Here is a 288,358-nt window from a genome sequence, read left to right as displayed (position 1 = left end):
GCAGTCGAGCGGCACATACATTTTGCTAAACAAATGCCATAAAAGACTGTAAAGGACCTAGCAGCATTAGCTGCCTTTCCTGGAAATGCCACACTCCCTTTGATACCCACTTTTGCTCTGGGATAAGTGTGAAGAGGCAGCTGTGGGTGTGGGAGGTTCCCCCACTGCCAGGAAAAGCTGTTAGTTGAACTCTCACCACCACCGTGAGCTCCCCATGTTCTTGGACGGCTTTCAATTGTTATCTGTGCCAACCAGCCCGGCCTCTCCTAATAAGTAATTAGAACATAATTAACACTTGTAACTTACAATGAGGAGCATCTGGCCCCAATGACTTATGAAGAACCTTGCATTCTGCAGAGCCAGGGTTCGGGTGGGGGGAGAGTAGGGGGAGGGGAGCGTGGTAATTGGAGAGCGCACACACACCCCTTTGATGCACTCCCAGGAAGAGGCAAACCTCTGCTGCTAAGATTTTACTGCATGGTGGAAGCAGAGTATTGGGAATTCTGCAGGAGGGTAGAATGTAAGTGCAGAAGTAAGGTTCCTGACAATCTTGGACATCATAAAAAAAAAAGATTCATATTTTTGTCCTGATGACAATGAGGAAAATAGGTAGGCAATGCCTGGCGAAATCTCTGAAGCCAGAAAGAAGCTGGATGTCTATTTCCAGAAGTTCAATAAAGGGTCAGTGCCTTTTATAACCTTCACCTTTCTCCATGATTGGAGAGGGGTAGGGGAGGAGTCATGCAAAATAAAATAAGTTGTGCAAATGGTTGTCCTTTGTGCGGCCACAGAATCCAGCTCCTCTTGATGGAAGATTTGCATTGGTCCGGGGCAGATTATTCCTAGTCTGGAACTTCTGAAGTCCTGACTCAGAACAGTTGAGAAATTAGATGTCTGTTGATTCTGGGACAAACTGGCCTGATTCACACCTCCTCAACTAATGCATGGGTTGGTATATAATGATGTTTTGTGATTCTGTGATTCTGACAAATAGCTCTTGGTCTACAGAACCATCAAAGCCCATTTAAAACTGTTCCTAGGCTGTACCACATTTGACTTACAGGTAGGTCATCTCCTATTAAAATGCCCCAAGCCCATGGATTCAGATTACAAGAAAGGAGATTCCACCTAAACATTAGGAAGAACTTTCTGGCAGTAAAAGCTAGTCAACAGTGGAATGGACTGCCTTGGAAGGTTCTTCATTGGAGGTTTCTAAGCAGAGGTTGGATGGCCGTCTGTCAGGGATTCTTTAGCTGGGATTCCTGCACTGCAGGGAGTTGGACCAAATCCTGGTGTACCTGCCAGCCTCCAGCTTCTATGATTCTATGACTTTGGAATAAGACACAGTGTGCTCTGTGGCACATACCTTCAGACAACTGGACATACTTCCAAGATTGTTTCTAAGTAAGTTCTACTTATAGAAAATCCAAAATTAATTTATGGGCCTAAATTAGTCATGTCCATTCATTTGACTGAGGGATCATCCAGACTTCCTTTTGTGCTGCATTTCTAGACACAGGTCCGTGCTTTAAAGCACTGTGTCAGAGAGTTTTTGTTTGTTTTGCCCCAGTGCTTTCCCTTTGAAATCCTACTCTTTACCACTGAATCGGAGCAAGCAGTGACCCACGGAAAACCTAATTAGGCCTACTGCTCATTCCGATTCGGCATTTTTAAACCTTCTTTGGCCCATTTCCAAATTTCAGTTTACACCCACTGTGCAAGCTGTTATTCAGGACAGTTCATTAACCTGATCTCTCATTGAGGTCCTCCTTATAACCCTTTATTTAAATCTTTGGATCGGGTACATTTCTGGGACTGTTTTCTACTAAAGGGGATATGTGATAATCAGCATGTTGTGAGTGTCCACACAGCATCACTAGGACAGCTATAAGTCCGAAGAGTCAACCTCAGGGCTAGCCCATGACCTGAAGATGCTGGTGGCTGAGCCAGGGCCCTGATGCTCTACTGCTGAGCTATAGACCTTCCCAGGACCATTATAGTGAATCAGGTCATTGGTCTATCCAGCTCAGTATTGTCTGCACTGACTGGCAGTGAGTCTGCAGTGTTTCAGACAGGGGACATCCCCAGCCCTACTTGGTGATGCCAGTGGAGATTGAACCAGGGACTTCTCTGCCACTGAGCTGCAGCCTTTCCCTGTATATGAACGAAGCAGAGAAATGGAACATAGCTGAACATTATGGGTTTCCCTACATGTTTTTTTGAGCTGCTGGCCCTCAGCATCTTCTGCCCAAGGCAACTGCCTCAGTTTGCCTAATGACAGGGGTGGCCCTTGATCAACCTGCCAAAGAACCTTCCTGCTCTCTTTATGTCATTTGATGCTTGAGTGGCAAATGGTCACACAGTACTCCAGCCACCGGCTGCTGATTCAGTATGACATTTCCACCAGCAGAGCCCAGCTTAAGCCTCACTTCTGTTCTCTAAAGAAAGCTTTAAATAGGGGCTTACATTGTGAATGGGCAATTTTGCCCACATCGAGTGTTTCTTTGTGAAACCAGGGAACAAAGCAACTGCCTTGTAAAATGTTCCTAAGCTTTTGCTTGTGGAGATTCTTTGGGAGTGACGCCAAGCCGGCTGGATAACTCAGCCTGAGTAAACAGTCACTGCAAAACCCCTGCTCTTACAACCACAGAACAGGCTCACCATCACTGGCAGTTGGCAGGATCCCGCCCCACAGCCTGGCAAGGAAACTCATGCCAATTGAGCAGAAAGACTCTTCAAGCCAGGATTAGCCTCCGTTTGCCTAGCTGAGCAGCTCCTTAAGTAGGCAACATAATGTGTTCATTATACAGAACCCGACAGAACTCAGTGTCCAAATGGTAGTGAGGAATAATGACATTTAAACAGCATGCCTTAAAGCTGAGACATTATTCAGACTGGGAATTAACACAGGTTTTTTTGGTTTTGGTTTTTAAAGCAAACATTTTCCGTGAAATCCAGTAACCTGGTCCTTTCATCATCTTATAAGAGTCTCTATGATGTTCTTGTTGGCGGGCTTTAGCAGAGCTGGACTGTGCTGTTGATGGATGGATGGATGGATGGATGGATGGATGGATGGATGGATTTGTAGCTGGATGATGGACTGTACCCAAAGAGTACGGTCCTTGTCAACCTGGAGAGAAATGGCAAGTGTACCTGCTTCTTCGGAGGGAATGCAACCCCATCCAGCACAAGCAGCTGGCCTATTTAAATATCTGAAGGGCTGTCATATGGATGGAATAAATTTACATTCTGCTGCATCAGAGGATAGGGTTTAATACTAATCCTGCCCATGCACATTTCATGATAAATGAGATCAGTCTAGAACAGTGATGCCCAGGGTGGGCGGTACCACCCCTTTGGATGCAATGGGATTACCTAGGGGGAAGCCAAGAGGCAAGTGGGAAGTATAAATGACTATTAGACTTTGAAAAGGTGGTATCACTGGACCAAGCAATTTTTGTTGAAGTACTTAATTGAGCTAAACAGTTTTAATTATAGTTTGCCTAAGTGTGCAATTGGGGATGCGGGTGGTGCTGTGGGTTAAACCACAGAGCCTTGGGCTTGCCAATTAGAAGATCAGCGATTCGAATCCCTGTGACGGGGTGAGCTCCTGTTGCTCGGTCCCTGCTCCTACCATCCTTGCAGTTTGTAAGCACGAATTGCAAGTAGATAAATAGGTACCGCTCCAGCGGGAAGGTAAACGGCATTTCCGTGTGCTGCTCTGGTTCGTCAGAAGTGGCTCAGTCATGCTGGCCACATGACCTGGAAGTTGTACGCCGGCTCCCTCGGCCAGTAAAGCAAGATGAGCGTCACAACCCCAGAGTCATCCGCAACTGGACCTAATGGTCAGGGGTCCCTTTACCTTTACCTTTAAGTGTGCAATTAATCGTTCCTGTTTTGACATTTGTTGTATTATTGTCATGCAAACCACAGTTCTGAATAATGTTTTTTATAGGGAAGGGGTCAATGGGGATGAGTTTATGGAAACAAGATGACTCAAAAAAGTTTGGGAACCACTGGCCTAGGATATCAAGTTGTAATGCATGCAAAACCTTCCCATAATACTCTACATAGGGGTGGATGAAAACAACATGGAGATGTATGAATTCACCTTCCCGGGCACATGCTACATGACAGAACATGTGTAGAGAATGTGTGGCCTTGATTTCAGCTTCCCTCATCCCTGACCATTGACCATGCTGGTTAAGGTTGATGGAGTCCACTAACATCTGTAGACCCATGGGTTAATGGTCCAGAAGAGCTGCTTTCAAACTGAAGAGCTATGGAGGACTTGCCTAGGAGTAGCAGTGCAGGACAACACAGAAGCTTCACAGAATCAAATTTCATGGATCTGCTCCTGGCAATAAAATTGCAGCCAGAACAATCATAGAATTGTAGAATCATAGAGTTGGAATGGGATCAAAAGTTCATCTAGTCCATCCCCTGCAACACAGGAATCACAGCTAAAGAATCCCTGGCAGGTGGCCATCCAACTTTTGCTTGAAAACCTCCAGTGAAGGAGAGTGTGCACCACCTTCTGAAGGAGTAAGTCCACTGTTGAACAGCTCTTACCATCAAAAAGTTCTTCCTAATGCCTAATCAGAATCCCCTTTCTTGTAATTTGAATCCATTGGTTTGGCTCCTTCCCTCTGGAGCAGCAGGAAACAAGCTTGCTCCATCTTCCATGGGACAGACCTTCAGATATATGATATGTTCTCTTCTCCAGGCTAAACATACTCAAGTGTGTGATAAAATAGCTATTCCACCCCCATCCCATGTTGACTTTTGCATTCTCCTTCCAGCATTTTGGATGCAGAAATGGGTCAACTCTCCACCTATTTCTCTGTCTGACCCATGACCTCCCTCCCCCTTAGGCCTTCCAGAAGTATGAAGTTCTCCTGCTTCTCTTCAGGGCACCTTGTCCAGCTCCAGACAATTACTCTTGCAAAGTGATTTCTGTATAAATTATTAAAAGGGCAAGCTGACATCCCGTTGCTGAGTCCTGAAGGCCTCATGTAACCTTATTAAACATCCCTGTTTGTATGAAAGGTTACTTGTATCCAGCCTTGCAGCCCTCTCAGCCTCCTTGTTCCATGGCAGGGAATGGCCTGAATTGTTAAGTGAGGGAGCGCGGATGAGCAAACTTCCCTGCTGGGTCAATCTATTTCATAAATGCATAAATGGTAAGTGAAGCCATAGCATTTCCTATCTGCATTTTCAAATCCGTCCAACGCACAGAGAATCCTGCAAGAGGGCAGCCATCCAAAAGCTATGCTGTAATACCCTAAATATGATGATGATGGTGATGGTGGTGGTGGTGATCAGTGCTTTTTCTGGGGGTACTCAATGATACTCAGTTCCAGCAGCTTTTTTCTAGATGACAAGTGCTGCTGCTGATGATGATTATGATGATAATGATGGAGGCAGTGGAGTCTGGTCCATAGTGGTGAATGGGCAATGCCCTACCAACCTCTGTAAACCTTTGGCCAGGCTCCACCAGCCTCCCTTCGTACTTACCATCAGTCTAGGATATGGCCTCGCCTGTCAGCTTCCTCCTCCTTAATCTCCATGTTGACCTCGTAGATAGAACCATAGAATTGTAAAGCTGGGAGAGACCCAACTAAAGTATCCCTGACAGATGGACATCCAACCTTTGTTTAAAAACCTGCAATGAAGGAGAGTCCACCACCTTCCGAGGAAGTCTGTTCGACTCTCAAACAACTCTTACTATCAGAAAGTTCTTCCTACTGTTTAGTCAGAATCCCCTTTCTTGTCATTTGAAGCCATTGGTTTGGGCCCTACAGTCCTTCAGAGAGACAACTGTCCCCTGACAACCCTTCGAATGGAGGACTGTCCTCTTAAAGGTAGGAAGCGTAGCCACTCTGCTTAGATGGCCCCAGTCACTGACAGCTTCCGGTAGTCCAATGAGCTCCAGTGGCTCTGCGTCAGAGCTCCGTAGGAAAGAGTTTGTTTTAATCGGGCTTCCTTAATGCATGTTTCCCTGTGTCTTCTTAACAGCCTCGCAGCCGAAATACCCTTACACTTAACTGGCAGTTTCCAGCAGTCAAAGTAATTTGCTTCAATAATTTATTGATGCATAAACCTGGGAGAGATTTCAGAAAAGCAGGAAGGCCCATTCCCCGGGCCACCATTTAATCCATGCCCCAGGGAACAGAGAAGCACTTAGCTGCACTCTCCGGCTGGCTGGCTGTCGTTCCCTGGAGGAGACGTCTTGTTTCTGAAAAGCCAAGGCCCGGCCGCACCTCGCTCCTCTGGAGAATTCATTATGAATGTATTTAATATGGAAAATTAATGGTGATGAGCTTATAGAGGCTCTTATGTAAGTGGTGTGCTTTTAAAGGCTCGGAAGGGATGGAACTTCAAGCCTCCAGATTCACGGCAAGGGAGGACTCTTTGGGCGAATAAAGGATATTGTTTTCAACAAAAGAAATACCCCTTCCAACTTTTGCATGGAACTATGGAACTCACTCCCACAGGAGGCAGTGGTGGCCACCAACCTAGATTGCTTTACAAGAAGATTAGTCAAGTTCATGGAGGAGGATAAAACTATCAATGGCTTCTAGCCATGATGGCTCTGCCCTGCTTCCACAGTTGGAGGCAGCAATGCTTCTGAACACCAGTTGCTGGAAACCACAGGAACCAATGTGCTCGGGTCCTGCTTGCGGGCTTCCCATTGAGGCATCTGGAAGAGGATGCTAGACTAGATGAGCCATTGGCCTGATCCAGCAGGGTCTTTTTATGTTTAGAAGGCCAAATGGGAAGCCTGTGGAAGCTACATAACCTAAGGACATCCACATGCTACCAGATGGAAGACACTTCAAAATTCTCCTCTGAATTTCTCTTTGGACTTGGAAGCTTTAAATTATCCAGTTTCATTTAACTGAAAAATTGGAAATCTTCCCCTATTCCACATTGCTCCATCTTGAAAATTGCATGGAGCACACACACACACACAAATTGCATGGAGCACACACACACACACACAAACTGGAGAGCCAGTTTGGTGTAGTGGTTTAGAGCGGTAGACTCGTAATCTGGGGAACCGGGTTCGCGTCTCCGCTCCTCCACATGCAGCTGCTGGGTGACCTTGGGCTAGTCACACTTCTCTGAAGTCTCTCAGCCCCACTCACCTCACAGAGTGTTTGTTGTGGGGGAGGAAGGGAAAGGAGAATGTTAGCCGCTTTGAGACTCCTTCTGGTAGTGAAAAGCGGGATATCAAATCCAAACTCTTCTTCTTCTTCTTCTTCTTAAGGGATAGCATCATATCTCCTGTCTTTTCTCTCTTTACTCCCCACCTCCCACTACACACACAAATACGTGGATGCGTGTGCGCACACACACTTTTAAAATTCACTTTGCTTACACGACGGCTTTCCCTCTGAAAGTTGGCCTAAATTTGCATGAACCAATGGTTTGGCTCAGCATAAATTTCTATGTTCCTGTTATAACTTTTCTCCACTTGCACCCCACTACGTTACTGACAGATACATGAATTGATTAAACTCTGCGGGAAAAGCACCCTTGTTGGTGGTTGCATTCTATCAGTATGCCTTGTGTGTGGTGTTTCATCAAAATAACATAAGAAGAGACCTTTTGGATCAGGCCGATGGCCCATCTCATCCAGCATCCTGTTCTCACAGTGGCCAACCAGATGCCTGTGGGAAGCCTGCAAGTGCAACAGCACTCTGCCCACCTGCAATTCCCAGCATCTGGTATTCAAGGTCATGCTGCCTCTGATAGTGGAGACAGAGTATAGCCATTGTGGCTAGCAGCTGTTGATAACCTTCTCCTCCATGAATTTGTCCCATCCTCTTTTAAAGACATCCAAGTTGGTGGACATTGGTGCCTCTTGGTGGAACGAGTTCCATAGCTTAGCTATGCACTGTGTGTAGAAGTTGTTTATTTTACCTATCCTGCATCTTCCAACATTCAGCTTCGTTGGATGTCCATGAGTTTTGGTGTTATGAGAAATGGAAAATAATGTTTCTCTCTCCACTTCCTCCATGCCATGCATAATTTCATAAACGTCTTCCATGACACCTGTTAGGGCATGTCCACATTCCCGCTTGTGCTGTGCCTAGAAAGCACGGGTCCAATGTTTTCCACTTGACACACTCTGTCTAGGCACAAGTTTAAGCAGTTTCCCCCCTTGCCCTGCTCCTTTTCCAGGGAAAAGCCACTCTTTAGCAATAGCTTGGAACAAATGGCTATCTGGGGAAAACCTGAATTGCTGTTGGCTCTGATAGCACACTAAAGAGCAGTTTTCCCTGGGGGAAAGCAGTGGGACAAGAGGAAGTGTGGACAAACCCTTACTCCACTTTTCTCTAAACTAGGGTTGCTCAAATTTGTTGGGCTTTTTTAGTTTTGCAGAATCTCAAAATAAGAGAGAAGTTTTTCAAAAAATTCACCAAAATCTAGACTTCTGGATTTTCCCAGACGTTTAAGCAATTTCCACCAGGACACTGTTACTGACTGCCGTATTCTGGCTATGTTCAGGAAATTCCGGACGTATGGCAACCCTATCTAAACAGGGGTGTGTGTCACACAGATGAGCAGATGTAGCTTAAATGCTTGGGCAAACTCGGCCTATGCCAGCTCTCTCATTAATTTTAGAAATCCTCTGTGTTCTACCAGAAATTGAGGAAAGTGACATGTAGGGCAGAGTGGACAGTCAAGAGTAGAATCTGCTCATCCAATCTCTCAAGCAAGGGGGTCCTTGGTCAAATCCAGCACAGCTTGCTCCTGTATTTCTCTCTGAAGCCAGGCTTCTCCACCATTCAGTAATTTCTTTCTTGCCCCAGAGACTGTGCCAAAAGCACAAAAGCAAAGTCTCACGCAAGCAATTATAATTCTCAGGATTTGATGATGGAGAATCCGTTTAAACTTTCTATAAATACCGGGGAAGGTAAAAGCATTAACCTTATCTTGATCCTAAATTGTAATTACATGAAGTCTGGCTCCCAAGTAAATTAGTACATTAATAACAATTTTGTTCCTATAATTACTATCATTTCTTAGATCTCCAAGCTATTTGCTAATTTACCCACACGCCCCGAGATAATATCCTCTGACAGAATTTGACAATCCGTCCGACTTTCCCGGGACACAGAGCATTGATCAAGATACTTAATTCATTGCAAAAACTATTATTTGTTTTAAATTGCCATGATTGCCCTCAGGTTTCCCTTTTAATGCATGTGAATAAGCCTGATTCATGTTAAATGACAGGGTTGAGGCAGCCGCAACTTAAGCATGTAAACTTTTCAAGGCTATTGATTCTTGAGTCAATGGCAGGCAGCTGCTTGTTCATAAATCACAGAAATCCAGCCAAGCCAAGATAGGTCTAGCAGCCCATGCAGGTAGCTTACACAGACCAGTTTATTGGGACATTTTCCCATTGCCTTCCACAACCTTTATAGGGAAGGGCCATAGCTCAGGGGTAGAGCATCTGGGTTTGCATGCAGAACGTCCATGTTTCAGTCACTGGTACCTCCAAGTAGGTACGCCCCCTGCCTGAAACCCTGGAAAAGCCCCAGCCAGTCCATGTAGACAGCACTGAGCTTGATGGTCTGTATAAAGGCAGGAGAAGAAGCCATGATTCAGGCAGGACCAAAGGAAAGGATCAGAGTTACAAGATGCAGAGATCAGGTAGACCTTGTTGCTCAAGGAAAATGCCATAGAGACCAGAAACCCTCTTCCTGCCTTGGGAAGGCCAATGGGTAGGCTGGGTGTGTGGAGCTAGGCCAGATCCGGACATTTTCCCCAGGGAGGCTGCAGTTGCAGGGCACACCACATGGGGCAGTGATCAGCACTTCCTGACTCCCCTCCCCTCCAAGAAAGCAAGAGGCGTTATCTGAGCTTGAGGATGCATTCTAGCCAGGCAACAGAGGCGAACTCAGGGCAGCACGACCAGTTTGTTTGCACTGGGCATGGAGTCTTGGGGACGTTGCAGGGGATGATGCAAATATGATGCAGAAGACCAGAGGGGGCAGAGTGCCAGATTTTGGATTAAATTTGAGACCTCAAGGTCTACCACTGCAGGTGAAAACACCAAGGAGAGCTTGGAGGAACGCTGATAAGGGAGGTGGCTTATGGAGCATCCAGAGGACCAGACAGTGATGCCTGGAGGGACATAATCAGCCCCACAGACCTGAGGTTCCCCACCCTTGATTTTAAAAGTGGAAATTCTGATTTCTTACTTTAAAAAGCAGTTTGTTTTCTTCCATTTTTTCCCAGGAAGAAAAAGTCAGTCCCCCAACCCACCCCCATCTCTCTGCTACAGTGGTTGACTCTCCTGAAAGCTGAGAAATGCTATCATCATCTTGAGAAACTGAACCTTTCCCACAAGCTCTGCTTGGATCCCTTCCCGGAACGATCTGTGTTATCGATGGTGTTTTTTCTCTTTTTATTCCCTGTGATTTGTTTTTGTTAGTCTTTGTTCCGCTGGTACCTATTTTAAAAAACCAGCCTTTGGATAAATTTTCTTTTGAGTCAACGCTGTTCCGTCATGTGTTTCACCTGAGTCTGGGCTGAGGGCTGCTCACACTTTCTGTGGCTGCCCACCTGTGTTTGCAATGAAGCCTTCATCCAGCCGGGAAGTGACGCTTACCTTGGCTCTCTGAGCAGTACATCTCCCCGATGCACATACCCAGTATATCCAAGCATCTTTTGTTTCGATACTATTTTTTTTGTTCCGTTCTTATTATTTTCTCATATTACAGAACTACAAGAAACAGTATTAGAACAAAAAACCCTAACCTCCCCCCTTTTCGAAAGGTGTGAGGTCAGATTACATCAGAGCTTGCATCTCTTAAGTTGTCGTGTTTTCCAGTTGTGTGGCAGTTCCAGTTGCCACATGCAATCTTAGCAACTCAAAAAAATGAAATCTGGATGAAGTCCCAGGTTCTCTTGTTTTGCACTGTACATAATACAAGTGTGCAAATCCACAAAATTACCTTCGTTTCATTCCCCTTACCAGCTGCTGTAAACCACAGGACGGGTGGAGCACTCTTGCATCGGGGTCCAGCTTGCGGGTTTCTCGTTGGGGGCATCTGATTGGCCACTGTGAGAACAGGATACTAGACTAGTACATTGGCCTGATCCAGCAGGCTCCACTTATGTTCCTATGCCCACCCCACCCCAGATACGCATTTAGTGGTTATTTGTTCTATCAGCACAAATTGCCAGACTTTTTTATACCATGTGGTCCATGTCACACCTTCTAAGACTTTCCAATATCTGACTATTATTATTTTTAATATATTTATTAAATTTTATAAAACAAAAAACAAATACAACATAATCAAGCATGATCATCACATTGAATCACATTGAATCAATCCTACGCTAAAAACCTAACTATGACAACAACAAAAACAAACACAAAAACATAAAAATCTCATTACTTGTACCTAATAATTGTCCCTCACATTGTATATAGACTTCCTCCTACCTCCTCTTCCCTTGTTCCTTGTCTATCATTTTTAGTAATTTCTAAACATCTTGCAAAATCTTATTTATACTATAAAAATTACCTAATTATTTAATCTTAACTATTTTTCTTAACTCATATTCATCTATCTTAAACACTTAACCTTACTCTAAATCTACAGTCTAGCCTTCCTTCCTAGTTATATCTAATTATCCAATATCTGACTATTACTACCCTGGCTGCTAATAAAAGCTGGCCAAGAAAACTCTTCAAATGCAGATTCATATTCTTCCATTAGGTGACGATTAAGCAAAGCTAACTTTGGGCCTTTGGCCATATTCCTCACCCCCAAAGTGCTCTCTCTAAATTTCTTTGAATGCTTCCATCCAGAATGTGGTCACATTATCACAGGCCCAGCCTATGTGCTGGTGTGAACCCATCATTGCACGACACACCTTCCAACAAGTTGGGGTGGGTGGATAATACTAATGTGGGCCAGAAAGACTGGAGTGGGCTTCCAGTTGTGCAGGGTTTTCGGCGGCACTCAGTTCATCAAGGCTGAGACTAATCTGAAGGGTTGGGGTTACTAATATCCCAACCAATGTGCACCCAAGGCAGTGTGGGCTAAATCAAGCTAAACTAAAAGCCTACCCAAAATGATAGGCAAGCGATAGCTAGATGCAAGCTTTCGTTCTTTCCTGGGGAAACCCAGCCAGATGGGCAGAGTATAAATATATTATTATTATTATTATTATTATTATTATTATTATTATTATTATTATTGCCCTCTGAGCCTGATAGCCCTTCAATCCTGACTCGGGGCACCTGGGCTGTTCCATCCCTGACACAGCGTTGCTTATTGTGTGCATAATACTGAGCAAGATGGGGTGATAATTTGACTCAGTATGGTGAAGTTTCCTGTGTCTCTATGTGCCATCCTTTCCCTGAGCACATTTCGTTCCTAACACATCCCTTCCTGTCCTCTTGCTCCACTTTGACCCGTTCCATTTTGCAGCGCCGTTCCTTCAAAATTGTCAATTTCTCGCTTCAATTAAAGTCCCCTGGTACTCTCGCTTGTGCATCTAATTGTCGCTGCCATAAACAAAAAAACAAAAACCAAGAATAAATAAATAAATAAGGCGCTCTCCGCCTTTCCTCTTCAGGAAAGTTCTTCCATATTAATGGAAAGGTGTTAATTTAAGCAAGAGCCGCTTCCTTGACTCGGCGCAGATTTGTTTGTTCCTGCGTCGAGCCACACCGGCGTGTAATTTGCAGAGGCCGGCGTAATTTTCATTCCTCTGGAAACCTCTCGGCATGAAGGCCCGGCTGCCTGCCGCCCTCTCCGGCAGGCTCCCAGTGGAAATCCCTATCACTGAGACTTGATTATTTGGATTAAAGGTATAATATCCAGGGTAGTGGCAAAAGAAATAAAACACTAATTAGAATTCTATTGGAGTGAGCAAATTGCCTACAAATGAGATGGCACGCAAAGGAACTGAGCTCCAAAACATGTTCTCTCTCCTCTGCTTCTCTCTCTCTCTGCCCCCCCCCCCCCGAAGTCTCCATTTCCTCTGGTCCAGAATATCCAAGAGCTCCGATCGCTGGAGTGATGGGAAACTTTCACCCCCATCTGATGCTTTCGGTATGGAATCCTGGGAAATGTTTTCACATTTGCTAAACATGGGGAAGGGCTAACAGCCATGGCGGCTTCACTCTGTCTCCACACTCAGAGGCAGTAATGCTTCTGAATGCCAGTTGCTGGAAGCCACAGGAGGGGAGAGGGCTCTTGTACCCAGGTCCTGCTTTCTGGTTTCCCACAGGCATCTGGCTGGCAGGCTGTTTTCATTTCCTTAAGTATACTTCCTCATTGGGGCAGCCTATGTCTCTAGACCAGGGGTCAGCAACCTGTTTCAGCCGTGGGCCAGTCCACCATCCCTCAGACCATGTGGTGGGCCAGACTATATTTTTTTGGGGGGGGGGGGGATGAACGAATTTGTATGCCCCATAAATAACCCAGAGATGCATTTTAAATAAAAGCACACATTCTACTCATGTAAAAACACCAGACAGGCCCCACAAATAACCCAGAGATGCATTTTAAATAAAGGGACACATTTTACTCATGTAAAAACACGCTGATTCCTGGATCGTCTGTGGGCCGGATTGAGAAGGCGATTGGGCCGCATCTGGCCCATGGGCCTTAGGTTGCCTACCCCTGCTCTAGACTCTCACTCTGCCTGCCACAAAACTCATCCATACCACTGCATGTCAGCAGCAGCAGGCTGCCCCGTTACTCAACGCCGAGTGTCCCAGACAGCAAATATTGCAAACCAATGTCGCAGGGTGATGTCAAAGGATGTCATAGGATGTAAATATTTTGAGAACAGTTGGGGAATATTTGAAATTGCACTGAGGTTTGGGGGGGGAGGCAAACTTCAGCTCCCCATTGGACTGTTCATCTTCCAAGCAGTTCTCTCCTGTGGCTGCATTATTTAAAACAGTCGTGACAGTGGAGGGTGAAAGGACTGAGGAAGCTGTCAAGGGACTGGAGGAAAGAAAGCCTGTCGAGCAATTGCAACAAATTGGCTGCCTCCTGTCTCTACAGAATATTGGGGGCTGTTGCTTAGAAGCAATCCCTTTTCTCCCTGCAGGAAAGGAGCTCCCCCGCTTAGCTTGCTGTGTGGTCCCACTTCCTGTCACTTCTCAGGGCCCTCAAAAATTAATACTGTTGTGACAAGGCTGGTGTAGCAACAGAAACACAGGTGAGGTGGGTGAGGAGGGGGAGATGTATTGCATCTGAATCACCATAGCAACCCAAAAGCTCCCCTCCTCCAAAAGTAAAATAACATAAAAGAAAAGAAAAAGAAAAAGAGCAAGCTTTAATTCTGAGCAGCTTATTTGGCTGTAGACCTGGGAATAACAAGGAGGAGATTAAACCCATTAAGACACAGCGGGAGCTGCATCAACTTTGAGAAGGTGGGCATGAGGAGAGGGGGGACTTGAAAGACAGCCGCGCCTGAAGCATACGAAGGAGAGAGAGAGAGAGAGAGAGAGAGTGATGGATGTCATGGATGGGTGTGGCGAAAGCCCACCCACCTTTCTCTGGACATACAGAGTCTTTCCTTCGCTTCCTGCTAAGGCTCCCCCCCTTTCTTTTTTTCTTTTTTCTTTTTTGAGATGGCACTTTCAGGAAAAAAATTGAAGCAAAAGCTTCATGTGAGCAAAGGGTAAAAAAACAAAAAAATTAAACTTTCATGGCAGACTGGTAGCCTTTTATCCAGCACAAGAACAAACTCTCTACAGGACTGGCTGCACTTGCCACATTTTGTCATATGGAGAGAGAGAGGGGAAAAAAGAGAAAGAGAGAGAGAGAGAGAGAGAGAGAGAGAGAGAGAGAGAGAGATGTATTAATGCCTTCCTTTATATTGATATCAGCAGGCTTCAGAGTCTCTTCACTGCTGAGCCTGTAAGCACTTTGGTATTCTTTTTAAGATCTGAACCATGCCTTCAGGTTGCGCAAAAAGCAAGTATTCGGTTTGTCATTTTCCTCTTTTTGGTATGAAACTCAAAGTACACTTTTTGCAAGTACTGTATAAAACTGTGTGTGTGTGTGTGTGTGTGTGTGTGTGTGTCTTTGTATCTCTCTTTCTCCCACTCTCTCTAGATATATGTATATATGAATGAAGTGGTTTATTTTGGTCACTGAGCAGAATGGATATACATATATAAATATACAAAGAGAGCCCTGGAAAAATAATTACTGAAAGAAGGTGGTTCCTTTGTTTGTTTATTCTGTTGAAGATGCTTTTGAAGCCATGGCTTACTAATGAGAGATGTGAGCATCTGGTTGGCCACTATGAGAACAAGATACTAGACTAGGTGAGCCATCATTGGCCTGATCCAGCAACCGCTTCTTACATTTTTATAGCACCCAGCTGCTGCTTCTCCTAAGGGACTCGCCCTCCTGGCTGGGGCTATAAGATTGCATATATCCCTCCACAGTCATGCTTTCTTTTATGTCTCTTTGATTGTTGCACCCCTTAACACATGTGTCCCTAGTGCCAGGTGCCACAAGGATTGTGTGGTCTTTGAGAAACAGTCCCTGCCTGCCATCCTCCTCTAAACATCACCCCCCCCAACACTACACAAGGCAGCTCATCTTTCCAGCTTCCTGGCTCCCTCAGAACAAGCTCTCCCCTTTACAAAGCGATAATTGGAAATAGATTTTTCTAACTCAAATACTCTCTTTGGATATAATTTCACCTCACTGTTGAGTTTCCAAGCTGATGGTGGGAGCCAATAAACTCTCAAGGACGGTTTTATGTTTTCAGAAAGCTAACACTTTTGGGGTTTTTTATTTATTTATTTTATTGGATGGACATTATTAGTGATGTCTAATTGGGCAGTTTTGAATTTAGTAGGCAGCCGAAAGACATTCTATGAATAAATATCTCCAGTCTTGTTTAAAATAAAATAAAAAGAAACCTCTAACAACTGTTTATCCCCTAGCAACAGATGCAAATTTTTATCCCCCGGCCCAATGGGGACCCAGCGTGGCAATAAAAATGGAGAAGCCTGTGTGTGTTTTTATGTTCAATTTTATTTTACAGCCTTCCTTCAGTAAAGAAAGTTGAACAATGGAGCAAGGCTGTTACTGAAACCCTGAGATGACATTCCTAGCTGTGTGAAAGGAAAGTAATTCACTAGCCCAGTTGAAGGCATTTTGGACCATTAAAGAGAGGCCTATAAAATGGAGATGGGAACATGCTGCAGACCAGCTTGGCATGGTTATAAAACTGCTTATCTCTGATTGCTGAAAATAAGTCCCTCCACACCAAGGCACACTTGCTGCCTTCTAAACATAATCACAGGTCTAGATAACTGCTACAATTATCAGTTGTTGGCCCGTCACTCTCCCCTACTGCAGAAGGAGTTCTGCTCCAGTAATGCTCCACCAACTTTCCTCCAGTCTCTGTTTTCAGGGAGGAACTAGCATTTTTGATAGGCTGGACACTCTTCCTGAAAAACAGAATGGCTTCTTTTCTTCTTATATCCTGTTGAACATCATTTGTTTCCTTTGACTTCTTCCTCATTGCAGAAACAGAGACATGGATGATCCTACATAATGCAAGATGACATCACGCCAATAGGTAGCCAATCAGAGTTCACCAACCGGCAATTGGGAGTGTACAATTCTGTCCATTTCAGTTTCATACTTTTCCAGTCTTACATTCAGGAGTTTGTCCAATTCTCACATCGTTGACAAACTTTTTAAAGCATTGTGCACACACATTACGACACATTTCCATGAACCTCTCTCCTGTTAGGCACAATTTTTAACTAATGCATGTGTGCAAGCAATTTCTGCCATACAATGTTCCCAGTGCAACATCTGGCCCAGTGTTGTGGACCATTCCTAGTGTCAGGAGTCCAGGTTACCGGCTTGATAACACAGTAAGCGTAGGTAATTAAAAAGGAGGATTTATTGCAAAAACCAACAGATGGCTCCGGCCGGCTCTAACTATGCCACTGACATTATCACTCAAGATGACCCTTCTGAAGACTCTTTCCGGTTCCTGCAGAAGATATTGAACCATTGCCCCTTACATCTCTTGTTTTGCTTCCTGTCCAGCAGCCAGCTCTTCAGACTTATTGGATCAGCTCCAACCTCTTCCTGTTCCAAAATACTGTCTCTGTGTCTGTTCGCGCTTGTTTGAGCTTCCTGAGATCTTTGCCTGTGTTCCGGCCTGCTCTCAGTTGTTTCCTTGGCAACTGGCTGTCCAAGGTCAGAGGGATTCGGCACTGGCAGCTCTGGCCTCTGCTCAGCCTGCGTCAAATCTATATCTCTCGGTTCCTGCCCATATTCTGCAGCTGGCTGTAAAATTCCACTTGTAGCTGGCTCATTCCTGACACTTAGTTAACGCAGTTTAAAGATGTGAGCAGGATACTTGTCACAAGGCATCTGAACATATACTCACTGGACCCCTCCCCTTCTGCCACAGAGGGGAAGGAGGGTCAAAGCACCCCCTGGCCAGTGGCAGTGGCAGGAGGAAGAGGAGGATGAGTCCCTGGGCATTGAAGCTGTGCTGCTGCCACATTTGGCTCTGCTCCCAGCTCTTCCCAACATCCTGACATTGTGCACATGATGACAGGACATTGCACATGTGCAACGTCATGCACACAATGTTGGTCCCCCCACCCCACCCAATCGCCCACGCAAGCTGCCACCTCTGCCTGGGAGACTAGGGCCCAAATCCCCACTCAGCCATGAAGCTCACTGAGTGACGCTGGGCCGGTCACTGCCTCTCAGACTAACCTACTTCATGTGGTTGTTGGGAGGATAAAATGGGGAGGAGAACTATGTACACCAACTTGAGCTCCATGGAAGCAATAAAGGAAATCAATGATTAAATTTTAAAAAATACGAAATAATGCCCACAGTCCTTTGCAGTAGTTTTAAATGTCCCTGGAGTACTAGTTAATTTAATCATCACTATGCATTGATTGCTTTTTAATATTTTTACATGGTTGTGCACCCGCCCAGATGTTTTGTGAGAGGATGGTATAGAAATAATTTTCGAAACGTCATGAGTTGCTTGCACATCATTCCCCCCCCCCCAATATTTGCATTTTTGTACATGTTTGGGGGGCTAGACCAACTGCACCTCAACATTTAAGGAAAGGTGCACTTGGAAGATAAGAAATATTTTGGTCTGCATATTGGCTTGGGTGGAGCAAATTAGGCAGATTGGCCTTAAAATGTTCACAGTATGGGTTTGTTGATGATATCATTGAGGGCATGCAAGGGCAAGAGAAATAAATAAAAAGCCAAACTTTTTCCTGCTGGGGAAAAAAAACCCTTCTCTTCTTTGAGAAGGGCTTTGAAACAGTCAGAATTTTTTTTTTTGGGGGGGGGGAAGCAGGCAAAAAACGTGTGAATAGTTTTGGCTCAGTCCAAGCCCAGCCACCAAAGCGAGGGGTTTATGGAAATTTCCAAGAATTAGTCAGCAAGGCAGTGTTCTCTGTCAACTTAGTGAGCGGGTCTTTGCAGCGGAGCATTAGATGTGCTTTGCATCCATTTGCATATTGAGCAAGCTTGAGCTCAAACTGTCACTCAAAAGGAAGGACAGGCCTGTGAAAGGTGACACATTCAATCCAATCCAATCATGGAGGACAGCTTTGACTGACCGGTCAAGAATTACTGGTAATGTCCAATTTTCCTTTACAACAGTGGGGGTGGGTGAATCGGGGTGTTTTTGAATAGACAAAGCCCTATGTGGGCCCTATTACTTCTCAGCATAGGAACAAGGAGGTAGTCCCCACAAATCCCGTACAACAATATGTGTAAACATAAGAAGAAGCTGCTGGATCAGGTCAATGGTCCAGCTACCAAAGCATCTTGTTCTCACGGGAGCTGACGAGATGCTGCAAAAGGAAGCCCTGAAACATGTGCTGAGGAAGGTGACCAAGATGATTAAGGGTTGGGAAACCAAGCCTTATGAGGAATAGCTGTGGGAGTTGAGTAGGGCTACCATACGTCCGTATTTTCCTGGACATTACCGGGATCTCAAAGGAGGAATAGTCCGGGGGGGGGGGGTTGGGGGGTTCTGAAAGGCTGCACTTTCTCCAGGATCTTAGGTAAGTCAATGGAAAAATCGTGTTTTTTGGCATTTTTGAAAAGAAAAAAACAACAACTCAAGAACTGTGGGGATTGTCTAAAAAAAGCTGAACAATTTTGGGGTCTTCCTAAAAGAAGTTCAACAACTTTTGTGGTGTCCTGGTTTTTACTTTTTGAAATATGGCAACCCTAAAAAGCAGAGACATCACCTGGCCGACAAAGGTCCGTATAGTTAAAGCTATGGTTTTCCCAGTTGTGGTGTATGGAAGTGAGAGCTGGACCATAAAGAAGGCTCATCGCCAAAGAATTGATGCTTTTGAATTATGGTGCTAGAGGAGAATCTTGAATGACCCATGGACTGCAAGAAGATCAAACTTATCCATTCTGAAGGAAATCAGCCCTGAGTGCTCACTGGAAGGACAGATCCTGAAGCTGAGGCTCCAATACTTTGGCCACCTCATGAGAAGATAAGATTCCTTGGGAAAGACCCTGATGTTGGGAACGATTGAGGGCACAAGGAGAAGGGGACAACAGAGGACAAGATGGTTGGACAGTGTTCTCGAAGCTACTAACATGAGTTTGACCAAACTGCAGGAGGCAGTGGAAGACAGGAGTGCCTGGCGTGCTCTGATCCATAGGGCCATGAAGAGTCAGAAACGACTAAACAACAACAACAGAGTCTGAGTACGTTTAGCCTGAAGAAGAGAAGACTGAGAGGTGCCATGAGAGCCATCTTCAAATATCTGAAAGACTGTCCCATGGAAGATGGAGCAAGCATGTCGTCCGCTGCTCAAGAGGGGAGGACCTGAACCAATGATTTCAAACGAAAGGAGCTTCTGACTAAACAGTAGGAAGAACTTTCTGAGAGTAAGAGCCATTTGACAGTGGAATTGACTTCCTCAGAAGGTGGTGAATTCCCCTTCATTGGTGGTTTTTATTTAGAAAGATGTTGGATGACCATCTGTCAGGACTTCTTTAGCTGTGATTCCAGAATTACAGTGAGTTGTTCAGGAAGTTGGACTAAATGACCTTTGTACTAGATGACCTCACTTTCTTTTTATGCTTGATCTCCAGTAGACCTTAGCTACATTCTGTCAGCTTCACCTGCTTCCTAAGCTGTTTGAATTTTAACTGATTTTTAACCCGCACTGAGTTTGTAAGGATGAAGAGCGGGAGAAAAGTAGACTGAATAAATAACAAAACGAAAATAATTTTCAAGGTGGGAGCAATTCTGCCCTTGCCCAGATTCTACCATTTTCATTCAGCTTCAATAGCAAAAAGTATGTGTAGCTGCTCCCTTGCCGGCTGAAGTCACATAAATTTGAGGCGAGAAATATCTTTGTGTTTTCTTTCTTCCCCGCTAACCCCCCCCCCCACATCCCTCCACATGTTGGTTTAATTTAATGCCTGGCCAGAAAGCACTGCAAATATTTATAGAAAAAGATAAATAACCTTTAAATTAAGGCCTAGTTAGCATCATTAAATATTTATAAGCCTGCTGAATGTGAAAGAAAATGGGTGTTTGCACATTACAATGATTTAATCACCCTGGACTAATCCTCAGAACGTCTATAAGTTGTTCTCCCCTCCTGCCTCCCATGATGTTAAGCAAATGCTGATGGCATCCCCTCACCCCACCCCCAAGTAGACATAAGGTTGTGTACACACTATGGCTTTAAAGCTCATTCGAAGCCCATTTGTTCCCTCAAAGGATTCTGGATACTGTAGTTTGTTAAACGTGCTGGGAATTGTAATTCTCTGAGTGGAAAAAACTACAGAGCCCAGAATTCTTGAGGGGAAACAGGAGAGGCTCTTCACATGGGTAAAGTGGGGAGTGGTCCAGCTAAACTTCTGACCCCCTCCTCTTAAAAAAAAACCAAAAACCTCTCCAAAGTCATACTTCGGTCTTTCTTCTGCATCTCACCCAAAAACTTATTGAAATGCTTAGCCAGTCATAAAAAAATTCCAACAGCAGAACCAACACCTCAAATCCAATTGGCATCCATCAATGAAGCTGAATGTTAGGAGATTCAGGACACATGAAAGGAATGACTTATTTATGCAGCACATAGTTAAAACTATGAAACTCTCTCCCACAGGAGGCAGAGATGGCCACCAAGTTGGATGCCTTTAAAAGAAGACTGGGCAAGTTCATGGGAAAGAGGGCTGTTGATGGCTACCAGCCATGATGGCTGTGCCCTGATTCCAAAGATGGAGGCAGCAACGCTTCTGCTGGAAAACCACAGGAGGAGCGAGTGATCTTGCACTCAGATCCTGCTTATGGGATTCCCATTGGGGCATCATGTAGGCCAATGCGAGAACAGGATGCTGGACGAAATGGGTCATTGGCCTGATCCAGCAGACTCTTCTTATGTTCTTGATACTGGCTGCTGGAAAACAGGAGAGGATCATTGGTCTTGTGCTCAGATCCTGCTTGCTGGTTTCCCACAGGCATCTGGATGGAGAGATGCCAACAGTTAGGATGCTGAACTAGATGGGCCCTGAACTTCCAGATAGGGCCACAAACTGGATCAGGAGCATATGCAAAGTCTAGACTGAGGGTATTAGAATGTAGCTTGGGTTGCTAAAAACACCCCCAAAACACATTTTTATTTAGTTTTGTTACAGACCTTGAAAAGCATCCACACTAAGCATGACTTTCAGTTATAATAGCTGGGAAGGGTCCCCCCCCCCCACAAGAGCACAATAAAAGTTGAAAATACACATACGTGTGGAAAGAGCCCCCCAGAAAAATATTGAAATGTTGCCTTAACACCTGGAAAAGAAGACTGAATACAGCCGTATATACAGCGCTCTTCTCAGTCCACTTCCTCGCTTCCACACAGTTGTGAACAGAAAACAATTAATAAAAATGGAGGCATCAATTTCAACTCAATATAATACAGATAAGAAGTGTGGCTGATTTGATTTTCCAGATCAGCCTTATGCCATGGCTTTCCAGTTGCTGGCATAGATGGGAAAGCGATTAGTTTTTATACTTCATTGTCTTAATTTAGGGATGGGGAACCCATGGCCCTTAGTCTGGTTTCATGTGGGTGGCTAGGACAGGGGAAATCTTTTATTGCTCCTGTGTGTTATCCTAGCCAATCAGGGATCAGTTTAAGAATTGAACAGTTATCCGAGTCAATCAATTATCACTTTAAGAATGTAATAGTTATCTTAGCCAATCAGGGACCACTTTAAGAATGTAATAGTTCTCCTGGACCTAACCAATCAGGGATGGCTTTAGAACCTGTTTGCAAAAATCCCTGAAAAACCAGTAAAAGGTATTTCTAATCTTTTGATTCTGAGGTTTTTTCTTCATCTTAATATCACCCCCACCACCCTCATTTTAACTCTGTATTAGGTGAAATATGCTCAAAAGAGATATATTGCCATTCCTTCTAATGACAGGGAAAATAGGACTTGGGGAAGGAGGGAGATAGGGATGAAATGTGACAGAATCCTATCAGTCAGCCAATGGTTGCATAAAGTGTGGGAGCAACTTGTCACAGAGAAGCTTTTGTGTCAAATCAAAGAAACAGTGAGATGTACTAAACCTGGAGATTTCCATCTAATGTGAAAGCATTTTTTAGCTTGCACAGACGGTAATTACAGCTGCTAGTAAACCACCCAATTTAAGCTCTGTATTTACCTACGGAAACCTTGTTTTCGTTAAACACCAGCACTGCACCAAAATGTTCTCCTGTGCTTCTCCTACCACCACCACCCTTTGTTAATTACCTGGAGAAAACATTGCACACAAAAATTACCAAGGGGGAGGGAACATGTTTTGTGAAATTCTCATGGGTGGGGTGTGACCTTACTTTCTGAGGTTGCCAAGAGTTATCAGTGAGTGTCCTTTCATTCTACAAATCATCCACCCATTGCTCTGCATTCTACAGCCTTCTTGGGGATCCACACGTACAATTACAAACTCGTAAAGTTGCTAAGTTGGGACGCGGGTGGCGCTGTGGGTTAAACCACAGAGCCTAGGGCTTGTCGATCAGAAGGTCGGCGGTTTGAATCCCTGTGACGGGGTGAGCTCCCGTTGCTCGGTCCCTGCTCCTGCCAAACTTGCAGTTTGAAAGCACGAAGTGCAAGTAGATAAATAGGTACCGCTCCGGCGGGAAGGTAAACGGCGTTCTCGTGCACTGCTCTAGTTCACTAGAAGCGGCTTAGTCATGCTGGCCACATGACCCAGAAGCTGTACGCAGGCTCCCTCGGCCAATAAAGTGAGATGAGCGCCGCAACCCCAGAGTCGTCCGTGACTGGACCTAATGATCAGGGGTCCCTTTACCTTTAAAGTTGCTAAGGAACACAAAGGTCATGTAGGCCAAACACCTGCAAATGCAGAAATCACAGCTAAAGAATCCCTGACGGATGGCCTCTGCTTAAAAACCTCCAATGAAGGAGACTCCACCATCTTCCTATGTAGCCTGTCCCACTGTCCAATGGCTCTTACCGTCAGAAAGTTATTCCTGCAAACATCCTCAGCTGGGATTTCCTGTAAATGTGGGGAGCAATGAAAGCTCCTGACAGCTTCTCATTCTTCTTATTTTCATAAAGGAACCCCTGAAGACTTCTTAGTACAGGAAGATTTTTCTTCATGTGATATGAAGGAAGCAATGATGGTATAGTAGCCCTTCTCAGTGTGGATGTTTTGGACTACAACTCCCATCAATCCCAGCCAGTATGGTCAATGGTCAGGGGTGATGGGAATTGTAGTCCAGCAACAACTGGAGGGTACCATCTTGCTGAAGCCTGTAGAGCAGAGATACGGAAGAATTAAGATGAGGCATATTTTGGATTAATTGAAAATGTTGCATTGGATATTTTAATTTTTGTTCCATTAACTCTTGCTAGAACATTAGCCGTAATTGAAATTTTTGTTATAAATGAAAATTGTTGCAACACCACATATAACTACACAAAAAGCAACAGCTGCTTTGGACCATGTTGACTCCTTTATCTATCGGTGGAAATATTTGAAACTCCGGGAAGGACAAATGATTCTCAGCAGTGAGAAGTGGAAAATATATTGAGGAGAGGAGCAAATGAGGCTTTTTCTGAGCATTGCCTTGCTGAGTCAGCAGCGAGAACATGAAACAACAACCAATGTTCTCTTGCAGACTTTTTTTTTTTAATGGCTTCATATAGATAACAAGGGGAAACAGCTTCTGCAGCACCCAGTTCTGGGTGCAAAAAGGAGAAGTTTTGCAGGCGCTGCTGCTAATTGACTGTCTACTTCTCTTACTTAACACAATTGACTGACAAGCTGTGTTCAGGAGGGATTCGTGTATCAGAAATTCAAAGCCACTTGCGTCTAGAGGCTCAAGCTGTCCCCTAGGAAACTGACACTGAAGCGCTCTCTCTCTCTCTCTCTCTCTCTCTCTCTCTCTCTCTCTCTCATATACACACACACACAGCCACAGCAGCTTGCAAATAAAAGCAGCAATCAAGCAATCATTAAAGCACAAATAAACAAACCTAACTTGTGACCTGCCCTATCTGCAGAGCTTCCTTGCCTTCTTGCGGATGTCTCTTGAAAACATTCCATTTTAACTTCACTGCAGCTTTGTTTACTAAATCTGTGGGACCATCAAGTGAAAGCTTGCAGCTCTCTTGAAACGGACGCTAGCAGCTCCCAGGCCTTCAGTTGCCCCCAAATGGAAAAAAAAAAACATACAGGACTTGCAACTACTTTCACTTTGGTATAAAAATATGTGGCGTTTAGTATTAACTGGAGGGAAAACTCATAAATTACGTGTTGCCAAAAGCTTGGAAGACCCTGAAAAATTCCGTGCTGTTTGGTGGGATCTTATATTATGTAGCCTACAACAAAAGCAGACACACAGGACTCCCTTTCCATGACACAATGTGAAATTTGGCTTTCTTAATCATAGAATTGTAGAGTTGGAAGGTATCCCAAGGATGGTCTGAAGTAATTTACCAACCTAATTGTAATAGGAGTGCACCCCACCTGTACCCGATCTGCACCCCACTATCACCCCAATGAACAGAGAGGGGACCCACAGAACCCAGGTCCAAGGCAAGGCCACCTGGAGGGAGAGAGAGCCATGTTGATCCATTTCTTTCCAGAAGCAGAAGGGCAGGTTGGGGGGGGGGGGAACGGACAGCGACAATCCTGATGTTCAGATGCAAATCTGACCGCTCATTATCTGATCACATCTCCGCACCCCACCCATGCCTATCGCCTGCAGCTGGATTAGCCTCTCCACCCAGCCTCTTGACCATTTGCATAATCTAAACCCATCAGCCAGACCCGCGCCACCTGTTGGGTCTACTACCAAAGCAGCAAGAAATAAACATTGAGATGTCAACTATAAACAAGGACAACCACCTTTATTCATAACAAAAGCATGGACATTTGCAATTCAGGAAATTCCAATCGCCGGCTCCACCCTGCATACAGAGATATACAGGACTGTTATCTAGTCAAAGGATGGACAGGAAAAAGCACTCAACCACCATTGTCAAATCCAATCACACAGTAAAATGTGCTTACCTTATGTAAAATCCCTTTTTCCCGCTCTTTTCGTGTCATTGACTTGTATGGAAACAGAAATGTATATAAGTCTCCTTGTACCATAAGTCGGGGTTCTCTGTTCGTCTGGGGAACCTCTGTTGCAACAGATCTTGGAATAAATGGGAAGGCTACGCTTTGCTTTTTCAGCTACGGTTCGTCTCTGTCATTTCAGCGTAAGTGGGAGGCTCTGCAAATTACAGGGCCTTCCCCAGGGTAAAAATTCCGGAACTCCCCCTTGGGAAACGGGCCCTATTTTCTCCTTATTATAGTTTTAATTGGCTTACAACACTAATATTAAGTCCCGGATATTAGGTCCTCTTCCTATGGAGAGGAAACAGGATGTTCCCTGGCAGCTGCCACTGCCATCGTTGTCATCACACAGGAGAAACACCAGCTCACCCTCTTTCCCGAGCTCAATGGCAGTGCTGGTGGGGGAAATAGGGACATTACGAGATCAAATCAGAAACCGGGATGGCTTTTGTAATTCCAGGACTATCCCTGGAAATTTAGGACACTTTATAGCTGTGCTGTATCTTTGGACTTTTGTTCTTCTAGGCCAGGGGTCAGCAAACTTTTTCAGCAGGGGGCCGGTCCACTGTCCCTCATACCTTGTGGGGGGGACTATATTTTTTGGGGGGGGAGAACGAATTCCTATGCCCCACATATAACCCAGAGATGCATTTTAAATAAAAGCACACATTCTACTCATGTAAAAACATGCTGATTCCCAGACCATCTGCGGGCTGGATTTAGAAGGCAATTGGGTCGGATCCGGTCCCCGGGCCTTAGTTTGCCTACCCATGTTCTAGGCTGTGATGCTTTATGGTTTAAATGTTCAATAATTTGTTTGCTTTTTTTCTTTCTTATGTTTGCACTCCTTTTTGTTAATAAAGTGTGTGTGTGTGTGTGTGTGTGTGTGTGTGTGTGTGTAAGTGTAATTGTAGAGTTGGGAGGGACCCTAGGGGTCATCTAGCAGGAATCACATCTAACTGGAATTTAGGAATCACAGTTATTGTTCAAGGAAGCAGGTCAGCGGGGAGCGGGGGGTGTGGAGAGAAGAATTTGTTTTTTAAAAAAATAGAGAGAGAGAAATGAATCAGGGGGGGGGGGGTGAATTGACAGACATGCAGCAAAGAAACCCCCAAAGGAAAATGTAGTCAGTTCCAACAGTTCCCCCTCCCTCTCTTTTGCAAATGCTGAGTTTGATGTTCCCTTACTGTTGAAAGCTATGATGGCACTTGAGGACTGTCCCTGGGGGACGACTAAGAGGATTGCTACTTCTTCTGAATGCATTTTAAACAGCCGCTTTGCCTTTGGAGCTTCAACTTTCATTTCCTTTCAGGGTCGCCTCTTCTTATGGGTGAACTGCCCCCTTGCCCCCCCTCCCCGCACCTTCCTTCAGTTACTTCTCACTTTGCTGGGTGAGTCTCAGAACTCAAGGTGGAGAAGTGGCTGGGCTTCCCAAGACGACAATTACGTTCTCTCCCCTTAGAATCATAGGATTCTAGAGTTAGAAGTAACCCTGAGGATCATTACTCCCATCCCCTGCAAGGCAGGAATAGGCAGCTGCCCCATATGGGGATCGAACCTGCAACCTTGCTGTTATCAGCACCGCACTCTAACCAACTGAGCTATGCAGGGTGACTGAGGCTTTAGATCTTTCTCAGCCCATACATAGTTAAAGCCAAGACAGATGTAAGAAGAGAGTAGAATCCAAAAGTATTTGAATGTGTCCCCCCCCCCTTTTGAGAGGCTGAGGAACAGAGTGTCGCTATAGCTGGCACAGAGCTGCTTTGACCTCTGCTCGTTCTTCATTTCTTTTTTTCCCCCCACAAGAAATGGAGTAGCAAGGACATCACAGAGCCACACAAAGGAAACTTCAGAAGTGTTTGTTCTCCTCAGTAGAGAAATAACTTGCCTTCAAAGGATGGCATGACCTTAAGGAACACATACAGGCGAATGGACCGTATGGACATATCTATTGTAAGAGGTGTGTTGATGTTCATGCTGTGGAATCGGTGGTGCTGATGGGTTCAGCTGCCAGACCCTCTCAGAGGGGCTGCACCATTGGAGGAAATGGTTTGTTGTTGTTTTTTCCCTTTCCCTGACATTGATACAGTGGCTCCAGTCATATAGGGGGTAGACAGGAAGACAGGTGGTTGTTGGTGAAATGTTCTCCTGAACAGACCGCATAGACCTTATATTGGCTACATTCATGTGGCAGTTTATTCCTTTCCCCTGATGTTTCCCTAACACTGAATTTCTGAATTATATTCTACAGAATCCTAGAAATGTAGAGTTGGATAGGAACCGCAAGAGGCATCTAGCCCAACCCCCCCCCCCACCAAGAACCACAGTGAAAGAATTCCTGAAAATGGGCATCCAACCTCTGTTTAGAAACCTCCAACAATGGAGAATCTAACACTTTCCAAGGTCATCCACTCTCAAGCGACTTTTACCCTCAGAAACTTCTTCCTAATGTTCAGTCAGAATCTCCTTTCTTGCCGTTTGAATCCATCGGTTCAGGTTTCACACGACGTAAAAGTCACTTCCAGAAAACTAATGGAACATGCCACATGTTTACCACTCATTTCCATGCTATTTGATTCAAAAAAAAGTGTTTGCAGCCCCATTGACTCAGAAAACCACAGGAGCAAAATGGTGAGATTTGGGGTGGTATGTTTAGTTAAAGCTATGGTTTTCCCAGTAGTGATGTATGGAAATGAGAGCTGGACCATAAAGAAGGCTGATTGCCAAAGAATTGATGCTTTTGAATTATGGTGCTGGAGGAGACTCTTGAGAGTCCCATGGACTGCAAGAAAATCAAACCTATCCATTCTGAAGGAAATCAGCCCTGAGTGCTCACTGGAAGGACAGATCCTGAAGCTGAGGCTCCAATACTTTGGCCACCTCATGAGAAGAGAAGACTCCCTGGAAAAGACCCTGATGTTGGGAAAGATGGAGGGCACAAGGAGAAGGGGACGACAGAGGACGAGGTGGTTGGACAGTGTTCTCAAAGCTACTAACATGAGTTTAACCAAACTGCAGGAGGAGGCAGTGGAAGACAGGAGTGCCCGGTGTGCTCTGGTCCATGGGGTCACGAAGAGTCGGACACGACGAAATGACTAAACAACAAAACCAACATACAGTTATGTCCTGCTGTTTTTGTGGGGGAAGAGAAGCAAGCATGTGCAGAAAGGGTGGGGGAGTAGTGGCATTGTCCAATGATGTCTGTTGTGTCACATCACGTCCACTGCTGTGAATGAAATTTAGCACAATATGCCAGGTCAAAAAGCCACAGATCCATAATGCAACAAGTACTGAAGTGTGAAAGGAATATTAGAAAATGGGAAAGAAGCACTGGCATTAGAATCAGGAAAACCAATGCAGCAGTTCAATATGGAGAGCCAGTGATGGTGCAATGTTGTTGTTATTGAGGAGGAGGATGATGATGATGATGATGATGATGATGATGATGTTTGTCACCCTTCATCCAAATATCCCTGGGCATTTCACAACAGAAAAATGCAAAGTGAGAACATAAAATCCAAAATAAAACAAACTAATAACCCACCTCCCACAAACATGTTTAAAAAGCCATAGAATGTTAATAAGACAAACTCCTGGTTGAAGAGTAACCTTTTCGTCTGGTTCCTAAAGATAAGTAATGAAGGTACCAGGCAAGCCTCCATGGGGAGAGGAGTCCACAAAGTGAGTCACCACAGAAAAGGCCCATTCTCGTGTTGTCTCCAGACCTCTCATGGAGGAAGCACATGAAAGAAAGGACACAGGTGGTGATTGCAGGGTCCAGGCCTGTTCATATGGTGAGAGGTGGTCCTTGAGGTACTGTGGTCCTGAGCTGTTTGGGGCTTTATAGGTCAAAACCAGCACTTTGAATTGGAAACTAATTGGCAGACAGTGCAGTCAGGCCAGGATTGGTGTAATATGTCCAAATTGCCTATCTGCTAACAGATAACAGGCGATGTATTCCACATGTAGTGGATACAAAGTCTATTTACATATGGGACCTTTGCTTAAATTACACTTGGATGTTTTTCAGTACCATTCCGTGTGTTCTTTAAACTTTGCCTTTCGGGTTTCTTAAAATACTTATAACAAACAATCCCTGTGCACCCTCAACCCCCAAGGAACATTCCATGCATTTGCAATGTAAATGTTACAGTCCAATATCAAGCAGGTTTGTATAATAGTTTAGTTGATTATATCACTTACCGGTAAGTGTCTTCCCATCTTAACAGATTGTTCCAGAGTGAGCCATTGGTAGCTGGTGGTGAGGAGACAACATTGTTTTTGCCAAGGTACTGAATAAACATGGGCTATGCAGTTTCAAAATGTTCTTGTGTTCCTTGGTGCTCTAAAATGCCCTGTTAGCTTCTCCACAAAGGCTAAATTCCATAGCCTACTCCACCATGCCTCTAGAGTTAAGTTAGCGGCTGCTTTCCTATACGGAGTTAATAAATTTCCAGCTGCATTTCCTTTTTATGGTTAACTGGAATGTTGTGAACTGTTACGGGTGTTTCGGCTCTATTTTATAATATCCTGTTTATTTTTGTTTTGTATGTGCATTTTTTATGGAAACTGCCTTGGGATCTGTTTGACACAAAAGTGTCAGAATTTGACATATAGGAATTTGGAATCAAAATTTAAAAATAAGCATCAGAGATTCTTCTTCTTTGAATATGACAGAAAATTTCTGGAGGGAAAACTTGTCTGGCTTTAAAAGCTTTGGATTAGCATGTTGCTCTATCTTTAAATATATATACAGTATACCGGTATATGATTTGGGGGATTCTTCCTATCTTTAATGTCTCTCTTTTCCAGCTGTAGCAAGATGACAAAAAAGTCACACCATTGGGGTAAGAGCAAGTCCACTGCATACTCTAGTTATCTCCCACTTGGGCTATTGCAATCCACTCTATGTGGGGCTACCTTTGAAGGCTACCTGGCAACTACAAGTAATCCACAATGCAGCAGCTAGACTGGTGACTGGGAGCGGCCACCGATGCCATATAACACTGGTCCTGAAAGACCTACATTGGCTCCCAGTACACTTCCAAATACAATTCAAAGTGTTGGTGCTGACCTTTAAAGCCCTAAATGACCTCGGTCCTGTATACCTGAAGGAGCATCTCCACCCTCACTATTCAGCCCGGACACTGAGGTCCAACGCCAAGGGCCTTCTGGTGGCTCCCTCACTGTGAGAAGTGAGGTTACAGGGAACCAGGCAGAGGGCCTTCTTGGTAGTGGCGCCTGCCCTTTGGAACGCCCTCTCATCAGATGTCAAGGAAATAAACAACTATCTGACTTTTAGAAGACATCTGAAGGCAGCCCTGTTTAGGGAAGTTTTTAATGTTTGATTTTTTGCTTTATTATTATTATTATTATTATTATTATTATTATTATTATTCTGCTGGGAGCTGCCCAGAGTGGCTAGAGAAACCCAGCCAGATGGGTGGGGTATAAATAATAATAATATTTATCATCAGCATCCTCATCATTGAATTGTAAAGTTGGTTATATAGTATAACCCCCTGCAAAACAGGAATCATAACTAAAGAATCCCTGGCAGACAGCCATCCAGCCTTTGCTTAAAAACTTCCAGAGAAGTAGAGTCCACCACCTTCTGGGGGAGTCCGTTCCACTACTGAACAGCGCTTACCATCAGAAAGTTCTTCCTAAGGTTTAAGTCAGAATCTCTTTTCTTGTCATTTGAATCCATTGGTCTGAGTCTTCGCCTCTGGAGCAGCAGTAAACAAGCTTGCTCCATCTTCCATGGGGTAGCTCTTTAGATAGCCGAGGACACCTATCTTATCACCTCTCTGTCTTCTCTTCTCCAGGCTAAGCATGCCCAACTCCCTCAACTGTTCCTCATGAGGGATTCCCTCAAATGCAAATGGTAGCTCTTTGGGGAAGACATGTGCATTGGTTGTGCTTTAAATGTGTGCTATGTATCTGATCTCAGTCAGTGGCCCTGGAGTTGCTGTTCTCTCACTCTCTTGTCCTGAACTGGGCCTTTGATATATGTGGGGAGTCGACATGGAACAGATGAAGAGATTGCCGATTGCCAGAAGGTTGTTTGCTCTTCGTTCCTCTGTGGCAGCCTCAGTTAGACATTTCATTTCGGCAGCAAACTGCCTTATTTTTCACACTGGACTTCAGCTGTGCCATTGCAAGGTTGCTGGGGGTTTGTTCAGTCCACACACACACACACACACACACACACACACTGTTGCAGGCAAAGTGTGCCTGACATGAGGTCTGCAAGCCGTTTCCCAGCAGGAGTCAGCTTTGAAAGAGTAGCCTTCACATCGTCGCTCCCTTTCCAGAGAGAGGACAAGGAAACACCCGGTGTTAATTTGTCAAAACATTTTGAATGCTTACTCGCTTCAAAATGAATTAGCAATCCGGTTGATTGCCACAGGATCAGTCCTAACAAATACAAAGCATTCCAGAATCTCCATGATCCCAAAGCCTGGCAAGGACGCTGGAAATGTGGCTTCCTACCGTTCAATGGCATTGGTTAACCTAAGCCTTTAACTGCAGTCATGGTGAAATAAATAAACCTCTTCATGACAGCCTAAGTCTTTGAAGGATTCCAATGCCTCCACTTTTTTTTTTCTTTTTTCTCCCCAAGTCCTTTTTTTAATTATTTATTTTAAAAATAAACCTTTATTTGAAGGTGATGATGACACATATATAAAAAACAGTACTGCATGTGACAACAGATGGTTGAATGCACTGGCATCCAGTTATATATCCAGCAAGTAAGGCTGCTCCCCTTCCCCAGGGGGACGGTGTTGTGGGCAGGCCACGTTCTCTCCCATGCTCAGCGGGGGCATGGCAGTTCCCCCGCGTCATAGGGGAGTCCCGACCAATCTGGTCGGCCGGGGGGCATAGTGTATGGTATTTGAGCAGCCGCATGGCCAGAGGTTCTCCCTCTTGGTTCCTGCTTCAGCAGATCTCCCGCCCTCCCGCCCTTTTTTCATGCGTTTGACATCTCAGCCTTGCTATGGGCCTCGGTTGGTTGCCTGTTGAGGGGCACTGGTAGGAATTTTCCACTTGGCAAATTGGCACCATGTGGCTTTCACCTACCTCTTAGCAATCATCACAACATTGTAAGGTTTGGTGGTTAGGCACTGGTAAAACCTGGTTCATTGGAGGAGAGGTTGTGGTGGCCATCACCTGCCCCTCCTCTTTAAGAGTATTCCGTTAAAGGCATTTGGGTGTGTGGATCTCGTCTGAAGCCTGGGTATGGGCTAAGGCCATGCCACAACCCCATCAGGGACCCTGGGAGAGCTCTCACTTGATGTACATCAACAAGGCTCCCCTACTGGTGGTTGAACCTTACTGGACTACCTGCATGGTGGGCAGGAGTCAGATACAGTTGGTTCAATTCCAATGCCTAAACCAATACCGCTCAGATTCTGTAACCAATAAAGTTGTGGCCTTAATTAGCCGATTAACCTAAAATACTGGTGTCCATGTGTTTTATTATGCAACAAATGGAGGAGGGCTCGAGGCCTTGACACGGAATGTGACTATACTTCAAGGAATTAGTGTCAAGGCATTTTAATTCAGGACAAATGCCTTGTCTTCATTTATTTCATGTCATCTGCTACTAAAGTCAGCATGCTCATAGTCAATGCGGTTCCCCCCCTCCAAATGCCCCCCCAACCCTTTAAGTAGCACAATTGCCAGACTTTGCATATGGGGAAGGTGGTGAACACCAAATGCAAACATGCATTGGTTCTTGTTGGAAGAAGGGGTGGTGTCACTTCTGCAAGGACCGCATTTGAGTTTATTGCTGCTCTGTCAATATTTTCCATGGCACAAATGGACAGCTTTCTTTCCACTCCAGTAACTCAGCATTGCTATGCAAAGGGAAGGATCCCAATTTGCCATACTTTCCTCACCCTCCAAGAACTGACACAGAATCATAGGGTCATAGAGGTCGGCAGTTCGAATCCCCACAATGGGGTGAGCTCCCATTGCTCGGTCCCAGCTCCTGCCAACTTAGCAGTTCGAAAACACATCAAAGTGCAAGTAGATAAATAGGTACCACTGTGGTGGGAAGGTAAACGGCGTTTCCATGCGCTGCTCTGGTTTTGCCAGAAGTGGCTTAGTCATGCTGGTCACATGACCCAGAAAAACTGTCTGTGGACAAATGTTGGCTCCCTCAGCCAGTAAAGCAAGATGAGCCCTGCAACCCCAGAGTTGTTTGCGACTGGATTTAACTGTCAGGGGTCCCTTTACCTCTACCTAGAGTTACATAGTTTGAAGGGAGCCAAAGGTTCACCCAGTCCAACTCCCTGCAATGCAAAAATCACGGGTAAAGAATCCCCAACAGCTGGCCATCCAACCTCCCTTTAAAAACCTCCAATGAAGGAGAGACCACTATTTTATCAGGTAGCCCATTCCGCTGTCAAACGTTTAGTCGGAATCTCCTTTCTTGCCAGACCATTGGTTTGGGTCCTACCTTCTGGAACAGCAGAAAACAAGCTTGCTCCATCTTCCATATCCTTCAGATATTTGAAGATGGCTATTATATCACCTCTTAGTCTTCTCTTCTCCAGACTAAACATACCAAACTCCCTCAACTGTTCCTCACAAGGCTTGGTTTCCAGACCCGTGATCATCTTGGTCACCTTCTTCTGCGCACCTTCCATGGTGTCAATATACCTCTTAAACTTTGGTATGCTCAAAACTAGACACAGGACTCCAGGTGGACCAAGGCAGAATAGAGCGGTACTCTTGCTTCCCTTGATCTGCACACTAGACTTCTCTTGGTGACTGCAGATCTTTAAGAGTGCTGCTGCTGAAATTCCAATTGCTTTGATAGATGTATGCTAGGAAAACCAGCCGTCCTGCCTTATACAAGTGCTTCTGCTAGTGCAAAGCCACTGTTGGAAACACAACCCTATGTCTCAAATGGTCATAACAAATATCATCCCAGGATCTCAGTGCCCAAGGAAGACCTCCTGGTATAAATAAAAACATGCAGCCAAGCAGGCAAGCTGGATCCATTATCACTCCGCTAATAATATTGGAAAAGGCAGGGCAAGCTGCAGGAAGAGAAAGAGATCTGTGGTTGGAAGTGCAGCTTGGCTGACTAGGTAGCCATCTTATGAAAGGTCATAAAAGCCCCATGTACAGAGAAGGTCCATGAGAGTTTGGGTGATAAGACCAATAATTGGAAGTGAAAAGGACAAGAAAGGTGCTTTCCCCCCCAAAGCTGCAAATTTCACCTTTCTGGATACATTTAGCACATCTGATTGCTGCTAAGTAGAATTACCTACCTTCTCTTTCTGACTTGCTCTCTTGACACTTTCCCACCTTTCAAGACCTGGACAAAATGCTTATCCTAACAGCCCAACAATGACGAAAATTCTAAGAAATGTTAATATGGCTGCTGGCAGCAGCTGGGGTCTCCACAGGACAACACAGAGGACTTTGCAAATATCTCTGTGTTACAAAAATGTAAGTGACCTGGGCACTGCAGGAACAATATAAAGGTTTCCAAAGGCTTAGAAGACCCAGAACGTTGTTATACTGTGTGGAGGGACATATCATTTATACCAACACAACTAAACTCCAGGGTTCTTGAAAAAATGAGAATGTGAGAAGTATGGACCTCTTAATGCTTCTTCAAATAGGTGTCTCTTCATATTTTCAGATTTTGTTGACAAATTAAGAGATAGGTGACTCTCTTTGTCATTTATGTGATTTTTGTTATTTTTTACATTTGTTGTTCTTGTTTGAGTTTACACCTTAGGTATGATCGATCAGTGCTATTTTTCAAGAAAAAGAGGTGCTAGAACTCACCAGTGCTATTTTTCAAGAAAAAGAGGTGCCAGAACTCACCAGTGATATTTTTCAAGAAAAAGTGGTGCCAGAACTCACCATGAATGCCTCCCTTGTTCTCATATAATGGCAATGGTGCCCATCTGAGAGGTGCTGGAACTGAGTTCTGAATGAAGAAAAAAAAAAGCCCTGGGTATGATGGAATAAAATCTAAGCATTTGCCTGAACATACAGACATTTGAAGGGTAGTTAGGGTTAGGGTCGATGGGACACGGGTGGCGCTGTGGTGTAAACCACTGAACCTTGGGTTTCCAATCAGAAGGTCGGCCATTTGAATCCCCACGATGGGGTGAGCTCCCATTGTTCGGTCCCAGCTCCTGCCAACCTAGCAGTTCGAAAGCATGTCCAAGTGCAAGTAGATAAATAGGTACCACTCCGGTGGGAAGGTAAACGACGTTTCCGTGTGCTGCTCTGGTTTCGCCAGAAGTGGCTTAGTCATGCTGGCCACATGACCCAGAAAAACTGTCTGCGGACAAATGTCGGCTCCCTCAGCCAGTAAAGTGAGATGAGCGCCGCAACCCCAGAGTTGTTCGTGACTGGATTTAACTACCAGGGGTCCTTTACCTTTACCTTTTTAGGGCACTGAGCAAACCCTATTCAAAACACACTTGGACATCTTGTTCAGTCAAGAACCCTGCTTTATCAGGATTATAGCCAACAGATCAATGAAGATGTCGACCCAGGGTGCGGCCACTGTGAAAAAGGCAAAATCCATGCTAGGAATCATCAGGAAAGGAATATAAAAATAATACTACCAATGTTATACTGCCGTTATAGAAATCTATGGTGCAGCTGCATTTGGGATACTGTGTACAATTCTGGTCATTTCACCTCAAAAAGGATATTCTAGAGCTGGAAAGGGGTCATTAAAGGGCAATTGAAGTGATTGAGGGGATGGCACAACTCCCCTAGGAGAAAAGGTGGCGGCGTTTGGGACTTTCTAGTTTAGAGAAAAGGTGAGTCAGAGGTGTCATGATAGAAGTTTGTAGACTGAACGATTGATTGAATGTTAACTTTGAAATGTTCTGTGAATGTTAACTTTGAAATGTTCTGGAATTATTGTTTATTTTTCAAATTTCTATAAATAATAAAAAATGAGCTTATAAAATTATGGATGGCATGGAGAAAGTGGAAAGAGAAAGGTTTCCCTTCCTCTCGCATAACACTAGAACTCGGGGATATCAAATGAAGCTGAATGGTGGAAGATTTGGGGCCTCATTGCTTAAGTAAAATGCCATGTTGGCAGGAAACTGTCTTATAATTCTTCCTGCCCTGGAGAAGACAATGGACAACTTGGGTGGGCTGAACTAGACCAGTTATGGGACATTCTTCACACAGAGGCTACAGTTGCATGGCACAGCACATGGAGGCAATGCTCAGCAGTTATTGAGATCCAAGAGGCATCTGGACTTCTGGTTGATCCAGCAGCACTTTCCCCATGGCCGGGATCAGGGGAAATGTCCCAAAATACAATCCCTGGCATCTCTCAAGTACGACTGGGAAAGAACCCCGGCCTGAAACCCTGGAGAGCCACTGCCACTCAGGGTAGGAAATGCTGAGTTTGATGGACCACAGAATTGTAGAGCTGGAAGGAACCTCAAGGGTCAACTTGTCCAACCTCTTGCAATGCATGAATCACAGCTAAAGAATCCCTGACAGATGGCCATCTGCCCTCTGTTTAACAACCTCCAATGAAGTAGAGTCTACCACCTTCCAAGGGTGTCCGTTCAACAGTCAAACAGCTCTGACCATCAGAAAGCTCTTCTTAATGCCTTTTTTCATTTGAATTCATTGGTTCGTGTCCTCCCTTCTGGAGCGGCCCAAACCAAGCTTGCTCTGCCTTCCATGTGACAGCCCTTCAGATACAGTATTTGACAATGGCTATCATGAAACCTCTTCTCCACGCTATCATGTCTCCTTTTCTCCAGGCTAAACAGTGTATGTAGACCAGTGTATGGCTCTTTCCTATGTCCTCATTGTGGCATCTGCTGTGGCCTTTAGATTCTGCCATTCTAATGAGAGCAAGGAAGGTAACAGAGCAGAGTTCAGGGCCTGTTGGAATTGATAATAAGGCATTCAAACTGCTGCTTACAGCTGCTCCTAATATATGAGCCACAGAGAACACCTGAGCCAGACTGAACAGCTGGAGCCTCTGTGACCGGGCAACCACAAATATTATTAAATGTGGAAGGGATGAGAGAAACAGAGAGAGAGAGAGATCCCTCTGGTACATCAGCTGCTTCAACTGGGCTTCCTGCTTATTTTTATCTCTAATGTAGGTGATTTCCAAGCCATTGCCCAGCTTCCATCTTGAAAACTTCTGCTAGGGAAAAGCCACGAAAGACAAATTTGTTTGTAGATATTTTATCAATCTTGTTCCCATCATATGCATTTTGTTTCAGTTATACGCCATCCAGGAGAAATTCAATTCTGTGTTTAAAGGTGAACAGAATCTAGCTAATTTGCACAGCTAAAGCTACTGCTCCAGCTGTGCCCTTCCAGTGTAAGAGCCAGTGTGGTGTAGTGGTTAAGAGCAGTAGACTCGTAATCTGGGGAACCGGGTTCGCATCTCCGCTCCTCCACATGCAGCTGCTGGGTGACCTTGGGCTAGTCACACTTCTCTGAAGTCTCTCAGCCCCACTCACCTCACAGAGTGTTTGTTGTGGGGGAGGAAGGGAAAGGAGAATTTTAGCCGCTTTGAGACATCTTTGGGTAGTGATAAAGCGAGATATCAAATCCAAACTCTTCTTCTTCCCTTGAGATGTCTGGTTTGGCCACAGTGACACACACCTGAGTTATATCCAGTTTGGTTTACTGTAACACACTCTACATAGGGCTGCCTTTGAAAAGTGCTCAGAAGCTTCAGCTGGCTCAAAGAGCTGCAGCTAGATTGTTAACAGAGGCTGGTCATAGGGACTATGCGACTCTGTTTCCAGGCACAAAGGGCTGGTTATGAGCTATGTGTATGCCCAGGCTATCTGAAGGACTATATTCTCCCATATGGACCCATATGGACTCTGAGATCTTCAGGGGAGGGCCATCTATCAGTACCACCACCCTCACAGGCAGGCTTGGTGGGGACATGGGAGAGGGCCTTCTCAGTAGCTGCTCCCAGACTTTGGAACTCCCTCCCTAGAGATGTTAGACTGGCTCCCTCCTTTTTGTCCATCTGCTGGCAGGTGAAGACTTTCGTATAGACTTCAGAGGATTGCCTAAATAAAGGGCTGGAGCTGTGATGTTTTTATTGTAATTATCTGTATGTTTAAGTAGATCTTATATATAGAAACAGCAGGGAAAGAGAGAGAGAGAGTGGGAGAGAAGAAGGGGAAATATATATATATATATGGGAGAGAGAGAATCCATTGGTTTGGGTTCTTCCCAAACAGAAAACAAACCTGCTGCATCTTCCATGTGACAGCCCTTCAGGTATTTGTAGGTGGTTCTCATATCACCTCTCAGTCTCCTCTTCTCCAGGCTAAACACCCCCAACTCCATCAACCGTTCCTTATAAGGCTTAACTTCCAGGTCCTTGATCATCTTGGTCTCCTTCATGTAGTTTCATATGTTAAACTCCTGATCTGTGATGGTCTGGTGACTAGGCATAAATAACTGTGAATCTGCATTGCCGATTCTGCTTGAAGTCAAGGGGCAGAACAGAGGCGTAGGAAGGTCAGGTGGTACCCGGTGTGGAAAATTTCTTGTCACACACACCCATTGATCCCCCCCCCCGCAAAAATGTTTTTACGTTATTTCATATTTTCTTACAAGGGAATAATAACAAGTAGTAATAATAATAAAAACTTTTATTTATATCCCGCCCTCCCCGGCCGAAGTCGGGCTCAGGGTGGCTAACATCAGATACATAACATTGGTATAAAATCAAACAATAATTAAATTGCCTCCTAAAAACATCTCAAAATCAAATTAAAGTCTAATTAGATGGTTTTCCACAGGGTTGGGGTTGGGAACAGTAAGTGCTCCATTGAACTGAAATTTCAGCCTTCACGACATAGGAAAACAGCTAAGTAAACGGCTATTTTGGTGGAGGAGGGTCAAGATATTAACCGATGTGCATGAAATTTCATATATAGCTATATAATCCCTAGTATAGTAAGATCTTTGGAGCAGACATTTTTTAAAAGTTTTTTTATGAACTGCCTTAATAGGGCAGTAATTGTTCCTTGATAATTTGTCACCCCCTCCATTATGGAACATGGGCCGACCCGCCCCCTACGCCCCCCTTGCTACACCCCTGGGGCAGAGTAGGTGGTCCCTAAGGTACCAGTGAAAGCTGTGATCCTGTGGCTGACATGGAGATGCATTAGAAGCTGAATGTGAAGACACACACAAAACAGGGCTTAACCTCCATAGTGCAGATGGGGCCCAAATCCTGTTATATAAAGAAAACAGGTGGCAGGACCTACTTCTGCATAGGAGGGTGTTTTTTCCCCTGTAACAGATTTTCCTGGCCTGTCGGTACACAGTAAACTAACCTAAAGTCCCAATTCCCTGTGCTTTTTCAAGAGCTCTTCCCACCCCTGTGCAAAAGTCAAAGTGACAGCTGGTAGGAGGGGAAGAAGGTTTTTTTTGGGGGGGGGGGAGTCAGCCAGTGCTGAACAGTAAAAGATACCCAATAGGGAAAGGAACACATGTCGTTGTTTTGCAGGGCCTTGAGAGACCTTTACAAAATGCAGTTTCCACTCAGGAGGACACAAGGGAGGAAAGGAACACACAGACAGACAGGAATGGCATCCTTTTGCCCTCACTGCAGGATTAATGATCGTCTAAAGTTTAGAGTCTAAGCCATCCCCAGCTGCTGCTTCCCCCACCTTCAGCCTTGCCATTTCCAGTGACAGGATTTCCCCAAACTCCCTTGGAACATGTTCCACTTACCAGCTGACTGCTAACGCTGCTTTGCAGAGCAAGCCTGGGATTTAGAAGAGGCATAAGAGGAAAGCAGCCCCATTATCCCACAAAGTTGCATATATACTTTTTGCTGCCATCCGGCGGTAATAATTCAAACAGGATTTACTTCTTCGGGCAGCGCAGAGTTGAACTATGAAACTCCCTCCCATGGGAGGCAGTGAGGGCCACCAGCTTGGACGGCTTTAAAAGACAACTAGACAAATTCATGGAAGAGGAGGTTTTCAGCAGCCCCTGGCCATGATGGTTATGCTCTGCCTTAATGGTCAGAATTTGCTGGAAACCGCAGGGAGTGTGGAGTGGTCTTGTGCTCAGATCCTGCTTCCACCAATAAGTATTTCATGCAGTCATCTTCCCCCGTCCATCGTCTTGGAAGATGACTGCATGAAATACTTATTGGTGGATGCCAACCCCATGGTTACTCGCAGTGTAGCCATCTATATTTTGCAGGCCCTTGAAACTCAGGGCCACCTCGATAGGTTAACTTCTCTTAGTCCTGGACTTTGTAAACATTCCGAAATACCCATAGCTTACACGATTTGTTACTGCTTTTATCCTACCTTGTTTTATCCATCATGTTTTTATGTCTGTTGCTTTGCAAATGTATCTAACATGTTCTCTGTATAATTGTGGCAGGTTAGTGCCTGGATTCCTTTCTATGTGCTATGGCAAAATCGCTAACGCAATAAACTTTGATTTGATTTGATTTGCTTCCCACAGGCATCCGTTTGTGAGAACAGGATGCTGGGCTAGATGGGCCATTGACCTGATCCAACACTCAATCAATCTCTTTAACATGATCCAGGAGGCTCCTCTTAAATTCTTACGGTTTGGTCTATGGGGCTTCCATGTGAACCCTGAGGCTGGCTGATTCTGCTCAGTGTGGAAATCCTCTGAGCTCCAAATCTGGCATCTCACAGGTTTTCACAAATCTTTGGGGGTAATACGGGGAGAAAGTCCATTTTTCAGCAAGTTATTATTCACCATTCCCGGGTGGAAATGCCCGTCCACATTGGCCTCTCTTACCTCCAAGCCCAACTGACCTTGCTTGTTCCCAGTGTTGTCATAGTATAGGCAGATCTCATTGGCCATGTCGCAGCATGACCTCATCCCCTTCACTGTGTGATACCTGATTGGACGAGATTGCACCTATTGACTCCAAAACCCCCACTGCGGCCAGCCTGGTGGGCATGATTTAACCCAGGCAAACGTTGTTGTTGTTGTTGTTGTTGTTGTTGTTGTTGTTGTTGTTGTTCCAGTCTCCAGTTAAAACTGGAGCTGGATAATTGTGGGGTTCTGATGCTCATATCACATTTGGAGCAAGCATTAGAGGACACCAACATTTGTATTTCCTAGCCAGGAAACGGTGGCTTTGGTTGTGTCACTTCAATATAAACTGAGGCAAGAGGAAGTGGAAAGACACATTTACCTGCCCCCACCCCACCCCAGGGCTACCCTTAAACCCCCTAATTCCTAATGCATTCCTACCATCCAACGGGTGTCTTATAAGTTGGGCACCTTGCAAGTTCAAAATAAATTCTTCACTGCATCCTGCAAACGGCCACAATTTTATTATTCCAACCCAGGCATAATCCACCTGGCATTAAAAAAGAACAGAAACGAAAGCTGGGAAGAATCTAGCAATCAGATTTGAGAAACTTTGCAAAAACTCGTCCCTTTCTTACTCTCTGATTTTTATCACAAGTGACATTTTCATGAGAAAAGGCCCTTCTATGGAAAGGAAGGTTCTGTTTCCATGCAATTTGACAGCGCACGAGAGACAAATGAAGGGATGGGAAGAACCAGGGCCGTACCCATTTCCCACAGCTGTTCAGTTTCCAGACCTCTGATCAACTTGGTCGACCTCATGCAGTTCCCTTTGTTAAATTCTTGATCTGTGAAGGTCTGATGTCCAGACCCAAACAAACAACTCTGAATCTGCATTGCCAATTCTGCCTTGAGTCGAGGGTCAGAGGAGGTGGCCTCTAAGCTACCTGTGAATGCTGTGATACTGTGGCTGATGTAAAGGCAAAGGTAAAGGGACCCATGACCCTTAAGTCCAGTCGCGGATGACTCAGGGGTAGAGTCAATCATCTCGCTTTACTGGCCGAGGGAGCCAGCGTACAGCTTCCAGGTCATGTGGCCAGCATGACTAAGCTGCTTCTGGCAAACCAGAGCAGCGCACGGAAACGCTGTTTACCTTCCCGCTGGAGCAGTACCTATTTATCTACTTGCACTTTGACGTGCTTTCGAACTGCTAGGTTTGCAGGAGCAGGGACCGAGCCATGGGGATTCAAACCGCCGACCTTCTGATCGGCAAGCCCTAGGCTCTGTGGTTTAACCCACAGCGCCACCCACTGGTGTGAATGTGCACTAAACACGTTTTAACTTCCAGAGATCCTAGGTAATGACCTGAATCCTGGAAGTTATTGCTAGCAAATCACTCCAACAGAATTCTAATGTAAAAAAATGAGAGCAGTGTTGGACCACATAGAAGGACCAGAAAACAGAGCACACATGGAATTATTTGTCATTTCCCTGACTTCAGAGCAATGGGGGGGGGGGATATGTTCCCTCTGTCATTATGTCAGAATGAAGCTGAGATTGCATGAGAAACCCCTAATTAAACAAAAGATCATAATCGTATAAAGCTGGGAGTTTGCCAGCTGTCTAATAAGACATTGCCGTGGATCTTTATTAGTTAAAATGAATATTTAGACTGGGTGCCAAATTGAGAGATGACAGACTTACTTAGGGACGGCAGAGTAACATTAGGCAAATGTTTTTCCAATCTGCTAATGAGCTTTTGTAACTTTGAGTGGATTCCTAAGTGCACCTTTTAACAAACTGAAGCAGGAGTCATTATATAGCAGAAGCCACAGAGGCGGCAAAAAAATGTCTATGGTTAAAAGAACTCAGAAGCGGGGGAAGAATCGCCAGCTGAGCCCAGGTCAGAGATGCATCTTTGCTGTGGGAATGTGCTGTTTGCATGCAGAACAGACACAGGGCATTTAACATGGGGGAAGACCTACAATGCGGCAGGTATTTTGGGCTTCCCCAAAATATATTATATGGGTTGTAGCCAGTGTTAGCTCTACTCAGAGTAGACACACTAAAATTAATGGACATAACCAACTGTCCCCAAATTAACAATTTCAACTTTGGGGTTTTCATCAGCTGTACGCCATAATCATCACAATTATAACAAATAAAGGCTTGACATATCTCGCTTTGCATGTCATGAGTCTATCTCATATATTAAACTCCAGTAGCTAATGAAAACAATTGCTTACATAAATGGACTTTTCCACGATATTCTAATTTTTTTGATTTTCACCTGTATAAGATTAAAAAACAAATAAAATAAAACCTACATACAGCAACATTGTTTTGTGTTGTGTAGGCTCCTATGTTGTAAGTAATAGCCCCCCTCCCGCTCCCTAAAAGATCACTGGTTTGCTCATTTCTATATATAGGGTGCCTACATTCTGTGTGGACCGGTTGCATGGCAACATGTGCAAATGGCTTTAGATACCTATTAGGTCCGTAAATTACCACATAGCATATATTCAACACAAAAAAACCCAGTGACAATTTGTTGCTGACAAAGCACAGCTGGACATATAAAGGTCCCCATTCCCTTCAGTAGCTTAGGGTCTCATCAAACCTAAATCCGGCCCTGGTTCTGAGAAAGGGCCGAATGAAGAAGCAGGTTAGGGTCATCTTCTCCAGCTCCCAAATCAAAGCTCAATGTCAATAACCGAACTTGAATTCTCTCTCTCTCTCTCTCTCTCTCTCTCTCTCTCACACACACACACACACACACACACATACACAGGGGCGTTCCTAGCCCCTTGGCTGCCTGGGGCGGGAAGCCAAGAGGCACCCCTGAGGGCGGGGCGCCGCCGCGCACGCGCGCGTCATGACGCGGGGCGCCGGGCGGGGGCTTTTGGAGCGTTTTGGGGCTGCAAAGAGTCCTGAAGCCGCTGCTGTAGCACAAAGGGGGTGCTACAGCAGCGGCTTCAGGACTCTTTGCAGCCCAAAAACGCTCCCCAAGCTCCCGCCCGGCATCCCCGGGGGCGGGGCATCGCGGCGTGTGCGTCATGACGCACGCACACATGGCGACGCCCCGCCCCCGGGGGGTGCCGGGCGCAGGCTTTTGGAGCCTCTGCAGCCCGCGAAAAGCCGCTGGAGGGCGGGGGCTATTTTGGGTGCTGCCGGGGCAGAGCCGCAGGAGCGGCCAGCTCCACCCCGGCAGTGCCGAAAATAGCCTAAAAAGAATTAAAAAAAAAAAAAAGTAGGAAAAAAGCCCAGTGGGCGGGGCGGCCCCCCATGTGTCACCCCCAGCAGGGGTGCTGCCCGGGGCCCCCCGCCCCCTCCGCCCCCCCCTGCGACGCCCCTGCACACACACACACACACACACACACACACACACATCCCTAAAAAGCCTGGTGACACATTGTGGATTCTGCAATTATCTGTCCCACATAGTTCTATTTTTTCCCCCTATGATAGCAATGCTTCTGAATACTAGTTGCTGGAAACCACAGGAGAGGAGAGGGCTCTTGTGGACTGATCCTGCTCGCTGGTTTCCACAGTCATCTGCTTGTCCACTGTGAGAACGGGATGCTGCACTGGATGGGCCACTGGTCTGATCCAGCAGGCTCTTCTTACGTTCTTATGGTTTTCATTCTGAGAAATTAAAAACCAGACATCAATTTACTTGGAGGCTTAGTAAGGGCAGTTGGTCAGGCGTCAAGGCACTGGTATTTTAGACATCTGAAGGCAGCCCTGTTCAGGGAAGTTTTTAATGTTTGATGTTTTATCGTGTTTTTAATATTCTCTTGGGAGCCGTCCAGAGTGGCTGGGGAGGCCTGGCCAGATAGGTGAGTATAAGTAATAAATAATAATAATAATAATAATAATAATAATTATTAATTATTATTATTCACTGGCCTTGCAACACAGTATGGGGCAGGGGGTGTTGGAAGGGAGTAAAGACACCATCCAGGGGCAGTGTGAGGAGTAAATCTAGCATGCTTGTCCCAGCTCACCTTCATCAGGGATTTGGAAAGCCTGAACAGAACTCCAGAAATCCTCACACTCTGTGCACATTTGATGGAGAAAGGATGGTTATTAGAGCTAGCTGTTCAGTAAGGCAATTAATGCTATTCAGCTTTAAATATATTTGCATCTCTTGTATATGGATGTGTTGGTGTGTTTTCTGCTTCTTTATTTAATCCTGCCAGACTTGTGGGTGGAAAATTACGCAGGCATAACTGGTTTCCCAGTCTTCCAGGTGTCCTTTGAAGAGAATATAAAAGTTTGGAAGATGGCTTTTTTCAGGGACTGCCAGGGCTCCAGCCTCAAACTCAAGAGTCCAAGAGAGAAAAGTCAGTCTAGGGCTCTTGAATCCCTTTCACTTCCTCCAGAAAAAAACAGCCCCTGGACCTTTTGCCTGAAATTTGGCAGGCTTAAGCCACTCTGGAGGAGCTCCTGTGTCTATCAATTTCATTTGCTTTGACCAGCTCCCTTCGAGACTTTGACGACAGGCAGGACGACAAACAACGTGGCACATCCAAGACACAGAATTTTGTTGGTGGAGGAAGCAAAAAACAGAGGCAAGGAACTTAGACTGGTTGCTACTGACTGGAGAACTGTAACCAGTTGTTTCCTTCTGCAACAGCTTCTAAGCAAAAAATAAAATAAATGCTTGAATATTCAATGTTGCTCTTAACTCAACCCAATCCCCACGGACAATTGGGAGCCTTGGCTTGGTGTGGAAATGCCCGGTGCCAACCCCACATCCATCTCCAAGCATAAGAGATCCTAAAAAGGCAGAATTGTGTTTGTCACCAAGAGGAAATGCAGCTAAACAGTATCTCCCCCCCACACACACACACGAACAAACACACCCTGCCCAATTGCTATTCATAATCTCAATGGCTCTTAGCTGTTTGAATAATGGAGGAAAGCAGCCTGCCATTTAACCAATTGAAGCTCCCCGCAGGATGCCTTCCAAAATTAGATGCTCTGTTGAGACGAAAAGTAACGTTTGTCAATAAGTTGCCTCGATTCTGATCGCCTGCCTGAACTGATGCAATGCTAGCCTTGGGAAAGATTAGAGGAGAAGATGGGTGGGATCACATCCCATTGTCTGAATCAATATCCAAGCCCAACCTAGACCTCTATTATTATTATTATTATTATTATTATTATTATTATTATTATTATTATTCCAGCTGCAAAGATGGTATTAGGGATGGCAGATAGGATTCATTTGGTTCCCATTTTTTTGCAGTGGATTGACCCGACAGAGACTCTCAAGTTTGCTTGTGTGAATTAGAATTCAACTCCTAGTCAGCTTACACCAGGGGTAGGCAACCTAAGGCCTGTGGGCTGGATGCGGCCCAATCACCTTCTCAATCGGGCCCATGGACAGTCCAAGAATCAGCATGTATTTACATGAGTAGAATGTGTTCTATTATTTAAAATGCATCTCTGGGTTATTTGTGGGGCCTGCCTGGTGTTTTTATATGAGTAGAATGTGTGCTTTTATTTAAAATGCATCTCTGGGTTATTTGTGGGGCTTAGGAATTCGTTCATTTCCCCCCAAAAAATATAGTCTGGCCCACCACATGGTCTAAGGGACGGTGGACCGGTTCACAGCTGAAAAAGGTTGCTGACCCCCAGTGGCGTAGGGAGGGGGGTGAAGGGGGCGGGGAGCCCCGGGTACCCCCCTGGAGAGAGTGACACTCTGGGCGCCCCTCCCTGGCTCGCCTCCGCCCGGACAGACTTGCTCGGGGCTCGCCCGCCGGCAGCGCGCCACTATGGAGTGCTGCACACTGCTGGCGTACCCCAAGCAAGCCCATCCCGCTCCCAGCGTGCAGGCGCAGCGTGTGTACGATGCATGTGCCGTACGCTGCGCCTGCACACTGGGAGCGGTGCGCTGCCAGCGGGCCAGCCTCGGACGGGCTTTCTTGGGGCTCTCCTGCTGGCAGCGTGCCACTACGGAGCATTGCGCACTGCCAGCAGGTCCCGAGCAAGCCCGTCCGGGGCTCATATGCCGGCAACACACCACTCCCGGCGCGCAGGCGCAGCGTGCGTCCGACGTATGCGTCGTACATTGCGCCTGCTCACTGGGAGGAGCGCACTGCCGGCAGGCGATCCCCAGACGGGCTTGCTCGGGGCTCACCCACTGGCAGCACACTGCTCCCACCACGCATGTACAGTGTGCGTCCGATGCATGTGTTGGGCGCACACTGCGCATGCATGCTGGGAGCAAAACCACGCCCTCGGGTGCTTCTGGGTTTGCCGCCCCGGGTAGCCGGACGGCTTCCTCCGTGCCTGCTGACCCCTGGCTTACACAATCCTCTGGAATATGTGCTGCAGTTCAAGTGTGCAAAAAAAAAAAATTAAATATAGTGCACACATAAATAGGTGTTTTTTGTGAAAAATGTGTCCAGAGTTTGTATTTTACAGGTGGCATTGTTTTATTAGAGCCAGTGTGGTGTGGTGGTTAGAGTGATGGACTAGGACCTGGGAGATCAGGGTTCAAATCCCCACTTGGCCATGAAGCTTTCTGGGTGACCCTTGGGCCGGTCATTTTCTCCCAGCGCAGCCTACCTCGCAAGGTTGTTGTGGGGATTAAATGAGGAGTGGAGTAACCACTCCTGAATGCCACCTTGAGCTTCTTGGAGGAAAAGGTGGGGTATAAATGCAATAAAGAAGGAGTATTTATTATTAACCACTTGGAGGGTTTTTGTTTTTACAATCAAGTGTTATATAAATTTTATGGGGAAAAAACAATCCCAGGTGGAAATGGGGTGAATTGAACTAAGAAAAACTGAAATTGACAGATTTAGAATCATCAATTTGTAGAGTTAGAAGGGACCACGGGGGTCATCTAGTCCAACCGCCTGCAACTCAGGAATCTTTTGCTCAGTGTGGGGCTTGAAACCACGACCCTGAGATTAAGAGTCTCATGCTTTACCGACTGAGCTATCCAGCAGCTAGTGAGGGAATGCCTTTGTGGTGAAGGGGAATCCTTAGACAATCCTATATGAGCCTTGTCTAGAGTGGACACCCCAAGTCTTTTGGGATTGTGAAAGGGGTCTGTGGTTCAGGACAGCCTCTCTCATGCAGGAGGCGGTAAGTCAGGCAGAAGATGGGCTTCCATTACTCCAAACTGACCCAGAGCTAGACTAAACCATAAAGACTCAGGCAAGGAGGATGTAACAAAGCTAGCTCCATCTTAATGGATTCCACACAGCTGTGAGTCTGCCAAGTTAAAATATAGGTTTTGGGTCCAATCTTAAGTTATTTCTCTTATTTATTTTCCAAAAAAAACACATCACATCGCAGGACTTGGAAGCTAAATTGCCAATAACACCAGGGAAAAGAGCCGTGAAACTCTTCCCAAGAAATATCACTCCTTGCCATCGGAAAGGCAGAACAAATATTCAAACGTGTTCCAACTGTTTCTTTCCCTCCAGCAAAGCACACACAGATGTTGGTGTCCTCCATGAGGAAGACACAACTGATCAACCAACTCCAGGCATATTGAACAGGAGCTGGGTAAGCAGTTTGGAACATACATTTCATGATGGTGTTGTTGTTTTTTTGTTGTTTTTTTGAAGCTGAGAGGGGGAAAGTGTGATAGACTCCACTCCAACAGAAGACATGCTTTGCTAGACTGGACCAAAGGTCCATCTAGTCCAGCATTAGGTACTCACAGTGGACAACCAGATGCATCTCCTTGCAGGTCTTTAAGCAGAGGTTGGATGGCCATCTGTCATACATGATTTAGGAGACATTCCTGCATGGCAGGGGGTTGTACTAGAGAACCCTCAGGGTCCCTTCCAACTTTACAATTCTAGGACCCTAAGACATGAGTGCAACATCACGGTCCTGCTCACAAATCTGAGCAATTGGTATTATGTTTTTAAACTGGAAGGCAGTATATAGCCATCAAAATTGATAGCCTTACCTTCCATGAGTTAATCCAGGGGTAGGCAACCTAAGGCCCGTGGGCCGGATGCGGCCCAATCGCCTTCTCAATCCAGCCCACGTATGGTCCAGGATTCAGCGTGTTTTTACATGAGTAGAATGTGTCCTTTTATTTAAAATGCATCTCTGGGTTATTTGTGGGGGCTGCCTGGTGTTTTTACATGAGTAGAATGTGTTCTTTTATTTAAAATGCATCTCTGGATTATTTGTGGGGCATAGGAATTTGTTCATTTCCCCCCAAAAAATATAGTCCGGCCCACCACATGGTCTGAAGGATGGTGGACCGGCCCATGGCTGGAAAAGGTTGCTGACCCCTGAGTTAATCTAATTCCTTCAAAATTCGTAGTCATCATTACGCATTGTGGGATCAAAGTCTATTCTTCAACTGCATGCTGTGTTGTGAAATGCTTTCTTTTGTTTGTCCAAAAACTTCCAGCCTTCAGCTTTATGGGATGGTCCTGTTGTGTTCTACCATTTTCTACATGCATTGCACTTATATTCAACAATTATGGTTCTGTCCCCCATCCCTTAGTTACCTTTCCCCCAGACTAAATATCCTTGCAAAATTTGATCTTCATCAGTAAAAGAGGGAAATCCATGCACAGATCCAGTCAGTTGTGCGTAAAAATATTACAATCCAGGAGCAGTTGCAACTGCAACCATGTGCCAGGTCATGAATGATTACCTGCAATCCAAGAGGTAAATTTGATTTACCTCTTAATGCAGGCATAGGCAAACTCAGCCCTCCAGATGTTTTGGGACTACAGCTCCCATCATCCCTGACCACTGGTCCTGTTAGCTAGGGATCATGGGAGTTGTAGTCCCAAAACATCTGGAGGTCCGAGTTTGCCTATGCCTGTCTTAACGTCATCCACACTAGAAGCTATCTTGAATGCAGAGGGTTATAGTCAATTAGGCCTACTCAGAGTAGACCTATTGAAATGAATTGGCATGACTACCTTATACCCATTTATTCCAATAGCCTAGGGCTTGCTGATTAGAAGGTCGACGGTTCGAATCCCCGTGACAGGGTGAGCTCCCGTTGCTCAGTCCCTATTCCTGCCAACCTAGCAGTTCAAAAGCACAAAGTGCAAGTAGATAAATAGGTCCTGCTCTGGCGGGAAGGTAAATGGCATTTCCATGTGTTGCTCTGGTTCGCCAGAAGCAGCTTAGTCATGCTGGCCACATGACCCGGAAGCTGTACGCTGGCTCCCTCGGCCAGCAAAGCGAGATGAGCACCGCAACCCCAGAGTCATCCGCGAATGGACCTAACAGTCAGGGGTCCCTTTACCTTTACCTTTAAGTAGGAGTTGGCTACAATCCATATTATTTATGCATTATTGCAGAGTATTATTACTGATTATTTATTTGCTTAATTATTCCAAAGGAGATGTGGTTCCCCTTGGGAAGGGCACGATCCTGGACAGATACATTGAGATCAGTGATCATGAATTCCCTTACATTGTTTGCCAGCTGTGCGGCATTTGGGCTCCACCCCTGGGAGACCCACGCTGGAAGATTGCGTTTGCACCAAGAGAACTCTTTAAATGTCATGGCCCAGCCCAAGTGTGTTTAGATTAATATCTAATCGCCTTAGTGGAAGTTACAGAAAGCAAGTAACCGCTGTAAAAATTAATGAGCAATTTAGACCTGCCTGCCCAGATGACAAGAAAATCTATATGTCAATTAAAAGATCTCCTCCTCCGGGGAAGCTGCAAAGCTCTTTGTTGAGGTTACTCCTGGCATGCAGAAAAGCCAAAAGAGAGGGGCGGGGAGAGAAACCAGAGGGGAAGATCAATTTTTAAAATTGTTGTACTGGGTCAAATCACACGAAATGGGGTGCCAGGGATGGTGGAATGCTGGTAAACATTTGGGTAAGCACTGTAGAAATGGGGGAGGGATTTGACTTAGTTTGCATTTAAAGGCGAAGCTTCCTAAGTCACACTCTCCAATGCATTATGTGAATTGAAACACAGCCATCCTTTGAAATTCCCACTTCTCTGAAGTTTGCAATTCAGTTCCCCAGCGAAGGAATGTGTACAGTTGTGCATATAAGTGTGCATAGACATGCGTGTATTAGTGAAAATGACATACAAGCAGCCATTATATTGGGGGGAGTCACTTTGCAAAAATGTGCATTTGTGCACTTTCAGGACCCACCCTATTCTTATCTGAAGAAGTGTGCATGTACACGAAAGCTCATACCAATAACAAACTTAGTTGGCCTCTAAGGTGCTACTGGAAGGATTTTTTTTTATTTTGTTTCCACCCTATTCTTGTTAATGTGAAAGGTATTAACTGTTTTTAATCCTGAATTTTAATTTGCGGTAGCCCACCCTGGGACCTGCTGGCAAAGAATGGATAATAATAATAATAATAATAATAATAATAATAATAATAATAATTTGGACAAAAATGCACGAAAACATGTATATATTTTAGGAGAAATGCACACTAAATTTCTGGTGAATTTTCACAATTGCAAACTGATTTCTCACGGTAAGAGCTTTTTGGCAGTGGAATGCACTCCCCTCGGAAGGTTAGAACCATAGAAATGCAAAGTTGAAAGGGACACCAAGGGTCATCTAGTCCAACCCCCTGCAATGCAGGAATCTTTTGCCCAACCTGGGGCTCAAACCCTCAACCCTGAGATTAAGAGTCTTATTCTCTACTGGCTGAGCCATCCCAGTGATGGACTCTTCTTCCTTGGAGGTTTTTAGGCAGGGGTTGGATGCCCATCTGTCACTGATGCTTTAGCTGAGATTCCTGCATCACAGTGGGTTGGACTAGATGACCTATATGATTCTGTGATATGGAAATATGGAGAACTGAACATAAAATAGGAAAAAACAGGAAGATGAGAAGACCTGAAACTGACTCACCCATCCCTACTCCTAAGGAACAGTGAAAACCTTAATTGCAACCTTAATAATGTTTTTCATAAGGAAATGTAATAATGTATATGCTCCTTTATAATTAAGGGTTACGCATTTTGCCTAGGGGAAAAAATGTGTGCATTTGCATATCAGTGAAAATTCACTCTGAAAAGTCGGACATGACTAAACAACTAAACAACAAATGTCCCGCTGAATTCAAAGTAGCTAAGTTTATTATTATTTTTTAAACAGAATTTATTAACATTTTCATAATATAACACAAACCCAACCCCACACCTACAAATACAAAAACAAATACAAATACACATAATGTCAGGATTCTTCTTCTTATCTATATACCTTGCAAAAAAAAAAAATTCTAGTTCTGAATCTTGACTTTTGACTTCCCCCGCCTATACACCTTCGGTTTTAAATCAATATACTATTTCCTTAACAACTTTTCTCTGTAAAAAAATTAACTTCACTTAAAAAGAAAAAACACAATTGTCTTAATCTTTGCATTATAACCTAGATCTTAACCAAGTATTCTTATAGCTAAACTTATTTCTTCTATCCTTTATCATGCTGCTTTTGACTTAAGATTCAATATCTCCTTACTTATTTAAAATAAACTTGTAATTAACAGACTTCACACTCCGATTTCGGATACCATGGCAGACCATTTGGATTATACATTTAATATTTCAACCCACTCCCCCTCTGTCCATTGTCTTTTTCTGTCTTTCACCAGAACCAAATCTCCAATTGTCTTCCTCTAAGTGTCCACAGGTCCAGGCTGCATCCACAACAAACCCCGCATCGAGCCTCAGGGTGTTCCTCCCCTCCATTCTGGGTTTCTCCGTTTCTTTTTCTTCTTCTTCTTCTTCTTGTAGAAATCTTAATTCCATGTCCCTTGCCCCCGAGCTGCCACCTCGGAGTCTGGATATTGTAAATTTTCCCGTTCCAGGGCTGCCACCCCCAGAAACCGGCCCCCCTTCCTTTCGGAGTTGCCCAGCCATCTCAAACCATCCTTCAAGCGCCCCTCCCAGCTCTTTGCCAAAGTTTGTTTCCATTGTGTAAAACTTTTGAAAAGCCTCTTCTGTGGAAAGTAAGTTCTTTTCATTTATAATTCCACTCAAAATTTGTAGTTTTCGATTAAGCAGTTCCAGTTGCAAGACAGTAAGCATTTCCTCATCCTCCAAACCAGAGCTCGATACCAGTGCAAGCGCAAAGTCCAGCATTTTAGGAGGGAGGGTGAGTATCAAGTTTCAGTTCCTGTCTCTTCCTTTCTTTGTTTCAGTTTTTTCCCACGAAAGTCCAAGTCGTCGCCATTTCTCCGATGCCGGAGTATAAAGACCAAAACTTCAAATGGAGATATTTTTTCCCCAGTTAACCCCCGAAGGGAAATCTCAACAGTCTCAGTTTTCAAATTCCAGATACTTTCTATCGCTTGTTGTAGCAGCAGTCACTTAAAGAGTTAATTCCGTTCATCTCCCGAAGGGAGGGAGGCGGGCTGCCTTTCTTCTTTCCCCCAGATCGTTCCAGGAATACAAAGAGTCAATCAATTACTCACCGCCTCTGGGTTCTTAACAGCTCATTAAGGACAGGTAGAACTTAGACGCTCATCACAGGCTTTGTCGCCGCATTTACATCCCGGTTGGGGCATGTCCCCTATAGCCCGGCTCCGTCATCCCTTCACCCCCACTCCCCCTTTACAGGGGGAGCGGGGGAAGGGTTCGGAGCCACAACGGGCACAGCCGGGGAGCCCAGGGTGCGGGACGCTCTTCCCGCACCCCAACCGGAGCCCCGCTTTGCGGTAGCAGGGCTCCTAACCCCCGGGATGGACTGGGTGCTTCGCAGCCGAAGCAGCCCACGACCACCCGCAATGGCGTCAGCCGCCGGAAGTCCAAAGTAGCTAAGTTTAGCATTGTGCTGAAGGTTGGGAGTGGCTGGCCTGGTGGCTGGCATAGTGGTTAGAGTGTTGGACTAGGACCCAGGAGACCAGGGTTCAAATCCTCACATGGACAGAAGATCACTGGGTGACCTTGGGCTGATCATTGCCTCTCAGCCTAACCTAACTCACAGGGTTGTTGAGATTTATTGAGGAGGGGAGGAACCATCTACAGCACCTTGAGCTCCTTGGAGGAAAAAAAGGCAGGATATAAATGCGATAAATGGAAATTAAAAAATGATTTGATGGTGGGGACTTCTTTTTGCAACTCTATTTGGTACCTTGGTTGCCCTAGTGCTCTGGCACAACTCACTCAATCTTCTGTTTCTTTAGCTGCATTGGTGACCCCAACCTATCAGGGATGCTGAAGTGTCTTCAACAGCATCCCTAAACTGCATAGCCAACATGACGCCATCACCAAGGACGAATAAAGTCATTTGAGAGAGAAAGGAAGGGTGGCGCAAACAACCAGGGGGAAACATTTCAGTGGGGAAGCATCTGGGATGAGTGGTAGCATCCAGGCAATTCAAACAGTACTGTCTCTTGTCCATGAGATAATTTTGTTTCTTGGTAGGCTAAAAAAAAGACGGCAACAACTCAATCCATCAAACTCCCCTCTTTGCGAAACTGCTGCAATAATCAAGAAAAGCCACAAAATCAAAAGGCACAAAGCAGACTCGACGTGCAAGCCAGCCTTTTGTGTTCCCAACCATTGTTTCTCTAAAAGAGACAAAAAATTCCCTGCTCTAATAGCCTGCAAGCCAATTGCCCACGTAGGATGTTAAACAATAATGAATTAAGAGCTTGGGGTAGCATTGTCTTGTTTCTGCTCTATAGGGGGCACTGAAGGCTATTCCCTTGGTGGAATATTATGCAAGGGGAAGGCAATCGCTCTCCCTTGGCCTTCGCAGAACCAGAGCAGCAGCCAGAAATCAAAACCAGCTCAAGTTCGTGTGGTTGAAACAGAAGAGGTTTTGTTCTGAACGGGGGGGGGGGAGGTATGCTATTATCATTTGTTTCTTTGTTGTATTTATACCCCACCTTTCCTCCCAAGGAGCACCATGTGACATTCCATGGTTCTCCCTTTCCTCAATGTGCCTGCCCCAGGGTCACATTCAGTGGTCTCCCTAGCCAAATAGATGATTTGAACCCTCGTCTCTGCCATTACCTACTCCTCGTTTATTCCCCGCAACAGCCCTGTGTGGGAGAGTGAAGCTAAGAGACAATGACTGGCCCCAGCTGTGTGGGAGAGTGAAGCTGAGAGACAATGACTGGCCCCAGCTTCTTATGGCCAAGTGAGTATTTGAACCCCGGTCCCTCCCAGGTCAAAGTCCAACTCTTTAACCACTACACCATACCAGCTTTTGAGCATGAGCAAGATCCTGTGGGGAGAGCAGGGGCTGCATACTTTCAGGAACTTCTGGTGCTATCTGGGGACATATCACATGACCCTGGCAGAGAAAGTTGACCCAGCCACAGTCAGATGGGCCGCATTAAAGAGGGTCACCATGTCGAGGCAGAGGCTAAACATAATCTTTGCCCCCTCGTGATCCCAGCCCTTAAGAATCAAATATGCTTCTGTCCATAGCAGCAGCGGAGCAAGCTGATTAGGCGCCTGGGGCAGGGCGAGCTGGGGCAGGACGCTCCACAGGGCCTCTGAGGATTCTGCCTGCCTCCTCCCACTCAGCCACCCTACAGCTGGGGGGAAGGCAGTGGGTGGAACATTTGGAGCAGTGTGGAGCCTGCGGGCGCCCAAGCCACCGCGTCACTTCCAGAAGAGATGCATGATTCGGGTGCCCTGCAGGCCCCGCGGTGAGTGCCACCTGGCATTTTGTCACCCCCTCAGTGGTGACAGATGGGGCGGCCCACCCCACCGCACTCCCCTTCCTCCACACCTGGTCCATAGAGACCTATTGCAGGCTCAGTATCTTGGTTGCATTAAAGCAGGGAGAAGGCAACCTTCAGCCCTTGGCATATGGGTTGGTGAGCTGGAGGCTGGAGAGGGAGGAGGGTGAGGGTGGAGAAATCTAGGAGAGGCAGAGTCAAAAGGAAGGGAGAGATGGAAGGAGGCATCCCAACTCCATCAACATGGCACAGCCTGTTTCCGGAGAGTCACTGTGCTCGCCTTCAACGCACAGAGGGGAAATTTAGTGCCCTCTCTCTTTAATTCAAGGCCTATAAAGTCAGGAAATACCACGGCGATAAACTTCCTTTTATGCAGTGTCTCCCGTTGCAAGCCGCGTCATGGAGCGCTTTATGGAACTCAGCATCCTAATGTGCCATATGATGTGTCTGGTAGAGAAAATAGCCACTAAAGAAAGAGAGAGGTTGTGAAGGAAAAGAACTGCAATTACCAGGAGGGTGAAAGATGGAGGTCTTTAAAACGTCGACGAACGCCGAAAAAATCTGTGAGGTCATAAAGGGGGTGGTGCTGGCTAGCAAGGAGCACAGGCTGCCATGGAACAGAGCGGAAGAATATAAGGAGAGCCCGGCTGGATCAGGCCAATGGTCTATCTAGCCCATCATCCTGTTCTCATAGTGACTGACCAGATGCCTGCGGGAAGGCCGCAAGCAGGACCCAATCACAAGAGCACTCTCCCCTCCCACAGCTTCCAGCAGCGGGTATTCAAAGGCATGCCATGAAGACAGAGTGTAGTCATCATGAAAAGTAGCCAGTTTCCACCCCTCACTTCTAATCCTGTCCGCTTTGGGCAACAGAGGACAAGCACCCTCTGCATTCTGCATGGCAGAGCTGTGATGGCAGTGACATAGCATGGCTTGCCAGTGCCCTGGGCTACACAGAGGGGTGTGTGTGAGAGAGGGAAGCTTACAGAGCACACTTGTGCATTCAACAGCCTAATGGCATCCACGTCACCCAGGAAATCGCAGCTGTGGAGATAAGAAAAGAAGAGCCGTTCTGTTGTCTGGAGAGGTCACTTCCTGGTTCACATGGAGAAGCTGTTTTCAATGGAGCCCAGTGATGGAAACATACAGTTGTATTGGGGCAGCACCGGGTATTCATGCCCCCTAACAATTCTGTGCCCGGGACAACCACCCCATGCTACACCACTGTGTGCAGGTCACTGTTATGACTCAGCTTAACCTTCTGTTCTCCAAGCCATACATGCCCAAGTCTTCCAACTGTTCCTCAAAGGTCTTGGTCCCCAGTCCTTTCCCCACCCGATGGTCCCCAACTCCACTTCACCAAGATTCTTCTTTAAATGGAAGCCTGATTAGAAATAAGAGGAGGAGCCTGCTGGATCGGGCCAGTAGCTCATCTAGTCCAGCATTCTCACAGTGACCAACATGATGCCCATGGGAAACCCACAAGTGAGACCCAAGCACATGAGCCCTCTCCCCTCCTGTGGCTTCCAGCACTGTCCACTGCCTTCCACAATGGAGGCAGAGCACCCTAATGGCATCATTGGAGATGAGTAGTGTTTCAGCCTCAATAAATAAATAATCCTCTCTACAAACTGAGATTACTTCTCCCTTGCTTCTGAACTTCTTGAGTGCTGAGTGCGAAGTGAGGGGGTTGAGTCCATAGCATTACAGAGTCATCATGCCCCTTGTTCAGTGCAGGATGGAACTACATCATCCCTGACAGGTGTTGTTCCACCTCTGGCTGAACATGGCACAATGGGTTAGTGCATCTGGCTGTTAAGTGGAAGACTGGTGGTTCAAGCCCACCCAAGGAGGGCTGTGGGCAGGATTTCTGCATTGCAGGGGGCTGGACTAGGTGACCCTTCTATAATTCTATGGTCTCCACTTCTCTCGACTTGTGATTCCCATCTACTGCTATTCTGCATTGCTGCCTCCAACCACAGAGGCAGAGCATAACCATCATGGCTAGTAGCCATCAATAGCGTTCTCCTCCTCCACGAACTTGCCCAATCCTCTTTTAAAGCCATCTAGGTTGGTGGGCATCACTGCCTCCTGTGGGAGGGAGTTCCATAGTTTAACTCTGGGCTGTGTGAAGGAGGTCTTTACTGTCCTGAATCTTCCATCTGATGTCCTTGAGTTTGGGTGTTATGAGAGAGGAAGGGAAAACTTTTCTCCACCCATTTTATCCATGCCATGCCCAATGTTATAAACTTTTATCATTTCACTGCTTACTTGCCGTTCCTCTAAACCAAACATTCCCAAACGTTGCTCCATCCCCTTGATTGTTTTGATTGCCCTTTTCTGAACCTTTTCCAACACTACAATATCCTTTTTGACCCTCCTGTTTTTGAGGGCCTTTTTTTCTTTTTCTTTATTTTTCTCTTACTTCCCCCCCCCTTTTCTTCTTCTTTTCTTTATCTTTTTCCTACTTTCCTTTTTGTGCTTTTTTTTCTTTTCTTTTCTTCTGGACAAAGATGTATGTAAGTTGTAAACTTGTTTGTGTATATATTCATGCGTATATGTGATATATGTAAGAATATTTTTAAAGAATTAAATAAAAACTTTTAAAATTAAAAATATATATATCCTTTTTGAGGTGAGGCGACCAGAGCAGTGCATAGGCTTCCATATGCAGCCGCCTCATGGATTTGTGCGCAAGGATACACAATCCACATTAAGCAGAGGTGCGGGTGGGCTCTGAAGCATCAGACTGCTTGGCTCCAGAATGATTTATGCAAAGTGTTCTCCTAATCCTCATCCTCCTCTTGTCCCCGAGAAATATCACCCACCAGTCTGCTCTTCCCTGTCCTCTCATGATAAAAAAAGCCTTTGGAGTGGCACGATGCAATAGCACCATCGTCAGCTAGCAAAGCCAAATAACTGCCTTCTTGGGAGAAAGCTGCAGCAGTTCTTGCTTCTGTTACAGAGGCTTTATTTTTTTATTTTTGGAAAACCATCACAGAACCCAGAGAGAAGTTTTGCTGAGCTTGTTGAAGAGCTTTTAAGTTTTCTCAGACTCCCACATTAGCAGATGACACCCATAAATTGGTCTCAGCATTCACTGCTATGAATTCTGGTGTCCCAGAATTGGGCCTTGATCCAGAAAAAGTTAATGATGTGCCATACTGTGTGTGTGTGTGTGTGTGTGTGTGTGTGTGTGTGTGTGTGCGCGCGCGCGCGCGCGTGTGTGTGTGTGTGTATTCTCCTGTTTTCTTTTCTCCATCAGTTTATGAGAAAAGAAACTGTATTTGGAAAGGATAGAAAGGGAGGGTGGGAAGTCAATGGATGAAGTAATTTTCAGTCTAGGTTAAAATTTGTGAAGTTGTGGGGTGTTTTTTTTTGTAAAATGTCAATAAATAAGATTTTTTTTGGGGGGGGAGAGAAGGTAAACTCAATCCTATACCCACCTGAATTATAAATGCAGGAAAACAGAAGCCTCTTTCACAAGGCAGGAAATCTTATTTTACTTATTCATTCATCCATCCATCCATCCATCCATCCATCCATCCATCCATCCATTAACTTTCTACACCACTTTTCCTTCAAGGAGTCTGAGGTGGTGTACATGGTTCTCTCCCTGTCTGTATTCTCGCCGCCACAACAACAACCTTGCATGATAGGCTAAACCGAGAATCAGATTGAACCCCATATCTCTATATCCTAGTTTGATCCTCCATGCCCAGTTATCATGCTGGTTTCCAAACAGTTCAGGTGAGTCATAGAGCTGCACGCAAATAGTCTCTCCAAACTTTCTATTCTATTTGTAGGCAGACAAACTGGGGGGAACAGGCGCCTCACGTCTCTCCCCACATATGGTTATCAGCCTTCTAAAAACTCACTCGTCAAATTCAGCTCCCAGTGCAGGTGGGGCAATGGTGCCACTCAAAATAGTTGTGGTGAGAAAAACAGGTACCATCCCAATTTAGCTGGTGATGTTGGGTATGAGTCACATTTCTCTGTTCTACCTGCATGTGCCTTGAAACAGCTAATAATTGCCCTGGACTGTTAAAGGGATGCGTTGCTGAAATTCCAGGTCTTCACAGTTGGAAAAGAGACTCTTCCTGGGCAGAAAGAGTTGTACAAAAATCGAAATTGGTTTGTGGTCCAGAGAAGCGGACACAGAGCAATGGATTCAAACTACAAGAAAGAAGATTCCACCTAAACATTAGGAAGAACTTCCGGACAGTGAGAGCTGCTCGGCAGTGGAGTTTGCTACCAAGGAGTGTGGTGGAGTCTCCTTCTTTGGAGTTCTTTAAGCAGAGGCTTGACAGCCATCTGTCAGGAATGCTTTGATGGTGTTTCCTGCTTGGCAGGGGGTTGGACTGGATGGCCCTTGTGGTCTCTTCCAACTCTATGATTCTATGATTCCTGCTGCTTAGTCAACAATACCGAATGGCAAAATTCATTTACACGCCCCATTGTGTGTGTGTGTTTGTGTGTGTGTCCCTTGCGCCGAGTATTTCCTATCGGTAGAAGGGCAAAAGCTTCACCAGTGGGACACAGCACACACACCCTCTGCCGTACTGAGAAAACTCCTTAATCCCAATCTGATTTGACTTTATTCTTTGGGAGATTTACAAAAAGAAAACACACACACCAATAAATATATTTTAGAAAGGGGCAAGACTAGATGCAGACGAACAAAGCATTTTTAAATATGTTTTTAAAATTAGTTTTTATAAAGGTTTTTCGTGTTCCAAACCCCCCCCCCCCAAAAAAAATCAAGACTCCTCATGCTCCACTCCCTCTTTCCTCCCACCCAAGGCGGCCCTGCCCTCTGCCTGCCTGTCACAACCGTTGCATCATGCACAGCTGGGCTGTGGCCACAGCAGCCTTTCCTCCTCCTGTGAGCTGCCCAAGAGAGGAGGCCAGCAGAAGCGACCATGAACAAGCAACAGGATGCTCCCTCAGAACCGCAGCATCCGACCCTCGGGAAAAGTGCCAGCTCATCCTCCTCCCCGAGCTCAGCAGAGGCAGCACAGAAGGGGGAAATAGGGACATTCTGGGATCAAATCCAAAGCCAGGGTGGTTTTCATAATTCTGGGACTGCCCCTGGAAAATCAGGACACTTGAAAGCTATGTGACTCTTGCTTGCCTTATCGGAGAGCTCATTAGCACTATTCAAAAAAGGGCATTAGTGAAGTGGAAAAGGTTCGGGAAAGGGCAAGCAGAATGGTCCAAGGGATGGTGAGATTCCCCTATGAGGAAAAATGAGGAAAAGTTGCAGCATTAAGGGACTTTTTAGTTAAAGCAAAAGGCAAGTACAGCCGTACCTTGGAAATCAAACAGAATCCATTCCAGAAGTCCATTCGACTTCCAAAATGTTCAGAAACCAAAGTTTGGCTTCTGATTGGCTGCAGGAAGCTCCTGCAGCCAATCGGAAGCCGTGTTGAAGGTTCGGGCTCCAAAGAATGTTGCAAACCGGAACACTCACTTCTGGGATTGTGGTGTTTGGGAGCCAAAATGTCCGAGTAACAAGGAGTTCGGGATCCAAGGTACAGGATGGAATCTTATAGAATGTCCGAGTACCAAGGCGTTCGGGATCCAAGGTACAGGTGACAGGATGGAATCTTATAGAATTCTCCATGGCGTGGAGAGAGATGATTTCCCTTCTCCCTTTAACATTCAAGCTTGTGGACTTCCAATGAAGCTGAATGTTGGGACAGATAAAAGAAAGGACTTCTTCAGGCAGTGCGAAATTAAACTACAGAACCCACACAGGAGGCAGTGATGGCCACCGACTTGGATGGCGTTAAAAGAGGTTTGCACAAATTCATGGAAGGGAAGGCTACCAATGGACCCAGGTGGCGCTGTGGGTTAAACCACAGAGTCTAGGGCTTGCTGATCAGAAGGTCGGCGGTTCGAATCCCTGCGACGGGGTGAGCTCCCGTTGCTCGGTCCCAGCTCCTGCCCACCTAGCAGTTCGAAAGCACGTCAAAGTGCAAGTAGATAAATAGGGACCGCTCCAGCGGGAAGGTAAACGGCGTTTCCGTGCGCTGCTCTGGTTCACCAGAAGCGGCTTTGTTATGCTGGCCACATGACCTGGAAGCTGTCTGCGGACAAACACTGGCTCCCTTGGCCTATAGAGCAAGATGAGCGCCGCAACCCCAGAGTCGGACACGACTGGACCTGATGGTCAGGGGCCCCTTTACCTTTAAGTCTACCAATGGCTACTAGCCAGGATAGCTATGCTCTGCCTCCATGGTTGCAGACAGTAATGCCAGTTGCTGGAACCTACGGGAGGGGAGAGTAATCATGCCAGTTGCTGGAACCTACGGGAGGGGAGAGTAATCATCTTCTGCTTCCTGGTTTCCCACAGGCACCTGGTTGGCCACTGTGAGAACAGGATGCTGGACCACATGGCCCACTGCTCTTAGGATCTTAAGTCCCATGCCTCTTAGGTCTACAATGCTTCTCCAGGGTTTCAGCCTGGAAGTCTCACTCACACTTACCTGGATCTGCCGGGGATTGAACCTGAGACCTTCCGCATGCAAGGCAGATGTTCTACCAATGAGCTGTGGCCCTCCCCATTGCTCCCTAAACCTCTTGGCTTCGAATGGACCTGCATTTCTGGGAGCAAACAACCATCCCCTCCCAAAAATTGAAATAAATAACTGAAAATGTGTTGACTGACCCACACAAAGCAAAGCAAAACCAGGCAGCTTCTCAGAAACCAAGAATTCTTGAGGTTTACAACTTGGAGATGATTTAAATGTGAAATGAACTCAATGGCCCAGAGGCCATTGCAGGGAGAGCTCATAAGCATGGCAGGTGGCTTATTAATGGCTATAATCAATGCACCAACAAAAGCCATGTGCAGGTAGTTTGTGGTCCAGAGACACACAGTGTTGGAAACAGACAGTATCTGTGAGCAGGGACAGCCAGGGCCCATTTTTAAGATCTATTAAGAAAAGTCTGTCTGAGAGCAGCAAAATGAGACCAAGCCAGATCCCTTCTCCAGAGGCCTCTACAAAAGACTAGCTTAACCAAGCTGCTTTATTAAGTTTCAGCGGCTAATGGGTTGGAAGCTCCAGACCGCATGTCGCGTTCGAAAGCTGAGGCTGGAGGACAAGAGTTTTGCAGGGAGCAAATGAGACCTTTATTACCCTCCAACGTTCTATAGATGAAAATAACAGCATGCACATAACACCCCTATTAGCATGCCGAGGATTTCTCTCTCTCTCTCTCTCTCTCTCTCTCTCTCTCTCTCTCTCTCTCTCTCTCTCTCTCTCTCCGCTTCCCACCATGTCGTTCCCCCCTCTTCCCATTTCCACCTTGGGGAGGCTGTGCTCTCTGCATGCCGCATGTTCATTTATTATGCAGTAGCCTTTCCCCTGCTGATTTAAAAGCTAAGAGAGGATCTGTCCCTTTTGTTTAAGGATATGCAAGGAAAACATTAAATGGCTCCGCAAAAGATCATCAGCAGTTCACAATGCGCTTCAGAAGCCGTGTGCAACACGGCAGGCTGCAAAATTGCCTCTTCTTTGTTTGTTTCATTGCATTTCTATCCCTCCTTTTTTCCTCCGAGGAGTTCAAGGTGGTGCACAGGGTTCTCCTCCTTCCCTTCCTTTCATCCTCACAACAACCCTGTGAGGCAGGCTAGGTTGAGAAGCAGTGACAGGGCCAGTGTGCTTCATAGATGGCCAAATGGGGATTTGAACCCAGTTTCTCCCAGTTTTCCTGGTCCGGTGTTTCAGCCACTACACTGCACCGCTTCTGGTTCCAGCTAATTAACATCTATGCAGCCAATGGGCTAAAAGGCAGGACAATGGGGTTCCTCTCACCCCCAGGACATGGAGCAGGAAATAGGGGGCTGTTCCTGGTCAATGGAGACATTTGGAGTAGAATCCTAGAACATGGGTTCTGGTCAAATTTCAAAAGCCCTCTGCAAAGTGATCAGTCAATTCATACCTCAGGTCCCTTTCCATGCAGACTGCTGAGAGGCAAAGAAAGGATGAATGTGCACAATGGGGGGGGGGGGAGTGGTAGAGAGTGAGGAGTGGCCCCATTCACCATAGGCTTAGGTCCTTCCCACCACTAGTGTGCACCCTCCTTGCCACAGATTAACCCCGAGTGTGTGTGGCTGTCAACTCTGCCCTCTGCTATGTGACCAGAACCTTTAAGGCACAAGAAAGTCCTAAAAGCAGCTGGGGTCCATGATTTTGCATGGAAAAGGTCCCAGGTTCAATTCCAAACATCTCCACTTAAAAGGATCTCGGGTAATTGGGGGAGCAAAAGCCAGAGCCCAAGACCCACAGAAGAGACTGTCAATCAGTCACCCACAACTCCCCCCCCCCATGTGGCTAGGGCACTGTAAGAGAATTGATGGTTTACCATGATAGGGTGGTTGTTGTTGTTGTTGTTGTTGTTGTTGTTGTTTAATAAAGCTCATGTGCACTCACCCACTGGAGGGGGAGCCCTGCTGTATCTCTGCATGATTGCTGCCATGAATATTGGCCTCCTGCCAATCAGATGCTGCTGGGAGTTGGGTCTCTGGCATGTTTCGGCCCTGGATCACTCCTGGGGCAAACAGAGAATAGAACTAAATGCTCTGCCCCCGAGGAGGTTCCCCCAGGACAGTGACTCAGGCAGAAACACAACAGGAAGGGCCAATGGTCTGTGACTCAGTATAAGGCTTCCTCCTGTGTTCCTCGCTCTGTGGCTCAGAGCTAGATCTGGCTGTGAGCGCTTACAAGCCTCTTGGAGTTGTGAACACTCAGGTGGGGCTCCATGAAGCTGTTCCCTTGCACATTCCTCCTGCGTCAGCTGCTGCCCACTCCAGAGGGTGCTTGGGAGGATGTTCACAGGACCCTGCAGGGCCTCTGAAGATATTTCTGAACCCGACTGCTGCCTCTCCCCGAGATGAGAGCTGGAGATTGGAGGACGATTTAATTCTTTCATTACTTGGAATCCAATTTTCCTCCTGACGGGAATGAAATGGAGAGAGGATAATAAGCTGCGTGTTGGGTTGCAGCAGAGAGCTGTGCTTAGTGTCATTAACGGGGACAGCTTCATTAACAAGCTGGATTGCAATAAAGGGGGAAACGGCAGGGCGGGGGGTGGATTGCTCTTTGCAAACTATTGCCTGGAAGTGCATCCGACCAAAGGGTGGCTCAGCTCTTAACTGAATCCTGCTCTGAATGAGCGAGGAGGACAGGAGGGTCAAGACAGCCCTGCCCAAAGTGCTGGTGATGGACTGGATGCACCCAGGGCTTATTTGGTGGCTGTGATTCCTGCACTGCAGGGGGTTGGGCTAGATGACCCTTTGGACCCCTTCCAATTCATAGGAGGCTTTTAAACAGAGGTTGCAGAGCCATCTGTCAGGGATTCTTCAGCTGCGATTCCTGCATCACAAAGACAAAGGTTATCCTTTGGTTCCTTCCAACTTTATGACACCTTTTTCTTTGCTTCCCAAGTCAACTGTTTTGTGCAGGCACTCATAGCACTATTATTATTATTATTATTATTATTATTATTATTATTATTATTTAGTTGTTATTCATTTAACTTCTTAGTCACTCATTTTTACCAATAAAAGGAACTTACAGCAGTAAAATATAAAGGACAATTCTGTTTTCTAAAAGGCAAGATTAAAACATTCCACTCATTCAAGGAGACGGGGAGTGGGGGGAGAGTTTTTGCCTGGCACATAATTATGGTGCTAAGGGAGCCTTCATGGGGAGAGCATTCCATAAGCAGGGAGCCACCACTGGAAAGGCTTGTTCTTGTGCTGCCACCCTCTGGATCTCTGCCTCAAGTGACAACTGCAGAGTCTGTGTCAGTTCATATAGGAAGAGGTGGTCCTTGAGGTATTGAGGTTCTGTGCCATACAGTGGTACCTTGGGTTGCAGACACAATCCATTCTGGGGTGCCATTCGCACCCCAAAAAAGTCTGCAACCCGAGCAGTGATATCGCGCTCCTGCACATGCACGACCTGCGCAAAATGTTTTTGCACATGCACAGACCACGCAGAGTGCTTCTGCACATGTGTGCATGGCGAAACCCGGAAGTAAACACTTTGCTGTGGTTTGCCATGTTCGTAACCCACGCCATTCGCAACCTGCAGAGAACGCAACACAAGGTACGACTGTATAAGACTTTAGAGGTCAAAATCAGCACATGGATTTGGACCCAGAAACTAATTGGTAGCCAATGCACCCAGGCCAGGATTTGTGTTATGTATTCAGAGACCGTCTTGCCCTGGCGAACAACCTGGCCACCAAATTCTACACCAGTGGCAGTTCCCAAACCGTATTCAAAGGCAGCCCCACTTATAACACCTAATTTGAGTACTGACACTTCTTTTTTGCTACTGAAAGAAAAGCACACTCTTTGTTGAAGTTTATCCCAGGCTCATCAAAACCATTGGCCCACCTAGCTCAGGATCGCCTACACTGACCAGCATAAGATCCCCTGGACTGCAAGCAGGGACTGTTCCCAGCCCTACCTTAAGATGCCAGGGATTGAACTGGTGACCTTCTGTGTGCAAAACAAATGCTCTGCCGCTGGGCTATGGCCCTTCCCAATGTCATGAACGACTGGCATATGCATACACTCCCCATTCTACCAAACAATGCTGCTAGGATAGGTAAAGGTAAAGGTAAAGGACCCCAGGGTGGTTAAGTCCAGTCAAAGACGACTATGGAGTGCAGCACTCAGCTTGCTTTCAGGCCGAGGGAGCTGGCGTTTGTCCACAGACAGCTTTCCAAGTCATTTGGCCAGCATGACTAAACTGCTTCTGGCGCATGGAGGACCGTGACTGCACGGAAACATCATTTACCTTCCCACCACAGTGATACCTATTTATCTACATGCACTAGCAAGTGCTAGGTTGGCAGAAGCTGGGACAGAGCAATGGGAGCTCACCCCGTCACGCAGATTCGAACCACTGACCTTCCAATTGGCAAGCCCAGGAGCTCAGTGGTTTAAACCACAGCGCCACCCATGTCCCACACTAGGATAAACAAACACCAAAGGCCATATTGCTGCCAGACCCAATGTGGGTGTGTCATGGATGGTGTCCTACACATACTTCTAATCCATTGGGAAAGGGTTAAATCTGTTGGGAGCAGAGCCAGTTTTAGGGCAGTGTGACTGGTTCTGCTGAACTGGGAACCAAGCCTAGGTCCACCCCTGTTGGGAGTAATGCTAGCAATAAGTTATGTGAACTGCAGGGTTAGGGCTGGTATATACAGAAAAAGGTAAAGGTAAAGGTACTCCTGGCAGTTAAGTCCAGTCACGAAGAACAGTTAAGTCCAGTCGCGAAGGACCCCTGGGTGGTTAAGTCCAGTCATGAATGACTCTGGGGTTGCGGCGCTCATCTCGCTCTACAGGCTGAGGGAGCCGGCGTTTGTCCTTTTCCACAGGCAGTTTTTCCAGGTCATGTGGCAAGCATGACAAAGCCGCTTCTGGCGAAGCCAGACCAGCGCACGGAAACACCATTTACCTTCCCACCAGAGCGGTACCTATTTATCTACTTGCACTGGTGTGCTTTTGAACTGCTAGGTTGGCAGGAGCAGGGACCAAGCAACGGGGGCTCACCCCGTTGCGGGGCCTCGAACCGCCAACCTTCTGATCGGCAAGTCAAAAGCGGCACAGTGGTTTAAACCACAGCGCCACCCATGTTCCGTATACAGAAAAAAACCCTATTATTTCCCTCATTGAATTCTTCCCTCACTGGTTCCCTCACTGAATCCATCTACTACATGCAGATTGCAGTTTCTCAGTGTCTACTTCTTTCCTGATGCTTCTTCACACAGGCCTTGCTTTTGTTAACCCCACGACTCCATGATATGGTTATGTGGAAGGTTGGACTCAGAGTGGCTCTGTTTGCCAAGAGTACATATATTCTTACCACCCACAGTCTTACCCTGCTGCAATATGTGTATATACCAAATTCCAACAAAATCACACCTCACTTGGTTTGGCCTTGTGTCCTAATTCACATGTAAAGGACAGTCCTTTACATGAACAGCTGTCTGATCCAAGTCCACATTAAAGATAAAAAAGAACTGTAAGAAGTGGCTCGCAGAGGGTGGGTGGAGGTGGCATGAACTTCTCTGGCTTCCCCCATATGGTGATACAGATTGCATTTCTAGTTAGATTACAGTCATCATTCCTGAATGTGCATTGATTATTATAAGTTAGCATATGCAAATTTTATGCCTATCTGGGCACTTTCCTCCCCAACTCCCTTTCTGACTATGCAAAAGGGGGGACACTTAGTTATGTTGCTGGTTCTCAGCCAGAACTATCAGGCAGAACCCTCACTGGCTCAGACTTCAAAGCCTGCCTTCAGAAAGCTTTTCCTCTCCCAAATCTCCTAGGTCCAGGGCTTGCTAAAAAAAAAAAAAAAAAAAAAACCTACATAAGGATCAGCTTGGCTGTCCTTTCCTGACTCCATGCAGGAGCCCACAGAACCCAAAACCAGCATCTGAAGACAGAGTACCCTTTCAGGACCTTGGACAGCACCAAGGAGAAATCTCCCTCCCTCCCTTGCTCCCACCAGCTCAATGGATCCCTTCCATCCTACCGCACATACTGAATTCTTGAATAACATCTTTAAATATAACCACAGTGAGACTGAGAGTTCTGAGGGAGCCAGGGCATACATTTTGATACATTTGTTTTTAATAAGGAAAAGCTGGTGGATAACTGAGTTCCACTGCACAGATTTCCCCTGGTGGTGCGAATCAGGGCAGCTCATCTTAGAATTTGGAGGCATCCCTTTGTCCAGCTGACAAAGGATTTCAGCACATATCTTTTCCCTTCTTGCTTTACACACACACACACACACACTCTCTTCCTTAAAACATTGCTTTTAAGCATAATCGTAAGCAAGCGGGGCTCTGCCTTTAAGCTGAAGGGAGTTAATTGTTTAATTAAAGCTAATGTAGTGAAAACAAACTAATAAGCAGCAACTGGGTGTATATAAAATGCAGCCCATAAAGGGGGGGGTGTACTCAGTCTGTCATTGGCCAGCACCACTTGCTTACATCGCCAGGGCTGACAGCAATGGAACTGCGGGCGGAGGGGAGGAAGGTCAGAGAAACTCTAATTTGGGGGTGCAGGGAGGCTCCAGAGAAAATGCAGCAGACCTGAAGGGGTGTGCATTTGAGATGGAGACCATATGAGTGTGACTGTTAAGGGTGTGAGCTGCTGGCCACTTATTTACCTGTGGCCATCCCAATTTTCTGATCCTTGCTTAATCACTATTACGATCTGTTATTTAATAGAAAGTTCAGTCTGTAGAGCATGAGACTCTTAATCTCAGGGTTGTGGGTTCAAGTCCCCTGTTGGGCAAAAGATTCCCTGCATCGCAGGGAATTGGACTAGATGGCCCTCATGGTCCCTTCCGACTCTGCAGTTCTATGATTCTATGAGAACTGGAAGTGTGGGAAGAATGGTAAAGGCAAGTAACTCTTTCCTCCCAGGGTTACAGGTTAGAGCAGGCTTCCCCAGCCCAGTGCCCTCTGGATGTTTTGGACTACAAGCCCCATTAGCTTCCACCAGTGTGGGAGGATGTCAGATTGGGGAAGGCCAAGGTTGCATCATCTCCTTAGAGTCCTCCTACTTGCTTGAGGTAAAGGTAAAGGTAAAGGACCCCTGACAGTTAAGTCCAGGTGCAAACAACTCTGGGGTTCCAGTTACAGGTAGGTAGCCGTGTTGGTCTGCCATAGTAAAAAAAAAAAAATCCTTCCATTAGCACCTTAGAGACCAACTAAGTTTTTTCTTGGTATGAGCTTTCATGTGCATGCACACTTCTTCAGATACACCTGAAGTATCTGAAGAAGTGTGCATGCACACGAAAGCTCATACCAAGAACAAACTTAGTTGGTCTCTAAGGTGCTAATGGAAGGAACTCTGGGGTTGTGGTGCTCATCTCGCTTTACTGGCTGAAGGAGCCGGCGTTTGTCTGTAGACATTTTTTCCGGGCCATGTGGCCAGCATGACTGAGCCGCTTCTGGCAAAACCAGAGCAGTGCACGGAAACACCGTTTACCTTCCTGCCAGAGCAGTACCTATTTATCTACTTGTACTTTTGACGTGCTTTCGAACTGCTAGGTTGGCAAGAGCTGGGACCAAGCAATGGGAGCTCACCCTGTCGTGGGGATTCGAACCGCCAACATTCCAATCGATACAGCGACCACAGCGCCACCCACATCCCTTTGAGTGACTCTACCCACCGCAAATGACTGTCTTCTCTCCTGAAGCAGGAAAAGCTGCATTATGGAGGATAAGGCATTATTACAGCTTGCTCAGAGTAGCTTCGGAGTTGCAGCTTTTTCCCCTTCCAAAAAATATCTGTCATCTGCATCTTTTAACCTTCACAGCTGTGTGAGCAGTTGAGAAGAAGTCTATAAAGGCCTGCTGTTCTCTCTCCCCCACCCCCCCTTATGGCAAAGAGCTTCAGCAGCAGCTGGCCCCGGCATCACCAGGGTGGGAACTACAGGATCCTTTGCCTTCTGCGTGTTCTGAAAAAATCTCCATGTTTCATCTTTCAAGGCTGAAGTGACTTCTCAATTTGCGTCTGCCTTTGCCTCGGGCTGATGAGACAAGGAAGATACAGATGAGCCTTGCCTTGACTCATTCAAGGCTTGCTGTCAGTCCTGAACAGCTGGTTCTAAGCATCCCACAAGACAAGACAATGCAGAGGAATGATTAATGCGGGGAGGTGCCAAAGGTCGGTAGCAGAGCTTTGCATGCAGAAGTTCCCAGGTTAAATGCCAAGCAGCATCTCCAGGTAGGGCTCGGGGAGACCCGTACCTTGAAACCCTGGAGAGCTGCTATCAGTCAGTGCATGACCATACTGAGCTAGGTGGACTGATGGTCTGTTCTGGTCTGTTTCTATGTTCTCCCTAAAGACTTCTTTCTCTTCCTCCAAATCTATCAAAACCTGCCTTGTATTGAGGGCCTGGGGGCAGGAACAGTGTGGAAGACAGAATGATTTTAAAGCACAGAAGATGTTGGAGAAGTTCATCTTTGTACTTTTGTCCTTCCTGGCTGTGGTTTACATTTCTGTCATCCTCCAATGTCTATTAGTTTTTGATTAATTGTTCTATGATTCTTTGTTTTCTTTTTGTTATGTGTGCACAAATCAATAAAAAATTACATAGTTAAAAATTGAGGGAATGGAAATTTCCTACTGGGACTGTTTTTTCTTTGGCTTTCTTAGCAGAGTAATTTGGAGCTTCAAGATGACAAAGGATCTGGAAACCAAGCCTTGTGAGGAACAGTTGAAGGAGCTGGGTATGTTTAGCCTGGGGAAGAGGAGACTGAAAGGGAATATGATAGCCATCTTCAGATATATGGAGGGCTGTCACATGGTGCAAGCTTGTTTTCTGCTGCTCCAGAGGGGAGGACCCAAACCAATGGATTCAAATGACAAGGAAGGAGATTCCCACTAAACATTAGGAAGAACGTTCTGATTTTAAGAGCTGTTTGACAGTGGAATTGACTCCTACAGAAGGTGGTGGACGTTTGAAAGCAGAGACTGCTTGGTCAGCTGTCAAGGATTCCTTAGCTGTGATTCCTGCATTGCAGAGGGTTGGACCTTTGTGGTCCCTTCCAACTCTACAACTCTATGATCCTCTGATGTTATGACAGAAAGGAAAATTGGAAGCATTGAGATGAGCAGTTTAGTTCCCCCCCACCTACAGCCTCACTTGAGCAGTTAGAGGCCAATAATGTAAATATTTTAAGAATCATGCACCACCCCGCTGTCTGTCTTTCACCCTCACCCATCTACCCTTCCAAATTCTCTCCATTTCTAAGGAATGGAATTAAATATAAAGGGCCATGTAAATAATTCAGTAATCTCATTATACCTCCATCCTTTGCAGCATCAGCCTAGCATCTTGTGCAGGAGAGAGTGGGAGCAGAGAGTAAGTCCATTGAAATTTCAACACAGCTCTGCCAAATAAAAAATAAAATAAAAAATTGGTGATCTCCTGGCTATGTTCATTAACTGCATGATTCACTTGGTGGTATATGTGATCAGGGGAACATTTTTCAAGGTGGGCTCAATGGGTTCCTTATATTGGAAAGGGTGCAAACTGCATCTTAGACTAGAGATTGCAACAGATCAGGTTGGCAAGGCCAGGGTTCTGATGAAGTCTTAAATGAAGTCTTAGCCTTGTTCCATGAGGGAAGCACTAGGACCTGTTTGAGCAGCAAAAAAAAAAAGGAGAAGTGGTCACTCTGGAAACAAATAACAACATTGCTATATAGGTTATAAGTGATATAGATTGGTTGGCTTGTAATTGTTTATATTGTATATTTGTAAATTTCATTGAGACACCTCTCAATGAAATAAGACCCTATAGCAGATGGAACAAGCTTGTTTGCTGTTGCTCCAGCGGGTAGGACCCACATGACAATAAAGGAGATTGGGAAGAACTTCCTGATGCTATGAGCTGTTTCACAGTGGAACAGACTCCCTCAGAAGGTGGTGAACTCTCCTGTGCTGGATGCTTTTCAGCAGAGACTGGGTGACCATCTGCCAGGGATTCTTTGGTTGTGATTCCTGCTTTGCAAACGGGGTTGGACTAGATGACCCTTGTGAATCCCTTGCAACTCTACGGTTCTCTGTTCCTGTGTCAAGAGACATTCAGATCAGTGCTGGAGGCCCTCACACAGGATCTCTGTGTATTCCCACTCCCATTCCCCAAGGCTGAACCGCCTGACAAAGGCAACCGCTTTATAGCTCAGGGTGCGCTTCGCCGGCGTGTGATATGAGCTACACGGAGCCTTAATGTGACAGCTTTAATTAGATTTTTTTTTTGCAAAAAAATAATAAAATAAAATACACATGCCTATTAATGGGAGGCAAAGCCTGGCGACGGGATTTATAGCTGACCCCAGAGTCGCGGATCTCACCACCCGGAAACGAAGCAAATGAACGTTCCTGCAGAGTGGGTTTTATCGCCGCATTTCCCATTCAGAGCTGCAGAGGGAGGTGGATGAAGCAATACAAACCTTCCACTCAAGGATGATGCAAATTGAAAGCCCAGTTTTCAAGGCTGTTAGGCTCAAGGATAGCCTTCCCCAACCTTTTGCACTCTAGAGGTTGTTGGACCAGCATGGTCGATACTCAGAGACGATGGAAGGGATGCTGTGCGGTGATAGTCCAAGATATCTGAAGGGAACCAGATTGGTGAAAGTCCCAAGGCTCAGGGATCTAAAGTCTGAGATTAGCTAAAGCCAAGATTAGCTGAAGTATTTACCAGCCCATAAACTAAGGGGAAAAACCTGGAAGATTTTGGAGTGAGAAACTGCCCTCCCCAAGGTGAGAGAAACTGCTCCAAAAAAAAGAGCTAGTGGCAGCAGGAAACTACTTGACTTCTCTGGAGAGGGATGGAGTTGGACCGTCTCTCTGCAGGGATATATGCAGCTGCCCCCTCAGCCTCTGTGGGTCAAGCTCAGCTGCCCTTTGCAACCCTTAGAATCATTTAGTTTCTGTGTGACCATATACAGCCATGCTGCGCCATTTCTTGTCTTCATTCTTCAGAAACAAGCATCTATGCAATGGGCAGATTCCATTCCCCCAACCCAGAGAACCAACAACTGGTCTGGATAGACTTCATAGTACGATCCCACAAGACAAGTGTTATGTCTCAAAGTTTCCAGCTGTAAGGAAGATGGTGATATGATATGTGTCTTCCAATATCCAAAGGGCATGGTGCTGCGGCTAATAGGAAAATCCACCTGCCACATTTGCCTGTATAAATACAAGGCAGTCTCTCTCCAGGTGTGTGGAGGAAAGTCTTCAGTGCTAGCCTGAGGTGGCATCCAGCTAGGTGCAATGGGAAAAGGCCCACCCACTTGTTTCTATGGCAACCAGCCACCTCTTTGGACATGTAAATGGCAGGACTTAACCAGGCAGCTCAGGCTATAATCTTACAAAGAAATTAGCTTGACAGGTTTAGCAAATTCACTCTTATAGAGTCTAACCCCCCCATACACAGGACCACAGGCTTGGAAGGGACCCACAGGCAGCATCCAAACTGACCCCCACAAACCTATTACAACATATTCACCATGCATTGGGTGAAACAGTAATCCCTGAACCTACAGACCATCAATTTTGTTGCATAGTCCAGTTCTATTATTTTGGAGTGGGGATGCTTTGATCTTTCCAGACCATTGGCATTTCTAGATCCCCTCCCCTCATGTGGACATTTTCCCCTAAATGCTTCAGCCTTTCCTCATAGGCAAATGCTTCAGCCTTTCCTCATAGGCAAGGTGCTCCTGGATGGCCTTTCCTACACAATTTCTCTTCTCCTTAGCATGTTTTCTGAGATGGAGTTGACCAGAGGGACTGAAATGTATATTATTCCCTGCACCTGCTCCCTGCATCAGTACCCTTGCAAATCTGGGGTGTCTGTTTAAAAACTGAAACGCAAAGGAGTGTTTTCTACCTTTGGTGATTTATGGCCTGTGGGGGTCAGCGATTCACCTCCTGCTTGCTCATAATCCTTAAGAAATATTTTGAGAAAATGTAATGGAAATTATTCAGCTAATCTACTTTAATAACCCAAGCAAGAAGGGCCTCTGTGCATGGTGGATGGACTAATAATTTTGACAAAATATTAGCTGTCTCTTTCAATCAGTTTCTGGGATCCTGGTGCATGCATTAATGAAGCCTGCTAATTCATCAGCCTAATCCACCATAAAGACGGGGCAGACCGCATGGGCCTGACTGCTAATCTTCTGCAGTCCCTGCCAGGCAGGAAGTGAAGTTTGTGCACCTCACTTAGGAGGAGCCAGATGGGGAACTCGTGGTCTTCCAGATGTTGCTGGACTACAACTCCCATCGTCCTTGGTCATTAAGCCATGCTGACTGCTGGGGGTGCTGGGATCTGGCATGCAGCAACAGCATCCCTACCCCTGCACCAAACCTCATGAAGTCTAGAAACTCTTCCCCTCAAAAAAGAAAAGCCCCCACCAAATTGAAACCAGGTCCTGGCAATGCGGTAAAGGCACAGCATAGGAAGCTGCCTTATAATGAATCAGACCATTGCTCCATGTAGCTCTGTATTGTGTACACTACTGGCAGTAGCTCTTCAGGTTTCTCAGACAGCCTTACCTGGAGATGCTGGGGATTAAACTTGGGACTATTTGCATGGCACAGAGCTATAGCTTTTCTCCTGTTGGAGTCCAACACCCACCAACCCCAGCTAACATGGCCAGTGGTCAGGATTGACAGCAGCTGTAGTCCAGCAGCATCACCAGGGTTTAGGGAGCTGGAATCAATTGTTTGGGCAAAATATTTGCTGTGTGCACCCTGATTTCTGTGTGGCGAGAGCCTCCAGGGGTGTCTGTGCTTCTCCGGGGTTTAGTTTCCTTGGAATGAAGGTCACTGGAGACTGCAGTGTCTTTAGGACATATAGCTGCAACCTGAGCAGAGGATGGAGGGGCTCACAGCATTAACCTCCCAACAGATCTTGTTCACCCATTAGGTGACCAAGGAAGACTCAAGTCACACTCAAACTCATGGACATTCCATAATGCTAAATGGTGGAAGGTTCTGGACAGAGGAAAGAAAGGACTTCTTCACACAGCACATAGTTAACCTATGGAACTCCCTCCCACAGGAGGATTAGACAAGTTCATGGAGAAGGCTATCAATGGCTACCAGCCATGATGGCTCTGCTCTGCCTCAATGGTCAGAGGCAGTAATAGCTATTGGAAATCACAGGAGGGGAGAGGGCTCTTGTGCTTGGGTCCTGCTTGCTGGTTTCCCAGGGGCATCTGGTTGACCACTATGAGAACAGGATACTGGACTAGATGGCCATGGGCCTGATCCACTAGGGCTCTCCTTAAGTTCTTTCTGAGTGGGTCACAATATCCGATATCCTAACAGGAACTTCTGCATGCAAAGCACACACTCCACTACTGAGCTATGAACTCATGCATGAAAAATATATTGTAATAAAATATGTGCCCTGAAGATTGAGAGATCAGGATGGAACCGTGTCTGTTGAGGTAGACACCGTTCTATATTTGAAGTCTGAACACCACATTGACTTCCCTGTTAATTTTCGAGAGGGTCAGGAAGGATGTAAAACACACTACAATGTGATCTCTTCCCCGGGTGCTGAGAGTACACAATGAAACATGGTCTGTGTGCTTGTAACGTTTTATTTCCTTTGAAGTATGTAAGCTGGTAGGACTTGTGCCCCTATTTTCAATGGGGGAGTGGGTGGGGGGGAAATATGCAAAATGCACTGTTTCCCTCAAATAATATGCTTTAATAGCACAAACTGGGGCACTTCACTGCCTGCTATGGGCAGCAGTAGTGGTAAAATGTGAATTGTTGAAACAGCTGTGGTTGAATGGACGAGTGTCTTTGCTAGGAAGTAGTTGGGCTGGGAAGGGTGAGGAGCTAGAAGTGCACAAAGCTTTTTGCAGCGCAAATAGAAATTGCCAAATATTGGAAATCAGCTGGATGTCCCTCTAAAGAGGGCTGGGTGTATTCTGTCTGGGCCATAACCCTTTCCAAACACCTGTTGTATAACCAGAGGGTGGTGCAAGAGGTAGCAAAATATGAACAGTTTGATAAAGTTTGGTTCCCATTTAAAAACTATAGCAATAACTCTAAAGGGCTCCACTTACTGGTAGCACATCAAATAACAGGATGAAAGAGCTGCCTAAATGTCAATTTATTTTATTCATTTGTTTTTATTTATTGGATTTATGCACCACCCTTCAGCAAAAGAGCTCAGGGCGGCTCACGAGATAAAATGAATGAGTATGGGGATGTGTTGTTACATAAAGGTTGAATTGCAACAGGAAAACATTTCCCATCGTTGTAAGTTTTGTGTTTATGTACCCTGAGCTGTGATTGTATTGGGGTTGACTACTTTATGTACTTTGATAGTTCCCAATAAAATATTTCAGGAAAAGCAGAAGGGCATCCCTGTTGATTCTGCTGGACCACTCATTTTCCACCTGAATGGGAGGGAACTGTGAAGCAAAGGGGGATAGTCTTTGTGACAGCCCTACACAGGCGGTAGGTCTTGGAATGTAGCACTGTCTGGTCTGGCCCTTTGCTTTTGGGTCCCATCATGCAATTTAACACCTCCATGAAACTCCAAAGCACACACTGTATGCTGATGACATCCAACATTCACACTGGATTCTGGGAAATGGAGGGAAAGCCTGAATCAATGCCTGAGGTCACTGAAGGAGTGGATGGCTAAGACACTGAAACTCAATCCAGACAACACAGGTGTCCTGTTGGTAGGAAGGTGGGTCAATCAGGGAAGACGTATCCCTCTTTATCTGAACGGTAGTGTACTTAAGAATGTAAGAGGAGCTTGTTGGATCAGGCCAAAGGGGGCCCATCTAGTCCAGCACTCTGGCCAACCAGATGCCCTTATGGAAAATCCACAAGCAGGATTCAAGCACAAGAGCACACTCCCCTTCTGTGGCTTCCAGCAACTAGTATTCAAAAGCATTGTTGCCTCCAACCATGGAGGCAGAGCATAGCCATTAGTAGCAATTGATAGACTTTTTCATGAATCTGTCCAATCCTCCTTCAACGTTGGTTGCCTTCACTTCTGCAGAAGGAGCAGGTGAACAGTTTGGGATTCCCTTTGGGGGACCCAGCTTCGCCCCTGGATAAAGAGTTACAACTGGGGGAAGGAGCGCTCTTGTGTAACTTTGGCTGCAACCACTTCCTTCTTTTAAATATTTGCATCCTCATACGATGCTCTCACAACGTGGCTTCCAGCGATAGAAACAATACAATTAAAAAATAAATGGCAATTAAAAACCAGTAGCGCAAAGCCGACATGAAAGGAATCAATCAGGAGAGGCTTAAGCATAAAATGAGATCGATCAGGAAAGGCTCAGGAAGACAAACGAGCTTGTAGAGCCCTGTTAAAAGCAGTCAGATTGGACAAAGGCCTCTGGGAAGGAAGTTACACAGAAATGAGTCTCCTTGTGTCTGGTATTTTGCAACCTGCCCCTTCCCAGCGAATCAGAGAGCAAAACTTCAGAGGGTGGTTGGTCTTAAGACTACCAACTTTTCCGGAGTGGACTGACCTCGCCACAATTGCCCATCCCCTGATTGTATCCAGATTGGACTACTGTAAGCACACTCTGCATGGGGGCTGCCCTAGAATGCATACAGAAACCCGTTGGTGTAAAATGAAGCAATGAGGCTGTTGATGGAACCTCATGTCTGCTGACTGCATTGCTCCAGTATTATAGCAACTGCAGTTGCTTCCCTATCTGTTTCTAAGGTGCTGGTTTAAAAACAAAACAAAAAACAAGGGGTGTGGGGAACCTTTTCCAGCTTGTGTGCAGCATTTCCCTGTGGGAAACTCTTGGGGGCTGTTTGTCAGTGATGGGCAGGTATAGGGGCAATGGATGGGACACTAACCTCTATTATGCCCCCCTCCCCTTCATTATGTCAGCAGTTCCTTGTTCCCCAGGTCGATAGGACAAGGCAAAAGTCTGTAGCTTGGAGGGAGAGCAGAGTGTGGGTTCAGGACCATGGACAGTGCTCCAGCAGTTGAAACCAAACATCCAACTTGTCTCAGCAAGGTTCTGGATTTTTCAATTGGAGTCTGCACACACACACACACACACACACACACGTGCTACTTCCTTGCCAAGTAATCAAAGGGCCAGTGCCTTTTTCTGTAGTTGGCAATGGGGTTTCCAGGTGCAAGGGCCTCTTATCTGTTGACTTGAGGCATCTGTGGACCAGTCATCAAAGGTGCAACCTTGAGGGTGGAGGGAAGCAGACCTCAGTGCCTGTGGACCCACAAAGGGTGCACTAGAACATAGATCCATCTCCTCAGAACTGCAGTTGTTAGAGGACCCTGCCCCTAAGGAGTCCTAGTTTGGGCCATGACAGAACCCACCTTATTGAAGAAATCCCTGAAGAATTTAAACTTGAAATGTGGGTGGTGGGGAGGCTTCCTGCATTTTCGAAAGGAAAGTAGCAGCACTGGCAAGATGGTTATCTTGCTTTAATTAAGAGATATCCGCGGTGTAACGACTGCAGGTCCCAGCCAATCACACCGCTTTTTGTTTCTTTTTACATCTTCAAAAGCAGTTATCCTTTTGATCCTGTTACTTTCAACCCAGAACAGAAAATTGTGTGACGCAGGGAGGGCAGAGAAACAGAGGCCCAAAGGTTTGGTAAGCTTGAGGAGAAGGGGATGTTTTGAGGCCCGTTTTGAATTCCCTAAGATTTCTCTCTCATCTTTCTCACACACTGTTACGATTCTGTTTAATCACCCATTGTGCTCCGGGATTAATTGGACTGAGCAGCAAAGCATTGCAGAGGATGATTAAGAAACAAAATGCGGAGCTCTCAAATTGTCTTAATACAGTGGTTTGCATTTGCTATGAAAAATAGCTGTGTGTTTCTTTTAAAGCAACCCTAGGACTTGTCAATGCTGCACAGCAGGGAGGAAACATATTTTGGTATGGCGATATGTTCAATGTGTTAGGCTCAGGTGTGCACATCACCTGATCTCTCCATACTTGAGTTTTCATGGGCGAATGAAGCTCACATGCCCCATCCTGGTTCCACTAAAAACAGTAGCTAAGGGCCCTCTTCCACCCCCTTAATCTGAGCACTATCATACTCGATATCTGGCAGCTGAAAGTGCAAACTGACTGCAGCGCATTGCACTAAAGCTTGCATTCTAAATTGAAAAGGGTGGTTTTTAATTAATGGTGCACACATTTGCTTTAGAAGCTATTTTGTTTCCGGTGTGTTAGCTGTAGGAGGCGATGGAAAACAAGCTATTACTCATTGCCCTTTCTTTCCTTATCATAATAATACCAAGTAGCGGCTTTTTGGTTATTAAATTGTGTTATATATGACATGTCCTTCTAAACGCCTTAACAAGGAACTCGGCCGAGGTTTAGTTGACATACAGATGCATTGCAATTTGACTGATCGAGCCGCTGGTGAAAAGTGACCACCAAAGTGCTTAGCAAGTGACTAAGAGGGAGAGAGAGCAGGCTGCAGGCTGAGCAGCAGGAGAGCGCCTGTCTTCCCTGCCACCGGTCCCACATCCACCACCTGGCTTCTCCAGTTTCAGAAAGGCTTACCAAAGTGGCAGGACTGGGAAAGACCTAATTGGAGAAGACTCAGAGCAACAGACAATTCTGTGCTCCATCAACTGGGCTGATTCAGTATAAAACAGGTGGGCATATTGGTCATTCTAATGGACTTTAGCTGTAGGACTGAATATTTCACTAAAGGATTGGGAGAAATATCTCAGGGGCAACAGCAGTTTGACGATGGAACTAATAACCAAGAGGGGTGCTAAGAGGCAAGTGGGCAGCAGGAAGTAGAGATGCCTATCAAACTACCACTGGATCAAGTTCATTTATTTTGTTGAATTAATCGCATTAAAGTGTTTGAATTGGATTTTGAATAAATGTGCAATTATTCGTTACCGTTTTTAATTGTATTGTTATCTTTCTCAGTGGGCTGTGCAAAACGCTATGTTTTTTTATAGGGTAGAGTACGCACTGAGGATGAGTTTATGGAGCCAAGGGGCGGTGGCCCCAAATTATTTGGGAACCATTGACCTAGAGGGGTGTCAGACTCACTCACCCTGCAGGTCTTCAAGCAGAGGCCAGGCAACCATCTGGGCTGCAGGATAATCTACCTCTGGGCTGCCTGCATGGAGCAGGAAATTGGCCTGCAGAGCCTACAAGCCCTGCCCCACCTCCAAATGCGTACAAATTTTCACATGGACCTAAAAAGAAAATGCATTCTAACACAGAACTGGGATGAACTGAGGGCTGGGGAGAAAATAAGAAGCAGAGACAAATGGTTCATCCCAAGTGAATGGAGAATACAAACTACCCTGCCTTTCTAGAGCCCCATGGAATCTCCCTACTCTCTTGGGTCCCTTGGGGAGATTCTCCGCTGCTGTTTGATGCCCTACCCACAATCCTTTGCCTCAAAGGGCACTGGTGTCCTCAGTCACCACTACATTAATCAGAACCCCAGAGGAGCACCATAAACTGATTATATTTGTACTTCTCTAAAAATCAGATTGTCTCACAAGAGAAGCAACTCTAATTATGGGGAACCATCGCATAATTTTGTATCTAATTGGAGACGCATTTGCTGGAAGAATTTGTTGGGATAATTAAGAGTTGAGGGAGGGAGGGAGGGAGGGATGTGGGTAAGCTTGCGAGCCATGGAAGAAGCAAATTCCTCATTTCAAAAAAAGAAGGAACAAAAGTCAGCATAGTGAAGGTTGGTGGGAGTAGCTGCTACCGTTGTCGTCACACTCATGGCAAGACGCATTTCAGAACTGGAGACGGTTCCCTTTCCCTTTTTAATTTAAAGAAAACAGCTTTTATTGAGATCCTTAGAGAACTCTCCTTTTGCTTTTGAAAACTGCATTAAAGCCTGGAGTGGGGATTGCAATTAGGGTGTCTGGGGACATTAGGTAATTGAAGTTTCCTTAACTACTGTATCCAATTTTGCTGAGGGAAGGATGTTCTCTGCATGGCGAGGAGGGGGAAGCAAGCTATAAAGCTGCACAGAGACCCTGAAATCTTTAAAAGGTCAGTGCAATGTGGCTGGAAATTATTTGCTATTCCCCCTCCCATCTATCTGAGCCCATTGTGGGGTGGGAGGTGTCCTCAAAGTTTGGAGATTGTGCTTTTTGCTCATTCTTGAAGGGGGCTTTGTATCGCGCTAGTCATCTGTTGTCTGCACAACTGACCAAGAGGGACGTGGAATAACCAGCCTGGCTTGGTGTCAAATGCCACCAGCTCCTAACCATGCTAGGGATTAAAAGGTCTATAAATGCATTAAATATAGAAGAAGCAAACCAGCAGCACTTTGGAGCGGGGAGGTAGTCACCCTGCTCTTGCTGCTACAACTGCTTCTATCGCAAATAGTTGGGATGAGTGGAATTAAATTTCTTAAGGAGGACCAATATACAGAGTTTTGCCACCATGTCACTGACCTTCATATGGATGGATTTTAAGCCCCCAATTAATTCTGCTGTTTGCCGTTTCCACCAGTTAGATTTAATACTAAAACACACACATAGAGAGAGAGACACAAAACCCTAAAGCATTTTCCTAGTTTAATCCTCAATGGCTCTTTTTGCTTTATTTCCCTTTTTCCCTCCACCTCCTCTTTGAACGAAACAAGAGGTTATTAACTAACGAAGGCTCCCTCATTTTCCAGTCTGCTGGCTGCTTTGCTACCTGTGCCATGGGCCGTTGAGATGGAAATTCCATCCCTCGGCCGTTTGGGCAGAATTAGTGTCTCCATTCTTTTGAGACGCTCCTGGACTCTGGGCTTTTTTTGTTCAGCCCTGGAATTGCATTTCAGGGCTTGTAGTTTTCATTCAATTAATGAAGCGCTGGCCCCTCTCTCAGAAGCCGAGGAAAAACTGTTTCCCGTCTTCTAATGGGATGATCCCATTTGCTAGCTGAAATTTTGTTGTTGTTCAGTCGTTCAGTCGTGTCCAACTCTTCGTGACCCCAAGGACCAGAGCACGCCAGGCACGCCTATCCTTCACTGCCTCTCACAGTTTGGCCAAACTCATGTTAGTAGCTTTGAGAACACTGTCCAACCATCTCATCCTCTGTCGTCCCCTTCTCCTTGTGCCCTCCATCTTTCCCAACATCAGGGTCTTTTCTAGGGAGTCTTCTCTTCTCATGAGGTGGCCAAAGTACTGGAGCCTCAACTTCAGGATCTGTCCTTCTAGTGAGCACTCAGGGCTGATTTCTTTGAGAATGGATAGGTTTGATCTTCTTGCAGTCCATGGGACTCTCAAGAGTCTCCTCCAGCACCATAATTCAAAAGCATCAATTCTTCGGCGATCAGCCTTCTTTATGGTCCAGCTCTCACTTCCATACATCACTACTGGGAAAACCATAGCTTTAACTATACGGACCATGACCGTTTTGAAATCAGAGCCTATTTAATTGTTAAATAGTAAGTTTACTTGGTTCATCATCCAAGGAGGCCACCCTTGAGAGAAGTTTGAGAAACAATGCCTGGCCCAAGGTCACCCAGAGAGGTTTCATGGCCGAGAGTGGCGAAACCTGGTCTGTCCAGCATACGGTTGATTCTCTGGCAGAGGAATAGCTAACATGGTGCTCTCCAGATGTAGTTGGACTACAACACACATCACCCTTCATTGTGGGCTATGCTAGCTGAGGCTTATGGGAATTGTAGTCCACATCTGGAAGGCACCACATTGGATGCTCCTGTTCTAGCAGTTACATCATACAGGTTTCTACAGGTGCTCTTGCTTGTTCCCAAGCAAACATGTACACAGGAATATAGAAGACAAGGAACTGTGATATATCTAGTCAGGCCATTGATCCATTTTGCTCAATATTACCTACACTGACCAACTTTTGCCTTCCCAGGATATCAGACCAAGAGGCTTTCCTTGTCCTGCCTGGAAAAGCCAGGAATTGAGGCTGGGGCTTTCTGTGGTGAAAAGCAGATGCTCTACCACAACCCTCCCAGATGTTCAGCCAACTACCACATCAATGATGCTGCCCCCATCTGGTTTATTTTAGTGTATCTTTGATTCTCGAACGAGGAACAAAGTGTACCTTCCAAAAACTGGCCCGCCATGTTGGATGTATGCCTCTATGCCTGCTAGAATGAGGTCTCCCGCAGCTGTATCCCTCACCCCTTCAAATATAATCTATCTCAAGAGGAAACATCATCATTCCAAGTCATGGAGCATACAGTACTGGCAAACAGCAACCTTCGCTACAAGTGAAGGGGAACCCTAAAAGCTCAGCTATAACCCAGAAAGCATCTCCCTATCAATGACAGACTGATTAAAGAGGAGAACGGGACATTGTGGGGAGAATATGACCCAGTCCATCTCACAGCTGAAAGCACACCTGCAAAATTTGTTTGGGTAGCCAAAATAGATATGTAGCTGTTGGATTTAACAGCAAACTATGCATCCTCTTTTAACCCAGGGGGTGGGGGCAGAAACAAACTTGTACCTCCAGGTACCCAAAGTTTAGAAAACCCTGTCTTAATCAATATTTGCTTAGTTCCAACCCTATATTTACCTTTGAAATTGCTGCCACCTTCTTGCATGCTGATGATCAATTTCCTTCTCTTTTCCATCATTCTGCCCCACCCACCCCCTGGTCGCTGCTCCCTAGTTGTGTGGTCTGTTTAGGACAAACTTTCAGCAACAGTATCCTGGACCATGTATATCCTTTTCTTGCAGGCAAAGATATATCCATTGCCATCCAAGTGGCAAATTTTGTTTAGGCAGCCAGATTAAAAAAACAACAACACCAAAACACTTGGTGGGGTGGGTGGGATGTGCTGCTGGTTTAATTTCATTTTTTAACAGCTTTAAAGTTTATTATAGAGGGTTGCTGCATTTTTACCCTGGGGGGTGAACTTTATTTTTATATTTGTGTGTGTTGATGACGTCAAAATAACTGCCCGCTTTCTCCATATTGTGGTGGCTTTAAACAATTAAGTTTAATTCATTCAACAAGAATGAGAAGGCATGTATGTTCTTCTGATTATGATCCTTTAATTAAAAAACAAACAAACACCCAAACATGCCCCAAACCCAAACTCTGTGTAAAAATAATGTTACAAAACCAAACAAATTGGCAAACAAGCTTGCACTGCCGTGTTAAAGATCTGAAAGCCTCAGCTGCCTTCTACCAGCCAGTGACATTTCATGGCGAGAGAAATGAATTTTCGATCCGGAGCCAGAAGGAAAGGGGGTGGGGGTATAACAGGCGCGACTCAGCTGCATGGTTGGAGGTCGTGCTGACGTCCCAGGAATCCACTCGGGCAATCAATCACGCAGGCTTAGCAGGGGCTCGATGGGATGCAAGCTAAAGTACACTCAAGTGGAGGCCATGTGTCCCACCGCTCTGAGGTAGCAGGGTGGGGGAGGTAATCTCTCTGCAGACTTGTGGTCAGCGACAATTCAGGGGTGCAAAGGCTGTTTGCAGACGGGGATCGTGAAGGGAGCAGGACTGTCCCTTTAGGGAAGTTTGATGGATTGCAGGAGAGTGGAAAACAATCGAGGCAAGGGCACACAAACACATACACCTTACAACACTACTGGTAGGTGACCTTCACGCAGAAAGTCTCTTCGTTCTTGTCTTCATGATCATTGATATAAATCAGGATTTCCTCTTCGCCAGCACTCTGGCTCGGGGCAAATCGCAAACCGATGGTGTACGTCTCCCCTCCACCGATCTGCGAGGACAAACAACAGGGACGGTAGCCAGAGGGTCAAGTTGAGGGCTAATGTATGCCTGCATATAAATTGCTCAGTAAGCAGTGATTCTGTGGATGATCCCTCAGTATAATTGTTGAAAAGGGCAAGGCCCAATTCCAGGCCAAAGTGAAGCACCTTTTGTGTCTCAAGGGTGGTATGTGATTTTTACTATTATTGTTATTTTAGTGCTGAATTATGGCTGGAGGGTGTTCAGATGGTGCTTGAGGCTACATGAGACAATATGGAAGTTTTGCCTCTGGGATTTGGTCTATGGTGGCTGTTTCATGCATTCGAAACACTGCATACCCTCATCAAAATTGAAAGATGAGGCATACACAAGCGAAGAGTACCCTTACAGAACTATTTTGGGATGCGAGAGCTGATTGCCCTCGATATCCTCAAAACTCTCATTCGTTGGAGGTTTTTAAACAGAGGTTGGATGGCCATCTGTCAGAGATTCTTTGGCTGCGATTCCTGCACTTGGGGGGGGGGCATTGGACTAGATGGCCTTTGGGGTCCCTTCCACCCCTACAATTCTATGATTCTATCCAAACATGCAGATTACAGAGACAGTTCAGAGCCAACTTTGCAGTGCCCAGGGTAGCATTTCTGCCTTGATAACTTCCTGGAGCCTCAGCAAAGTCAAACCATCCTGTTCGTCTTAAGATGCTACCTCAAAGGAATCCTCCTTGAACTGTAGAAGGTCCGGCCGGTTGGTGTGCAGGAAATAGACCCTCCGGGATGGATAGGGGTTGGCGTAGGTGATCCTCTTGTTTGAGCCTTTCCCTCCACCAGGGGGGAGCACGATTTCAAAAGCCTGGAGGTGGAAAGAAAAGGAAACTGGAGACAACCATTTTACACTGGACAGGATGATGCAATGCCACTATCAGGGCTGAATGAAGTGCCATGATGTGAGAGATCTCTGTGTTTAGGATCTCCTCTGAGTTTCTTTCCTTTTTCAGTTTAGTGGGTACAGCCATGTTCTTTGGGGGAAGAGACACTCTGAGAGATGGTGATTCACTCTTTTCCTCCCATAACGCTTCCTGTTTCAAATACCGCCCCCCCCGCCTCCTGTTAATTACACAGGAGATGGGGGGGGGGAGGTCTATATATTGGGTTGCACCCAACATCTATGCCCAATGTTATCAAAGAGCTTCCCCAATTTAAACAGAGTTTCAATGGCCATCTGTCAGGGATTCCTTAGCTGTGATTCCTGCATTGCAGGGGGTTGCACTAGATGACCCTTGGGGTCCCTTCCAACTCTACAGTTCTATGCTTCGAAGGCCATCGGTTTCAGTGGGTCTACTGTGACTGAGCTGGATTTCTTCATATCTTGAGGCTGCAGAACTATAAACAACTCAGTGTGCGTATGTGTTCAATTTCACACTTTAGCATCCCATTTGAGCTGCTGCTGAGTTAGCTCTTAGCTTCTCCTTTGTGCAGCTGCTGAATATCTGGTGCTTTCTCACCTAGCACACTTTCAGGTGTGCTAGGGCAATTGCTATTGTCTCCAGTTTTGGAGTATCAGGTGCTCTACAGGGCTGGCACACTTCCTACCCAGAGGAATTAATGTCTAATAAGCAAACTAGAGGAGGCTGTTATAATGAGACAGCGGAGAAAAGGGGGAAGGGGGCAAATCAGATGCTGGAACTGGCCACAGTGACACATGCCCTAGTTACATCCCAGTTGGACTACTGTAACACATTCTACGTGGGGCTACCTTTGGAAGCTTCAGCTGGTTGAGACTACTGATGGGGGCATTGCAGGAAGCATGTTGCTCCCCTCTTAAAACAACTTCACTGGCTTCTAGTCCATTTATGGGCACAATGCAAAGCACTGGTTATGACCAATAAAGACTTATACAGCTTGTGCTCAAACTACTTGGAAGACCTCCCTCTATGGACCGACCTGTTTGCTAAGCTCCTCCAGTGAGCACCTTCTCTTGGTCCCATCAACATCAGAAGCATTGCTGGTGGTGACACAAGAGAGAGTCTTTCTGCGGCTGCTCCCAGATTGTGGAATTCCCTCCCGAGAGAGGTCAGCCTGGCTCCCTCTTTGCTATCCTTCTGCCGGCCGGCCAAGACCTTCCTGTTCAGGCAGGACTTTGAGAACTAAGGAGCAGACAATGCTGATCACTGCAAACTGTACTTCAGCTGCTGGTTCTAAATGTGTTTTGATGCATTTTAACTATTGTTTTTAGATTTGTATTACATTGTCTTTCATGATGATGTTTTTAAATGTTGCATCCTGCTTTGAATCCTAGGATGGGAGAGAAGTGGGATGTAAATACATTAAATAATGAATAAATAGCCAGAAGGTTAAGGCTTGTGGGATCCTGCCTCCCTACCCACTGTCTTCTAAGAAAGGGTTTTGAGGAAGGGCTGAAGGAGACCATGGCTGCGGACATGAAACTGAACCGAATTGTGTGTTCTCCAATTCATGGTCTCTGAATCTGGGGAGCTGGGGGTGGCTGAACTGCAGCATGGCAAATTGCTCCTCTGTTGAACAGGCAAGGACAGAGCTCAGAGGCCAGTCAAAGTTCCTTCCTGCCCACAGAGCAGATTTCAGTGATGGGAGACAAGCTATGCAGCTAAAGGCATGGATTTTAAATTACAACAAGAGGGCAAAACAAACAGAAACAAACAGTGCATTGCCTTTTAGGACACACCTTTATCATTGCTAATAATGACCAGAAACAAGAAAACTCCTGAAGAATTGAAATTGCCACCCGAGTCCCCCCTAAATGGCACTCCTGAGACAGGAGTGTAAGAAGACTTTTGACTTTCAGACTGAAAGGAAAACCCACCTGAAGCAAGGTCTTGTCCTTGCTGACTCTGGATCCCTCATGTTCAGGAGACCACGGCCCTCCACCTGACCTTTCTGGCCCCCTTGCATCACCCTTAGTAAAACTTGGAATTAAAGGCAAATGTCTGACTACCTTGGAGACAAGAGGCTGCCGGCAGGATAAGCACACCAGCCAGGAAGAGACAAGCTGATGGTATTCGACATCCACCAGGTTGAGGTAGACAAACCGGCTGCCGGCACTCTGAGGCCTCACGCCAAGGTGCAGATCTTGCACGCCATTTGCAGGGAGGATGAAGATGCCTTCTGGGTCCACCTAGCAGAGGAAGAACAAGGAGACATAAGCACAGAAGAAGAGCCTGCTGGATCAGGCCAATGGCCCATCTAGTCCAGCACCCTGTCCTCACAGTGGCCCAAGTGATGCAAGCAGGATCTAACCATGAGAGCCCTCTTCCCTCCTGTGGCTTCCAGCAACTGGTGTTCAGAAGCATCGCTGCCTCCAGTTGCAGAGGCAGAGCAGAAGTATCATGGCCAGTAGCCACCAATAGCCATATTCTCCATTAATCTGTTTAGATTCTCTTTTAAAGCCATCCAAGTTAGGGCCATCACCGCCTCCCACGGGAGCGAGTTCTGTAGTTTAACTATGCACTGCATGAAGAAAGGCTTTGTTTTATTTGCCCTGAATCTTCCAACATTCAGCTTCATAATGAGCCTACGGGGAAAGGAGCTTACTGCAAAATATTACATAATCTTCGGCGCCTGTACCTCTGCCCACATGTAGCTTGCTCTGGAAAACAGGGTGTAGTTACTCACTAAACCATGGATTGAAGCTGCTGAGGACCCAGAACTCCTTTTCAGGGCTGCTTCATCAGCCTTATTGCATGGATCCTTAGATCCACCTTTAGCAAGAAAGACCGTGGTCAATGGCAGAACCACTCCTGGTCTGTATAGTAGGAGACTTGAGGCATTCCATCCCTCGCTCTTAACGTAGCTTGCTTACTAACCTATGTCCATGGGTGGTTTTACTAACCATGAGTGATTTCAGGCCTAGGTAAGACTTAAAATCTGTTCCATTTTAAAGTCACTGTCAAAGGATTCTGGGAAGGGAAATCCATGTCTCCCCCACGGAGGAAGAAAGATTTCTCCCTTCCTCTTTGTTAGATGTGAGTTACAAAGTGGGGGGTGGCTTGCCAAAAGTCAGGTAAGCATTTTGGAATGGAACATCCTGTTTAGGTGTAAGGCACAATGGTCCTCTCCTTCACCTTGCAGGGCACCTCCCTCCCTCCCAGGGCACCTCCCTCCCTCTACATCATATCCAGAGATGCTACAGGGTGGGCTTAACTATGGAAAGGTGGCTTACAAATGAACTATGAGAAAGGTGATGGATGTATCCCTGCTGAGGTCAGCATCCATACTTTGGCCCTTTAACAATGGTGCCCCAATGGGGACAGTCACCTCAAGGCCATGGGCTCTGGGTGACTGAGTGATGCTGTGAACAGTAGCTGCCAAAGCCCCCTGCCGAAGGATCAGGAGGAGGAGGGGCTTCTCAGAGGTTAATCCAAAATGCTACAGACACCAAGAGGCTCTTCCGACAGGGACCACCCTGGTGTCCTTTGATCAAGGCGGGGGGGGGGGGGAGCTAATCTGCTCTACCTCTGTCTCCAGTTTGGAATGCAAATGAGGCGATGATTCAATGTGTGCTGCCGACATGGAAATAAGAGCCTGCAGAGGCAAAAGGGAAGTGCCTCGCATTTTCTTCTTGTGAAGGTTCCCCCTTGGCAACGGGGCCACATCCGCCTTTTGCCAGCAATTTAGCAGGCATCTCTGGTCAGTCTGTCCGGCTGCAGTGATTAATGCCCATTACATTTAAGGGAGGACTGTTTTAGAAACTGAAAGCAAGGCTCCTGATCCTTGGCTTAAGGTATAATTGCCATTGTCTTCCTCCTCCCCTTGGCTCTAGAGATATAACCATCAGCTGACTCCACAGGAGGTTCTCCAGAGAATACAAGGCCATTCTCCACCACAGCTCAGGCTGCATGTGCTTCTGGACAGCAGGGGAGGTGGTCTCAATGGATGAGGGTCAGCAGGAGCTTGCCTTGGGGACCCTGAACACCCTGAGACATTTCGAGGCCCACTTTGAGGGCAGTCTCAGGGAGTGGATCCTGTGTTTGACTCTTCCCCAGTGGCTGGAAGTTTAGACTTCCTAAACGAAGACCTGTTGGCCAAGACTCTCAATCTTCCATAAGCTCTGAGCAGAGAGTTTACAGATGTCAGTAACCCGCTGACATTGCCTCCTGACTTCAAATTGTTGCCAGCTTTAAATTCCTTGTCACTCTCAGCTAAAGGCCAGGACCTGGGCACTCAATAGGTCTGCCTGTAACACCCATCTTCTCTGAAAACTCCCACTGGAAGCTGGCCCAGGTCCTGCACAATCTGAACTAGATTTGGCTCCCTGAGCTCTTGATGCTTGCTACTTGCTGCCGCACACTCACAGAGGTCAAGTCCCTCCATGCCTCCCCCAGCATCTTCTCTGGCTTACAAACATTGGCAATAGCACCATCAACATACCAACTGCCCATACAGGTGTGCACCTGTTTAACCATCCACCTAAATTCTGCATGAACCTAATGCCAAATTCCAAGTTTGGAGAGAACTGCAGATTACTCACATCTCCACCCAGGGCTCAGCAGAGAATCCACGTCTAGGAACTGATCCCAGGTCTGATGAGCAGAATCTCACTTAAGACTCCATACCATGAGTTAAGCTGGAGTTTCCTTCAAGCTTCCTTTGTCTTTTGTTGTTCCCTTTCAACTCATGTAGTTTCAGAATATATATATATATATTTTTTAAAAAAACCCTTTTCAATTTATGTTAGGGCAGCAGAGTTTGTGTTTCTCTTATTATTCACATTTATAATTATGACTAAACGCATTCTAAAGAAATTATTATTCTCCATAGACTCATTAATTCTGATAACTTGCCCACTGGGGTTTTGGGCCACTGATCCCTCCGTACGATGGCTTTAATCAAAAGACAATTACAGAAGAGGCTTTGCAGCTGTAAATTGTCTGAGGTCCCCTAACGGGCTCTTGCATCCTAGCGGATGGCCCATCTCATGGGAACCTTTGATGAAAATCTCCAAGCAAAGACACTTGCAGAGGCTGAAGCACATTTCCCAGCAGAATGAAACACACACACACATATAAAACACCCTCCTTGTGTGATTTATCACCAGTTTCTTGTGGACATGTGCATCACCCCTTCTTTCTCAATTGCTTTTATTTGTCCTTGGAAAAACATCATCGCCCAGCTGAATCTGATTAGCTACACCATGTGATCCCTGATTGGCTAGGATCAACCATTTGACTAATCCAGGCAGGAGGGAGAAAGCTTAATAAAGGAGGAGGAAAATAAAACAGAAGATTTCCTGTTCTTTTAAGATATGAGCAAGCACAGAATACTGTAAAGCACAGTCCTCACGGAGTCCCAGGGTCTGATCTTACCGTCAGTTCATGCGGGTGTGAGGTGTACGCTTTCACCTTCCGGATGGCTTGAGTCCCTCTGAGCACCAGTGAAAGGCGGGTCAGCTGCCCTGTTATGCAGCTAACATCCACCCGCTGCAAAGAATGGAGGTAGAATTGCCAGATCTGTGTCGGAGCAGCCAGCCAGGGGTCCCTGGAGTGACAAACGGAGCAACAGATGGTGCTTCACAGCCTTGTCAGAGTGAAAAATACTCGGGGAAGTGACGGCTCCAAAACTGTGAGCCGGGAAAGGAGGAAAATCCTCCCTCAAACCCACATGTGTGCATTCAATAAATTAAGCACCAGCCTCCCAGTTCCTGGGGAATGCTCACATGGCCTAGCAGGGCACAATCTATCCTGGTTTGTTTGTTTGTTTCCTTGTTATAAAACAAAAAGGAAAACATCCAAACAAAATGCAGTTCTATGCTCAGCTCTGGGCTTCTCCGAGTGGTTGAATGTTCCAGAGTCTGTATCCTTAAGGAGACAGAGCAGCATAGACTGCAGGGTGCCTTTTGATCTTTTAAAATTAATTTTTATTGCTTTGCTTCTTACCTGTTAAACAACAGCACACATACAAGCAAGCAAGCAAGGAAGGAACCCTCCACCCTTAGTAACTGATGCAGCACAGAATCTGAGTGCCGTCATGGTTTCCTACTTACGTGTAAATAGAAAGGAAGAACCTCTTGATCTGTGGACTTGGGCCCCCTGCGACTTTCAGAAAGACATCCTGAGGTTCGCCAGGACCCTGGGTGGGAAGACCAGATTGTGACGTATCAGACCTTACCCAGTAGTGTTGAATTGATTTCTGAATTAAAACCAGGTAGCAGGTTTTGGAACAAGGGAGACTGCCTTCAATCACTGATCTACACCAGGGGTGGTTAATGCGCAATTGTGCATCCCTTTAGATGCTGCTAGAGTAAGACTCCTGTCATCCCTGACTATTGGCTGGGCTGACTGGGGCTGATGGAAACTGGAAACCAGCAACATCTGGAGGGCTGCACTGCTAACCTCACCCTGGTCCACCCTGCCTGGCAGAAACTCTCCAGGGTGTTATACGGAGAGAGCCCTTTCCCATTGATGCTGGAGATTGATCCTGGGACCTTCATCACACAAGGAACGACCCAATGACATATAGCTCTCTTCCCTGAAGGCTCTGCTTTTTTGCATCTGGAAAAGTTAATTTATAATGTGTGCAAGACTCAGAGCTGTGCTGGAAGTTTCAGCACATTTACAGGGATTTGGGGAGCAGGAGCTCCCAAAGGGGTGGGGAAAAAACTAGCTAATCTTTGGTGGGTCGGAATAATTTTCAGTGATTTGTGGGGCATTCAGTACCATTTTCTTGGTTTCACAAACGATGTTTGGGTCACTGCAACGCACAAACATCTCTGGTTCTCCACCCGGCATACCCACTGGGGCACCTGGCAAGGACAAAAATGGATCGTGAGGTCTGATTATTTCCAAAAAAAAGCAGCATGAATAAAAATAATCTCTGCCGTCGCTCCTGCGGCATACCATGCAAAATCCTCCCACCTGCTGAATGCAATGTGTTCAACGTATTTATACTGCTAAGAGCACCCCACTGCCCAGACGGGAAATCAAGGGCTGAACTGGCGACCTCCTGCATTCCAAGCACATGCTCTACCCTTGAGCTAATGTTCTACCTCAGTACTGTACAGTACAGTATCACGGCAGACTACAGGGCCATTTAGCTCAGTACTGTCTGCACTGACTGGCAGTGGCTCTCCAGGACTTCAGACAAGGGTCTTCTTCAGCCCTACCCAGAGATCCCAATTGAAACTGGGACCTTCTGCATGCAAAGCAGGTGCCCTGGACTATGACCCTTTCCCATTGCATACATCCAGTATATCCAGCTTGGCCCTGGCAATGGCAGTGATTTTCAACATGCCGTTTCTCGTTCTGCACTTTCAGAGGGTGGGGCTGCCTGCAAAAGAGCTACCTGGAAGGGTGTGCCAAGGAGGCAAACGGATGGATTTCTTGAGAAAGGTGAGCTCCGGGTGATAGAAGCGGAACGTCTGATCCACCACGTGCGGCTGGGATTCCACATTCACACTGAGGATGGCAAGGAGCTTCCCGCCGCTTGCAGTGAAGGAGACCTGGGTGGAGGGAGAGGGAGAAAGTTAATGCCGTTTCCACAGGGCAGCGTGAATGGGGGTGACCGTGAGGGCCTGTCACTGCCTCTCACCCCGCCCTACCTTGCAGGATTGTTGCAAGGATTGCATGAGGTCGGGGGGGGGGGCGCGGGAGGGGAAAGAGCCACGTACACCACCTTGAGCGCCCTGGAGGGAAAGTTGCCTTTCGTAAAACAGGCTGAATCTTTATTGCACTGCTGAGGGATGGCTTGCCTAAGCCGCAATTAGCAAATGAGGAATTAATTCCTTAGGCTTGATATCCTTGTTACATCCCGTAAATGCAGAGAGCAGAAATAATCCTCAAGTAATTTCAGTACCATCACCTGTAATACTAATCAAGTCCTTTGTGTACCTTTAAAGAAATAATAAAATTGAGTGCCTTTTGGAAAACAGGCCGCATCTTTATTACAGAGCTGGGCAAGGTTTGGAGATCAAAAGGCACAGGGGTGGTAAGTTGGGGGGGGCAGGCAAGTCTGGAGCTGCCTGCACCCCAAGTCATTGCACACAGGCCCACCCCCAACAACACCCCGTCAACCTTCCTGCATGAGGAATGTACTGAGAGTGACAGAACCACCAAATCTGAAGAGGGAAGAGCACCCACAAGCCGACTGACTGGGTGCTGCCCAATCACTCTCCTTGTCAATTAGTGCAATTTACCCTGATGTGCTTTGTTTGTATGCCACAGGACTTCCAGGGGGCTGCGGAGTCCTCCTTGCCTTTGCTGAACATCAGCTCCGCGGGACCTTGCTGGGAATGAAAGAGAGGAGTTGGAGTGTGCTTCCCATTTTAACTCCCCCCCCTAAAAAAATAATAATCCTCCCACTGTCTTCTGGGTGTCTGATGTGTGTGAGCCATTATCCTGGTTTATATGCTGTGGAATTCATTCATTCTGCTATAGGCTTAAATGAGATTCCAGTGCTGCACCTTGTGTAAAGTTTCTCAAAAGCAAATATTTGGGAAGTATTTTAAAAAGCAAAGCACGGACGCCTCTCTACCTGCATGGTGGCAGCATGCTCCAGGGAGAAGGCCTGGTACTTGAAGGGGATGTGGACCGTCTCCTTGGGGCGCAGGTACACCTGAGGCGTGAGGTCGTCCTGCAGGTGAAACATGTCCTCCTCCAGAGGGGTGGTGGTTTGGGTCAGCTTCTTGAAGTGCCTCCATTCTCTAGTGTCCACAATGACACTGGAGGGAAAAACAAACCAAACAAATGCCAAACGTTTTTACTTCCAGGCGGGACTTCCAACCTCTTTGTTACCTGTGATCCATCTCAAAATCAAACTTTGGATTGCCACCTTTGACCCTGTGGCTGGGAGCCGATGTCTGTTGCAGCACGTGTGTCGGTTTCCTCGTGTATAGTGGAGGGAGAATTAATTTCACAGGAGCATAGAACTGTAGAGTTGGAAATGGAAGAATCACAACAGAAGTATTTACCTTTTAACTGGGGTTGGTGGCATTCATGTGCATGGAACCCCTTTATTATTGCCTGTAGGCAAATGAATGCTGCCCACTGGTTGGGGGGGGGAAGCAAAGCAAAGCTTTTGCAGGGCAGGGGGGGGGGTCAAAAATCTCCCTCCCTGAGGCAGGGTGGGGGTCAAAAATCTCCCTCCCTGAGATTGAGAACTGCAGCTCCCACTGGCAGAGATCCTACAGGGATGCAATAGCCTGTGTGTGCAGTGTGTGAACTAAACCTCCCTTCTACCCCCCAACTAATTAATATTTATTTAGAGCTTTTGCACCCTGCTTCCTAGACAAAAATGCTTCTGAAGTGGCTTACATATGATCAGTTAAAAGAAGACAGTCCCTGGCAACACAGGCTTAAAACCTAAAACAACAGCAACAACAACAACAACAACACAAGAACAGCACACGAGGGAAAAGGGACAGGGAGGGAAATCAATCTTGACCTGACTGCACACCTGGCGTTTTTCAAGGGACCCTGTTCCAATGGCCGAAAATGAAGGACACTTCAATATAAGAACATAAGGAGAACTCCTGCTGGATTAGGCAGCATCGTGCTCTACCAGGGCCAACCAGATGCCTCAATGGGAAGCCCGCAAGGAGGATCCAAGGACAAGAGTGCTCTCACAACCTGCGATTCCCAGCAATATGTTGTAAGGATTACTGAGCTAATGCACGTGAAGTGATCTTAGCACTTGAAATGCACCATAGATACACAAACGGAGATTAATGCCGAGCATTTTTATGATCCATTGTGTGTCTCCTGACAGTTTTGGCGTAATCCTTCTGGCCTTCAGAATACAGCCGCTTTTTCTCTCACAGCGATCTGGTTGGGGCCCAGAAAGCACAAAGAAGGGCATCGCCTACTTTTGCTCCCAACTGCTCCCCTGGGACTTCTACCTGAGCTCTGGGTTGTCCGTCTCTATGGTGACCGTGTGCTGGACATTATACGGGTTCTTCAGGGCAAACTCAAAGAACTCAGCCGTGCCAAATGTGGCGTAGAGGGTGTGACGGGTGGTAATGGCCTGGCTCAGCATGCTGGCGATGCTCTCGGCTTTGATTCGCTCCCGGTAGGCCTCGATGATCTGGAGGTCCCGGGAGTGCTGAATGCGATCCTCATGCCGTCCCTGTGAGGGAAGGAAAGGCTCAACTGGCTGAGTGGGCAGGGTGGCCTATGGGACGTAGCTCTTCCGTAGAAACTAACACAGCATCTTAAGAGTACTATGGAACATAAAGACCAAAGACAATTCTGAAACTGCATGGAACGTGTTTGTTACACACGACGCACATGGCAATGCCACCCACGGCTCTCTCTGGGACAATGTGTTCGGACAGCGGGTAGAAGACCACTGACTGTCTCCCACCTGACAGCTCAGCTCTAAGACCCTGTAGAGCTGCCATTACTTGGGAGTGAGTTGTACTTGGCTAAATGGGCCAAGGGTCCAGCTCAGAAGGCGGCCACGTGGGAGCCAGTCTCTCACCATGATGAGGCTGGTTTTCTTCGCAGCATCGCCCTCTTGGGACTCCCGCCTCCGGACCGACAGCATCCTCTCCAGTTTCCGCCTCCGGGTGACGCTGGCCTCACGGCTGCTGTGCTGGAACGTGGCGCTGACTTCGCGCAGGCGCGAGAAGAGCATGCCTGCCAGCTCGCTGTCCACATCAGCCAGTTTTTGTGCCTGGCACACGTTCCCAACTGGAAGAGACACACACACACAGAGAGAGAGGGGGGGTCATGATGGAAATGGGCAGATGGGATGAAGTAAAAGCCAATCACATCATTTCTCTGTCTTGATGCGCAGGAATTGCTTGTGGGATTGATACCTGCCTGAATGCCGCTTTTTAAATCTGTGGCATTTTCTGTTTCCTTAATAAGAAAAAAAAATACTCCTTCTTCCTTTTCTCCCTGCCCCCCCCCCCTCTTTCTTTTTTTACTGGGCAATAAAGATAAAAATGCAATTAAGACCATGGCTACCTCTGCCCTCCTTTCAAATTCCATTAGATCTCAAAATGAAAGGCTTCAAGTTTGGTTTTGAAGACAACGTTAATGAATTAGCTACACGTTACTCTGCTGAATGGTTGAGTATTAAGTTATTAATTTGAGGCTTTATCTCCCTGGATTGATTTCATTTGGGGGACCAATTTTCAACACACCAGTTGGCTACACTTTCATATTCTTCCGTTTCTTGTTTGATGTGGCTTTTTCTTTCCTTTGTGGTGGGAAATAGCTTTGCAAATAAAGTAATATGCTTTTTTATAGAGAGAGAAAAGACCATCAAAGGTAAAGCAGAAGGAGAACAAAGAGCTTTTAAAGCACAGATATGTAAGGAGCTGTCTTATGCTGCAACCATTAGCCAAAGAATCACGGAACTGTAGGGCAACCCCCTTTGCAATCTAGCTCAGTCTACACCAGGGGTGAGGAACTTTCCTCAGTCCAAGGGCCATGGAGAATCTTCTGGGGGCCACTTGCCAGCAGTGGGCTAGGCTAGAGGCAAAAGTAAGAGGAAGAATAGATGGGACTCTTTGTGCCCTTGTACTGTAACAGCTGGCTAAATTTCAGCCACACAAGAGTCAGAGGTCTCTAGACACACATCTCTCCACCAAGGCAAACAAGAGATACGGTCCCAGTTGACAATAAAATGTCCTTAAGAAAGGCACAGAGGTGGGGTGGGGAGAGTTCTAAGGGCCAGGCAGAAAAACCTGGAGGGCTGCATCCAGTTCTCAGGCAAAGTGTCTTGGGGCCAGCCCCGACAGTGGATGCACCTGGAGTTTCAAAAGCATAGCAAGCTGCCGTCTATTGGGTCACTCCATTTGTCCACCAAGTTATTGTCTACACTGAACTGGCGACTTCCTGCTACACTTTCATCCACCACCACAGCTAATCGATGAGAGCCAGTGTGGTGTAGCAGTTAAAGTGTCAGACTAAGATCTGGGAGACCAGGGTTTGAATCCCTGCTCGGCCATGGTGAAGCTCGCTGGGTGGCCTCGGGCCAGTCACTGCCTCTCGGCATAACCTACCTTGCAAGGTTGTTGTTGTGAGGAGGCGGAGAGCCAGGTATGGCACCTCGAGCAAGGAGGTTGAAAAAGGTGGGGTATAAATGCAGTAAAATAAAAGTAAGTAAATAATTGCTATGCCTTAAAGGGCTGCATGATCCATTGCAGAAGGCCCTAGTTTCAATCTCTGGCTGAAGGGCTGTCAGTCCAGAGAATCTTTCTGTGTGTGTGTGTGTGTGTGTGTGTGTGTCCCTCTCCTCCTCTCTCTCTCTGCCTGAGGGCTTGAATAGTTTTAATACATAGGCAGAGCTAGTCATGAAGGGCTGGTGGTCTTACTCAGTGTAAAGCATTTATGACAGCCTGGGGGGGGGGTTGGCGGGTCAAAAGGAAAGGTCCACTGGTCCCCTGGCGACTCCACCATTCAGGTTCCCAGACGAAATTCTTCATCTGACGTGGACTGCTGTACAACATTGCCTATTAGTCTGACTGCACGACTCTCTCTTTCTCTCTCTCTCTCTCTTTTTCTTTATAAATAGTAAGTCCTATTTGCAGGTTAGATGCCCTTAATTGGATGCTCAGTCCACCTTCTGTTCTCCCAGTCACGGCAGATCGGCTCAGGCAACCTTGGCAACAACAACAAATGAATCACAAAGCCCGGAGATACATCTAGACAAGACTGCTCCGAGGGAAGGGGATGTTTAAGGTGGGTGAATGCTACACAACCTGTGTAAGTGGAGCTGGTCCAAGGCTGGCTGACTCCAGAGGCCCTAAATATGTGCAGCAGGATCCCCTTTGCTTCTGGAGGTTGCATCCGGATAGATGCAGGTGTTACAAGAGCTCTTTTTGGAAACTAGCCCCTTCTAGGGCAGGCTCCCAGTTCACTATCCTTCCCACCCAGAATATCTTTCTTGTGGATCTTTTGGGGCACTGTCGCTAGCAGTTCCGAGTTCTCCCTATGGGTAACTCAGATACCGGTTGACAACCATATCTACTCCACTCTGACGTGTTTGGAAAGCTGTTTCAAGCGGCTTTAAGGCAATGCTATTCAGCTGTGGGGATCTTCGCTGCTATTACATATAGAAAGCCTGTGTGATGTAGCGGGTAGGTGTTGGACTAGGACGTGGGTTCAAATTCCCCCACTCAGCCATGGATCTCACTGGATGATCTTGGGCCAGTCGCTGCCTCTTAGTCTAGTCTACTTCACAGGGCTGTTGTGAGGATAAAAGGAGGAAAACTGTGCACACCACCTTGAGATCCTTGGAGGAAAAGGTGGGATATAAACATAATTAATAAATAACAAAAATAATTGTCCTATATCATTTGTTCTTTGAATTTTTCTTTCTTTGTTTCGGGGGCAGGGGCGCTATTTTATTCTGCTACAGCTGTTGCATATTTAAATAAAATATGTAGGCCATCTTTGGATGTGTGTATGTGTGTATAATATATATGGAGGGAGATGTATAAATGTTTTCTCTCTATACTACAGTTGCACTCATCTGTCATCACACTGACAGATGAGTGTGCAGAGCAAGGGAGTGGGTTGCGATGGTGGTACAAAAGTTTGGGGTGTTGGGAGAGCTGTCGGGCAATGAGGGGTGGTTTTCACAAGGGTTTTGGGTGTGAGCTGTGGAGGAGGGAGGTTGGGCAAACTGAGGAGTTGGGGGTTTGGGCAATCTGATGGAGGAAAGGGCTTTCGGTAAGACATAAAGAGGGGGTTGGAAATGGGGTGGTGGATAGGTGGGACTGGTGAGTGATGCAAGGAACAGCAGTCCAAAGTAAAGTGAAACAAGTAAAATAATCTGTTTCCCAAAAACAGATTGCAGGTAGTCTCTACCTGTGTGGCAGCAGTTGGCTAGAATAATACACCTCTGATTTTCTCTTCCCCCCCCAAAAAAAAATCCCCACAGTATTCAATGGCTGTGCCCACGAGAAGCTGCAGCAATGTTGCTGCTTGGCTTGGTCTGCTGCCCTCGCCAAGCCTCCAACCAAGATCTAATCAGATCACTCGACCCACCAGCACCCACCTTTAAAAGAGAGCCAGTGTTAAAAACAAAAAACCAGGGCCCCGCTACGAGGGTGAGCTTGGCCATTCTCAAAAGCAGCTCAGGTGCAGAGCAGCTGGTTGGTTTTCATCCAACTCTTTGGAGTTTTCTAATGATGATTTGGTACTTCTGCATGACTGTTTTCAATCCTGGCAGCTGCTTTGAGGGCCCACAGACGGGAAAAGCAGGGTAAATACAATAAATCAAGTCAAGCTGGCTTTTCGCTGAACACCTTGAACACAATCCCATGCTAGAAAGAAAACACGGCATAACTGAAGAGCTGCTTTAACTGCCAAGTTTGCACAGCCTCACCTGAGGCTTCTTCCCTGTGCGTTGAGGTTTCACATCTTGCATTTTCTGAGCTAGTCCCCGTAGCCCATTGCAAAGAGGAAACACATTCATGCATGAGGTACCAGCAAGCTAACAGATCCACATACCCTTAAGGGAACAAGTGGCCACCTACCCTCATCTTTTCAAAATAAACTCAAGGGTCTGGTCTTGGATATCGGACACAATTTCATCAGTAACTGGTCCACCCCTTTGCCTGACACTCCCTTAGCATTGTTACTTCTGGAAAGTGACCTGAATCCGAAAGATAAGCACAAAGCTCTTTTCTTGCTTTCACTGGTGGTGGCTTGGGTGGTCATTGCTCAACAATGGAAATCATGAAAAACGCTACCTAAAGTGGCATGGCTCAATATCATCTGGGAGAGAGCCCTGTCTGAATGTCTCACACAACACAGGTGAGGGGTGAAGCGAAGAAAGATCAGTGTGAGGGAGTGTGGTCTTAATTCCCTTCCACCTTTATTAGTATGGACTCAAAGTTCTTAGGCCTTCCACCCATACCTCACTTTAGAGGGGTTACAACTGCAGCTGGAAGCAACCCCCAAGAGTCATACAGTCTGGCCCCCTGCAATGCAAGGGAGAATATTGCAAGTCTAGAAGCAGAGCATAAAGTGTCGAAACAAATCCCTTCTGAGAACCCTTGGACACCAGGGGTTCCAATCTCTTTAAAGCTAAAGGAACCCTGACAAGTGTCCAGCTAAACTCCGCTTAAAGCTTCCAGGAAGGAGAGTCCACCACCTTCTGAGGGAGTCCATTCGATGGTTGAACAGCTCTTTTAGATCATAGAGTTGGGAGGGACCACAAGGGTGGTCTAATCCAACCACCTGCAATGCAGGAATCTTGTATTGTCAGAAAGCTCTTCTTAAGGTTTAGTTGGAATCTCCTTTCTTGCTATTTAAATCCGTTGGTTCAGGCCCTCCCCTTCGGAGCAATAGAAAACAAGTTTGCTCCATCCTATAATCAATAATCACATGAAACTGGTAATGAACCTTCTAAGATAATTTAATCATTTGCTGTTATCTAGTCTGATTGTGTATTCCATAACCTGTGTCTGTAACTGGATTCTGCTATGTATGTTTACTCAAAGCTGTTCGATTTTGTTTTCTTGAAATCAATAAAAATTATTAGAAAAAATAAAAATAAATAAACTCAATAAAGTTGAGGAGAGGAAGAAGACTCATCCACAAAGCCCTTAGCAGGCGGTCCACCCCACCCCTCCCTGCATCCACCTGCTTGGTGCATCACTCACTGTTTGGGGAAGGAGAAAGCGGTGGTCTCTCATCTTCCCCATTTCTGCTCACACCTGCCGCCTCAGCATAACCCAATAAGGAAAATTGAGAAATCAGAAGCCGACTTACCACTGTAAGCATTTGCAGACAGCAAGCTGCCCCCGTGGAAGCCACTGTTCCCGTCATGGGAAGAGATGATCCGAGAGCGAGAAGGTGGCAAAGAGACGGACTTCCTCTGCCTTTGTTCACACAGATGGCCTACAAAAGAAGATAAGGCAGAGACTCAGGGAGCACAGGCTCAGGGGATGAACACAGACCTCTCTATCAAACCCCGGGGGGGGGGTTCCACAGACCTCCTCCCTCCTCAAGCCACACACCCCACTGCCCCTGCTCTGCACTCTCCTCAAGTGCTTTTGTATAGCTTGAATGTTCCCCTGGAATGCAATCTTGCCTGGATGGCCTGTAATGAATGCAGGTGGAGAACTCCTCTAGTGGATTACAAACTGGTTAGGTTGTAGGAAGAAGAACAAGCATACTAAGCAGAGTCAGCACGGCTTCTGCAAAGGACCAATCCTGCCTCATGAACCTTCTCTGAGCATATGGATAGAGGTGATTCCGTTGATATAGTGTACTTGGGCTTTTTGAAAGGGTTTCACAAAGTCTCCTGTGAAAGCTTAGCCCTCAAAGAATAAGAGAATAGGTCACAAATTGGCTAAGCAACAGAAAGCATAGAGTAGGAATAAATGGATGATTTTCTAGATGCAGAGATGTTGAAAGTGGAGTCCCCCAAAGATCGCTATTAGGACCTGTGCTTTTTAACTTATTTTTAAACGATCTAGAGTTAGGCACGAGCAATGAGGTGACAAAGGCTACTGATGATACAGGATCACTGAAACAAAAAGGGATTGGGGAGAGCTCCAAAAGGACCTCTCCAAACTGAGTAAATGGGGAGGGGGGGGTAAGATGGCAAATGCAATTCCATGTAAACAAGTGCAAAGTGATGCAGTCACGGCTAAAATTAATAATAATAATATAATAATAATAATAATATAATAATAATAATTTCACCTATATGCTCATGGGGTCTGAACTGGTGATGAAAAGCTAGGAATGAGACCTCGGGGGTCACACTAGAGAGCTTGAAGATCTTGACCCAGTGTACAGCGGATGTGAAAAGGGCAAATCCCAGGCAAGGGATCATTAGGAAAGGAATTGAAAACAAAGCTACTACTATCATAAAGCCGTTATAGAAATCTACGGTGCAACCACATTTGGAATACTGTGTACTGTTCTGGTCACATCACCTCAAAAGTATATTACAGAGTTGGAAAAGGTTCAAAAAGGGCAACCAAGAAAATCAAAATGAGGAAAGGTGTTGGGGCTTTTTAGTTTAGAGAAAAGGTAAGTGGTGCATGACAGGAGTTTATAAAATTATGCATTGTCATAAGTAAACAGACACAAGTTTTTCTCTCTCCTTCATGAGACATGGACACCCATTGAAGCTGAAGCTTATAATATCTAGGGCAAATAACAGAACATCCTTCACACAGCACACACAGTTAAAACCAGTAAGTCCCTCCTGCTGGAGGAGGTGATGGCCACCACCCGGATGGCTTAAAAGAGGACTGGACAAATTCGTGGAGGACAAGCTGTCAGTGGCTACTAGCCTGATGGCTACACTCTGCCTCCACATTTGGAGGCAATAATGCTTCTGAATACCAGTTGATGGAAACCACAGGAGGGGAGAGGGCTCTTGTGCACGGGTCCTGCTTGCAGGCCATCTGTTTGGTCACCATGAGAACAAGATGTTGGCCTGTTCTAGCAGGCTCTTCTTATATGTTTGCAAAGCAGATCCGGAGAGGCATGTGCATTTTGAAGTGGCTAATTCCAGTCTTAAGATGTAGTATTCAGAACGTGCTTTTGGCTTGTTGGAGAGCTTTCTCTCTACCCTCCTCTCCTCCTCCTCCTCTTTTCCTCAGATCTTTCAAAGCCTCAAGCTAGGTTTGCTTTTTGGTGTTTCTTTAAGTTTTTTGTTTTTTTTACAAGAAGCACCAGAACAAGTACGCTACAGAAAACAAAGTCTACCTTCCCCGGAGCAATGTTAATAATGAAGGTGACTGAGCAAGCTTGGGTTTCTTTCCAGAAAGGAGCCTAACAGGAACCATCTGCAGAGGCACCAGAACAATTCTAAGCCCCCAAAGCACCCCCTCAAAGAATCAATTCCTTCCCCCTCGTGGCAGTTGCCTTATCTTATTTTGTACCTTTCTGACACTGAAGGGGAACTCAGTGGGATCTCCTTTGACTTTCGGAAATAAACACCTTGATGCATAATGGCAAGCTTATCCAGTCTCTTTGCAAGTCCGACAGCTCCTTTGATCTCTGACTCAACCTGCCAGCCAAAACTCTCTTTTTTAAAAAATAAAAAAGCCCCTCTCTCCCATCTAAACCCACAGCCCGTTCAGAAAAAAGAGAGTTATCAAAGGAGGCACCTTAAGGCTCTTTCTGCATAAGAGGGGCTTTGATTTGCAGTGTGCAGCGGAAGCCAGGATCCTCTGAAACAGGAGCAAGTGAGCGCCTTCATCCCTTGGATCCTCTGAAGGAAGCTTACGCTTCCTGGCTCCTTCAAGCGGTTCCTTCTTGATCTGTTCCTTCCAGATGCAGGAAGGTCCTTCTTTGAAGTCACAATTTCTACAGTCTCCATAGTTGCCACGGTGAAGTATTTACTTAATGTTAGTGGGGGGCATAGCTCAGTGGTTAGAGCACATGATCTGCACAGGTGAAGGGCACAACTCTGCCCTCCAAGAGAAGGGGCTGAGGAGGGATCGTTGTAGGGGTGCTGCCACCACCCACCACCTGCTGGCTGAGGAAGCTGCCTCGCTTTGCTTAATGGTACAACTCAAGCAACACAGTGGCAAAGATAATACAAACAATTATGACCTAGATGATATACATTATTTATCGAATTTATAAGGCAAAGACAAATCCTGACACAATGCCTCAGAAATTAACGAATTACTCCCACAAAAATGAACTTATAAAGTCTGGTTTCACCAGATTTTTCAAGTGCTTGCTTCTGTTTTTCTGCATATATATCACTGAAGAAGCCCGAAATTGCCAAGGGAGTGCGCTATCCACAAGCCCCAGTAAACAGGCCCCAACGGGGGTGTAGCGGTCTTGTAACTGGTTAGATTGCAAGGGCGAAACAGGTGCAGAACGCCGGCACCCTGTCTTTTTCATCAGCATCCCTCGGTTGTTGCGAACAACGAAGAAATTACCCGTTGTTGGAATCTTCATCAACTTATCTACAAACATCAGAAAACCCAAAAACAGAAGCAAGCACTTGAAAAATCTAACCAAATAAAATAAAAAATTCCTTCCAGTAGCACCTTAGAGACCAACTAAGTTTGTTCTTAGTATGAGCTTTCGTGTGCATGCACACTTCTTCAGATACCTTCTTCAGTATCTGAAGAAGTGTGCATGCACATGAAAGCTCATACAAAGAACAAACTTAGTTGGTCTCTATGGTGCTACTGGAAGGAATTTTTTATTTTATTTTGTTTTGACTATGGCAGACCACACGGCTACCCTACCTGTAACTTGAAAATCTAGTGAAACCAGACTTTACAAGTTCATTTTAGTGGGGGTAATTCGTTAATTTCTGAGGCATTGTGTCAGGATTTGTCTTTGCCTTATAAATTCGATAAATAATGTATATCATCTAGGTCATAATTGTTTGTATTATCTTCGCCACTATGTTGCTTGGGTTGTACCATTAGCTTTGCTGGCAGCACAGGTTGCATTTTTGTATCACTTTGCTTAATGGCAACACTGGCTCCAAATCTTTATAAAAAGCTCCCATTGGCACCAATTAAAGTAAAATCTAGTTTTGCTCGAAGAAATCAAAGTACAGGTGATCTGTGAACCGCAGAGCAGCAATTTAGAAAGTCCTGAGCAGGGCAAAGAAATGGCACCAAGCACGAACTAATTTGGGATGATGAGAGGGATGGTCAGGAGGGCTGGGACTGTGAGCAACGTCAAATCATCATGCCTTTCAATTATCTGAGGGAAAGAGCAGGATTTGGCCCGGGCCTTGCAAAGGAATCAATCTTTCCCTGGCCACAAGTATTCTGGTCCCTGCATAATCAGCAAGGCAAGAAGTGTCTCTATTACTGAGCCATCCAAACTCAGTCGTTCTCAGACAGCACGGGATCAGAGAACATTTTTTTTATCATCATCATTGTTGTCATCTCATGTGCCAGATCTTCAAAGAACAACAGAACCAACAAACCTGCTCTCCCCCCCCCCCCCCCGCTGCTTTCCCCAGATGAGATGATTGATTACTGAGAGGCCGGCAGTCTCCTGGACCAACACAATTCCAGTCACTCAAACAAATACACAAATTATAAACATTAAACTAGCCAAAAATGTTGTAGAGTGAAGGGGGTTCCTCCATGTCCCCTTTAGCTGCATACATAAATAAAGATGTAACAGTCCCTTGTAAATGTGTCCTTCCCTTTCAAACCTCTCACGAGCTTTGATTTGTCAGTCAATTTCCCTGCCAAAGCCAACTGCCATACTTCCGTCTCTACCAGGGTAGCGACTGGTGCTCCTTCCAGAAACTTCCAGTACCTCATTGCTACTGGTAGACTAGATGCCAACAACAACTGGCCAACAAGACGACTGAAATGCAAGATCAAGGAACAGGTAGCTGTGGAGTCGAAGAGGAGGAATGGGGCTCTGTGCCTATGCCAGGGACTTGCCAAGTCCCTTTTGAATCTCTCTCCACCATTAGATCATTTCCTTCCCTGGCCTTTGATTCATCTCTGGATTGATCATCGCAGCCCCTGTCCCTCCCCCACTCCTTGCTAAAGAGCTTATCACCCACTTGCAGGCAAAGTATGAAATGTCAATTTATGATACGGTAGAATGGAAGCTAATCTTTCTTCTGAAGATAAGATTTGGGGGGGGGTGGAAACACATGGAGTCACACCGCCTTTATTTTTTCTGCAGACAGATGAATTAAAGCACCTGCTACAAGGCCTGTGGCGCTAAGGCCCTTATAAGCCCGGATTTCTCGTCCTTCCAGGTACGGTTCTGTGCAGCTTCCAACGCCCCCAGCCTCCGTTTCCCATGTGTTGTGTTTTGTTGGCATCTAATTGAGTGTTGCCTTTTCCATATTGTCTGCTTTCAAAGCCGCCTTGGATTGCCCGCTTGTAAACAAGACTAAGCAGAATTAATGACCTGAGTATTTCCACCATGCCGCAACAACCCGATGTTATTACTGTTGTCGGGGCACAGGGGGGGATAATAAGCTTTCACAACGCAAGGTGCAAATCTTCTGCTTTCCTCCCCTTCCCTCTCCGAGGTGCTGGAAATCCTCCCTTAACAGCCAAAATGGTTGTTTTCCGTCAGCTGTGGAGCTGATGGCTGTGTCTCAGTAGGATGGGGTGCTAGGCCGTGGGGTCAGGTGGGGCAGGCACAGCCCTGTCAGAATCACAGCAGAGGTCCCTTCCTAGAAACACCCCTGGCAGGCTGTGATTGGTGGGGGTGGGTTTTGTCAGCACTCTATTACGTAAAAACAAAAACCAACCCCTCTGCCAGAGGGGGGTGCTGGAGAGGTTTGAGTTGATGATCTGCTCTGGGATTTTACTGCTGAACGATGCTTATCTGAACCCTGGCTGGGGCTAGAGGTGGACTATTTCTGGTCCATGTCACTTTGGGATCCCATGTAGCCCTGTTTCTGCATTTATCCGCAAATACTTTTTTAAAAAAAAACAACTGCAAAAAAATTGTTGTTGGTGTTACACTCAATTTGTTAACAACCTTCTAAACAAAGTCTCAATGTGATTTAACAATAAGGTGATTAAAAACAGTTAAAAACACAAAAACAGCTAATACTTTAAAAACAAGACTAAAGCCCTAAGAAGTGGACTCATTTTTCCAGCTCGGAAAGCCAGTCGGAACAAAAATGTTTTCAGAAAGTGCAGACTCTTTGACATATCTTGACAGGAATGCTGTTCCACGGGACAGGGCAGCTACACCAAAAGCCCTGCTCTTTTTGAGTTACTGCAGGGCAGGCTGTGGAGACCTTTGGAGCTTGCGGGATTCTCTCACAGACCACAGCAATCTACTTGGGTGTGTCTTTTAGTAATGTTTGTGCATTACATAGTCTAAGTCCTATTAAATAGGGTAAGGCAGTCTCTCAAGTAACCTGGTCCCAAACTATATGGGGACTTAAATGTTAGCACTGGCACCTTGAACATGGCCTAGCAGGGGACTGGCAGTCATTGCAAATCCTGCAAGTAAGAGTGTGATATTCTGCACCAGCGGCAGCCTCTGGACCAACACCACACAGCTTTGATAATTGGGGAGCTGAGCTGGAACATTTGGAAACTGCAACATCCAGTGGATAATCACGTTCTGATCTGTACGTTAGTCCAGAAGGTGTGAATCAAAGCAGTTTGTATCAGAATTGGCGGTGATTAAATTTCACAAGCATCCTTAGTTGAATGGGGAGCCCTGCCAGGAAGCCAGTGCTGCTTCCTGGCAAAAAGCCCTAGCCAAAAACATTCTAGCCCTAGCCACCCATGAGAGGAAAACCCAAGGAAAGGTTCCCTATCCATTCATGAGGCTCTACCAGGCATTTGTTGTCAATCCATTTCGAAGACCAGGCTACTCCAAAAGAAGAGAGGGGCATACATTCCTTGTGAGATGAAAACAGCCACACTATTTCTCTTACAACTGCATCACAAAGGTCATTTCTGCAAATCACGGCAAGCCACAAACCATAGTTTACTGTGAACAAGTGAATTGCGGCCAAACAAACCACAACCTCCCAGTTTGGCATTACATCAGGACCAGGGGCTGTGGTTTGCTAACGTCTGACAAAACGTGATCTGTAGCCAAGGTTTGCTCCTGGCTTACTGATCGTGGTTTGTTGGGGGTGAAAGAAACCATAGCCCCCTTTTCATATGAAATGCTAAAGTGTGGTTTGAAGTTTTGTTTCCCCCGTGGAACAAAGTGGATGAGATCAGCCCACTTATGGTAAAGCAATAACTAGGCGGGCGTGTTTTTACATGGGTTTGCTCTCGATTGGGAAGGGATATTTTGAGCCCTGTACGCCAGGATTAAACAAAATTGACCTGGGTGGATCTCCTTGGGAAAGAAATCCTGGGTACAGCTGAGTTCTGTTTTAATCTGAGGCTGAAGAGCCATAGGTTGCCCTGGAAACCCAATGGAAATGCCTGAACAAACAGGACTCTTACCGATGTTAGCCAGGCTCAGGTGGAGACGCCCTCGCACAACAGCATGAACTCCAATGGGCTTCACACCCCCGTGCTTGAGAATCTCCCCACTCATCACGGTTGTGTCCTGCTTGTATTCCATGGTGATAACCTCCAGCTCACGGTGGACTTGGACAGCTGTCCGGCCTTGGCGGAGCAAGTGCTGCAGAACAAGGAAAGTCTGTGTCTAATTGGCAGATCATTCAGGGGTGTGTGTGTGTGTGTGTTTTGGAGAGTGTGGACCCACACAGCAGGAAGCCAGTGTGGTGTAGTGGTTAAAGTGTCAGAACAGGACCAGGGGAACCAGGGTTCAAATCCCCCACTCAGCCATGAAGCTCACTGGAAGACCTTGGGACAGTCACTGCTTCACATGAATGTTGTGGGGATTAAATGAAAATGGGGGGGGGGAGAGAGAGATATGCCACCTTGAGCTCCTTGAAGAAAAAAAAGTGTGATATAAATTCAATAAATGAATAAATAAGAAGCCAATCCTCTTTTGAGTTGTCCTCTGAAATCAGTTATCAGACTGATTGGCAATAGGCATAATCCAAACTTTCTCAAGCTGGTGCCCTCTAGATGTTCTGGACTACAACTCCCATTGGACTCCTTATTTTTGCCTAGGATGTATATCTCCTTTCTGGGGATGCACTACAAATCCCAGCTTTTTTCAATCTAGGTCCCAACCTGAGAACATGGGGGTGCATTGTCATTAGCAGCCAACAACCACCAATGCTCTTTTTGTGTGTAAGATCTCCTAGCCACAAATAACCATAAGGAACATTTTGCAGATGCTGAAAACCATTGGGGGGGGGGGTGCTCTCAGATCCTCCTTGCAAGATCTGGTTAGCCACTGTGTAAAAAGGATGCTGGACATGATGGGCTCCTGGCCTGATCCGATTGGCTCCTCTTTCGTTCTTAACATAAGACACAGCCTTGCACTGAGTTAGGTCATTGGTCCATCTAGGTCACCCTTGTCTATGCCAGCTGTCCCCAATTTGGTGTTTTGGACTACAACTCCCATCAGCCCTAACCAGCAGGGCCATGATGCTGATGCTGATGGAAGCTGTGGTCTCAAATGACTGAAGCACACCAGGTTTGCAACAGCTGATATAATTCATAGGTTGTAGAATCAGTGGGAAATTTAAAAGGCCTAGTCATCTCTGAATACTCTAATTTCAGTATGTCTACTTTGAGTGAGACCCTGTCAACATATAACACTTGTGCTCAGAGACCTGCTAAAAGCATTTTTGTTTAGACAAAGCTACCCAGGCATGCAGGATGATGATATGGCTTTTAATCTGTCTTTAGCTTATTGCTGATTTTAATTACTACAGTCGTACCTTGGAAGTCGAATGAAATCCGTTCCGGAAGTCTGTTCAACTTCCAAAATGTTCAGAAACCCAAGCACAGCTTCTGATTGGCTGCAAGAAGCTCCTGCTGCCAATCGGAAGCTGCGGAAGCCCCGTCGGACGTTCAGCTTCCAAAAATAGTTCGCAAACCCGAAAGTCACTTCCGGGTTTGCGATGTTCAGGAGCCAAAACATTCGAGAACTAAGCTGTTCAAAAACCAAGGTACGGCTATATATTAATGTTTTAAATACCTGGGGGTGTTTTTACTGATAACTTTATTCTTTTTGTAAACTGCTTTGAAGTTTTTTTTTGGGGGGGGGTTACGCTCAAATGGTATATAAATTTTACGGAATTGGCTCAGAGTGGGGGGTTTCTCCCTCCCAAGAGTCAGTTCCAACTTAACAAATCCCCACCTTCAGCTTCACAGCAGCAGATCCGACGAGGAGCAATGAATCGCCATCCCACGCGTCTATTTGCAGGGTGTGCTCTGCCAGGTAACGGATAAACCACCGTTGCTCACCTGGCTTGAGGAAACCAGGATCCACCATATATTTCAGTTGGAAACCTGGGGAGCCTGCAGAGAAAGTTGCTGGTTACAGGTGTGTAAGACCCAAAGCTATCTATCTATCTATCTATCTATCTATCTATCTATATCCGCCGAGGGTATGAGCCATTCGACAGTAGAACACACTCCCTTGGGCAGGGGTGGGCTCAGAGACACATTCCATCCAGGAGAAGCACTCAAGGAGGGTGTGGAGCTGGGCAGGTGGGGGTGTAGAGACTAGGGGATGTCCTGAGGGCCTGCCAGGGACTGGGCAGAGGAGCAGTGGGGGAGACCGCCTCCCCAGCTTGACCCTTCCAGGGAGGAGGAAGAGGAAGACAGTTTAGATTTACAACAGGAGTTTGAAGGAGGTCAAAGCTCAGGGGCAGATGAGGGGGAAAGCTGGGAAATAATGGGAGAGGAGGAGTAAGCATCAGGGGGGCAACAGCTGATGGACACAGTGTCTTTAGAATACATTCCAGACCCCCCCCCCAGAACCCAGTGAGCCTTGAAAGTAGGAAAGCAAAGAGCTAAAAGACAGAGGGCACGTAACAGCACCCGTAGGAGAGACAATGAGAATGATGAATGAGGGAGTGGGAGAGATGGAGGGTGGAGATTCACTTGGGACAACGCCATTATCCAAGAGTCTGGATTCTATAGCCTCTCTCTGTAAATACTGATTAAAAAGAGGAGGGTAAGAAACATTCCCTTGTTTTTGTATGTTCCTGGGCAACCAGCTGGGAGTTGCTGGCAGCAGCCTGACAGGGCCAGATATAAAGGCTCCTGGGGCTACTCTCAGCCCCTGGATCTGAAACTTTCTATCCCTAGTCTAAATGGAATGGCAGTGGTTCTCTGGGGCTTTAAATGAGGACGGGACCTTCAGGAGGCAAAGTAGGTGTCCTGCTAATGCACTCTATTTAGTTGGAAAGCCACTACGGTATCTGTACTGCTCCTGTGTTGTGTTATGTTTTCTAACTTTCATTATGTTTCGTTTCTTGTTGAATTGTACTTTTTATGCTACATTAATTTTTCTTAAAAAGCTTTATAGAATAATAGAAACATAAAATCATAGAATCTCTAGATCTCTAGGGCTCATCTAGTCCAAACCCCTACAATGCAGGAATCACAGCTAATGATTTTTAAAAGAAGGAGAGAAGGGTGTGGCAGCACAATTCAGCAACAGAGTTGAAAAGGGAAAGAGGAGAAAGGAAGGGGCATCAGATCACAGTGAGGCCTTGTGCCTTCTTGACTAGGACAGCAATGGCATTTGTCAATGGATCCAGGGAGCAACTGAGGAGTGGAAGATGATGAGCAGTTCAGCTCCAACAAGAGGACCAACCCTTGAGAGACTTCCTTTTCAAAAGTCATCAGCAAATGAGGGGTCTGCTGCTGCTGTGTGGCTCCACTTTAATAAACAGAATGATCAAGCCTATTATGAAAGATCTGGCTAAGTAACTTTTAAAGTCACACTGGGAGTGTCCTATCCTGGCACAGAGCAGCATTTAATGTGTGTCTTTCCCCCTTTTTAATTTCCATTAACTGTTCCACGGGGGAGAGGGGTGGCTTTATGAACCAGAGACACTCAGCAGGGTACGGAACAGGACCGCCTCTCCCGGGACGAGGCTTTAATAAGACCAAAAAGCACTTTGCAGAGCGAAACAAGGTGGCTGAAGCTTGGCTGCTCGGATGCGTAGAACTCGAAATAAATAAAGAAAAATCTGCTTAGCTAACCGGCAAGTCAGCATTCTGGATTGCCAAATCTCAGCCCTGATGTTTACCAGTGCCTGACACTCCGTCCTAGTTCTACAAAGAGCAGATTATGTATACTGAACCTGTGTCTTAACTGTACTGCTACAGAATGAAAATGAGGCTTCTCATATCTGAATATTGGAAGTCTCCGCACAGTCCTGGTTGCCTCCCCTCAAAAACAATATTGCGGAGTCGAAAAAGGTTCAGAAAATAGCATCCAAAATGGTCGTAGGGGTGGAGTGACTCCCCTGTGAAGAAAGGTTATGAAACTTTGCACGGCATGGAGAGAATGGTGAGAGAGAAGTCTTTCTCCCTCCCTCATAACACTAGAAATTGTGGATATCCAAGGAAGATGAATGCTGGAAGATTCAGGCCAGATAAAAGAAAGGACTTCCTCATTCAGCAGACAGCTAAACTATGGAACTCCCTCCTTCAGAAGGCAGTGATGGCCACTAATCTGGATGGCTTTAAAAAAAGATTAGACAAATTCATGGATGAGAGGGCTATTGATGGCTACTAACAATGATGGCTATGTTCTACCTCCATGGTCAGAGGCAGCAATGCTTCTGAATACCAGTTGCTGGAAGCCACAAGAGGGGAGAGCGCTCTTGTGCTCAGGTCCTGCTTGTGGGGTTCCCCTGGGGCATCTTGGTCGGCCACTGTGAGAAACAGGATGCTGGACTAGATGGGCCTCTTCTGGCCTGGTCTAGAAGGCTCTTCCCAGGTTCTTACACTATTAAGTTCAAACACCCACTCAACCTCCATGTCTGTTTTCAAGAAGATCAGAAACACGGTGCTAAATGAACTGGGAATACAAGCATCTGGGAGACGGGAGAAAAACATGGTTTGCACATATGTCAATGACCTAATTCTCTAACCTGAAAACCAAAACTGTTTTAAAGGAGGAAAGGGAGAATTTACAATACACCAAGGCAGTATCTGAAGCGAAGCCTTTCAAAAGGTGGGCTTTACTAGCTACACTTCTGTTCTGAAGGAATGATGGCTCAACAGCATAGCAGATTCTAATTCTTGCTATCTGTGCTTGGAGTCGGTTGATATACGTGCCATTGACCTATTAAAAACTGGAGTTAACCTCACTTGCAGGTGTCCCTTCAGCTTCCACTTCCATCAGGCTCACGGCGGAAAGGAGAATTTTGCTGACTCGCAGCTTGAGACTTCATCCCTGGGGGATGCTGCAACAAGCTCGGAGCCAGCTCTGAGTGCTGCATTCTGAATTGGGAATGATCCTTCTTGGAGGGCCTCATTTTTCAAACTGAAGAGACAGCTGGATTCAAGTCTGCCTGGAATTCACACCCTCAACATGGTAGCCTCTCTCCCTCCCTCCCATCAGAAACAGAGAGATCTGAGTGATAGCTGTGGTGTTCAAGTGACTGTAGGAAAGGGTTAGAGATATTCCTTACTGACACACTGCAGGCCTAACTGCTATGACATCAGAGAGGGTCTTTGTCACTGTTTAAGTAAGCTGCTCTGATTCTAAAGGCATCTAAATACCATTGATGGAGCTTCTTGGCTCATAGGAAGAGAGAAGAAAGGTAGGAAGACATATCTAAGGAAGAGTGACAGACTAAGGAGGGATACTAGGGAAGGCAGCTGACTAAAGGCACCATGGGGAAGGACTGGAGGGTAGAAATAAGTTTCTGCCCATCTGTTCCCTCAGGGAACTTACCAAGGTTCAGGGTCCCATCTTCCTTGATTTGCACCAAGATGTGAGAAGATGAAATGAATGAAGCTGCCTTCGAGGTATCTGCATTGACCAGCTGCAACCGGGGAGTTGTGACCGGAGGGAAGCGGTAGAACTGGAAGGTGAAATAGATGGTTTTGGGCCACGTCTCGAAGGCTGTCCTGTCCTCTGCGGCCCTTGTTTAACAACAACCGAAAGGGACAGAAGACAATTAAATCCACTGAGATTAAATCCTGATGATTTAAATCCTTATGCCATGAGTCACCAATTCCCAGGGTGTGTGCTGGCCAGACCAAGGGCACCTCTCAAAGGATGGCTAGCTAATTCTTTGAAAAGCTAAAGGTTTTGGAGAGACAGGACCTGCCTTCCTACAGCAGAGGCTGCCTGCTCTGTCTCAGCATGAGTCACTGCTCTGACCTTGCCTGCCTCCAATCAACCTCAGCTGGGGGACTGGTCATTCTGACAACTCCCTGCACCAGGAGTCACTGGAACCTCTCCCTACTACACACATAACAAAGACTTGTGTGCCTTGGCACACCTTGTATGATCCACCTGTCTGGACTGGCTGTTGGAGCTGCTCCCTAGAACACCTGGAATTAAATCCTTGAGAATCTTGGTGCTCATCCCCCAGTCTCCTCCTCCCCCTGCATAAAAAACCCGCAAGTCCATGGACCTTAAGTCTGGGTAGATACATTTGGAAACACGAGAGCAATTTTTAATTTCTGAATGATACTGTTACAGGAGTCTGATGCTGATAGGGGAAGGTTTTCAGTACAATGCAAAAAGACATGTTTAAGACACAGAACAACCTCTCAAATGGGTCTCCTGCTATCCCTACAGGCTATTCTACTTATTTTATTTCTTCCTTTGTGTTAACCAAACACTTCCACACACTCACGATGGATGGATTGGATCAGCAGAGACTGGTTGAGGAAAAGAGAAATGAGAAATAAGGATGTCTCTTTTCCCCCTTATGGACAAATAAGAGCTGGGCCAAATCTTCATACATTGCCTGAGGAAATCTCCCTGTTTAATGAAGGGGAATTATTTGGCAAATAGTCATGCAAAACTTGTAAACAATGAATCTGAATGCCTGTGTTTCCTCCAAGACTTAGTCCCTGTGGACGAGCTCAGAGACGCAGCACTGCCTCCCTCAGCTGGGTTCCCTGCCAGCTAGTTCAGGAACTACATAGCTCTCTGGAGCCTTCAAAACAAAGCAACCATCATAACACAGTTGTTTGTTGCTTCCAGCACAGCTTTTTGTGCAAAATGCTAGGTGTCTGGGGCTCAGAAGGAAAACAGTGCCATTTTTGAGGCAGCTGCTGAAAAACTATTGCAAAATCCAAAAGTTTTTTCTTCTTCTTATAACAACAAAACCCAAACTACCTCAGTCATAGGGATGGGAAGGTTGCTGGCTTTTGCTGTAATAAACTGAGTTGAAGTTGAAGAGATGGGAAGACCGGGGGGGGGGGGAATGGGAGGGACAGTTTCCCCCCCCCCCGTTTTTTCTAAAGCAGTTTTTTCCAGTCTGATATAGTTTGAATATTCCACACACTTTTTTCTCATTTTTCCAGGAAAAAAAAAGCTTTGGGGGGGAAAGGGGGGGAAACTTGCCCCCCCAAAAAATTCCCGTTTTCCCCCATCCCTTCCCATCTCTAGACTCAGACCTGTCTTGAACCCCTGAAACAGGCTTTACCTGGTAAATGCAAGAAACTGCAGGATAATTTCATTGTTTTGCAGGAGGTCAGCTTCTTCCCGCTGTGGGATGAAGTTCACAGGGTCCACAGGGTCCACAATTTGGATAGGCTCCTTGTTGCAGTCCAGGAGCTGAGGGAATCCCGATGCACGCAAGCGGGCGAGAGCAGCCCGCGTAAGGCCAGTGCTAGGACTGAAGCAGAGGCAAGCAGCTGAATCTGGGGGAAGCCGGGTGCTGCTAACAGACTCTCAGCCTAAGCGTTTCCCCCTCTAGCACATATTTGGGGAAATCAGCTGGCCTTAAGAGCAAGGGTGCAAATATCTAGGTGTCCAGTAGCCAAAAGCTTTGGGGAGGTGCCCAGCACTTGTGTTTCTGCAGAGAGCAGGGAAGCAGGATTCTACTCCCACCTGGCTCCTTAAAAAGCCTTGCTGGATCATTTGTTTTGCGAAACAAGGTCTGTACGTTCTACCAGGCCACTGTCCTCAAGATGGGAGCCAAGGTTATGTGGGTCCAGTGACACCTGGGGGGCCACAGAATGTTCCCCATTCCTGGCTTACAGGAAAGGGGAGGTGGAGGAGGCTTCCTCGTCGCCCCTTGAAATCTTCTCTGGCTTCCTCCCCACCCAAACCAACATGCCCCTGCTTTGTCTTATTCCTGCAGCACTTCCTCAACAGCAGAAATGGGGGCTCTCAGTCCTCCTCTCCATGTCAATCAGCCACACCCCACAATCCTGTCTGCTGTGTCAGGGGCAACTGACAGGCGACTAGGCCCTGTTTCCTCCCTGCACAACCTCACCTTTCTGAGTGTGGCCCCAGGGCCATGATGGGCACGTGCACTGGTGTGAAGGGCAGCTCCTGGAGCTGATCTGCGGCGGGGGATTCCTGGGCCAGCGAGGTGTAGCTGAGGTTGGACTCCAAGTGGGTGATGGCTCCACGCGGGTTATCCTGCTTGCAAAGGGGAAAAGAAAAGGGATGTTCATCCAAAACAGGCAAGCTGGCTGACACATGCCTGTGGCTGGATGCAAAGAGGGCTGTGCACAGACAGAGCAAAGCATAGTATCATATAATTGTAGAGTTGGAATGCACCCAAAGGTCAAATAGTTCAACCCCAGCAAAGCAGGAATGACAGCTAAAGAAGCCCTGGCAGATGGCCACCTAACCTCTGTTTGAAAACCTCCAATGAAGGAGAGTCCACTACCTATCCAAGGTGCCTCTGGATATCCCACAAGCGGGGTCTGAAAGCTACTGGATGCAGGGCCAGCTCTGAGACGAAGCGCAAGGCAGTGCTCCCCGTCCCCATTCCAAATACAGAAGCCAGCATAGACCAATGACTGGGTCTTATTTCAACACTGGCCAGCAAGCTAGCTTAGTGTGCACAAGACAGGCTTTGTAGCTCTGTCTACTCCCTGCCCCTCAAAATCTGCCTCACCTTGCTCAATGGTAGAGCCAGCGCGAATTGGATGTTCAGGATGCGCTGTCAGTTCCCACAGGGTGATGGGGAGGCGCAACTGATTAGGACCGCACTCAGTATGCAAGCACAGTAACAGGCCCCAGAAATACGGGACACTGGCAGCCCACCTCAGAGCTGAGTTGGGCCTCCCTTTGCTAGCAGCCAGAATTGATCTAGCCTATCTGAGATACTGGCGCAGGCTCAATGCCTTTGAGGATCACACTCTTACTAAGCTCTGCTGGTTAGATCAACTAAGAACGGGGCTGGGCACAAAAGTGCCAAGATAAGCTTAGGGCTTATAGGCTTCAAATGGAGAACTACTTAGCCCTTAGCCCATGTGACCTTAGAAATTGGATTTTTTGATCAGGATGCCAAGCAAGACAGAGCATCCATCATTGCCGCCTGTTACTCTACTTGGTACCCCCTAATTAAGACCAATCACTCAAGGCCCCATTACCTTGAAACTCTGACCTTCCCACAAATATGCAGGGCCTTTATAGAACTAAGATTCCAACAGATGCCCTCAGCATATTTAGAGGGGAGATATCGGAGAATTCCCCATATGGATCACAAATATATATACAGGTGAACCTCGAAAAATTAGAATATTGTGGGAAAGTTCATTTATGTAAGCAATTGTTTTTGTTAGCTACTGGAGTTTAATATACGAGATAGACTCATGACATGCAAAGCAAGATATGTCAAGCCTTTGTTTGTTATAATTGTGATTATTATGGTGTACAGCTGATGAAAACCCCAAAGTTGAGATTGTTAATTTGGGGTTTTCATCAGCTGTACGCCATAATCATCACAATTATAACAAACAAAGACTTGACATATTTCGCTTTCCATGCCATGAGTCTGTCTCATATATTAGTTTCACCTTTTAAGTTGAATTACTGAAAGAAATGAACCTTTCCACAATATTCTAATTTTTCGAGTTTCACCTATATGGATTGCAATCAGGTAGAAGACATCACACACTACCTACTGATTTGCCCCCCGTATACAATGCCCAGAGGAAAATTTATATTGCCAATTCTTAATTGGCTTCCAGATCAATCCTCACAGGAAGTGACAGCTGAACTCCTAGCAGATAAACATCTGTATGTTACCCACCAGGTAGCCACATTTGCGCTGGCAGCCAAGAAGCTCCATTCTAGCTATGTGAATGCACAATCTTAAGTCTTAATGTTGTAAATTTATTTTTATGCTGTAAACTGCTACAGGTTACGTTCTATGGTTTTAGATTAAAGTTCTCCTTTTATTCTCTGTCGTCCATTGTAAAGGCCTTTGGCTATATACAATAAAAATTGACTGCCCCAGAATATTTGGCGAAGCTCTGGAGGCTGCTAGGTGGAGAAAGGGTTGATGTGGCCCACGAGGGGCACTTGAGAGTCTTTGCAAGCTCTTGGGGCAACAGCGTTGTCCAAACCTTTACCTCCTGCAGCTGCCTCAGAGCCTCCGAGGACTGGGACGGCAGAGCCCCTCCAGACGGCTGCGATGGGGTTTTGGAGGAGCAGCTCACTGGAGGCACAGAGAGCTGGGATATTGACAGCTGAAATGAAAATATGAGCGTTATGTAGGAAGCATCACTGCTGCTCGCTCTTCTGATGCAAGGTAAGGGGTGGAGAGAAGAAAAGAGTTTATTCTGTCCTCCAGAATAGGCACGTAGAGATGCCTGGAATGGATGAATTCCTAAAGCAAGCAGCTGCATGGCGCTCCAATTGAGAGCTGGTCCAGACATAATGCAGAATGGGACATTCAGCTAAATTTTACATATACCACTTCAGTCTGACAGTGGGTACACGTGTGTGATATTTTTGAAGACACCCAAGGTAACCGATGGAGTGTCATGGCTGAGCACGGAGTCAAACCTGGGCTTCCCCAGTCATAGGCCAACTCTCAAACCACTACAAATCAACTGACCACCATGAGAAGAGAATGAAGCTAAAAAATGCACTGGTAAGCAGCTCGAGTGAAGCGGGGGGAGCTTTCCTAGTGTGAACATGACATGAAAGAGAGTGGAAGAGAAGTGGGCAGCTCAAAGCCACCCTTTTATCTTGCATCCCATTAAAGGCAGGATTAGTGCAACATCAGCTTCTCATCCAATGACAGCAATGACAGGGTCGCAAAGCAAGTCGCCAGTCTTTCTCCTCTGCCTTCAAATCCAAACAGCTTTTCCTAGCAAGTTGACCCGCTAAGCTCCTTTATTTTTCCTCTGCCTTTTCTCTGCCATTGTCCAAGCCCCTTAATTTACAGGGGTGGGGGTGGGTGGGAGGTGGGGAATGCCCTCCATGAAAGAGAAGGACAAGAACTAGGACTCTGACCGTTAAAACAAAACAAAACAAAACATTAAGCTGGTAATTCTCAAGCCACATGCTGGAGGAAATGAATGAAACTAAAGCCTCTTGGGAGCCCAAAGTGCATCTCTTCATGAGTCACCACTCTGGCCCATGTTAGACACAGGCAACTGAACTACAGAAACCCTCCCAATGCAGAATTACCTACCCTTACCAATGCTCTGGTTGGCACCCCACCTCCCGCCCTGTCAGCCTTTGCTGGAGCAGGTAATTCTTCAGCACTGGGGACAATCAGATCATCAGATCACCCATAGTGCAAAAAGATCATAGGGGTCTGAAAGGCCCACTTTCAAGTAAGGTTGTTCGCTACATCTCTGTCTGACTCACCACTCAGGGCCTGCCACTTTCCAATCAGACTCCACGGGTGGTGGATAGCTGTTACGCAGCTCTCAGCATTACGTGAGATTATATCATTCCAGATGCAGGGATGTGGCAAATGGACCTGCCATGGGGTAGGAGGGTGGGGGGGGGGAAGAGACATGCCCAGAACAGTGACTCAAGCAGAAAGAAGAGAGGGTAGGCTCCTCTGAGAGCAGATAATTTCCCAGTCTTTCAGGGCGAACCTTTTGGTACTCCAGTTTTTAATTCAGGAAGTGGTGAGCCACTGTTATTGAAAGCTTAGGAATACAGCATTAAACTGAACAGGTGGGAAACCTCCGAAGCTCATACTTACCCCAGGACCTCGGGAATAATCTTGGGTGGAAACCAGCACCTGGGGGGAAGGTGGAGACCCTATGAGAGACAGAAGATCAGGTATGTTCAGCAGGGAGGTAAAGGTTGTCTGTTGGGTTTTGGTCGGCCAGCTCCTTAGAAATCACGCAGGCAGGTCTTCAACAAGTAGAGCTTGTGTTTGCCCTGGAGATCTAATGTGCCATTGTTTTAAAAGAGTGGAGAAAAGTAATGTGGTGTGGCTTGACAGGCCAATCATTATTGTGTGTGCCCCTGAGTCCGCCCTCAGAATCCTGCCTTCATAGCTGGGCTCTAAATTGCATCCCATTCTCTCCAGCCCCTAGAACCCAGGAGACAGTAGAGACTTCAGGGGGGTGGGGACTAGATAACCCTTCCTTGAGGTCCCTTCTAACTCTACAATTCTATGATTCTATGAAACGGGCTGTGTGGCCTCACCCTCAACCCTTCTAGTCCTGAAGAGGCAATGGAGGAATGGGAGTCCTTTTGATTTCCACTTGTCCTCTGGAGATGTGTGCACCAGTGTTGCCTAGTGGTTAGAGTGTCAAACTATGACTCAGGAGTGGGTGAGGGAAGCAACCCAAATCCCCCACTTCTCCAGGAAATGCACTTGGTGACCTCAAGCCAGCGATCCTTTCTCAGCCTAGCCTGCATCACAGGGTTGTTGTGCAGATACAAAGAGAGAGAAGGAAAGAACCATTTATGCCCATTAGGAGAAAAAATATGGGATATTAAATAAAGAAAAAGTTCAGGGGGTTGGTGACTATTTCGCACAGCAATTTCCCGCCACCCCACACCACCTCCGCAGAGATAAGACTATGTTCCTTCTTTGCTGTAAAACACAGCTTCTTCATCACTGTAATGTGCTGCGTTTTTCCCTTACAGCCGTGCAGGCCCCGGTTAAATGGGTTGTTTAATGAGACGTGAACGCATCCGAATACTTAAGGTTTCGCCTGCCTTTTACATCATTCCTTGTCACCTTTTTAGTCTGCTGGAGCGTTCAGACCCTGCAAGCCTGCTTCAAAAGCTGTGTTGCCATCTTTGTACCTAGCTGGTTTGGGGGTGTTGTTCTCTACCCCACCCCCCACATACCTAATTGAAAGAGAAGCAGATGCCCCCCACTTTTATGGAACCATATGAGGTATAAAATGGCCTAACTGGCTTCAGGTGGGCTGCAGGGAGTGCCTTCCACCCACCTGCCCTATAGGACCCTGATCCCATTGCTGCTGCCATTTTGCTTGGTAATAGGGCAGGCTTTGCCAATCCAGAGGCTTTGTTCTGCCTGCGGATTCCAGGGGTCAGCACTGCATGCCAGATTTCCCTCTGCAACCTGGGTAGCAGATCTGAACATTTGCCATTCAAGCCCCAGCCAGGCCATCACTCTGACGTGCCCCCCCCCCCACATGAGGCACATAGCCAAAGCTAAGAACAGAAGAAGAGCCTTCTTGATCAGGCCAATGGCTCATCTAGTCCAGCATCCTGTTATCACACTGGGCATATACTCCCAAGGGCAACCTGCAAGCAGGACCCAAGCACAACGACACACTCCCTTCCTGTGGCTTCCAGCAACTGGTATTCAGAAGCATTGCTGCTTCATAAAGGCAGAGCATTGCCATCATGGCTAATAACCATTGGTAGCCATATCCCCCAAGAATCTGTCCAATTCTCTTTTAACACCATCTAAGGTAGTGGCCATCACTGCCTCCTGCAGGAGTGAGTTGCATAGTGCATAAATATGCACTTCAAGGAGGACTTTGTTTTATCTGTCCTGAATCTTCCAACATGCAGCTTCATTGGATGTCCACAAATTCTAGGTGTTATGAAAGAAGGAGAAAAACTTTCCTTTATCCACTTTCTCCATGCCAGGCATCATTTTATAAATGTCTACCATGTCTATCATCTCACTCACCTTTTCTCTTCATCAAGACGTGCCCAACCCTGCAATCTTTCCTCATAGGGGAGTTCTCTCCAAAGCTCATCTTTGAGGGTCTTTAGATAAATCTTGAGGTGGACCATGGTCTGAACAGTCCCTAGTTAAATGTGTGGTGTGGGGAGCCAGTGCTGTGTTGTGGTTAGTGCCAGACTGGGACACTAGTTCAAAACCCCACCTATCGGTCACGAAGCTCACCAAGTGACCGGTCACTGCCTCTCAACCTAACCTACATCACAGGACTGTTGTGAGGATTAAGTAAGGGGGGGGGAAGAGCCATGTACGTCACCTTGCGCTCATTGAAGAAAATGCAAAAAAGAAAAGAAAAGAAAAGAAGCAAAACAAGAGCAATAAAAATAAATAAATAAGGCAAAAGCTCGTGTCACTGACAACTTTGCTGGAGTGGATGATTCACCCTGCAGATGAAAACACTGTTTCCCTCTAATCCTTGAGATTGCTCCTTCCTTCTGTACTGTGAAGAGTTAACAATGAATCTCTTTCTCTCTCTCTCCTGGTTCTGAGCCAAGCTGTTCAAGGAGAGCGGAGTTAAAGTAAGAGCAGACATGGTCACACCACGCCTGGGCCAGGAAGGCAAAATGAACAGCCATCCTCCGGAGGAGTTGTCCTGAGCAACCAGCAACAGGGGTCAGATCTATTTTTAAGAGGAAGCCTATTGGCTGAGAAGACACATGATGCAAGGACACTTTGTTGAGGCACGCGTGGCCTGCACGACACCAGAAAGTGATGGATGAGTGCAATCCCTCTCCTCCGCTTAGCAAAGAAGACAAGCAACCTTCACCAAGAAGCATAGGCAATACAGCATCAAACAGTCCAATGCTAAGGCTACAGCTGCAAGAGGAGACGAGGATGGAGCTGGAAAAAAGTCACTAACCTGGGTAGTGGCAACAAAACGCACTCCATACAAAAACTTTGTTTCATTCAGTTACATTGTCCCTCAGTTATTTGCCATTATGAAGCCAAATCTGATTGCACTCTGACATTGTCCCATTTATTGTGTGATCCCTGACTGGGTGGGATCACTCATGTCAACAAACCCAGGGAGGAAGAAGCAGTCGCGGCAGCCCATTTCCACTTCACCAAAATGGCTGGTTTCTGCATGAACATTTCTGTCTGGCTCAATTCCACCTATCCAGGTGGGTGGAGTCCCAAGCAGGCACATTTTTAAGGATTGCGTGTCCAAAGGGACACGCAGTCTTGGCTACTAGCCTCCCACTAAATGTGATTTGGATGTGTAACATTCATGTAATGAAACAGTGTGTGGATAATAATTTAAAACGCTGAAAATATAAGGAGAACCTGCTGGATCAGGCCAATGGCCCAACTAGTCCAGCATCCTGTTCTCACGGTGGCCACCAACTTGTGTGTGGGAAACTATCAAGCAGGGCCCAAGCACCAGAGAATTCTCCCCTCCAAGCAGTGTGGTGTAGTGGTTAAGAGCGGTGACCCGTGTTCGCGTCCCCGCTCCTCCACATGCAGCTGCTGGGTGACCTTGGGCTAGTCACACTTCTCTGAAGTCTCTCAGCCCCACTCACCTCACAGAGTGTTTGTTGTGGGGGAGGAAGGGAAAGGAGAATGTTAGCCGCTTTGAGATTCCTTCGGGTAGTGATAAAGCGGGATATCAAATCCAAACTCTTCTTCTTCTTCTTCTTCTCCTCCAAGCAAATAAGTATGAGCCAGATTAATTTCATTCCCATCCCTGAAAAGACACAGCTAAACGCAGCTCCCGTGTGTGCCCTCCCCCTCAAAATTTAGGATGCACGGCCTGCCTTGACACCAGCCAGCCATATCCAGGGTGAATCATCTCTAAACAGAGAATGGCAGTTCTCTCTCCCAGGGTCCAGGTCCAGTACTCTGGACATTGTTTACTATGGAATGATTCTGTTCACTGGAGGCCCACAGATTCTCTTGCAGTGACGGATGCAACGTTAATGATCAGAGTGAGAAGAGAGAAAGCATGGGCAGCACTGAACTGTTTCCCTCTGGAGCAGTCCATCTCTGCTCTCCATCCCTAGGAGATGCACGGATCTCTCGGCCAAAGACAATTTAAAAGCTCTGTGTTTTCCTGCTGGTAATATCTCAGTGGCAGCAGCGAGGAGTATGTTCTGAAATAGGCTGTCAGTAATTGTGACCTCCGTCAGCCTTCCCCAAAATGCAATGGAACCAGCTTCTGTGCAGCCGCTCCTGAATAGTCCCAATCAGCGTGACATTGCCGCTTCTTGAATAGACATATTCAGCCGGCAATTAAGGAGAGATCAGGAGACCAAATGGGGCTGGGGGGGGGGGGGATGAGGTCCTCGGCGAATTGGGGTTGAAAGGAGCTGGCAAAGGGAGGCTGCAAAGAGACAAAATCCCAAGGCAGAGGATGAGCTAGGACAGCACAGGGCTCACACCCTCCCTCTTTGATTCTGCCTCATGCAGAAAGAAGTTGCTCTGCTGAAGACATAATCTGACAACACACTGAACGTTCACCAGTTGCTGTGCTAGGGGGACCAGGAGAGGAAGGAGGCAGCATCTGCGTTATTTTTAATTGCATTTTATAATGCTGTTTTATTGGCATTTCTGTCTTCTGCACTTTGGATTTAAAAAGAAAAACAAAAAACATTATATACAGTTTTGGGAGGGGGAAGTATAAATAAATCCTAGACACACTTACTAGGGAAAATTATTCCCCATATGAGCTGGCACTGGGCAATGCAAAAGATCAATCTGCAATGACTTGTTCACACATGAAATGGCCTTAGGATCTGCTCCATATATTGTAACCACAGCAAGGACCACTAGTTTTCCAAGGACACTGCCACACAAGAAACATATAACACATGGCCAGCACATGCAAGGAAATCTGCATCTTTAACCACCAGTGTACATGTGTCTGGGGAAAATACGTGGTTCCCAGGCATACATACCATGCGCAACATGCAACAAGCACCTGCTACATGTTCACTGTGGGAAATTCCACTAGCTGTCAGAATGTGTGGGGCTTCTATTGAAGCCACAATCTGGACCCCACCCAGCAGAGGACAATTTTAAAGACTTTGGGGATGGGCTCAGTGGTACAGCATCAGCTTTGGAGGCAAAAGTCCCCAGGGTCTGCTCCGGAAACTCCAGGTAAGGGTAAGGAAGACCCTAGTCTTGAAACTAAGGAGAGTCGCAGACAATGAAGCCAATACTGAGCTAGACAGACCAATGCTCTGACTTCAGATAAGGCACCTTTCTATTTATATTAGAACCATGAAGACTACCATCTTACTTTATTTTAAGGGAAAGGGTTGTAGCTCAGTGGTAGAGCTGCTGCTTTGTATGCAGCAAGTCCCAGGTTCAGGCCCCAGGGGCATCTTGGTGCAAAACTCCTGCTGCAAAGCCCAGAAAGCTATCACCAGTCAGAACAGAGTTGACATTGGGCTAGATGGGCTAATGATCTGATTCAGTATAAGCCAGCTTCCTCTGTTCCTATGACATGGGAGGATTAAGAAGTCGGGGCCCCTGAACCACTGCAAAAAGCAGTCAATGAAGCTGTCATTCCGCTTCGCCAATGAGCACCTTTGCATCATACTGGATGAGGCAGCCAGGCCCCAAACAGAAGGCAGACTTAGGGGCATAAGTGAGGAAGCCAGAATTGACTAGGTCTTCCTGGCAGATTCCATAGTGAGCTTAGGAACCCTCTTTCTCCAACACCTCGCCAAGCCCAGTGATCACGGGAGACATGCCAACCCCGTGTAAGAGCATGGCCCCTTTAAATCTCAAGAATCAGACTCTTTCCCTACAGGACTGACCCCCCCCTCCCCCACCAATAGTTGATTCCAGGCTAGTGATGAGTTAAGATTGCTTCACAGGAAGTTGTCCATCCAGACTAGTGCTGAGTGAAGCAGGCTCTGTGGGAGGCTGTCCATGGTCCTGATCAAGAGGTCCAGACTGGTGTTGGGCAAAAGTGGCTCCACGGGGAGCTCTCCCTGGTCCTGAACCCCGCCTGTCTGCCCTACACTGTACCTCAACTGACTACGAACATCCCTGCGAAGCCCAGCCTGGAATGAGAAGGGTCCCGAGCTGAGTCCAACAAGCTCTGTCTCAAGCAGAGCCCCAGCTGGAAGAGGCAGTAGGGGTGTGCAGAGCACGCTCAGAGGACTCGTCCTCCCCCTCCTCTCTCATACGGGTTTGATTCCGACCAGCTGAACTGCCTCTGTGGGGAGCAATGTCAGTGGCACAGCAGTGCCTCGATCACTTCCATTTATGTCACAATAAACTAGATTGTCTCCTAAGCGCTACTGCTCCCCTCCCCAACGCCCCCGTGCCAGCACGGCTAACTCAACTACCGCTCAGGATTATGTCAAGGAGAGTCTAAGTGAAATTGCCACCATTAAACTTTTTTTTTTCAATTGACCCTCACCAGTTCCAAGTTTTAAAACCTATTAAACAACACATGAAACCCACCTCTTGTTGAAACCAGAGCATTTGCAAACAGAATATAGGTCAGCACAGGTCCCAGCAAGGCAGAAGCCTGGGAGACACTGCGCTCTAGTGGTCCCACAGAGGAAATGCATCTTATTTTGCTGCTGCTGCTTTAATGCTGCAGCAAGAAATAAAAGACAATTGGGAGGATTGTTCGTAATATCTCTCAGCCTAAGTGCTTCTCTCAAGCTGACAGTTTCAGTGACATCAGGATTACCAAAGGAACTTTCGGTGCTGGTGAAATATTCAGGCAGGGAAAGGTCTCAGCCAGGACTTTAAATGCTAACACATTATTTTGCCTCTTCCAGACTCTTCTGAAAAGGATGCTTTGAAGGGGGAGAGCTACACTGAAATTATCTGGGCAGCAAAATCATGAGCAAACCAACTCTGAGCCCAAAGGATTATGGGTGCTCAGTTTCAGGCAGGGATAGGGAACCTTACTTCACCCCGAGGGCAACAATCCCTCGTAGTCAGCCTTTTGGGAAATGGATGCCAATGTCTGGTGGGACCAGAGGCAAAAATGGGTGGATTCTTTACTTATGTGTGATAGACTACATTCTAGCTATTCAAAAGCCAGCATTTTCTACATCCCATCCCCTATCTCTTTATCTAGGCAGGCAATAAGTATTTTATTGCATTCCAGTCAGGACAAAGAACTCAAGAAGAATGTGGAACAGGGCGAGTAAGGGGTGTGGTTTTTAAATTTTATTTATTTCATGCATTTATATCCTGCTTTTCCTTCAATGAGCTCAAGGTGGGGTACCTGGTTCTCTCCCCTCCTCATTTTATCTTCACAGCAACCCTGCATGGCAGGTTAGACTAAGAGGCAGTGACTGGCCCCAAGGTCACCCAGGGGATTTCACTGTTGAGCAGGGATTTGAACCCTGGTCTTCCAGGTCCTACACTATAACCACTATGCCACACTAGCTCTCATGGCCTCGGGAGACTCTTGATGGCCAGATGGCAGTGCTGCATTTGGCCCCCAGGACTGAAGTTCACCCCACTCCTGCTCCAGGGGGATGAGGGGCAAATGTCTGGTGTGATTCAGAAGAGGTGCCCTCCTTTGACTGCAGGAAGCCATTCTGATGCCCACTTTCCACCACGTCAAGCTAATCCTTACAATTACTTTTGTAACGTAAGAACAATGGTTCCATGGTGTAATCATATGTAGCTTCCTACACACTGTTCTCCCACAGGTCTTTGTAAAATTGTGCTTAATTCCATTTTTTTAAATGAAGAGAATCTTATTCCTGATTCCACAATTAAACTGGCTCTTTGCTAGGAGACCAAAGTTTTTGCTACCAGCGGATCCTCTCTGGCATTTTCTCAAGTGCACACAGTCCTAAAAAATTCAGTAACTGCACCACATTAATAAGGTAATAAAGGCGCATATGAGTGTTCACACAGGCTGTTAAGTTGAGAGGAATACAGTTAAAACATCCACAGACAAATGGGAAAAGATTAAAAAGAGCAATGCAAAGCAGATTTTGATGAACGGTAGGACAGCGCTTCACTTCATCTTTTAATGCAAGGCTGTACGTTACCCACCCCAGATAAAGGCAAACTATATAAATGCATTAATTCCTATTGCTGGTTCTTGAACAGGAGCCAGCCAGGTAAGGTTGCAGAGTTCAATGCAATTTCCTGTCTTATTGTTAAGTGACTGAATGATAAAGTCTAGGATCTGGCCTATGCAGTCAGCAGAATTACATGGTGCAGTTATTGCTCAGACTTCAGGAGGCGTGCTGCATGCTTGAGGGTGCTTCCCCCCCCCAAAAAAAAAAAACTGTCTGAGGAAAGGCAGCACCTCAGGATGAAATGGTCTAGCTCAGTTCTCCAACATGCTAGTTTTCTATTTGCAGAGATATGTTTCGGTTTGTTTTTTAAAGGGGAGATTTTTGTTATGTTGTCAGTAAATTCAAGGAAGCCTCAAGTGTTAATACAGTGGTACCCCGCTAGACGAATGCCTCACAAGACGAAAAACTCGCTAGACGAAGGCATTCGTCTAGCGGAAGGCTGCCCCGCAAGACGAAAAAGTCTATGGGGCTGCCTCGCAAGACGAAAAATTTTCGTCTTTTTTTTTCCGTTTTGCGGAGCGCGGCTGTCATTGCCGCTCCGCAAGACGAAAAACCCGCTAGACGAAAATTTTCGCAGAACGAATTATTTTCGTCTAGCGGGGCACCACTGTATGTCACTTATCTAAGACTTTTGGGCAAGTGGGAGAGATATATCCAGTGGCTTGTCTCCAGGAAGGTTCTACTCAGAGTAGACCCATGGAAATGAATAGACCCAAGTCAGTTATGCCCATTAACTTCAGTGGGTCTACTCTGAATAGCACGGGCACTGGACACAACCCAGCAATGGCCAAAGGTGTTTGTAATTTCTAGGAATAGAACGTGTGACTCATAAAGTTCCTATTCAATCCAAACTGAATGTGGTGGCCCAAAAACGCTTCTCCGTCTTACATAATAATTCAACTACTATAAGGAATGCTCCCTGCCTCACCATCTCCTTCTTTTCTCTCAAACTTACAGAAGCAAGAGAAGCAAGGTCTATTCACCTGCAGCCCTTTCCCTACCTCTGGTGCCCAGAATTACTGCAACAGCACCCCAAGTACAAGGAATCATGGGAAATATAGGTCTCCAGGTTCCTGAATCTACATTGTGGGTCCAAGTTCACTGAATTATTACATTTGCCATTTTATGCACTAGACGGAGGAAGATGGAAAACCCACAGGGAGAAACGTTAGTTTTGTCATGTACATTTGGTCGAAAGTGTTGACAGCACCTGTCTAGCGCAGGTGTAGGAAAACCTCTGACCATCCGGATGTTGCTGAAACACAACTCCCATCAGCCCCAGCAAGGGTGGCCAGGGATGATGAGAGCTGAATTTCAGCAACATCTGGAGAGCCAAAGGTTCCCAACACTTGGTCTGGTTCAGGGGTTCATTGTATGCTACTAGCCACAATGGAAGCTATGCTCTGCCACGCAATCAGAGGCAGTAATGCTTCTGAATACCAATTGCTGGAAACCACAGGAGGGGAGAGAGAGCTCTTGCGGTGTTTGGGCCATGCCTGCAAGATACCCACATACGGTTGGCCACTGTAAAAACAGGATGCTGGACAAGATGGGCCCCCTTTGGCCTGATCCAACAGGCAGCTCTTAAGTTCTTATGCGGTGGAGCCAGAGGAGCACATCCCAGAAACATCTGGCCCAGATATTACAAACTGAACACTTTTTCCAACCCAGGAGTGAAATCTCCACCTTGTAGTGCAACAAAAAATGAAGAGAAGGGATTCTGACTAAATATTAGGAACAACTTTCTGATAATCAGCTCTTTGACAGTGGAATGGCCTCCCTCAGAAGGTGGTGGCCACCTTTCCAGGGATTCTTTAGCTGTGATTCCTGCATTGCAGTGGGCCAACTCTACAATTCTATGACCTCAGAAGGTGGTAGACTCTCCTTCGCAGGAAGCTTTTAAGCCGAGGTTGGACAGCATTCTGTCAGTGATTATTTAGTTGTGATTTCTGCTTTACTGGAGGTTAGATTGCAATCTATGATTCTATTCTATGAGTCAACTCCATCTTAGCAGTGCTTGACAGAGGGCCCTGTGTTCCCTTCTCCAGCCACAGTGCTTGTGTGGTGGCTGCCACGGGAGTGCCTGGCTCCCGTTAAGGAGCCCACGTTCGTGCACCAGAAACAACAGCCTCTCGAGCTGCAGGCAGCTGAACGACGGCACTTAAAAGGCTGGGAGAGAGTGGGAATCTCGCCAAGAAAGCAGAGCCCAAGTTGTTGGCCTTATCTCTCAAAATTCTCCGACTACAGCAACGCATTTTAAGTGGTCTCTCCCCCACCTCCACCAAGTTCTGGAGTGGAACAGACGTCCCGCTGTGCGTTTGAAGAGTTAGCAATCTGGAAAAAGAACTCACTGGGGGACGGCGTGGGCGGAGGATTCTTTGAGAGAGGAGCTTCTCCCTTCGTGCTGCTTGAGGGTTTTCCAGCCACTGCAGGTTGTTCCTCGGAGCCAGTGGAGAAGTGGAACTGAACAGTCCCTGACTCAACCTGCTTCACCTGGGATTGGAAAAAAAGGAGAGGGGAGGAAGCAAGGACATCTCCTATTCTTCATGTTGCCACTGTGGAACAGCAGAACTGTATAAAATCCTAATGTTCTGGGCCAAAGGAATCTGACTTCTGCCCCAAGAATTCTGAGACCTGCATAAATTCTGCACACTTCTGCAATTTCTACTATTTGATGTAGTCTTGGCTTAACCATGGGGGTAGAAGCAGCACATACTTTCTACTTTGAGGCTGTCCTTCAAAGATTTTGGGATGGAGACTATTTTGGAGTGGGTCCAGATTTTGGGGATGGGTCCCCCTTTCATGATGTCATTAAATAGGCGTGTCATGTAGAGCATCAGGGGTTCTTTGAATTTCTTATAGAATTCTGCTGTGAAGCCATCTGGGCCTGGAGCTTTGTGTGGTTTTAAGTTTTTGAGCATTGTGTCTATTTCCTCTGGGGTGATAGGACTGTCCATGAATTCCTGTTCCTCATCGGTTAAGGTAGGCATGGTCAGTCCTGCTAGGAATTCTCTGATTTCCTTCTCAGGTGGGTACCACTGGAGTTCTTGTTTGGCAGTCCTTCTGCCTTCTCAGATTTTAGCAGGTGTTCACACACGTTAAGGACTAGAAACTCCTTTCTCTCTCTTAAAGAAAGCTGGGGTTCTCATAAAATACCTGCTTTTGCGCAGAAGGTCCCAGGTTCAATGCTCAGCATGTGGCTTTGCATCCCTGGAATCCAAGCCTAGCACACACTCCTAGTCGGTTTAGCACCCTAGCCGCTGGCTGGGACTGCTTATTTTTATTTAGTTCATAAAATTTATGTTGCTTAATTATAAGAAACCTCAAAGCAGTTTTAAAAAATGTAAAACCACAAAATCAGAAGAAAATTGCCATACCTTACAAAATGCAAGAAACTAAAATTAAAACAGATTAAATTTCACATCAGATTTTCTAAGCACCTGGCTTGACTAAACAAAAATGTTTTTAGCAGGAGGCGAACAAAATACAGTGAAGGTGCCTGCTTGATATCAATGGGCAGGGAGTTCCAAAGTGTAAGTGCTGCCACAGTAGATGATTGGGTTTTGACAAATAAGGAATAGGTATTATGTGGCACATGTAGTAGTGCCAATTCTGCCAATTCTTTCCCATAGGTTCCTCCCTCTGACTGCTCTTTATGGCTGATTTTGCTGACTGGCTTCACCATGTCCCTGGCTAGGGGCCTGTTGCCTCCAAACCACCAGCTCTGCCAATACTTCCCCAAAAATATGTTTCTGGGGATCATGACTCACCTCTTCAGAGCTCATGGTGGCTGGTGGTGTCTTGTAAACCAAAACATGACTGGGATTATGTTGCACTCCTCCTTGCAATGGCAGGACCACGTTTGAAGAAGTTGCGTCCGGTGAGGGGTTCCAAACAGCCCAGCGAATTGAGTGCATGTAAGCCGGCGTTGTCAGCGATGTAACGGATGGCGTCTGTGTTTCGGGGGGGGGGGGATGCAGGAGTGAATGTGAGAATGAAGATATTAAATGTCAGTTCCATGGGGCTGTTGCACTCTTAGCATCGCACACCAGTGTGACCAAGAAATGCAGTCCGGATTATGCAGATATATACAGATATCTGTGGAATAGCATCCCTGTTGAGATAAGACAGGCACACGCTTTCCAGAAATGGCTGGAGACATTTTTGTGCTGAAAGGCTTCACTAGCTAGGTCTTTACCATGAATGTCCACTTGTTATGGATTTGCTGCTTGTGTGTGTGTGTGTGTTACGAGAGAGGGAGAAAAACTTTTCTCTATCCACTTTCTCAATGCCACCCATCATTTTATAAACTTCCATCATGTCGTCTTTTACCTGCCTTTTCTCTAAACTAAGAAGTCCCAAATGCTGCAACTTTCCCCCAGTTGGGTTGCCCTTCTCCAAATCTTCTGAATCAGATACACTGGTTGTACTCTTTAGTTTGGCAATGATACGTGGTGGTGCAGGGAACGTAGAAGTTAGAAGGGAATGGTGTGTGGTTTTTTTTTAAAAGAGCACAGTGGCAACCATATGAATACAATCTCCCTGTGACCTCGTTCCCCTGGGCCCCACACCCTATGTAAGCATCTATGTACTGATATGCCTGCCTTTGCCAACTTCATGAATCTGATAAAATAGGCGGTGGACCACAAAAGTTTATCTGCAATAATTTGTTAGCTTTTAAGGTGCCACAAGACTGTTGGTTTACAGTAAATTAAATGTGAATATGATTCTGGATAAAATCAAGTAATAATCCCAAAAAAGCCCCTTCCCAAAAATACATAGTTTCAAACTCCTTGCTGCTTCTAAAATGATGTGCTATGTTCAAGCTGATCCTGGAGCCAAAAACCCCCCAGGATTTTTCAAGGGCAACTTCCTCCCGCTGTACCAATGTCCCTGTGTAATAAAACCTTCGTTATCTGTGTTCCCACTCCACAGTCTATGGTAGAGTGGGTGGGAAAGGGCCTTGGTTTATGGAGTAGGTGGTAGGTATTATTATCAGCAATAATAATAATTAAGCTTGGTTCATATTTTGTACAAAAGCAACTCAAAGTGATTTACAACCATAAATAAATAGGTATTGAAATGAGGCGTAAAATAAAAATTTAAAAGACAACCCTGTTCTTAAAAGGCGGCATTTAAACATCCCACCCACTCAAGGAAGCCTCAGATAATTAAAAAGCCCAAGAAAAAAGACATGTTTTTGCCTGGCACCTAAGGATATGGAATAATGGCACCAGGCAAGCCTCTCCAGGGTGAGCACTCCACAAGAGGGGGGCCACCACTGAAACGGCCCGTTTTTGGGTTGCTACCCTCCAGGCCTCCCATGGAAGGAGCACACAGATTGCAGGGTCCAGGGCAGTTTATATGGCGAGGGGCAGCCTTTGAGATACTTGGTAGACTGAAATCTACTGATAGATCTGTTGATTCTTTGCAGTGGGACAGGGAGAGCTTGTGACTCCCACTTGGCTGACAGTAGCAATGACTAATAGGCTTCCCTATCCCCCTAAACTGAAATGATGGAACAAAGAAAGCATGTGGGCAGGAACCAGAATTGGATTTTTTGTGTGAAATGACTGTGACTTAATTTCTGAAACTGATCACAATTCCTGGGCTGAGCATGAAGCGCTGTTTCTTAGTGCGTGTCTGCTCTTCTGGCCAGTATTGTGCACCCAATTCTAGTTACAGGTTCTAAGTAATAACAATAAAAATAACAAAGCAGATCCTGCAAGGCTGGTGATAGTTTGGCATTCAAACTGAAGAGGAGAGAACTGTTTCTTTTCTCCTAAGTCTTACCAACTTTAATATTAGCCCCATAAATCAACCCCAGCAATCAGGATTCACTCTCCAGTACCTGACGCTCTACTACTAGTACTAGTTCTGCCAGTAACCTGACCTTCCAGAGAGAAAGTGATGCATTTTCTTAGGGACAGGATGGGCTACACCGGTAGGAAGCAGCATTCTGAATATGACATTATGGGCTGGCTTCTTAGCTAGAGAGGCTCAGGAGCCTCAGCCTGCCCCCATTGTAAGGACTCTTCAGAAGGGTCTCAAAAGAAAAGCCTAGGAACTCACGGCTGCGTCCCAGCGTTTTGAAATCCTTCTCCCGGCTCCCTGTAAATTGCTCATTATGAAAGCTACAAAGGCAATCAGCTTAGGGATTATCCACCCTCCAGAAAGGAGAGGGTAGGGGGTTAATTGGGTTCAGTGCGAAGCCACGGCCAGGTTGCGCAGAAGGGCTGTTGATGACACTCTGGAGCGCTGGGAGGCATGCTAATCTGCACATCTCACACTCATATGACGGGCAGACTGTCTGGTGCAGGAGCCTGATTATGGTAGCTCAGCATACAAACTGGCTTATTTGGCGGTACCCGCTCGGGTGCTGATCACTTTGGGGAAACTGCTTCCTCCCTGTTTCATGGGGGATAATTTGGGATAATCAGCCTCATATGACCAGCATGCTTAACTCTAATTAATGCATGAAGGGGTTAAGACCATAGAGTAAGCTGCCCTGCTGGGTTTAGCTAGGCCATACCCCCTCACCTTGGCAGGAAGAGTTATCAAGCCTTTGTTCTTGAACTCCACCCTTCCCCAGCTCCCAGGTTCTTAAGAGCAAAAGTTGCAGTGGACCTGGTGGGGATCCCGGAGTCTGCATCAGAGTGCTTCGGCTTTCTCGCCAGGGTGGCCTACTAGATCTCTCAAAGAGAAGCCCACAAGCAGGACCTGAGTGCAACCACACTCTCCCCACTTGTGATTCTCAGCTACTGGAATATTCAGGGGCATGCCTTCTCCAACAATTGGAGATAGAACACTGTTATCATAGCTAGCAGTCACTGATGATGACATACAAGTCTATAACCTAAAAGCAAAGATTACCTTTTGCTTCACAAATATTGCTTTCAAAAACCATCCTGATGATCATAATTCAAGACAACTGGGTCTCAACTATCTAAATAACAAGCCCCAAATATCTCAGGCGGAGCTGGTTAATAAAGACCGGCTATTTTTATAATGCAAGTTATTTTAATGCAAGGTAAACCAGTTTGGGTTTGGATTTGACATGCAGAGCACAGGAGAGGAGCTGTTCCTTCCCCCAGCAGGACCAGGTGCCATCCAGCAGGAAACTGAATTCCATTATTACCACAGCCTGGCATGTCTAATTCAAAACAGGAACACACAAATGGTGTCTTCCCTGACCCACAGGGGAGATACAATCGCCTATCTATAAATATTAAAATGTGCACACTGGGTTGGTATTCACAGTGTGATAGAGCTGTGGGAAGCAATGGGCGCACAGTGCCCTCCTAGATTATGTATGGGGAAAACATCAGGCATGGGATCAGTACACATAAAATACGAATGAGATTTCTCTGATGCACTGACAGTTCTCATTCTCTTGCGTCATCCCAGCCCTAGCCAATAGCTTCCAAGCCTGCAAAATATCTCACGGGGGTGGGGTAGGGAATTGGCTAAGCTGCTGATGTATCCTGGGGATACACCATTTGCTTCTGCTGTGGTGAGCTGGTGGGGAAAGAAATCATGTTCCTTTATTCCGGGTTAATTAATCAAGCTTAATTACAACCTGCTAGGTTTGCATGCACAGATTAGAAAGGCACATTTGAAAGGTGACAGGCTCAGTTTTACAGATGAATAGACTGCTTTAATCCTAAATTTAAATGGGTGCTCCAGGGTTATTGCACCAGACCTTTCAGGATTTGAGTTAGTTAGGCCTGTTCACACATCTGTTGAGACCCAGCCTGCAAACAGCTCTGACAGAGGCTCCCCAAGCTGTGAAGCTGAGCTGGGGCCACCTGCCCAGGCAATCTCATAGCCCTGGAATCTCAATTCCAAAAAGGACGGATCAGTTCACCGGGTGTTAACCCTGGAGAATCAGGTCACATAACCCACAGCCTGCATTAGGCTGCATAGTACACCAAGACAACTTCCTCTATGATGGATCTCCCAGAAGAGAAGGCACAACTAAGGTCGATCATTGGTGCCCTAGGGCAAGAGCATCACCCCCTGGCATTTTCTGGGCAGCAGCTTGTACCAATCCTAGCCATCACCCAGGCTGCCTGCGGCTAATGGTAGCTGGAATCCAACAACAACCAGAGAGCACCATATCAGCTGTCCTCTGCCCTAAGGCCTAAGGTCTCTGTGTCTGGGCTATAAATATTTGTCTAGGCCAAAGCATTTACGATGAACTCGTAAGACTTAAAGAAATCCGGCTTCACACAGAAAACCAAATGATAGCTCCAGCCTAGCATTTTTGTGCGCATGCTAGTGTTCTCTATGTGGGGAATCATGTGGATTCCTTACATCAACTGACTCCCACCTATCACCTGAGGTTGAACACACGCATCCATGAGAACTAAGCATAACTCAATTTGTTTATGCAAAGCTGACCATCAACCACCATTGTGGTCCACCTGTCTGCACGAAGCCAAATCAAGACTCCCTCATATTCAGCAAATAATGCCTATGTATGAACGGAGGGGATGGAGCAGGTCCGTATAAGCCCCATAGTTTTGTTGTTGATTATTACTGCATTGCTTCTATTTGCTCTCCTTAGTCATCTGCACACAGAGTCTAGAAACAGGATACAGATATTAGCAAGAAAGGAAATCCCTAATACAAACTGGGTCAGTATTGGATAAAGGCACCCCCCCACCCACCACAATGCTGCCATCCCAACAGATTCCTTCCTCTACCCCTATTCTTTCACTCTAATTCCTCAAATCCTCCATTCAACCATCTCCCATGTAATTATATTATTTCAGTGCTTCTACAGGTCAATTTCCTTTACAGCAACATAGCTGTGAGGTGTCAAAAACTGAAAAGAATTTTTAAAAAATAACACAAGTAACACAAACACACAATACCAAGCTTCTTAAGAGTTAAAGGAGCAAGAAATTGGCTTGTTTCTACTTTTGTCTCACAGAAAGCATTTATGTGTGTATTAGGCCACTTCTCTTTCTGTGCTATGACCTCAATAACTCTTTTAATGAAAGAAAAAAATGGAGAGCTTTCAAGTGCTCTTTCTGGGGCTCACTGTTTCTAGAGCTTTCCAGAATGACTCTTGCAAGTCAGTATTTCCTGCACACACAGTCAGCAAGGAGATTGAACGCCATGGACTGAAGGGGTGTGTGTGTGTGTGATTTAATATACTTATTTTAGCATGTTACATGTGACACCTTTGCAAAGCTCAGAATCTGAAGATGAGAGATGAAACACCTTGAAAGGCATCGGAAGCAAACCGCCAATGGTGTTGCAATCAAAAAAGGCATTTTACTTGGAGAGCGGGTGCATTATTGCACAGGAAGGCAAAAAGAAATGGACTTTGGGAGACCATCACTCAGTGGTTGAGCACATGGTTTTCCTAAAGAAGACTCCAAGTTGAATCTCCAGTAGCATCTCCAGCAAGGGCTTGGAATGCCCCATCTACAACCCTGGAGAGCCACAACCAGATAACACTTTCCATACAGACGGTCCCAGGTCCAATCCTCAGTGACATCTCCAGGAAAGGAAGGGAAACCCTGGAGACACACTGCCAGCCAGTGTGAACAATACAGAGCCAGGCAGACCAACCATTTGACTCATGGTTGACTGATGCTCAGTCACTGCTGGACTCCAACTCCCAGCAGCCCCGAAAGCCAATAGCCCAGTGGATGATGGGAGTCAGGAATCCAGAAATATCTGGAAGACCAGAGTGCCCCCCCACTTTAGGATATAATGAACCGTCTGTACCCTGGCTGATTTTATCTGTTACTGTTTGGTAACTCTTTAAATGTATTTGGATTTCTTGCAACACTTTTGTTGGAATATGTTGGGTGTCTTGGGTCCATCTTTTTTTCTTCTTTGAAGACAGGAAGGGCATTCCTGGTTTTATAAATATATATGTAAAATACGTTTGCAAATATATGGGATTTTGTGCCCCACCCCAGACTCCCCAGCAAAGGCTTAGGGAGGTGAAAAGTGGAACCTATTCGTAAGTACAGTTCAACAGAAGGACATATGTTGGTTTAGAGAGGCTGTGGTCCCTCCCCGAATATTCTCATGTGGAAAGTTGTGTCATTGTGCAAGACCTTGACTCAGGGCAGGGAGCATCACTTATTAAGTCCTTTCTGGATCCGTGACACTGTAATGCAAGAGGTAATCTTTCTCTAGGGTGAAAACACAGGATGTTCCTTCCCCGGAGAACCACAGCCAGTTCATTTGTTATACTTTCGACAATGTATTTGTCAAAACAAGGTTGCTCATTCCAACTGCGCAGCTGTACAATCAAGGAAGCGGCACGGTCAGGTATGACATCTCAGGCCATTGCCAACCCCCTGGGGAAATCAAGCCTTGGGTTGATGCATTGCCTGACAACTCCCATTGTCTCTACAGTAGGCTCAGGAACGGGCCCACTGTGTGCAGAACTCAGAGCTTGCTCACAGCCTGCAAAAGAGATATGAGACAGAGAGAGAGAGAGAGAGAGAGAGAGAGACTGAGCAGGCCAAGGAGAAGCTGGCTGTGTCGAGGTGGCGCTTGCAATCTGCACACAGATATGCAATTAAGTGCTCAATTAACGACTGACAGATCCTCCCAACCTCCTCACCTACTTTCGGAGGAGCTGTGAGGCAGAAGTGGAAGGGGCTCGGAGCCAAGCACAGGCCGCCGTCCAAACGTTTCCAAAAGGGGCAGAGGGCAGAGTGCGCTGCTGGGGCAGCCAAATGGCCAACAGAATGGTGCTGTTTGTGGCATCCCCAAGGGCAGACAATTCCTCGATGGCATTTGCTCCTGGAAATAGTTAGGGCAAAGTTAACTAAAGCGTTACCTCCACGTTTAATTAACGGCTTTGAAATCTGGCAGCATCAAAGGGAATGCAGGGAGGGAGCCAAAGGCACCATCATCTGGGTCTTCATTGAGGACAAGAGTCTTTCCAGATAATAAAACTTTTTCGTTTAGAGGAAAGGTAAGTAAGTGGTGACAGGATAGAAATTTATAAAATGCTTGGCATGGAGAAAGTGGATAGGGTTTTTCTCCCTCTCTCCTAAGCATTAACAATGATGACTTGTTTCCCTTGCTAGCCTCCTTTTCTGTCCCCCCCCCTTTTCTTGGTGTGGGGGTGGGTCATGGGGGAAGAAATCAGCAGCAGCAGCAGCGGGGGGGGGGGGGGGGGAGTGGCATCGTAACATCAAAGCTACACTAGAATGAACCTGGGTGACTCTTTGCACAGGAATGTCCTTAGAAAGGAAGCCAGACCTTGTGGGGGATCAACAAGGGGTTGAGGGGCTCAGCAGGTGACCGTTCTGCTCCTTAGAGAAGGTAAGAAATTTGACAGCAAGGCAGCAAGCAATTTGCTCTCCAGGTCAGAGCTGCTAAGCGCTGGCTAATGAACCAAACACTTCAGATCTGCACAGGTGGATTAAGGTGGCTAATTTCATTAATAAAAAGCCGAGGAGCACCTGATCACGGTGCCTGGGTTTCATCTGGATAAATAAAAGGAGCGCACTGGGCTTCACTCCTGCTGTGTTGAAGGTGCCTTCGCCTTTGCGTGGACGTCAAGCGGAACACTTGAGACTGGAGCCCCAAATCAAAACGTTTGCTAATTGAGTTATATTGAAAGGGAGATCCGCACGGTGAAAAGGAGAAGGTCACCAAGTTCCAGTTCAAAACTAAGGTTGGGCAAGTTTTCTTTTTCTTTTTCATTTTTCTGCCTCCTCTACAGAACAGAGAATTAAATTCATCAGCAGTAATTTTCAGTGGGAGACTCAAACAACTAGGATTGTTTCCCACAGGCATTTTGTTATCATCCAAGTTAAATATCCAGGGCCGAGCTACCCATTATGCAAAATGAGCCGGGAGAATTCCAGACTCTTATTTCTGAATGCTCCTCCGTGTTAAAATATCAATAAATCCTACACGCAAGGCAGAACTTGCAGAGCAGAGAGATAGCTTTGCTAAAACTTTTTCTGATCTGCTGTTAAATGTTAAATGGGGGGGGGGGACTTCAAGAGTCGATGATGGAGGAGAATCACTGGGGCCCTTCTCCTCCCACCACCTATCTCTGCTGAGAGTGCTTGTCTGCTAGTCCTGGATGCTTCATATACCAGTGACTCCTCCACAGAAGCTCCCTCGGCTCCTAGCATCCTGCTCTCCCAATACAAGATAAACCAGCACCACCACAGTGCATGCTTCATAACTGAGTGCTACTGCCTTCATAGAGAGCTCATCTTCTCTAGGGAGGTGGGGTCCAGATTATTCCTGCATCCTGCAATGGGCTCCAGTAGGCTTCAGGCCAGTTAGAACTGGACCACAATCTTGGCCAAGAGCGAGCAGGGTGGTAGGCTATGATTCATCAGTGGATGGTTGCCCAGCTTCCACAGGAACACTGACTGCTGGGATTCTTGCAAGGTGAGTTAGACTTGGAGGACATAAGGAGAGCCCTGCTGGATCGGACCAGGGATCCATCCAATCCATCACTGTTTTCAACATTAGATGCCTCCTTGTCCCGTTCCTGCCACAGGTTCTCCTCTTAGCAGTGAGATGAACTAGACAAGTCATGCCATACATGATGATATGATATCACTTTAAACAGTCATGGCTTCTCCCCAAGAATTCTGGGAGCTGTACTTTATTAGGATGCTTAGAGTTGCTGGGAGTCCCCATTACTTTCCCAGGGCTAAAATTCCCAGCATTTCTTGGGAAGAAGGATTGGCTGTTCAGCCACTCTTGGAAGTACAAGGGGCAGGGAGGGGTCTTGAGCTCAACACCATTACCCACAACTGCTTATTGCTTTGTATTCTCCCCAGGTACTGTAACCATTGGGCAACAGCACTCCTGACGGTCCTGCTAGGTATTCTCCCCAGGTACTGTAACCATTGGGCAACAGCACCCCTGAAAAATGGCATTTGGCCAACCGCTACGGTGGAAAACTCAACCCCCCCTACACACCTGCAAAAATATGCAACTCCCCCTGGATCTTTCATCACTGTTTGGTGGAAGGCGGCACTCCACTGAGACAACACCACTTAGAGAGGATTTATGAAGTATGATAGAACCATCCGGTACGAGTCAAGGGTAGCAGCAAAATTCACACTGGCTTCCCAGCCTTAAATAATTTTAAAAGGACTTAAAAATCAATTTGAGCATATTGTGCAATGCGCCTAAGCCTCATGACATGCTGTAAATCTCTGCAGCCACCCTCACACTCCTACACAACAAGTACCACTGCTACATAAGACAGGAAGACCTTTTTGAAGGCAAAGATATCCCAGCCTGGAGGACACAAAATCATTTCCATGATAATTCCTGAAATGAGTTTTCCCACCGCACATTTCTAACATTATATTCTCACTTGCTGGGAGGTAGCAGCTTACACTTAGGGGACCCCCCCCCCACTCCTTCTATTCCCCTTCCCCACATTATTCAAAATGTGGACCCAATACAGGTTACAAAATCACTCAAAACAGCCCGCAGTTAAATCTATGTAAAGATATGAAACAAAACCACCATCAAATCTCAATCATACAGAACATTTAGAAGCATATTCTGACTACAGCAAATGATTTCTGAAAGAGTGACATTTTCATAATCCTTAGAAAGCAATTTGGTTGCCTGCTGGCTTGGGAACTCAAGAAGTACACGGACTCTGTTTATACATTATTGGGACCAATTCTGACCCACGAGCCTGGGGCTGAGTGCTGCCAGTAGTAGCTAATCAGATCTAGCTATAAAAAGAGCCTGCTGGTATCAGACCAGTGGCCTATCTGGTCCAGCATTCTGTTCTCATAGTGCCCAAGCAGATGCCTCAATGGGAAACCCACAAGCGGAACTTGAGGACAAGAGAACTCTTCCATCCTGCAGTCTCCCGCTACTGATATTACAAAACATTGCTACCTCCAATGGTGGAGGCAGAGCATGGCTATCATGGCTGGTAGCCACTGATAGTCTTATCCTTCATGAATTTGTCCAATCCATGAGTTCCAGTGTTATGAAAGAGAAAGAAAGCTTTTCCCTACCCCACTGCCTTTGTGCCATGGACAATTTTATGAACTTCTATCAAGTCACCTCTTGCTCAGGTTGTATCCCAGGTGAGGGATGCCCTGGGAGAGCAGTAGCCAGCCTCTGGCCTAATATTCCTACATGAAGCAGATGTGCTGTGAGTGTGCAATTATATCCAACGCATTGCTTCTGCACTTTGAAATGCTGGCCATGTTCAAGATGCCACCATATGGATGATACGCAGCTTCCACCAATGCAGACCTGGCTTTTAAATGAGTGATGAAGCTCATAGAGGGGAAGGGAGGGCACCCAATGGCTACAACTGACCTCCATAAGGCTCTTCTGGTGTTCCTATGTCCTTATGCTGTGTCAAAGGCATTGCCTGCCTGTCTGCCTCTCGTCAAGATATCCTCATAGAAAAAAGGGATAGGAGGTACCAGGAGGTCAAAGCTGGCACAACTGCGTTGTGACTCTATGAAGACAGAGACTCAAGCCATCCTTATGCTACCAAAAAGGTGACAGCAGATGCGACACATACCTTCCCATCTGGTCCACTTGCCACGGAGAAGACGTACTCCAGCAGCAGGACCACTCCAAAGGCCGGGTGATGGACCATCTCTGTCAAGTGTATGCGGCTTCGCAGAACAAGAGCTTGCCCCTCCGAACTGCAAGGAAAGAAGTGGGAGGGGGCAGAGAGACCCAGATATGATATGCCAACCAGCCACATGCCACCAGGTTTATACTCCTGACCATCTTTCTTTTGCCTTAATTTCTACTTGGAGAGGAACAAAGTACTGCCAGTGTGGGGCGTGCTCATGCCTCTCTATCCAACCCTCAGGACTCTTCCCCAGGCAACGACCCCTCTCTTCCAAGCCACATCCCCCAGTGGCCCTTCGCCCCATCCTCCCCAGGTACTTTTGCAAGAATGTGCCCTTGAAATGTGATCATCTTCTTGCTTGCTTGGATGAAGGAAGGAAAGAAACATGTTTGTTTGCTTGGTAGGAACCTCTGGCTTTTTCTTGCCTGGAAAGCTGCCTCCTTACCTGGGTCTGACACCGGCTCCTTGTTTCCTCTGTAAGCTGCCGGTCCGCCCTCGAGCCACCTCGGCCTCTGGCACCACCACCACCACCTGTGGTGGCTGCACAAAGCAAAAGCCGTTGTGTACCCCAATGTGCAGCCGCCTCTCCTGCACCGCGAGGGTGTTCCCATCCAGCATCGAGTTGCCCTAGGAAAATCCATAGGTAGCCAGGTCATGTCTCAAGGCACAAGGAACAGCCATTCAACTACCCTGCAAAATGTCGGGTAGTCATTCATTCATTTTCCTGTCCTTCACCCTAAGGTGCCAGGGCATACTATGACATGAAGGAAACAATACTCAAAACAACTTACAGAAATAAGCCGGATCCTGGAAATATACACCCCGAGCCAAGTTACAAGAGGTGCATCTTCAGCATTTTCCGAAAGCTGTACAATGAAGGTGCCAGATGCACTTCTGTGAGGAGGGAGTTCCACAACACAGGGGCTGCCGCAGAGAAGGCTCTCTCCCAGGCAGCCACACACACACACACCCGAGCCTCTGAGAGTGGACGAACTACAGTGGTACCTCGGTTTACGAACAGCCCTGTTTACGAACTATTCGGTTTATGAACTCCACAAAACCGGAAGTAGTGTTCCAGTTTATGAACTTTACCTTGGTATATGTACAGAAGCTGAACGATGGAAGGGCACCGGCAGTGGGAGGCCTCATTAGGGAAAGCGTGCCTTGGTTTAAGAACGGATTTGGTTTAAGAACAGACTTCAGGAACGGATTAAGTTCGTAAACCGAGGTACCACTGTACTCAGCACCCAATAGGGTCTTGTAGGGAATGGGGGGGGTGTCTTTCAGATATTTGGGGCCTAGATTGTTTAGGGCTTTAAACACCAACCTTGAATTGGGTCCAAAAACAGACAGGCAACCAGTGCAGCTGCTTTAAAACAAAGGTTATATGAGATCTAAATAGAGGCCCAGCCATTAACCTGGCTGCTGCATTTTAGACTGGCTGAAGTTTCTAAGTAGTCTTTAAGGGCAGCCCCATGTTTCATGACCACCTGGATTGGAAACAATTCCAGGAACATGTTGGAGGCACTTGACTGAGAGCCAATGGGATGGACTCTGTGACCCATCTCTCCCACTGTTGTAGTCTGCAGGAATGGCTGATGGCTGGGTGATAGCTAAGGGAGAGAAGGCCTGATGCGGCTTGTCTTACAGCAGGGCTGGTGGAAAATGAAAATCCAGCTTGCTGTTCCCTTTCCTTATATTCAAATGCACTGGAAACAGACCCAGAGTAAGGGCCCAACCAACTTATCAAATGCCACGGCATTTTGAAACCCGCGATACCAATGTATTGTGAGGAGGGGGCGGGAAAAGTAATTTTAGGCAGGGTGTCCTCAGCTAATAAAAACGAAAGCTGCCCCAGAGTGACTGCTGGATATTAAAGTGTTTCATCTTCTCCTCTCTGAAAATCCACTGCGCATCTGACAAATCAACAAGGCGCATCCTTGGGGGTCATTACCGCTTCCTAAATTGCGAGAGCTGAAAACACAAACATTAAAACTTAGAAGTTGCTCTGGGTACCCATTAATCAAAAGCAGCCTGGCCACCATGTAGCTCATTAGCAGTTGCTTATTCCAGGAGGAGGGGAGGAGAAACAGCAACAGGGAGGCTGAGAAGAGAGCAGTCTCTTAATCAGAAGGAGAACTAAGGCAATAAAAGGTCTCTTCCCTCCCCGCAAAAAAATGCAGCCTCAAAAGCAATCCATATGCAAAGAAACAAGCAGGTGCATTGTTATTGTCCAGAAAATGGGAAATTCATCCCTCTTAGAAACAATCCATTGTTCTCCGCTTGGTGGTATTGGAGGAGGCAAGAAACCCAGCTATTTACTTGCGAGGATAATCCAGCTTCCTGGAAATTAGCTTCATTTTGAAAGAACAAAAAAGGATGTAGTCCGTATGAACAAAACTACCTTCTTAGAACAGTATTCGCCAACCTGGTGCCATCCAGATGTTTTGGCCAGAAACACATGCTGGCTGGGGCTGTTGGGAACTGTAGTCCAAAAAGATGTGCACCAGGTTGTTGCAGAGGAGATCCAGAAAACCCTAGTGAAAGCTAGGTAGCTGTCCAGTGTCTGAATAAGGTTTTCAGCAGTTCAGGCAGGGCTTCCGTGACCATACATAGCTCCCCCTTGCAAAGACTAGCCGATACAGAATGAATTCTGCAATATAGCAACAGCTGGCGAATAAATTATGCAAAAGAGGAGCTGCTATGCAAAGATGCTCAAGCTGTATAATCGAGACCAGTCACAGGACCAGGTTTGCAAGAATTTGAACCACCTGGTCTCAGAATTGCAGGGGTTTTGTTGCTGTTGTTTTAGCTTAGACAACACAGGGTCAGCCTACCTGTGCAGCAGGCTAGTGGCTAGAGTGTCAGAGTGGGACCAGGGTTCAAATCCCTGCTTGGCCATGAAACTCATAGTCCCTCAGCCCAGTGTACCTCACAGGGTTTGGGTGAGGCTAAACTGGGGAGGAAGAGAAACTTTGTACCATTAGTTCTGAGTAAAACATAGTTGGCTACAACCATTGGTGTCTGAATGGTATGGCAAGAGATTTTAAATTCTTCCTCAAAGCAAGGGAGATCAGTACATTGGTGCCACTTCAAAGAAGCAAGCAAGCTGTCTTGGAATGACACTATGACTTATGCACGTTCCTGACAACAGGTTATGTCTGGTCATTGTCTGGAAAAGAATGTGCAATGAGATTTGAGACCAAAAGTCTGAAACTAGTTATGCTTCAGAGTGCCCCTGAAGAAGAACAATTCAATCTGAAATGCATTGGGTTGAATAAAGCATACTTCCACTAGAATTCTGAATAAAACACACTCCTGAATCTGTCATTTTTTATTTCTTTCAGTAACTTGTTTTCTCTTCTCTTAAATTTGATTCCCCCCATTTCCACATCAGTTTTGTGTGAGGTCCCCCCCCCAAAGTCCTCGTGAAAATGTGTCAGAATTTTAGTGAACGTATTTCGTAATATCTATTTACTTATTACATTTATATCCCACCATTTTTCCTCCAAGGAGCTTGAAGTGGCATACATGGTTCTCCACCTCCCCATTTTATCCTCACAACAACCCTGTGAGGTAGGTTAGGCTGAGAGGCAGTGAATGAATCAAGGTTACCCAGTGAAGCTTCATGGCCAAGTGGGGATTTGAACCCTAGTCTCCAAGGTCCTAGTTCACCACTTGTAACCACTACGCCATACTGGCTCCAATAGGCAAAATTCATTATGCAACTTCACCTAATATATGTTTTCCCCCAAGCAATTGTTTCCTAATACCATGCGTTATTGTATGTTATTTTTCACTAATGTCTGTTTTCTTGTATACGTTATTTGGCTGGAAAGCTGCACTGAAAATTCAGAGAAGTGCAAGCTTGGAAGGATAACTGTGTTCTGGTTTACATATTGTTTTGGGAAGTATGAATTAGGGTAAAGGCATATTTCTCGCCTTTCCAAGCCTTGGAGAGTACCTGATCACTCATGAGCAGGTCCAAGAGCTCCTCTTCAAATCTCTCCAACGAAGGGTAGAGATGGATGGACAGCTTCTCCAAGTACCACGTCACTGTCTTCATGAGTCGTGGCTTCTGGAATAAGTCTCCTGCAAAGAGAGTCACAGGTCATGGTACAACCAAGGTTTCAAGTCGTGACATCACCTCACTTTGTTCACTGTTCATGAATTAATCAGCCCATTTCACAGCTCTTTCTCTTTCTCATAATGCTGATTTTTTTTTCATCTTGGGCGAACTTTACCCAAGTAAGGTTTTGCAATTGTTTTTGAAAACAGCAATTCTGGGCTGCATCAATAGGAGTATAGCGTCTAGATCAAGGGAAGTAATAGTACCACTATATTCTGCTCTGGTCAGACCTCACCTGGAATACTGTGTCCAGTTCTGGGCACCACAGTTCAAGAAGGATACTGACAAGCTGGAACGTGTCCAGAAGAGTTCAACCCAAATGGTCAAAGGCCTGGAAACAATGCCTTATGAGGAACGGCTTAGGGAGCTGGGTATGTTTAGCCTGGAGAAGGTTAAGGGGTGATATGATAGCCATGTTCAAATATATAAAAGGATGTCATATAGAGGAGGGTGAAAGGTTGTTTTCTGCTGCTCCAGAGAAGTGGACACGGAGCAACGGATTCAAACTACAAGAAAGAAGATTCCACCTAAACATTAGGAAGAACTTCCTGACAGTGAGAGCTTTTCGGCAGTGGAATTTGCTACCAAGGAGTGTGGTGGAGTCTCCTTCTTTGGAGGTCTTTAAGCAAAGGCTTGACAGCCATCTGTGAGGAATGCTTTGATGGTGTTTCCTGCTTGGCAGGGGGTTGGACTAGATGGCCCTTGTGGTCCCTTCCAACTCTATGATTCTATGATTATTGGTTACGTTGCTGAAATTCACACAAAAAGATTCTTTCAAAAACAATACAGTCAGAGGCATCATAATTCCACAAGTTTATGTCATTTTACTACGGACGTATGATGCAGGTGTTTGTGGAAAGGAGATCAGCAAAGTGAAGCCAATGTGAAGCTAATTCCACATGCATTTGTGAAATCTCACTCAATGTGTACTCATCTCAATGAAGATAGGAGGGGGCTATCAACGGCTATTAGCCATTATGGCTATGCTCTGGCTCCACAGTCAGAGGAAGCAATTCTTCTGAATACCAGTTGCTGGAAACCACAGGAGGGGAAAGGGCTCGTGTGCTCAGGCCCTGGTTTCCTGCTTCCCCACAGGCAACTGGTTGGCCCCTGTGAGAACAGGATGCTGGACTAGATGGGCCATTGGCCTGATCCTGCAAGGACTCTTCTTACAGTACATTCTCAGTGGCACTTTGAGAATTTATTTGCAATTCATATATAGGGCAAGCTCTGGAATCCAGGGTCTGAAGTTCCTGGAGAAGTTTGAGTCTCTGTACATACTTTGTACTACCCAACGTCACTTTAATATTCAGAAAGCCTGAATATAAAATGTTCAGCCAGTGGTATGGAAATTAATCCTACAAATATTATCAGATGTTGAAATTTCAGGCTGCCAGAGCTGATTTTCTTCATTTATAGTGGAAATCTGCAGAAAGCATAGTGATCTTGGAAGCTTGTACTGGAAGAAATTTTTTTACTGTACTGCAACTCTTCATCCACTGACAACTTCATTGAATTTAATAGGAGATTCATTAAAAACAAAAGAGAAGGTGGTTTGAGAACATGCATTAGTAGCAACTGAAAGAGTTGGGGCTCGGTATTGAAAAAAAGTACGTAGTGCCCTCTGACTCCAAGCGGCTGAGGGAAATTCTTGATATTATTGGAAACTGACTGAACTAATAAACTAACATAATAGGGGTTATATTCCATGAGGCTTAGGAGAGAAATGAAAGGTGTTTCTCAGTTATTATAATACATATTGGAACAATTGTCACTGGGAAAACTTATTTTTGTGATTTAATATCCGTTCTACATGTGCTTATTGGAATAAATATATTGCATGCAGCGTCGCTGGAATGACATATATTTACAATTTAATACATATTACATACGTTGAATTTGTTTCTTGCTTTGCTTTAAATTAAAAATCAATATAAAAACTGATTGGTGTTTGTGTGCTTGTGTGATTACAGGCTCCCATATATCATTTCTTTCTTTTAAAAAAAAGGAAAGAAAGAAACCCACAAAGTGTCTTGTGGCACAGGCAAGGCATTTTATTGCGGCATCTGCTTTTGAGGTACAAACTCCACAACAAAGGCTGAGTCTGAAGGCAACTCTGTGGCTGGTGTGAGCTGGATGGGTGTCACTTAAGAACCCCAGGGCTTCAAGCAGAAGTATTTTCTCAAGCTCTGCCTGGAGATGCTAGGGAGTGAACATGGAGGTGTCTGAATGCAAAGAGGAAGGCCTTTTTTAGACTATGGCTGGGCCTATTTGACCCCAATATAGGAATAGGAATAGGAATAATTTATTATTGGCCAAGTACATTTTCCAACATACTTGGAATTTGTTTCGGCTACATTGCAATGTAAACATACAGACACTGTTCCTCTCACAATACAAAGAAGCAAAGAAACCCCACCCATAATTTACCTCCCCTTCAGCTATACAACTACGAATTTAACAATTTAATGTCACAAGGGAAAAAACTATTCTTGTGCCTGGCCGATTTTGTATATGAAGTCCTGTAGCGACGTCCAGATGGAAGTAAATCAAGCAGATGATGACCGGGATGTAAAGGATCTGCTACAATTCTCTCTGCTCTCTTCTTAACTCGGGTAGCATAAATTGTCTCTATTGAAGGCAAGCTAACACCAATTACCCTTTCTGCAATTCTTACAGCTCGTTGGAGCCTTTTCATGTCTCTCTTGGACGCTGTACTGTACCAAGCTGTTATAGAATTAGAGAGAACAGTTTCAATGATGCCTCTATATTTGTAACATCATTTTTATGTAAGCGTGTTAGGGGAATTAAAAAAAAAAAACCCAACCTAGAACACAGAGAGTGTCCACTCATCAGCCCTGTGAACATTCATTTTTACCCGTGCTTTTGGCCCGTTAAAATTGTGGAGGGGACTGTTATTATGCTTATGTTATTATTATGATATCTGTTATTATCTTTTCATTATTATGTTCTGTAAAACGTGTTCTTCATGTTGTACACCACCCTAGGATCTTTTGATAGAGGGCGGTTTGTAAATTGAACGAACAACAGCAACCAGCAAAGGGGCTTTGCCGACTGCCCACACAATGTCAGCAAGAATCAGAGCTCTCTAAGAACCTCTGTGGAAGAAGCAGCATTTATACCAGGCCTCAAAAAGCGAGGAACTGCATAAAATCTTATAATAAAAGGGGGGGATCTCACCTTTTCTTAAAAAAAAGAAGTACAATAAATAAACAAATGTTAAAACTGCTGACACTATCTGAGCCCTACTACAAAAAACGCCTTGGGCGACAAATTGTAGCATTCAATCGTTCAAAGAAAAGCGCATCAGGAAAGAACTGGAACAGATGTTCTCTCCCTTTGGCTCAGCCTCCCCCCCCCCTCTGGCCGGCCAGGAGAAAGTTGCACTTGAGTTAATTTAAGCATGGGAAGAAAACCAGCAGCGAGGCAGCATCCTCTTCCTGAGTCCCCCTACAAGGTTCCACGCTGGTCTTTCCAACAGAAAGCCTTGGGGCCCACCAAGTCAACACCTGGGGCCCTTCCAAAGGCATCTGCCAGGGAGAAGGAGGGCGGGAGGTGAAATGTAAGCCTATAGCCGGAAATGCTGTAGTGGTAGTAGGTGGAACGGTATTAGTTCAAATGGCTTTGAAAACAGAACTGCTAGCCTGCACCAAAAAAGGTGGGTTTGAAGGCAAGAGTTTCTGTCTCCACACTATTAGAACGGCCATATAGCCTAGGGGTTCCATATTATCTACTAGTATATTCATATACTTGTGTACCTGACTGGTTTTTCTCTAGTGTTTTTATCCGTTTTATCTGTATTTTTAGTTGCAAGGGCCTGTTGGCTACGTGAATAAAGTCTGATTTCTGAGGTGAAGGCAAGAGAGCTCTCCAGGGAGAAAAGGTAAGGAGCCAGCACTAAGACTCAAAGTGCTAAGCAGCAAGGTATCTCCAGCAAGGAGCCCAAGCAGCAGCCTCCAGACAGCAACAGAGGCTTCTGTTGAATGTGAGAGCCAGTGTGGTGTAGTGGTTAAGAGCGGTAGACTGGTAATCTGGTGAACTGGGTTCGCGTCTCCGCTCTTCCACTGGCAGCTGCTGGGTGACCTTGGGCTAGTCACACTTCTCTGAAGTCTCTCAGCCCCACTCACCTCACAGAGTGTTTGTTGTGGGGGAGGAAGGGAAAGGAGAATGTTAGCCGCTTTGAGACTCCTTCGGGTAGTGATAAAGCGGGATATCAAATCCAAACTCCTCCTCCTCTTCTTCTTCTTCTTCTCACAGCGCACAGCTAAACTATGGAACTCACTCCCACAGGAGGCAGTGACAGCCACCAACCTGGATGGCTTTAGAAGAGGATTACACAAATTCATGGAGGGGAAGGATGTTAATGGCCACAAGTCGCAATGGCTATGCTCTACCTCCACGGTCGGAGGTGGTAAATGCTTCTGAATACCAGTTGCTGGAAGCTGCAGGAGGGGAGAATGCTCTTGCGCTCAAATCGTGCTTGCTGGTTTCCCGCAGGCATCTGGTTGGCCACTGTGAGAACAGGAGGCTGGAGTAGATAGACCGTTGGCCTGATCCAGTAAGCTCTTCTTATGTGGCAAATGTATTTTGGAAATACAAGAAGGCAACAGAGATGGGTAGGCATATTTTCTGAGCCCCTCAAATTATGAAAACCTTTAATAAAAATTATTTTAAAAATATATTGCTAGGATAAAAGTACCAGATTTCTTTTTTTTAATAAATTTTTATTATTTTCCACCTTAAACAACAATCTCAACATTACACTACCATACCATAAAGCTTTCAGCTCTACCGAGCTTACGACTTCCCTCCCTCCCTTCAACAGGTAGTCCATTTCAAATCCACTCGTGCATTTTTAAGTCTATACCCTAAGTCAACATTGTAGGAATTATTTCAATCCTGCTAGTATCTTCAAATTTTTAGCTATCATTCAAAAAACCATAAATTTACTTCAGTCCCTTTGGAATTTCTGATCATCCTGGTCTTGAATCCTGCAAGTCAGTTTGGCCATTTCTGCAAAGCCCATCATCTTCGCCTGCCACTCCGCAATAGTAGGTACTTGTTGTAATTTCTTGTAATTTCCACTTTGGGGCCAACAGAGTTCCAGATTTCATAGAGGTGGGTTGGAAGATCTTGGCTAATTATTTGAGTTAACCAGAGGGGAGTGCTGGGGAGCTTAGCCACCGCAAATCTACAGCAGAGCCAGTTAAAGGGGTGGGGATGGACTAAGCTAGCTTGATCCTCTCCTAGCCTGTGCTGCGCCAACAGCTTTGCAGAGCACCAGAGAGTCACCTTTCACCTGCACGACCCATCTATCTCCATTACGCTAATGGAGGATGGAGAGGTGTGATTCCAACCCTTTGCACAGCCAAGAGTGACTTTGCATGAAGTGACAAGGTTGCTAAGCTCGTCGCCGGGAAAAGCTCACGGCCAAACAGCAGCCAAGTGGGAGATTGATGAGCCTGTCGGCGGGGATGACGGATCAAGTTCCTTGAATCCCCAGGATACAGCTGCAGAAGAAAAGATCTTTAGGGCATGGCAGGAGAAGAAGGACCCATTTGGAAAGTCATCTGCATTAATGCAATGTCAGTTGGATTCTGTGGAAAAGGAAGTGTCCAGAGGAGAGTTGGAGATTCCTAACATTTCTTTGCTGTGGGAATATTCCTGAAATAACAGCAGGCTGGCTTCTGGGGTGAGCATTGTCCACGCATGACTCATATCTTTTCAGAGCATTTGAAGCACCAGATACTAATTTTTGATATTTATCACGTACCTAAAAGCAACAGCAAGGTACTCTACAGTGTTAAGAGGCACAGCATTAAAAAGAGCACAGAAGAAAGACTACCTGTATTATTGTCCTGATGTTACAGGAGTAGGGACCAAGGCTGTTCTCATGGCTGAACCCAGAATGTTCTGACTCAAGAGTGCCTTCTCAGTTCAAGTGACAGATAGCCCTTACAGCAAGAGTAGGCAATAGGGTGCCGGTCCTGATGCTGTGGACTATAACTCCCATTACCCCTAACCACTGGCCACTCTGGCTGGGGCTGATGGGAGTTGGGAGTCCAACAATATGGAAAGGGCCATAGGTTCCCCATCCCTGAATGAGACTGTTACTTGCATTTAATGTCCATCACTCACCTGTACTGAACATAACGAAATAATAGCCTAGATACCTCCATCATCGCCTCCTCCTTTTAATGAAGGGATGGGCAACCGGCTGACCTCCAGATCTACAACTCCCATTATCCCTGACCACTGACCACTCTGGCTAGGGCTGATGGGAGCTGGATTCCAGCAACACCTGGACAGGGTCAGCCCTGCCTTGTGTTACTCCAGTGACATGAAAGCTGTGATGAGGCACATCGTCCCCTTGACTTGTTCCTCTCCCAGAATGGTTGCTGGGGTGAGGCGGCTCACCTTCAGAATCCTTGAGCTATTGCCAAGTGTTGTTTCCTCCTACTTACCTGTGGTGTGCCTGAAATCTACATGCCCAGAAAGGAAGAAAGTGGTAAGGGAAACCATCCCGTAACGCTTTTCTCCCCAAGAGGCAGCTGATTAAAGATTCTTCTTGTCCTCCCCAAGATACACAACTGTGCATTACTGAGCCTGCACTGTATAGTTAGGAGGCACAGCCCCGGCGACACAGAAAGCACCCGGCAATAGAATGAAATAATACATCTCTGGCTAGCGGAGCAGTTTAAGAGCCGCAGGAAGTGCTAGGAACAGAGAGTTTCTGACAAATTAGCTTTGCTAACACTAGAATCTGCCTTAATTCAATTTTGGGAGCCAAATATACCTCCTCAATTTCATAGAGGCTGTTATCCAAAGCTTCAGTGTATCAAATTACAGGGTACATTTGGCTGGAAGTGCCCATTTGCAGCCAATTTCAGGCCCTCGGCTCTGTCTTGTCCAGTAACCAAGTAGTATTTACTGTGGGGCCGTCTTGGTTAAGGTGAACAAACAAGAACAGAAGGGCTGGAGAGCTAACTTTGGAGGACACAGATTTTTGTCAAAGTAACGCAGCCAGCAAGGGCCATTTTCATGCCCAGAACTTAAAAGGATGAATCGTTCATTAGGCTCTAGAGTGTGTGCGCCTGGCTCTGTGTGTGTGTGCCTGTAATTTTTTTTCTGTCTGTCTAACTATGTGTGCTCTGATTGTGTGTGTTCTAACTATGTGTGCCTGTAAAAAAAATTCTGTCTGTCTAACTATGTGTGCTCTGAGAGGATCTGGTCACTTTTATTATGATTATCATTGTAGAGTTGGAAGGGACCCCCCAAGGGTTATCTGGTCCAACCCCCTGCAATGCAAAAATCACAACTAAAGAATCATTGACAGATTGCCACCCTACTTCTGCATAAAAACCTCCAATGAAGGAGAGTCTACCACCTTCCACTGCCAAACAGCTCTTCCCATCAGAAAGTTCTTCCTAATGTTTAGTTTGAATCTTCTTTCTTTTCTTTTAAATCCATTGGCTCAGGTCCTACCCTCTGGAGGAGCAGAAAACAAGCTTGCTCAATCTTAAATGTAGCAGTCCTTCAGACATTTGAAGTTGGTTTTCGTATCACCTCTCAAAGCACTGGGTTTGATCTTTAAAGCCTTAAGCAGCTAAGGACCTCGATACCTCACGGACCGCTTCTCTCCACATGAACTGAACCAGACCCTTCAATTGTTATCTGAGACCCTTCTTCGTGCGGATCCTCCTTAGCAGGCCTGGAGAGTAGCCATATGAGAACATGGTCTTTTCAGTGGTGGCTCCCCACTTGTGGAACTTTCTCCACAGGGAGGCTCACCTGGCACCATCATTACACAAACATTTCTTTTCCATCAGGCCTTGGGCCTCCTTGAGTGGGTGAGATGTTCCTGCCTTTTAAAAATAGGTTTGTCTTTTAGTTTGTTTTTGTTTTTTCCTTTTAATGCATGTGCTTGTTTATATATTCTAAGTCGCTTTGAGTTACCTTGGTAAGAAAAAGTGACCAATAAATTTAATAAAGAAATATAAATGAATAAACATTAAAAGCAGTTTCAAATGACTTAAAACTGTAGAAATAAGGTGGGTCCTAAAAAATATGTAACTCAAGTGCGGAAAAGCCAGGGTAAAGCAGTGCATCTTCAGCATTTGCCAAAATGTATATAATGAAGCCCACAACATAGGGCATGGGTAGGCAAACTAAGGCCCGGGGGCCAGATCCGGCCCAATCGCCTTCTAAATCCAGTCTGCGGACAGTCCGGGAATCAGCGTGTTTTTACATGAGTAGAATGTGTCCTTTGATTTAAAATGCATCTCTGGGTTATTTGTGGGGCCTGTCTGGTGTTTTTACATGAGTGGAATGTGTGCTTTTATTTAAAATGCAACTCTGGGTTATTTGTGGGGCATAGGAATTCGTTCTTTTTTATAAAAAAAAAAAAATATAGTCTGGCCCCCCACAAGGTCTGAGGGACAGTGGACCGGCCCCCTGCTGAAAAAGTTTGCTGACCCCTGACATAGGGCCTGCCACAGAGAATTTTGAAATGCCCACTTTTAGACTCTCAACAGCTTTCCAAGGAAGCAATGAAATTTCATGGCCCCCTCCCTAAAAAGTTCCCCATTTCCGAGTTTCAACTTTTGGATGAACAGGGAGTCAAAGGAGTGTTCAGCACAATCCAAAAACATGCATTGAGGGAGAGCTTTGAAATTTGACACCCCGCTTCCCTTTCCTCTGAAATCTCAGACTGAAATCCAATTAAAGTCAAAGGGCTTTTATTTCAGGGTCTCTGTGGCTCGAAGAGGGATCTTGTGACCTGGGGCTAGAATCAAGTCTAATGAGCTCCCACAGGCTGCATGTTCAGGCCTTCAGGTACAAAGACCAAGGGAAAACATTGCCCCCCACAACTGACAGGTCACATGAAGCCTCTAGTAGACTAGCCTGGCCTGGTATAAGTACCGCGAAACCTGTCCATCTGCCCTTGTCTGATCAAACAAGTTGGGATCTTTCGCCTCCTCCATTTCAAGGCTCTAGTGCCTCCAGTCTAAACTCCCAACACTAGTCACTGGCCTCAGAGATCCTGTTTGGTTGCAAGTCGCATTAACCAACCAAATAACCAACAAAAAACATGACTAGGTCTAGTTGCCAGCTATGACTCCATCTCCCCTACCACTTCCTACCACCCAGGAAGTCTGCAATATACAGGACCTTCCTATACACAGGTTCCGTCCCCCACTCCCGATACTGGTCACTTTGCTAGCTGTCCGTGATAATGGTATGCACTGTAAATGATGCAGAGCACAGCCAACACAGACAACAACCAGGAAATCCTGCTGTACTAGTACAGCTGATGAATGTTAATTTGGGTGCTCTGGGAATGGCCATGTGACAGAGTGCAGCCTGGCTTGTTTGCGGATAAAGAGAGAGAGTGCATACAGGTACACACAAACCCCAGAAACCAGCTTCCTTCCCCTCTCCATCCCTTCGGATCCTCACCTTTAACCATTTCCCAGTTCCCGAACAGTCACGTAACTGTGCAACCGGACAGGATATATGTTGCATGTTGCTCTCCTCCGTTTGCCCACCTACATTCCTGACCTACTGCTTTGGCTAAGCGGAGAAGTCATTGCCCCTTTTAATGAGTGGGAGGTTCATTGATTGCTAGGCATGCAAATAGGTCTGAGACGAAGGTAAGGATTGGTATAACAGCTGCCGATGCCACAAAGGAACAGAAGGCTCCAGTCAAGCACAAGAAAGCAAGGAATTTCCCCTTCACAGTTCTTTTGGGGAATGTGAATTTAGGGAGCTCTGTCCTAAGTTGAAAGTTACACGTGTTCTGAGCACAGTCTGTTAAGTTTCCCCTCCACTGCAAAACAAGACTAAAACCCTAACAGGTGTACGCTTGTGGGAAAGCCGATCGGAACAGAAATCCTTCAACTGTTTCTGGAAACTGCAGATAGTGGGTGCCTGTCACAGCTCGACAGGGATGCTATTCCACAGGACACTGGCGGCAACACTAAAAGCCCTGCTCTCAATCACTGCAAAGGCTTTCATGTTAGCACCAGCAGCTTGAACCTGGCACAGTAGCAGATTGGTAGCCACCGCAAATCCTGCAAGTAGGGTGCTATATGCTGGCGGTAGTTTGCCTACTCAAGCAACCTAAGTCTCTGCATTCTGCACCAGCTGCAGCCTCTGGACTAACGTAAAGGGTATCCCCACACAGAGTGTGATTTACTGAAGCGATTCACCAGCAGGTTTTCCAGTCATCACACATTTTCTGACTTGAGGAATTTGGCAGGTCAAATCCAGGACAGTATACAATTTTAGCACAGTCAAGTGGAAGGCCATAAGGGTGAGCAGTCACAGTACCGAAACTCTGAACTACTGCTGCCAGTCAGTGTTGACAGTACAGAGCTAGATGGACCAGTGCTCTGGCTTGGTATAATGCAGCTTCCATCCTATGCTCCTAGTCTTTCACACCGCAAAAAGAAAAAGTGTGTCTTTCACAATACCTTCATGTGCTGCTAGCATGCCAGGGATTCTCTGCAAGCTGGACACAGGGGTGTTCTCTGGCAGGAGGTGATAGACAGCCTCCAGAGGTGGGTGTGGCTGCATGCTGCATTGAAGATGACAGCTGTCAATCGTCATCAGGTACTTGTTCACTAAAGAAAGGAGAATAGGAAACTTTTTTTTCTTAATTCAGTGAGACCGAGAAGGGCCCTGCCTTGCCCAAGAAAATAAGCCACACTGAAAAGGAAGAGAGCAGGACTCCTATGGATTGTTTTCAACTAAGTTTATTCAGAATAAACGCACTGAAATTAATGAAATGAAATAGTCAAGGCCATTAATACTGATGGGTGTACTCAAAGTACAATTGGGGGCATCTCTGGATCTTTAGCCTGTATGTGTGTGGTGTATGTGTGTAAGGGTATGTGTAGGGGGGGATTTTTAAGAGGTGCTTCTTTGCTCACCCCCGCTTGACAAACCACACCCAAAATTATTTCTTTTGCACTGTTCTAAAGGGAGCTGGAACTCAATCAGGAGCACAGGCTTAGCAGACAATGGTTGTGCCCCCACAAAGTGCTAAGTCGTGGTTTGTTTTAACCATAGTTTGTCCAACATCTCACTGATGAACAAACAACCCACATCTTCACTCTCCAAATTTTGTTGTTTTCCTGCTGCTCTTCCCTCTCATGGCTCTGTAAGCCAGAAAGCACCTGGGTTGGGGCAGCCAAACAAAGCGGGATTAAGCAAGGCTGTTTGGTTTGGATGTTACACTAACCCACACTTAAAACAAGCCGTGGTCCGCAATTCAACAAACCATGGCTTCACACTGTGGTTTGTTCCCAGAAAGCAATGCAAGGTTAGTCTGCTTGGCTGGGTTCAGACATTCAAACAACCCATGGTTCAGCTTGGGCTAAATAAACCGTGGATTAGTGTTAGGCACAAAGCAGGCCACCGTATTGCTCATGTTCTCCTTTTAGCTTGCCTTCCTATCAGCATGTCCAACCTTGCCTCACTCCCAGGTTATTCTTGCTCTCTGGCAGGAGCCAGATCTGCAGCAGGCTTACACATTGCAGCATATCTAAACAGCTCATCCCATCCCATTTGCTGCTATGTATCGATTGGGCACTGTCCTCAAAGAGGGATTCAATCTGCATAAAATATTCAGCATGAGACTGTGCCCTCCTGCAAAACTGCAGCCAACAAGGACCTTTGTCCCTCCCAAATGGATTTGGATCATGTCTGGGCTGCACAGAGCGACTGTCCAGAAACGGCTGGGCTGTTGTAAAAGGTTGACATGGGTGCTGCAGCACCAGAGCAGACAATTAGGGTGGGATAAGGGAGGAATCGGTCGGCAGGTAAGATGGAAAACAAACAGTAAATTAAATCTGACAGTTCCCTGGAAGCAGTCTGTCTAAAGGCAGTTTGGATTGGCATTTCCAGACTTCTGAATCACACTCTTTATCTGATTTAAAATCAGAGGTATGTTTCGCTGTTACTTCCCAAGAGGTTTAGTTTTAGAGTGTGTCAAGGGCTAGCTGGTTGTAAACAAGACCGTGCCCAGGGTTTGTGCATGATCCGCTTGCTTGAGTGTGTCACGTATTTAGAATAACACAATCCCAGAGCAATGCTTCAAGCAGAGATGCAACAGGCAGATAGATGTCTCTGAGAATGAGCAAAGAGTGCATCTGTGTCAGAAGTGACCGTATGCTCCAGTCACACTCAGTGCAAAGATGAGACAGAATGACCTGCCATGAAAGGGCTGATTGGAAAGAGGCAAGCCAGACTGCTGAAGTATACAGAGACACAGCAGGCAGACTCTTTTGTGGGTGGATACTTCGGGCTCATTCATCCTCTCCCCTCTGAGTCCATGTTCTGCTTTCCCTCAGAGTTTTATGGATCTGCCTTATTACATATGCAAATAATACACTGTCTAGCATGTGAAAATGGCGATATGCCTCATGACTTACTCTCTATTGGCTCTTGGAGAAGTGGGTGCAAGAGGGCTCGTGGGGTCCCATGATACAAACTGAGCCTGAGTAGAAAAAGGAGACAGAACATGATATAGAGGGTTGGTGTCATCTTTTACCTCAGTACAGAGTAGTAGATAAAAACCAGAGACTCTCTTTAACCTGCAGCCTTCCAGATGTTGTTGGGACTTCAGCTCCCATCATCCCTGACCATTGGCCACACTGGTCAGTTGTTGAAGTCCAACAACATTTGGAGGGCTGCAGCTTCCCCACCCCTGTCTACACAAACACAGCTCTAGGCTTAACAACCAGCTAATCTTTACTATGTGAACAGCCCTAAAGACACAGAAATCTGCCTCTGCTATTACAAAAGTTTATCCATTTACCCTTTGTCCTTCAAGTTCAGGTCTGTTGGCTCAGATCTGCTGGTAAACAAATGTATGATCCCAAAACCACATGACATCTCCTGCAGGGTGCCGTCCCGCCTCCTGGCTGTTGCTACGACCTCCACCACCAAAACGATGCTGGGATAATCCAAAGATGTGTGGAAATAAACAGTCTGGAAGGGGAGGGCAAGAGGGGAGAGGAGGTGAGTTGAGTTATCATAGCAGCTTACAGCTAACTAAAGTGATTCCAAACAGTATATCTGGAACTTCTTCCAAGGACACAAATATGGTACGTAAGAATATAAGAGGAGCCTGCTGAATCAAGCCTTTCCCCTCCAAGTCTCCCACCCTGGGAGATCTTGACTTCCCCACCTCTCACTCAGGTTTCACACACCAACTTTCTGCAACTTTCATGTGGGTGCAGCCCTTGGCCCTCAGTGGTAGCCCAGAGTGGGTGCCCACAGTGCTGGGTCCTTATCAGTCATGGCATTAGCAGTAGCCGGTGGGGGGGGGGGAGAGAGTGAAAATGAACAACTAACTGCCCCTGGCAGGGCCAGCCCAAGAAATTTTGCTGCTTAAGGCGAAACAGAAAAGGGCAGGGGAGCCCCCCCCCCCAATCACTGCTTCCTCCTCTGCCTGAGGTGACTGGAAGCCACAGCATGCTAAAGGGGGTGGGGTTGGGGGGGGGGAAGAATCTGGAGAGCAGCAAGTGACATTAGCCGCCATGGGCAGCAAGCACAGGAGGCAGTGAGCTGTATGTTCCTGGGGTAGGCTGGATCTGCTGCCCATCCCAGTCATCCCCAGCATGCCACCCAAGGCAACTGCCTCACCAAGGCTAATGGGTGGGCCAGCTCTGACCCCCATCAAAAGGGAATCAATCCATTTTATTGCATATAGCCAAAGGCCTTTAAATAGACAGAAAATAAAAGGAAATTTCATCTAAAATCATACAACGTAACCTTGTAGCAGTTTACAACATAAAAAGAAGTTTACAACATTAAGACTTAAAATTGGAGTGCATTCACATAGCTGGAGCGGCGCTTCTTGGCTGCCAGCGCAAATGTGGCTACCTGGTGTGTAATGTACAGATGTTTATCTGCTAGGAATTCAGCTGTCACTTCCTGTACAGATCGACCTGGAAGCCAATTAAAAATTGGCGATATAAATTTTCCTCTGGGCATTGTACAGGAGGCAAGTCAGCAGGTAGTTTGAGATGCCCTCTATCTGATTGCATTCATGTACTGTATAAATTTGCGATCCCTATGGGGAATTCCCTGGTATCTCCCCTCCAAATATGCCGAGGGCATCTGTTGAAATCTTAGTTCTACAAAGGCCCTGTGTAGTTGTGGGAAGGCAAGAGTCTCAAGGTAATGGGGCCTTGAGTGATTGGTCTTAATTTGGGGGTACCAAGTAGAGTAACGGGCAGCAATCATGCATGCTCTGTCTTGGTTGGCATTCTAATCAAAAATCCAATTTCTAAGGTCGCATGGGCTAAGGGCTAAGTAGTTCTCCATTTGGAGATTAGAAACCCTAAGATTATCTTGGCACATTTGTGCCCAGCCCCGTCCTTAGTTGCTCTAAGCAGCAGAGCTTACTAAGGGTATGATCCTCGAAGGCATTTAACCTGTGCCAGTTCCCATCAAAGGGAATCACTTCTGGACCACTCCCAAACCTTGTCCAGTAGCCTCTCCTTAGACCAGCATGACTTGGAAAGTCTGGGTGCAATCCCTGGCAGGCGTGTGATTGAAGAGCAGGTTAATCCTTCTATTAGAGAGTCATTATCCAAGTGTCACAGGCAAAACATTTGCTGTAATCACAGACTGTCAGGGAAGGATAACGGAGGGAGGCATTAAAGCATCAGTCCACAGAAATAAATCGTTATTCTATTATCTTTTATTGCAAAATGATGGAAAAAATTGTCAGCAACCGTTGACAAGCGGACCGGCAAGGCAGAGTTATGTGCAGGTTCCTGAAGAATTGGGTACCTCTCTCAAAGTGGGTATCCGTTGCGTCGCTAAGCCTATTGCTGTCTCCAGAAGTGCCAATATTGGTCTTCCTAGTCTATGCCTCCTTTCCTGAATGGGGCTACCATGCTGGCAGTTCAAAGCCACCAGGGTTACACCAGGGTGAAAATTTGGGAGAGAAATTGGCAGAGCTCCCTCCTGAATGAGAATGCAATATGGGCTACGTTAAATGTCTTGTTGCATTTGACAAGAACTGGGTGGTTGAAGAAGGGCCACTGTTTCTCACCCACCTCCGTGGTTTCGGCCAAAATCAGAACTTCCTTCCACAAATTGCAGCCTCGAGGTGGGGCATCTTCATGAGGGCCATGACAGGGAAGAGTTAAAAAGCCCTGCCCATGTGGCATTGTACTTATAGGGATTGGGAGCCTTGCAGTGGTGTCCCCTCACTGGAGTAGGACAGAGTAGGACAAGGAAGGGCACACATACTGGTCTCTGTGGGCATCACAATTCTTTTGGATTGCTTGAAAAGAGGATTGCACAAATTCATGGAGATAATGGCTACTGGCCATGATGGCTATGCTCTGCCTTCACAGTTGGAGGAAGTAATGTTTCTGAATACCAGCTGCTGGAAACCACAGGAGGGGAGAGGGCTCTTGTACTTGGATCCCACTTGGGGGTCTTCCACAGGCATCATAGAAATGAGCCTTCTTTGGCTCGGACTTTGTATATCCTGGGAACAACATGTGAGTTCTTTAAAGCCTTGCATCCACCATGATCCATAGCACAGAACAAATGATTAAATCCAAATAAATATTTTGGTTTTTTTACTTATTATGTGCTTGCCTAGCTTCATGTAATGGAATCAGGATTACTTGCATGCGGCATATTTCGCATGCCTAATTGTCGACAGGGGGAATCCGCTGGGCATCCAGGAACTTGGACAACTCTCTCCGTTTGCCATTAATAAGACAAGCATTAAGAGACGGTTCCCCTGCACAGGCAGCTCTCTCTGAAAGGTTTGAAAGCAGCTTCCCAGGAAGGTAAACGAGGGAGGTGTAATTATTTGCAATGGCACCTTGGCAAACCTCTCCACACAAGTGCTCCCCCATTACCATCAGGGGAAAATAATAATTGAATAATCACAGTGATATGAAGCTGTTCATTAGCCGGAACGGAACGGCTGGGGGAGAATGGCAAACGGGGCTCAGCAAATTATCCACGCAGGAACCGTGTTTGTGACAGATGAGACGATGTTCTCCTGCCCTCTTTGGAGCGGCTTATCAGGATTTGACAGTTATTCTCTGTGACGGAATAAACAACTTTCTAAACCATTAACATGTGCTGCATTCCAATCCCTGGAATACCCTCAATGCAAAAAAACAAAACAACCAAACCTGGGTTTTTCTGTTGCTGTTGTTACTGTTTAGCAGAACAATTTTACCAGCTCGTTTGGATTTCACTGCCATTATTGTGGGAAAGAAGGGTCACAAGAAGGTCTTGAGACTCTTCAAATGGCAGAAGGGTGGAGAATGTGAGTCAAAGGCAAAGGAACCTGGTAGCCAGCTGAAGCGATTGCTCAGACTAGCAGGGAAATCTGTCCTGGAAGCAAGGGTCTCAAAGCCACAAGTGGCATGCCCTCGCCCCCCCTGTGAGGTCATGCTGGCATCGCTGAAAGCGTTAGTCAGTCCCTTGGGGAGTTGGGCAGCAAAAGCCAACCACCCCTATTTTTTCTATATCAAATGTGATGAGCGTATTGAGCACTTAATCGGCCCACTGCATCCATGTGCCATTGGAGGAGAGAGAGAAATGGCAAAACGCACCATAATCCTAAAGTTTCCAGAAACTGTGCTTTACAAATACTAAAAGGCAACATTGCATTTAAAGAAAGAAAGGCAATCCACTTAATAGGATCACCGGGGGCGGGGGAGACACAGGGCTACTAAGAGCAAGGTCTAGTGGTGCCAAGTTTAAGACAACACAGAATAAAGTTACTGGGGAGAGACACCCCGTCACCCTCAGCTGCTCCTATCACCTCTGAATTGGTTGGATATGCTTGCTGACCGTGCGTCATTCCTGGAGCAAGAGCACCATCTGCTGCCTGATCTCAAGTATGACAAGTAGTGAGATTTTTTTTTTTTAATCTATTCCATCATTTACTAGACTGGGGGGGGGGGGGGGTTGAGGATAAAGCAGACAGACAGAATAGAGGCACGATACCAAGTCATGTTCATTTACAAAGCCCTGAACAACTTATGGGCAGGGTAACTCAGGGAATTTGTCTAACCCTCTTTTAAAGCCATCAAAGTGTGTAGCCATCACTACCTCTTGCGGGAGAGAATTCCACCAAGTTACACTCAAGAGAAATCCCAGTTCTGTTCAAACCCTTCATTCTGGAGAGGAGTGGGGAAAGGGTATAATTTTACAGCTAACGTTACTAGAAATGGGGAAAGAAAAAAGGCAGGACATCCAGGAGAATATTGGGGGACCTGTAAGTGATAAGGGAGTGGGGGAAAGACAGTGTGGTGTAGTGGGTAGTGTTTTGGGACTAGGACGTAGGAGACCATGGTTCAGATTTCCATTCGGCTATGAAGCTCACTGGGTGACTTTGGGACAGTCACTGGCTCTCATCCTAACCTACCTCACTGGTTATTGTTGTTATTATTATTATTATTATTATTATTATTATTATTATTATTATTATACTCTGTACATCTGACTGGGCTGTCCCAGCCACTCTGGCTGACTTCCAACATAATAAAAACACAGCAAACATCAAACATTAAAACGTTATTGATACAGGTAGGTTGTGGGGATTAAATGAGGAGGGAGAACCATGTACACCACCTTGAGCTCCTTGGAGAAAAGGTGTGATAAGAAATGTAATAAATACATAAACTACCAGGGAAGGAGCATGTGCTCAGGGACTCCGGCAGGGTCCAAGGCTGTGATCTAGCCAAGTCTGGGTGTGCCCCACCCTCCACTTGAGCTGCTGAGAGGAATAGATCTCACCACTCTGACCCCTGTGATTGGCATGGCCATAGAATCACAGATGTATGAAGCCTCAGGATCATAGGATCCTAGCCTGTTGTGTCTGTGATCATTCAGGCTCCAGCATCTAACCTCAAGCAACTCCTAAGAGATCACCAGCCCTTTAAGCGAAAGCACATAAAGGGGCATCCTAAATCAATGGGCTGGAGCAACTGCTCTATGAGGAAAGGTTATAATAACTGGAGTTTTTTCAGTTGTTTCCAGAAAGTGCAGGTCAGGGTTCCTGTCATAGCTCAACAAGAGGGATGATATTCCACAGAACAAGGGCAGGCACACTAAAAGCCCTGCTCCAAGTTACTGCAGAATGGGCTTCTCAGACCTCTGGAACTTGCAAGAGAAGCCCTCCTGCAGACAAAAGATGCTGGACTAGGCAGGCCATTGGTCTGATCCAGAAGGGCTCATTTTACATTCTTAGGGGATTGTGCATGACCTCCTGCTGACTTCAGGGTGAGGTTACTGGCAACCACAAACTGCTGGTTGGCTAGCAAGGCCATCCATCGTTTTGCTGACCTCTACCTATATTCACTGATAACACCCGGGTCCCAGGTCTGATAAGAATCCCTCGTTGCCTTCATGTTAGTTGGTTGCCGGACATGCAACTAGGTCTGAGATGAGGCTAGGAACTGGAGTAGGGGCTGCGGCCTTCATCAAGACACTAGCAGCTTCCTAAAGCGGTAGATGTGGGGGAAATTCACTTATGCAATCCCTAGTGAGAAAGGGGTTTGCCTTCTTCTCCATTTGAGCATTCTGATAATGCCTCCAACACATGCACTGGCAGAGCAGTTCAGGAGAAGAAAGCGTACAAAATGACTGCAAGAGGTTGCAAAAGAGACCAGCATACAATTTTTAACACCTCAAGCAACCTGGTGCCGGGATCTTTCCAGCCCCAACGCCATACAATTCCAATGTGGTGGTGGAGGAGACTAAGGGGGCAGAGAATCTCTGGTCCCAGTTTCAGAAACCAAGAAGCCGAGAGGTATGTACCATATTATGTTTATTAAGCTATTAATAAAAGTGTAAGGGAAGAACTTTTTTTCCACTGTGACATCAATACCACCCACCAGATTACAATTACAGTTAAGGGGAGATATTGCAATGGCAGGTGCCTGCATGATTTACAGCGGGAGACCCATTCCTAACCTCGCGTCCCAGACACGTACCTATCTTTCTAGTTCATTATGATTATTAATAATTGATACCGGCAAAGTATTGTTTGCAACCTGTAACACAGTCCTTGCTGAAATCCTGGGGCACGTTGGCGATCTAAACTTCCACAGGTCCCTGAGGCATCAACAGGAACCTCTGTACATGCAGTGGAACCACCATCACATGGATAAAAGCAGCAAGACCCATATATGAACAGACTGAACGCGTCTTTGGGGCTGAGGTGAAAGAGTAAAGCTGTGAGCTACTACTGAGCCCTCACCAGTCTATCGGGACTCTCATCTCTTCGACTCTGCCCTGTTACCTTGTCAGAAAGTACAATGGAGGTAGATTTTCCTGCCCTGCCCTGCCTTCCCTGATCCCAGCTTTCCACCCATCCTGTCTAAGGGAAAACAGGATCAAATTAAAAACAGCTCAAATTAGCACCACGTCTATTATGGTATAAGCATGAACTCCTCACCCCACTGCAGAAATAATGAGTCGCCTACAGGCTTTTGAACCACCATGTGGATTTGGGCCAATTCTACTTCACCACCCTGTGCCTTCCCCCCAACACCCCAATTCCAGCCATCACTCAGAGCGTCTCTTCCTTACCTCGTGGAAGACCACTGCAGGGGGATGTCCCAGCCCAGCTTTAAGGGGCTTTGTAGCACTCCTCCAGGTCTTCCCAAAGAAATGGTGGTAGGTGACATCAAAGAAGGAAAGGCGCAGCTGGAATTCCACGTCCGACATTTCGTCCAATGCTCTCTGCCAGTGGTAGACCAAAGCAAACCATGAGAATGTAAGAAGAACCAAATGGATCGGGCCAGTGGCCCATATAGACCAATATCCTGTTATCACTGTGGCCAACCAGATGCCAATTATGGAATGCCTGAAAGCAGGACTTGAGCACAAGAGCACCCTCCTTTCCTGTGGCTTCCAGGAAAATGGGAAACTGGGCTGGATAAGCCTTTGGTCTAGTCGACAAGGATTCTTATTAAGTTCTTAAAGATGGAGAGTGCAGCAGTAAGAAATTCCATTGCCTCTCTCAAGGCATGGGTCCACAGGAGGTGGCCCTTCCAGCAACATGCAGAATGCAGGGCTCATCTACAAGCTCTCAGATTACAAATGGAATTCGCAGCAAACTATTAAAAACTTAAGAGGAGCCTCCTGGATCAGGCCAATGACCCATCGAACCATGTATCCTGTTCTTACAGTGCTGCCTCTGACCATGGAGGCAGAACACAGTTGTCAAGGCCAGTAGCAGTGAGCTGATTAGTATGGTCTGTCCATCAGAACGGAGGAGGGCCTATCCTAAGGAGAAAGGGAACTATTTGCACCTGTTTTAACAAATCTCCTTGCTCTAGTTCAGGGTTTCCCAAACTTGGGTCTCCAGCTGGTTTTGGTCTACAATTCCCGTCATCTCTAGCTAGCATGACTAGTTTGGGAGACCCAAGTTTGGGAAACACTGCAAAGTTACTTCTTTGGTGTCACCACTGGCTCAGGACCAGGCGGGTGGTGGGTATCTCCTGAAAGGCTGGACGAGGGGCAAGCTCCAGCGGTGCCAGGGGTGGAGGAAAGGCTGCCACAGAAGTTGGTGGAGAAGTGAGCACAGAGCATCTGGGTGACATGGGAAGGGTTCGGGTGGAGCACTGGGGTGACACACCTCTGGGACCCTCTCCTGGGTCCCGAGCCCTCATCTGTAGCTTCCCCTCTGGGTTGTTCCTCCATCTCGCACAGCCCAGACGCTACCTGTCATAACCTGCTGGGCTGCTCCCCTCTGGTTGTCAGTAGGTAACCTCTCCAATTCTTCCCCATCCTGGTCTGACCAGGGTAAACGAATATAGGATAGCAGCTTAACGAATATTTATACTTATCCACTTTAAAGAGAACTGGGTGTATAAGTTTTATATAAAAATGCTAACCCACCTTTGCAATATCACCATGGGGAGTTAAGAGTTTATAGCAAAACTGGCAAAGTACACAGAAGAACATAAATTACAAGGGGCAAAGGGCTCCATATAGTATGAGATAGCACAGAAGACAGCCATGGGTGTGGGAAGTTACATGCAAAGGGGGGAGCTGAAAATGGTTGAATAGGAACTAGGTTAGGATTAAATATTTTTTAAATATATATATATATATATATATATATATATATATATATATATATATATATATATATATATATTACAGTAATATGAGAGGGCAGGATAGAGAGGGAACAGCTGGCCAGTATCAGAACCAGAGGGAAAGTAATTAAAGTTAACTGCATCTGATTTTTAAACAAGGCGACGTTCTCACTCTCTGTCAAATAGAAAGCAATTGGCCCCTGGAAGTCTTAGCCACCAGCACATTACACAGCAGCTGCTTAAAGCAGGCTCACGTCCTGAAAACTTGACACACAGATTTGCATAGTTAAGGCAGCGCTCTTGGGTGATGGTAAGGTCAAGAGCCCACACAGCAGCTCTCTGTGTGAACATGCGCCACTTAAATTATTCACAGATTGCTTTTCTCATACAAATTTAAATGGGCATCTAATAATACACTCTGTTTTTCATTTAAAAAATAACATTACAGTCAATGGGTTACACGCAAAGCGGTCTGTGCGTAAGCCTGGGCTTCTACTTGTGCAATGGGGCTTCACTTTCCTCCCCTCCTCTCTAAAGCACCCTCACACATCCTCAAAGTCTGCTTCGGGGGGGGGGGGTGGCAGGGGGCTGTGGAGCAGACCATAGCCCTTAGCCCCCCCCAAAAAAAGATTAGGCACCCCATCCATCTTAAATATTTACACGGTTGGCCATGGCAGGAGATGTGTGCTATTGGCGAAGAAATCCGATTAAGCTAGAGCAAAATCTTATTTATATATCATGTTTCTAGTCCCCACAGTTAAGAGAAGGTGCAGCAAGTCACATATTTGTTACAGGAGGGCAGAGGTTCCTAATTAGCTAAGTACAGCAGACACCCGGTTTTTCAAAAGCTAAGTCACAGACTCCCTACTTTAGAAAATTTTAATATCTTTATGGCAGACTTTGGTATGTGAATGATGCCACAGACCCCCTCCCCCAGGTGGGTTACGTGGACCCTCTGGGTCCTGTGGATCACCAGTTGGGAACCGCTGCTTTAAAGCATAAGAGAAGTGCCACCATTTGCATAACATGTTGTTTATTACTGTACCTTGTATTTTACATCGTGGTTCTGTTCCTGCTTTTAATGCTGTGTTTTTATTCCTGTCTGTCCCGTGCTCTCAGCAGGGAAAGCGTGGTGCATAAGAAATAATAATAACAACAAGAACAACAACTCACCTTGGCCAGAGGTTTTTAGGTGCTATTAAAGGGAAGTAAATTGCCATCAATGGTTTAGTCTAATACATGCTGCCCTGGGGAAAGCAGAGCCCTCAGACAGCCAGGGAAGCAGGAAGTTTAATGTGGCAACTTTTTTTATTATTAAAAAGCAGCAAAGTGATGCACAAGTGTGGGTGACCTGAATTTAGGTTTGGAAAAACAAGAAACTGATAGAAACCAAAATTGACAGATTTTGTCATTCCCTGATCTCCACCACTGTGAAATGAGCTAGGATGGCAACAGGCAGCCACTGCAGAAACTGGAGCCCTGAAGCCATGCACTTCCAACAACCCACTCCAGTCGGAAGACCAGCATCAGTGTTTTGAGACAGAAATCCTATGAAAAAGTGCATTCTCTTTTGCTTATTGTTTCTTTATCTTACAAAATAATCAGTGAGCAATTTTCCATCCCACCTTGATTTAAAGGGGACATGACCATGGCAGAGGAGGGTTGCGCACAGGGACTCCCTTTAGGACCTGAGTCAGCCCACGTACATTCAGCATTGACCCCCCTCCCCGATCCAAAAGAAGGTATTTTAACTCCCAGCTTCCCCTCGTCTCCAATACCATCAGCAAGGCCAGGATTAGAGCAGAGAGACTTTTACCAAGTGTGCTATTAAAGATTTAGTCACTCTGCATTATTTAGCAGGACAGGGCTTTAAACCCCTGAACGCTTCAGCCTAGAGAGTGGCAGGTTCACCTTCTCATGTCTCTGCCTGCAGGTTGGATAAGGTAGATGGGAGTTGAATCAACCACTATTATACTCCTTTCACAAGGTGGTACAGAAGGGGCTGAGCTTGCCCACTTGCCACCCCACACCCCCTTATACATGAAAGAGGCTTGCTTTAGCAGGTGAATCCTACTTATTATAAGTGAGATGCACCAGCGGCATCACATACCCTGGAGACAGACAGACAGACAGGGTAACTAAGGGGAAAGGAGAAAGACAGGGCAAGCTGGCCAGATCACATTCTGCCATTATAATGAGAAATCAGTGACAGGGTGAGGAAGTAGGTTCTATGATATGTATTTTAAAAATGTAGGTAGGTTTGAGAATGTCCCATGCCAAATTAGATAGATAGATAGATAGATAGATGATAGATAGATGATAGATAGATGATAGATAGATGATAGATAGATATAGATAGATAGATAGATAGATAGATAGATAGATACTGCACCTGCAGCAGCAAAACCAGACACCTTCATCTGCTCCACCTGCAATAAAACATGTCCCTCCTGTATTGGTCTCTACAGCCACAGCAGGCGCTGTAACTCTCCAATGGTTTGACTTTACCCCTGAAGGCACACTCTTCCATTGTCTCCTGAGACAGACAGGTGCCATTTTTGTTGTTGCTAAAAATTCCCAGGAAAGGCAGAGAACTCCCCACTGGTGCGCACACATGTATACACCCAACATGCATACAAATGACTACACCAAACAGCAGCACCAGTTAAAAATATAAACTGCAGCGGAAGGATGTTTGGCTATCTGAGCACATCTATTTCTTTCTCTGCCAGAACATGTGCTTGAGGAAGTTCCGATGCCAGACCCCACCCACAGGCCCCAAGGTTCCCAGTTCAAGTCCCTGATGTCATCGTCTACACTGCAAACTCCTTTTTAACCCCCGTCCCCAACTTGATGTTGGTGATGGTTACCACTTATAGACACTGGTGCTGGTGGGGAATTGTCTTTGTGACAGTGGAAGAATCATAGATTCACTTTGGTGGGGTGTGTGTCCTCCATAAGCATTTCATCTAAATGTTATTGTATTGGTATCTCAATGACAACAGTCCCTTGTCATGGTCAGATCACTTCCTGTTGAGATTTAGGTTTTCAGTACCTTCCTCTCTGCAGTGGTGGGGGATCTATTAGGATGGTCTGCCCTCAAAGGCTGATGGATCCAATGGGTTTCCAGACAGCTCTGGGGGATTTTCTGGCTCTTATGATTGGCATGCCTATCAAAGCCCTGGGGTTATAGGTTTTTGTTTTATTATGTATTTTGTATTCTCATGTTGTATTTTTCTGTTGTGAACAACCCTAGGATCTTTGGATGACAGGCAGTTTACAATTTAATAAATACTAATTATAATATTAATAACAATCTCAGCTGTGATGTGATGCCTCAAATGTCCCTGCACAGAAATATTTTATTTAAGAAATAAAATCAACAACAACCCTGGTCTTCAAGGGAGGCATATCTTACCAGCTTCAATGCATCTCCCTCCACAGACTTCAGGATGAACTGAAACGCCGTCGATTCCCTGGGTGGGGAGTGCCGTCTCCTCTGGTTGTGTGGCGGAACCGTCAAGTTTTGTACAAAGAGCCTTTGCCACTCCCCCATCCTGCTGCCTGAAATGCTGGCACCGTTTTCACCTCAGCCACAGAAAATTCTGCCTTTCAAAAGGAAACAAAAAACAAAACAAAAAGGGAATCTGACTCAATAAACGTTTTGGGCCCACCCTCACATTACATGTGTGTCTTCCTGTGCTATGAAGGTGCATTTGGCAAGGTCCACATAACTAGCCCCTTCAAAGCTTTTGCTAGTCCGCACAGCAACAACCTGAAACCTTCCAGTTTACAAACTCTTGCCTGAAGGTAATACCTCACCATTGTTCCCTGCCTCTTGACATCTGCCGCTTGAAGCAGCTGCCTCACTACCTACTGAGAGATGGCCGTGCATAGGAGCCCATGCTCCACACTTCCTGCCTATGCATTTTCTCCCAGTTTCCAGAAGGAGTAATTCCAACATGGCAGAACATAAGAAGAGCCTGCCGGATCATGCCAATGGTCCATCTAGTCCAGCATCCTGTTTCTCACATGCTGGATGGGGCTGGTGGCAGCTGTAGTCCAAAATATCTGGACAGTACCAGGTTGGCAAAGGCTGCTCCGTCACTTCAGACTACAGGGGTGTTTGCGTGTGGAGTAGAGAATTGTGTTCCCCTAGTACTTCAGTAATATAGGCCAAATCTTTCTTCCTACTATAGCAGTTTACTGAATGCGAAGGAGTTGGAGTTACCCCCCCCCCTTATCTAAAACAAATGTCTAATTCCATTTTACATACAAATGAATTGGTTCAGAAGCATTAGGTTCCACAAATCTATGCAAGTGTCTGGATTTTGAACACCCAAAGGTTATTTTTTATCCTTTGGGTGTTTTTTTTTTGGGGGGGGGGAGAAAAAATGCTGTTTTCCTTTAGACCATGGAACACTTTCTTATTGTAGACCACACATTGTTTTTCCTCTCTGTATGTTTTATTACTGAGCAGCTAAATCGTGGAGCTGAATCCTATACTTTTTTATTAGCAGTTTGGCAACCTATACTACTTCTTCTGTTATTTTGTTTTTCCTGAAGCATGTTTGTTGCTATTAAAACTTGATAAGAAATATATGAAAAACAAACGTGCAGAAGCACCCAGGAACGTGATTTCCAACTCCATCAGTGTCATTTGTAAGCAGAATTCTATATATATCATAACTGTTCATGCATTTTCTTTTTACATTGACAACCCTGGGGATTTTGTATTGTAAAGGGCAGTAAAAAAGGAGGGGGAAGGGGGTAATCTAAAATAAATATTGCCACCTGATTTCACACAATGTCTAGGAAGATTTTACCAGGAAGGAGGTGGGTGCGTTTGGAAACAGAGCAGTATCAGTGAAAAACACAGGCTTGCTGGGCAAATGCAGGGCTTGGGCATCCAGAAATCCTCTCGCTTTCCAGCTGAGGAGTCTAAGTATGACTCACTGCCAAATTAGCCCTGCCGGCAGACGAAACCAGATAAGTCATTCAAGGGCAGGCAGCTGACCTGCCACCGGGAAAACCAGCACTGTGCACATTCATAGATGACATGCTGGGGTTTCTAGAGCTCATCTGTACAGATGAAATATGCCTGCAGCTCCAGCTCAGGTGGAAGGGAGCACCTTCACATCCTCTTCTTGCTGGCCTTTCTTTAGTTTTCTTATCTCTCCTCTGCCTTCCTCATTGTTGGAGATTTCCCTCTTTCAACCACTCCTCTGGCCCTAGTTGGGAATAGGGAGGCGCACAAACACACACACCTTGCCAAAGTCCCAAGATGTGGGGTCAGTCTTCTGACTGCATAGATAAAATCAACATGAGTCTTATGTATGCTGAAGACAGGCTGTATGTATGCAGTGCAGGCCCAGGCCCCGTCACTTCAATGAGGACAGGAACCATCTGTACCTAAATAACTTCCTTGGGACAGGAGGTGGGTGGGCAGCGCAGGTCTGCCTCGGATCAAGGTTGAAGTCCTACCAATTTGAGGGGAGGGCATTTTTGACGGGCAGAGGAATTAGCGAAGAAACAGGACAGGAAATGTGAGATTAAGACCCACTACAAAGTGCAAGTAGATAAATAGGTACCGCTCTGGCGGGAAGGTAAACGGTGTCTCCATGCGCTGCTCTGGTTCGCCAGAAGCGGCTTTGTCATGCTGTCCACATGACCCGGAAGCTGTACGCCGGCTCCCTCGGCCAGTAAAGCGAGATGAGCACCGCAACCCCAGAGTCATCCGCGACTGGACCTAACAGTCAGGGGTCCCTTTACCTTTACAAGGAATGTCAAGAACAAGGCCTCCCAGCATCCTGTTCTCATAGAGGCCAACCAGATGTCCCAAAGGGAAACCAGCAAGCAAGATCCAAGCACAAGAGCAATCTCCCTCTTGGAACCTTAATACATGAAAGAGCACCCTTCCACAATATTTTCTGGCCCAAGCCCTACAGTCAACTGAGAGGCCCCTGGCCATAATACTTATGACCAGCACCATGGGCAAGACAGCAATGTGAGACAAGGCTTTTTAGGTGGTGGCACCCAATTTACAGCTCCCTCCCGAGAGACTGTCCTCTGCATTAGCTTTCTTCAAGAACAAATCAATTTTCTATTCGCCTAGGCCTTTGGTTTTTAAGCCACTGTTCCTTCTGAAGTTGACGGAGCAGACTTTTTAGGGGCTCTCCAGACTATTTTATTACAGGTGTATTCTACAACATATTCTCAACCCAACAATAACGAATTAAGGGTAGATTTAATTTACTTTGGTTTGTTCTGCGATGATTCCCCAATGCCACAACATTATTGCTATCCAGAGGGACTATTGCAAACCAAAAGCGGGACAAAAATAAACCAGAGCATTTGTGGTATTGGACATGCACAGATTGAAAATGAAGCTGTGTGACTGCCCCAAAACGTTTGTAGGGACAAACGGAACTGAAAGCAGGAATGCGTATGACTGCCCAAATAGCGTAATAAACATAAATCATAATGAATGTGCAGTAAAAAGAAAATCTGGAGGGGCCCTTAGTGTTGTTGATTTGTGTTTTTCATTTTAGGCTGCTTTTCTTGTATTTTATATTATATTGTATGTTCTGTGCTGTCAGCAACCCTGTGGTTGGAGGAAGGGTTGGAGGAAACTGTGCAATAAATTAAATGGCAAGCAAGCTTTTTGAGTTCTACAGAACTGCAAATCATCATGACACTATGGGCAAGTCATCACATAGGAAAACAAAAACCAAAAAAATGCACTAGCTGAAGGGAATCCCACTTTTGCTCTTCACTGGCTGAGAAAAAAGCAGGAACATTTTAATAATAGTAGTAGTAGTAGTAGTAATAATAATAATAATAATAATAATAATAATAATAATAATATTGTTGTAGTAGTCTTATCAGCATCTGAAGGGTATTGAGTTCCACATCCTTAATGTATGCCAGTCTGAACATAACAGTAAATTATGGTTTGACTTAACCAGGAAGTGAGGGAGGGAAGTGGAGCATGTAAAGTCTCAGGCAGTCACTGTGGTTATATATATATATAATTAGGTGGTAAGTCTTCACTGTACCAATCAGTGTGCAAATATTACCTTTAAAAGTTAAGTAGTAACCTAGCCAAGCTCCCATTTTCTCCCACGCATCCTTATTATTATGTTCAACAGATCTGGACTGAAGAAGAGGTACCATTCACAAATCAATAAAACCAAGTTTTCGGAACACTAATATTTATTTATTTATTTTTAAAAAAACTTTCCTTTGTTTGTGCTCTCGTGCCAAACAGCACTTGTGGGAAATACAGTCATACCTCGAGTTATGCTCGCTGCGGGTTACTGTATGTTTTTTCGGGTTGTGCTCTGTGCTGGAATGGCTTACTTCCAGGTTTCGGCGCTCATGCATGCGCAGAAGCACTAAATCATGCGTGCGCAGAAGCGCCAAATTGCGTCACGCTCGTGCGCAGATGCAGCGCTGCAAGATACGGACGCTGTGGGTTGCGGACGTGCTTCCGTCACAGATTACGTCCGCAACCCGAGCATTCACTGTAGTATAATAAAACCAGCACAAGGTTTGACACATACAGACTCCTCCACAACTAATCGGTACAGCTTTATTACATTTATGCACGGCCAAAAGCACTCCCTTCACATTATGAAATTTTTTGGTTAACATAAACTATATATACGGTATATTGCCTTTTCTATAAATGGTTACCTGCGTTAGGAACTTGTCTTATTTTGATGTACTGCCTTAACTTCATCTTCCTGGCCGGGGGGGGGGGGGGGATATTTTCTTTTTAAGTTTGTACGATGGTATAGGGCAGGGGTTTTCAACCAGTGTGCCGTGGCACCCCGGGGTGCCTTGAAGGATGGTCAAGGGTGCCGTGGGCAACACAGGCCTCCGTCCCTCTTTTCCTCCCTCCTCGGATGTCCTTTTGCATCTCTGCCTCCCTAAGGCTTGCGCAGCTGTTTGTTGCAGAAGCCTTGGTTGCAAGCTCCCCGGGCCAATGGTGGCTCTCGGGTTTGCCAGGGGGTGCCGGTTGCCAGGAACTGAGGCTGCCTCGGAGTATGCAAGCAAGTGGGTGACTGAGGGAGCCCAGGCAGCCAGCCCGCCAGCCCTTGCTGTTGGGAACGGGCAGGCAAGTGGGAGGCTGGGCAGGCAGGCAGCACGTTGGCCTTTCTTGTGCATGCTGCGTGCAACGCCTGCCTGGGAGGTGAGTGCCTGGCACCGAAGGGGAGCCTTTCCACCATGCAGGCAGTGGTGCCCGCTGCTGCCCCCCAATGTAAGGTGCTGGCTTCGTGTTCATTGCTAGGCTGCTTAAGGCTGGGGGCATCTTTTTCCCAGGCCCCTGTGGGGCGGCACAATGAGGTGCCTCTCTTTGGAGCGGTGGAGGTGGCTGCCCAGAGGACTTCCAAGGAGGAGAGGCTGAGGGAAACCTCCATCCACAAGGGAAGGTGTTCGAAAAAGGGGCAAGGGGCGGGCGGCTCTGCAGGTCAAGGGGTCACTGAGGCTCAGAGCCAAGGACTCAAAATTTAAGGTTGGAAACCACTGTTATAGTATATTGCAATAATTCAGTACTAATAATAATATAATAATAATCTGTGGGGTATTCCACGGAAATTATCAAATTATTTCAGCAGTTTGTCTGTGAAGCTTCTTGAGAGCACTGGTGTGTGATTAAAAAGCAAACAAACCACCTTATATATTTACAGTACTGTATATAAAATGTCAACAGAGGCCAAGTTGCAGGGAGAGGAGCCAATGGAACCTTCTAGAACCTAGCGGAACAATAAGGGAGGGGCAGAGGCAGTTAGCGCCACCGTTCGCGAGTTGGGGGTGTGTGTGTGAAGGGAATCTGCTAGCCAATCAGCGGGCTCCTCTGTTTTTCCCCAATGGGAAAGGGACAAAGCAAAGTGAACCCCTAAAGCTATACGAGGAAGGGAAAGCCGGACAGCCAATCAGCGCGCTGCTTTTCATCGCCTCTCTCAATGGGACGGGGTGCTCGCCCCACTTTCTCCCACCTCCCGTTACCTGCGGCTTTCATGCTCTTCTTCTTTGGGCACGCAGCCGCCGCCATCTTGTCCGGGACGAACCACTCGCCTATTGGTTGGAGGGGGGACAGAGCAACCATTCGTCACCAGGGGTCAAACACTGCCTTTCGCCACTACCCTTCGCCCAGTACTGTTCCATTTCCTTATAGGGTTTATTCTCCTCTGCCTGTCGTCCCGCCTCCCTCTCTTTGTCTCCTTGCGTTCCTCTTCTGCCACCTACCCTCCCCACCGAACTTTGCTAAATGGCACGGCCCGAGCCGGCGTGGCGGCCGTTGTAGTAGCATAGGCGTTGCCGCGGCAACGGAGAAAAGGGGCGCGGCCTCGAGCGGGCAGAAAACCGCGCGCGCAGGGGAAAAAAGAAAATTCAAATTTTAGCTGCACTATACTGTACAGTCTGTAACCAGAGGTACCACTGTACAGTATAGCTTAAGAGAATGCAAGCACTTATCCTGTCGCTGCTCCTGTGCAATTTAGCAACAATTACTTTCCTATACTTGAAAAGCCAGAGAAACAAACAATTTTACAATGGAAAGCTTTATTCCTTTCCCCACCTCCCAGCTATTTTAAAAACTGGTGCAATTTCTCTTAATTCCAATATTATGTATTTATCCCATTTATACGTGTACCTCATACTTTCAGCAAAGAAGCTAAAGGAGGCATGCAAAGTTAACCTGTGCCACTGTCCTTTTGCCCTCACAACAACCCTGTGAGGTAGGCAAGGCTGAGAGGTTGTGAGCCCTATTGTTGCCCACTGAGCTTTGGGCCTAAGAAGGGAAATAGGAAGCTGTCTTATACCAAGTCAGACCAATGGTTTATCTAGCTCAGTATTGTCCAGAGTTGCAAATTAAGTAAGTGTCCTCTACCTGGGAGAGGCAAGATTCAAATTGGGGGCTTAGTCTCTTCACCCACGTGCTACACCAGTACTATTCAGTTGTGGCCCTTTATTGAAGGGTCTATTTAGCTGTCATAGCTCAACACTGTTATCTTCCATTAATATATACCAAATCATTTTGAAGCGCAACATCACCAGCATTCATCACCATGCATTTCATACTGCAACCTCCTGGGGTAGGGGTTGCCCTCTTGTCCTTTGTAAAGTGCTGTGTGTGTTGACAGGAGTGTGCAGACAAGCAACAATCATCACCACATCTTGTAGAAGTGAATCCCTTAAGTTTCTTAGGCGATGCTCTGTGAATCAATATTTATATCAGTTCCTGAATATTCTTCCAGTTTATTTATTCCTTACAATTTATACACCTACTGACAAAAACAAACTTCAAAGCAGTTTACAAATGTAGGATGAGTCCTGATATGGGAATATGGGGAAGAAAATATCCTTTTCCCACACTTCATAATCCAAACATTTGCTTAGCAACAAACTCTAAGACAGAGGTGGGTAACCTGCAGCCCATTAAATGTTGCTGGTCTACCACTCCTTTCTTAGCTGACCATTGCTCATGCTGATGGAAATAGTCCAGCATTGTGGTGAAGCTTTTTTTAACTCATTGAAACTGAGAAAATAAGATAGAAAAGCTTCAGTTACTAGTTTTCTGTGTGCTTGGCTGTCGTTAAAGATGCAGCGGTTAAGTGCAAATTAAATACAGTGACACCACTCTTCATGAGCTTCCCAGAGAACAGGATACCGGATGACTGGGCCCTCTGCACTGAAATACTTACCTTATGGTGAACTCAGGTTTCCATATCAGTTAAAGGAAGATATGTGAAAAATACAATCCAGAAGGCCCATAGGCATGTATGCAGAAATAAGTCCCAATGTGCTCAGTAGGGTTTGCTCTCAGAAAGTGGGCAATAAAACTGCAGGTGACCCTATGCATGTATAATTATTTATTATGTAGTGCTCATTGAGTCTCATTTCCAGCAAAGTGCATAGAATTGCAGCCCAATCCTTCTGGTAAGTGTAGATAGGAAGTCCCACTGTGTTCAGAGGAGCTTACTCCCAGGTAGCAATTGCAATTCATCAAGAAGCTTTAACTCTCTTCATTTTGCCTGAATAGAGACAATGGCTTCCTTTTACTCCAGATATGTTAATTAAAAGCACACACAAGTTAATTGCTTTATCATTACCCATACACACAAACTTAAATTGCTACATTTTAACTCTTATTGAATCTACCCTATCTGAATTTCATTTCTTTTCCTTCTGACCAGACTGCTTACAACACATATTCATGGCCATCTGCATCTAAGGATTACGCTTCAAACACCTGGTTCACAAAAGCTTACGCTGCAATAAAATTTGTTAGCCTTTAAGGTTTCACTAAACTCTGCTAATTTCATTGTAATAGACTAATGCAACTACCCCTCTTTAGTCATTTTGCACAAGATTCCAAGCCAATCTTCTGCCTGTTTACATGTAAGGATGTGTTCCACTGTGCCTTGGGGGGCCAATTCTCTGATGCCCTGGGTGCCTGAACAAGAACAAAATTATCCATGAAGAATTGTGGGCAACCACAAATTTTGGTGGGACGCGGGTGGTGCTGTGGGTTAAACCACAGAGCCTAGGGCTTGTCGATCAGAACGTTGGCGGTTCGAAACCGCACAACGGGGTGCGCTCCCATTGCTCGGTCCCTGCTCCTGCCCACCTAGCAGTTCAAAAGCACTTCAAAGTGCAAGTAGATAAATAGGTACCGCTGTGGCAGGAAGGTAAACGGCATTTGCGTGCGCTGCTGTGGTTCGCCAGAAGCGGCTTAGTCATGCTGGCCACATGACCTGGAAGCTGTATGCCGGCTCCCTCGGCCAGTAAAGCGAGATGAGCGTCGCAACCGCAGAGTCGTCCGCGACTGGACCTAACAGTCAGGGGTCCTTTTACCTTTACAAATTTTGGTGCCAGGGCTATGCACGCTGCATGGCACCCTCGGCCCAGGCACCCACAGTCGCAGGGCCAAGTGGGCACTCCTGCACCATGTTGCACAGTTGCGCTTACTCCTGGGTAAGTGTACACAGGATTGCAGAGGGAGAGATCTGCTGGATCAGACTAAATGCCTGTCTAGTCTTCCATCTGTTCCCCTTGCAGTGGCCAACCAGATGCTCCCGAGGTGTCTGTACACATGCCTGTTTTCATGTCTATAGGATTTGTTATTCAGTGGCATAGTGCCTCTGGACTGCAGGTTCCATAGACAGACCTCTGTCTGTAACTCTGTGTAATGTAGGGACAGCATGGTGCTCCAGATGTCATTGGGTCCCAAATCCCATTAGCCCCAGCCAGCATGGTGAATAGTCAGTGATGATGAAAGGGTAAGGTATGGAGGTCCACCAACCCCGCACTAAAACTATATGAGTCAGTAGCCTTTGCCACATCTCATGGTGCTGGCTACCACAGGTTAACCTGTGCAATGTGTTCGACCCACTGCATGTTTACTTGAAAGCCTTGCCTTGAAATTCTTGCATTACGGGGGTTGGGCTAGATGGCCCTTGGCTGGGTCTCTTCCAACTCTGCTATTCTGATTCTACGATTCTAGAAGTCCCGCTTAGAGAAGTGGGGGCTTACCCCCAGATAAACGTACACAGGACCACAGCAGGGCACAAACGCAGCATCCCCGGGGAAAGATGCTCCAGGCAGAGGAGGTATGCTGCAGGCCACGGCACCACCTGGGTACCAAACGGGTACCTAGCCTGGGGAAAGATGCTGATGCTGAGGGGATGCAGGCGAGGCGCCTGGCTTTGGTTGAGCAGCCTGCCGGTTACCAGGAGGCGCTTCCCAGCCAGCCAATCGCCGCCACGCGGGGCCCCGGTGATTTGCATGCGACCGATTGACGTCGCCCGGGGGCCAATGAGGAGCTCCGGGGGCGAGTTCCTCTTCCACGAGGACGAAGATGGTGTAAGCTGGCGGAGGTGCCTTTGCTGCTGCTGAGCTGCTGCTGCTGCTGTTGTTCTTGCAGGTGCGGGGGATTCAACGGGCGGGTGTACTGGGGGTCTGTGCATGGTAAGGGGGGAGGCTGTTTGCAATTGTGCAGAGGAAGGGGGGCGATCTTAATGCTTTGCAGTGGGGTCTGTCCAGGAACGATCATTTTGTGCTTCTGGTTTAGTGGAGGCACAGGCGCCCTTGGCAGGAAGTTGAGGGTGCTTGGGATTTAGGGTGCCACACAAAGAAGCTATTTAGCTGCTGTTGCTTCTTTTTGCTAGTGTGAGCAACGAGTTCTTCTGTGATCCTCTGCTTTGCTTTCTGGCTGTTAGACTTCCAGATCTGTAAATGCTGCAGGCTGGCAGCACGGTCATTGTTTGCGCGTGTTGTGATCTGCCCCTGAGATCTGTCACCTTCTCTTCTCCCAAACGCCAGCTGCAGTGCCTCAGCACAGAGTCAGCCAGAGGTAATACTGTAAAACAGAGAGGAGGGTGGGATCCAGAGCCTGGCTCCTTGGCTTTGCCTCTGGGTGCTAGGTTTTCTTAACTTGCATTTTCTTTTTCGAAAATGCCTGAAGAAGCCCAGCGATTGCTTTCCGCTTCCGATCGCCCAAAGGGAGTGTGATGGTGGGTGGATGGGCGACCTGTTTGTCTCTTGTAGGAAGCCGAATGCAATTCTGCTATACCTTTGTAGGGGAGCGGCATCTCAGAGGCCTGTAACCTGACCTCTTTAGGATTCCTGGGGTGACGGCTGCCTGGTTGGGATTTTTATTTCTTAGGGTTTTCTCTTTTTAAGGATTTTAAGGAAAGAGAGAGATTGCTACTGGGTGACTTGCTTGCCCTCAGCTCAGCCCAAATAACAGCAACCAGATTTGATTTACCTCTAGAGAGTAGAAATGTTGGAAGTGGCCACAACATTATTTCCTAAAACATGGTTTTGTATATTGCCATCCAGCTTTGCTCTCAAATGCCTTTGTTCCATCTGACTGGCCTCCGAAGGATGTTTTGGTGCCCTCCTGATGTTTTGGACCACAAGGCCCATCAGCCACCACAGCTGGAGTGTAGTCCAAAAGTTCTGAGGGATGCCAAGTATTGATTTACTTGTTTGTTTAACAGATTTATAAACAGCTTCCCAAAGAGGTGTGCAAAATAACAAAAAGTATAAAACGTGAGGCCAGGTTACTAAGAGCAGTAAGATAATTTCTACAAAAGTCTAGAAACAATTAAACTGTTCCTTACAAATTCTAGGAAGCATAAAACCATATCTGCAAATATGCAATCAATAGTCCATAAGTGACTGGGTCACCCACCAGGGAAAGCTTTACTGAATAAAAACGTCTTTAGAAGGTGCCGAGACATCATGGTGCTCAGCACTGGCCTTAATTGATTCCAGAGAGCTAGGACTGCAACACTAAAACCCCAGTTTCTAGTGCAACCTAAGCACACCCCCTCTGAAGCATGACCTACTCTCAGCAGTGCCCCATCAGAGGAGTGCAGATGCCAGGCATAGATATGTAGGGCAAGGTGCTCCCTTGTGTAACCTGCCCCCAAGCTGTTTAGTGCTTTAAATGCTAAAAGCAAAACCTTTCAGCATTTAGTGCCCAGTGGCATATTGGCAGCTCCCTCAAAAGAGGTGTTATAGGGTGTCAGCAGGATAACCCAATCAACAACCGTGGTTTGTGAAAGCTGAGATACGGAATGGATCAGAGCGGATCAGACTTGGCAGGGAGGTATTAGTTCATAAAGAGAGAGCGTGGTGGTGTTTCATAACACCTTTGGAAGGTAATGTGTCTTAGATGTCAGGAGGGAAAGTGCAATGTGTCCTCAGAGGGTCTTGGATATATTCGAAATTAAAACGCCAGACCAACCTAAAGATGGTATACAGTATAGGTTTAAGAACATGTATGGTGGTTACTTCTTTTAAATACATCATAATAGGGGGTTGTACTATATGACCCTTTGGGTCCCTGCCAATGCTATAATAACGTGAGAGGCGCTCTCCAGGATATACCTCTGTGCGTGAATGTAAAGAGTCTGGCAGCTTTTCCTAGCTGGCGGAGGATTCGGAAATTTGAAGGTGGCTGAGCGAGAAGTCCAGTGGCCCTACTGAGGCTTGCCCATTGATTGTGGCTTCCGTGAGCTCACTCACAGAAGCTTCAGCCGCGGTGAGCTTGTTCTTTTTGCTGCTTCAGCCATCTGCTATTGTGCACTGCCTCTCCCCAACCCATCTTGGTAACTCACGTTATAGGAAATTGCCTTATACTGAGTCAGACCACTAGTCCATCTCCACCAGTATTGTCTACACTGACTGGCAGCAATGGCTGTCCAGAGTTTCAGGCAGGAAGTCTCTTCCAGCCCTACCTTCAGGTGCCATTGGGGGTTGAACCTGGGACTTTTTGCATGCAAAGCAGACTCTCTACTACTGAGCTACAGCCCTTTCCCATCATGGGGAAGATGTAAAGAGAGGAGCATTTCCGGAGCAGTGCAAGAAGCAACCGAGGGAAATCTGGCTAGGCCTGCAACAACTGAGTTGTTTTTGTTTGTTTTTAAGGCATCATAATAGTTATCCTATTTCTTTATATTTATTTGCTTGTTTAGATCCCACCCTTTCATCCCAAAGACCCCAGGGCAACAAACAGATGAAAGCTTCCTAAAACAGATCAAAACATTCTAAAAACAATTAAAACTTTGAAACATCTGGAAACAGTTACAGTTAAAAGCATTCTAAGAGCAATTTCAATTAGAAGCATTGTTCCGTCCAATGGTCACAGGGTTGCCTGAAACGATATATGATTCTATGATATTTCTTCAGCCACCAAATGCCTGGCTAATAATGAAAAGATAGTAGTGATGGAGGCAGGTGCACCTCACCAGGGAGGACATTCTACAGATGAGGAATCACCACTGAAAAGGTCCTGCCATGGGTCAGTGCCAACCAGGCAGGCCCTGGTGGCAGTACCACCAAGAAGACTTCACCTGCTGATTGTAGGGTCTGCCACACAAGCGTCCTTCAGTGTGTGTGATGCCTCTCAGCATGCCGTAAACAAGTCAGGTCCCTGCCCCAAAGACCTTACCATCAATATTTCAACAGCTGGATCAGACCAAAGGCTCATCTAGCCCTTAATGTCCTCTTCTCACAGTGGTAAGCCAGATGGCTCAATGGGAGACCCACGAGCTGGTTACAAGTTCAACAGCACTCCTCACCAACTGGTATTCAGAGGCCTGTACCTTCTCTGATACTGGAGGCTTTATGCAGCCATTGTGGCTAGTATCACTGACAGCCTTATCCTCCTTGGTGTGTTTCTCTAATCCCCTTTTAAAGCTGTCTCAGTTGACAGCCATCGTTACCACTTGTGCTAGGAAATTCCATAATTTAATTACATGCGACGTGAAGAAGATCTTCCTTTTTCCTGTCCTGAATCTTCAGACATTCAGCTTCATTTGGATGCACCCAGCACCTAGTACTGATAGAAAGAGAGAAGTTTATCTCTTTCTGCGTTCTCCTACAGATTATTTTGTACATGCCCTCTACTTTTTCTGACCAAAGTGTTGTAATCTTTCCTCATAGAGGAATTGCTCTGTACAGACAGGGGAATAAAAACGAGCGTTAGGCTGCAGGGCTGGCTGCTTGGGTACATATTCAACCTCATGTCTGAAGGCAAAGTAACCCAATGCAGAGAGCAGCTCTAGGCAGGTTTGTAAACCATCACCTGCCTAATTGCCTATGGTGAGTTAACAAGTGCCCCAGGCAACCATGTTTTTCTTTAAAAAAAAAAAGAACCCTTAAAACCAGCCATTCATGCTAATAAAAATACTTGTGAGCAGGTGGGTGAGTCATCGTTTTACTTTGCATGTTCTGTGCCATGAAAACTGAATCACAAAGATGTTGCTGAGCATAGAAATATTTGCCAAGAGGCTCCTTCTCCTCAATCCCCATAATCTGTGCTTTCTGGCTTGTTTTGCCCATAATCCTTTCCTGAAAACTACAAGGCTGAGTTCCCCCACCCACCTCCTTCTTACTCAACTTCCTGCCTAACATACCAAGCTTTTCACCTCCTCCCCGACTCTGACTTCAGCAACCTCCAACGTTGCTAATGCATGGCAGGAAGCGGCTGGTTTTGTGTTTTCTGGTTGGCACCGCCTGTGTCAGTTGGATGCTGCTGCTGCTGCCGCCGCTGTCACATCAGTGTGCGCTCTTGGGGGATCACTTGAATAATTTAGGAATGTGTGTCGTGCAAGAGGAGGTAGTAATGGTAGTGGAATTTACCGTGATCGTAGAATGTAGAGTTGGAAGGAACCAAAGGGGCCATTTGGTCCAACCCACTGCAATGCAGGAATATTTTGCCCAGCATGGGTCTCAAACCCATGACCCTGAAATTAAGAGTCTCGTGCTCTACTGACTGAGCTATCCATGCATGCCCTAAAAGAGGAAGAAGGCCAAGGGATTGACAGGACAGGAGCTCCTGGAATGTTGAGGTGTTGCATTTACAATCTTAAAAGATGCATTGGCTTGGCTAATTTCTATTAAGCAATGCAGTGTTGGCCAATCTTGATGCAACCGATGCATGCTGTTTCCTGAATTAAAAGGGGAGGCACCCCTTACTTCTGCACCCCTGAAGGTTTTGCTTTGAGAGAGAGAGAGAATTACCCAACCCTCACAGAAGCCTGCCTCCTATTTTTCTGCACGAGTCACTGATCTGGAAATGCCTCTTGGCTAGAAGCAAGCAAGCAAGCCCAGAGCGGTGACTCGTGCAGAGATGAAGCAGGCACCTCCCCACCCCCACCCCCGTGAGGGTGGATAATTCTGCTGCATCTCCACATCAGGGGAATAGCTGGATCATTCAGTCACATGTCCTGCAGAAGAGAAGCAGATTCATCCTCACCCCCAGCATGGGGGCAAAGGAAGAGTTGCAGCCTGAGTAGTAAACCATGCAGAGATGTGGATGGAGCATATGACAGCTTTGGATTTATGTGAGCCTTTAATAATTTAATTTGTTTCTCTTAGCCTGCTATGTTCCAGCATGCAATTGGGGTATTAATGAATGCATTGTCCTCTTTTTTAATAGAGTGACAGAACTTGAGTGTTCTCCCATAACAATGAGTGGATAGCTGAAATACTGAGAATTGTATAGGACAGAGATGAGCAGATGGCCACTCACTTAGGTTCATTCATTTCCATGAGTCTCTTCTCTCAGTAGGACTTAGCTGGATACAAGCCTTGTTTTGCTTAGATGGCACAAGACTGTTTGGGTTGTATCAACTAATCTTTATTCAGAGCAAATCCATAGAAATCAAGGAACCTGGGTTAATCATGTTCATTAATTTCAGTGGATCTACTCTGGGTAGTAAGACAGTCCTTTGGATACAACCCTTTGTGGGTTTTGCTGTAACAACACTATAGTTTTTTTTATTAAAATAAATAACTGCAAGAGGGTTGGACTGGATGAGGCTTTGGGTCCTTCCATCTCTACCATTCTATGGCTCTATGATTTTTAAAAAGAAAAAAGAGAGACAGGCTATTGCAGATAAATGAACAGGGAATACATAAGCATTCTCAGTTCATAGGGTGAGCTGAAAGCTCCTTGCCTCAGATCTTGAAGAGTTAGGTGATGCATTTAAAGCACATCCATACCACTTCAGCGGTCCAAAGAATCCTGGGAACTGTAACAGAATACAATCCCCAGCACCCTTAACAAACGTCAGTTCCCAGGATTCTTTGAGGGGGAAGCCATGATTGCGTGCAAGAGTGTTGCAAGAGTGCTTGACATGTAGGGTGTGGGTGGTCCCCTACCTGCCAATTAAAACAGACAATACTAAGGATGATGGGCCAATAGTTTGACTTGATGCTGAGGAGTGTGTTTGTTTATTAGGAATTAACCCTGCTCACTCCTGCGCTGGGTTCTGTTTCTTGGTCGTGCAGTGGTGTGATGTAACCTAAAGAATTGCACTCCCTTTGCGCTGCCGGTTGTGTTTTCCTGTTGTTAATTTGCAAGTGGCTTTGACTTTGCTGTGAATCGAGAAAAGCTGAGTGTCATCTACTAAAATAGCAAATAAGTAAGTCAGATAAAACTGTCTTTCGGGGAAGGGGTTGCTCTGGTGCAGAGCCCAGTGCAACATGGCCTAAATCAGCTCCTTGCAATAGCTTTCCTTGCACGCATTTCAAAGACGAGACAAAGCAAGGAAGGTGATTTGAGGTCCTGCATGAGCTGAAACCCAGAACCAGATGCTGGACAGAAAGCCCTTGGCATGGCCAAGTTGGAAGGTTTGTCTCTGGCATCAGATGTTTAGTGTCTGTTTTGCTTGTGAATATGGAAATTACGCTTGATTATAACGACTAATGGGTAAGGATACACCTATCCCCTGAGATATTTATTTTATGATAATCATTTATAGGCAACATATATACATAATTTGTTTTGAATGGTATTGCTTCAGTGGTGTGTTTGCTGCCTTGGGCTCCATTAGCAGGAAGGGTGGGATGTAAATTGACTAAATGAACAAGCAAATCTAAGCTAGTAGCTGTTACGTCATGTGGCAGTGAGTTGTTGTTGATATCTATCTGTCTCAAGAGACAATGGAGTGCGCTTGTAGGAGTCAAGTCAAACCACTATGTTAGCAGCACCAGGGTGAAATCCCTTGGGCACAAGCCTAGGCAATGTGTATAGAGGTCCTGGGCTGCCAGATGACAACCCCCCTCTCGGCCTCATTGATGTGGTCCAAAGGAGAGCCAAGTGATATGTTTGGTGCCAGCTTGGCTGCAGGAGTTGCCGGAAGGAGGCGTACAAGGTGCCATCTAACCATCTTAGGGACTTCACTCCGGATTTGTGTATTCTTCACCCCATAGCTTTTTCTTCTCCCAAAGATGTTCCATAAGGCAGCGGAGGTTTAGGATCAGAGTTTTCCTTCTCCTAGATGGGCTTACCTTCCCAGGTGAGTTCCATAAGTTAATTACACCTTGCAGGAAGAAGTTCTTACATTTATCCATCTTGGCTCTACTGCCATTCAGTTTCATTTGGCGACCTTGGGCTCTACTCCCAAGTCAGCCTCACCACACCTTTTTAAAAAAAATAAAAACATTCTTTAACCCCTTCGAGTCCATTTGCATGGGTGCAGAATCTCTCCGTCTAAGCCTGCCTAGTGCCTTAGCAAGCTATGTCTCCATAACTGCCACCACCGATGCCATCTTATTGCCTGTGTGCAGGGGTGGGGGGGACCTCCTTTCTCCCCCACCCCTTATCAGCTGGAGAAATGCAGAGGAGACAAAGGGTTGTGGAAAGGAAGAGAGCTCTTTCACCCTCAGAACGGGAAAATTATCCGAGGTTCTGGTGTTTGGCAAAGACGTGAGCACTTTTGAAGGCTTTTGTCTCTGGGCGACAGCAGCCGGCCGGCTGCCTCCGTGAAGAAGTGCTTGAGTCACTGTGAACTCACTGAAAGATTTCCCCGCAGGCAAGGGCACTCTCTCTCTCCCCGGCTGAGCAAATTAAAGGACCACGGTGCCTCTGATTAAATATATATTTCAAGAAATGAATAGCTGAAAAGGCTGGCAGCTGGCTGTCAGGCAGCATAAGAATGAGAGGCTCCCTTTGAGCAGCGCAGAGGGCGTCCTCCGAGATCCTCCGCCAAACCTGAGGAATGAGGTTTTCCAGCATGGGACTCCTGGGGTGAAAGGGCTGGAGACCCCGAGCAGCAGCGAAATAGAGTTGCAAAGGCGGTTGGGGAAGGTCCAATACTCAGTTCTGCCTTGCATGCAAAACATCCTCAGCCTCTCCAAATAAAGACCACTGCCCAAGACTCTAGAGAGCTGCTACCAGTGTAGACAACAGGCCTGATTCAGCTGCTTGTTCTAAGGTTCTCTACTTAGGCATGGGGAACCTGGGGCCCTCCACATGCCATCGGACTGCCACTCCCATCATCCCCAACCACTGGGTATCCCCTGCCCTCTTAAAAAATCAGAAAGGAGGGGGAAATAGTGTGTGGGGGGGGAGGGGGTGAGCCGGATTAGCTTTTCAGCTTGAGAGACCTTTGGCAATGCCAGGGATTGAATCTCAGGCCTTCTTGAATGCGAAGCAGGTGACATCCTGGGCCAATAAGACTTTTCTCCAGGCTTTTGGATACCAGGTTTCATGAAACATGAAAAGAGCTTCCGCGGTTCAGTTGATTGCATTGATTCAGGAAACTCTGACTCGGCAGAGCTTGCAGCTGGGCATCAGAGATATTTCTGAGATGGAGAGCCCTGGGAATGCTGACTGCGATGGGTGTGCGCTTTCCAGGTACGTGGGTGGGCTGCTTGGCAGAGTGTTATTGGGATGCATCAGCATTGATGGATTGAGTACATCAATGTACCTATGGATATCTGCTAGGGAGGCAGGGAAAGAGAGCGAGCGAGGGCTTCTGCATCTGGCAAAGAAGAGTCCTTAGAAGCTTGGATAATTTATCTTCCCCCACCACCACCACCATAGAGCAATAGCACAGCTTCTGCCTCGCAAGCAAAAGATCCTTGGTTCACTCCCCAATGACATATCCAGGTGGGGTTGGGAGAGAGACTTGCTTAAAATCCTAGGAAGCCACTACCAGTCATTGCAGGCTATGATGAGCTCAATGGACCAGTGGTTTGACTCAGTATAAGGCAGCTTCCTATGTTCCACCCTTAGGGATGTGGGAGGGACTTAAGTTTGGTTCGCATTTAAATGAAGACCTACCTAAATCACTGGGACCCAGGTGGCGCTGTGGGTTAAACCACAGAGTCTAGGGCTTGCTGATCAGAAGGTCGGCGGTTCGAATCCCTGCCACGGGGTGAGCTCCCGTTGCTCGGTCCCAGCTCCTGCCCACCTAGCAGTTCGAAAGCATGTCAAAGTGCAAGTAGATAAATAGGGACCGCTCCAGCGGGAAGGTAAACGGCGTTTCCGTGCGCTGCTCTGGTTCGCCAGAAGCGGCTTTGTCATGCTGGCCACATGACCCGGAAGCTGTCTGCGGACAAATACCAGCTCCCTCGGCCTATAGAGCGAGATGAGCGCCGCAACCCCAGAGTCGGACACGACTGGACCTGATGGTCATGGGTCCCTTTACCTTTACCTTTACCTAAATCACAACTGAGGAAACAATAGATGGATTGGAACACAGCAGTTCTTTGAAATTTACACTTTGCAATGCAGTTCTCCAGCTCAAACCTTTGTGCATGCTAGGGGGAAGTGTGTGTAAAAATCCACACATTAGTAAGAAAATAATGTACAAAACTGTGTGGTGTTAGGGGAAGTTGATTGGGGGGGGGGAAATGTGATTATTTGCCAAAGAATGCTTACCAAAATGCACACTAAAATACTGATGAGTAAAGTATGTGGGTGCATAAATCTCTCCTTCCCTTTCCTTCCTCCCCGTGGAGTCTTCTGTCTCGATGACATTTTGAAAGCTGTTGCTCATTTTGAGTCCAATGCCTAGATCTCCTCTATGCCAATTTTGCTGGCACCAGACCTCTCTTTCTGTTATGAGTGAATTTGTTTAATTAGGAATAACTTGGGCATGTTTGTAGACTGAGATAATGACTTTTAAAAAAATCAGTTAACTGCTTGGGTTTTCAGGGACTTATTTTACCTGTCATTTTTATTCATTGCTGTTGCTATTGTATCTAGCATTTATTGTACTGCAGGGACAGACAACCTGCTCTTCTCCAGATGTTGGATTCCAGTTCCAGTCAGCCCCAGCTGGTCAGGCTAATGGAACTGCAGTCCATCAACATCTGGAGAGGACTAGGTTGGCTACCCATGATCCAGTGCTTTAGCATGCTCACGTAGAATCATCAAAATAAAACTTAATAACAATCCTGTAAGGGAGACTAATGCTGTTGTCCTGTGTTACATTGCAGTGGAGAGGCAGTTCTCATAAGAGTGTCAGAGTCAAGATTCAAACCAGGGACTTGTGGTTGCATTTAAATCAGTATTTCCCAAACTTAAGATACAGGTCCACAAATGCATGTTTGGGTTTGAGGTGCGTTCAGATCTAGAAAGGTTAAGGAGTACTGGGTTATACAGCACAGACCTAAATGAACCACTGGTCTCAGAGGTGCCAACTTGAATAAAATATGGGAGGGCAGGTAAGCCCCGCCCCGCATAATCGGATCACATGACACAGTGCACACACACCATTTGAATGGCAATGCCCATCAACTTTGAGGGGGCCCAGCCCTATCATATGTTTTATTGGGGGGGGGGGCTCTCAAAGCCCCTAAGAGTTGGCTCCTATGAATGGCCTTACTGGGCGTCACGGGCTTCCTGTCTGATCTTCCCTGAGGTGAAAGGCAGGAAATAAATCTTGTAAATAAAATTAACCATCAATCTGATAAGTGAGATGAGATAGTGGGGATTTGGGGTGGAAATGACTCGGTTCATCTTGGGAATCGTGATACGGAGAAACGGGAAAGCTGAGTGTAGTCAGCTGTGTACCCAGGAAAGCTGATTTCAGCAAATTTAAAAAAAATACTGGGTCAGATCCCATGGGTGGGATTACTCGAAGGGAGGGAGTCAGAGATGGGTGTGTGTTTCTTTGAAGGCACAATTGCAAAGCTTTCCAACGCACAAAAAATAGGGAGGCAGCTAAATCCGGGGAGGGGGCTGCCCCTCCAAATAATGTTGGACTCCAGTTCCCATTGTCTCTGACCACTGACTATTTGTGTTGGGGGTCGATGGGAATTTGAGTCCAACAACATATGGAGAACCGCAGAAGTTCTGCCCCTGAATTAAATTAAATGCAGAGCATTTTCTTCACTGGGTGCCATTGCCATTCTAAGAGAACAAAGCAGAAGTTCGTGGTGAGTTCCAGCACCTCTTATTCTAGAAAAATAGCACTGCAGGTAACTAACATAAGGAGAGCAAAGGAACCTGAATTATACTAGGTCAGGCCGTTGGTCCATCTTGCTCAGTATTGTCTACTCTGAGTGCCATCACCTCTCCAGAGTCTGATGCAGAGAAGCGCCTTTCCCATCATGAGATTGCTTTTAACAGGAAGTGCCGGATGTTGAACTTGGGACCTTCTGCATGCAAAACTGATGCTCTCATTAGAATATAAGAAGACTCTGCTGGATCAGGCCAGTGGCCCACGTAGCCCAGTGCCCTGTTCCCACAGTAGCCACCTTATGGGAAACTCAAGCAATAGACCACTTCCCCGCCAGCAGTTGAGCTAGGACCCCCCTACACCCTTCACAAGCTCACCTGATCCTCCAAATAATTGCGGTGCCTGTGCCCCTTAAAAAGCAGTGGGTGACTGTGGGTGTGCGTGCGTGCGTGTGGCTGTGTGAGAATGCCGAATGTTCCTTGGCTCCAGAGTCGCCAGGGGCCTGTCCGCTGAGTCATCCAGGTGCCAAAGTCCCTGCTGAAGCATAATGGGAAATTCTTGCTGAGTTGCTGCGTTTGGTGCTGATTGGGAGCAGAGCAAAAAGCTCTGCTGGAGCAGCTCAGCTGGTGCAATTTGCTAGTGCGGAACGGGAAGAATTGGCCTTGCAGCATTAATGCTCCAGTTATCGGCATGCTCAGGGGTGGGGAGCTTCTGCACTTTCCGCTTCCCAAAGTAGTGTACGTCTCTCCTTCCCCCCACCTACCAGGTAAAAAGTAGCACAGCCATGTTTGGCGGACTGGAAGAACATAAGAAGAGCCTGCTGGATCAGGCCAAAGGGGGCCTATCTAGTCCTGCTTCCTCTTCTCACAGTAGCTGACCAGATGCCCCAATGGGAAACCCACAAGCAGAACCCGAAAGCCAGAACACTCTCCCTGTGTCTTCCAGCAAATGTTATTCAGAAGCAGGTCTGGCCCACCTATGAGGCAAGGTGAGGTGACTGCCTCAGGCAGCAGAATCCACAGGGGCAGCAGATCTGGCCTCCAAGGAATGCATCGTCTGATGCTGATGCCACTGTTGTGGCATGCTCCTTAGAGACCCAGATCTGCCATCTCCTCAGCAGGCCCCACTCCAGTGCCACATCTACAGCGGCCTCTTGGTGAATAGGAGGCACTGCTGGTCTCCTCCCACCCTTGTTCCCGATGTAGATCTTTATTCCCTGCATTGTTTCTGATGTAGATCTTCACTCACCCCATCTTTCCTGGAATTGGAACACCATTTTGTGGTTCGCCTTAGGCGCCAAAATGTCTTGGGCTGGCCCTGTTCAGAATCATCACAGCCTCCGACTGGAGGCAGAGCATAGCCATCCCGGCTAAAGGTAAAGGTAAAGGTACCCCTGACCGTTAGGTCCTGTCGCAGACGACTCTGGAGTTGTGGTGCTCATCTCACTCTATAGGCCGAGGGAGCCAGCATTTGTCTGCAGACAGCTCCTGGGTCGTGTGGCCAGAATGACTAAGCCGCTTCTGGCAAACCAGAGCAGCGCACAGAAACACCGTTTACCTTCCCGCTGGAGCAGTACCTATATATCTTACTTGCACTTTGACGTGCTTACGAACTGCTAGGTTGGCAGGAGCAGGGACCGAGCAACGGGAGCTCACCCATTGCGGGGATTCGAACTGCTGACCTTTTGATCGGCAAGCCCTAGGCTCAGTGGTTTAGACCACAGCGCCATCCTGGCTAGTAGCCATCAACAGCTCCCTCGCCTGCATAGATTTGTCTAAAACTCTTTTAAAGCTATCCAAAGTTGGTGGCCGTCACAACCTTCTTCAGGGAGTGAGTTCCATAGGTGAACGTGAAGAAATGCTCTCTTTTATCTGTCCTGAATCTTCCGACATTCAGCTTCATTAGATGTCCATAAGGTCTAGTAATGGAGAAAAGCCTCTCTGTAGCCACTTTCTCCATGCCGTTCATAATTTTATAAACTTCTATCAGAAGAACGTAAGTCCACAAGAAGTGCGTGCTGGATCAGACCAGTGGCGCATCTTGTCCATCATCGTATTCTCTCTGACCACCCAGATGCCCCACAGGCAGGACCCAAACTCAAGAGCAATCTCTCCTCCTGCGGTCACGTCACCTTATTTACCTTATCTCTAAATGAAGAAGTCCCAGCCATTTGTACAGTGCCGTTCAGATGCCTCCTAATTTTTAGTACACGGACTAACCCACAAGATGAACAGTAGGATTATAATGCTTCAGACGCAGCAGCTTGTTTCGGAGCATACACTCCTCTTCTGTATAGTAATAGGAAGAAAGCTTTTCCCGGGGGGGGGGGGGCAGGAAAGAAGCCACGCAACACTTTTCAGCTCAGAACCTGTCATTGCCCTGCTTTGCATGCCATGTTACACCATAGCTAACATGTAGCCATGATTTAATGGGAACAAGTAGCATGTTTGTGCACAGGCTACTCAAAAGGCCACCCCACTTTGCTCATTCCCCACCCCTGGCCATGCCAAGAGCAACAAACCACAACCCTGGGCTTGTCGTGTTCACCCCAAAGTGGGCCCCAGGGGAATGAATGATCCTTTTTCTTAGCTGGGATAGACGGTTGGGTGACGAAGGGTGTGGGTGTGTACATAGACAGAGAGCTTGACTTTTGCGTGTCTAAACTATAAACCCTAGAGGTTTTATTACAACCAACAGTGTATAAGTTCTGTTAAAATAAATTTTAAAAGGTAAAAGCTGTATCCACTTCTTCACCCACTTTGCCTCTGAACTGTACCCACCACTGACATTTTCCCCCAGGAGGCAGTGATGGCCACCAACTTGGATGATTTTAAAGCAGGACTGGGCAAAGTCACGGAGGAGAAGGCTACCCATGGCTACTGGTGACAACGGCTATGCTCTACCTGCACAGTTGGAGGCAGTAATGCCAGCTGCTGGAAACCACAGGAGGGAGAGTGTGCTCTTGTGCTCATGTTCTGCTCCCTGGTTTCCCACAGGCACCTGGTTGGCCAGTGTGAGAACAGGATGCTGGACTAGCTGAGCCACTGGCCTGATCCAGCAGGGTCTTCTTATGCGCCACCCCCTCTGAAGATTGCCCACAGCAGAATGTGGCTTTTGATCTGGAAAAGGCTCCCCTCTGCTGGACGTTGCCAGTGAGAGAGATATGGCAACGGAACCTGGTTTTTCTTCCCTGCCTCTCAGGATTTGGCAGAGAGGCTTGACAAACCTTGTGAGCAGCCGACAGACTGCAGAGCGTTAAATGCACCCTCTTGCATCTTGGGAATTCCCCAAGGTGGCATGAGCTAAGGGTGTTGCTGAGTAACAGGTGCCCACAGGGACTTTCAAGACGGTCCAGTGTGTATCGTGCCGGCTGGCAGGGATCCCAGCTTCCCAAGAGGTGTCAAGCAGGTCATGGCTTAGGCATCCATTTGGGCAAACGGCAAAGCAATGGTAGCTATTTCCCTTATCCAGCTTCTATTTTCTCCTTATCTTATGTCTTGGAATTCTTCACTGTGATCAAAAGACAAGCAGAGAGAGGAGGAGTTGGTGACTCTGGTGGTGGGGCAAATCTCCACTTGGTGTCTCCCGGGCCCTTGTCTAGTTATCTTCATCAACATCCCCTCCAGGCCACCAAAAAAGGACTCCCACATTATCTGAGCTTCTAACTTGCTGGGGGTAGTGGAGAGCAATTATACTGATGGACGGCGAAATCTTCCAAGCTGGGTGTTTACATAAACACCCAGCTTGGAAGATTTCGCCGTCCATCAGTATAATTGCTCTCCGCTACCCCCAGCAGAGAGAGCTGGACCACAGTGAAGCTGCTACACCTCTTGCATTGAAGTCAAGTGCAATTTAATTACTTGGCCATTTTTTCTCTTCCAAACCACTTGGGCAGTGGCAAAGGAAGTGGAAGGCAATTAGCAGGGAGCAGATGGGTCTCGCATGTCAAAAGGTCTCTTCAGGTAGAGAGCAGTGTTGGCACCAGGCCATTTTGCCTCTTTGCTTGAAGGCTGGTGTAGTGTCAGAGATGGCGAAAGGGGGTTGAAGCAGCAAGGTCACATGAGGTGAGGCAAGATGTACCCAGAAAATAGGAGTGAGCCTGGTGGAGAATCGGAACATAAGGAGAGCCAGCTGGATCAGTCCAATGGCCCATTGAGTCCAGCATCCTGTTCTCACAGTGGCTGACCAGATGCCCCAATGGGAAGCCCGCAACCAATATTCAGGCACAAGAGGACTCTCCCCTCCTGCAGTTTGCATCAAATAGTACTCAGAAGCGTTGCTGCCTCCGGTCATGGAGACAGAGCACAGCCATCATGGCTGGTAGCCACTGATATGCTCCATGAATTTGTCCAGTCCTCCTTTAAAGCCATCCAAGTTGGTAACCATCACTTCCTCCTGTGGGAGGGAGTTCCACAGTTTAACTATGCGCTGCGCGAAAAAAAGTCCTTTCTTTTATCTGTCTTGAACCTTCCGACATTCAGCTTCATCGGATGCCCCCAAGTTCCAGGGCTATGAGAGAGGGAGAAAAACCTTTCTCTATCCACTTCTTCCTTGCCATGTATAATTTTATCATGTCACCTTTTACCCTTTCTCTAAACTAAAAAGTCCTATATGCACACTGAGCAATGTTTTCCTCCAAACAGGATGGTCAACACATTGTGGAAAGGTCAGAAGAGGTTGGGCATTCCAGCTCCTTTGCTAAACCCCTTAGGGAATGGACTTAGCTCTACAGTCCCAGGTTCAAACGCAGCTAGGGTTGGGGGAGAAGAATCCCTCCCTGAAACACTGTGGAAAGCCTCTGCAGGTCTGTGTGAGCAATACTGAATTGGGTGCACCAGTTGTCTGGCTCAGTATAACACAGCCTCCTGTCTTCTCCTTAGGGCCCAGCAATACAAGAGTGGGATTGTTAAAGAGGATTGTCCTTGAAAAGCTAGTTTTCTGGAGGCAAGCAAGTACCACTGCGGCAGGTAGCACCATCATCATCATCATCATGATTGATGATGATGAGGTAGCATAGTCCAAACCAGGAATCAAGCATTCACGTTTGTAGGGATGGAGAGTCCGCGAGAGACTCAGTTTGGAACTTAAGGGTCCCATTCAGTGCTAGTTCTACTCAGAGGCGAGTTGCTGGAACTAATGGACCTCGGTCAATTTTTGAGGGTCTACCCTGAGTTAGTTGGCTACAACCCTAAGCAGCTTACATGCAAGACTCAGCCCAGAGTCAGGTGCTCTATACGACCAAGTGGATCTCCATTGGTCCCTGGAATCCAATGACCTATCCTAAGCTGCAATGCACCCCACTGGTCATCCACAACGGTGGTGCTAAAGAGCAATGAAGAACAACCCAAGAGCTCTGCTACTACCGTGTCACTGAAAATACCAGGAAAACACCTGCTAGGCTGGGAGGGAAGGTTAATTTGGGCTGCAGTCTTTTGCCTACACATGGCAGTAAATCTCTTGGAGCATGGCAGGACTTACCGCTACCTCTGAGCAAACAGGTATAATAATAATAATAATAATAATAATAATAATAATAATAATAATAATAATAATAATAATATATTTGTACCCCGCCCATCTGGCTGGGTCCCCCCAGCCACTCTGGGCGACCTCCAACAGATTTCAAAATACATTAAAATATCACAGGTTAAAAGCTTCCCTAACCAGGGCTGCCTTCGGGTATTTTCTGAATGTCAGATATTTATTTATCTCTTTGACCTCTGCTGGGAGGGCGTTCCACAGGGCGGGTGCCACTACTGAGAAGGCCCTCTGCCTGGTTCCCTGTAGCTTTGCTTCTCGCAGTGAGGGAACCACCAGAAGGCCCTCGGCGCTGGATCTCAGTGTCCGGGCTGAACAGTGGGGGTGGAGACGCTCCTTCAGGTATACAGAACCGAGGCCATTTAGGGCTTTAAAGGTCAGCACCAACACTTTGAATTGTGCTCGGAAACGTACTGGGAGCCAATGTAGCTCTCTCAGGACCAGTGTTATATGGTCCCGGCAGGCCACTCCCAGTCACCAGTCTAGCTGCCACATTCTGGATTAATTGCAGTTTCTGGGTTACTTTCAAAGGTAGCCCCACGCAGAGTGCATTGCAGTAGTCCAAGCGGGAGATAACTAGAGCATGCACCACTCTGGCGAGACAGTCTGTGGGCAGGTAGGGTCTCAGCCTGCATACCAGATGGAGCTGGTAGACAGCCGCCCTGGACACAGAATTAACCTGTGCCTCCATGGACCGCTGTGAGTCAAAAAATACTCCCAGGCTGTGTACCTGGTCCTTCGGGGGCACAGTTACCCCATTCGGGACCAGGGAGTCCCCCACACCCACTCGCACCCTGGGTATAAGGATTTCACTGCATGGGTGACTTTTGCCCAAGTAATTTTATCTTTGTGGATACAAAACTTCCTGATCTACACCTCTTGGGCTAATGTGCAGACCAGAGTTTGGGTACCCAGCAGATTTAATGCTTCTGTTAATTGTCATCGGTAGCTTAAATGTAGCAAAATATGGATTTTGCATATGTCTTTTGAAAGGGAAGCATGCGTTTAAATGAATTTTTTTTAAAGAACTACACGTTTGCATACATATTTTGAGATTTCTGTTGTTTTTCACGGAAGGGAAAGGTGCAAGCTGCTCACTTTGTTTTCAAGTGTTTATATTTAATTTGACCATTTATATGCTACTTAATTGCAGTATGGGAGAAGTAAACAAAATGAAACTAAGCATGAGTTAACACTGTAAAACCAGAATTCAGTTAAAATGCCTGCTGGGGTGTGTTGGTGTGTGTGTGTTCTGTAAGTGCTAGAGGTTCAACAGGGCAAGGGTCTGTTTGGCCTCAGCTTGAAGGGAGTGCCATAAAACTGAACCCAACACAGCTCCTGGTTGATACAAAACCATGCATCCAAGCCATGGGGGACCACTAATTGAAACTCCCCCCCCCCCGAAGACCTCACTGATGAAGCAGTGATATAAGAGATCAAGTGGTCTTTGAGGTATCCTGGACCCAAGTTGTTTGAATACCAGTAAATAAATACTGTACAAGCACCTTGAGCCTGGTGTTCTTTCCATCTCCTGTAGGTTGACCCCACACCTTGCATGCAGGAGATTCCAGGTACAAACTCTGCCCCAGACCCTGGAGAAGCCCTCTGAGGCAGAGCTAACAGTTCTGGCAAGTTAGGCCAGTTGGACTGATTTGGACTTTGCCAAAAGTCAGTGGCTAGCCTGGAGATTTTTCTTGCCAGGAGTTTTACCTAAATCTGCCTCATCGGTACGTTTAATCCATTTGCCCCTTGGCCTGTCCCCAGAGGATGGAGCCAACAGTGTTCTCTCTCTCTCTCTCTCTCTCTCTCTCTCTCTCTCTCTCTTACGTCCTCCGGATCTTCACCCTGAGATAAATCTGAACTTTTGGGAGCAGCTAACTGCCGCCACCACCCCCCGCCTGCCCACCCAGCTCCCCATCATCACCTGACCATTGCGACACCTGTCTCGCAGCGGCACGGGGGGGCGGGCAGGCGGGGGGAGGCTCCTCTTTGCCGTGTTCCGATGCCCACACAATTAATCAGCAGACGCCTCCGGAGCAAACCATCTCCACATTTAGCCGCAATCCGGGAGGAGTAGTGTGTCAGGAGTGCTGGGGAGTTGTGGGGGGGGGGGAGGCAGAATTTACAAAAACAGCATCAGCTGCCAATGCGATGGCTGGCAGAGCAGATTCCTGCTGACTCAGGCTTTGAAGGTACAAACGAGGCTGTTGCGGCAGTGTGTGTGTGAGAGAGAGAGCAGGGAAGGGAGGGGGTTGCATGTCTCTTGCCCACGCACTGCCAAATGGATTTCGGCTCTCCTCTCTCTCTCTCTCTCTCTCTCTCTCTCTCTCTCTCTGTGACCGTACTAAATAAATAAATAAGTTGCCTGTCTAGAACCTGGAAGGGAATGGGATAGAAAGAGAACACCTTTCTCTGTTCTTTTTTTTTTTTTTGCCCTGACCCCCCCCCCCCAAATTGCTCGTCCATCCAGCCGTCTGGCTTATTTCATTTTTTCCACCATGCCTGCTTGCTAGATCCATCGCCCGCCCGCGTCTCCTTTACTTTGCCGCTTGCTTTTTTCTTGACTGCCGGTCTAGAAAAGAAGCGACGACATCTAAGGTAGGTCCTCTCTCTCTCTCTTTCTTTCTTTCTCTCTCTCTCTTATTCCCTTTGACTTCTGGGGTGACCTCTCTCCCTCCCCTGTTTTGGAAGCTGTCTCCTCCGCCCGCCTCCCCAATTTCCTTTCTTTGCTGCAGGCAACGATTTCTCCTTGAGCTCACTTCTCTCTCCGGCAGATGCAGGGCGACAGGAAGCCGATGCGTGCCCGGGTGCTTTTTGCTGGGCTCTTGGGAAATCCTATGCATGTTTCATCAGAAGAGTGTGTCCCGTTGGGTTCAAGGGAACTTGCTCCCCTGGAAGCATGTATAGAGGGCTGCAGCCTCTGTGGGGCTTCTAGGAAGCAACCGAGCAGGCAGAGGAGGTTGGCCTCTTTGAAAGACAAAAGGCAGAACCCAAATAGTGGACTTGGCTTATTTTGGACTCTGGGGCTTAATGGTTTTGTGGGGTGGGGAGGTAGTGGTTTTGTTCTTTAACGTGTTTTCTTTTGCTTTCTCCAAAACATGCACTCCAAAACACACAACTGTGCTCATTCCTTGGAGTGCCCCCTTAAAGTCCTCCCCCCATGGCACCGCCAATAGCAGTTATTAACCCCTTCCCCCATTATTATCTGCAGTCTATGTTCCTTGAAGCATCAAACCGCACATTCTTTTAGGACCATTGAAGAGGTGGAATGCGGGACCGATGTGCTGGAGAGAGACCCACAGGCAGAAGAAATCTCTCCTTCTTTGCAGCTCATAGTTTGCGGTTAATTCCCGGACCGTGTGTTTCCAGGTTGACCAGCTAATCGGCATAGCCGTTTCCATGGTATCTGCTAGAAAAACTAGGCTGCCCCTTTTTCTGGTGCAGGGAAAACAAAGTGGATTCTGTTTTGTTTGTTTTTTGTGGGGTTTTTTTTTTTAAAGGAAGGGAACGTTTTTAGCACACAGATTCTCCTCTGCCCTTTGTTTTCTCTGCTCTCTTGTGGTTTTCCTCCGGTGCTGCCAAAAGGGTGGAAGTGAAGAAAGGATTGGGTTGAAATCAATGGGGGTGGGGGGAGAGACGCAGCTGCCTGAACATCACCTGCAGTGCATCTGGGAGGAGGGTGATCTGTCAGGCACAAGTGTTGCGTCTCTGCCCTGAAATTAATTGCACTTTGAAAGGAAAAGGATAGGATGGGGAACAGCTAGGATTCCGTAACGCAAGGCAGCGGCGAAGGAAACTGCTGTGCAGGGTTGGTGGCCCTGATTGCGGACGGGCAGCGGACGTCACAGTGCACCACTTTGAGAGAGGCTGCTGGCAGAGCCCTCGGTGGGACCAGTTTAGGGTGCAGGCAGGGCAGTGGGGAGCTGCGAGGGGAGGGGGAGTGACTGCGCCAACAAAAACAGGAAAAGAGCAATTTCCAGTTTTGGACTGTGGAATTCACATGTTGCCATAGATCTGCTAAAGTTTGCCTGTTTCATTTCAGTACCCAATTTTAGTTTTGAGCGCTGTCGGCTGTTTTAATCACAGCACAATATGAAAGATAGGAAACTCCTTTCTGCAGTGTAAAAGCATTCCTCTGTCTAGCTTAGTATTGGCTGCACTGACAGGCAGTGGCTCTCCAGGTTTTCGGATGAGGCTTTCCAGCTCCTACCTAGAGCTGCCAGGAACTCAACCTGGGACTTTCTAAATTCTGTGTGATGGGTGGTGTGTATCCCTTTGTTTGCTTTTTGCTAACTGGAGGGGTTCTGAAAAAGGGGCTAGAGGAGGCTGCTAGATAGACCAATTTTCTGAGCTCCGTATGAACTTCCTTCTGTAAGCTGCAGTTGTTGCCAACACTCTGGCCACAGTCAAGGAGTGATGACTTCCTGGTGTGCCCAAGGGGAGAAAGCAGCTTTTCTTCCCACTTATTAAAATTCATGCTTCTGTAATTCCCAGCTTCTGCTAGATATTTTTGGCTTGGCTTGACATCCCACCATTTCTCAGCTCAGAGAAAACGAGTTTGCGATGGAACATCGGTGCACGCAAGAGAAATTTCTGCCTAGTGACATTTCAATTACACAGTTAGCCTCTTAGCCGGGAGGATGGGATAATTCTGTTGGGTACCAGTAGAAAGACAACCATTTCCCCACCAGCCCTCTAATATTCAAGAGCAAAAGCAACCGTGAGGATAAAATAAGGAGCTGTAGGGAGGAGAGAGTGTCCTAATTATTCAATGGCATTTTAGAGACATGAAGAAAGTGAGCATAACATTAAAAGAGCTTACTGGATCTGGCTAATGGCCCATCATGGATCTGGCTAATGGCCCATCCAAGTGGGTGACCATCACTGTCTCCTGTGGCAGCGAGTTCCATAGTTTAAACTAGGTGCTGCATGGAGAAGGACTTACTTTTGTCTGTCCTGAATCTTCCATCATTCAGGTCCACAAGTTCTAGTGTTATGAGAGAGGGAGGAAAACCTTTTGTCTGTCTGCTTTCTCCATGCCAGACGTAATTCTATAAAGTTCCAACATGTTTCCTCTCTTACTTATCTTTTCTATAAACTAATGAGTGTGGGTGTGGGTGTCTTCTAGCAACCCTAACCACTGTTAAGAAACTACACTTCCCATGATTCTTCAGTGGAAGCCATAGTTTTTTCAAGTGGTGGGATATTGCTTTCAATATATAGGGCAAATGGGGCCAGAGTTTATGCTACCGTTGAGCTGAAATCTTTAGCCTGTCTTTTGTGGCATGTTAGCACCCTGCATTGCAAGGGGTTGGACTAGATGATCCTCTGGGTCCCTTCCAACTCTACAATTCTATGATTCTATTCTAGAGATCTATCATGCCCCTCCTTCTCTTCTCCAGGAAAGATTAACGTGCCCAGCTCTTTCACAGGACGAATGAACAGCAGTGGTGTAAAAAGGCATCTCCTGTGCTAGGGATCTTTAGGGAACGAATTGAAAAATAAAACGAATTGAATAAATTAAGGCTGTTTTACAAATCTATAGTGCAACTGCATTTGGACTACTGTGCACAGCTCTGGCCACGTCACCTCAAAAAAGGGTATTGTAGTTTTGGAAAAGGTTCAGAAAAAGGCAACCAAAATGATCTAGGGATCAGGGAGAGAGCATAATCGTGGATTTGTTGGAAGGGACCCCCAGGGATCATTTATGTAGTCCAACTCCCTGTAATTGAGGAATCTCAACTAAAGGAGAAGTTTGTAGAACTTTGCATGGCATGGATAAAATGGAAGATTCAGGGCAGATAAAAAGAAAGGCCTTCTTCACACAGTGCAGAGTTCAGCTACGGAACTCACTTCCACAGGAGGCAATGGTGGCCACCAACTTGGATGGCTTTTCTAAAAATAGATTTTTAAATTCAAGTAACAAAACATGCCCATACAAGGAAAACAGAGCTTCCTAGTTGTGCACAAAAGAAAGAAAACTCGGTTGGCTTTAAAAGAGGATTGGACAAATTCCTTGAGGAGAGAAGAAGAAGAAGAAGAGTTTGGATTTGATATCCCGCTTTTCACTACCCGAAGGAGTCTCAAAGCGGCTAACATTCTCCTTTCCCTTCCTCCCCCACAACAAACACTCTGTGAGGTGAGTGGGGCTGAGAGACTTCAAAGAAGTGTGACTAGCCCAAGGTCACCCAGCAGCTGCATGTGGAGGAGTGCAGACACGAACCCGGTTCCCCAGATTACGAGTCTGTCGCTCTTAACCACTACACCAAACTGGCTATCGATGGCTATTAGCCATGATGATTATGTTCTGCCTCCACTGTGCTTCTGAATACCAGTTGCTGGAAACGGCAAGAGAGGAGAGGCCTCTTGTGCTCGGTTCCTGCTTGCAGGTTTCCCACTGCGGCTTCCGGTTGGCCACTTGGAGAACAAGATGCTGGACCATTGGCCTGATCCATCAGGCTGTTCTGATTTTCTTATTTCCCTCCCTGTCCTGCCTGACCGACCACCCCCCAATCTCCACTCAAGGAACACGCAGTATATTGTCAATATCTTTCTTAGAATACGGTGCCCAGAGCTGGGCAAATCCCTCCAGATTTCAGCCTGATTAGCACAGAACAGAGTGGAATTACTACTACTCCTGGTGAGCTGGACACTCTGCTTCTGTTAATGCAGCGAAGATTGCATTAGCTTGTTTAGCAGCAGCATCACACTGCTGGCTCCCATTCAGCTGGCAAAGAAAAGATTCTAATACCTTTGTTAAGTTTCCTCCCGTGAGCGAGGAATTGCATTAAGTATTCACATCCTGTGTAGGAGGTAAACCCAAAAAAGTCAGGATGGTGTTGGGTCGGATGCTGACTTTTCTCCATGCCAGCCTCCTCCCCGCTAAGGTCAGAATATAAAAATGGCTAGCAGTGAACGGGCTTTTGTCTCCATATTTGTTGCCTTGGGAAACTCCGCTGGGATAGGACCCTTGGCAGAAGGAATCAGGCTTCGTTTATATGCAAGCTACTGAATCTTAGGGGTGGTTAACGTTTGGGACAGGGGCAAGACCCTTGCAGAGGCAGGAGGGCAGCTGGTTACATTTAACCATGACCTCAGAGGGCTAAGCCAGCTGGGAGGAGGTGGGCACCACCGAGGGCCTCCCAGAATTACACTGCCATGCCAAAAACAGCCCATGCCAGCTGACCAGGGACTCCCAATCTCTGCCAAGCAGGGTCTGTGCTCCTTTGAAGAATTGAAGACACGGCGTAAGGCAGCTGTCGTAGCTTTAAGGAAATACAATTTAGTCACCTATTTACACCTGAATTTAGATGGAGGGAGTCCAGATCTTAAAACATGGTCATCTCAAGAGGGTATCATTCTCCACAGCAGTCCAAGGCATCTCCCCCAGGTTTCGGGCTGGGAAAGAACTTTTAGCAGTCAAGAGTAGATAAAATAGACTGATATTAGACAGCTCCATAGCATTTTAAGTTTTGGGGGTCAGTCTGGATGATGCCCATGGGTCCCTTCCAAACCTGTGACCCTGCGTAGGTGAGACTAGAATCTATAAGAGCAAACCAGCCCAACCAGACCATGGCCAGTTCTGTACAGTGGTATGTCGGGTTAAGAACTTAATTCGTTCTGGAGGTCCCTTCTTAACCTGAAACTGTTCCTAACCTGAGGTACCACTCCCGCCGCGCCGCCACACGATTTCTGTTCTCATCCTGAAGCAAAGTTCTTAACCCGAGGTACTATTTCTGGGTTAGCGGAGTCTGTAACCTGAAGCATCTGTAACCCGAGGTACCACTGTACTGCCATTTGTTAGAAAGATGTTGATCTGTTGCCATAGAGATAATTGGGGGTAACTCTCCTCACCTAATGGGAAGTGACATCACCTTGTAAGGTGAAGAACAATTGCCAGATGTTCTGTGTGTGATTTTTGGTTGATGCTGGAAGATGGAAGGCAGGCTGAAATATACTCGGAGTCAAGTGTGAATTTCATGCTCTTTATTCAGCTCATAGTAGCAAGTCTTTTCCCCAAAACGTCTGCTATATACAGTATACATTATTTACACAATGGGCCCCACGTGATTGGCTATTCCGGGCTACTCCTGTAGGCCAACCAGGTTGCGGATTCACTTCCTCCAGGACCCTGATTGGCTGCTCTTGCAGGCCAATCAGGTTGCTGATTCACTTCCACCTGGAGCTGGATTGGGTGGCTCCTGCGGACCAATCAGACTGCTGCATTCTGAATCCTATTGTTCTAGGATTCAGCTCAGTACATAACACAGGCCTTGCTCTGTACTGGACCCAAAGAACTGTGACTTGGTGCTTCCCCGGAAACTGAATGTGGAAGCAAAGTCAGTTGGAGGTATTAAAGCTGTGACCCAATCCTTCCATTGCTCAGCTTCTATATATGTGCAAATAAAACCATTTATCCTAAAGACACCACAGTCTCCCTTCATTCCAAGGAAACCAAACCCTGAGTAAGCGCAGGCACCTCCAGAAACACTTGGAGATTGGGGTTTGTGCAACAATATGTTCCTATCCTGGAGTGAACTCAGGAGGCACACTGTCTCTGTGAGCCTCTTTTTCCATGACGCCTTTCAACACGGAGCGTCTTCGCCGCTCCCCCTCCTTGGCCTAAAGACCCCTCTCCCATGAGGGAGCTGTAGCCGTGCTGGATTTCTTTGGCAGAAGCTTTTAACCTGGTGAAACTGAAGCTGGCCGTAATGGCCTTAAAATCAGGATGCTGAGAAACTTGAAGCTCCCAGGTCAGCAGGGGCAAACTTTACCCACCATTCATACTTAATGTGCAGGAAACTAATGACTGGTTGTAAACTGCTTTGATTCCTCGCCCCCCCCCCCTTTTAAGAACAGTGGTATCTAATTATTTTCATAAATAAATAATAAACACAGGCCCTCCAAGTGCCCCTATTTTCCAGGGACAGTCCAGAATTTACAGAAACTCTCCTGGTTTCTGATTTGATCCTGGATAGTCCCGCTTTTCCTTAGGACTTCCCTATTTTCATCAGAGAAAGCTTGGAGGGTATGGAGTTATGCGACCCCCAAGCCAAGGAGATAAGTACCGGTAACTATCCAGCCTTTAGAAGACACCTGCCCTGTATAGTTTTATTATGTTTTTATATATGTCAGATGGGCAGGGTATAAATAAAAATGAGAAAATAAATGTGTGTGGGGGGGAGGTTATGGGCTTGTTCTTATTTCTATTATATATTTTGTGTTTTCATGTTGCGATTTTATGTTGTGAACTGGCCTGAGACCTGCAGAGATAGGGCAGTATACAGGTGAAACTCGAAAAATTAGAATATCTTGAAAAAGTCCATTTATGTAAGCAATTGTTTTCATTAGCTTTGGAGTTTAATACATGAGATAGACTCGTGACATGCAAAGCGAGATATGTCAAGCCTTTGCTTGTTATAATTGTGATGATTATGGCATGCAGCTGATGAAAACCCCAAAGCTGAAATTGTTAATTTGGGGGTTCTCATCAGCTGTATGCCATAATCATCACAATTATAACAAATGAAGGCTTGACATATCTCACTTTGCATGTCATGAGTCTATCACAGATATTAGTTTCACCTTTACAGTTGAATTACTGAAAGAAATGAACCTTTCCGCGATATTCTAATTTTTCGAGTTTCATCTGTACAAATATTAATTATAACAATAATACAATTATAATAGCGTTTGAAAATGTGTGTGTGGTTTTTTTGTGTAGATACAGCGTGGTTTACTTTCCAGGAGGCAAAGCAAATGGTATTCAGAAGCATTGCAGCCTCCAACCCTAGAGGAAGAACATAGCCATTGTAGAGACTAGCCATTGACCTTATCCACTCCTCTTTTCAAGCCTTCCACATTGGTGGTCATCTATGTGTGAAGAAGTCCTTTCTTTTGCCCGTCCTGAAACTTCCCACAGGCTCTGCTCTGCCTCCAGAGTCGGAGGTGGCAATGCTTCTAAATACCAGTTGCTGGAAACCACAGGAGGGGAGAGGGCTCTTGTGTTCGAATCCTGCTTGTGGGCATCCCACAGGCATTTGGTCAGCCACTGTGAGAACAGGAGATTGGACTAGATGGGACGTTGGCCTCATCCAGCAGGCTCTCCTTGCATTCTTAAAAGGTCCCCTGTGCGGTTTACCAGTAAACTGATACAAGCAAAACTTAAGAACCATGAAGTGTGGCCCCTCCAGATGTGGGTGGTGGTTGTTTTTCGGAGGGGGTATATTCTGCCACCGTTCATGAATGCAATACTAGCAGTAGATTTATACTGGACCAACCACACGTCATTCTTCTTTAATAGTTGTTCTGTGACGCTGCCCCCGGTGTAAGTGCATTATTGCCATCTCGAAGGGCACCTCTCGTCCTGCACAACTAAATTCAGGACAACAAACAAACCAGAGCATTCATGTTGTTAAAAAAAAAATGTTGCAGGATTTTGGCAGGGTGGTATACGGCGCGCAATGATTGGAAACGGGGCGGCGTCTTTGCCCTGAAACTTTTAACGGGTGAAAATGGTTTCGTAAGCAGGATACCAATCATGAATGCACAATGAAAAAGGAAGTCTGTAAAAGAAAAAGAAATCTTACAAAGTTATAAAAAACAGTATTTAGAATGAAACCAGAATGACTCATCTGCTGAGTTGGAGTTTCAATGTGTGAAGGAGCCTCTGAAAGTGCAGAATTTGGAAGCTGCTTCTCAGTCATCTATTGCATACTCATGCGTCTCCTGTAAGCCACTAGCAGAGCCAGGCGGTTTTGCTGCCAGGGGCTCCACCCTGAGAATATAAAACCCAAGACCAGCCGAGTTATTTGGACCCCTGAGACAAAGTATAATAATAATCCCACATTATAGTCCGCACTTACGCCCATATTACAGGTTCAAGGATTCTTCTGAGATAGAGTAGAATAATAGTACCGTAGAATTGCAGCATGGGCTGGTACCTCCAAGGTTCATCTAGTCCCACCCTCAGCAATGCAGGAATCACAGCTAAAGAATCCCTGACAGATGTCCATCCAACCTCTGTTTAACAGCCTCCAGTGAAGGAGGGTCCATCACCTTCTGAGGGAGTCCGTTCCCCTGTCAAACAACTCTTGCCCTCAGAAAGTGCCTCCTAATGTTTAGTCGTAATCTCCTTTTTTTGTAATTTGAATCCGCCGGTTCGGGACGTACCCTCCAGAGCAGTGGAAAACAATCTTCCTTGTGACAGCCTTTCTGATATTTGAAGGTGGCCATGATATCACCTCTCAGTCTTCTCTTCTCCAGGCTAAACATTCCCAGCTCCCTCAACCATTCCTCACAGGGCTTAGCTTCCAGACCCTTGATCCTTCTGGCCACCCTCCTCTGCACACGAAGTGGGGCTGAGGCTGCTTTAGATTCCCAGAAGGGGAAAAAAACCCATCACCTCTCTAGGTTGCAGCATTAAATTGCCCAGCGCCCCTCAGGTGGGTCAAATCAAGCACTAGGTCACGATGCACACGTCTTATGCTCTGTTGATTTGTGCTTAGACTGGGTACACTTATATTCAAAAACTTCTTTATAAAAAAGGCACCCATGAAGTTATCCCCAAGTCCATTCAGTTATACACCGAAGTGCTTATTTTGTGTGTGTGCGCGCGCGCACGCACTTACAATGTCCTAAAACATCTCAGTTACTTGCAATTCACTTGCATTTAGAATCATAGAATCATAAGGTTGGAAGAGACCACAAGGGCCATCCAGCCCAACCCCCTGCCAAGCAGGAAACACCATCAAAGCATTCCTGACAGATGGCTGTCAAGCCTCTGCTTAAAGACCTCCAAAGAAGGAGACTCCACCACACTCCTTGGTAGCAAATTCCACTGCCGAACAGCTCTCACTGTCAGGAAGTTCTTCCTAATGTCTAGGTGGAATCTTCTTTCTTGTAGTATGAATCCATTGCCCCGTGTTCCCTTCTCTGGAGCAGCAGAAAACAACCTTTCTCCTTCCTCTATATGACATCCTTTTATATATTTGAACATGGCTATCCTATCACCCCTTAACCTTCTCTTCTCCAGGCTAAGCATACCCAGCTCCCTAAGTCGTTCCTCATAAGGCATCGTTTCCAGGCCTTTGACCATTTTGGTTGCCCTCTTCTGGACACATTCCACCTTGTCAGTATCCTTCTTGAACTGTGGTGCCCAGAACTGGACACAGTATTCCAGGTGAGGTCTGACCAGAGCAGAATATAGTGGTACTATTACCTCCCTTGATCTAAACGCTATACTCCTATTGATGCAGCCCAGAATTGCATTGGCTTTTTTAGCTGCTGCATCACACTGTTGACTCATGTCAAGTTTGTGGTCTGCCAAGACTCCTAGATCCTTTTCACATGTACTGCTCTCAAGCCAGGTGTCACCCATCCTTTATTTGTGCCTTTCATTTTTTTTGCCCAAGTGTAGTACTTTACATTTCTCCTTGTTAAAATTCATCTTGTTTGCTTTGGCCCAGTTGTCTAATCTGTTAAGGTCATTTTGAAGTGTGATCCTGTCCTCTGGGGTATTAGCCACCCCTCCTAATTTGGTGTCATCTGCAAACTTGATCAGGATGCCCTCAAGCCCATCATCCAAGTCATTGATGAAGATGTTGAATAAGACTGTGCCCAAGACAGAACCCTGTGGCACCCCACAATTTCAGAGTCCAGTTTCCGATAAGTCAGTCTCATCATTCCTTTCCTTTTCACCTGCTGCCTGGTTAATGATAATGGTTTTTTATTATTATTTTAAAAAAATTGTTTAAATGTTGTTGATTGACAGCGGGTTGTTATTATACCCTGATCAATCTGCTCTCAGTTCAATTCCTGCTTGGTGGTTGATTTTTGTAAACCGTGTGGCTTTAACCCATATCGTAACATGATACGTAGGTGCTGTTGGTCTGATACCATTTGCATCTCCAGTTGATCTTAAAGGGGCATGTTAATAGCTAGGGACCTGGGTGGTGGCCTCCTGGTGGGGGGCATGCTTTCAGAAGCTTTAGGAGCACGGTCTCCCTCTTAAAGCTGGCAGAGGCTCTCTAGGATTTCTGGCAGAGGGAAATCCCAACCCTTCCTGGAGATGCCAGGGATTGAACCCGGGGCCTTCTGCATGCAAAGCACCTGCTCTACCACTGAGCTATGGTCCTTCTTTAAGTTCACCTGGGTTCTATATCAGTACTGTATACACTAACGGGCAAGGTTTCAGAGAAGTGCCTTTGTCAGCCGTACTTGGAGATGCAGAGGATTGAACCTGGGACCTTCTGCATGCAAAGCATAAGACGAGCCTGCTGGATCAGGCCAAAGGGGGCCCATCTAGTCCAGCATCGTTTTCTCACAGTGGCCAACCAGATGCCTGTGGGAAACCAGAAAGCGGGATTTGAGCTCAAGAGCACACTCTCTTCCTGAGGTTTCTAGCAACTGGCATTTGTAAGCATTGCTGCCTCTGACCATGGAGGCAGAGCATAGCCATTGTGGTTAGCAGCCATGAATAATAGCCCTCTCCTCCATGAATATGTCTGGCCCTCTTTTACAGCCGTCCAATTAGGTGGTCATCCCAGCCTCCTGTGGCAGTGAGTTCCACAGTTTAACTCTGTGTTATGTGATGAAGTCCTTTCTTTTATCTGTCCTGAACCTTCCACTTCACCTCGAAGTTTCGATGTTATGAGAGTGGGAGAAAAACTGTCCTTCCTCCAATTTCAACCAAGTGTGGCCACACCATAGATCTGCATAACAGCATTATCTGCCACTGAGCTGCCACATCCTTTTCTCCTGCTTTGCTTTCTGGAACCTCTCATGTCTGTCTCAATGCCAGAAGAAAGCACTTCCTTTTCACAACTGCAGAAAAATTGGGTGGTTAGCTAATTCTCCTGCCTCTGTATTATGGCGTCTGCAAACTTAGCTGCACAATTTCTCCTTTCGTTTCAAAGACTCTGCTTATTCATGCTAAATATTGGGCTTGTTGGGGAGGTCCTTCCTTTCCATTTCTGCCCCTCATCCTCCCCCCCTAAAAGTATATTTGAAAAGTAAAATGTAATGCAATAAAACATCGCGCCCAATCCAAATAAATAATCCTTCTGGTGTGTTACAGGGGAATGTGAACTAGGAATCTCACCTCTGCCATGACTCACTGGGTGGGTTTAGAGAAGCCACTATTCTCTTATCCATTTAACTTCCACGCAAGAATCGAATCATGCTGGCCTACCTTTTGAGGCCGTTGTGAAGCTTGCAGAGATAATGTATGTTAAGTGTTTGGGATTATTATTATTATTATATTTTTAAAATTACTTCTAGCAACTCATCATCTCCCCTAGGGACAAAACAGCAAAAGTGGTTTCTCAGGGGGCAGGTAACCGAAAACCACCATCATTATTTACTTAAATAATATTGCATTTACCGTTTACCAGAAAGTCCCAAGGAGGTTGGAGAATATAAAAACAGAGTTGGAACAGCAGAAGGGATGATGTCCCTGGCAATACAAAAAAAAAAGGCATTTGGCAGTATATACATTAAGTAATTCAAAATAATTGGAGAGGGTGTGTGTTGGCATAGATCCCGTGTATAAATTTGCTTGCAGAAATTCGAAGCTGTGCGTTGCTGCTACTAAAGATTGGCTTGCAGACCCGTTTTCTCTGAGCTACATGAGCCGGTGAAGAAGACGCGAGGTTTCTTGTTTTGTTTTTGTTTTGCTTTTGTCCTGTGATCTCACCTTGGCGCAACCCAGGATCCTTGAAGCAGCAGGAGGCAGGAGTCTCTCTCTCCCTGTCACCCAACCCGGCTGCTCAGGGTTCTGCTTTCTGTCCTCGTTTCAGCAATGTCTTATTTTAGAGGCAGAGGCTCCTGGCTGTCTCGGGAGGAGAGAGCAGGGAGAATTCGTGATGAGCGGAGCCTTAGCGGAGAACACAATTCCTACAGGCCAGGAAGGAGGACCGGTTTTGGAGGGTGGCAAGGTCAAGTGTACACTGGCACTCAACATCCAAACATTCCTGGTTGAAGCCAATGGCCCATCAAGTACAGCAGCCAATGAAAGCCCCATCCCCAGTCCTCTTTTAGAACCATCCAAGTTGGTGCCAACCACTGCCTCCTGCAGGAGGGAGTTTCATAGTTTAACTCTATGCTTTATGTTGCCTCTTACTCTTCTTTTCTCTAAATGAAAAAGCCCTAAAATCAGGCATAAGCAAACTCAGCCCTCCAGATGTTTTGGGACTACAACTCCCACCATCCCTAGCTAACAGGACCAATGGTCAGGGATGATGGGAGTTGTAGTCCCAAAACAGCTGGAGGGCCGAGTTTGCCTATGCCTGCCCTAAATGCTGCAACGTTTCCTTATAGGTGCCTCAATTCATCCCCTCCATCATTTTGGTTGCCCTTTACTGAACCTTTTTCCAACTCTACAATATCCTTATTGGGCCTTTGTGTCAGCTAAAAAGAAAGCCCACTTAAGTCAGACAGGGTGCAATACCTCCTTCAGCCAGCCACCTCGATGGCGCTCAAGAGCAGTTAAGGGACCAGCAGCTCCCTCTTGTGGCCATCTACGGTGGTGATATGGCAGGTGAAGCATTGGAATCCAGCCACCAGATTTCCTGATTTGATATCCCTGGCACCTTAAACCTGTTACAATCCTCAAATGGTTTTCTGCTTTAATTCTGTTCCCTGACATGCCTCCACCCACCCACACAACCACCCACCCTTTTTCATGCTTTTCATACTGCTGCTTGCCTGGTTAATTTATTCTCAATTGCTGCACTGTTTTTAGCAATAACGGGGAATTGAGTTACGTGGTGGGTTTTTGAAGGTTCTTTTTAAATGGAAACATTTGTACAGAATGAGGTGTGAGCCCTTTTTGTAAGTTGCTAAAAATACATGGGGCTTGCAAAATCTGAACAAAAAAGAGAACAAACACAGAAAGAGATATGTCGACCGCTGATTGCTAAATCAGCATTGGTGTATGCGCAATGAGGAATGAAAAAAATAAAACAAAAACAAGCAAGGTCTTCTTTTAAGTGAAGCTGGATCTTGTGGAATATCTTGTTTCCTGAACTGAGAATTATTATTATTTTTAAGTGACAAACAGCATTTCAATGTTGCTAGTCCTCCTCATGATCTACACAAATGGTTCTGGCACAACTTCCCCACTTTGTCCGCTGGGCTAAATTAACCATAAAGTAAAGTAATTAGCAGCCAAAATCTCCCACTGAACGAACCTGCCTTTGCACTTTTCTGCAAGTCAATCTGGCTGTTATGCAGATGGAGGCATTAGAATTAGGGGGGGGGGGGATCTTGCTTCAGACTGCCAGAAGAGTGTATGCAAGCAATGGCTTTTGTCTCATTCTTCCATATAAACAAAAAACCCCTGCATGTAGAAACCTAGCACTTCTGGGAGAAAGGCGTGGTGTCACTCTTGCCTTGAGGCACCTGCTTATGATATACAGGGAGTTTATTTGTTTGTTTTTGTCCTGAACCACAGGATACCTGACGGTTGGTCTCGCTGGTGTGCACAGTTCCACAACAGATGCTAGCATGTAGTCTGGAAGGCTAACAGCTCTAAAGTCCAGTGAGATCAGATTCCTGCCTCTGCAGCTGACCCAAGAGCTAGGGCGCATGGAGATTAGTCCCACACAAGCACAGTCCTGAAGAGCTCCCTGGACCATCCAAGCCGTGGTCCAACCAACATGGAAAGTTAAACAGACACAGCAGCTCAGCTCTGCTTCCCTTGTGTACTTTGCCTGCTGGTGGCTGCATCTGGGCTTGACAAGGCAGGTGATCCTCACCTGTCCTGAGCCTACTGCAGCTGAGGAATCACACCCCTCCTCCCAGAGCTAACATGCCCCACCTCAGCATCTAGCCCGCCGTGTTTGGGGAGAAAGGAGCTCTTCTGGCTCGGGTGATGGGTCCTGCTGCTCTGGTTCCTGTGCACTGACCCCCCCATCCCCTCTCCATCCTCCATCACCCCATGAGTACTTCCTACACCAACCTCTCCTTCATCCCCAGCTTGTTCCAGTCACAGCTACACTCCTTGTTGGGATCCTCTTCTTCCTCCCCGCTTCAAGACAGTTTTATGCAGTGGATATTAGGGTGAAACTTAGACCTGTTTTGTGTGTGGCACCTATCTTCATGAGGAGGACAGCCCAGAAGGAAGGGGAAGATAATGGCAATCCTTGGCCTCTGTTGTGTAAGCTGATGGGCTGGTATACGCATTGCCTAACTCTGTTCTTCCTCTCTCTTTCTCTTCCCTGCTTCCTTTAGTGGGTGTTGAAAAAAACTTGAACTGGAACCGGGAGGCTGGGCTCCATGTATCCGGAATCCACCACGGACTCTCCGGCTAGATTCTCGAACAGGCAGACGGGCTCCCCAGGCATGATCTACAGGTGAGCTTCAGACACGTTTTCCTACTTCCCAGGGCTAGATAAAGGCAATGGGGAAGCCACAATTTTGCAGGATAGGGCATGGTACTGAATGCAGATCCTATCAGTTTTCTGATGGTTTCCACTTCGTTTTTTTGTGGGGGGGGTGTCAAGTTTCTAGGCCATAAGAAGAGTGTGTGATTGCTGTTTTCTGAAATCTCAGAAGTCGCAGGGGAGGCTGAGTAAGGTCTCCGACGCTTTGGAAAGAAAGGGCCCCTTTCCGCCTCTCCATGAGTAATAGAATCAGAATTAAAAATGCCAAGCACAAAATAATTGTGCAAAATAAGTACAAGGGGGGTGCAGCTTCCAAATTCAGCACTTTGGCCCAGAGTTTGGATTCCTCGGGTGCATTGTTTTGTATTTAGTGTGGAATGAATGTGACCCTGCTGTAGATTGTAACCCAAGTGCTAAGTACTCCATTGCAAAAGTCAATACCAGCTGCTTCTTTTAACTCATAAACTAGGCACGTTATGAGTGTCAGTATATGCTTCCCCACAAGTTCAGAAAGATGGTCAAAACTACCTCTGGGTCTAAAGATACAATACTTAGAGCTTTCTTCTTCTTCTTCTTCTTCTTCTTCTTCTTCTTCTTCTTCTTCTTCTTCTTTTAAATAACCTTAAGAACTTTAATCCAAAATGTTGTCATCCCAGAACAAGGACACCATATATGTAGAAAAATCTCCACTGGTTCTTAATGTCATTCCATTGATTTCTGACCTTCTCCCCATCAAAGCTAGCAACCCAGCTCAAATTCTGACAGTCATTAGCCCTTGGATGTGAATTAAGGGCAGCCCACTAGCTTTCTCTTTCGTCATGGTGCAGCATTGGATCATGCCACTGCCAAATGTTGACACGAATGGAAGGATATTGTTCCACAAGATCCTTCATTTCGAACAAAATTGCTCCAGTAAATGTGCACCGAATCATCTTGGATGGCATGCAAACTTTTGAGTAACATAGGGTCATAGGTCAGTGGGAATGTCGAGACCTTGAAAACGATGATTTGCAAATTGGGAACCAGACTTGGAAATGTATTGTTAGAAGTTTGGAGGTGGGGCAGTGTGGATGATACCTATGGATCCCTTCCAAAGCTGTGATCCTGTTACTGTGTCGTTAAAATCTACAAGAGGAAGCTGGTGACCCACTCAGATCGTTGCCTTTGTTAAGGTAATAGCCTTGGCTGGCCGGTTAAGTACTTCCATTTACATGTCCGAAGAGGTTGCCATAGAGACAAACAGGTGGGCCTCTTTCCACATCACCTGGCTGGATGTCCCATCATCCTAGGATGGGTAACAAGAGACCAAGGTGGGAGGGAGGCATTTGGCTGATGCTGGACACAGAGGCTTGTCTTCTTCTGTGGTGGCGCCAAAGCTGTGGCTTGGGGCTTCCCTGGAAACCGAACGGGGAAGCTGGGTTCCCCTATGGAAGCTCTTGTTTCTCAGTTGCCCTGTTTTTGACTCCACTTCTTTCTGCACTCACCACCTGAGATTGCTGGTGGAGGGAGTGGTCATTATTGACAGAGGTCAAGCTTCCAGCATCTTCAGGAAGCTGAAAGTGCTGCTTACTGTCTGAAATGTTGACGGGGTTTCTGAATACTTCTGGTAGAAGTGAAAGGAGGTACTAAAGGGATTCCCCTGCATCGTGCAATCTTTTGTAGACTTCAGGATCTATTCCCCGCCCCCGGCCCTCCTTTGTTCAGTTCCACTCCACATAAGAGGACCAAGTGTGTGTTGTGGGCAATGCAACATACCAAAATACATAAGCTCCTTTATGGGCATCCTCTCTGTGCTCCAAGGATCTTACCATCTGAAGTTTGATGGCAGAGAACAGAAGAGAGGGGAAGGATTGTAGAATTGTAGAGTTGGAAGGGACTCCCATCTAGTCAACCCACTCTGCTATGCAGCAAAGAATCCCTGACAGATGCCCATCCAACCTCTCCTTAAAAACATCCAACAGAGGAGAGTCCCCGCCTTCTGTTCCACTGCAGAGCAGTTCTTGCCAGCAGAAATTTCTTCCTAAAGCAGTGGTGGCTAAACTTGGCCCTCCAGCTGTTTCTGGACTATAACTCCCACCATCCCTAGCTAACAGGACCAGTGGTCAGGGATGATGGGAATTGTAGTCCCAAAACAGCTGGAGGGCCAAGTTTGGCCATCACCGTCCTAAAGTGAGAAGCAAAGCCGACTAGGGGTGAGTGCAAGCAGATGTGCTGATAAGATTTACACCTGTGCTGATTTTTTCCTGAACCAAAGTTTGCCCACTTCTCACTTTTTGCTGGCTGTTTGTTTGGACAAGAGTTCCTAGCGCTCCTACATCAAAAACCCGGGAGGTGGGTGTGAAAAACCTTCTCTTTGGTTAGCTGTGCAGCTTGTGCCAACTGCCCATCCTACACAGGTCCCTCCTCCCTGTCCTCAGTGTGGTTAGGTCCAGGACCCTGTGCAGGTGAGCAACAAACACGCACTGGAATGACGATCTCTGCAAACTTAAAAAGATTTGCAAAGTCAAATTTACAGGGAAGTGCAAACCTCTTCCACTTGGTGGAGCTGTTGTAACAAAAAAGTTAACCAGCAGGCCCCTAACAGAGAGAGGAAGTAAATAAGCAATGAATCTTTGACTGGGATCCCAGAGGGGTCTACTTTGTGTTTGCGTGCGCGCGTTGGTTTCTTTTTACTGTGACTTGTGGATCTTCTCTTCTTTTTCTCCCTTCTGCTTTCGGAAGTGCTCGCTATGGGAGTCCCAAAAGACAGCTCCATTTTTACAGGTAATGTCACCAGCGCTTCTTTTCTCAATGCCCCTGAGTCCAGGTGACTGTGGACAGGTAGCTGTTTGTTCACTGTGGTTAACTTCGCATCTCTCCCTCCGCTGCCCAGAGTCACTCTTACACCTGCCGTGTCGGGTGCAGAAATGCAACAGGTGTATCTTTCATCACCACATCTACATTTTCTTTTCAGAGGGGTGTGTGTGGAAATAATGGTCCTCTTTGAATGCCTGCTACCACCCAGTTGTGAAATGCACAGGAGACCTCCCAGGGAAATGATGCTGCAAACTTATTTTTTACAGTATTTTGAGGGGTGTACCGAAATATTTCCAAAATACCTGCTTGTATGGCTCCAAGGATGGAGGAATTATATTGGAGGTCCTCTTTTGGCGCTGTGTCTGCTCATCCTTCAGAGTCTCTGATTTATATCCTGATGGTCTCTTCACTTCAATGTGGATCTGATTATCGGGTTGTTCTTGTTCTTGTCTATATTTTTATTACGTTTTATCTCGTGAACTGCCCTGAGACCTGCGGGGTATAGGGCAGTATACAAATTTAATAAGTAAATAAAGTAATAAGTACATAAATAAATTCGTACCAGTGTCAAGGAATGGTGATGGTGGTGGTTAGGGTTTTAGTCTCCCTGGGAAAATGCTCAACCAATCAAGTTGGCAGCCATTCTTAAGGAAAACCTGCTTTCAAAGGTGGCAGCGTCTTAGAGATGTAAATGGTTTATTGTCTGCTTAGAATGTGTCCAGGTCCTTGAAATTGGGTGGCCGGCATCACTCTTTTCACCCAAATGAAGAAAACGTTAGGTGCCAGTTTAGAAACAAATACTGGGCGGCCACTCACCCCTCCTGAACCCTGGCTCATAGTTTTGCTTCCTCCAGACAAACCACAAGCTAGTAAGCAAAGTTTGCCCTACGGTTTGCAGCTCAGGTTTGGCTGAGAGAGCTAAAACCACGAGCCCAGATTTGGACAGTGCGCTAAGCCAAACCATAACTGAACTCAGTGTAGCACAGGGGCAAAAGCATTCTGCGGGGAGAAAGGTGGCTGCAATCTCCTCTCTGGGACCCTGACAGTTTGCTTGTCTACTGCAACGCCATGGTTTAGCTTACCTGAGTGAGGACAAAGTGTGCTGCAAATGTCAAGGGGAAATTGAATCTGCACGTGTAAAGGACTTTGTCTGCTCTGCAGCTGTAGGATAGGGTGACTCCCATCCAGCACTTTAGGTGTGTTTTAAACCCATAAGGTATGCTTTAAACTGATTGTTGATTGATTGATTGATTGATTGGTTTCAGTTGGCTCAAAGGCCATGTTGCATGATGTGAAATGCGTTTGTACATTTATTGTCCATTTAAAAAATATTTAAAAAATGGAAATAGCTGCCACATGGGGCCTTTGGACAGGATCGGAACTGGTGGGCAGGGGAATTTAAGCCTGATAAACCCTCTCCGGGACCCAGGTGGCGCTGTGGGTTAAACCACAGAGCCTAGGGCTTGCTGATCAGAAGGTCGGCGGTTTGAATCCCTGCCACGGGGTGAGCTCCCGTTGCTCGGTCCCAGCTCCTGCCCACCTAGCAGTTCGAAAGCACGCCAAAGTGCAAGTAGATAAATAGGTACCGCTCCAGCGGGAAGGTAAACGGTGTTTCCGTGCGCTGCTCTGGTTCGCCAGAAGCGGCTTTGTCATGCTGGCCACATGACCCGGAAGCTGTCTGCGGACAAACGCCGGCTCCCTCGGCCTATAGAGCGAGATGAGCGCCGCAACCCCAGAGTCGGACACGACTGGACCTGATGGTCAGGGGTCCCTTTACCTTTACCTTTAAACCCTCTCCACCTGGAGCTGCTATTTGCATTGGGGGAAACTGAGCATGTTGAATGCAACAAGATAACTAACGCTGCCTCTACACTGACCATTGAGAGAGAGTCTTCAACTTGGTATTAACTTAGATGAATGCCAACCGATATTGCATGATGCTGAGTCAAATGGCCTGTCAAATGATCAGGTTTCTACCTGTCCGGTATCTTAGAAAAACTTTCTTTCCTGCTGTTTCCTGGCACTTACACTTTTGCTTCCTTGTTTCGTATTTTAAAATAATCTTATTTAATATGGTGTCCTTGTGCCTGAGACTTTACAGAACAAACCCAAACAGGAGTGCAAAGGTCCCTGCGTCAAGGAGGCCGCAGTTTAAATATCGGCAGCGACATGAAGGAGATGGGGAGGCGGGGCTTCACAGTTGACTGTGAGCAAATGCAACATGATTAGTTATTATATGCACCAACGGTTCCCAAAGTGGGCTGCAATGTCCCCGGGTAGCGGGGATTACCTGGGGAGTTCACCGGTTCCGGTGAATTAATTAAACTAAATAGTTTCAACTGGATTTTGAAGAGATGTGCAATGAATTGTTACTGCCTGGAATTTTACTGTGTTGTTATCTTCCTTAGCAGGTTGTGCAAACCACTATTTTGAATAATGCTTTTTTATAGAGTAGGGTAGAGGGTGCTGGGACTCGGGTGGCGCTGTGGTCTAAACCATTGAGCCTCTTGGCCTTGCTGATCAGAAGGTCGGCGGTTTGAATCTCCGCAATAGGGTGAGCTCCCGTTGGTCTGTCCCAGCTCCTGCCAACCTAGCAGTTCAAAAGCATGCCAGTGCAAGTAGATAAATAGGTACCACTATGGCGGGAAAGTAAAAAGCGTTTCCATGCGCTCTGGTTTCCGTCACTGTGTCCCGTTGCATCAGAAGCAGTTTAGTCATGCTGGCCACATGACCCGGAAAGCTGTCTGTGGACAAACGCCGGCTCCCTTGGCCTGAAAGCGAGATGAGCGCCACAACCCCATAGTCGCCTTTCACTGGACTTAACCATCCAGGGGTCCTTTACTTTACCTATGGAACAAAGTGGGCAGTGGCCTCGATAGCTTTTGGAATCGCTAATATACGTCATCCATGCACATTGTTTTTAGTAGAGTAACATAAGCACAAAAGCGGGGGGGGGGGTGTTCCCCTGCCTCATGGCGATTACAGTCTCAGATGACAGCAGCACAGAAACACAGGAGAAGGAATGTTAGCAAATGCATTTTGCACACCATTGGGCTTTGCTTCAGGTTGGGGGTGAACCCCTTGATCCTTTCAAGGATTAAGGACCTTAACCAGAGATGGGGACCCTGCCAGCACGGTCGAGGGTCAGGAGTGCTGGGAGTTGTAGTGCAACAACCCGGTTCCCTATCCCTGGGTTGGGTGGAAACAGTGGGTGTTTGAAGGAAGGATTATGGTTGCCATGTTGGTGTTCCAGGAGGAGGGTGATGGAGGAACAAGGAGACTTGGGTTACCTTGGGGCTTCATATACATTAGAGAATGCATCCTCCCCTTGCTGCATTTCAAGTTGCATCCTACATTGCTGTACAGACTGTAGAGGGAGCAACCCGATGACCTTCACCTGCTTTGTTTTCCCTGCACCAGATTTCTTAAGTCGCCGAAGCTATCGACTGAGCATGTGCAAAGGCCTCCTGAAACCGTACACACCTCAGCATAAGTGCGGCTTCTGTTTTTGGATAGGGGAAAGCTGGCTTGTGGGATAGCGCATCCAGCAGGAGCATTCATTAAGGAGCCACAGGATGCTTCTGGGTTGGAGCTAGAGTCATACATATTCAGCTTCAAACGCCAGCAGCGGAAGCGTGGCAGAGCAGGAATAAGTGGTGATGTGTATACACAGCGTTAAGAGAGGAGAAGGCTTTGGGTAAGCTGAAAGCCATAGAGAGGGGTGGGCATCGAAAGCGTCCTGCATCAGGCTGTGGTTCTGCCTAGTCCAGTATTGTTGCCTGCCCGCTGATCCTTTCCAGGATTCGAACTTGGGGCCTTCTGCACAAGAGCATCTAAAGAGCCTGCTGTACCAAGGCAATTGAATAGCCCATCTGGTCCATCACCCTGTTCTCACAGTGGCCAACTAGATGCCCCAATCCGGAAGCCCACAAGCAGGACCTGAGCAACTCTCCCATCTTGTGCTCTGCCAGTAAGTGGTATACAGAAGCATTGCTACCTCCGACTGCAGAGGCAGGGCAAGAGCCATCATGGCTAGTAGCCATCAGTAGCCCTCTTCCCCCATGAATTTGTCGAATCCTCATTTAAAGCCATCCAAGTGGGTGAACATCATGGCCTCCTGCGGGAGGGAGTACCACGGTTTAGTTCTTCTCTCTGCGAAGAAGGGGTTTCTTTGATCTGTCCCGAATCTTCTAACATCCAGCTTCATTGGATGTGCACAAGTTCTGTTGTGACGAGAGAGGGAGAAAAACTTCCCCCTACCCACTTCCCTCCGTGTCATGCATCATTTTATAAACTTAAGAACTGCATGCAGGGAACATGTCCTTGCTGGCTGTGTCCTTCTGGAACCTAGAAGCAATTTTTGCATCAGGTGAGATCCTTTGTGCATCCCACCCAGAGCCAGCAGACAGCGCTGCAAGCTCTCAGGCAGAGCAAGGGTCTGTTTGCATCACCTCCCACCTTTTAACAGAGTTACCCATGGCTGCTGCTTTAAGTGAGGCAGCAGCATTTGGGGGGGCCTTGAGATAATTGGACATCCGGAGTCCTCGCCGCCAGCAACCGCCCAACGCAACAGCCCGTGCGGCTCCTCTGGCAAGGGGGGGTGGCCATGTGCGTCGGTGCTGATGTGTTGGCAAAATCCAGACCAATTAGCTTTTCCCCAGAGCGAGTCTGGGAGGCCATCCAGTCCCTGTTAATCGGGGAAAATGCATTAAGAGAGGGATAAAAGGCGAAACAGCCTCGTTCTGAGCTTCGAGAGTAGAGCAGCCACTTAGCCTCGGAAATCTCTGCATTAACGGGATCGCTGCTCGGGAATGTGCCACTGGCTGACCTAATGGAGTCTGGCTACCAGGGGTCTCTGCACACGAAGGACCCCCCCCCCCGCTCCTTTCCCCGGTGCTGAAAACCCTCCCGCTCACATGGATACCACTTAGTGTTTTGTTTTGGGGGGGGGGGTCATGAACTGCGCAACTGGAAAAGTATCTTAAGAGGTGTACACCAAACAGCATAAAACAATGATCACTAATGCACAGCTAAGATCAGCAAATATTTAAAAAGCAAATATGCATGTTATTTGCGTAGTAGAATAATTTCTCTCTCTCTCTCTCTCTGTCTCTCTCTCTCTCTCTCTGCTTCTTAAAACAATTGTCTTAATTGCATTCAATAGCGTTCCTTTCCTTCCTGGTTTCTCTGTTCCCCATTGAGCTGTTTGTGGTGCTAGTTCTGCCCAGGCTCTCAAGTAGAATCCAGGGTGCGCTCTGTACATGGCCTGGCACCTTTTGCAACCAGCAGATTTATTTATTTATTTTTGGTGCACTTTTAGTGGGGATGGCAGGCACTTCATCTCAGGGCCATGGATTCGAGCCCCACATTGTTTGAAAGATTCCTGCATTGCAGGGGGTTGAGTTACATTGAGGTCCCCTCTGTGATTGAACCTGCGACATTCTGCATGTAAAGCAAGGGCTCTACCGTCTGAGCTATGGCGCTCCCCTTAAGAACAGAGAGCTGCTTTATGATTAGAAATACAACAAGGAAGGACATTGCTTTAAAAAAAAATAATCAAAAGGGAGGACAAAGATGGGTGATATTCTCATTCCCACAGAATCCACCACCTTTGCCATTCCCATGCCAGAGCTCATTAAAGCCAGAGAAATGGAAGCCTCTGGGGTTTTCTGTTTGAAGGAGGGGGCATTTTTGATGAATTGGAGGTCGGGTTTCAGCAGAACGCTGCTCTACCACCCCAGAGAGCCTCTGCCAGTCGGTGTAGATGGACCAATAGCCTGGCTTCACATGAGACATTTTCCTACTTCGCTTAAATCAGTGACCACCTAGTAACTGCATCGTGTGCAGCAGATCCATGGTTCAATCCTGGCATCTCCAGGTAGTGCCTCTCACCCTATAAATGAGTTAATGCAATGTATATATGGCTGCAGTTTTTGTAGGGCTAGGATTTTTTTAGTGGGGTTTTTGTAGGGCTAGTATTTTTTTAGTGGGGGTGGAAAATCTTCTCATGGGAGAGCTTGTCCATTGCTCCTCCAAAGTAGCTCCTTGCTTCTTCCCAGGGGAACATACCAAGCTTTTATATGATAAAGGAACAGGCTTGCCATTGGGTTTATAAACTATCTTCTTGACCCCTGTTGACGCCCCTATCTTCTATGACCCCTTGGTCACGCCACAGTGTGACATTCAAAAACAGTTTCTAAGATAGGAGGTAAATACCGCCCATCGTTATCAACCGTCACTTGACGACACATAGCTTAACATTTCAACCTAGGCCGCAAAAAAAATTTTTTTTGGGGGGGGATATGATCCAGGGTGTGCCTTAATCCCAAGAACTGTACCTGAGGGACCATCTCTCTCTGCCGAAAAGGGAAGGATTGCGGTGCATTTTCTGAGCAAACGGAATGCTTTCCAGAAGCCCTGGTTGCCAGTAGGCTTCCGCAGTGACTCCAGGTGGGGTCTGGCCAAGGCAGAAGAGAAAGGGTCTTTTCCTTCCTTTAATCTGGACAGTATGCTTCCGTTGATGCAGCCTAGAATCGCATACGCTTCACCACACTGTTGACTCATGTTAGCCTTGTGGTCTACCAAGACCCCTGAACCCTTTTTACGTGTCAAGCCAGCTATCCCCCATCCTATATTTATGCACCTGGTTATCCCTCTTTTAAGTGGAGAACCTTGCATTTGTCCCTGCTCAAATTCATTTTGTGCATTTTCTGATTACGGAATTTGCTGCCCCCCTGCAATGAGAAGGTTGAGTTTGACTAGCGCCAAAGTTTGCAGCTGCTTCTTTTAGCCAAGGTGACTTTCGCTCCATACTGTGGGGATCCGTCCCATCGTTGGCAAAGCTGCTCCTGACTTCTGGCTCTACCATGAGCAGGGAGAGAGACTTCTGGCCCATCCCGAGCCATCCATCAACCAGTCTCTCTGCCTCCATCGCCGCCGTGACAGCATCCGAGGCCTGGGAGGCACCTTCTCTCTGCACCTGACAGGTTTGCACGGAGAAGAAGTGAGTGATGGACGCCAGTCCTCATCAATCGGCTGCTTTCCCCAAATGCTTTTAGAACGAGAGGATCCTGAATAATTTAGCTCCCGTTTGGTAAAGGGGAGGTGGGGCGGGGTGGGAGAGAGATCCTTAATAGGCCTTAATGGATCTGCTGCTAAACATCTTTGACTCTGGAGAGACTTGCCTCAGTCCAGGATTGCTCTTGACGGCTGGCGTCGACACTCCCCTAATGAAAGCCCCGCCTGTGCGCTCGTTAAGAGCCCTCCGTGCAAAACCTAACGAGCTAGAACTTTTATTTAATGAGCAGGATTCCGAGAAACCGGGTGAGTTTGGGCGGACACCGGAGCGATGAGGGACCAGAGCGAGGGCAAGGCTTGTTGGAGGTTTCACTGTTTCGCAGGAGAGAGACTAGGAATCCTGGGGTCTTGATGGCGAGGAAGCCTTTGTTGGTGGGGGAAAGGGTGGCTGTTTCTTCCTTTAGGGCTTTGGCCACCCAGCATCCATTCAGAGAGATGGTTCCCCCAGGAGATTCTCCATCTTTCTCCGCTTGACACCAGGGCATCTTCTCCAGGAAGTTTTGCGGTTATTTAAATTTTGGGGATAGGGATGCAAAACTTTGGTGTTGGGTTTGTTTTTGTTTTTTGATAAGGATGAGGTGCTTGGAAGTTGAGGGCAGATGAGAGATTTCAGCGATGGTTGGATTTTTATTTTATTTTATTTTTTGCATCGTATGGTGAGACAGGTTCTAGCAAGGGCAGAGAGCCATGGTGAACTCCAGCCGGCCTCCATTGTAGATGGGATGGTTCTGTTCGCTTTTCCCAGTCTGAAGGTTAAAACACGGAAATGAAGTCCTGAGTTCAATGGGATTTGCTTATTAGCAAGCGTGCGCAGAGGATTGAACCCTTACAGAATCAGGAGGTTGTTGTTGTTGTTTCAGGGCAGCGGTGAGTTTTGATTTTAGAAAAGGAAGAAAGCAACCAACAGATACTGGTTTCAAATCATCCCTGAAATGGCTGAGGCTGTAGGTGTTCACTCCTAATTCCTTACTGTATTTTATTTTTTTTTAAGTATTCTTTGTGGTCCAGGGATGTCTCTGCGTGAAAATGGTATGTTATTTTCAGATCTGAGGTTGATTTCCCTTGAATTTCCTGTTTGTGCATTTATGTGGCTGTGCCTCGTTTTCCTTCCCTTTTTGCATATTATTTTAATTTAATTAATAAACCCTGCTATGCCGCACACTTAACATTCCAAAAGTCATTGCCCAGAATGCCCATAAACCTTTGACCGCATATGCAAGATTGGTTGCATACCTAGGAGTTGATGTCCTTGAGAGTTTCAAGAAAAATGAGCATAAAAGGGAATGGCCAGAATATTAGGCTGGAGAAAGCAGGGTTCTTGAACCCTGCCTGGAATTGAATCTTATTGTGTGGCCCCTGGAAGCTTAGGATCTCAACTTAATTTAGCTTTGTAGGTTGCTATGAGGATAATTTTACCACTTTGATCTTCTTGAAGGAAGGGCTTCCGTTGCACTCCCAAATCTCCCTTACTGACTGCTTGAATTGTAGAGTTGAAAGTGACCTCAGGTGTCATCTAGTCCAACCCCCCTGCAGCACAAGAATCACAGCTAAAGATTCATCCAGCTTCTGTTTAGAAACGTCCAAGGAAGGAGAATCCACCACTTTCTGCGGGAGTCCATTCCACTGTCAAACGGCTCTTTCCATCACTGAATTCTTCCTAAAGATTAGTCGGAATCTCCTTCCTTGTAATTTGAATCCATTGGTTCGGGTCCTAAGAAATAGGATTTTCCCATCTTTGTAACAGCCCTTTAGATATTTGACGATGGCTGTTGTATCTCTGTCTCTCACACACACACAGTCTTCTCTGGGCTAAACATCCCCAACTCCGTCAACCGTTCCTCAAAAGGCTTGGTTTCCAGAACATGGGCACCCTTCTCAGCACACCTTCCACATCTGTGATGCCCAAAACTGGACACAGATAGTCTACATGAGTCAGTCTAAACATGCACCAACTAGCACATCTTGCTGCATGCCCACTACACAGGCTCTATACCAGGGGTGGGTAACATTTTTCCTGCTAATGACCACATTCTCTTGGGAATATTCTATAGCAGGCCATATATAAGCAGTGGTTGGGGCCACCTTTCCTCTCATTCTTCCGTTCCCTGTTCTTTCTCTTTCTGATACCCCTCCAGAAGTCTAGAGCTGATTGCTTGCAAAGCACTTTTGAAATTAGGGTAAGGGCTGCATGCAACTCTAAGGCTGCAGAATACCAACCCTTGTCCGATATGCACTCTGATCCTCCCAGACGCTTGTGTGTAAATGACCAAGGGAGCAGGCAGAGACCCCATTTGAAATACTGTGTCCAGTTCTGGGCACCATGTCTAAGGAGCATATTGGCAGGCTGGAACATGTGCAGGCTGGAATGTTTTGCCTTGAGGAGAGGAAACTGGAGGGGGGGTGACAGGAGAGCCACCTTAAAATATCTAAACAGCTGTCACATAGAAGATGGAGAAAGCTTGTTTTCTTGTGGGTAGAACCCAAACCAATGGATTCCAATGACAAGAAAGGCGATTCCAACTAGACCTTAGGAAGAATTTTCTGCACGGAAAAGTCCTTTATTTTATCATCCTCCCACATTAAGCTTCAGTGATCGGAAGGGTTTTAGCTAACCAATTTGCCAGCTAATTGTTACAGTCTAGAGCTGCTTTCCCAGCTGGGGGGTGATTTATTTATTCCATTTATATTCCCACCTTTTCCCCTCCATGGAGCTCAAGGTGGCATACATGGTTCTCCCCCTGCTCAAAACAACCCTGTGAGGTAGGTTAGACTGAGGGGCAGTGACTGACCCAAGGTCTCCCAGTGAGCTCCATGTCCAAGCAAGTCCTGGTCTGTAACACTGACTCTCTGATTTGCCCCGATGGAGAAGCTGCCACTACCCCCTGTGCTTATCCAGGAGCAAGCCCCTTTGCACCTAGTGCGATTTACATGCCCCCAGCTTTCATTTCAGGGCCTCAGCTACCATAGCTTTGAGGGATGCTGGCTTAGAGCATCGGGGAAGAACATCTGTGGTTGATAGAAACCAGCTCCCTTCATCCCTGACAATTGGCCATGCTGGCCGATGGGAGCTGGAGCCCAACAACCACTGGAGGGCCACAGATAGTAGAATAGAATCGTAGAGTTGGAAGGGACCCCCAAAGGTCATCCAATCCAACCCCCTGAAATGCAGGAACATGACCCCCACCTCCACCCCTGTCTTAGAGGCTGTTTTGATCAGCAAGCCAGACTGTGAGCCACAAACGGGTCCAACATTTCTGTGTCCTGGGCCGCTGAGGTGGGGGCACGCCACTTGCAATATCTCCAGCCCTCCCCCAGGTTGCATTACAGAGGAATTGGATTGAGCAACCTCTCGCCATCCACTCCCCTTGGGACCAAAGAATCAGACTATAGAAAGAAGGCGAGTTCCCTTGCTGATATCAATGATCCCTTTAAAAACTGCAGTCTCAGCTACTCGAGTGCTGCCTTTATCGTCCTAAACTCAAGGATTTCAGTGCAATTGATTGGAAATGAAATTTCGCGGGGATCCTTCATTCCTCTTGAAGCCTAATGGGTATTGATCAAGCCCAGAGCATCCCCTTTTGATGGGGGCCAGGGATGCCCATTGGCGGGTCTTTCCAAGGTTCAGTGTGACAAAATTTGCACAGCGGCCTCTGGTGCAGTGAAGGGGCTTTGTTATCCCTGAACAAAGGAATGGGGAAGGAAAAGGACAGAAAGGGACATTTCCTTCCAGTCATTCATCCCTTCTCTCTCCCATTCTCTCTCTCTCTTTCTCTTTCTCTCTCTCTCTCTCTCTCTCTCTCTCTCACACACACACACACACAATGTCCACATACAATGGACTTAACCTCCTACAGTTAAAAATCACCTCAATAATACAGGTAATTGGAATCAAAATATTATTCAAACTACCAGTAATAATAATATGAATGACCGTGGATCTAAGATGATGATGATTAAATGAATTTCTGTTACTGAAAATAAAGGGCTGAAAGAACAAAGAAAACGAGGAGGAAAAAAAGTGTAGAAAATAAAATAAGAAAGAAAGGTATAGTATAATACGGCAAATACAATCAGTTACATTTCCATACATTAATATATAGATATATAACTAATTGTTGTTGTTGCTTAGTCATTTAGTCGTGTCCGACTCTTAGTGACCCCATGGACCAGAGCACGCCAGGCACTCCTGTCTTCCACTAATATTATAATAATAACAACAACTAATATTACAAAATATATGATATGATATGATATGATATGATATGATATCATATCATATCATATCATATCATAATATTATATTATATTAATAACTAATATTATTGTCCAGATGCACTGTCTAATTGACAGTGGATCTAAGTTGCAGGAACCAAGGATGTTGTCTTAATACTGAGTCAGATCATTTGGTCCATTTAGTTCAGTACAGTGACCAGCCCCAACTTTCTCTTTTTTTACCCAGTTCTCTTTTACAAGCCATCCAAGTCAATGGCCGCCCCTGCCACCTGTGGGAGCGAGTTCCGTAGTTTAACTCTGTGCTACGTGAAGAAGGATTTCTTTTATCTGTCCTGAATCTCCTGTCATTCAGCTACATTGGCTGTCCACAGATTCCTGTGTTATGAGAGAGGAAGAAAATATTTCCTCTGTCCACTTTCTCCATGCCATGCATTATTTCATAAACTCCTACCATGCTGTCTCTTACTCGCGTTTTCTCCAGAGTTCAGAATGCTGCATCCTTTCCTAGCAAGGGAATCACTCCATCCCCTCCTTGATCATTTTGGCAGGCCTTTTCTGAACAGAGCCCTGCTCCTCTGTCTCATCTCTCCTCCCTCCATTCGTAAAAAGCTGCCTCATGCTGAGCCAGACCAATACTCCACCTCACTTGTTATTGTCTTCACCAGTGTTTCCCAAACTCGGGTCTCCATCTGTTTTTGAACTACAATTCCCACCATCCCTGACTACCCGTCCTGCTAGCTAGGGACTATGGGAGTTGTAATCCAAAAACAGCTGGAGACCCAAATTTGGGAAACACTGGACACGTGACTGGCTGCAAAGGCTCTCCAGAATTTTAGGCAGGGAATCTTTTCCTACCTGGAGATGCCATTGAACCCAGACCCTTGTGCGTGCAAAGCAGTTGCTCTACCAGAGAGCTAGATTTCAGGGCACAATTTAGTTGAACCGTGCTCCTATCTGCTTCTAAAAGCAGTAGCTATGGTGGTAAAGGGCTCAAGTCCACTATAATCTGAGCAATGGTTACAGGTCCTCCTAGGGCCTGTACACAAGTTCACGACAGAGGTTACCGCACAAACCACCACATGTATGGTCACGCTCTTTCCCCATCTCCTTGCTTGGAGAAATGCAAAATACACCCAAAGCTCCAGAAATCTTTTTGGTGCCCTCTCCCACTGTTGGTGGTCTGGGGCAGCCAGCAAGACACCTTAGGCCAGGCATAGGCAAACTTGGCCCTCCAGATGTTTTGAGACTACAATTCCCATCACCCCTGACCACTGGTCCTGCTAGGTAGGGATCATGGGAATTGTAGGCCAAAAACATCTGGAGGGCCAAGTTTGCCTATGCCTGTCTTAGGCAGATGCAGACAGTGAAGAGAAAAACCCTGTGCCCTTATGTCTGTTGAGGGCAGGTGTTTCCTGGATCAGCACCAGCTGAAGGTCTGAGCCGCCTGGCAGGATCCGCTGCAGCTGAAAAGCTTGGCTTGGAAGGAGGAATGCAGCACCAAGGTTGGTGCAGAGAGATTATGAGAGCTTCTTTCTTGAAAATGTAGCCTGCTCAGTTGAGCGAGAAAACATTCATTTACAGTAGCTCTCCAGGTTTTGCTGGGGCTGGGAAGTGGAGGCCATTAACAGCTGGAGGACCACAGGATCCCCATCCCTGACCTATGAAACCTGCAGGTAGCAAGCACCAATTTTGAAGAGAGTAGGGCAGGCAGGATGAAGCAGCTGAGATCCCATGCATGCATCTTCTAAGAAGCAAAGAAGGTCCCCTCTGTTTCATCTCAAGCACCTGAGTAGGCCGTCTCTGGCTGTGAAGGTTCATTTTTGTCCTTGGGCGGGAAGATAGACCATGGTCCCTCAAGCACTGGGTGAAGCTTGGCTATTTAAGATGCTCCGATAAGTATTAAGCTGGAGTCTGGACTCAGGATCTGTCATGAAGATGAGAGGAGCCCTGCCGAGTCAGGCAAGTGGCCCATCTAACAGTATTCAAAATGCTGTCACGCCATAGATTTCTATAATGGCATTATGATAGTGGTGCTTTTATTTTCAGTTCGTCTCCTAAGAAATTTCTCTAGCATGGAATTTGCCCTTTTCCCACTGGGTCAACATCTTCATTGAGCTATCTGCTATGACCCCAAGGTCTCATTCCTGGTCCATCACCACCCTTTCAGCCCCCGGAGCATGTATGTGAAATTAAGATTATTAATTTTTGCCCTAACATGCCCTCCCTGGTTGGATGGAGATCTGTTGTATATTAATAAGGTTTGGAGGTTTTCAGGTCCCCATTTTAATCATTCATACACAGTAACCGTCTAAATCATTCATATTTTGTGTTGGTGCCATCTGCCCATTTCACCCTGAGATCCATTTCCTCATCTTTTTTCCCCCCATTCCGTAGTAGATAGTGCCAAGCTATTTAGAATCTTTTCGAAGGCTCTTTGTGTTTTGTTTTGTTTTGTTTTTTCCTGTGCTTCCTTCTTCCTCTTTTCATTTTTTCCCTCCTGCTCAGTCTCCTTGACTTTTGGCTACAACCCTTTCTCACCCATCCCCCAAAATGGGTCTGTGCTTCCTAAGAACGTAGTGGCGGTTCCTGTGCGACTCTGGTGTGATGCTGGATGAAGGCAGCAGGCTCAATGTGACCTTTAAAAACCCTCTTCTGGTTTCATAGAAGGATGCATTGTCGGTGTGTTGAACCTGTTGAGGATGGGGCTGGAAATCTTTGGGTCTGAACAACTTCTGTTGGTCAAAGAGTATGCAAGCTTGCCTTGATTTCCCAGTGTATCTCCAACAAGCATGGTTGGTGGTCAGCAATGATGGGTGTTGTAGTCCAGCAACTTTTCAGCCATGGGAAATGCATTGGCTTGTACACATTACCCTGGAGAGTAGGGGCTGGCATGGGAGCAGTGCCGGATTTATGTATAAGCTAAACAAGCTATAGCTTAGGGCATAGCTGTTAACTTTTCCCTTTTTTTAAGGGAAATTCCCTTATTCCGAATAGGATTCCTTGCAAGAAAAGGGAAAAGTTGACAGCTATGGCTTAGGGCCCCACTCTCTTGGGGCCCCCCAAAAAAAAATTAAAGGGAAAAAAACTGGATGTCCATTTCCAAAATATAAGATAAAAAACAAATAAAATAAAACCTACATACAGCAACAGTGTTTGGGTTGTGTAGGCTCCTATGATATAAGTAATGTTCCCTGCCTGCTAGCCTGCTCCCTAAAATATCACTGGTTTGCTCATTTCTATATATAGGGTGCCTACATTCTGCATGTGCAAATGGCTTTAGATACCTATTAGGTCCATAAATTACCACATAGCATATATTCAACTCAAAAATCAGCGACAATTTGTTGTTGACAAAGGACAGCTGGACATATAAAGGGCCCCATTACCTTCAGTAGCTTAGGGCTTCATCAAACCTAATTCTGGCCCTGCATAGGAGGCAGGTCAAGATTTTGAAAATCAAGGCCCGGCAATCGTAGTTGCCAACTCTAACTTCCCCTGGCTCTTCTGCCTTTAACAGCTGCTGTTTCTGCAGGCAGTAGCAGGTGACCATATTTGACCTCCCTGTAATTATTAAAGCAAAAGCAGGCCAGGGTTTCGTGATAGTTTTTCTGGTCAAGTTGGCAATGCTGGTGACTATTCCTCCGTTGCCAATCAAGAGTCAGAACCCTTTGGCTAAGATGTGTAGAAAAGGCAGTTCCCAACATTCTTTGTCATGCTTCAGAGTGACCAACAGAAAGATCTTGGGGACAATGTACTGCATAGGAAGCTGCATTAAACAGAGTGAGACCAATTGGTCCATCTAGCTCAGTGTTGTCTACACTGACTCAAAGCGGCTCTCCAGGATTTAAGTCAGGATTCTCTCCTAGACTTAGATGGAGATACCGGGGTTGAACTGCAATCTACAAGGGGGACCCATTTGTGTAGAGAGCATCACTTCTCACAGAAGAAAATGCAGGGGCAGGGGAGAGATAAATCACCCTTTGTTCTGCCTTTGCACCCAGCATCTGAGTCTTTGGGTTGTCCATTGCTCGAGATGTACTGTCAAATGATAGCTTAGGCCTACCTCCAGATGTTGGACTCCAACTCCCATCACTCCTTGCAGCAAGCACCACCAGGGATAACAGGAGCTGTTGTCCTACAACATCTGGAGTGCCACAGATGTTCCCTACCATACCTGCAGCAAACGTCCAGCGGCCCTGGTGCATTTAACTCCATTCCTATTTGTACGGGGCCCGGAGTTGGTTCGTTTTCCTTCCCAACCCGATAACGAACCCAGTTTGGTTCTGAAGCATGCATACTCTGTGGCCAACAGAGCAGGCTGGCTCCGTCAAAGCAATGTGAATCGGAGCCCAGCTAGGGGAGACAATTGCAGTGTCGGTGGCAGGTTGATTTGGCCCCTTTTGGAAAGGAAGCGAGTTTGGTTCACCTGAGCACGATTCCCTTTAACGCCTGGGAAATTCACAGATCCCCCCGTCAGGCAGCATCATGCTGTCCATGACGTACAGCGGGAGCCTCCGGAGCGTGGCCAGTAGGTGCCATTCAGAGTGGGGGCTGCACCAGATCCAGCAGACAGACACGGTGGAACTGCAGAGGCTCAGGGATGTCCGGGTGGCAGCCCAGGCCAGGATCAGGGAAGAGTTCCTGCGGATGCACGGGCTGTCCCTGGACGATTGCACAGCGCAAACGACCGGCATGAAGTATAGGTAAGCAAAAGGAACTTTCTCGAGGGAGCCAGCAGCATGCCAAGGGTGGGGGGGGGCTTCTTCTTGCAGGCCCTAGAGCAGTGGTGGCGAACCTATGGCACGGGTGCCAGAGTGGGCACACAGAGCCCTCTCTGTTGGCACGCGCCATCACGCCAGCAGTGCCGTTGTTTGGGGTTTTCAAATTGGCCAGCAGCTTCCCCCCACACCTCCTTGTGAGTAAACTGCTCCCACCCGGCCGGCAGCAGCTTAGAGGCAGTTTATCTCCCCAAAGCAGCTATATTCCTGCCTCCCTGCCCCCCACCCCCCGCCATTGGTGGGATTTTTTTACAGCCAGCAGACTGTAGTTCATGTGATTGGCTGCTTTGTCAAGGGTTTTCATTGATTGGTTGCTGCCTGCGATCCTTGAGACTATGTGTTGTTTCTGCTCCTTGTGCCATAGGAAGCGTTTATAATTCGTATGAGTGTTCTTCTCCCCCCCCCAAAAAACAACTGGGATCCAAGCCCCCCCACAAAAGCTCTGCTAGTCTTGGCAACCCCCTCCCCCCAAAAAACTCAGGGCAATGCCCCCCCCCCAAGCTCTATGTGTTGTTTCTGCTCCGCGTTTATAATGCGTGTGAGTGTTTTTTCTCCCCACCAAAAAAACTACTGTGATCCAAGCCCCTCAAAAAAGCTCTGGAAGTCTCGGCTACCCCCCTCCAAAAAAACCTCTGGAAATGTCCCCCCAAACTCTATGTGTTGTTTCTGCTCCGCGTGCCATAGGAAGCGTTTATAAGGCGTGTGAGTGTTTTTCTCCCCACCCAAAAAAAACAACTGTGTTCCAAGCCCCCCCCCCAACAACTCAGGGCAGCCCCCCCACTCATTTTATTACAGTATATTAATTATTATCCCATATTAAATTGCCGTGTTGGCACTTTGCGATAAATTAGTAGATTTTGGGTTGCAGTTTGGGCACTCGGTCTCCAAAAGGTTCGCCACCACTGCCCTAGAGCCTCACTCACAACTTCACAAGCTTCTAGGGGCCACGTGCAATGAAATAGTAATAATAATATTTCTATCCATCCTTTCTCCTAAGCTGGGATTCAAGGCAGTTTCCAACATTTAAAAGCAAAGTAGTTAAAAACAACAATTAAAATACATAATTTAGAACCAGCAATCAAAGAAAAGTGGTATCTTGGTACTCAAACAGCTCGGCTCCCGAACAAATTGACTCCCGAACGCAGCAAACCTGGAAGTAAGTGTTCCGGTTTCAGAACGTTTTTCGGAAGCTGAACGTCCGACGTGGCTTCTGCATGAGTGCAGGAAGCTCCTGCAGCCAGTCAGAAGCCGCGCCTTGGTTTTCAAATGGTTTCGGGAGTCGAACGGGCTCCCGGAATGGGTTAAGTTTGAGAATCAAGGTACCACTGTATAGCTTGCCCTTGCAGCAGCCTAATGAACAGCCATACCTGCTCCTAAGTGTCCAAAAGCCTCTCTGAACAGGAAGGTCTTAGCCCACCGGTGGAAGGATAATGGAGAGGGAGCCGGTCGGACCTCCCTTGGAAGGGAATTCCACAAACTGGGTGTTCAGCCACAGAAAAGGCACTTTCTCTCTCTTGTGTCACTACCAACCATGTCTCTGATGTCGATGGGACCAAGAGAAGGTGCTCCCCATCGGATCTCAGCACCCAAGGAGGCTTGTGTAGGGAGCTATAATCTTCCAGGTAGCCCTGGTAGCCTGGTCTCAAGCCATATATGTAACCATAAGTGAGTGGGAAAGGGCAAAAAAAGAGAAGGGTGGAGGGCTGGGCATGAAGGAGAGGACACCAGTTAGTGCAAAGGAAGAGTGCAGGGGAGGAGCTAAGGGATTATTTGACCTGGGCAGGAGGAGAGCACTGGCGGAGGAAGAGGGCGGGGGGAGCACCCCCTCTGGTGCCATGCCAGGTGGGTATCATCGCAGCCCCCCCCCGCGATGTGCACCGTGCACTGCCAGGATGCACGCTGCACACACCCCGCACCATGCGCCACACCCCCGCAGGCGGTGCGTCATGCCCTGGGACACACACCATGCCCCCGGGATACACGCCGGCCACATTCCCGCCTGTTCTCCACCCCGACCCCCCATGCCGGAGCATGCAGCTCCGCCACTGGAGGAACGTAAAAAAAAACCTCCTAAAGTGTCTCAGAAATAGCACATGCTACTATTCCACCTTTTTCTCCCTTCTATCAGACCACTTTTTTGAGGGGGGCGGGGATGAGGCTCTTCCAGCACCCCATGTTTTATAAACCTTCTGCATAGAATTTTATGGAATAAAGAATAAATGGAATGGAATGCCTCCTTGCACCACAGGGCCCTAGCCTTAGTCTTAAGATGCGCTTCTGATCTCCTGTGTTCTCCTTTTCTAATGCCTGTTGAAAGGCGTTGGGGAGATCCCAAAGGAATCTGGAGGCGGCATTTAGTCCGGACTCCGATCCACCAAGCTGATAGGCTAAGTTACTTGGTCAACCGCAGGAACTCACTGCCTGCCTTTTCTGGGTTCACGGTAGTCAAAAGGGCTGCCATCAAAATGCCGCTAGATGGCGCTCTCCTCCTTACACACCAGTGTGTCTGTGTAGGATTTGCTGCAGTAGGATTGAAATTTCTAGCAGCCAAGACTTCTTTTAGATCACAGCTTCCCAGGCTGTGGGGTCCAACCTGCAAGTGGGACACGCAGCCTGTGCAAGAGGTTCAGGGGCTTTATAAGTGAACCCCAAATGCCCTGCAGTCTGATGGTTGATGTGCTTCCATTCCCACAAAACTAAAAAAACGGTGAATAACTTCATCGGTACTATAAATATTTCAACAAATTCCACATGAATAGGGGCATTTTTTTTGCTTGCACACTTTGGGCAGCGGTTACGGAATAATAATAATAATAATAATAATAATAATAATAGTTTTATTGTTGATATCCCGCCCATCCGGCTGGGTTTCCCCAGCCACTCTGGGCAGCTTCCAGCAAAATAAATAGTTAAACCTGCAGCTGAAATGTACAAAACCAGCATCTGCCAAAAACCTTAAGCTCCGGAATTCACGTGACAATAATTTGGTTGGTCACCAAGAAAATCTGGACTTGTCGTACTCAAAAAGCTTGGGGACCACTGCTTTTGGTGGTGTCTTATGCGCATGGGAGATGGTTGTGCTGCAGGGCTTTAAGAACAACTCGGTGACTACGGGGGCAAGGCCCAATCCTGCGGCTGTATCTCTAAACATGATTCAGGGAAGGTCAGTCCCTGCCTGACCTAGATCACTAGAATGTTACCCCATCTCAGGGCACAGCCATCCAGTAGCTCTTGTTCCAAACTGGCCCAGGAAGGTGGAGTGACTCCCCTAAAAGGAAAGTTGCAGCATTAAGTTAGAGAAAAGGAGAGTAGGAGTAAGGCTTTTTATGATGCATTCAATGGAGAAAGTGGATAGATGAAAGTTCTCTCCCCGCCCCCTCAAAACACTAGAACTTGTGGACATCCAATGAACATTCAGGAGACAGACAAAAGGTAGCCCTTCATGCGTCACAGAGTTAAGCTAGAGCAGTGTTTTTCAACCACTGTTCCGTGGCACACTAGTGTGCCGCGAGATGTTGCCTGGTGTGCCGTGGGAAAAATTGTAAAATGACTTTATATATAGTCAATATAGGCACAGAGTTAAATTTTTTAACATTTTCTAATGGTGGTGTGCCTCGAGATTTTTTTCATGAAACAAGTGTGCCTTTGCCCAAAAAAGGTTGAAAAACACTGAGCTAGAGAACTCGCACCCACAGGAGGCTGTGAGGGCCACCAACCTCTAGATGGCTTTAAAAGAGGACTGGGCAGATTTATGGAGGAGAAGACAATTGATGGCTACTAGCCATGATGACTGTGCTCTGCCTCCGTGGTCAGAGGCAGCAATGCTTCTGAATAACCGTTGCCGGAAAGCACAGGAGAGGGAAATGCTCTTGTGGTTGGGTCCTGCTTGCAGGTTCCCCATTTGGTTGGCCACTGTGAGAAGAGGATGCTGGACTAGATGGGCCATTGGTCTGATGCAGCAGACTCTTCGTAGGTCCTTATGTCAACTGTTTCCACAGTTGGGCAGAGGGGGCTTAGAGAGCTAGAGTCCCCAACTCAATGTCCTTTGGATGCTCTGGACTAAATCTGTCATCCGTCCCAGTCAACCTGACCTATAGCCAGGGAGGATGATAGTCATAGTCCAGGGCATCATGTTGGCTCCCCTTGGCTTTGAGGTAAGCCTTACAAGATGCAGGAAACCCCTGATCGGATCTCTGCTTGAGGTGTGGGACATAATTGGATCCAGTCCATGGGACTGGGGGGGGGGGCAGGTATGAGAAATTTGGGTGGGCTACTTAAGACTGGGGAAACTGCATGGTGGGGCAGTGTGAGCACTGACGATATAGAATTTATTAGCTTTCCCATACATGACTGCAAAGATAATGTTTGTTTGAATAAGATGTGAACAAGGCAGCAGAAATATCAGGAACCTTAAGGGGGCGTTGTGGGGCTTCTTGCATAGATCCCTTCCCTGATGAGTACAACTAGACCAAATTAATGTGAAGCGAGACGCTTCTATGATTCTTTTTATTGATGCAAAAATCTGGATTTCCCAGGTGCAGAATTATTATTGTGAAATGCCCCAAAATTAAACAGTGATCGGTGTGAATTATCAGCAGAGTGGCTTAGAGAGAAAAGATTAACTAGCCTTCCTCGTGCATTGTCATTCTCTCCTCCCACCAGCTGATATATATGGATATAGGTAAAGATGTTTGCATGCATATCTATGTATAGATACATGTGTATACACACACACACACACATGCTTAAGAACATGGGAGGACCCTTGCAGCTTGATCAGAGTAAAGGCTCATTTACTCCAGCACCCGATTCCTATAGTGGTGAACTAGATGCCCCAGGTTGCATTCATATTGTAAATTTCCACATTGCGTTTAATCTGTCAAACAACATAAAAGCCGTTTCTGAAAATGGAATATAGTGCATAATCAGCGCTCATTTCAGGGAGTCCAGAGGGGGGGGGGGAAGAACCAATTTTTCTTAACCCAGAAAATCATGGCAATAAAGTGATGAAATTCGGGTTGCTATACTGGCATGCAGTTCTTTCCTGCCGTTTCCGTGGGGGAATCATGGAGGGAACACAGGCGTGCATGTAAGGAAAGGGGAGTGAATAGCAACGTTGTCCAAAGATGTTTGTTGTCATACCGCATACTTTGGTGTGAATTAAATTTAGCAAGACTTCTCGGTGTATCAGTCAGAAAGCCACAATTCCATAGCAGGCCACTGCAGTGTGAAAGGAATGTTAGAAAATGAGGCAGAAATTATAATGAGGAAAGCTAATGCAATAATCCCCACATCTGAAAACACCCCCAAAGGAAAACACACAAGCAGGAATGCAACAGTCCCAACTTGTGTTTCCCATGAACTAGCAATGCATTCTGCCTCTGATCCTCCAAGCAATACACATCCTTAGTGCCAAGTAGCCATTGATAGCTGTGTCCTCCAGAAGTCTGCCTAATCTCCTTTCAAAGCCATCAAATTGGGCAAACATTGCCACTACCACATCTTATGGTAAACAAATGCCTGAAATGGGATAATGGATTTAACTGAATGTGCCACTTTGCCCTTAAGAGAGCTCAATTTGGAGCATCACAGAGACAGGAAAAAAAAAACATCTCACCCACTGTGGAAGCCTTTTAGGAAACCAAAGTGTCCATAAACATCAAGAGATTTTGTGTAAATAGTTTGCTGGGTCTCTTCTCCTGAACAGAAACAGAGACACTCCTACTTGTGGGTTAGTGATTGGAGCAGGAAGGCTAGAAAAGCAAATCCCCGCTCTGAGGCTGCCAACCTGTGTGCGCTGACCCAGTGCAGCTTACATGTGGATTGGGTTGCACTGCGCATGGAGTGTTTTCACAGCTTTTGATCAGTGATGATTTGCACCTGGCAAAGCTGAATCCGAATCCCTTTACACCTGCAGCTTCTGTTTCCTAGCTGCAGCGCAGTCTTCCAAATTCCTTCCGTCACGGGAAGCATTGTCTTTATTTTCCGCTTTCATTTTCCACTGTCACTACAAAATGTCACACAAAAATGCAACTGCGTATGGAGGCTTCGGAGCATTTTGACTGTTCTCAGCAAACTCTGTATTATCCTGCATCGGTGCAGTATTGTTGCACAGGTGCAAGTAAATCTGAAAGTGGACTCGGTGTGCCCTATTTGACAATTGCCTTGTGCACCCACACTGGCACTTTCAGAAAGTTACAGAAAAATTAATGATAATAAAGTTAATTCTAGTCTGGCTTTTCCATGAGCCAGAGATAGAACTAGGAGCTGAGTCTCAAGAGCAGGTACTGCAGTTACCTCCAGAGTCTTATGCCTCAGCCAAACGTCTTCCGTTGAGCTTATTGTAGGCATTACAATACCATCCTTAAATAGAAGGGTCCACATGCCTGCTGACTTGGTTATTAAAGATCCAAGATAAAGGAGGGCTTCTTCTTGGTAACAAAGCTTTCCCCTTTTTCTCATCTAGATTAGAGACCTTGTTAAGCAAGGCCCTTTGTTATTGCTGGCATGGCAGGTAAAAGGAATCAGCCAGGACCTGAGTAGAGTCAGGGCTTTGGGTTCTCCCTCTCCAAAGGCTCATCTGCCCTGGTTGGAAACTGCTAGAACAGCATGCCAGGCTAGATGGGCCTTTGGCCTGATCCAGCAAGCTCTTCTGATTTTCTTAGGACAGTAATGCTTCTGAATACCAGTTGCTGGAAGCCACAGGAAGGCAGAGTGCTTGTGGACGTCCCCATTGGGGCATCTGGTTGGCCACTGTGAGAACAGGATGCTGGACTAGATGCATCCTTGGCCTGATCCAACCTCTTCTGTCCTGTCGTTTTCATTCTTCCTCCATCAGCCAGCCTGCACATGGACTGTGCAATAATAATTCATGAAGATTTGCAAGTGCACTGTTGAACTCTGGCTCCTGTGGCTCATCCTGGTTCTGATCCCACCTCCGAAATGGCAGTCCTTGTTTTTTGAAAGGGCATTGCTTTCCTCCTCTGCCCACCCCTCCAGCCACACACTTCCTGAGAGCAGGATCTTTAATGAAGAGGCAGGAGCCCCAAATGCCAAGCGCTTGCTGTGATGCTAAGTTATTCAAAGCCCTGCTGCCTTTTCCACCCTTGGGCGCCTGCGTCTGGGGAGAATTGTTCAGCAACCCACCATCCCGCAGGCAAGGGCTGGCAATTTCCCTCCGCCCCAGGCCTTGTATGAGAGAAACCTGAGAGCCAAGATGCCCCGTCGAGCTGGCAGATCGACTCGGAGGGCGGGAGCAGCTGGCATCCCATGAATATTGCATGCCCTTCCCTGCCCTGGCGCAGAGGGACCATGAATATTTCAAGTGGCTCTGTTTATTAGTTTTGACGGATCGAAGGATGTTTGGGAGAGTGTCTGGTTACGCTCGCCTAATAAGCGTTGATATATTATTAATCTCTCCTGAGGCCTGCGAAGTCAGGCGGGGAGCTGGAAGTTCGTCAGGACCACCAAAACCTTAAAAAAAGGTGATAAACTAAAAACCACATTAAAACACATGCCAACAGCCTACTTGTCTGGTGAGATGCTGGATTCTACAGGCAACAGTATGCAATTGTAGGCTCCTAGAAGATGCTCCCAAAGACAGCAAGCTGTCTTCCACTGTGTCAGGGCACTGGTCCATCTAGCCCAGTGTTGTCGACATTGACTGGCAGCGGCTTTCCTGGGTTCCAGGCAGGGAACGTTCCCACTGAGCCATGGCACTTCCTGAAGCAAGGGCACACCCCCATACCCCACAAAGAAAGCTGGACTTAATTTGCGCAGAGCCTTCGAAGTGCACGCTGGGTTTTGGAAAACGGTAAAAGCAAGAGATGCGGTTCTGTTCAAAGATTAGAAATCCTTGCCGGAGAGCTTAATTTAAACCCCACAAATGAAAACAAAATCCAAATGAGGGAAATGGATGGGGTTAAGGGAAGCAATTTCCCACTGATGAATTTCAATGGCTGAATCCGCTGCCGTCAACCCTGGGTGTGTTATAGGCATGGTGCCGGATGAGCTCAAATGCTTGCGTTTCTGCTCCCACGGAAAAGAACCAGTTGCGTAAAAGAGTTACGTTTCTTCCTGAGACTATAGAAAGGAAAGAGGTGCCATATTTTCCTTGTATAAGACGCCCCCATATATAAGACGACCCCTATTTTTTTAAACCCCAAATTAAGAAATTAAGTTGGTTAGCTTTTGGGGGGGTCACTTCCGCCAATCGCTCACCTGCCTGCCCGCCACTGCCCATCGCTTGTCACAGCCACTGCCAATCACACACCTCACCACAGCCACCAATTGTCTGCCCGCTCACCGCCATCCACCAGCCCACCCGCCCACTTGCCGCAGCTACCAGTCACCTGCCCACCTCAGCATAGCCGCCAATCGCCTGCCCAATTGCCACAGTCACAGCCAATCGCCAGCAGGCCTTGCCGCAGCCACCAATCACACGCCCGATCGCTGCTGCCAGTCTTCTGCTTGCTGCTGCCATTAATCGCACGTCCCCCCTCTGCATTCACTATCCGTGTATAAGACGACACCCAATTTTTCCCTAATTGTTTTAAGCAAAAAGCATCATCTTATACATGGGGAAATATGGTAATCTGTGGGGAAGAGGGGTGGGTATGGGTGTTTTAACTTGATTTGTAGTAAAAGGTAAAGGACCCCTGGACAGTTAAGACAGTCAAAGGCTACTATGGGGTGCTGCACTCATCTCACTTCCGGCTGAGGGAGCCAGCATTTGTCCACAGACAGCTTTCTGGGTCCTGTGGACAGCATGACTAAATGACTTCTGGCACAGCGGGACACCGCAACGAGTGCCAGAGCACACGGAAACGCTGTTTACCTTTCTGCCGCAGCAGTACCTATTTACGTACTTGCTGTGGTGTGCTTTCGAACTGCTAGGTTGTCAGAAGGTGGGACAGAGCAATGGGAGCTCACACCATTGCGCAGATTCAACCCACCATCCTTCTGATCAACAAGCCCTCAAGAGGCTCGTTTAACATGGAGAAGGTCTGAATCCAGCAAATCACTCTTGGGAGAGGTATCAGATAAGAGCTCCCTTTTCTCCTGTCTCCCTATTCCCCCAATCTGCAACACCTCACCTTCCATCCAGGAAAATTATGCTGCGTCTGATTTTAAAGGTCTACAGATAGCTCACCTTATTTCACTGCCTTGGATTGGGTAATACATTAACCACAAAGCTTCCAGCTACATGAATTAACTGCCTGTTGCACTCTTACTGGCTAGCTAAAGGAAGACATATGCGGTTCTGGAAGTTGCACAGGATCAGGCCTTGAAGGTTCTCCAAGGGAAAGGAGTTCCAGAGTTGAGAGGCAGCCACTTAGAACACTTCTTTGCTGTCCTACCTCAGCCCTTAGATGGGAGAGTCCACATAGTGATTACAACCAGATGGGGAATTCAGCACCACGAACAGCTCCACATGGCACTACAGCAGGGGTAGGCAACCTAAGGCCCGTGGGCCAGATGCGGCCCAATCGCCTTCTCAATCTGGCCCACATCTGGTCCCGGAATGTGTCCCCCTTTTTTTAATAACAGCAAGGACTTTTATTGAACTACATCTAGATACATCTCTGGGTTATTTGTGGGGCCTGCCTGGTGTTTTTACATGAGTAGAATGTGTGCTTTTATTTAAAATGCATCTCGGGGTTATTTGTGGGGCATAGGAATTTGTTCATTTTTTCCTCCAAAATATAGTCTGGCCCACCATATGGTCTGAGGGACAGTGGACCCAGCCCACAGCTGAAAAAGGTTGCTGACCCCTGCACTAGAGAGATCTTTGAATGTTGATACAGCACCAGACAAACTTTAGGAGATTTTAACAGGCCACAGCTTAGTCTGGTTGGCCAGCTTCATCTCTGCTGCAAGAAACCCAGTTGTTAAAAGTTTTGCCAACCATTGGCTCCCAACAGAATCAGGAAGACTGTGGCTCTGTTGTGATGTCCAGGCTAGAGCCTTCAAACTCTTAAGGATGGCAACACAATTTCCCCAGAGTGGAAAAGTGGTGGCAAGGTGAGCTCCCCGTGCACTGCACATTCTGGGGAAATGAGGTCATCCAGGGTTGGAAATGGATCTGTCATCTCAGTGTCAGAGGCAGGAGTGGACTGAAGTTAGAGGGGCAGTACTCAGTTCCCCCTAATGGTGCCAGTCTCTATTGTGCTCAAGTATGGCCTTGTCTAGACCAGCGTTTTACAATGTTGGGGCCCCTCGGGCACCTTAGCCAATGGTCAGGAATGAGGCACACTAAGTTCAGCAGCTTCTAGAGGGAGCTTGATTGATCACCTCTGCTCTAGATGATTCATTTGCCAGGGAGATCCCCATGGCAAATATTACACAGAAACACATTCATTGGTTGGACTACTTGAAGTAAGGTGCTGGGCAAATCCTGCCTTCTTGCTTCTCTCTGTATCTCCATATAATCGAAGGCTAAAGGTTTTGCTTTTTTGTTTTTTCCTTCCTCAACTTTTCCTTGGAAACAGACGTAGCGTCTGGAACAGAGTTGATCAACCTAGGGCCTTCCAGAGATTGTTGGACTACAGCGTCCAATGGTTACCACCTCCCTCCTCCTTTTGAGCAATAATAATTATTATTATTAGGAAGTTTTTAATGTGTTTGTATTTGTTTTTTGTTGGTTTCCGCCCAGAGTGGCTGGGGAAATCCCGCCAGATGGGCGGGGTACAAATAATAAATATTATTATTATTATTATTAACCCGCACTTCCACACAAACCACCAGTTTGCAGCCACCACCCACTCCTCTTATTCATACCCTGTCATGCCCCTGCCTTCATCTTCAACCCTTTGCTGATGTCATGCAAATCCAGGATTGTTAAAGAGGCACTACAGTTCCTCCAATGAGGGTTGTGTGGTGGCAGACCGACACACACACATATGGGGAGATAGATAGATAGATAGATAGATAGATAGATCCTGTCTTTCCTTTGCTCCAGACCAGCTAGTTTTCGAATCCATGGGCTATTTTCCCCTGCCACTGTTTGCCCCAGAGATCCAAAGAGCAGCTGTTCCATTTCACAACTGTCTCACCTACAAGCCTGCAGGATCACCATTCCTTCTTCTTTCAGGAGCATGGAGGTCTTTGTGGATTTTGTGTTTTTTGTGTTTTTTAAGAGTTTCCCCAAATTGAATTGAGTGCTGCAATCAGGAGCTGAAGTAAATCTGGATTACGTTGGCTGCATGGATTAAGGAGCTTGCAAGCAGAAGGCAGGAAACGCCAGGCGTTCGGTGATCACTGAATCTTATAAAAAAATGGTTAATGAATCGGTGTTGGAAGAAGGTGGTGTGGGCTTAGGAGAGATCAGAGATGCTGAGATGGCGTCTCTGACCCTAGAATCAGAGTGTGCTGGACTCACCTGGCTAGTTTGGCGTGCCAGGCTAGGACTTGGGTAACCAGGGTTCAAATCCCCACTCATCCATGGATGTCTCACCAGATGACTTTGGGCCAATCACAGCCTCTCAACTTAACCTACCTCACAGGATCATTGTGACGATTAAATGGCAATGGGGAGAACCACGTATATGCCACCTTGAGCTCCTTCGAGGGAAAGGTGGGGTGTAAATGCAATAGATGGAATGAAAAACATGCAGCATTGACTAACTTTTTCAGGACCGAAAAGCCTGGGTGAAACCTTGTTGGGGAGAATTCAATAAAGACAAGGAGAAAAACAGAAGGGGCGGGTTCTTCAAATGCCTCCTTCCTTCTTCCCCTCTCCTGCCCCATCATTCCTTCTCAGGGAAGAGCCAAGGCACCAGAATAAACTCTGTGTGTCAGCTCATGCCCTGGAGGCAGAGCAGGGCAGGAGCAACTTGCCGTGTGCTAATTCATCCTTGTGTGGGCGTTGCGCATGGCAGGCGCAGAGCGCTGCTTAACAGCGCAGAGAAATGTCCCTCTGCAGCAGAGATCCCAATGCACAGAGGTTCGTTTTGCTAAGCAAGGCAATCTTTCCCCCCTTGCTTCTCCCTTGATGCCTTTGCCTTCGACAATGCACCCCTTTGGGGCTCTTTGCCTTCTCCGGAATGCTAGATGGGTTCCTCATGCTGCACCCAGCAGCAACAAAGCACGTCCACGTCCGGGCATCCCTTAATAATAATGGGCTCCCTCTCAAAGAGGAGCCAAAGGCCCCTGCTGCAGAGTGCAGACCTTTCTGTGACAAAAAGAGGGGGGCAGTGCCTTGTTTGCGGGGGGGTGCCATTAGGGCAGAGGCATAGTTTCAGCGCCATGTTGACAACCCCCTGGTCCAGCACAAGCCTTGCATGAGAGGGGTACCAGGATTTGTCTCTTGCTAGTCAGGCTGGTGGCTCTCTGGAGACTAAGGAAGGCTGTTTCCAGCATAGACAGTCCTTTGTAGGTGGAACGTTCCTCTTGAGTTGACACCATCATTAAAGATCATTGATGCCATGGGACTCCAGGTTATGCCAGAGGCATAAGAACATTGGAAGGATCAGGCCGATGGCACATCTAGTCTTGCATCCTGCTTTCACAGTGGCCAACCAAATGCCCCAATGGGAAACCTGCAAGCAGAACCCAAGCACAAAAGGACTCTCCCCTCTCATGGCTTCCAGCAACTGGCATTCAGAAACATTACTGCCTCCAGCCATGGAGGCAGAGCACAGCCATCATGGCTAGTAGCCATTGATATCATTATCCTCCTCTATGAATTTGTCCAATCCCCTTTATAGGCATTTAAGCCGGTGGCCGCATTGCCTCCTGCAGGAGCGAGTTCCATAGTCTAACTATGGAACAGATTGTGTCCAGTGTTACTCCTACGCAGAGTAGAACCATTGAGATTAAAGGTTGTGATCCACTTTGGCCCATTAATTTCAGTGGGTCTACTCTGAGTAACGCGTCGTTGAATACAAATCCACGAGCTATATTCAACTAACCTTTGCTCAGAGTAGACCCATTGAAATGAACGGACCCGATCTAATCGTGCCCATTAATTTTAATGCGTCTGCACTGAGTAAAAGTTAGTGGACTTCAACCCAACATCACCACTTTGGATATTTCTTGTGAGGGATTTCCCTGCATGCAGAATGCCCCAGATTGTACTCCCAGGATCTTCAGGTAGGGCCAGGGGAAATGGGTTTGAAAACCTGGAGGAGGTTTGTCAGTGCAGACCAGGGACAAGAAACTTGCAGCCTTCCAGGTGTTGCTGGACCAAAATGCCCCACCCCCACCCCTTGCCATTGGCTGGGGCTGATGGGAAATGGAGTCCCAGCTGCATCTGAAGGTCTGCAGGTTCCTTTGTCCTGGTAAAGACCATCCTCTGCTAGGTGAGTCAATGGAACCTTTCCCACTCACACGTGACCTCCAGCTTTAAGATTAGTTGTGCCTGAGTTTTGTGTCCTTTTCCTCCCTCCCAATCCTTTTTTTCTTTTTGTGTTGCATCTTTTAAATTATACGCCTTAGGGCACAGGCTGTCTTCCTCTTCAGAGCCATTTGGGTGCCTTTTTCTTACTGAACCATGGGATTAAAAAAAAAAGTGCTTTAAATAAATGCGTAGAAGCCAGCAGGGCAGAGTCAGCAAATAAAAGCCCACCACCCCACCGTCCCTCACCAAATCCAAAAGGAACGTGCCTAAGAGGCAACCAGGTCATCCTTCCCTGCTGTAGCTGGGGGAGCAGGGCTGGGGTGAGGGCAAGCAGGCCATTTTTCATGAAACAAATTCTTTCAGGTGTGGGCAGAAAGCAGCCTGCGATAGTGGAAGGGATGCAGCTCCTGAAAGCATCTGCTTTGCATGCAGAAGGTTCAGTCCCTGGCATCTCCAGCCTGAGCTGGGTCTGTCCTTTGTTTGAAACCCTGGAGAGCTGCTGCCAGCCAGTGCAGACACAGCTGAGCTGGGTGCACCAGTTGGTTTGACTCAGAATAAGGCAGCTCTTCCTCTGTCCTGCTTCGAAGCCCTAACAGATGGTTCGCATTGGATTCTCCCCTGGGGCTGGTGAAATATTCGAACTCTCTTCCTTTCCCCTTTTCTTGTCGATCCTGCGGGAAGGAGGCTGCTTGGGAAAGGATGGGATCTCCCTTGGCTTTGTGGCTAAATTTAGTTTCCCGTCATCATCCCTCTGCAAGCCTCGGGGGAGAGCGGGGGTGAGGGAGGCAAGGGAGCAGATGGGAGGGTTGGCTGCGGGGCTAGGGTGTCTGGGGGGGGTGGGGGGAGGCTTTCACCATCAGATGGCAGAAGCCGGAGCTGTGAGGAAGCCGTAGCAGCAGCAGCAGCAGCAGCAGCCACCGCGCCTGGGCAAGACACTGGAGCACTGGCTCCAGATTAAAAGTCTTCTTTGTCCCTTTGTTGTCCACCAATTGCCAAGCTCGGCTCTCCTCGTGCACTTCGCTGGCTGCTCAGCAGACTCCAGAGTCTCAGCCGGAGCGGAGGAACCACAGTGGGCTTTGTGGCTCCCAAAATCCAGCACCGTGTCTGATGAGTGAATGAACTGGCTCAGGGATCTGAGCGAAGGCAGGCAAGACTCCTCCCTCCCTCCCTCCCTCCCTATCATCATCCTCATCATCCTCATCATCAGTGTCCTTCCCCCTGCTACCTCCCTCCATTCTGAATCAGGATGATTCTCATGAGAGATTTGCTCCTCCTGGATCCATCTGAGTCTCAGTGACGCAGCTCCTCAGTCCCCCCCCTGAGAGTCACAGTGCGGGAATCACCCTCCAAGGAGATGACGGCTGCAGCTCCCAAATTAAATTGAAATCCAGCGCCGGGGATCCCTCGCCCACAGAAGCACCCTAGGGAGATGTCCAAAGTCGCCACACTGCCAGACTGAGGAACTGGGTCAGAAGGAAAAGGGGGGTGGCTGCTATTTGGAAGGGCGGTCAACTTGGACCCCTTGTTTTTTGCCACTCGTGGATGGGGTAACAAGCCCATTGGGGTTATTTTTTTTCTGGGTTTTTTTTGTTCCGGGAGAGCATCCTTGCAGCTGCATCAGGAGAATCCAGGTCTTGGGGAGAAGGTTTCTGTGGGAGACTTTCCTCCTCCTTTGACATATCCCGGAGAACAGGTGACACAGCGTCAGGGGAGACCAGGACAACCTCTAGGTTGGGGAGGCGACACCAGAAGCAGGCAGGATGCAAGTGTCCTTCGTCTGCTCGGACCACAACATCAAGAACCGGAGCGCGGAGGACCGGCTCAACCGCCAGAATGCCAACAGCCCCAGCACGCGGGGTCGGTTCCGGGCAGTGGCGATGGTGGCCCGGAGCTTGGGGCACCTCTCCGCGCACAACGCCCCGTCGTCCAGTGACTCCAGTGTGAAGCAGACTGGCATGAAATACAGGTATGGGGAGGGTGGGCGAAGCGCCGTACGTCCGGGAAGAGTTTGGGGACCGGTCGCTGTGCAGGGAGCAGAACCCAAATTCTGGAGACTCCCGGAGCCAAACTATTGTGTCATTGCTCCATCCAACTCTGCATTGCTTGTACTGACCAACAGCGGCTCTCCAAAGGTTTTTCCAGCAAGGAATCTTTCCCAGCCTTACCTGGTTCTGAATGAAGTGCTGAATTAAATATCTAGCACAATATTGCCTGCACTGACTCGCAGCAGCTCTCCCGAGTTTCAAGCAGGGAGTCTCTCCCAGCCTTACCTGGATATGCCATTGGGGATTGAACCTGAGACCTTTGGTCTGCAAGACAGATGCTCTACCACTGAGCTACAGTAGCAGTTCCCCAAAGCACACACTTTTAAAAGCAGGCTTACAACTGGCCAGCCATTGTCTGGATATGACAAAAGAAGCAGGTTGGAGTGAGTCCAACCCTTTCTTCCCTATACACGTGCTGGTTTGCCCCTAAAATTGCATATATTTTTTCAGGTACCGGCTTCAGAGGCAAAGAGCAGCTTTCAGTGGGGATGTTACGGGGGGAAAGGGTTAAAACCAATGCCCACCACATCACTGTTCCAGTTTGGCAGCCCTAGGGCTGCTTTGGCTATTAGAAAGCATGGGTGGGAGGGGAGACAGTGTCCAGTTGTAATTATTATTGTTTTTAAAGGCAAAGATGTAATGGCGCCTGTAGATTGTTTTTCGGCTGTTGCCAAAAAGGCTGCGAAGGTAGGCTGAGGAAATGCCAGAAACTGTATTTTGGTATGAAGCCTATTATTCATTGGGACATTGGAAGCTGCTTTCTACCGAGTGAGACCATGGGTCCATCTAGCTCAGTACTGTCTGCACGGGCTAGCAGCAGCTTCCCAGGGTTTCAGGATCTCAGTCCTTACTGGAGATGCTGGGGACTGAATCTGCATGCAAACCAGGTGCTCTGCCACTGAACTTATCTACAAATCTACTGAGGCCAATGCTGTCCGCATTGACTAGCAGGGTTTCAGAGAAGTGCCTTTCCCAGCCCAGCTTGGAGACACCATTGGGGATTTAACCTGGGGCCTTCTGCATGCAGAGCAGGTGCTCTGCTACTAAGATACAGCTCAGCATGTTGGTAATGACTGGTGAAAACTTAACAGAGAACCAACAAACAAGGCAACAGAGTGAAAGCAACATATCAGTTCTAGATGTATTTGTTTCGATGTTACTTCTTCAGCAAAGTCATAGGTAACTGAAATTTTAGACCCTTCACTGTTCCTCGAAATATCTTCCACCATATGAGAAGGGTCTAAAATGGATGGATGGATGGATGGATGGATGGATGGATGGATGGATAAATAAATAGGATAGATCCATTCTACAGAATTTAACTTTGGTTGCAGAATTTTATTTTGGCTGCAGAATTTAACTTTAATTTATTTGTGGGCTCCTTCCCCACCCATCCCTCTCCTTGCCTTCTGTTGCCTCTGGATAGGCAGTGATCTGGACAGAAGTATAGTTGAAGCAGCCTGGAACTACTGTACATTAGGGTTTTTGTTTGTTTGTTTGTTTGTTTGTTTTTCCTGCTGCTGAATCACATTTAATGAGTGGAGAGCAGGTGATAGGCTGCCCAATCTGCTCCTTACCTAATCTGCACCAATCAGCCGAGAGTGGAGTTGTTCTTTGAGTTCATGCAGAAGTCAGGGAGAGAGAGTGAGGAGGGCAAGGATGCATTTGACCCTGAAAGGTGGGGGGGGAGCATTATCCATACCTGATTAAAACACCCACTGAAAAACTTGTAGTGTTTTTTAAACTTTCTGAGGATATCATTTGTTTCTTCCTGGTTGCCTGGTGACCCTGAACAAATTGCAAATGCTATTATTCTGGTTCCATTTCATTAAAAAGAAAATACGTTTACAACCTGTAAAAACATGAGGAATGTAACTCAAAGAAAACTGGCTGAAATGAGGAGTTTCATCAGGTAGTCCCTGCATTAATAGTCAGTGGGTTTTCATCAAAGCGGGGAGGGTGAACAACCTTGCAACTTTGCTGGATTTCTACAACGGCAAAAGAGAACGTTGAAGAAATGCTATGGGTACCACCACAACCACACACACACAAAAATGTCATAGACAGGTGAAAACGTCACTTGAAAGGGAAATATTTAAACTGCTGAATCTCGGCCAATTTCCCATCTCCTTGTTTGAAAATTTGGCCTCTTTAGAATACTTGCCTGCCATTACAGCTCATGTGCAAAGTGACATATAACATGGTAACAAACCTTCATCCTATTGTGATGGACAGGTTCAGGCTTTGGAATCCAAGAACTGTAGAGTTGGGAGGGATCCTAAGGGTCATCTAGCCCCACCCCCTACAACACAGGAATCACAGTGGAATAATCCCTGGAAAATGGCCACCCAACCTCTGCTCAAAAAACCCCGACTGAAAAGCTCCCATCACCTTCCAAGGGAGTCCGTTCCACTGTCAAACGGCTCCTACTGTCACAAAGTTCTTCCTAACATTTAGCTGGGGTTCACCCAGACTTCCTTTTCAGCCTTGCTTTCCAGGGTTTGAAGCTCCATACCCAAGCGTTGTGTTTGGTTTCTCTTGTTCCGGGTGTTTTCCCCAGGAAAACCCATGTTTGGGACCTGAGTCAGAGCAAATAGCAGTCCGTGGAAAACCCAGTTGCTGTTTGCTCTGATTCAGCTGTAAAATGCAGCTTTTCCCAGGGAAAGCACTGGGTCAAACAAACAGACGGAGCTTTAAAGTGCCTAGAAATGCAGCTCAGAAGGAAGTGTGGATGAGCTCAGAATCTCCTTTTCATTTGAATCTACCGTATTTTCCAGCATATAAGACGACTGGGCATATAAGACGACCCCCCAACTTTTCCAGTTAAAATACAGAGTTTGAGATATACTCGACCGCAGATTCTCCACCCGGCGTATAAGACAACCCCCGACTTTTGAGATTTTCCTGGATTAAAAAGTAGTCTTATACTGTACACCAGAATATACAGTATTTGTTTGGGTCCCCTCTGCAGCAGCAGAAAACATGCTTGCGATTGTGTTAGGACCAAACCAGTTCTGTGCATTAAACACACATTTGTTGTTTTAGCTGTAAAGATTGTTTGGGTAATGGGGGGGGGGTTGTTCATTTGTGTGTCCCTAAACACAGGACACGTGGACGAAATCTGCTGCCCTCCTTTGCGTTACCTCTGTTGCTTTAATTTTCACCACCTTCACTACTGTGGCTCCGATACCCAAACTAAGCAGGTTTGGAGGGGGCAGGGAAAACTTCAAGCAGTGGGGAGGTAAGGTTTTGTTCCAGCTACCCCCTTCATTCACAAACCCACCGGCTCTTTGCAAGCAAACCAGCAAGTTTGTGTTTAACAAGTTTGTGTTTAACGTTTGGTCCTTTGCAAACGCAGAATTCCGTAGCAGCAGCCAGAATGGTTTTTACATAGTTCTGTAAGAAAAGGGATCCTCCTTCATGAATTGGGGTAGCCAGTACAACGCCAGGAAACAGTTTTTGCATTAGCCTTATAAAGGGCAGATCCACGCCATACATTTCAAACACACCCAATGAATGCACATTGAAAGCGCATAACTTCCCCCAAGCAATTCTGGGAACTATAGTTTATTAAGGGTGCTGGGAACTGTAGCTCTGCGAGGGGGTGACTACAGTCCCCAGGATTCCTTAGGGGAAGCTATGCATTTTAAATGTGCTTTGGATGTCCTCTAAATGTATGCTGCGGAACTGTCCTTACAAGCCAGAATTCCTTCTCTCTGTAAGTTTCAGCTGCTCAGCTTGTCTGATGACAGTAAAAGAAGCTACGTTGCACTATTTGCTATTGTTTTAGATGTGCCACAGCCTTGACCAGAGAGTCTTTTTCATAGCCAAAGACCCTGACATTCCCTCTTACGGACTTCCCATTCCCAGCATGTTTTCCCATGCCAATATTAACTGCCATCACACTATGGGTGGCTAATATTCCTCGGTGATTAGATCCTGGGCATGGCACTCTTGAAATCAGTAACTGTGAGGGTGGGGTGCAGGATTGCTTTGAAATGCTTTTTGGTGCTTTAAACGGTTTCGGATGCTCTAAATGGCTTTGGAATATTTTAGGCAGTTTTTAAATGTTTTAAATGCAGCATACTTCTGTTTTAAATTGTATTGTCTTGACGCCGGCCACGTCAATAAAATAAAATGGCCTTCATAAGGAGATAGTTCTGTGGTCCGTTTAGCAACGTTGTCTCCTTGAATCAGCCGTTTCCTTGCTCGGTTCACTGGCTGTAGTTAATCCGCCTGTTAATTGATAGATATCTTTTGAAGGGGCGGGAGCTCTGGAAGGGAGGACCGTAGCTTAATGCTAGAGAGCCTGCCTTGCATGCAGAAGGTCTCAGGTTCAATCCCCATTATCTCCAAGTTGCCTGAGCCCAAGGAGAGCTGCTCCCAGTCAGTGTAAACAATAGAGTTAGATTGACCAAGGCTCTGACTCAGTATAACTTACTGGGTTCCTAAAAGCAGGCAACAAGGAAGGAAGGGCAGAGAGTCTTTGCAGGTCTTCAAGATACAACGTCTTCAGCCTCAAGACCTCTCGCTCAAGCCTTCAGCCACTGATCTCGGGGAACCCCACCTAGATATCATAACCTTCATGGTGTTTTTTCCCACCCATGGCCATCTGCTCCTAGTGACTTGCCCACTGTAATTGACACCACGAGGACTTTCTTATAGGACATATTTGCACCCTGCATTTAAAGCACCATGATAGTACCTTTTTATTTTTTATTATTTTCACAAGGCTTATGCACAAGGCTTGATTGCAAAAACAACCCCAAAAGCGGCTTTATGAAGAGAACAATGCAGTGAAATTATCAGTGGAAACAACTCTTTACAACATTCAAAGAAATCAGCAATATACTAAAATCGGGTTGAAACATACATCAAGGTGGTGGTGTATTGTCATCCTCGCTCATTTATTTGCAGTCAGCTGAACATTTAAACAATAATGATTTTCAAACAACAGACACATAGGCCTCTGAGAACCCATGGCAATTTGTGGAATGGCACTTTTGTTTAAAAAGATGAAATGACTTAAAAGTTAAATGTAATGAAGTAGATATTCGGTGTCTCTGTGGGTGGGGAGACAGGTTGCAAAAAAAAAAAAGCAAAATTCAGCTGCGTATGAATCACTGTTCATAACTGATACATGCTGCAATTTTTTTAAAAAAAGTAGTATTTAAAAAATTGACAATAATTTTTTTTAAAAATGCACATTAATGCAAATGAAAAACACAGTATGAAAATGCGTCACGGTTTATGTACAGTATATGCTGTGTAAGATGGAGCTTGTTTCTTGCTGCTCCAGAGGGCAGGACCCGAAGAATTGGATTCAAATGAGAGGAAAGGAGTTTCCGACTAAACATTAGCATGAACTTTCAGATGGTAAGAAAAGTTCGGCAGTGGAACAGAAGAAGGCGGCAGACTCTCCTTCACTGGAAGTTTTAAACAGAGGTTTGGTGGCCAGCTTGTCAAGGATTCTTTCACTGTGGTTCCTGCATTGCAGCGGGTTGGACTAGATGACACTTGGGTGCCCTTTCCAACTCTACAATTCCATTCTGCAATTCTATATCAGGCGATATGCTGCTTAGCATCATTATTCTGTCGTTTTTCAGTTGCGCTAATGTGCGTTTCTATTAATTGTTTCAATCTGTTGATCTGCATTAAGATGATGATGATGATGATGATGATGGAGATGAGGTCATGGGGGGGGACACCCAGTGTGCACAGGGAAGGGGAAATAGAGCTCTGAGCAAAATGTCGAGTGTGTGGGAAATGGCCTGGTCATGTCGTCTTACGAATAAGAAATTTCTGGACCACCCAGGAACCAAACGTCCTCTTCCTCGCCCCCGCCTCCACCCTGCCCCAGGCTGATGGCTGGCCCTTTCATGTGGAAGGTCAGAAAATGCTGAGAGGCGTTGGAGACGCCACAAAATATTTAGTCTGCGGCTTGCAAAAAGTGACAGACAGCTCAAAGCAATGCATCACACGCAAACACGCACAGAATCTCTCCAAGGGCCCGTGCTGGGTGTTCCTCTGCCAATCAAGCTCTGGTGGCAGCATTTGAAGCTGAGAGAATCCCGTGAAAATCGTTTGTGTGGGGTTATTCATATACGTACCTTTGTAGGATTTATTCTCTAAACGCCAAGCATTATGCATATTATCTCGGCAATCTTTACAGCAACCCTGTATGCTACGTTGGACTCAGTTACCATCACCGTATTACCTTGCTGGGTGTGTGTGGAATGCACTGAATGTTATTACAGTATTATCAATTACTGCATTTCTATTCCACCATTTGCTCAAAGGAGCTCGAGGTGGCATGTATGGCTCTCCCACTCATCGTTTAATCCCCATAGCAACCCTGTGAGGTAGGCCAAGTCCAGGGAGATTCATGGCCAAGTGTGGATTTGAACCCTGGTCTCCTAGGTCGACCTTCTAACTAAGACCCGGGGGGCCGGATCCAGCCCAATCGCCTTCTAAATCCAGCCTGCAGGCGGTCCGGGAATCAGCATGTTTTTACATAAGTAGAATGTGTCATTTTATTTAAAACGCATCTCTGGGTTATTTGTGGGGCATAAGAATTCGTTCTTTTTTCTTCTTCAAAATAAAGTCCGGGCCCCCACAAGGTCTGAGGGACAGTAGACCGGTCCCCTGCTGGAAAAGTTTGCTGACCCCTGCTCTAACCACTACACCACACTGTCTTTCCCAATTGTTGCCTCAAGGTGAACTCGATGTGATGTCAGGAAATCCCTGATTCCCCTGGGAAAGAGTCCAGTTTGGCAAACCCTCCCGTTGCCTTTTCTTAATAATTATTTTGCAAACCAAGAACAGGCCGGGGGAGATCCAAGCCCAGGACTCCTGGTGTCAGCTGTCTAGTTCCACCAGGGATAGGGTCAAACCCATCTGGAGATGGAGGTTTCCTTGTGTCTGATTCTGCATGATTATGAAAGCACCAAATGGTATATTCCCCCCCCTTCCCTTCCCTTGTGTATCTTTTGGGGGAAACACAAAATGCTGATCGGAACTGAAATGACATCTGCTCCTTGTAAGCATCGGTGCGAAGATGCCAATGGCCAGCGTCTATTTCCGACATTTCCATCTGGCTATTAAAAGGTGTTGTTGTTGTTTTTTCAGAAACCTTGGGAAGTCAGGACTCCGAGTTTCCTGCCTCGGGTTAGGTAAGTGGAATTCTTGGGGTTTTCCTTGTAATTCAGCTTGCGGGTGGGGGGGGGTGGAGATTCAGTTTGGTGCATACACAACAAATGCACTCTGTGGAAGATGCAGTGCAGCGCAGCTGTCCGGAGAGAAATTGATTGGCAGAGGGCACCCACATCTCTCTGCATTGCTTTTCCACTTTCAACAGCCATGGCTCCTGTGGCGGAATAATGCCTGGTTCATCATGGGATAACCTATCACTCCCATGTTAGGTAGGTGTTCCCTGGGAGGCGGAGCTAGTTGGCATTCTAAAAGGAGGGGGAACAACCTTGAAAGGCAGTTGGGGGTTTGGCAGTTGGGTGTGGAGGTTAGAAAGAGAAACTGCGAGGTTAGGCTTTGGGGAATGGGAGGAAAGGTCTTTACCATTGCTATGTTGTAACAAAGCTGAATTACATGAGAAGAAGATTTGTAACAGTATTAACCCTGGACATCCATGTTTTCAAGTTACCTCAATAAAGTTAAATGTGCTTAAACGTTCGCTGACTGTGGCAGTGTATCAGTGCCTTAAGAGGTTTGACTAAGAGGAGAGAACAAAGCTTTCCTGTGGAAGAGGAAACCGTTTGCTTATTCTCCTGTCATACTGAGGGCTGGGCAGTGAAGCCAAGTGTGCCACGTAGTTGCCTAAAGTGAAGGCAAACTGCAGTAGGTGGGAACCCTGGGAGGGAGATCCCATAGGTGGCAAGAGGTTTTCGAACGTAAAGCACTGAGGTACCCCAGAGACATCTCCCATATGAACACTTTAGGATTCATTCTAGTCGTCAGTGAAACCTAGGGAGAGACACAGTTGGGGAAGCATCGAAAGGGAGGGATCGGGAACCAGGATCCCTCACAGCTCCCCCCCCCCCAAAAAAAAGAATCCTGGGAGCTGCAGTTTGCTTGGGGTGCTGAGAGTTGTTTGCAGACCCCCCCCCCACCGTGCTGAATCATGCTTTCCTGATGGATTTCATTCCTGGCTTGGGATCCCGATGCCCTCCGCAGCCGCTCTTGCGTTGTCTGTTGTGTTAAGCTGGCCCTGCTCCTGGGAACCAGTTGCTAAGGTAGATGGGCTCAAGCTTGTTCCAGCGTGGCAATTGTTCTGAGCTTCCATTGGAGGTGCCATTCCTGCAGGAAGTGGAATTAAAACTGTCCCGGAGTTTTAACTCCGCAAAGGGTGTGCTTGCAACTCTTCCATACCTATTCCCTGTCTTGGGTGCTGCTCAGCAATTCCTTTCCTGTTTCATTCAAGCTCATTCTGCAGTGATCCTCTTGGTATTAAAAATAAACAGGTTGGAAAATAGGCCGGCCAATCAAGGCAGCCAGACAGACAGCCAGTCAGTCAGTGAGCATCTAGAAAAGGATGTTGCGATTACTAAGACCCAGCATGGGCTTCTCAAAAATAAGTCTCATTTCTTTTTTTGATGGAGTTACAAGCTTGGTGGATCAGGGGAATGCTATGGACGTAATGTATCTTGGTTTCAGTAGGGCTTTTGACAAAGTCCCCCATGATATTCTTGCAGGGAAGCTGGTAAAATGTGGGCTGGATGAGGTAATAATTTGGTGGATTCGGCTGACCAAATCCAGAGTGCTCTGTAATGATTCCTCATCATCCTGGGGGGAAAATGACAGGTGGAGTGCTGCATTGTTGTGGCCTGGGCTTAGATAAAGGAATTGAGAGCATGTTCATTGAATTAGCAGGTGATATCAAGCTGGGAGGGGCAGTTAATGTTGCAGAACAGAACTGGTATTCTGGACATTTAACAGCATGGAGAACCAAATCTGGGACCCCCTTTCGCTTTCCCAGTTTGCCAGGAACAGTAAATCTGCACACGTGCCAGACTTTTGACTCTTGCCCCACAAAGAGGCAGATCAGTCATTCCCAAGTGGAGTGCTTGGTGCATACAAATAAACTTTATAAATCCCCAAAGACTTCTGTGAGCACAGAGCACTCCTCCTTCAATGGACCCCCATCTGGTTGGTGGCACAGTTGCTTCAGGGTTTCATAGTACCCAGTAGGCCAGTGGATGACCAGTTTCTGGGAAGCCTCACAGCAGCAGAGATAAGTTCTTGCCTTCTTCCTCTGCTTGCGAACTTCCCAGAGGTATCTGCTTGCCACTAGGGAAGACAGAACAGTGGACAAGATGCACATATCTTGAAACTCATCCAGTACAGACAGCTGCCTTATACTGAGTCAAGCAATCGATGCATCTAGATCAGTACTGCCTGCACTGACTGGCAGCAACTCAGTCTAGGATTTCAGAGCTCATTCCCAGTCCTACATGGAAATGCCATAGGAGGATTGAACCTGGAGCCTTCTGCATGCAAAGCAAGTGCCCTGCCACTGAGCTGTGACTCAATGAACGGACTCTTTTTCCAGGAGTTCAGTTCCATCCTGCCTTTGTCCTTTATTCAGGGGGTTGGGCTAGATGACCCTCGGGGATCCCTCCCAACTCTGCAATTCTGTGATTCTCCCCAAACCCTTCTTTTCGTTTTTGAAAACCCTTTTGTCTGCCCCTCTCTCTTGCTCTCATTCTCTTTTGTAGGAACATGGGTGACATTTGGAGGACAGATTACAGATGAGGTAAGAATTTGTTCCCTCCCTCGTGTTGGTTTGTTTATTTAGTTTATTTATTTGATTATCTGTTCCTGGGAGGTACCAGTACTCCCCCACCCCAGATCTATTCTCCTGAACTGAAGATGTGAAGTGAGGTGGAAGGAACCCCTAAATTGGGGGAGGGAACTGGTGCCCCCCTCCAGAAGTTGTTGGACTCCAGCTCTCATGAACCCCAGGCATCAAGGATGATGGGACCTAAGTCTAGCAATATCCGGAAGGTCCCAACTGAAACCTTGACAGCAACTTTGTTGTGTTCCCCCCTCCTTAGATCCAACCTAAATTTGCATCTATATGCATAAATTAGCATATCTGAATTGTATGGAAAGATGTTTCATTGGCCTGTGCCATGAGTCCATTAAGGGCCTGGAGACATCCCTCTAAGTGAAAACCTGGCAGTTCAGCAAAAGTAGCATTACTTTTAGTTGTACCCTGAATTTCACACCTCCCCAATGTCCCGGTGCAGTCCACCGGAGCTCAAAAACAATACATCAGAACAGCGAGGCAGTGCTGGGTAGCGGTTAGAGTGCTGGACTAGGATCTAGGAAACTAGGACTCGAATCCATACTCAGCCGTGAAGTCCACTGGGGAACTTTGAGCCAGTGTGGTGTAGTGGTTAAGAGCGGCAGACTCGTAATCTGGTGAACCGGGTTCGCGTCTCCACTCCCCCACATGCAGCTGCTGGGTGACCTTGGGCTAGTCACACTTCTCTGAAGTCTCTCAGCCCCACTCACCTCACAGAGTGTTTGTTGTGGGGGAGGAAGGGAAAGGAGAATGTTAGCCGCTTTGAGACTCCTTCGGGTAGAGAAAAGCGGGATATCAAATCCAAACTGTTCTTCTTCTTCTTCTTCTCAGCCCACCCTACCTCACAGGGTTGTTGTGAGGATATAAGGTGGCAACGTATGCCACCTTGAGGGTGGAAGATAAGTGTGAGCAATAAATATGCACGCTTCGAGAGAGGGAATGCATTTCAAACTCTGCCTGCTGTGAGGAAACGCATTTAAAAATAACCATATAAATGCAAGCTTTGATGTGGATTTAAAAATAAGAATTGCAGATGAGGGCAGAAAGCGGATGGAATAGATACGCCGGTGAGAACACACAGAAGTGGCTGTGTTCTAGAAATAAACGGATGAGCGGTGGGTGCGGGTGGGTGGAGGGGGGCAGCGAAATCCCACCAGTCCTGCACAGACACACAGACACACACACATCCCGGACCTCAGCTCTGCTTCTCTTTCAGATGGCGGAGCAGTTGATGACCTTGGCGTACGACAACGGCATCAATCTCTTCGACACGGCGGAAGTCTATGCTGCAGGGAAGTAGGTGCACCCACCCACCCTTTTTAACACCCCCACCGTGCTTTTCTGAGGACTTTCCCATACATTCTCTCTGTCATCCAACCCACCACGGCCCTGCGAGGTAGGCTAGTCATCCGTGGCAGGTGGGAAGGGGGCTGAGAATAAGAGAGAGCAGTCTGTCTGACGCCACCTGGCGAGTCCGCGGCCATGCCATATTCAACCCCCAACCCCATCCCAGAGAGCCATTGCAAGCACCCCTACCCCCACCTGAGACTCCTCAAAAACAAATAGTCCTTGCTGCTACTGTTTCTCAGCTTCCGGTGTGATTGGATCAGTCAGTTTTGCAGAGCACCAAGGAAGGCTGCCTGTTTTTTCCCCCGCCCATGAGTCCGTTTACAGAGCTTCCTCCTTCTAATCACATGGCCAACTTAGAACAGGGATTCACGCAGAGACATTGTGGGGGAGCTCCTCTGAAAGCAGGTAACTTTATCTGTTGGCACTCCAAAAATAAAACTTTGAAGGTCTAAGAGTAAAATGCATCTCCAATTTCAGTTCAGAAAGTAAAAAATAAAATAAAAAATGAGGGAATACTACCGTAGCTTAAGCCCTGATTATTATTTTCTCCTACTATATGGGGTTGTATCCTGGTCACCAAAATTCATTTTGCCTACATTCACTGTAGCAATCTTGACTTCATTTCTGCATGAGTCTAACGGCACATTGTCTGTCTCTTTCTGTGTCTTGTAGGGCTGAAGTCGTGTTAGGGAATATCATTAAGAAAAAAGGATGGAGGTAACTGTTCTTCTTTGGACCAAATCCCAATCCCATTCCATCTTGTGGTTAGACCTGTTATCTCCGTATGCTTTAACATGTTTTAACCCACCACCATGTTCAAGAACCCATGTGGACTAGAAACTTTAAACAAAATTCATGTCATAATCAAAATGAGACATGTTTATTTCATGAAAGTTATTTCCTGCTTGACAGTAAAACGAAACCTCAGAGCATTACGTCACCACACTGTATTTCACAGTGCCACCTATCAACTGCCCCATGAACTACAGAACGTGACAACAGCCTTAGGCTTTTATGTATATAGCAAGATACATAGTCCAAATCCTAGATCCTTGCATTTTCGACTACCAGAACAATCACAACTGATACGTTTATACATTGTCTGCAGGATTGTGTGTGTGTGTGTGTGTGTGTGTGTGTTATTCATTCATTCATTCATTCATTCATTCTATTTCTAACCCACCGTTCCTCCCAAAGGAGTCCAGGGTGGTGCTTCTACACCTTTTCTCATCACAGTCTTGCTCAGGATACTTGACAGATAATTTGCCAAATGTGTCACAAGAATGTCTAATCCTTCTCAGATTTTACATTGGGTGGAGGGGAACATCAGGATGGTGGTGAATGCATTTAGGAGATTTACCTTTATCCATCACACATCCATTCTCTTCCCCCCTTCCTCCGCTCTCCTTGCAGACGTTCCAGCCTGGTGATAACAACCAAAATCTTCTGGGGAGGAAAGTACGTAAGCATTTCAACCATTTGAGTGAGGAAAATCAAGCCTATCTGGCGGGCGGTGGACGGCCAGGGGACTTTGACTGGTTTCAGAAAGGGGGCCTGATCCTTAGAATTAGGGGTTCACTTTTCAAGCATCATCCACCCACAATTTCCTTTTGAGGAAAGGGAGTGTGCCTCTGAGCATGGAGAGAGTGCTGTTCCCCCTTCCGTCCTCCCTAGCCGGTATACAATTTTTTGGGATGAAAGATCAGCATTTCTGGATAGCCTCAGAGGGCAATTAGTTTCAGCTCCTCTCTTTCTAGATAGTCATCTTTGCATAGCACAAGTTAACGATTTCTGCTACATCGGTCTTCTAACTTCAGTCTTTCCTCCTCCTCCTCCCACCCCAGAGCCGAGACGGAGAGAGGACTCTCAAGAAAGCACATTATAGAAGGTAAGCTGAAGCCAAACTGCTGGACACTTAACAATTAACCCAGTGGGTGTTCCCTGGAAGAGGCCTCTTCCCCAAACCTAGCGCTCTCCAGATATTTGATTAATCTATTTATAAACATATTTAAATATACTGATGTTCATTAAAAAACAGAGCAATTTACAGCACTTATATATAAAATCATATAATGGAAAACATCTAACAAGTAAAAGTCAGAAAACAACTGTTACAGAATAGAAAGTTGTGTTCTTAATTGCCTGCATATTTGACTGATGCAATAGAAAAGTTTTCAGCAGGCATTTCAAAGGTTAAAACAGAAGGTGCTTTGCTGAATCTCCAGTGGCAGGGAGTTCCACAGGACTGGTCTGATGACACTTGTTGTTGTCAAGTAAGCCCTGCCAACTTGGGGAGGGTGGCCAACAAAGCTCCTGCAGATGATCTCGGTGATGGAGCTGGGATATAAAGGTTCAGGCGGTCCTTGAGGTATCCTGGGTGTAAGTTCTTCAGGGCTCTGTAGATTAATACAAGGACCTTGAATCTGGCTCTGTAGGAGACGGGCAGCCTTACAAGCAACCCAGGGGACACCACTGCCTGTCATCTAGTCCATCCTCCTGAATTGCAGGGATCACCTTTTAGTGACCAGCCTCCTTTTCAGTCTCCGTATTGCTCTTGTAGAACTTAGCAAGCAGGGAGAAGGATGGGTCAACAAATAGGATTAGTTGGCTCTGCCTCTCCTTGGCTCTGGCGCCACCTGCTGTTGGGCTCCCTTGGCTTCCACCCTACCAGTCCCAATGGTTGGTGGCTGCCACTCTGAAAATGTTAAGTTTATAGGGCGAGGTGCCCTTCTGGCCTGGGACACTGCAGCTTCCATCAGCCCCAGCCAGCATGGCTGTGTGACATGGGGGCTGATGGGAGTTGCAGTCCAAAAACACCTGGAGGGCCCCAGGTTGGGAAAGACTCCCCTGCGGTGTGTTTTGGTATTTCCACTTGGTGTTTGAGTTGCCCTTGTAGAGGTCAGCTAAGGATAGGGGAGAATTTCAATTCAGTTCGATTCATGCTCTCCGAAACAATGCAAAAACTGAAACACACCTGACCTTTGGAAATCGCACTGCTCTAAGTGTCGTTCCTCTAGCCGAGTAATATGAACAGAAATGTATATCCCGGGGTAAATGCATATATTGGAGAAAATGCAAAAATGCACCCTACTAGGGGAAATCGCTTTGTAAAATGTGCCAGTGCGGTGTAACACTGTCGGACTAGGACCTGGGAGAGACCAGAGTTCAAATCCCCACTCAGCCATGAAGCGCACTCGGCCTGACCTGCCTCACAGGGTTGTGGTGGGGGCTAAATGAGGAGGGGAAGAGCCATGCATACCACCTTGAGCTCCTTGGAGAAATATAAATGCAATAAATAAATGTGCAAAATCACATACAAAAATGTGGGGCTACAGTACGTCTGCAGCTCAATAGTAGAGCAGACTCTTTGCATTTAGAAGGTCTCAGGGAGGGCTGGACTAAGACTTCCTGCCTGAAACTGAAGAGCCGCTGCCAGTCAGTGCAGACAGTGTTGGCTCAGCATACTGACAGCATAAGGCAGCTTCTTGTGTTCCTAGCTGCTATAAAGCAGCAAGGGTTCATTTATACACCCCACTTGCCCAATTGGATATGCCATATTTCCCCCCTTGTTATTTTTAAGTAGAGTCTGGCTGACCCCAGTGCCTTTTTCTTATTTTTTTAATTAATACCCTCAATTACAAAATAAAGCACGCAGAGGCACCAGCAGTAGATATTTTGCACTGGAAAGCTTAAGCCTTAGTGGAATCCAGATGCGATTAAAAACATTAAAATATTGTATAACGAGCGACGTTAATTCTTGCCCTAATTCTTTTAATGAACATTGGCGAATTGAAACGGGGTTGTCGGTCATTGATTGCTGGCTACAAATCGAGTTAACAGGGAAACATATGAGGGACCAGAAAGGAGGGAGCTGGAGTTGCATCCTCCAGTTTGTATGGGGTGGCGGCGACCCCCCTTGTTCTGCAAATGTGTGGGGACTGTGGTGCTTTCAATGGGGGCCAACTCCAGAGGGTGGTGCATTCCCCAAATCGCTGTCAATTTCCTCTCTTTGTACATATGCCCCACGTCTCCAGGGTGAGATATGAGGCATCGAGGTGCCCGCAAGCGAACCCTTGAAGGCAGAGAGAAAGAGGAAAGAGATAGCAGAGGCTTGAGGCACATTCGCACCATACGTTTAAAGCCCTGCAATATCACGCGGCTTCCCCCAAAGAATTCTGGGAGCTGCAGTTTGTTAACGGTGCTGCTGAGAGTTGTCAGGAGACCACCCCACTATTCCCTTCCCTGAGCTCCCAGAGTTCCCTGGGAAAGAGGGTTTGATTGTGAAACCACTCTGGGAATCATATCTCTGTGAGGGGGAATAGGGGCCTCCTCACAATTCTGAGCACCCTTAACAAACTACAGCTCCCAGAATTCTTTGGGGGGAGCCATGGCTGTTGAAAGTGGTATCATATTTCTTTAAATGCTTGGTTCAAAAGCGTTGCCTTGCACAGCTCCAAGAACCCTTTTGAAGGCACCTACCAGAGAGGTTACAGAACAGGGGTGATTCCAGGGCCAACTTCCATATAAAGCGCTATGATACCACTTTTAATCCCTTTTCAGAAGGAACTGCAGTTCTGCGAGGGGAATGGTGGTGGTGGTGGTGGGGTCTCCCTTAACAAACTACAGCCCCCAGAATCCTTTGGGGGATGTCGTGGCTGTTTAAAGCAGTACTGTAGTGTGTTGAATTTATGTGCAATTGCATCCTTGGTGGTCTGCTGGCCGGCTCCAGAAGCCACCTAATGAAGAAGACGATCTTGCAGTGCTCAGCGTAGGCCTCTCTCTCTGATGCCTTTGTTTTCTGCCTCCCCCTGCAGGCCTGAAGGCTTCGCTAGAACGGCTGCAGTTGGAATACGTGGACGTGGTGTTTGCCAATCGGCCAGACCCCAACACGCCCATGGAAGGTAGGTGTGGCTGCCGCATTTTGCTTTCTCTCTCAGAACACCTGTCTCTTCAAGGTGGAACCCTGCAGTCCTTGACCACGGCAAGGGAAGAGATCCATGTTTGCCAAATGTCAGCTAGAAGGGGCACTCTCCTCCCCTCTTTCCCCTTCCACACATTGATTTCTTGTACCTGAAAGGATCTACAGGTCCATCCCCATGTGTCTACAGGAGTCCCTCTTCCCTCAGATTGGAAGGAGGCAAAGCCAGAGCAATGAATCCTGCAGCGGCACACCGGGCAACCTCCCCTGAGGGCAGGTAAATCAGCTGCATCTTACCTAAGGAGAAATTGATGCAGTCACACCTGATTCAAGGATGAGGGGCAATTACCTGCCTTCAGAAGAGACTGAAAGGCAGCAAGACCAGAACTGAAAATCATGCAGAGATGCAACAGGCTGCCTCCTCTGTCAGCAGGCGAGGACACTAGGCTCACAGAAACTTCAGTTAATTTATTCCTGACAGGATAAAATTACTGAAGGTTTTTTTAAATGAGCTGTAACACCTCTGCAGATTTGGAAGGATTCCCACCCACCCCAAAGAACCACAGATTTCACTCATTCAGGAGATCCTGGAAAAAAATACCCCATTATCTTGGTTTCTGCTTAGGTATCTGTGACAAGGGCTCCTGTGCATTTACACACCGTCATTTGCAGAATCATGGAATTGTAGAGTTTAAAGGAACCCCAAGGGTCACCTAGGTCCACCCCTTCCAATGCAGGAACCACAGCGAAAGAATCCCTGACAGGTGGCCACCCAACCTCTGCTGAAAAACCTCCAACGAAGGGGAGCCCAACACTTCCCAAGGTAGCCCCTTCCACTGCCAAACAGCTCTTAACCGTCAGAAATTTCTTCCTAATGTTTTGCTGTAATGTTGACATTTGAATGAATTGGCTTAGGAGTAGCAGGCAACAAGCTTGCTCCATCTTCCATGTGACCAACCCTTCAGATACTTGAAGGTAGATATCACACCACCTCTCAGTCTCCCCTTCTCCAGGCGAAACATACCCAACTTGTAAATGCACTCGTAAACCCCAGCGGATTTCTCACTCTGCCATGTAAAGCCTCGATTCCTTGCCAACCTGGTTGCCTTGTTAAGGATCTCAACTCTGATTGTTACCCGTTTTCTGCCTTCTGTGTGTGTGTGTATATGTGTTAAGTGCGTGTGTGCGCGCGCACACGTATTTGATTTTGAACTCGTGCATTTCCATGTTTTCGTATGAGATACTGTCTTCTATTTCCATAACAATACAGTGCATCGTAGAGAAGCGGGAAAACCTTTCTTGAGCCAAGTGCCACATTAGCTTAGCTAAGAGCTGTCAGGGGCCACATTCCAATAGTATGTGGTTCTGGCCAGGGCCGGCGCGTCCATTAAGGCGAACTAGGCAATTGCCTAGAGCGCCAAAATGGAGGGGGCGCTGGCCAGGCTTGGATGGGACAGGCTAGCAGCAGCTTCTCCGCTGTAGCGGGGAGGTGCTGCTTGCCCCCTACACCACCCCCATCTCCCGCTAAAGCAGGCTTTGGTGGGGGGCGGGCGGTGGGGCGGGCAAGCAGCAGCTTCTCTGCTACAGCAGAGAAACTGCTGCTTGCCTCTCCCCCCCCCATCTCCCGCTAAAGCAGGTTTTGGCGGGGGGGGGGGTGTGTGTGTGTGCCAGAAGGTGGTCTCGCCTAGGGCACAAGAAGCCCTAGCACCAGTCCTGGTTCTGGCCCTGCATAAAATTACCTGCTTCACACACACACAGAGACACACACACACACACAGAGAGAGAGAGAGAGAATTCCACATACACAAAGCTGTTTTTTGCTGAATCAGAGGCAAGTAAGTCGCACACCACTGAACAGCAAGCCATGCCTTATGGCTGCTTAAAGCCTCAAAATGCCATTGCGCCCCCCCCCCCAAATGCATGCACTTGCAGATTGCATTGACTATGCATTTGCAAGGAACACAAGTCCCCTACGGTATTTCCCCCCTCTTCTTTGATCTTCTCGCAGCGGCTGCAGCTGCAGTTGCACATTTCACACGGTCCTTTTCATGTTGGAGGAGTGCCCCAACAAACAGCTGGTGGGTGAAATTTGTCCCTGGAGCATATCTAAGTCAGCAGGCCAGGGGGACCGGGGACTGTTCCCTTAAAAGGAAACATTTATCCGTGATATGATACTTATTCAACAGAGCCATACAACAACCCTGGCAGGGAGACCAACCTCAGAGGTATTGATTGATCCCAGGCTATCCCAGTAAGCATCCTGGGTGAGCCAAGATTCAAGCTTCAGGTTTTAAGAGTTGTGAGTTTCAAGAGGGGTGGAATAAAAACAAGATCTTGGGGAGTAGAGATTTGACAGTGAGGAAAACCTAAACAGCTCTTGAGTAGCATTTTCTCTGCTGTTCAATCCACAGTGGTACTCAGTGCTTTTTTGTGCTTTTTTGGGGGGGGCAGTACAGGCCAGCACACAGTATTGAGAAGGAGGCAGGAGGGTTGCAGGATTCTGTCAGATGCCTCGCACCTCCTTCCCAAAGCCTGGGGAGCTTCTGCCTGGCTTAGGGAGGGAGGCACAATGCTCTGGAAGGGTCCAAGAGCCCTCCCTTGTGTGGTGACTACCGGCACCTTTCTGTCTAGAAAAAAAAACCCGCTGGCTAATACTTAATATCACAATTTGCTCTCCCTCAAGGCTTCTAATTTTTTTTGTGGAAGGGTGTTGGTTCCAGGGATGGGCGGTTTCACCTTGAAAATGATTGACCCCCCTTTAGAAACAAGCAATCATTGGAAATATTCAGAGTGGAGTTCAGAGAATCGCTTTCCTGTTTTCAAGAGGAGGGGTCTGTCAATCTTAATTTATTGCACATGGTGGCCCAAGGGTTGTACCTTTAAACCCCGTGTGTGATTAGCTGCCCCCAAAAGGCTGCAGAAAATAGCACCCCTATTCCCACAGAAGATGAACACCCCTGTAAAATTGGGGTGCTTATTTCATACTGGCACTAATCCAGACACCTGCACATCTCCACCTGCCTTTCAAATCTGACTGATTTGTAAGTGATGACCATATTGACCACACAGTTAAGGTTAAAGAGGATTAGACAAATTCGTGGAGGAGAGACTATCAGTGGCTGTTAGCCATAATGGCTATGCTCTGCCTCCAGAGTTGGAGGCAGCAATGCTTCTGAGTACCAATTGCTGGAAACGGCCGGAGGGGAGAGGGCTCTTGTGCTTGGGTCCTGCTTGGGACACCTGATTGGCCACTGTGAGGGCAGGATGCTGGATTGGATGGGCCATTGGCCTGATCTAGCAAGCTCTTCTTACTTTCTTAGGATGATGACCCCCATACCTCTGACACATCTGGCAGAGTTTTATTTTCCGAGCTTAAAAAGGAGGTGCGGGTTTATCAGTCTTGCACTCAACCTAAAAAGGGTTTGCTCCAAGAGTGGGGGAAGACTAAGTGGAGGCTGCCCTCTGTGTTTCAGCATGAGTCACTGTCCTCATTCCCCTCTTTCCCCACATTATGGCATGAAAACTCAGCCCATATGCTCCATTAGTTGTTTGTTGCAGCAGCGAGACAAAGCTGTGGCCATCAAGGGCATGTTGGACTCCAGCTCCCATCATGCCTGACCATTAAGCATGCTGGCTTCAGGGGCTAATAGGAATTCAACAATGCCTGGAGGGAGGGGAGCCCAGGTTCCCTGTCCCTGGTTTCCAACAAGACTCACACAGTATGGAGTGAATTGGATTACAAAATATGTTTGATTGGCGCTTTCACTGTCACGCTTAATCCTTACAACAACCTGCAAGGTAAGTCGGCGTAATGATTTCCCATTTTGCAGATGTGGGGACTGAGGCCGCAAGAAAGAGTATGTGCGCGCATGTGTGCACGCACGCTGAATGCCACTGAGTGACTGCAGCAAAAATAGGGGGCTTTCCTGACTTCTGGCTGCACAAACCACCACACCAGCTCCCTCTCGGTGGGAATTAACCGCATATCTCTGTTCTTGGGCGCGAAAGACAAGGATGGTTGTCACCCCAGTCTTTCCTGACCGTGACAATGGGATCCACAGCAGTTGCTGCATCACCTGAGTCAGGTTCACCCTGTGCATTTTAAAGCACTGTGATGCTGCTTTCAAGGAGTTATGGCTTTCCCCCAAAGAATCCTGGGAGCTGTAGTTTGTTAAGGGTGCTGAGAGTCACCAGGAGACTTCTGTTCCCCTCCCAGAGCTACGATTCCCAGAGTGGTTCCACATCAATCCCTCTTTACAGGGAACTGTGGGAATTGTAGTTCTGGAAGGGAGGACTAGGGGTCTCCTAACAGCTCACAGCACCCTTAATGAACTACAGTTCCCTGGAGTCTTTGGGGGGAACCATGGCAGTTTGAAGTGGTACCACAATGCTTTACATGTGTGATGTGAATGTGACCCTGGTGCCTGGCTAGAGAATTTAAAACAGGGGTAACTAACCTTTTTTGACCCAATAGCCATGTTCACCTCCCATGGGGGGGGGGACATTGTCTACATGATAGCAGTGGGTTGCCTAGGAGCGCCCCTCTCTCCGTTCATGAAACGATTGATCCAATGACCGGTAGTGGTCTCATCAGGCCCCTGGGCTCTGCCCAACCCCAGCACTGCATCTGCCTTTGTTTTTGTTCGTTTCATAGAATCAGAGAATTGTAGAGTTCGAAAGGGGGGGGGAGGGGTTGGACTACAATTCCCATCATCCCTGGTCGCTGGTCCTGCTAGCTAAGGATGATGGGAGTTGTAGTCCAAAAAAGAGATGGGGACCCAAGATGGACCCACCGATCTAGTCCAACCTCCTGCGATGCAGGGATCACAGCTATTGATGCAGTCGCTGCCAAAATCAGTGGGGGCGCAGGGGACGGGAGGGGGGATGCCCCCAAACTGGAGGTTTAAAGTTCCCTTTGGGTGGTGATCTGTCGTCCTGAGACTGGGAAGGGCAGTCTTGACTTTTGCAAAGGAAAAGGAGAGCTTGGAGGGTGGTGGTGGAAGGGTCAACGAGTCTCATCCTTTGCCCAGATTCCCCTTATGTTGTACACCATGCCTTGCGATACGTCAGCGGCAGCTGTAAACTCTGGTCTCTCTTAAATCTTTCTTTTATCACCAGGGAACCCATTTAGCTCTTCCAAGTCGCGAACATTCATCATAGAAGGTACATGGTACCCCCCCACCTCATCTTGATTATCTGCATCCAAGTGGCATTTTATGGGATGGAATAATCCATGCAGTTTTGCTCTTCCTTCCCCCCACCCCCATTTATTTCTCTTTTATTCTCATTGGCAAATTTCTCCCATTACTCGGATGGCAAAATTCTCCATAAAATGCCCAACGGAAGCAAAGAAAGAAAGAGGGGGGGAAATACCACCCAAAAACAAAAAAACAACAACAACCCTTTGTCCCTTTAGTAACATCTTGCAAGTAAAATTTAAAATCCAAAATCTCTTCCACCACCCCACACCGTCCTCCCTGGTTCATTCCATTCCACGTTTTCCTCTGCTGTCTCTGAAATGCATGCCTTGTGTCTGTGATGCTCTTTCCTGCACCCCTTTCGAAATTTGACAACTCTTCCTAAAGCTCTCAGCGGGGCGGGCCTTGCACCCCACCGCACCCCTTTCGTGAGATGCTCACCATTTTCAAAAAGAAACCTACGAGATGCAGCCGGAGGTCCCAAGACCCTGGTAAACGTGCCTGCTGTTTTGTTGCAACCCATCTCCCACCCCGAGAACGCATGAGGCACAGGAACAGATTGGCAGAAATTGAACCCCTTTGCAAAAACTGCGAAGGGACGTCAACTGACATCAATCAGCTAATGTACACTCCTTTGGTGTCATCCCATTGGCTGTGAAGCAGTTTGTAGATAAGAAACAGATAAACTTGGAGGTATAAAAATGAGAAGCGTACCCTGATTTGATGACCGCAAGAAACCAAATCTTTAGGGTCTTTCGCCCAGTCTGGTGGAATGCTTTGTGCCAATAGAAATTTAGCAGGCACTTTCCCTTTCAACCTACGGAAGAGAAGTGCCTGCGGAAAACTTTTCTATTCCATCAGGCCTATGCAGGCAATTAAGAATATAGGTTTCGGTAACATATTTTAACCTTTATATATGGTTTTTGTATGATTTTCAGTATTGTTGGAAACTGCTCTGATGTGACTAGTGGTATATGAATATTTTGATTAAATCAATGAAGGATGATGGTGGTGATGATAAATGTAACATGTGCCCTTTGTAAAACAAATTTTGTGGCCACAAGTATTGAAAACAAGAAACTCGATGTGTCCTTAAGTATGAACAGACATGCAATCTTTTGTACGTAATGTACCAGCTGGTCTTCTTCAGTGGTCTAGTTAGTATCTCAATAACTAAACAGCCAGCAGAGTAGCTTGGGAGACCAGAGGAATTATTTTGAACATCTGTGTATGTAAAATAGTGGTTGTGATACCAGATCACTGCAGAAAACTAAGGATTGTATCCAACTCAGTTACACTCAGAGTAGACCCACTGAAACTGACAGACTGAAATTAGTTCTACCCTGTAATCTGAGTAGGGCTGACCTTGGAGGAGAAGGCTATGTCAGTAACTATAAGCTGCAATAGCTGTGATCTGCCTTCATGATCGGAGGCAGTGATGCTTCTGAATACCAGTTGCTGGAAACTGAAGGAGATAGAGAGGGTTCTTGTACTAAGGTCCTACTAGCGTACATCCCATAGGCATCTCTTTGGCCACTGTGAGAGCAGCAGGTTGCTGCACTAGATAAAACTTTGATTTCCGTCCAACCCTGAGAACTGGTAGCAGCTTTAGAGACATCTCAAAAGGGGCCTCCTTTCAGTTTGGTGCATGGGATGTGATTGGTTCGTTTTTGCTCTCAAATTCCTACTCTGCTTTTTGGCATGCAACTGTTTTGCGGTTGTTGGTTGCTGTTGGGTTTATTATTATTATTATTATTATTATTATTATTATTATTATTTTGCTTTGGCTGGAAGGATTTTTGAGGAGTTTTGCCATGCATGCTGCAGAACCCCCATGGCGGTGGGACAGCTGAAAGAATGTCCAAAACCCCAAAGTCCCAGGGTCCCTGAAACACCTCGTGGCTCTGCAAAGGCAAATTGATTTCAGCACGAAGTTTCACAGCTACATGCTCAGACGCTTTCAAGCATATCTTTCTGACCTGAAGAGCTGGAAACTTGACCTGTTGGTGTTGTTTAATTAAGGATGCTAAATGCTATGTCCCAGCTTCTGTATTTGAGGAGGGCAACCCTTCCTTCAGCCTAGCTTTTAAATAGAAACACCCTTGTCCTAAGCCGCCTTCTCCTCTGTCCCACAATAGCTCCTAGTTTTATGAATGAACCAGCTCCTAGTTTTATGAATGACCTATTTGGTACCTAGGCATCCAGAAGAAGCAATGCTTTCTTGCCAGGCGAGTGGACAGACCTTGTGGAAATATTCAAAGGAAGAGAAAAGATCTAAGGATCTAATGGATTTTTCTTTGCCGTGAAGGGAGAGGGGTTGGGATGTTAGCTCAGGCTTGGGGGCACAGAGAGAAGTGTGGGGCAGGTCCTCCCCATTGGCTTATAAAATCCTGATCACATAAAATAATAATCCTAGAGGACACCTTGATGCACAGCCTGGGAGGTTCCTATTCGAGTAAGCAGAAGACAAACTTCCAATGGTGCTGCAGGAAACTTGTCTGTCTGTTGGTTCACATATTGTCCCAGAAAGTGTGAACTGGATTGAACTTCTCCCCGCATCCTTAGCCAGACTCCTGCTGGATGACATTGTTGTCCCCCATCTAATGCACGCACCAGCCAGAAGCCTCCAAAAGATGTCCCCTTTCTTGTTCCTGGCTGTTCTTAGCAACACAATGCTGAGCTACATGGACCTTGGCAAATCTAATGACACAAGATCTCAAAGGCAGGACCCTCCCTGTTCTGAGTCAGCAGTCCCAGCCCTTTCACGAGGCAGAATGAGGCAGGTGCCTCGGGGGGGGGGGGCAAGTTCTGAGAGACAGAAAGCGACTAGGGCCCTGCAGCTCCTAAGCTAGCATGCTGCCCTAGGCTGCGGAGGAGGACTCTGTCCCGCCACCAGTTCTGAAGTAAGACCCAGCTACCAGTCTAGTCAGGTTTTGCGCATAGAATGGGGAACGCACCATCTTGACCTTTGTCTCAGGCAGCAAAATGGCTTGGGTGGCTCCTGAGAGTCAGGAAGACCTCTTTGCGTTCCTGGTCCTGGTTGGGGGAGGATGGTCGGACATGTCCCCGCCGATCACCCTGTGCTTAGTGACTTCTCTAGGCCACAGTGGGTCCTTTGGAACAGCCCTTTGGGTTGACCCTTCGATGCCCACTCTGGAAGGCTCTTTTCCATAAGCTGCCCTTCTGTGCTGTCCCCTCATACCCCACCCCACCCCACCACCCATCCGGTCATGACCATCCTCCCACCTTTTGTCTGTTTCCATTTCATTCCACGAACTTGTTGCCTTTCCGCCGGTTTTTTTGGATGGAATCTCCCGGCGCACCATCAGTGTGAGGCATTTCCCTGGAGATACAGTCTGGTTTTCCATAGGGAGTTGCTGTTCTCAGCTCCCCACTCCCTCTCCCCATCCTCCCCCCCCCCTATTTTTGAGGCCAATAATTTACGCTGCTTGCAAGATGTCTGAGTAGTCAAAGCCTCCCCACCCTGGTCCCTCCTTTTCTCCTTTTTTTTTTTTTTTTGGTGTCGTGGCCTTAATTCGACAGGGCAGCCCGGCTCATGGCCTTGGGTTTAACTCCTCTCTCGTTCCTTCTCTCTTTCTTCCTTTCTCGTTTTTCCAGAGACGGTGCGAGCCATGACCCACGTGATCAACCAAGGGATGGCCATGTACTGGGGGACATCGCGGTGGAGCTCCATGGAGATTATGGTATTGTGGATGAAGAAAGGGGGGTGGGTGGGAAAAAGGATTGCAGAAAGAGAGAGAGAAAAGGGGAAGCTGAGAGGAAGAGTGGGCGGCTGATAGAAAAGATGCCAAGCAGATGTGTAAAACTGGGACCCACCTGATTCCGACCTTCGCCTCAAAAGTAAAATGACCCTAGGAGGATAGATGGATGAATTGCCAGGAATGGAGATAAAAGTTGCAGGCTCAACTCTGGGGAAACAAGGTGTAAGGGAAATTCCTTGAACCAGAGACGCAGTCTGAAAAGCAGAATGGAATGGCTGTGTTGCCCATGGGTGTGCGAAGGCTGGAAGGAACAGAGCTGCCAAATACTGGAGCTTTCATTGGAGTTGGGGGGGGGGGGGAAGAGAAACAGGAGTGAAGGTGCAGCTAAGTAAGACCTTCACCTCAAAAGTATGTACACAGGGTGGCATGACTGGGCAGCGAGATTGCAACAGGGGAGAGGCCCTATTCCAGGCATCCCCAAACTCGGCCCTAAGGATGCTTTGGGACTACAACTCCCATCATCCCTAGCTAGCAGGACCAGTGGTCATGGATGATGGGAATTGTAGTCCCAAAACATATGGAGGGCCAAGTTTGAGGATGCCTGCCCTATTCTAATAGGGGGGGCGGGGGTCAAACACCCAAACAAGGCTAGGAGCCAAGATGGGTAGGAGCTCTCTGTGCTTACTCAGTGGCGAGGGGGAAAGCGCTCTGTGCATCCTCAGGGTTCCTCTGGCTTTTTTCTTTTGCATGCTCTGGGACCTGAATCCTAGCTTTCCTCAATCCCTGGAGTGGCTTTCTTTTATTTCCCTGCCAAGCCGTGGACCTGGGGAGGAGGTCCAGGTGTCCGGTATGCTACACACCATGGCACAAAGGAGCAGGCAGGGCCTACTTGCCTTCCCCCTCATCCCCCTTCCTGACTGCTTCGGGGCATTTTTGCTTCCCTCCCTCCCCCCCCCCACCACCATAGGAAGCGTATTCAGTGGCTCGCCAGTTCAACCTCATCCCGCCCATCTGTGAGCAAGCAGAGTACCACATGTTCCAGAGAGAGAAAGTGGAAGTGCAGCTTCCAGAGCTGTTCCACAAGATCGGTAAGCGTGTGCGGACGCAGTCTCTGGGATGCCAGCAAGGCTGAACAAACATGGCAGAGGTGATGCTGCCCTGCTGAGAGAAAGGGGTGCCATGCTCTTAGCTTGGGTGGGACTGCTTGTTTTGGTACGGCTGACAAGAGGAGGAGGAGGAGGAGGATTTTGGATTTGATATCCCGCTTTATCACTACCCGAAGGAGTCTCAAAGCGACTAACATCCTCCTTTCCCTTCCTCCCCCACAACAAACACTCTGTGAGGTGAGTGGGGCTGAGAGACTTCAGAGAAGTGTGACTAGCCCAAGGTCACCCAGCAGCTGCATGTGGAGGAGTGGAGACACGAACCCGGTCCCCCAGATTACGAGTCTACTGCTCTTAACCACTACACCACAGAGGCAGAAGGGGTCAGGAAGTACAGATTCCCAGGGCCCAGCGGTCCAGAACGGGGGCTCAGAGTGACTGTCTCTCAGCCTAACCTACCTCGCAGGGTTGTTGTTGTGGGATTAATTGAGGAGAAGGGAGAAAACCACGTAAGCCACCTTGAGCTCCATGGAGGATAAAGGTGGGATGCAATAAATAAATAACAGGACTTGAGCAAGGGGTGAGGATGGAACAGTTTGGCATCCTTCCCCTCCCTGGTACTGTAGCCCAGGGCCTGATTCAGCACACACTCCCCAGGGGGCTTTAAAGTTTATCCAGAACACACAGGCCATTTGACTGGAGGTCTCCTGCACATCTCCCATCCGGTTTGGTCCTTAAATCCCACCCTGCCCAAGGCTCGGGGAAGCAACAGGACAGAAATCCCAGCATCCTGGCGCCTCCCCTGTGATCTGCTTCCCACAGGACCCAAAAAAACTGCTATTTGGGGAAAGTGTTTTGTTTAACCTTTTTTTTTTTTTTTTTTGCCCCGCTGGCTCAAAACTGCAGTTTGGGATTAAGAGGCTTTCAGCATATTAATTACCATAAATTAAAATGTCAGAGAGGGGCCAGGAGCAGCGGCCTTTCCTCTGAATGTTTAATCCTGTCCCAACGAGCCAGCTTTGACCTCGCCATCCTAGCCTCTCTGAATTGGCTCTGCAGGGGCTGGAGGTCCCTGGGCTGCCCTTTTACTGATCAGTGCCTGGCTGCACTGTACACCCCTTGTATTCCCATCACAGGAGAAAGGCGAGATAGGAATGTAATAAAATAAAATGCATTTTAAAGAAACACACAAAGGGGGGAAAGATGGAATTAAGACATAGTCACACACACACACACACACACACACACACACACCACTTGTCCTAGGGGATTAGTCAGATTCAAGGATGATGATGATTATGATGATGCCACCCATCTGACTGGGTTTGTCCTGGCTATTAAAGGGAGCTTAAACGGTTCAGGACTGCAATACTTCAAGGGCTGAATCTCCCCATATGAACCCACCTGGACCCTGAGATCATCCTCCGAGGCCCTTCTTCATGTGCTACCTCTTCATGAGGTCCAGAGGGTGGCAACACAAGAACGGGCCTTTTCTGCAGTGGCCCCCTGTTTGTGGACTTTCTCTCCCCAGGGAGGTTTGTCTGGCACCTTCATTATACATTTTTAGGCACCAGGCAAAATCTTTCCTCTATAGCCAGGCCTTTGGCTTTTAATTATCTGTGGCCTTTTAGAAGCGAATGGGATGTTTTTAATAGATTTATTTTTTTCCATTTCATTTCACTTTTAATTTGTATACCGCCTTTCTATATTGCTGTACTCAAGGTCAGGGTTCCCCAGACTTACCAGACCTTGGGCCGCTTCCTCCAGCACCGATCGCGCGGAGGGTGGGGGAGCGCGTGCCCACACGCTATTTCCGGCGCACTTTCAGGTCGACGGAGCACCGGAAATAGCTTGTGCACATGCGCAAGCGTCATTTCCAGTGCACTTTCGGGTCAGCGGAACACTGAAAATAGCTTGTGCGCATGCACACGGGCCTCTGCAGACCCAGACGTGCGCCGGAAATGACGCGTGCGCACAAGCTTATTTCCGGCGCTCCGCTGACCCAAAAGTGGGCAGCCGCGCCGCGCTGTGCCGGTAAGAGCAGGCAGCAGAAGCGGGCGGCGGGGGTCACCGGGGGCCGGATAAATGAACCCCTCGGGCCGCATCCAGCCCGCGGGCCTTAGTCTGGGGACCCCTGCTCAAGGTGGTTTACAAGCTGAAGAAACGAAATAGACAGCAGAGGTCACACACATAATAATCTCATCCAATGCACAGCAGCCACGATAATGTTAAAATAAACAATTTATATCAAGTAAAGCAATATTCAGCAATCTATTAGAATATAATAGTAAACAGTAAAGCTAAATATCAGCAAATAATAATTACCAATCACAATTACTAATAATAATTACCAGTTACAATAATTACTAAAAACTATAATCAATAAAAGTTTACGGCAAGTCACAATGCATAAAATACCACAAAAGGAGTAAAAGGTTGTGGTTACCACAACCATGTAAAAGGAGAAACAAGGACACACAACTTATAATTTATAATTTATAAATAAATAAATACCTCTTTTATCTCTTGGTTTCAATGTAACTGGGGAGGAGGTGGGGTTGTCTGTCTGGCTGGTTGTAAGTCTCTTTGGGTTGCCCTGGGACTAATGAATTCTGTGAATAACAATAACCTAACCTCTCCATCTTCCCTTCTCCAGGCTAAACATGGCTGTTTAAGCATTTGCTCTCCACCCCCCAACTTGCATTTCCCTCTTTCTCCCCTTAGGTGTGGGCGCCATGACGTGGTCCCCTTTAGCATGTGGAATCGTTTCGGGGAAATACGACGGGGGGATCCCTCCCTACTCACGAGCGTCGCTAAAAGTGAGCGGTGGCATTTGATCGCTGTGGCCGGCAGAAGGGAAATACTGCCGCACGTGCCCCTGTCTCTGAGTGACAGGAGACTCCGGGGAGGCCCAGGACTTACCAGGGGTTCCATTCACTTGGAACGAAGGTCAATGGGGCCTGGGGTGTCTTTAGGATATATGGTTTTATCGGCACATATAATAGATACGTTTATATGTCCTGAGCAGAGGATGGAGGGGGCTCGGAGCACTAATAGCCCAACAGATCCAGCTTCCCCAAACCACAGCTCTTGAGCCCAGCCCAGAGCAAGGCATGTCTCTGTGTCTCCAACTTCCAGCATCAGCTAAAACTCACAGGCAGAACTTTGGCCATTGTTCTTCCGCTTTGCGAGGTGGTGTCTTTTCCAGCTAGGTGAGGGAGGTTACCCCGATTTGCCTCAATGGCAACAGGGCAACCTCCTTCTGCTGTAAATGGCTACTAGCCACAATGACTATGGTTTGCCTCCACAACTGCTTCTGAATCCCAGTTCCTGGAAGCCACAGGAGGGAAGAGGGCTGTTGTGCTTGAATCCTGCTTGCAGGCTTCCCACAGGCATCTGGTTGGCCACTGTGAGAACAGGATAGTGGACTCGATGGGCCACTGGCCTTATCCAGCAGGCTCTCCTTGTGTTCTTAAATGGCAGTGCATAACTGGCCATTGCCTTAACAAATGAACTGATCTGGCTGGTTTAGCAGCTTAGTCCCACTAGATTCTATACCTCACATACCTATGTTTCTCTTTGCTTCCGCCCGACACTGGTCTCTTTCCTCTCCCCATCCCCAGGGCTACCAGTGGCTGAAAGACAAGATCTTGAGTGAGGAAGGGAGGCGGCAGCAAGCCAAGCTGAAGGAACTGCAGGCCATCGCCGAGCGGCTGGGCTGCACTCTGCCCCAGCTTGCCATTGGTAAGTGGGAAACGCTTGCCTCCATCCCGACCCTTTCCTGGAGGCAGTGGCTGCCTCTGCAGAATGGGAGAGCAGCCTTGCTGGGTCGGCAAGGCTTACCGGGCATGGGCTGGATCACTCCCGCGGAGATCCTCTGTGGGCCGGACCATCGCAGCGTGATGCCGGAAATCGCATCTGCGCAGAAGTGATTTTCGGCGTCTGGGCATGCACAGAAGTGATTTCCAGCACCACGGACATGCGCATACGTGATTTCCGGAACCGCGGAAGAAAGTCCTTGCGCTGGTTTAGCACAACGCGCGGGGACTCGCCAAGCAGGCAGCTCAGTTCGGGGGCAGCTCGTGGGCCAGTTAAACGGCCTCTGTGGGCCGCTTCCGTCCCATGGACCGCAGGTTGGGGACCCCTGATCTAGAGCCAGCCTTCTGTTTCCAACAGGGGACAGACAGAAACTCACATGCAGGGCATGAGGGCAATGAGTCCACTCCATTGTTTTCTCTACACAGAGAGACGGAGACAGAGAGAAACTGGTACTCAGAAGCTCTGTTTAGTTTTCACAGCTTCTGCAGATTTATATTCTTTTTTTCCAAAGATTTCTTAAGCTAGTAGCCTTCACCTGAACTGAAGTTAGCAATTTTCACATCCTAGATGCATCGTGTGAAGAAATATATGTGCCCTCATCTGTCCAGAGCTTGAGAGCAAAAGTGACTTTTTGACGCTGTTTAGAGTTTCTTGAACTAAGCACTTGACTCCCCCCCCCCCAAAAGACTGGCCCCAAACAATCCCCCAGGTGGCCTTGGCAGTCTCTCCATTACGTTCCCCTAATGCTATTCTTCTCCCCCCCCCCACCCAGCATGGTGTTTGCGGAACGAAGGGGTCAGCTCCGTGTTGCTGGGGGCTTCCAATGCAGACCAGTTAATGGAGAATATTGGAGCAATACAGGTGAGCACACACACACACACACACCCATCACCCACCTTCAGGCCCTGGCAAACTGATCGTTGGTTTCTTTCTTGCGTGGAATGCTCTGGACATAGAACCATAGAGCCGCAGGCTTGGAAGGGGCCTCTAGTCTAACCCACTGCAATACCGGAATTGCAGCTGAAGGATCCCCGGCAGATGACCATCCAACCTTAGGCAAGATCCTTCAGGCTATTGAAAACTATTTGATTACTTTGTTAGGCGTGGGAGAGAGGGGATTGAGGAGGAAGGGGGTGATATTTGGGGGTTCATATCTTGGCTTCACACTCTCTGCTTTTAATTTTGCAAGCATTTACATTGAAAGGACGCAGTGATTTGAGCAGACGCTTCTGCAACTCAGCTTTCTTAGAACATGCCAGACTGGCTGCCTGGAATGGGGTCTCTCTTGAGACCCCTCCAGGTCAGAATCACTCTATCATCCTCAGGGGGAGGCTACTGTAGCAAAATATTGATTTTTGGTTTTTTTTAGGGGTGCTTCTTAACTCACCCCTGACATGCAGCACCTAGAAGTTCACCCGCCAATGCAACCCAATGCTTGAGGGTATTGCGCCATTCAGTATGTCAGGTCATGCACCTGTCTTCTTAGCCAAACCTACCTCTCAGCGTTGTTGTGATGATACAGTATGGGTGCGGGAGGATCGGCACGTAGCACCACGAGTTCCCTGGAGGCAACACAGATCACTCCATCGACTCTGGTGTGAGATATGCCAGCTCCATCAGGCAGCTCCTGCTCCTTAACTCTGCCAGCTGGTCATTTTAGGAACTGTTAAAGAAATTGGCTCCTGGGTTTTGCTTTTTCCTCTTCCCTCCCAGTCCCATTTCCCTTGTGTGTTGTGTATTATTGTTGTTGTTATTTATTGTAAGCCTGCAGGTAAGGGCTGCCTCATTTCGATTGTACGTAAGCGGCCCCAGGAGCCTTTTTGGCTGAAGAGCTGAGTACAAATGCTCCAGATAAAGAAAGAAAATAAGCATAGGCTTGATAGCGCCATAACCAAGATCTAACTTATGACCTCTCCCTCTTACTTGTCGTTTCCACCCGGCAGGTTCTTCCAAAACTCTCCTCTTCTCTTATCCATGAGATCGACAGCATCCTGGGCAATAAACCCTACAGCAAAAAGGACTACCGGTCCTAATCGGGAATCCTGTTCCCGCCTGGGACTTTCTACTCCTTGAATTCCTCTGCCTCTCCCGTCCGCTTGCTTAAAGCTATATCGAAGCCAAGTCGAGAAATAACGGTTCGCAACCCAAGACAGCAGTGCAGCGTCTGAACCGAAGGCGTCCTAGAGAAAACCGTATTCAAACGTCGCCAGACTGCATAGGCTTCTTAAACTTTTAATTTTCATTTTGAATGCAAGAAAATGCTGCAGGTTTGGGAAAGGGGCGGGTGAGGTTGGTTTCACGTCCATGCTTCCCTTTTCGGAGGAGAAAACAACTTTTGAGTTTTCTTCTCTTTCCTCCTCCTCCTCCTCCTCTCTCTCTCTCTCTCTCCCTTGCAGTAGTTTTTTCTCTCTCTCTTTCTCCCAACAACCGAATCTGCGCACAGAGAGAATATCACAGTGCTTAGCTCATCTCGGTTTGAGCTGGGACCTTCTTCTTCTTCATCACCTTTTAAACGGGCAGAGTTAAGGTTATGCTTCGATACACCATCCATACTATGTAAGCCCAACCAGAGGAGCTTTGAGGAATGTGCCTTGGCCAGCCTCCCGGAAGTGTCAGAAGCTGCTTTTGGGGGAGCCACTGCAGGCACCCTCCCCGCTGCCAACCATTCCATCTTTCCCAGTTTTGACTTTTGGGGAAATGAGACGGATTCAGAGCGAATTGGCTGAGCAGAAAGTCCCTTTGCCCAGTTCTGCAAGGTCCCACAGGGCCACGTTTTGCAAAAAGTGGTTCATTCTTTCTATCACTTGGCCTCAGAGCTGGGGGTGGGCAGGCGGGGGTGGGGGCAGAGAGGAGGGATCAGGGGGGCGGGATGTTCACAGACTGAAACTGACCCATCTCTTCCCCAGCTGGGGTCAAGAAGAAAGGCTTGGCCATGGAGAAATGGAAGGGCTAGACTAAAAAACCAGAGCATACTGGTTGGAAAGATGTCCTATATCTCACCCAGGCCCTCTTCCAACCTCAATAGGTCAGCTTAGCACCAGCTCAACCTCCCATGTCCTCCCTCAGATACTCCCTGCCCTCACACACAAAAATGTCCCTCACTTTCTACAGCTTGAGATGCTACTTGGATGTCCTTCACAGCCTTGTTGGTCTGGGCTCTGGGCAGGCAGAGTGGGGTTCCCAGTGGAATCGAGAACCTGCACACACACCCCTTCCAGGTTGATCTGCACTTGCCCCCCACCCACCCACATTGTAGGATAAGCTTAGGCCATAGCTGTCAACCCTCCCTGCTGTTCCCCACTGCTATAATAAGGGAATTTCCTGCAAAAAAGGGAAAAGGTTGACAGATATGGCTTAGGCTCCCATTGATTCCCACAGCAGAATAGTCCCTTCCAAGTTAGGAGCCAGGTGGGGTGGAGGGTCCCCCCACGAAGGGGCCACCACGCCCCTGACCCCGCCATCTCTGTGGCCACGCCGTCCGAAAGAGCCCAGAGCCCTCTCGCAGGGGAGAGTTTTTCCTGTCCCGTTGCGGCCAATGCAAAGATTGTGCCTTAGTTGGCTATGAGATGGGCTTGCCTTCTGGGATGGCTGCAAACAAAATCAGCTCCTGAATTCCAAAGTGTTGCATCTGATGCCGTATGTTCATTTTCCCTATCTCCCTTCCCCCTTTTTTGTGGATTTGTATAATAAGTTGAAGGCTACTTGTTTATCAGTTGATACTGCAGCCCTACAGCAGGTGTAACAGGGCGGGCGAATGGAGCAGAACCAATGCCTTGCAGGTCTTTTTGGACTCCGATTCTCATCAGCCCCTGCCCAGGCAGCTGTTAGAAGTTGTGAAATATTTGGCGGGCCCCAGTGACTTGAGGAAGGATGCAGTTGGCTATCCTTCATTTTATTTATTTTTCCCTAAAGCGTATATACTTGACTATAAAAAAACGAAGAAGAAGAAGACCTCTAAGCGGTTTGCAAAAAAAGAATAAAACCATAATATTATCAGCAAGCACAATTACAGTCAGCTATTTAAAACGTTCAAAAATAATAATAATAAAAATCAACGATAAGCTGAGAACCAGATTATAAACAAATATCAGTAAATCTGGGCAAGCTTGTCTGAAACAACAGTGTTTTTAGCAGGATCCGAAAAAGAGTACAGTGAAGGTGCCTGACGGGTGTCATTGGCAGGGAGTTCCACAGTGCAGGTGCTGCCACACTAAAATATATCAATTTCTTACCATTGTGGAACAGGCATTATGTGGTGCCCGTGACTGTTCCAAAGATCAAAGCAGTCAAGTGGGCATATATGGCGTCAGGCAATTTTGCAGAAAAACTGGCATGGCATCCTGAGCATTTCCAGCATTTCATCTGGTTTCTTTCATGGCCTATGACTTTGAAGCAAAAAATTGTTTATTTTTAAAATAATGCCTAAAAATTAATGTGAGGTGGCTAGAGAATTCCTAGAGCCTTCCTTTACAAAACTGCAGCCAAGGGTTTCTTCCGTCCCACCCCACCCCACCCCCCAAGAAATGAAGGCACCATTGTTCCTCCAGTTTTGCCTGTGGCCAAACATGTTTGGTAGGCTTTTGCCATGATAGCAACCAGCCAGACCTCTTTGGCCAGAGGTAACAGTAGTGCATGTTTGTTGAAAAGGAAGAAAAGTGGGTGGTCTGTGCACCTGAGAGTACACAGAGACACCTTAGGAAATGGCACGTCTCTCCAACTGCTTTTAGCTTTTTAAAAAACTCTTGCCTGCATCCAGACCCTTCCTGTTTTCAGGGGAAAGAGCAATGAAACTCATTCTCAGCTGGTAATGTAGCAAACAGCAGTGGGGAAATAAAACCAGAAACCCAAATAACAAGAATCATAGAACTGTAGAGTTGGGACGGACCTAAAGGGCCATTTAGTCCAATGCCCTGAAAAGGAGCAAAAATGGATGGATGCCCAGAGTTTTGCCGGGAAAGTAGCCAGTTCACTGAACAACAGCTTTGCAATAAGGCTTTTCACCAATATGCATGCCAGACTGTCCTGGTGACAAAAGCAGCTATGCATTTATGACTCTCTTCCTGGCAAAAAGAATGAAATTGCATTCATGCCCTGACCTGCTTTATTGTTTTTTTGTCTGTTTTTATGTGGACACGCGACTTCACGATTCGGTTTCCTCTGGCTGTCGGGCAGCAGCTATGAATGCAACTGCGTCCACCTCGCTATTGCTGCATTTGCAATCAACTTCAGAAGCACAATGAATTTGTGTTCCACAGTTTGGGGCCTCTTCCCCACCCCACTCCCCCCCAATGGAGAAACTTCCTGGATTGCACCCAGTGCTAGCCCTACGCAGAGCAGATCCATTGGGATTAAAGGCGATGACCGACTCAGGTCCATTCATTTCAATGGGCCGACTCTGAATGAGGCTTAGGCTGCATTCACACCTGTGCCTCCTTCTGCTTTCCCGACATCTCCCTTACTGCGAATCTCCTTAGGATATTCAGGGAGCTCACTTTGGTGCTGCTAACACAGTGGTTTGACTTCGCTTCATCCCCAGAGGCGCACACCATTGGCTCTCGAGACAGACAAACAGCAACACAACGTACGAGCCACTTCCAGATACAGAGCAGGATATAGCTCAAGTTTAATTTCTGTGTTACTGTATTTGCTCCTGGAGGGGAAAAAACCCCGTTTGCAAATAACATGAAAACGAGCACTAAACTTGCACCATTCCTCACTACGTATTGGAAGTGGTTATTGTATTGTGTGCGAGCTCAAAGGTAATTCGCAGTTCGGGAAACGTCAGTGAAACGGAATAAAGCTGTTGTGTACAAACGCAGCTTTAGTTGGATGCAACCCCCCTAAGCTAGATGGGAATGTCTTGTCAAGCAGTTTCAGAGATTAATGTGAAAAGGCAGACAGCCTGTTCCTGGAGTCCTAGGATCATAGAATTAGGACCCCCCAAGGTTCATCTAGCCCATCTCCCTGCAATGCAGGAATCACAGCTGAAACCTCCAACGAAGGAGAGTCCACCACCTTCCGAGGGAGTCCGTTCCACAGCTGAACGGCTCTCGCTGTCAGAAAGTTCTTCCTAATGTTGTACTACCCTCTTTTCTGTCCTTTCCCCTGATTTATCAAGCCCTCACCTGCTGCCTCCTATATCGTTCAGGGAGCTGCTTGTGGCTGCTTTTTGCTATGGCACACCAGGGGCCCATACGCCAGGGGTGGGCCTGCAAAAGCATTCTCATATCACTCCCCCTCCTCCTATTTTTTTAACTCATGGAGGACAACCGCAGTGCAGCATTCAGCTGCCTGCACAAGAGCGATCCAGAACTGAACAGCCCGACTTGGGAACTGGGGGCTCCTGGTTCAAAAGTGCTGCGATGTTCCAGACCAGTTCTAAGTACAAAAGCGGGTTCCTTTTTTTCTTTCCTTTTTTTGGCTAGTCAGTGGGTAGTGTAAATATGATGCGTTTTAAGACTGAGCCGCGAAAGGCTTGTGTTATTTTTTTACTAACGTCTGTCCCCGTGGATGAGAAGTATTTTTGTATGTCTGTCCGCGCCCCCCTCGCTTACCAAATCGTTTCCAGTGGGAAGCCTTCATCAAACGCATTTCCTATCCTCTCTTGGTATAAACTTTTGCTCTCCCCTACTCCCGCAAAGCAACATTTGGTTCTTTATCTGGGCTTGATGTCATCTGTAAAGATGGAGAGGAAGTCAAGTCCAGTTTACATTATAATCCAGAATTACCTAATTTGCATTGAAATGCAACAATCGGCCCTCTGCTGCAAACGTAACAGAATGATGTGGTAGAACCTGGAGCCAAGAGAAAAGAACAGGGCTGCCAGTGGGAGAATCACATTTTTAAATGAGGTCCCTGCAAGGAGAAAAGTAGCTCATGTGACAAGTTTTCTACATGCAGGGTAGATTCAGAAATATGATTTCTGTCCTCTCCAGTCTGAGGGAGCACTTTCCGTCCTGCAGCCTTGTGTGGACAGGATGGGCTTCAGCCAAATTAGTTGGGCTAGTTGCAAAATCCTTTTCAACACATCAGAGGCTGAATTGCTGTTTCAGGAGGCAGCAAGCTGCAAAGTCGAGGAGCTGCCGAAAAACAGCTGTGGCCTCCATCACTGGATCACCAACTTTTTTATCATTGATTTTTTTCTCTGTATATTTGCTTTATTTTATTTTTCTTGACAGGTCCCCTGTCCAGGAAGCTTGCCCCCCTCCGAGCAAAGTTGAGCCACTTAGAGCTTTGTGGCCTCCAGCAGATTTAAGCACAGACTCAATTAACTCCCCCAAAATGGGGCTTAAATGTGCTGCCCTTTTGTGGGAGGAATGTAAAAACCTATTTGAGGAAGGGCAGAAGGCAGAGACACACATCCAGATAGAGAGGAGCCTCGGGGCCAATTTCAAACAGCCTCAACTCTTATAGTGGGGGTGTTGATGGGGGAGAACACTACCATTTGACTTCAGCCTCAAGAGGTTCCCCCAACCCCCTACACTTAAAGCCATCAGCAGCTGTTCTGCCAAGACATAGACAAAGACTGGGGGGGGGGGGGTGGATTCCAGCATCTTAGAACTTAGCATCATTGCCCTTAGTTCCCACTTGCAATCAACGGGACAAGTTAAGGCATGACTTAGCTCCCGTTGATTTCAGTGAGAACCAAGCTCAGTTAAGTCTGGATCAAACCATAGGATCACGCACACCCCACCAAATGAAATAGGAATTCAGAACCATTCTGACCTCTTTGCACCCTCTGGGCTTGGGCTCTTCCCCCCTCTGCATGCCAGAGGGCTGCATTTTCTCCTCCATGTCTGCCCCACTTTGAGATGTTTCACAGTATCTAAGCCCCTCACCGAAGGCTTCCACCTTTCCCCCAAAACCTTCCCTATCAGCCGTGTTTGCCGTGCTAATCAACTTCTTTCAGGGAGCCATAGAAATGCCACTGTAGCCAGAGGGGAGCAGGGGATCTGTAAATTTCCCCTGCCTCCCGTTAACCTTCCAGTGTCTTTTTTTATTATTTTAATTCCATGTATGTAAATAAAACAAAAATTACTCTCTTTTTCTTTTTTTTCTTTTCTTTTTTTGCCTTTTTATATATGTCAAAACAAAAGTGAGCGTTCTCTAGAAATGACATATATGACGACTGTGAGTCCCGAGCTAACCGCGTCTAGGCAAAAGGCTGCTAGCCCCCATCAATCATGCTTCCTGACAAAGATTTGGACTGATTAAAGACAAGCTTCTGTATTTATGGAATGAATAAATGAATAAATAAAAACCAAGCCTTATTTTATCTGTTGTCGCCAGAGCTCTCTCTTTAACTCTTCTTCCTCTGTGCCTTTGGTAGATGATTATTTATGTACTGTTCGTTTTATCGCCTGCATTTCTTCCCTACCATTTTTTTACAGGTTGCGCAAGGTGAGGTACACGGTTCTGCGCATTTAATCCTCACAACAACCCTGTGTGATAGGTCAGGGTGAGAGGCAGTGACCGGCCCAAGGTCACCCCAGTGAGCTTCATGGCTTAATTGGGATTCGAACCCTCATCTCTCCCAGGTTCCCGTCTGATGCTCTAACCTTTACCCCACCACAGGCTCTCAGTCCTGGCTCACAGCTTTCAGGGACTTTCAGGCTTCCTGAACTCACTCTTACAGGACTGAATCCTAACACCAAAGGAGCTTGCATCCCTGCTTCTGAATTTCAGTTTCTGGAAACTGCAGGAGGGGAGAGTGCTCTTGTGCTCGGGTCCTGCTTAAGGGTTCCCCAGTAGAGGCATCTGGTTGTCCACAGTGAGAACTTCATGCTGGACTAGCTGGGCCATTAGCCTGATTCACTAGGGGTCGTCTTAGGTTCTTAAGATGATAGTACAGCTTGGAAACTCACTTTCGGCCGTATTTATCACAGCAACATCAACAAATACGGGCACTAATTAGAAGACTTCCTGGGGGTACACCCATTAATTTATTTAAAT

General features: G+C 46.8%; 2 protein-coding genes across 9 annotated transcripts; one reads left to right on the top strand and one right to left on the bottom strand.

Annotated features, from left to right (window-relative positions):
* Nucleotides 1–84,689: 84,689 nt before the first annotated feature.
* Nucleotides 84,690–177,666, bottom strand: NPHP4 (nephrocystin 4). Of its 2 annotated transcripts, none has more exons than XM_033156571.1 (30): nt 177,582–177,666; nt 171,985–172,175; nt 167,050–167,202; nt 160,280–160,452; nt 159,894–159,958; nt 157,932–158,081; nt 147,271–147,398; nt 143,752–143,933; nt 143,247–143,373; nt 132,493–132,675; nt 131,074–131,215; nt 120,735–120,793; nt 119,140–119,256; nt 117,045–117,196; nt 116,250–116,441; nt 114,539–114,729; nt 110,975–111,135; nt 109,195–109,375; nt 102,059–102,187; nt 96,804–97,015; nt 96,223–96,449; nt 94,860–95,046; nt 94,522–94,611; nt 93,672–93,828; nt 93,047–93,132; nt 92,374–92,459; nt 91,697–91,868; nt 88,330–88,509; nt 86,065–86,208; nt 84,690–85,369 (listed from the first exon to the last, which is right to left on the bottom strand). In XM_033156571.1, exons 2-30 carry the CDS (start codon nt 172,120–172,122, stop codon nt 85,229–85,231), a joined length of 4,305 nt encoding a protein of 1,434 aa, XP_033012462.1. In that variant the 5' UTR covers nt 172,123–172,175; nt 177,582–177,666; the 3' UTR covers nt 84,690–85,228. The 2 variants fall into 2 exon arrangements, with proteins under 2 accessions (XP_033012462.1, XP_033012463.1); XM_033156572.1 differs by having other exon boundaries at nt 117,045–117,193.
* A 3,726-nt stretch (nt 177,667–181,392) lies between these two features.
* KCNAB2 (potassium voltage-gated channel subfamily A regulatory beta subunit 2) lies at nt 181,393–281,786 on the top strand. Of its 7 annotated transcripts, none has more exons than XM_033156568.1 (16): nt 181,393–181,500; nt 215,057–215,178; nt 256,605–256,648; nt 259,205–259,242; nt 260,513–260,592; nt 261,319–261,363; nt 262,060–262,104; nt 262,491–262,534; nt 265,461–265,547; nt 270,683–270,727; nt 274,381–274,466; nt 275,452–275,572; nt 278,312–278,406; nt 279,211–279,331; nt 280,179–280,267; nt 281,350–281,786. In XM_033156568.1, exons 2-16 carry the CDS (start codon nt 215,102–215,104, stop codon nt 281,437–281,439), a joined length of 1,107 nt encoding a protein of 368 aa, XP_033012459.1. In that variant the 5' UTR covers nt 181,393–181,500; nt 215,057–215,101; the 3' UTR covers nt 281,440–281,786. The 7 variants fall into 7 exon arrangements, with proteins under 7 accessions (XP_033012459.1, XP_033012461.1, XP_033012460.1 ...); XM_033156569.1 differs by lacking the exon at nt 181,393–181,500 and adding an exon at nt 199,938–200,016; XM_033156563.1 differs by lacking the exons at nt 181,393–181,500; nt 215,057–215,178 and adding exons at nt 225,203–225,327; nt 233,779–234,017.
* Nucleotides 281,787–288,358: the final 6,572 nt, after the last annotated feature.

The sequence above is a fragment of the Lacerta agilis genome, chromosome 8, assembly GCF_009819535.1.
Source record: "Lacerta agilis isolate rLacAgi1 chromosome 8, rLacAgi1.pri, whole genome shotgun sequence".
Taxonomy (NCBI): Eukaryota; Metazoa; Chordata; class Lepidosauria; order Squamata; family Lacertidae; genus Lacerta; species Lacerta agilis.
Note: the sequence above shows the minus strand (reverse complement) of the source record. Positions and strands in the feature narration are given on the sequence as shown.

What these genes read in the sequence shown, in the direction of transcription:
- KCNAB2 (XM_033156563.1), top strand. Translation starts at nt 225,304, where the DNA reads ATGAGCAGGATTCCGAGAAACCGG. An exon ending in GAGGACAGATTACAGATGAG is followed by an intron (nt 259,243 to 260,512) that starts GTAAGAATTTGT and finishes CTTCTCTTTCAG; the next exon opens with ATGGCGGAGCAGTTGATGAC. An exon ending in AGAATATTGGAGCAATACAG is followed by an intron (nt 280,268 to 281,349) that starts GTGAGCACACAC and finishes TCCACCCGGCAG; the next exon opens with GTTCTTCCAAAACTCTCCTC.
- NPHP4 (XM_033156571.1), bottom strand. Translation starts at nt 172,122, where the DNA reads ATGGGGGAGTGGCAAAGGCTCTTTGTACAAAACTTGACGGTTCCGCCA. An exon ending in AGGGAGATGCATTGAAGCTG is followed by an intron (nt 167,203 to 171,984) that starts GTAAGATATGCC and finishes TACCACTGGCAG; the next exon opens with AGAGCATTGGACGAAATGTC. An exon ending in CAGTTTCTTGCATTTACCAG is followed by an intron (nt 114,730 to 116,249) that starts GTAAAGCCTGTT and finishes TTGTTAAACAAG; the next exon opens with GGCCGCAGAGGACAGGACAG.